General features: G+C 41.6%; 3 protein-coding genes and 2 long non-coding RNA genes across 6 annotated transcripts; 3 read left to right on the forward strand and 2 right to left on the reverse strand.

Moving 5' to 3' along the window:
• Nucleotides 1–26,180: 26,180 nt before the first annotated feature.
• Nucleotides 26,181–27,048, reverse strand: LOC124291550. Its single transcript, XR_006902238.1, has 2 exons — nucleotides 26,771–27,048; nucleotides 26,181–26,555 (listed from the first exon to the last, which is right to left on the reverse strand). It is a non-coding gene; the product is annotated as an uncharacterized LOC124291550 (long non-coding RNA).
• Nucleotides 27,049–67,688: 40,640 nt separating this feature from the next.
• LOC124291554 lies at nucleotides 67,689–192,508 on the forward strand. The gene is made up of 20 exons (XM_046728570.1): nucleotides 67,689–68,010; nucleotides 77,840–77,947; nucleotides 83,512–83,572; nucleotides 89,979–90,030; nucleotides 97,827–97,934; nucleotides 99,976–100,024; nucleotides 117,284–117,342; nucleotides 148,139–148,174; nucleotides 154,242–154,294; nucleotides 157,471–157,531; nucleotides 158,560–158,631; nucleotides 160,139–160,195; nucleotides 170,779–170,990; nucleotides 171,300–171,345; nucleotides 172,349–172,417; nucleotides 175,239–175,298; nucleotides 176,372–176,454; nucleotides 189,379–189,445; nucleotides 190,807–190,831; nucleotides 192,423–192,508. The coding sequence occupies exons 1-20, from the start codon at nucleotides 67,974–67,976 to the stop codon at nucleotides 192,455–192,457; spliced, it is 1,350 nt and encodes a 449-aa protein (XP_046584526.1). The 5' UTR covers nucleotides 67,689–67,973; the 3' UTR covers nucleotides 192,458–192,508.
• A 3-nt stretch (nucleotides 192,509–192,511) lies between these two features.
• Nucleotides 192,512–193,103, forward strand: LOC124291556. 2 transcript variants are annotated; one of them, XM_046728571.1, is made up of 2 exons: nucleotides 192,512–192,845; nucleotides 193,049–193,103. In XM_046728571.1, the coding sequence occupies exons 1-2, from the start codon at nucleotides 192,512–192,514 to the stop codon at nucleotides 193,087–193,089; spliced, it is 375 nt and encodes a 124-aa protein (XP_046584527.1). In that variant the 3' UTR covers nucleotides 193,090–193,103. The 2 variants fall into 2 exon arrangements, with proteins under 2 accessions (XP_046584527.1, XP_046584528.1); XM_046728572.1 differs by having other exon boundaries at nucleotides 192,512–192,839; nucleotides 193,043–193,103.
• Nucleotides 193,104–196,730: 3,627 nt separating this feature from the next.
• LOC124291557 lies at nucleotides 196,731–197,234 on the reverse strand. Its single transcript, XR_006902239.1, has 3 exons — nucleotides 197,124–197,234; nucleotides 196,812–196,963; nucleotides 196,731–196,755 (listed from the first exon to the last, which is right to left on the reverse strand). It is a non-coding gene; the product is annotated as an uncharacterized LOC124291557 (long non-coding RNA).
• A 21,173-nt stretch (nucleotides 197,235–218,407) lies between these two features.
• Nucleotides 218,408–232,130, forward strand: LOC124291561 (alpha-L-fucosidase-like). Its single transcript, XM_046728579.1, has 8 exons — nucleotides 218,408–218,809; nucleotides 223,304–223,410; nucleotides 223,673–223,803; nucleotides 225,071–225,204; nucleotides 228,432–228,529; nucleotides 229,434–229,566; nucleotides 229,881–230,051; nucleotides 231,213–232,130. Exons 1-8 carry the CDS (start codon nucleotides 218,472–218,474, stop codon nucleotides 231,466–231,468), a joined length of 1,368 nt encoding a protein of 455 aa, XP_046584535.1. The 5' UTR covers nucleotides 218,408–218,471; the 3' UTR covers nucleotides 231,469–232,130.
• Nucleotides 232,131–233,623: the final 1,493 nt, after the last annotated feature.

Here is a 233,623-nt window from a genome sequence, read left to right on the forward strand (position 1 = left end):
ATGACATTTTGCAGAAAAAACCCGCCTTGTTGATTTAAGGAAAAGTTCAGACTATGATACCACGTGTCTTTCAGTGTCAGTGATACGGTACTTTTTACCTTGTATGAAATGAAATCGCTGTATAATTGAATACTCTATTGAAATTAAACAGATTTTCATTTATATATGCGTTTGATTTCTTTTCAAGTTTGGTCAAACACACTGTATACTTTCTTTTGAGCAAAACTACCAATATACTTTCTTTTTTTATGGACATAGAGTTCGCCTGTGGGTTATTCAACTTATCCAGTTTGCTAAACACTTTGGTTGACCGTAAGTTCGTTAACTAAACTAGTCTATGTGACATTTAGAAGCTGGTAACGAAGCTGCTTTAGAAGCGAGGCGAAACATGTTTTATGGATTGACAACTTCTATATTGGAACAGATGCAACGTTATCTTGCCTGATACCTCTGTTAGCATCTACACCGAAATATCTGCTGTAATAAAGAAGTTGTCAATCCTGTTCAAACATGTTCCTCTAATATGTAATGATGAAAATTCATAACGTCATTATGACCGTCACATTGTCATTTACTTTTGTTGATCGAGTACTTACCGCCATCTGGCCGGGTTGTGTTAATCTGGGTGAGGTCAACCACTGCTGTCAGTACGTGTATACTGAAACAAGGTTTGCTGGGTCAAAACCTATTTCTTTATGCACTTCACACTTGGGCATGTACTGAATTGCTTGTAGTGATTACATTAACGTGAAGAAGGGCATGGTTTTGCTTACGCAGAGAACAGTTAATACTGACGACATACATAGTGTTACTCGTCTGGCATGAAATTTTAGACACTGGGATATGACCTACACTCCATACCGTGAGGCTGACTATCACATATATCCGAAAACCTCAGAGATATTATGGATCTGTAAAAATGATGAATTACAATTGATCTTCAGCAACCCATACTGGTCGTAAAAGGGGACAAACGGGCTTCGTCGATGCTTCTCGTCGTATGCCCGAAGAAGGATGCTCCTGGCGTGAAACACTGGATTGTCTGGTCCACATTAGTAACAGATCACCCTCAAATACAAGTACATGAAATGTAGCTGAGTGCGGCATTTAACAAACAACAGACAAGCAAATGTAAACACACACGTATGTAATAACAAAATATTATATGTCATATGCTTATTGCATACAGGGGAAAATGATTTGTAAGGGACATGTTTTGTGAAAATAGAAACACAATATTTACATGATAAACCGTCATGTATGTGTGTAGCCAGTGTTGCAGGTTGTGTACTTTGTAGCATGTAAGGGATAGGTCTCAAGTCTATAACATTATCGTTAAATGTTACTAAAATGGAATTATGTGACATGGACCAAAATTCACTGTTAGCTGTAGATGGATGGGACAATGTTCCTGTACGTGGATATTGATGGATACATTTCACAAACAAGGTAACTGCCTGATAGTACCCAGCTTATGTCGATTGTGCTTTATGGTAGCTGCATTTTGTTTCCTTTCATTTGTTGTAGCAGTGAACAGAATCATTCAACTTCATTTTAGCAATCGGTGCGTAGTTCTTCCATGCAAAAAAGATAAAAGGAAGTCATTATTTTCACATTGTTACCTTTTCCTTAAAGGCGTGTATGTGTGAAAAAATTATTTACTTAAGCAATGTATAAAATTCAGTGAAAAAACAGCGACTAATACTTTTAAGAAGTTCCAATAATAATTATAAATTAATTAGTCATCTTCAAAATATTTAGAATTGTTATCATAATAAACTAGACGGGGTGTCAACAAAGCAGCAGCAGTATCTTATACAAACCAAACGACTTATTTTATGTCACTTGAATTTCAGGTCATGGTCAATATCTTTCGTTCATGGTATGACGCTGCACACAGAAAACGGAACATCGTAGAGCATATAACGTCTGGCGGGGGTTCAATAATGGCCTCGCTGTGCCACTCACGTGATTGTACTCGTGGAATTGTGATGATCTGACACACGTGGTTGGATAACGGTACATCACTCACGTCCAAGACAGGGTTGTTGTAAAACCATTCTCTACACACAAGGTCAGTCATCATGCAAGACAATAATGGGTCAGTCACATCGTGCTCCTGCACGGTCTCCTACGTCAAGAGGTGGCAATAACTCTACGTTGGCCCACTGGGAGCTCGGATCTCAGTACCATAGAGCATGTTTGGGACCTTACTGGTCGCAAAATACACAAAATGGGGATCTATTGGAACAATCCTACCAGCTGATGTCCGACTTCCATTTTGGTTGAAGCAGCGCTGGCTGAGTGGGTTAGGCGGCTGACTTTGTGTGCGAGCGATTAGGTGTCCATTAGACTCTGGGGGTGTGGGTTCGAATCCCGGATGGGACTCAGCCCAACAAAAGTGCCAGAATCTGTACCAAATATCACATATGTCACTCACTGATAATTATCCAGGTTTTGCTAGTATTTTGTTCTTCTTTATATGCGTGACACATAGGTCGAAACTTGTGCATGCATATTGACGAAAATGGATCAAACTGAATCAATTATTTTTGCGGAATATTGATTGAGTTTAGTTTTACGCCGCCTTTAGCAATATTCCAGCAATATCACGGCGGGGGACACCAGAAATGGGCTTCACACATTGTACCCATGTGGAGAATCGAACCCTGGTCTTCAGCGTGACGAACGAACGCTTTAACCACTAGACTACCCCACCGCCCCCTTTTGCAGAATAATTACATGTTCAAAGACGGGATGTTTGGGTAAATACTAATACGAAATAGTTTGCATAAATGCATGTAGCATATTTTATCTGAATCAACTATTTTTCCTATTTTCAATATGTCACAAGACATGATAAATGTTCACGATAGCTGTCACATTGTATGATACTAAACCAAACGTGGCATGACAACGGTTGTCTTTCTGAAATAATATAATGTTGGAAAAGGCAAGGTAACTAGACAGATTAACGAGCGTTCAAACAAAGGTATATTTGGATCACACCACTGCTGCTTTTTCTGGTAGAAATGTTACATATAGACGGCTCTCTGTTATCCGAATTCTGATTTATTTGAAAAATAATTTCTGGTGCCGGCACAACCTTTTCTGTCATTTAAAAGGCTTCGGTAATCCTGCATCGGTCTGTGCCCAATTTGGATATTTCTTTTGACCCCATCAGCAGGTAGACCTGTAGGGAACTCAGATAAACACTCAGTTCTGTTTGCATTTAATTAGTATATTTAACAAATTGATCACTTGAAGATTACAAGCTTCAATAAATTAATCAGATCCGGGTTATAATTGATCTTCAGCAACCCATGGTTATCGTAAGGGGCGACAAACGAGATCGGGTGGTCAGGCTCGCTGACTTGGTTGACACTTGTCATCGTAACCCGATTGCGTAAATCGATGCTCATGCTATTGATCACTGGATTGTCTGGTCCAGACTCGATTATTTACACACCGCCGCCATATAGCTGGAGTATTGCTGGGGGCAGCGTTAAACAACAAACAATTAACATGGATTAATCTATAATGAACCAATAAACATTTTATGTTTAGTGCACAGTTCGAGGTTTAATCTATAATTGTTTCCTTAATAAATAAACTATCTATGATTTTTTATAGTTTGATCTTAGAGAGTTTTGTTGTTCAATTAGGTCGAACCTCAACATTTTCTGTTGACAGAAAAAAGTTCCAAAGTCTGGCAATCACCATGAGACACATTTAACATAAAGTTGTACCAGTTTGAAGAATGCCAGTAGTCATATTTAGTGAGATAAAACCCCAACAGCCCAACTGCATGTAAACAAGAGTAGATAGAGTACGTGTGACTAGGACTACTGAAAACCAACGGCACTAAAGACCGTTTTATCTGTGGAAGTCATGTATACATCATTATACCTCACATTTTGAGAGTATGTTAACTAATTGATTCGGATGCTGGCACATCCACACAATACACAATACAATAAATATAAACTTGATACGTCAGGAATTTAAATACTGATATTTGATATTGATGATATTAAGGAATATAAAAGTAATAGAATGGAAGCACAAATGAAATTTCAGCCTACAAAACTGAAGATGACAAATGTATGGAAAACAGCTACAGCTATGTACAATGTTCACAAACTCTTCTTCCATGATATTATGTACAATGTTCACAAACTACTGTTACATTACATTATGTACAATGTTCACCAACTCTTCTTCCATTATATTATGTACAATCTTCACCAACTCTTCTTCCATTATATTATGTACAATGTTCACCAACTCTTCTTCCATTATATTATGTACAATCTTCACCAACTCTTCTTCCATTATATTATGTACAATGTTCACAAACTCTTCTTCCATTATATTATGTACAACGTTCACCAACTCTTCTTCCATTATGTTATGTACATTGTTCAAAAGCTCTTCTTCCATTAAATTATGTACGATGTTCACAAATTACTGTTCCATTATATTATGTACAATGTTCACAAACTCTTCTTCCATTATATTATGTACAATGTTCACAAACTCTTCTTCCATTATATTATGTACAATGTTCACAAACTACTGTTCCATTATATTAAGTACAATGTTCACAAACTACTGTTCCATTATATTATGTACAATGTTCATAAACTCTTCTTCCATTATATTATGCACAATGTTCACCAACTCTTCTTCCATTATATTATGTTCATTGTTCAAAAGCCCTTCTTCCATTAAATTATGTACAATGTTCACAAACTCTTCTTCCATTATATTATGTACAACGTTCACCAACTCTTCTTCCATTATATTATGTACATTGTTCAAAAGCCCTTCTTCCATTAAATTATGTACGATGTTCACAAATTACTGTTCCATTATATTATGTACAATGTTCACAAACTCTTCTTCCATAATATTATGTACAATGTTCACAAACTCTTCTTCCATTATATTATGTACAATGTTCACAAACTACTGTTCCATTATATTAAGTACAATGTTCACAAACTACTGTTCCATTATATTATGTACAATGTTCACAAACTCTTCTTCCATTATATTATGTACAATGTTCACAAACTCTTCTTCCATTATATTATGTAAAATGTTCACAAACTACTGTTCCATTATATTATGTACAATGTTCACCAACTCTTCTTCCATTATATTATGTACAATGTTCACAAACTCTTCTTCCTTTATATTATGTACAATGTTCACAAACTCTTCTTCCATTACATTATGTACAATGTTCACCAACTCTTTTTCCATTATATTATGTGAAATGTTCACAAACTCTTCTTCCATTATATTATGTACAATGTTCACAAAATCTTCTTCCATTATATTATGTACAATGTTCACAAACTACTGTTCCATTATATTATGTACAATGTTCACTAACTCTTCTTCCATTATATTATGTACAATGTTCACAAACTACTGTTCCATTATATTATGTACAATGTTCACAAACTACTGTTCTATTATATTATGTACAATGTTCACCAACTCTTCTTCCATTATATTATGTACAATGTTCACCAACTCTTCTTCCATTATATTATGTACAATGTTCACCAACTCTTCTTCCATTATGTTATGTACAATATTCACCAACTCTTCTTCCATTATATTATGTACAATGTTCACCAACTCTTCTTCCATTATATTATGTACAATGTTCACAAGCTCTTCTTCCATTAAAGGCACCCGTGAAGAGCCACCTCCTCGTGGTGGGTGCTGGGTAACGCTAAGCGCTCTTCGACCCCCCGTTGTGGACCCGGGGGTATATTTGGTCCACCAACCCGTTTGCCGTGGGTTGCGCCCATGTGTCGGTGGAGGAAGGGAGTCTGGTGGTTGAGGGCATAGGAGCCAGGAACAGTGTTCCTTTTGCCCAACACACCACTTAGGCCCTAACTTCACCTAGACGGGTGGTAGAACTGGCCCGGTTCTATCAATCGGTTGGTCATGCCATGCCCTGTGCATGGAAAATATTCATGTTGAATGCTGTGCATTTTTTTTGCATTTATGAATATGAATGTTATTATTTGAAATGTACTCATATTTATTTGCCTAGAGTACCATGTGGCTCATGGGCAAATCTGGTGACGTTGACCTCCGAAATGTGTAGATTCTGGTTACTTGTTATGAGCCGAACCAGCCAGACATTTAATTTGGGAAACCAATTCAGCTTTTCGTGTCATACTTGCTGGAGTATAACATCCCTGTATCCTCGGTGTTTGCATCCTGGATGTCCGGTGCAATGTAACACTGTCCTTGTTGACATTCGGTGGCGGGCTGGGAGCAGGGATGTTGAACTTATATCCTTCTCCATGTCACAAAACTACCCTGGTTCCGCTCGATATGAAAAAAAGAGACGTTTGGAACGTGATGATTCCAACGAAACTATTTTAAAAAATGTAGAATCCTGGTCTCGGTCCTTGGTGATTGAGGCTTCTGATCATAAACCTATCAAATTAAATCCATTTGATGTGTCCAAAGCTGTTTCTGGAATTTGCGGAGATGTGAAAAATGTAACTCGTCTTCGAAATGGCTCACTTCTAGTGGAATGTGAGAGAAAGCAACAATCTCTCAATTTTCTTTCGGTCACTCAGTTTGCCAATATTGAGGTGGTAGTATCCCCTCATAGAACGCTTAACTCATGTCGGGGCATTATTCGAGACAGAGATCGATGCCTGTCCGACATGTCTGAACAAGAAATTCAATCTGAACTAGAAGATCAAGGTGTAACATCCATTAAACGTTTCACAAAAAAAACTGATGGCACTGTTAAAAACACAAACACATATCTTGTGACTTTTGCCTGTGCATCAGTTCCACGGTCCATTAAGGCTGGTTATTTGAATATCGGAGTGGAGGTGTATATCCCCACTCCACTCCGATGCTACACCTGTCAGAAATTTGGCCATGGCTCAAAATCTTGTCACAGTCATGTTGTATGTCATCGGTGTGGTGAACACCATGGTGTTTCAGATAGTCTAAAAGACATTAAATGTGGAGGCTGTCATGTTGCCTCTTCAAAGTCATGTCCTGAGTGGCAAAAACAGTCTGAAATAGTCAAAATCAAATACAAAAATAACATTTCTTTTTTTGAAGCCAAGAAACTGTATGCAAGCCAGACAAAGAATCCTACCACTTTGTCCTACTCTGCTGTACTTACCCGGTCTGTACCAACCTCATCTATCATGTGTCAGATTGAGTTAACTTGGGTAATTTCAGATCAGCCTCTCAGTCTTAGTACAAACACTCAACCAAAACATTTATCTTCAGAAACACAAACTAATAAGATTGTGGTTCAAACCGAGCATAATGTTGACAAATCAGACATTCAAAAAACAAGGAAAGAAAAAAAAAGGCAAAACAAACAGTCGAAAGTTAGGGATCTCCCTTCTACGGACATAACCACTGAAAACGCATTTGCTCCTTTGGATATGGAGGTGACTCCATCTCAGGGGAGAGGAAGAAACGTTTCTTCCTCACATTCACGGACTAGGTCCCAGTTGAGCCTCCATGACTCAATCTTTAAATCTAATCCAGTGGAATTGCAGAGGACTTAGAAAGAATTTAAATGAAGTACAGTTATTAATTCAAGATTATAAACCGTCAACACTGTGTTTCCAAGAGACGTATCTTAAACCTACTGACCCATTTGACTTAAGACAATACAATTGTCATCATTTCTTTTCTCCACCAGGAGATAGGGCTTCTGGAGGGGCTACTATTTTTATACGGCAGGGAGTTATTAACAGCCCCGTTCCTCTTAATACAAATCTTCAAGCTGTGCACATTGTATTTACTCTGTGCTCTTTGTATATCCCTCCCCTCTACGTCACTACGACAATCTGATCTTCAACAACTTTACGATCAGCTCCCTAAACCATGCATTATCATGGGTGACCTGAATGGCACAGTCCTATATGGCGAAGCGTAAATACAAATAGCAAAGGGAAGATACTTAAGGAATTCATTAACGACAATAATTTATGCATATATGACGATGAATCTAACACTTATTTACATCCTGTTACTGGAATGTATTCATCGCTTGACCTTTCTCTTACGGATGCCAACTTATTAAATGAATTTGAATTGTCGGTCCATGATGACCTCTGTGGCAGCGATCACTTTCCCACCATTCTGAAAACCAGGAACCCAATTGCTGATTCATCATCATCTAGGTGGAATTTTAAAAAAGCAAATTGGCAACTGTTTGAGATATTGTGTACTTCAAACCTAACACCTGACCGTTTTCAAAATACCGATGATCAAATTAAGCTATTTACAGATCAGCTCACTGCCATAGCTGATCAAACAATACATAAGTCCTCTGCAAATCCTCACATTCGCAAACCATGGTTCAATAATGAATGAAACAGGCCAGAAAGAGTAGGAAGAAAGCCGAAAAGTTTTTTTCGCAAACATCCTACGGTCCATAATTTAGACAAAGTAAAAATTTTAAATGCCAAGGCTCGACGCGCATTAAACAGAATAAGCATCAGTCTTGGAGAAACTACGTTTCCAAGATAAATTCACGCACACCTATTTCAAAGGTGTGGAACATGATCCAAAGAATTAAGGGCAAAGGTTCAAAATCTGCTGTTCACCATCTGAAGGATGGTGACAATTTATTAACTGATAAGTCTCACATTGCCAATAAGCTTGGTGAAACTCTCGCCACACATTCTTCTTCGTCAAATTATGTCCCAGAATTTCAACATTATCAGAAACAACATGAGAAGAAGAGAATAAATTTTAACTCAGACAATGGCGAAGACTATAAAGAATTATTTTCATTACACGAGCTACACACTGCCCTTGAGCAAGCTCATGATACAGCAACAGGATACCGGAATCATGTTTGGAAACGCTTCTAAATATTTTTGATTCAATATGGAATTCGGGGAATTTCCCAACTTTCTGGCGTAATGCCATTGTAGTCCTTATTCCAAAACCTGCCCGGGATCATACAGATCCGTCTTATTATAGACCAATCTCTTTAACGATTTGTTTCTGTAAAAACATGGAAAGAATAGTGAATAATAGATTAACTTGGTATCTTGAAACCAATAACCTGATATCAAATATCCAATGTGGTTTCAGGAAATATCATAGTACCATTGATCATTTGGTACGTTTAGAATCCTTTGTCAAAAATGCAATAGTAAATAAACAACATGCAGTATCGATATTCTTTGATCTCGAGAAAGCATACGATACCACCTGGAAGCATGGCATTTTTAAGGATTTACATGATTTTGGTTTAAGGGGTCGTTTACCTCTTTTTATATCACAGTTTTTATCAGACAGGCAATTTCAAGTCCGAGTAGGTTCAACCCTGTCTGACCATTATAATCAGGATCAGGGTGTCCCACAAGGCAGTATTTTGTCAGTTAGTTTATTTAGTATCAAGATCAACAGTGTGTCCAAGGTTTTAAACGATTCAATTGATGGAACACTTTTTGTGGATGATTTTAATATTTCTTGTCGTGGTAAAAATATGCATACTATTGAGCGGCAATTGCAGTTGTGTTTAAATAAAATAAATAAATGGTGTCTTGAAAACGGCTTTAAATTTTCTAAATCAAAAACTAATTGTCTACACTTTTGTAGAAAATATAAGCCGCATAAGGACCCTGAACTATCTTTAAATGGCACTCCCATCAAAGTTGTAAAGGAGGCCTAATTCTTGAGTCTAATTTTCTATTCTCATTTAACCTTCTTGCCACACATTAAATCCCTTAAAGCTATATGCCTGAAGGCAATAGATTTGTTAAAGGTTGTTTCAAATTCAAACTGGGGAGGGGGATCAAACTACCCTCCTTTACTTATACAGATCATTGGTGCGATCTAAACTTGATTATGGATCGATAGTATACGGCGGAGCCAGCAAAAGCAACCTTAAACTACTTGATTCTGTTCACCACCAAGGTCTTAGACTTTGTCTTGGATCTTTTAGAACTTCTCCAGTTGATAGTCTCTATGTCGAGGCAGATGAGCCTTCTCTTTCCCAACGCCGTATAAAATTATCTTTACAATATATTACCAAACTATATTCTAACGAGTTTAACCCTGCTTTTAACTGTGTCTTTAATCCTCTCTATGAGGATTTGTACAACAAAAAAGTCTTCTCTTGTTCCGCCTCTTGGGCTAAGAATTCAACCATTCATTTCTGCTGCCGGCATTGAGCTGGACAATGTATCTCCTTCCCGTCTTCTTTCTTCTCCTCCTTGGCAACTGGTTAGGCCACAAGTCGACCTAACACTCACTAAATTTGAAAAATCAGAAACTAATGACTTACTATATAAACAAGAATATAATCAATTAAAAATTAAATATAATACATATAAATCCTTATTTACAGATTGGTCCAAGGATGGTGGCGCGGTTGCTTGTGCCACTGTCATTGGGTCCAAAACAATATCTTCCAGATTACCCAAGGCAGTTCAATTTTCACAGGCACCCGTGAAGAGCCACCTCCTCGTGATGGGTGCTGGGTAACGCTAAGCGCTCTTCGACTCCCCGTTGTGGACCCGGGGGGTATATTTGGTCCACCAACCCGTTTGCCGTGGATGGGGCCCATGTGTCGGTGGATGACGGGAGTCTGGTGGTTGAGGGCACTGGTTCCAGGAACAGTGTTCCTTTGCCCAACACACCACTTCGCCCCTTACTTCACCTAGACGGGTGGTTGAATGGGCCCGGTTCAACCAATCGGCTGGTCATGCCGAGCCTTGAGCACTAAATTTCATTGCTCTAATATTATTTGGCTTGGTTTTATTTGGACACAGTACTGACATGTTTTGTTTTGTGTATCTAATATGTGATATATGGATTTTCAAATTTGTAAAATTTTGCCTAGATGCTGGTGCCAGAAGGCGGTGGCTCATGGGCCAATATGGTAGAAAAATTGATTTTTCATTTTTTTCTGCTTGAGTATGTCATCCGGGTATCCCTGGTGCTGCAAGTCGGAGACCCACTTGTTATTAACACTGTCTTTATGATACTCCGAGGTGGGTGGGGAGCTCGGATGATGAAACAATTACTAACTCAACATGGCTTACCAAACTCCCTCGAAAAAGACCAAACGACAACTAGACAATGACAATGAAGAGAATGAATCCACGCTAACAGAAAATTGGCCACGTTTCCTTGCTCTTGACACTGTTGACAAGACTTCACTCAATTTGAACCCTTTTATTATTTCTAAGGGGATATATGGCATTGCAGGCGACGTTAAGAACATCAAACGCTTATGTTCAGGCTCTCTACTGATTGAGTGCAGTAGAAAACAGCAGGCATCTAACCTATTGACAATGCAAAATTTTGCTGGCATCCCTGTTTCAGTCACTGCCCATAGAACCTTGAACACCTGCAAAGGCATTATAAGAGACAGAGACCGTTTGTTAGCTGACATGTCAGAACTGGACATTGTATCGGAAATGAAAGATCAGGGTGTGACATATGTCAAACGATTTACCACCCGCAAAAACAACGAACTGATTCCGACAAACACATACCTATTTTCATTCTCAACTCCAACCATCATCAAGATGGAACTTTAAGAAGGCTAACTGGCCTTTATATGGAGCTTTCTGTGCTGACAAACTCAAACCTGAACTTTTTCATGATCTTCCTGATGCCATAAAAGGTTTTTCAGATGAGCTCAGACACATAGCAATCCTCTGCAGTTCCTCATGTACGTAAACCATGGTTTAACGCTGAATGAAAACAAGTTCGCAAGGCACGGAAGAAAGCTGAACATTATTTCCGTTGCCATCCTATGGTCCACAATTTAAACAAATTTAGAATTTTAAACGCCAAAGCACGGGGTACTTTTAAACAAAGTAAACGCCAATCTTGGCGACACTATGTCTCAAACATCAATTCGCGCACGCCAATATCAAAGGTTTGGAACATGATCCAGAAAATAAAAGGTAAGGGCTCTAAATCTAGCATTAGGCATCGCAAAGATGGAGATGAATTATTCACTGATAAATCTGACATAGCAAATAAACTTGGAGAATTTCAATTCAGACAATGGGGAAGACTACAATGAAACCTTTTCGATACATGAGCTTCATACTGCTCTTGAACAAGCTCACGATACTGCTTCAGGAGCTGATGGTATACATTATCAACTCCTGAAACACTTACCTGAATCATGTTTAGAGACGCTCTTATCTATTTTTGATGACATTTGGACATCTGGACAATTTCCTTCATCGTGGCTTGATGCTATAAATGTACCCATCCCTAAACCTGGACGTGATCATACTGATCCTTCCAATTATAGGCCAATTTCACTAACTAGCTGTGTTTGCAAGACCATGGAACGCATGATAAATAATCGACTTGTTTGGTACTTGGAAACCAATAACCTAATAACAGATATACAATGTGGTTTCCGTAAAAATAGAAGTACTGTCGATCACTTAGTGCGTTTGGAATCATTTGTTAAAAACGCTCTAATTAATAAACAACACGCAGTGTCTATCTTTTTTTATCTAGAAAAGGCATATGACACTACGTGAAATTATGGCATTTTAAAAGATTTACATGGCTTTGGATTGCGAGGCCGCTTGCCTCAATTTATAGCCAACTTTTTAAATGACAGACAATTTCAAGTCCGCGTGGGTTCTACCCTGTCTGATCATTACAATCAGGATCAGGGTGTTCCACAAGGCAGTATTTTGTCTGTCACACTATTTAGTATAAAGATAAATAGTTTATCAAAAGTTTTAAACGATTCAATTGATGGATCGTTATTTGTGGATGATTTTAATATTTCTTGTCGCAGTAAAAATATGCAAAACCATTGAACGGCAACTGCAGTTGTGTTTAAACAAGATAAATAAATGGTGCCTTGAAAATGGCTTTAAATTTTCTAACTCCAAAACTAATTGCATACATTTCTGCCGTAAATACAAACCACATAAAGACCCTGAACTATCTCTAAATGGTACGTCCATCAAAGTTGTCAAGGAGGCCAAGTTCTTGGGTTTAATTTTTGACTCTCATTTAACGTTTCTGTCGCATATTCAATCCTTTAAAACTAAATGCCTGAAGGCACTTGACTTGTTGAAAGTTGTTTCAAATTCTAAGTGGGGCGGTGGGGTAGCCTAGTGGTTAAAGCGTTGGCTCGTCACGCCGAAGACCCGGGTTCGATTCCCCACATGGGCACAATGTGTTAAGCCCATTTCTGGTGTCCCCCCGCCGTGATATTGCTGGAATATTGCTAAAAGCGGCGTAAAACTAAACTCAGTCAGTCAGTCAGTCAAATTCTAAGTGGGGAGGGGGATCAAGCCACTCTCCTACACCTCTATCGATCATTGGTCCGTTTCAAACTTGATTATGGCTCCATCATATATGGTGGAGCCTGCAAAAGCAACTTAAAGCTCATCACCAAGGTCAAAGACTTTGTCTTGGATCCTTTCGAACTTCTCCTGTTGACAGGCTCTACGTCGAGGCAGATGAACCATCTCTTACACAACGCCGTATAAAATTGTCCTTCCAGTATATCACCAAACTTTATTCTATTGAATCTAACCCTGCATTTCATTGTGTCTTTAATCCTCTCTATGAGGATTTGTACAACAAAAAGCCTTCTCTTGTTCCGCGTCTTGGTTTAAGAATTAAACCATTCATTTCTGCTGCAGGCATTGAGCTGGAAAATATATCTCCTTCCCGTCTTCTTTCTTCTCCGCCTTGGCAATTGATTAGGCCACAAGTCGACCTAACATTAACTACATTTAAAAAATCTGAAACAAATGAATTACAGTATAAACAAGAATTTAGTCAATTAAGAAATAAATATAATACTTACAAATCCTTATTTACAGATGGGTAGAAGGACGGTGGCGCAGTGGCATGTGCCACTGTCATTGGATCCAGAACAATATCTTCTCGACTACCAAACAACAGCTCTATTTTCACAGCAGAAGCTAAGGCCATATTAACAGCTCTTCAATATATTAATAAACACCGTAACTATAAAGAATACATAATATACTGAACCGCAAAAGAAACGCAAGTCAAAATCCAGATTTAGAAAAACTTTACTTTTGACAGATAATGCATGAACACGGGTACATAATAACAATCAACACTTATTGCATGATGATCGGGACATGTCAGTCAATACATGGAAACATTGTTGGTTTACTTTGCACTGAAGACAAAATCGAAATTGATCCAATAAGTCAGTATCGCGTATGTCCACCTCGTGCATTCACTACAGCTGTGCACCGCCTGAACATGGAGTAAATCAGACGGTTGACAAATGCCCTAGGGATTGCCGCAAATGTCCGGATGATGGCTGCCTGGAGTTCTGCTGCAGTTGTCGGACGTGGTCGGACTTCATTCAGTCGTCTCTGCAGCTCGTCCCAAAAATGTTCGATCGGGTTTAAATCGGGACTGACAGCAGGCCATGGCAGTAGTCGGATGTTGTGCTGCTGGAACTATGCCTGAGTGACTCTAACAGTGTGGGGCCTGGCATAATCTTACTGGTAAATGTGTTGCTTGTGTCGGTCGCAAAATGGCACAACCTGGGGTCGGAGGATCTGGTCGATATAACGTTGGGCAGTGACTCCATTTCCCCGACCTGGCCCAATATTCTGGAAGAATACTGGCCCTAATCTCTGATTCAGGCCAATCGCTGCCCATACCATAACGCTCGGACCTCCCCATGCATCATCTTCCATTACACATTCGACAGCAAAGCGTTCACCTCGTCTTCGCCATATTTGAACTCGGCCATCAGCATGATAAATGCAAAACCGACTTTCAGCAGAGAACAATACCTGTCTCCACTGTTGTTGACGCCAGTTTCGATGCAACGTAGCCCACTGCAGACGATTCTGACGATGTCTCGGTGTGAGGATAGGACGTCGAGCTGGACGACGACAACGGAGGTGGACTGCTCTGAGTCTGCGCCGAACTGTATCTTATTGCTCGGTTGTGAAGTGCAATAGTCTGTCGGGCAGACTGAATCGATCCCCGATGTGCGAACGTTGAATGTGTCGATCTTGCCGTGGTGTTGTGATTCTCGGACGTCCAGGACGTTGGCGGTCAGCCGTGGTCTGTGTAGCTGCAAAACGTTCCTGAAGACGGTAAATGGTCGTTATGTGCACATGGAATGCATTGGCAACATCTGCAACACTCTGTCCAGCTTCAAGACGGCCGATGGCTTGTTCCCCCTGTTGCGTCGTTAACCTTGGCGCCTTGGTGGGCGTTTGTCGGGAGAGATTTCAAACTGATTTGAGGGCATTTTTATACCCCTATGTGTCCTTGACATAATGCGCATCATGATTTTCATGAAAAACTTCTGCAACCACATCCCACGGCCAATTCAATTGCTGCGTTTTGGCGATGTGCAATATCCAAAAGAAATCACAAACAGAACCTGAACACTAACAAACTGTTTTTTCACAACAAAGGTAACCAATGTGTAGTTACACTATAACATTTAACAATGTTCTGTCGAATATTTATTCATTTTGAAAAACTTGCGTTTTTTATGCGGTTCAGTATATTTTCCGATTCTCTTTAGTGTCTTCAGGCTATCAAAAATATTTCTTGTAAACATCCACTTTTATTAGAAATTATTGAATTGTATAATGAGCTTGCTACTGGCCAGTGCGACATCGTCTTCAACATGGTTGCCCAGCCATGTTGGCATTTCTGGGAATGCAATGGCTGATCTTGCTGCTAAGGCAGCACTCAACAAGTCTGTGACGCCACTTCTTATTCCATACTCTGATTACAAAGCTAGCATTAGAACCTACATCCGTGATCTGATGCAGAAAAAGTGGGACACTCAAGTTGGTACTAATAAATTACATGCAATAAAACCCTATATTGGTTACACCTACTTGGGTTGTCAGTCCAGATTTGAAGAGGTCATCATGCGGCGATGTCGTATTGGCCATACAAGGTACACTCACAAATATTTGTTAAAAGGTGAAGATCCTCTGTTTTGTATCCCTTGTGATGAGAGAGTCACAGTCAAGCATCTCCTGCTTGACTGTGTTGAATTCTCCATCATAAGGGATAAATACTTCAATGTGAAAACAGTTAAGGATCTTTTTAACACTGTTAATTTTCATTTAATTATTGGCTTTTTAAAAGAAATTGATTTAATGAATGAATTTTGAGTAATATGTTCTGTACATATATGTATTTTAATTATTGGTAGATTTGATTAGTAACTTCGATTGTTAGTGGCAGTGCCCTCAAAGGGGGTTGAAGTAGCGTAACATTATTGTCCTCCTGAGAGGGTACGTAAGTCCCAAAACATTCAAAGTAAATTTAAACCTACTACTATTTTAATCGTAGAATATATGTTCGTTTAATTTATGGCTAGATTATCTAACATTGCTAATAGCTGAAGGGATGGTGTAAATCCAACTAGGGTCCATGCAGGAAGCAAATGTACTGTAAGTCCCCATGGTCCCTAGTTTGGTGATCTACCTTCAGTTGTTGGCAATATATAGCCTGTTTTTACCTTGTATTGTCATCTATAGTTAAACTGTTTTAGATCTAATTACTAGTTTTAAATTCGAATATGTGATAATCTTGTTATTTTACTGTCTTTCGTTGACAGGTTTTTAAAGTTTACCAATAATTAATTGTTCTCGTCACGATATGGCTGAAATATTGCCGATGTGACGTTAAATAATAACTCACTCACTCACTCTCAACTCCAAGTCTCCCTCAGTCTGTTAAAGTGGGTTACTGTAGTATCACAGTTGCAGTCTACATCCCAAATCCATTGAGGTGTTTTCGATGCCAAAAATATGGTCATGGTGTTAACACCTGTACACAGCCAGTGACGTGTGCTCACTGTAGCGAGAGGTCTCATGTGACGGAAGACTGCACCAGTACTGTTAAAAAATGAACAAATTGTTCAGGCAATCATTCATCCTTTTATATATTCTATTTCAATGTCACTCACTCACTCGTCACTATATGGCTGAAATATTGCCGATGTGACGTTAAATAATAACTCACTCACTCATTCATCCTTTTCCAAGGATTGTAATATGTGGCAAAAGCAAATGGAAATAAACAAAGTTAAATTCACTCAAAACATTAGCTTTACTGATGCTAAAAAGATTGTGGAATCAACACTACCTAACGAAACTTATGCATCAGTCGTCAGATTACCTTCCGAAACCATGCCTAAAGTATCCACATTGTCAATTCAGTGTCAAACAGACCTGACATGGGTTAAAACTGATAACCCTAAACTTCTCACGCCTGAGCAATCTACTCAGACTTCAGACGCAAGTTTTAACACTATGGTGATATCTACAGTTCAGGATGAAGAAAGCACAGTGTCACAATCTACAGAACAGACTCGTTCTGAAACAAGTTGGAAGTAAAAATGTACTGGCAAAGCGAGAAGGGGAACTAGGAAAACGAGTGGCAGACCACCCAAGGGTTCAGAAAATCCAATAAACTTATTCAATAAATTTGGTTCACTCGAGGAGGTGGATGTGTCAGAAAACATCCATCCCAGGGCACATAGCTGGTCGCCATCCAAAAAGGTGAGGGGTAGGCTCCTATCAATCCACCTAAAAGATAGGTCATTTTACTAATATCGTGCAGTGGAACTGTAGAGGACTACGGACAAATTTTAACGAACTACAGCTACTAGTCCAGGATTTAACACGATCAGCATTCTGTCTGCAAGAAACATATCTGAAACAGACAGATACTTTTACTTTACGTCAGTTCAATGCCTATCATTATTTTTCTCCTCTGGGTGATAGGGCCATTGGAGGATCTTCTATTCTTGTGCGACAAGATGTTATTCACAGTCCTGTTGTACTTAAAACTAATCTAAAAGCTGTTGCAGTGAGACTTACCCTGGGTGTAGCATTTACATTATGCTCTCTGTATATTTCACCTTCCTCTGCACTTCAGCAGACAGAACTTCAGTCACTCTATGATCAACTTCCGAAGCCCTGTGTTATTATGGGTGACCTTAATGGTCACAAATCCCTCTGGGGTAGTAACAACACTAACACTAAAGGTAAAATACTAGAAGATTTCATTTCTAATAATGACTTGTGCATATATAATGATAATCCAAATACTTATCTACATCCTGCAACTGGCACTTACTCTTCTCTGGATTTGTCTCTTGCAGATTCTAACATATTTAATCAATTTGATTGGTCTGTCCACAATGACCTTTGTGGAAGCGATCATTTTCCAACTATATTTTCAGAAATAACTCCATCTGATTCTCCATCGTATACAAGATGGAATTTTTCGAAGGCTGACTGGGGCTTATATCAAACTACATGTATATGTAAATCACAACTGCGACCTGAATGTTTCAGTGATATAACTGATCCCATTCAAACTTTTGCTGTCGTTTTAAAGCAAATAGCTGATGAGTGTATACCAAAGTCCTCTACGACTCCAAATGTTCGAAAACCATGGTTTAATACCAGCTTGTAGTAAAGCTAGAAAAGCGAGGAAAAAGGCAGAGCGTTATTTCCGCCATCATCTAACCGTCCATAACTTAAATAAATTTAAAATACTCAATGCAAAGGCGTGTCGTACCTTTAAACAAAACAAACGACAATCTTGGAGAAATTATGTCTGCAAAATTAATTCACGTACGCCAATGTCCAGAGTATGGAACATGGTTCAAAGAATTAAAGGCAAAGGTTCAAAATCTGCTGTTATCCATCTTAAAGATGGCGATAATTTAATAACTGACAAATCTAAAATTGCAGATAAAATTGGCGTAACTCTTGCCAAAAATTCATCATCGGCAAATTATGTCATTGAGTTTCAGAGATATCAGAAACAACAGGAAAAGATAAAACTTAATTTCGAATCAACTAACGGTGAAGATTATAATGAAGTGTTTTCATTACATGAGCTACATACTGCTCTTGAGCAAGCTCATGACACTGCAGCGGGTGATGATAATATACATTACCAGCTACTGAAACACTTACCTGAACCATGTGTGATGACACTTTTAGATATATTTGACCAAATATGGACGTCTGGAGAATTTCCTCCTTCATGGCGTAATGCCATTGTAGTCCCAATACCAAAACCTGGCAAGGATCATACAGATCCGTCGAATTACAGGCCGATCTCTCTAACTAGCTGTGTTTGTAAAACCATGGAACGTATAGTGAATAATAGATTAACTTGGTATCTTGAAACCAATAACCTTATAACAAATATTCAATGTGGTTTCAGGAAAAATCGTAGTACCATTGATCATTTGGTACGTTTAGAATCCTTTGTTAAAAATGCTATAGTAAATAAACAACATGCTGTATCAATTTTCTTTGATCTTGAGAAAGCTTATGATACAACCTGGAAGCATGGCATTTTTAAGGATTTACATGATTTTGGTTTGAGGGGCCGTTTGCCTCTTTTTATATCACAGTTTTTAAAAGACAGGCAATTTCAAGTCCGAGTGGGTTCAACCCTGTCTGACCATTATAATCAGGATCAGGGTGTCCCACAAGGCAGTATTTTGTCAGTTTCTTTGTTTAGTTTCAATGCATACCATTCTTTTTCACCTCCGGGTGATCGGGCCACTGGAGGATCTTCGATCCTTATCAAACAGAATATTATCCATAGCCCTGTTATACCTAATACTGGTCTCCAGGCGGTTGCCGTACGACTGACGTTACATGTTGCTCCCACATTATGCTCTCGGTACATCTCACCGTCTTCAACTCTTCAGAAGACTGACCTTCAAAATTTATATGACCAACTCCCAAAACCTTGTATCATTATGGGAGATTTAAATGGCCACAACCCGCTCTGGGGTGGTACAACAACTAATGCTAAAGGTAAACTATTAGAAGACTTTGTTCAGATAATGATTTATGCATATATAATGACGGTTCTAGCACATATTTACATACTGACTCAGACTTATTGAGTGAATTTGAGTGGTCAGTCCACGACGACCTGTGTGGAAGTGACCATTTCCCAACAATTCTAAAACCTGTGAATCCATCTGATGTTCCTCCATCATCAAGATGGAACTTTAAGAAGGCTAACTGGCCTTTATATGAAACTTTCTGAGCTGACAAACTCAAACCTGAACTTTTTCATGATCTTCCTGATGCCATAAAATGTTTTTCAGATGAGCTCAGACACATAGCTGACAAGTGTATCCCCAAATCCTCTGCAGTTCCTCATGTACGTAAACCATGGTTTAACGCTGAATGTTAAATTAATTAATAAACAACATGCTGTGTCTATCTTTTTTTATCTAGAAAAAGCATATGACACTACGTGGAAATATGGCATTTTAAAAGATTTACATGGCTTTGGATTGCGAGGCCGCTTGCCTCAATTTATAGCCAACTTTTTAAATGACAGACAATTTCAAGTCCGCGTGGGTTCTACCCTGTCTGATCATTACAATCAGGATCAGGGTGTCCCACAAGGCAGTATTTGGTCTGTCACTTTATTTAGCATTAAGATCAACAGTTTATCAAAAGTTTTAACCGATTCAATTGATGGATCACTTTTTGTGGATGATTTTAATATTTCTTGTCGCGATAAGAATATGCATACTATTGAACGGCAACTGCAGCTGTGTTTAAATAAAATAAATAAATGGTGTCTTGAAAACGGTTTTGAATTTTCTTAATCCAAAACTAATTGTATACATTTTTGTAGAAAATATAAGCCGCATAAAGACCCGGAACTGTTTCTCAGTGGCATTCCCATCAAAGTTGTCAAGGAGGTCAAGTTCTTGGGTTTACTTTTTGACTCTCATTTAACGTTTCTGCCACATATTAAATCCCTTAAAACTAAATGCCTGAAGGCACTTGACTTGTTGAAAGTTGTTTCAAATTCTAAGTGGGGAGGGGATCAAGCCACTCTCCTACACCTATATCGATCATTGGTCCGTTCCAAACTTGATTATGGCTCCATCGTATATGGTGGAGCCTGCACAAGCAACTTAAAACTATTAGATTCTGTTCATCACCAAGGTCTAAGACTTTGCCTTGGGTCCTTCAGAACTTCTCCTGTTGACAGTCTCTACGTCGAGGCGGATGAACCATCAGTTTCACAACGCCTTATAAAATTGTCCTTGCAGTATATAACAAAACTTTATTCTAACGAGTCTAACCCTGCATTTAACTGTGTCTTTAATCCTCTTTATGAGGATTTGTACAACAAAAAGCCTTCTCTTGTTCCACCTCTTGGTTTCAGAATTAATTTTGCTGCAGGCATTGATCTTGAAACTATATCTCCTTCCCGTCTTCTTTCTTCTCCGCCTTGGCAATCGGTTAGGCCACAAGTTGACCTAACATTAACTACATTTAAAAAATCAGAAACAAATGAATTACAGTATAAACAAGAATTTAGTCAATTACGAAATAAATATAATGCATACAAATCCTTATTTACAGATGGGTCCAAGGATTGTGGCGCGGTTGCATGTGCCACTGTCATTGGATCCCGAACACTTTCTTTTCGATTACCAAATAACAGCTCCATTTTCACAGCAGAAGCTAACGCCATCTTAACAGCTCTTAAATATATTAATAAACACCGTAAATATAAACAATACATCATCTTTTCAGATTCTCTTTCGTGTCTTCAGGCTATTAAAAATATTTCTTGTAAACATCCACTTTTATTAGAAATTATTGAATTGTACAATGAACTTGCTACTGGCCAATGCGACATCGTCTTTTGTTGGTTACCCAGCCACGTTGGCATTTCTGGGAATGCAATGGCTGATCTTGCTGCTAAGGCAGTACTCAACAAGTCTGTGACGCCACTTCTTATCCCATATTCTGATTACAAAGCTAGCATTAGAACCTACATCCGTGATCTGATGCAGAAGTGAGAAGTGGGACACCCAAGTAGGTATTGATAAATTACATGCAATAAAACCCTATATTGGTTACACCTACTTGGGTTGTCAGTCCAGATTTGAAGAGGTCATTATGCGGCGATGTCGCATTGGCCATACAAGGTATACACATGAATATTTGCTTAAAGGCGAAGATCCTCCGTTTTGCATCCCTTGTGATGAAAGAATCACAGTCAAGCATCTCCTGCTTGACTGTGTTGAATATTCCATCACAAGGGATAAGTATTTTAATGTCAAAACATTGAAGGATCTTGTTTATAATGTTAATTATCATTTAATAATTGAATTTTTAAAAGAATTAGATTTGTTGACTGATCTGTAAATAGCTAAATATTTTATTGTTGATAGTTTATATTAGTAACTTCGATTGTTAGTGGCAGTACCCTCAAAGGGGGTTGACGTAGCGTAAAATTATTGTCCTCCTGAGAGGGTACGTAAGTCCCAAAACTTTCAAAGTCAATTTAAACTTGCCAGGATTTTTAAACGTAGCATTCTTGTCATTTTAATTTTGGCTAACATTTCTTACAATCGCCAGCAGCTGAGAGGATGGTGTAAATCCAACTAGGGTCCATGCAGGTAGCCAAGCTACTGTAAGTCCCCATGGTCCCTAGTTTGGTGATCTACCTTCTGGTGTTGGCGATCTATAGCTTGTTTTTATATTGTATTGTCCAAATAGTGCTATCAGTTTTAACTCTCCATACTAGTTTTAGTTGTAATTGTGATATTCTAGTTGTTTTGCTGTCCTTCGTCGACAGGTTTTTTATTATATACATATATTTCATTTCAACATCAAATGTTCTCGTCACAATATGGCTGAAATATTGCCTATGTGACGTTAAATATCAACTCACTCACTCACTATATTGGATATCATGGTTGTCTAAATACTGGATATCATGGCCATCTGTATACAGGATATCATGGTTATCTGTATATTAGATGTCATGGTCATCTGTATATTGGCTATCATGGATATATTGTTCATCAGTTCACTGCATGTCTTTTTCACAATAAAACCAGATGCATTGTCAGTCAGTACACGAGATGACTCTTTTAATACATACACTGTATGCCTTATTCTCCTGTACACCGGATGCTTTATTCTCCTACACACCGGATGCTTTATTCTCCTGTTCATCGGATGCCTTATTCTCCTGTACACCGGATGCCTTATTCTCCTGTCCACCGGATACCTTTTTCTCCTGTACACCGGATGCCTTATTCTCCTGTCCACCGTAATGCCTTTTTCTCCTGTACACCGGATGCCTTATTCTCCTGTACACCGGATGCCTTATTCTCCTGTCCACCGGATACCTTATTCTCCTGTACGCCGGATGCCTTATTCTCCTGTCCACCGAATGCCTCATTCTCCTGTACACCGGATACCTTATTCTCCTGTAGACCGGATGCCTTATTCTCCTACACACCGGATGCTTAATTTTCCTGTACACCGTATGCCATATTCTCCAGTAGACCAGATGCCTTATTCCCCTGTACATCGGATGCCTTATTCTCCTGTACACCGGATGCCTTATTCTCCTGTACACCGGATGCTTAATTCTCCTGTACATAGGATGCTTTATTCTCCTGCACACCGGATGCCTTATTCTCCTGCACACCGGATGCCTTTTTCTCCTGTACACCCGATGCTTTACTCTCCTGCACACCCGATGCCTTATTCTCCTGTACACCGGATGCCTTATTCTCCTGTACACCGGATGCCTTATTCTCCTGTACATAGGATGCCTTATTCGTCTGCACACCGGATGCCTTATCCGTCTGTACATAAGATGCCTTATTCTTTTGTACATCGGATGCTTTATTCTTTTGTACACCGGATGCCTTATCCGTCTGTTCATAGGATGCCTTATAAGTCTGCACAGCGGATGCCTTAGTCATCTGCGCACCGGATGCCTTAGTCGTCTGCACACCGGATGCCTTATTCGTCTGCGCACCGGATGCTTTATTCGTCTGTACATTGAATGGCTTAGTCGTCTGCACACCGGATGCCTTAGTCGTCTGCACACCGGATGCCTTAGTTGTCTGCACACCGGATGCCTTAGTTTTCTGCACACCGGATGCCTTAGTCGTCTGCACACCGGATGCCTTATTCGTCTGTACATCGGATGCCTTATTCGTCTGTACATTGGATGCCTTAGTCGTCTGCACACCGAATGCCTTAGTTTTCTGCACACCGGATGCCTTATTCGTCTGCACACCGGATGCCTTAGACGTCTGCACACTGGATGCCTTATTCGTCTGTACATTGGATGCCTTATTCGTCTGTACATTGGATGCCTTAGTCGTCTGCACACCGAATGCCTTATTCGTCTGTACATTTGATGCCTTATTCGTCTGCACACCGGATGCCTTATTCGTCTGTACATTGGATGCCTTATTCGTCTGTACATTGGATGCCTTTGTCGTCTGCACACCGGATGCCTTATTCGTCTGTACACCCGATGCCTTAGCCGTCTGCACACCGGATGCCTTAGTCGTCTGTACATTGGATGCCTCAGTCGTCTGCACACCGGATGCCTTATTCGTCTGTACACTGGATGCCTTATTCGTCTGTACATTGGATGCCTTATTCGTCTGCACACCGGATGCCTTAGTCGTCTGCACACCGGATGCCTTATTCGTCTGTACATTGGATGCCTTATTCGTCTGCACACCGAATGCCTTATTCGTTTGTACATTCGATGCCTTATTCGTCTGCACACCGAATGCCTTATTTCTCTGTACGCGGAGATACCCCTTGAAGTTACAAGATGAACGCATGTCAGGTGTAAGTTTGGACGTGTTAGGTGTTTTGTTCAGGTGAACAATGGACATCTCTTCGTAAATACACACAAATTAAATAGTAGATTGACGCTGTGTTTCATTTGCTCCTGAATTATCTGCCACAGGTGAACAGAAAATTATCATTAGGTCTAATGATTAAGTGAAATAAAAAGAAATTCAATTTTGTATTCTATAAATATATAGGTTTCTCCCAAGGTTATTATAAACATGCTGAAATGATGAAAAAGCCCTGATGTACTGATGTAAGTCTCCTTCTAGCAATGTACCGTATATTGTACTGTACTGATGTAAGTCTCCTTCTAGCAATGTACCGTATATTGTACTGTACTGATGTAAGTCTCCTTCTAGCAATGTACCGTATATTGTACTGTACTGATGTAAGTCTCCTTCTAGCAATGTACCGTAAATTGTACTGTACTGATGTAAGTCTCCTTCTAGCAATGTACCGTATATTGTACTGTACTGATGTAAGTCTCCTTCTAGCAATGCACCGTATATTGTACTGTACTGATGTAAGTCTCCTTCTAGCAATGCACCGTATATTGTACTGTACTGATGTAAGTCTCCTTCTAGCAATGCACCGTATATTGTACTGTACTGATGTAAGTCTCCTTCTAGCAATGCACCGTATATTGTACTGTACTGATGTAAGTCTCCTTCTAGCAATGTACAGTATATGGTTCTGTACTGATGTAAGTCTCCTTCTAGCAATGTACCGTATATTGTAATGTACTGATGTAAGTCTCCTTCTAGCAATGTACCGTATATTGTACTGTACTGATGTCAGTCTCCTTCTAGCAATGCACCGTATATTGTACTGTACTGATGTAAGTCTCCTTCTAGCAATGTACCGTATATTGTACTGTACTGATGTAAGTCTCCTTCTAGCAATGTACCATGTAGAGTGTGTACTGTGTGTACCATATGCAGAGTGTGTATCGTATCCTGTGTACCGTATGTAGAGTGTGTACTGTGTGTAGAGTGTGTAACGTATCGTGTGTACGGCATGTAGAGCGCGTACTGTGTACCGTATGTGGAGTGTGTACTGTGTGTACCGTATGTAGAGTGTGTATCGTATCGTGTGTACCGTATGTAGAGTATGTACTGTGTGTACCGTATGTAGGGTGTGTACTGTGTGTACCGTATGTAGAGTGTGTACTGTGTGTACCGTATGTAGACTGTAAAAATTCCACGTAAATTTACGACGAAATAACTGGCAGCATGGTTGCCAAACTTTTGTCTTGAATTAACATTCGAAATGTAAATTGTAATTTACAGTGATTCTGTAATTAAACAGACATTCTGTAAATTAACGATGAAATAACTGGCAGCATGGTTGCCAAACATTTGTCGTGGATTAACATTTCAAATGTAATTTATAATTTACAGTCTTTCTGCATTTCAACATGAAAAGGAAAACACTACAACTATACCAATTTCTTGAAATACATAGAACATGACAAAGAAGGAAGGTTTGTGAAGTTTTTTTATTACAAACCTAGAGCTTGAACAATATGGTGTGTCAAATAGTGTACTTGGACTTCCTGAGGAGCATTTCTTTTCCCACTTGATTCTCCTACGTCACTTGTCTTCACACCCATCTTCACTCCCATTGTCATTTCTGTTAAGGAGCTGCTTTGCGAATGAATCATATCCTGTTCCTACAACGATATATTCTATCCTATCCTCTAGACTCTTTGGAAACCTCTGTACAATTCAATTGCAATGACACTGAACTGTGTTTTTGTCGCATGAAAGGTCCTCTCTCTGATTTCATCAACAATGATTCAACAATGTTTTCTCCTGGCATCAGGCATGAATCTTTTCCCTTTCTGCAATGGATCTGGTGGAGGAAAGAAAGAGCATATGGTTAACAGAGTATATAACTTTCCTAATTTGAAGCAGAAGAAAATTAAGAGCAACTTTACTCAACATATGGAAATACATTTCACTGACAACTTACTCACCATATTAAAATGACTGCTGACCAATTTAGTCATCGAACATGAGTTGAATACAACTTTGATAATGAGCATTAGCAACATGATGGAATCTGACCTGTTATATCTCTGCCCATTTTGGTCCATGGAATATCAACCTTGTAAGCCCAGTTTGGATCTGTGTTGGTGCTGTTCTCAAAGACTATCGAGCTTGGTGACCCTAAACTGCTTATAGGAGACATCGATGCTGTTCAAGAAACTGGACTTGAAGGTTCAGATTGAGATGAGGACCTTTTCGCAAGTTGAACATTCACTTTCCCACCTTAAAAAACACACAAATTCAGTATGTATTAGTAGATTTATATGAATGCAACTGTAAGAAATTTCTAGCTTCATCTGGCTTTATTGTCAGCCACTGTAAACAAAATGGTTTATTGTAATGAAATAATATACTCTCCCAAAAAAGAAACGCATATAGGAATTTCAACTATATTTTTATGTTTATTTTGAAACATCTTGTAGGCTTTATTAGTCAATGAAATATAGCGAAATTGCACACTGGGAATGCAGACTTATCCGTCTTTGGCACCAACTCGAGGTGTGTCACATGGAGACGTGTGGTGGCGCTGAAGTCAATACCTCGTGTGACCACCGTGGGCATCCAGAACTGCACGGCATCGAACGAATAAGTCTCAGAATCTTGTGCTGCCCAATCGCAGCCCACTCTGCCTGTAGTGCCTGTGCGAGTTGCTGAACTGTCTGGGGCTGAGGGTTAGGGCGTCGCAGCCGTCTGTCCAGGGCATCCCACAGATGTTCGATCGGGTTTAAGTCCGGTGATCTTGAGGGCCAGGGGAGCACATTCATGTTGTGGTTCTGGAGGAAGTCTCCAGTGTGACGTGCTGTGTTGGGCCTTGCATTGTCCTGTTGAAACAACTCCCTCTGGCGATCAATGATTGGAAGGAGGTGTGGGCGTAGGATTTCGTCACAGTACCGTTGAGCTGTCAGGTTGCCCTTGATCATCACCAAATCACTTCTCCTACGGCAGGTGATCGCTCCCCACATCATAACACTTCCCCGGCCGAATCTGTCCACCTGGGGAACGCAACCGTCGGCAAAACGTTCACATCGACGTCTGTACACCCGCATTCTTCCATCGCGTCGTTCCGATAGAAATCGTGATTCATCACTCAACCAGATTCTACGCTAATTCGGTAGGTTCCAGGCCTGAACGTTGGTGCACCATTGAACTCGATGTCGACGATGTTGTTGTCGAAGCACAGGGCCAAAATAAGGTCTTCTGGCACGTAAACCAGCCTCTCTCAACCTGTTCCTGACGGTCTGTGCAGAAAGACTCCTCAATCCGGGTATTTGTCGAGCGGTACTGGTTGCCGTAGCTGTTCGACGACGCAGGTGATGTACCCGGATGTAGCGATCCTGCGCCGCAGTAGTCGCTCGAGGTCGCCTACTACGTGGGGCATCTGCTACCGAATTCTGCCGGCGATATCTCTCCCAGAGCCGTGAAATGGTGCTTTGGTGAACATTAATGCATCGGGCAAATGCACGTTGAGACTGGCCAGCTTCAAGCAAACCAATGGCGATATGACGGTTGGCTTCACTTAGACGTGGCTTTTTGCGTTCGTCAACAATATTCCAAATACAGTGAATAATCGACAGACAGCGATTAACCTTTTATACCCATCATTGAGACTATCTGATCCCCAACTTTCACGTGCATTGCATGTGAATTGTGTATTCTCTGACAATACATTCCGAAATTGAAAATCATGCTGTTAAATACGGGTATTTTACGGATGGTGCGTTTTGTTGTGATGTTTCAAAACATAAACACCATAGGATTCATAAACAGAGCAAAACCTTTAGTAAAATGAATCACGTTTTAATTCATTGCTACATGAAATTGCTATTTTCATGATGCGTTTCGTTTTTGGGAGAGTATATATCCAAAATATACAATCTACAATACAAATAGGGCTCAAACATTCACTTCACTGGCATATACATTAGTTGTCCAGTAAATCATAATGCTTTTGAGAGAAATCATTGTGAAGAATAAACAAGATTTTGGCTCAGTATGTCAGCTCGCCATAAGAAAAGAAAACCAGGCAAGTCATGCCATGGGCATTCCATTTATCAACCCCGTGGAAAACAATACAGGCACACAATATCTAAACACAGATGAAACAGACCAACAAGGAAATGTACTCGACTTACCAGATGTGAGGATTTTCCTTATCTGGACAGGCTTCAAAACCCCCTCAACATCTCGCACCTGTAGAAGTCCTAAATCTAAATCATCAACAGTTTCTACACCCAATGACATTAATCTTCCCATCAATGACTGCAGCGATGTTTCATCAATATCGGGTAAAATGTTCATTATATCTTCAGTAAGTGCATCAGTGGGATCAGCCATTATTTCTCTATGCTGTGTTTCCAAGAAATGTAAGTTTCACCGAAAGCTGTATATTCTCTGAGGGGATGTAGATCTGCAAGTTCAGATGTATTAACACATACAATTGAAAATGTTTCAAATATCAGAGCACAAAGGCCAAGTGTTGGAACAGGAAGAGACTTTCCAAGATGCAATAGAAAGAAAACAGTCGAGTCCCTGACAAGAATCCCTTTGATATAACCTCCTCTTCTAATATGACTGTCAATTCCTGCAAATGACAGCACCAATACCATGACTGTCTGATATTTTATTCCTCTGTACACAAGTTGATTGGAATTAGTGGTGTTCATCCCAGTAAAAGACTTTTCTTTAACAGCTTCCTGGAAATCTTTGCAATAATTTTCTGTAATAAAAGGGATACCATCATCAGAGCGAATTTCACTTGAAAACGAACTACCGGAAGAGTTTTAGTGATGTGTTTGTAGTTGTGAAATTTTCTCACACACTGTTTAAAGTAGGAGTGTTTACTTTCAAATCAAATTGTCCAAACATGTATCAGAGGACCAACAGCTAAAATCATTTCAGTGTAGTGAGTGAGGAAGTGGTGTTTTGGACGCAGTGGTGTATGAGCAAAGAGTGACTTTCGATCGCAGATATATTTCTCAATGCAAACCTTGAGATATGCGATCTGACTGAAAGATATGCGTGGAGAACATGACTTCAATGACTTCCTTCAGTTTCAAATACATCTGCCAAACACTGTCAGTGTGTTGAATCCATGATCCAACCAACAGGGAAAAAAGTCTGATAAAAACCCAGTTCTGTATAGCTTAACCTCCTGCTTTGTTACTTTGAAGATTTACAGTGCACGGACGATCTAAAGTTTTCAATGTTCCTCTTTAACTGATCATAGGTAAAAAAGTGTTTCTCTATTGCAAAATAGCGAATCATTAGTGCCATGTCATATGGAACTATCCCTTCAAACAAGTCATGACCAATGCAGGGGGGCAAACCTGGCATGGCAACATGGTTAAAGTCTAAAGTGTTCATATTGCTGTCTGATTTTATGCCCATATGATTTGACATGTCTGGATTGTCCATGAGAATTTGAACAGAGTGCTTGTAGAGTTCTATTGTTCTTCTGCAGCCTTTAGCTAAACCATCTGACCCTCAAAGGTCTGCCTTTGTTATACAACAGTACCTACAGAAATAAGTAGCATTAAAGTTTTCTAGAAACCCACCTAACATGTGAGATCCAAGGTTGTCTCCTGCTACACATAACAATGTCCCTTTTGTGTAATCATCTTCCCCAACTCTTATACCAACTGACTCCAGCTCTCGGATTTCTCCAACCAGTTTTGACAACACATTTTGGGCACCAAATACTTTCAGGTAATTCTCCTTGCACAAAACAGCTAACTGCATATGATTTATATTGAACCTATTGTGAACATCAAAGTTGGCTAAAGTGTAGTATACACCAATCAATTTATGCTTTTTCTTTGCTGAACCCAAGGGATTTACTACCTCAAATGCATCTTGATAAAGGATTATTGTGAATGTTTTTCCCTCCTGCTCAAAAGGGTATTTGACTTGTAGACTTCCCCATCAGGCACATCTATGAATATATGTTCTATGTTTGATGGTTTAAAGTTAAAACTATCTGGAAAATGCTGATACAACATTTTAATTGTGTCCTTAATTGACACATACTGGTATGAGGATGAGAGTGACAATATGGCCGACAACAGGTAGACAGGTGAAAATCTGTCAATGGACTGACCACATATATATGCAGAGTGAATAGTGCATCAAATCCAAAACTGTTAAAATCGAAAATGGCAATTACTCCACAACAGTTTCGTGCTAAAATTGGATGTTTTGCACACACCCAGTGGTGGATATTGTCGAAGATGTGTCGGCGAGCAGTACCACGTAAACAAGCAATGGCGAGTATAGCCACCCGGATCACAGTGTTGAACCTTATACTTGCTCTGCTATTGCGTGCGGGTGTGGAGCCTAACCCAGGTCCCACAGATCGACGGGTGGACGACAGAAGAGAGACAAGAAGTGGAGGTGCCACCAAACAGACGTATTTGTCATTGGGAAATGAGTCTGAACAATCTCGGTCTGACCTAGTTTATCAAGCCATCCAGGATCTCACACACAGGTTCGACGAAGTAGTGAAGTCCAACAAGGACGTGCACAGTAAGTTAGACACTATTAACGCACCAATTGTGAACATGAGTGCTCAATTACATGTTGTAGAAGAAAAATGTGAACATCTATCAAATGAAAATACGAAGTTGAGAGACTATGTTTACAAATTGGAGGACAAGGTAGATTATCTCGAAAATCAGAGCAGGCGTGCAAATATGATTTTTCATGGTGTTCCGAAAGCAAAGCCGAACGAGTCGTGGGATGATTGTGAAGTTATTGTGAGAAACATCATGAAAAACGACCTTGAGATTGACGATTCAAACATCTGTATCAACCGTGCTCACAGAATAATCAACGGGAAAGCGATAGTTGCTCGGATACCTGACGATCATGATCGACGAAACATATTCACATCAGCTAAGAAGCTAAAGGGCACAGATATGTGGATCAGTGAAGACTTCTCTAAGACTGTCCGAGAAAAAAGAAGAAAACTGAAGCCAGCAATGATGGATGCCAGGGACAAGGATGAACGAGCGTTTCTTCGGTTTGACAAGCTGATTACTACTGATTGCGTGTATACATACGACTTGGAAAACGACAAGCTTGTTGTGTTGAAAGGGACAGACGACACGCCCACAAATCCACGTGCTCGAATGACGTCAGATGTCAGCAAACAACCACGTGACCGAAGATAGGACTGCGGCCCGGCTCTGATTGACAGCGAAATTGACATTGAAATGGACAACGAAGCTGACACTATGGAGCGTGCTTCCCTCATGTGTTGGAATGTGAATGGCTTAAAATATAAACTTTGCATTGATCATTTCAGAGAATATTGTACTAACTTTAGTATTTTTGGGTTTCTTGAAATTTGGAATAATTGTAAGAAAGAAAGCATTGAATATGCCTTTCCAGCTTATCGTGTATTTTGTAGTTACCGGGAGTTTAATGATAGAGGGGGTGTTTCTGTGTGTATTCATTCTTCGCTTATTTGTTATATAAAACATGTGTTTACTATATACAATGACATTATATTTATTGTATTGGACAGGACCATGTTTTCTTCTGCACGTGACGTGATATTAGGCTTTGTGTATATTCACCCCGCCACCTCCTCTGTACTGCCCGATACCAGGCCATGGAAAGGAGTTGACTATCTAGAGCGTTCTCTCTCGGAGTTGCTGTATGACTACCCAGAATGTGACATAATCTTAGCAGGAGATTTTAATGCTCGTACAGGAAATATAAATGATTTCATCATCGATGATAACAACCGTTATATACCAAGTCTTGAAGATATGGATTATGAAATGGATGAATTCAGTATGCAACGCAAGTCACGTGATGATGTGATTAATGATTATGGCAAAGAGCTTCTCGATTTATGCTGCACATATGGAATTCACATGCTAAACGGTAGATTCCAAGGCGACAAGTGTGGTGCATTTACGTGTTTCAAAGAGAATGGAGCAAGCCTGGTTGATTATGTACTTTGTTCATCAAATTTATTTGAAAGAATCCTAGATTTTGCTGTATGCACTCAATGTGAGTCAGATCACTTCCCTTTGCGTGTTACATTCAACATCGGCACTGCAGCTAGGCAGAACACAGGCGTAGACACGAATGGAACCAGTATTCCCAGATTCGTATGGAAAGCAACCAATTCAGTAACATTTAGGGACATTGTATCTTCATCCTTAAGCAACATACATATGGACTTATTACTTCAAGACCAGGTTGACAACATCGACTTTATTGTCAATGATATTTCACAAACAATACAAGATGCTGCTGTAGTATGTGGTATGGTGAGCAGACCATATCAGGAACGAGAGAATAACGCATGGTACGACAACGAGTGTAAAAACCTCAAGGACAAGAAATTCGGTTTATTGAACAAATTCAGAACTACTGGTGATAAACAAATATTGACTGAATACATTAAACTCAGGAATAGTTACAGAGGTTTGTGTAGAAATAAGAAACAACAATACCAAGATCGACAGATAAATGAATTGACTGATGTGAATATCAATAACAGAGCGTTTTGGCAAAAAATAAAGAAATTGTCAAGTAACAGAAAGGTAACGACATCTATATGCCAGGACGAGTGGACAGAATATTTCAAAGAAGTTCTGAATGTAACAGGCAACTCGGTCGATCAACTCCATCTCGACAAAGCAGAGGAAATTCTACGTGATCACTGCAGTCTGTCATGTGATGTATGTCAGGACGATGACATTATGTACCTGCTCAATAGGGATATATCCGTATAAGAGGTCAAGGCAGCAATTAGGAACTTAAAAGACGGCAAAGCAGCAGGTCCAGATGGTATAAAGACAGAGATGGTGAAATGTTGTGATGACTTACTCGCTCCATATCTAACTACCATCTTCAACGTGATATTAGTCACCGGAAATTATCCGATTGAGTGGGCCAAGGGTATAATCGTACCTCTTCACAAGAAAGGTGACGTCAACGATGTCAATAATTATAGAGGCATATCCCTCATGGATGTTTTGGGGAGAATATTTTGCTCAATTCTAAATGAACGCTTACAATCGTTTGCAGATGTTTATGATAAAATCCCCGAGGCCCAAGCAGGATTCAGGAAGAACTACAGTACAACTGACAATATATTCACTCTTCAAAGTTTGATTCAGAAATATCTCTCAAAACGAGGCGGTCGCTTTTATTGCATATTTGTGGACTTTAGAAAGGCCTTCGATTCAATTAATAGACAGCTTCTTTGGTACACACTAATCAGAAACGATATCCACGGCAGAATATCAAATGTGCTAAGGAATATGTACTCTAAAATACAGTCAGCCGTGAGAACAGGCTCCAACTCAATCTCCGACTATTTTCAATGTTTGAGCGGTGTGCGACAAGGGTGCGCTCTCAGCCCTTTCCTTTTTTACAATATTCATTTCAGAATTTCAAGTCATGTTGGAAAATGCCAATCTTAGAGGAATATTCGTCGACCCTGATTTTATGGAGCTGGTCCTGTTACTTTTTGCTGATGACCTATGTATATTCGACGATTCTGTAATTGGACTTCAAAGAAAAATTGATATTCTACACATCTACTGTCTGACATGGGGAATGGAAGTCAACATGAACAAAACGGAAATCCTTGTCTTTCGGAACGGAGGCTTCTTACGAAATTATGAAAAATGGTATCTACACGGATCACAGATAAAATGCTCAACATATTATAACTATCTCGGAATAATGTTCTCCACTCGACTGTCATGGACTAAATGTACTGAGACACTTACTACTAAAGCCACTAAAGCCCTATTTGCTATCAAACGGGTATCTTATAAATATCCAAATATGTCTGCAAGTGTTCTTTTCAAGCTCTTTGACAGTAAAATAAAGCCAATATTACTTTACGGTGCAGAAGTATGGGGTCACCAAGATAGACAAGCTATTAACAAATTCCACTCTAATTTTTGTAAATTTGTACTAGGTGTAGGTAAGCATGTGTCCAGTAACGCAGTATTAGCAGAATGCGGTAGATATTGTATTAGTATTGACTATCAAATTAAATGTATCCGGTACTGGTGTAAACTATTATGTATGGCTACCGATAGGTACCCCAAGCAATCTTATATTCTTTTGAAAAAGCTTGATGATTGTAGCAGAATTACTTGGGCATCTTATATAAGAATATTGTTAAACACGTATGGATTTGGTTTTGTGTGGGTAAGCCAAGAAGTTGGTAGTGTAAATGATTTTGTATTTATGTTTAAACAAAGACTTGTAGATTCTGCAAAGCAAAATATGTTTAGCAAAATAAATGAATCAGCACATTTATCTTATTACAAATCATTAAAGTCATTACTGGATGTTGAATACTATATTTCTAATGTACATCTAAAGGAATATCGCCGTTATTTATGCTTGTTACGTATTCAACAATTGCCTCTCCTATGTAACGTAAGATATCAAGATGACAGTGGGTTAAGCAAAATATGTAAAATGTGTAACCGCTATAATTTTGAAGATGAATTACATTTTGTACTTGTCTGTGATGCATATGCAAATTTAAGAAGCAAATACCTACCAGAATTTAATTGTCCATCTGTTTTAAGCAAATATCATAAGTTGTTAACATGCAAAGATAAGAATTTACTTATAAAAATTTCATTATTTATTAAACATGCACTATCTAAAAGGAATTCTATCCAATGTTAGAAGAGACATGTATATATATACCTATGTATATGTTGAAACCATATTGTCTATATATCATATACCACTTTGCATTTATTGTACACGGGCCAATGGCCTATATACCGAAATAAATTCTTCTTCTTCTATGAGGATGCCTTCTCATTAGTTTCAAATGTTTTATGAAATCGTGAAATTTCGCAAACCTTTCTGAACAATCAAAGATACTGCAGGCAAGTACATTGCCTTGCATAATCTCACTGTCACTGCGCTGCACATTCTGTCCTTGGTGTAAGTGATCTCTAACTACGTGTGATTTGAACGATGAATAGGTATTAAAATCGCGTCCACATTCGCCGTAACAACAGGGGAATCTGATATTGGAATCATTGCGATGGTACTGATAGTGAGCAACATATTTTCTTTCAGTACTAGATAAGTATGAGCAGTGTTAGCATCGATACATGACGATATAGTGGTCACTATCTGCACGGAACTGATGAGGTGTACAACTATCAAATTGTTGAACAAAAACAGATAAAATAATCGACAATACTGTGGTGTTTTAGATGAATAACGGACTGGGGATTTGAATTAAAGGTTTAATCATTGAGGAGTACAAGCGACGCCATAGTCAGGCCAATCCCAGATGCCTCTGCGCGGGGAGCGGTCAATAACTTCCGCTGTTGAAGGGAGGCGTCATTGTCGAGTTGTATAACACTGAATGCTACAGACTATGTGATATTACATTCCTGTCCGTTTAAGATTGAAAATATTTCAATTAATGCCAAAATAAGTGAACTTATGAAATTACAGTCCTTCATCAAAACTCAATGATAATAAAGTTCACCTTACTGAAAAATGGATAAGGAATGACTAGAATAAGATGACTAGAACTGTCTGAACATCTAACAGTAATGCTGAACTTTAAACGCGAAAAGACACTTTAGAGTCTCTGAATAGGTCACAGGTTGATCACAGGTCAAGTGTCTGAGGAGGTCGGGTTTCTCACTGGCTGGATCGCTGTGACCTTTGGCTCGGTGACAGGTACTGGTTTCATGTTGTCAACGCCTGTTGACAATGGTGGAGTGGACGGAATCATAGGATGAGAACTGGCGGGTGTTGGAGTGTTTTCAATCTTAGGGTTCCTGAACCCCTGCGGCATGACGTCGCAGAGAGCTGATGGTGGCAGTGCTTCTGCTTGTCTACCCTTAACGTGGTCGAGATGTCGGCGTACCATGTGTCCGTCTAGCAGTTTGATGACGCACATGGACTGCTTTCTGCTCACTAGGTGCCCAGGTATCCATGGATGACCTTTACCGAAATTGGTGATGTAGACTGTGTCGCCTTCTTCTACCGACTTAGTGCGTGTGTTTGAGTCGTGCTGCACTTTTTGTCTGGCTTGTATCTTCTGTACATTCGAAACTTCATCAGGGTGACATATATCCAGATGTGTCCTCAGTTTTCGGTTGAACATCAGTTCGGCAGGTGATTTACCTGTTGTCGTGTTGGGCGTAGATCTATTGTGGAACAAGAATTTGGATACCCGAGATTGCAGGGATTGTCCTGAAGTCTTCTTCAAGTTGTCCTTTAATGTCTGAACTGCACGTTCAGCCAACCCATTCGACGAAGGATGATACGGCGGAGAGAACAGTTGCTCTATCCCGTTGTTGCTGAGGAACAAACGGAACTCACTGCTAGTGAACGATGTCCTGTTGTCCGAGACTATGGTTGCAGGTAACCCACATGTCGCAAATGTTCTTTCCAGCTTCCCAATTGTCACTAGTGATGAGGTAGAGTTGGTAATGTGAACGTCAATCCACTTGGAATGCGCATTGACTGCAATTAAGAACATTTTGTTCTCAAATGGTCCAGCATAATCAATATGGACACGAGTCCATGATTTCTGTGGATATTCCCATGGATGCATCTGTACTGATGGTGTAGACTTCGAGTTGGTCTGACACTGGGAACACTCATGATCTGTAGCTTCTATGTCTGAGTCCATCTTCGGCCACCAGACATAACTTGTCGCTAACATCTTCATTCTGACGATTCCCAAGTGTCCCTGGTGAAGCATTTCTAACACTCTTGGCTGACATTGTGGTGGAACTACCACCCTTGCACCCCGCAGGAGGATACCACCATGGACAGAAAGTTCAGACTGCCTGGGTATGTGAGGCAGCATACAAGGATCAGGGGTGTCAGTCCACCCGTTCAAAATGAATCCCTTCACTCTCGAAGGGACGGGGTCCTTTGTTGTTGCTTTTTCAATGTCGTCTGATGTGATTGGTGTGGCATCTAGGAACCCTATGGAGTTCTCAACTTCAGGTGGCGTAGGTACTGACTTCAGTGTAGTGCCTAATGGAAGTCGACTCATGGCGTCCGCATGACTCAGTCTTCTGCCTGGTCTATGCAGAAAGTGTGATGGCCCACCTCTGTATCCTGCCGGAAGCTGTGACTGGTATGGCCTTTTTCTCATTGAATAAGGTTTCCAGGGGCTTGTGGTCATTATTTATGAAGAATTTTCTTCCATACAGGTAAGTGTGGAATCTCTTGACTCCAGATATAACAGACAGTCCTTCTTTCTCTATTTGTGAGTAGTTGCGTTCAGCGTTATTTAGGGTACAAGATGCAAAAGCGATAGGACGCTCGGTTCCATCTTCAAAGATGTGAGACAGTACGGCCCCAAGGCCGTATTGAGATGCGTCCGTCGCAAGTATCAGATCCTTAGTACTGCCGTAGTGTACCAGGACTAGTGATGAATTCAACAAGGACTTTGACTTGTCGAAAGCGTTTTGTTGAGCTGGCGTCCATTTCCATTTGACATCTTTTTTCAGAAGTTGGTGAAGAGGAGATAAGACCGTTGACAGGTTTGGAAGGAATTTTCCATAGTAGTTCAAGAGTCACAGATAAGACTTCAGTTCAGATACATTTGTTGGAGTTGGAGCGTTGATTAAAGCTTCCACTTTGTCTGTCACAGGGTGTAGTCCTTCCGAGTCGATGCGATGTCCGAGGTACGTAACCTCTTTAACTTGGAACACGCACTTCCCCTTCTTCACTTTTACTCCAGCGTTGACGAGTTTAGAGAGAACAGAGTCAACATTGTTGACATGGTCAGCGTCATCTGTTCCGGAGACGATGATGTCGTCCTGATATCCGGCTGTCATGGGTAATCCTGGCAGAAGATTGTCTATGTATCTTTGAAAGATTCCAGGTGACGATGATATCCCAAAAGGAAGCCTGTTGTATCGGAACAATCCACGGTGTGTGTTGATTGTTGTGTAAACTTTGGAAATCTCGTCTAGTGGAAGCTGTAGATAGGCACTTGCTAAGTCGATCTTGGTGAACGTCTGGCCTCCCGACATTTTTGCATACAAGTCATCGATCTTCGGAATAGGGTAAGTGTCAAGTGTAGATACCTGATTTACCTGATTTACTGTCACCTTGTAGTCTCCACATACTCGAACACTTCCATCAGATTTCAGGACTGGCACTATGGGAGTGGCCCAGTCTAAAAACTGAACAGGCTCAACGATGCCTTCTCGGATCAATTATTTAGTTCGTCTTCCACCTTTTGTCCCAGGGCATAAGGTACAGACCTCGGTTTGAAAAACCGTAGCTTGGCGTCGGGTTCCACATGGGTTTTAGCCTTGCCGCCTTTGATTTCACCAATGCCATCTTCACAGATTTCAGGATGTGCATCCATGACACCGTGTACAGTGTTGTGTTTTGATGTGGATACCTCGTGTACAGGTACGTGCTCGACAAAATCGAGACGTAACATCTTGATCCAGTCTCGACCTAAAAGACTACGACGATCTGCATCAACAATCAGAATGTGTGAAGACACATGTTTGTTTTTGTACCCAACAATAACATCAATGACTCCCAACATGTAGAGTCTCTCACCTGTATATGATCGCAGTACTCTCGTAGATTTCCGGATTTGAGATGCTTCTTTTCTGGACCACATGCAGTCATATTGAGATTTTGTCAAAATGGAGAACGTGGCTCCAGAGTCTACCTGCAGTTCAACAGGTTTGATATTCAGAGTCAGAGTCACATAGTAAGGTGGTACAGCTGTCGCTCCATCATGTAAGTGATATAGACCATTTTCTTCATGCTCCGAAAGATCATCGTCTTCGTCAACAACATTCATGCTTGATTTGGGATTTGAACGTTTTGGATTCTGACTTCTCCTTCTACAAGCATGGCAGTACTTACACACTTCATCTCTGTAAAAACACTTTTCAGGTGTATGGTTGGTCCCCAAACATCTGTAACATGATTGACTGTTGTAACTCACGGGTGCAGGTCTGTGCTTGTTATTCCTGTGCTGTGTATGTTTGGTCTTGTTTTTGTGTGATGAAACGTGGTGTACTCCTTCCTCTTTCTTTGAAATTACTTGCTGCATGTCAGAAATGTTTTTGTTTGCACTCTCAATTCCTTGGGCTAATTCCAAAGCCTTTTTGTAATCCAATTGTGGTTCGGAGAGTACTCTGAAATCGACTGTCCCTGTTTCCTGGAACACGTGCTGAACTTAAACCGCTGAATGATAGGAGACGGTTTAGGGTTGAAATGTTTTCCAAGAAGTTGTATGAGATCTTTGAAGGACCTGTCTGAGAGTTTTGCAGGGGAAACCAAACTTCTTAACAGACTATAAGTCTTTGCACCAACAACACTGATAAGAATGGCGCGCTTTCGTGCCGCCACCTCTATGGACTTCACTTCCAAGTATGCAGTTAGTCTCTCGGAATAAGCTATCCATGATTCGTGTTCGGCGTCGAACTCACCGATTTAGCCGTATGAAGCCATATTGTTTGTCCTCGTCGCCAATTCTGTGGTGTTTTAGATGAATAACGGACTGGGCATTGGAATTAAAGGTTTAATTATTAGGAGTACAGACGACGCCATAGTCAGGCCAATCGCAGATGCCTCTGCGCGGGGAGCAGTCCATAACTTCCGCTGTTGAAGGGAGGCGTCATTGTCGAGTTGTATAACACTGAATGCTACAGACTACGTGACATTACATTCCTGTCCGTTTAAGATTGAAAATATTTCAATTAATGCCAAAATAAGTGAATAACAAATATTCAATAAATTGTTCGACTGACCAATGGAAAGTCTCTTCCTGTTACCCCCTATGCCTTTACCTTCTAATCAATAATGAATTTTAAGCTCCCGCGGTTGCCAACTTCTTAGCTGTACACTATGGCGGACCAGTGATGCTACTGCGCGGGAGCGCGATGACCCGGATTAGTATCCCACGATGCAGCGCTTACGTGCATTTCGACGTTATTTTTGTCAACAGTGACAAACGTTAATATTTCACGTCGTTTAAACCGTAGAAATTATAGGGATTTTTTTACCGTGTGTAGAGTGTGTATCGTATCGTGTGTACCGTATGAAGAATGTGTACCATATGTAGAGAGTGCACTGTGTGTAGAGTGTGTAGAGTGTGTATCGTATCATGTGTACAGTATGAAGAGTGTGCATTGTGTGTACCGTGTGTAGAGTGCGTATTACATCGTGTGTACCGTATGAAGAATGTGTGCTGTGTGTACCGTATGCAGATTGTGTACTGTGTGTACCGTGTGTATCGTATCATGTGTACCATATGTAGAGTGTGTACCGTGTGTAGAGCGTGTATCATATCGTGTGTACCGTATGAAGAATGTGTACTGTGTGTACCGTATGCAGAGTGTGTACTGTTTGTACCGTGTCTAACGTATCCTGTGTACCGTATGTAGAGTGTGTACTGTGTGTAGAGTGTGTATCGTATCGTGCGTACCGTATGTAGAGCGTGTACCGTATGTAGAGTGTGTACTGTGTGTACCGTATGTAGAGTATGTACTGTGTGTAGAGTGTCTACAGTTTGTGTACCGTATGTAGAGCGTGTACTGTGTGTACCGTATGTAGAGTTTGTATCGTACCGTGTGTACCACGCGTACCCAGCCGTTTGTACCGTGTTGCCGTATGAAGTGAACATTTCGGCTGTACCATATTTCATGACCTTTCACCTTCTGCCCTGGATCGAAGAAATTTAGTGTACCCAGTTCATTATCCAGTTACTGTTTCAAAATTGAATGATTTGACGTGTTGTTACACACTGGCGTGTACTGCAATCCGCCCAGCTGGGATCTCTGTGGTCTGTGTTCATACCTGTGTAGTTGTCCTCGGCGCCAGCTGCGGTCTGAAAAGTGCAAGGGCGCCACTTGTGTTACAAGAGACATTACTTGTAATGTATAGATATATAAACATTGCTTTAGGCAACAGCTTTTGGAGTTATTATTTGAAGTGTGTATTGCTGGGCCTATTTAGTGAATGTTGACGAAGTGTGTATTGCTGGGCCTATTTAGTGACTGTTGACGAAGTGTGTATTGCTGGGCCTATTTAGTGACTGTGACGAAGTGTGTATTGCTGGGCCTATTTAGTGACTGTTGACGAAGTGTGTATTGCTGGGCCTATTTAGTGACTGTTGACGAAGTGTGAGTTGCTGGGCCTATTTAGTGACTGTGACGAAGTGTGTATTGCTGGGCCTATTAAGTGACTGTGACGAAGTGTGTATTGCTGGGCCTATTAAGTGACTGTTGACGAAGTGTGTATTGCTGGGCCTATTTAGTGACTGTTGACGAAGTGTGAGTTGCTGGGCCTATTTAGTGACTGTTGACGAAGTGTGTATTGCTGGGCCTATTTAGTGACTGTTGACGAAGTGTGTATTGCTGGGCCTATTAAGTGACTGTTGACGAAGTGTGTATTGCTGGGCCTATTTAGTGACTGTTGACGAAGTGTGTATCTTCATTGTAGGAGTAGGTGTGAACCTCTGTTTAGCAACAGCGTGGGTGTGAACATCTGTTTAGCAACAGTGTGGGTGTGAACCTCTGCTTAGCAACAGTGTAGATGTGAACCTCTGTTTAGCAACAGTGTAGGTATGAACCTCTGTTTAGCAACAGTCTGGGTGTGACCCTCTGTTTAGCAACAACGTAGGTGTGACCCTGTGTTTAGCAACAGTGTAGGGGTGAACCTCTGCTTACCAACAGTGTAGGTGTGAACCTCTGTTTAGCAACAGTGTAGGTGTGATCCTGTGTTTAGCAACAGTGTGGGTGTGATCCTTTGTTTAGCAACAGTGTGGGTGTGATCCTGTGTTTAGCAACAGTGTAGGTGTGACCCTGTGTTTAGCAACAGTGTGGGTGTGATCCTGTGTTTAGCAACAGTGTGGTCGTAAACCTCTGTTTAGCAACAGTGTGGTTGTGATCCTGTGTTTAGCAACAGTGTAGGTGTGATCCTGTGTTTAGCAACAGTGTAGGTGTGATCCTCTGTTTAGCAACAGTGTGGATGTGATCCTCTTTTTAGCAACAGTGTAGGTGTGATCCTGTGTTTAGCAACAGCGTAGGTGTGATCCTGTGTTTAGCAACAGTGTAGGTGTGATCCTGTGTTTACCAACAGTGTGGGTGTGACCCTGTGTTTAGCAACAGTGTAGGTATGACCCTGTGTTTAGCAACAGTGTAGGTGTGATCCTCTTTTTAGCAACAGTGTAGGTTTGACCCTCTGTTTAGCAACAGTGTAGGTGTGATCCTCTGCGAAGCAACAGTGTAGGTGTGATCCTCTGTGTAGCAACAGTATGGGTGTGATCCTCTGTGAAGCAACAGTGTACGTGTGATCCTCTGTGAAGCAACAGTGTGGGTGTTAACCTCTGTTTAGCAACAATGTAGGTGTGATCCTGTGTTTAGCAACAGTGTAGGTGTGATCCTGTGTTTAGCAACAGTGTGGGTGTGACCCTCTGTTTAGCAACCGTGTCGGTGCGACCCTCTGTGTAGCAACAGTATGGGTGTGACCCTCTGTGTAGCAACAGTATGGGTGGTGATCCTCTTTGTAGCAACAGTATGGGTGTGATCCTCTGTGTAGCAACAGTGTAGGTGTGACCCTCTGTGTAGCAACAGTATGGGTGGTGATCCTCTGTGAAGCAACAGTGTAGGTGTGACCCTCTGTGTAGCAACAGTATGGGTGGTGATCCTCTGTGTAGCAGCAGTATGGGTGTGACCCTCTGTGTAGCAACATTATAGGTGTGATCCTCTGTGAAGCAACAGTGTAGGTGTGATCCTCTGCGAAGCAACAGTGTAGGTGTGATCCTCTGTGTAGCAACAGTATGGGTGTGATCCTCTGTGAAGCAACAGTGTAGGTGTGATCCTCTGTGAAGCAACAGTGTAGGTGTGATCCTCTGTTTAGCAACAGTGTGGGTGTGATCCTGTGTTTAGCAACAGTGTAGATGTGATCCTGTGTTTAGCAACAGTGTGGGTGTTACCCTCTGTTTAGCAACAATGTAGGTGTGATCCTGTGTTTAGCAACAGTGTAGGTGTGATCCTGTGTTTAGCAACAGTGTGGGTGTTACCCTCTGTTTAGCAACAGTGTAGGTGGGATCCTCTGTTTAGCAACCGTGTCGGTGCGACCCTCTGTTTAGCAACGGTATGGGTGTGATCCTCTGTTTAGCAACAGTGTAGGTGTGAACCTCTGCTTACCAACAGTGTAGGTGTGACCCTCTGTTTAGCAACAGTGTAGGAGTGACCCTCTGTGTAGCAACAGTATGGCTGTGACCCTCTGTGTAGCAACACTATAGATGTGACCCTCTGTGTAGCAACAGTATAGGTGTGATCCTCTGTGCAGCAACAGTGTAGGTGTGATCCTCTGTGAAGCAACAGTGTAGGTGTGACCCTCTGTTTAGCAACAGTGTAGGAGTGACCCTCTGTGTAGCAACAGTATGGGTGTGACCCTCTGTGTAGCAACAGTATAGGTGTGACCCTCTGTGTAGCAACAGTATAGGTGTGATCCTCTGTGAAGCAACAGTGTAGGTGTGATCCTCTGTGAAGCAACAGTGTAGGTGTGACCCTCTGTGTAGCAACAGTGTAGGTGTGACCCTCTGTGAAGCAACAGTATAGGTGTGACCCTCTGTGAAGCAACAGTATAGGTGTGATCCTCTGTGAAGCAACAGTATAGGTGTGATCCTCTGTGAAGCAACAGTATAGGTGTGACCCTCTGTGTAGCAACAGTTTAGGTGTGACCCTCTGTGTAGCGACAGTATGGGTGTGACCCTCTGTGTAGCAACAGTATAGGTGTGATCCTCTGTGTAGCAACAGTTTAGGTGTGATCATCTGTGTAGCAACAGTATAGGTGTGACCCTCTGTGTAGCAACAGTATAGGTGTGATCCTCTGTGTAGCAACAGTATGGGTGTGACCCTCTGTGTAGCAACAGTATAGGTGTGATCCTCTGTGAAGCAACAGTATAGGTGTGACCCTCTGTGTAGCAACAGTTTAGGTGTGATCATCTGTGTAGCAACAGTATAGGTGTGACCCTCTGTGTAGCAACAGTATAGGTGTGATCCTCTGTGTAGCAACAGTATGGGTGGTGATCCTCTGTGTAGCAACAGTATGGGTGTGATCCTCTGTGTAGCAACAGTATGGGTGTGACCCTCTGTGTAGCAACAGTATAGGTGTGATCCTCTGTGAAGCAACAGTATAGGTGTGATCCTCTGTGTAGCAACAGTATAGGTGTGATCCTCTGTGTAGCAACAGTATAGGTGTGATCCTCTGTGTAGCAACAGTATAGGTGTGATCGTCTGTGTAGCAACAGTATAGGTGTGATCCTCTGTGTAGCAACAGTATAGGTGTGATCCTCTGTGTAGCAACAGTATAGGTGTGATCCTCTATGTAGCAACAGTATAGGTGTGATCCTCTATGAAGCAGCAGTATAGGTGTGACCCTCTGTGTAGCAACAGTATGGGTGGTGATCATCTATGAAGCAACAGTATAGGTGTGACCCTCTGTGTAGCAACAGTATGGGTGTGACCCTCTGTGTAGCAACAGTATGGGTGTGACCCTCTGTGTAGCAACAGTATGGGTGGTGATCATCTATGAAGCAACAGTATAGGTGTGACCCTCTGTTTAGCAACAGTGTAGGAGTGACCCTCTGTGTAGCAACAGTATGGGTGTGATCCTCTGTGTAGCAACAGTATAGGTGTGACCCTCTGTGTAGCAACAGTATCGGTGTGATCCTCTGTGAAGCAAGAGTGTAGGTGTGACCCTCTGTGTAGCAACAGTGTAGGTGTGATCCTCTGTGAAGCAACAGTGTAGGTGTGATCCTCTGTGTAGCAACAGTATAGGTGTGATCCTCTGTGAAGCAACAGTATAGGTGTGATCCTCTGTGTAGCAACAGTGTAGGTGTGATCCTCTGTGAAGCAAGAGTGTAGGTGTGATCCTCTTTGAAGCAAGAGTGTAGGTGTGATCCTCTGTGAAGCAAGAGTGTAGGTGTGACCCTCTGTGTAGCAACAGTGTAGGTGTGATCCTCTGTGAAGCAACAGTGTAGGTGTGATCCTCTGTGTAGCAACAGTATAGGTGTGATCCTCTGTGAAGCAACAGTATAGGTGTGATCCTCTGTGTAGCAACAGTGTAGGTGTGATCCTCTGTGAAGCAAGAGTGTAGGTGTGATCCTCTTTGAAGCAAGAGTGTAGGTGTGATCCTCTGTGAAGCAAGAGTGTAGGTGTGATCCTCTGTGTAGCAACAGTGTAGGTGTGATCCTCTGTGTAGCAACAGTATAGGTGTGACCCTCTGTGTAGCAACAGTATAGGTGTGACCCTCTGTGTAGCAACAGTATGGGTGTGATCCTCTGTGTAGCAACAGTATAGGTGTGACCCTCTGTGTAGCAACAGTATGGGTGGTGATCCTCTGTGTAGCAACAGTATAGGTGTGATCCTCTGTGAAGCAACAGTATAGGTGTGATCCTCTGTGAAGCAAGAGTGTAGGTGTGATCCTCTGTGTAGCAACAGTATAGGTGTGATCCTCTGTGAAGCAACAGTGTAGGTGTGATCCTCTGTGTAGCAACAGTATAGGTGTGATCCTCTGTGAAGCAAGAGTGTAGGTGTGATCCTCTGTGAAGCAAGAGTGTAGGTGTGATCCTCTTTGAAGCAAGAGCGTAGGTGTGATCCTCTTTAAAGCAAGAGTGTAGGTGTGACCCTCTGTGTAGCAACAGTATCGGTGTGATCCTCTGTGAAGCAACAGTATAGGTGTGATCCTCTGTGAAGCAAGAGTGTAGGTGTGACCCTCTGTGTAGCAACAGTGAAGGTGTGATCCTCTGTGAAGCAACAGTGTAGGTGTGATCCTCTGTGTAGCAACAGTATAGGTGTGATCCTCTGTGAAGCAACAGTATAGGTGTGATCCTCTGTGTAGCAACAGTGTAGGTGATACTCTGTGAAGCAAGAGTGTAGGTGTGATCCTCTGTGAAGCAAGAGTGGTGTAGCAACAGTGTAGGTGTGATCCTCTGTGTAGCAACAGTATAGGTGTGACCCTCTGTGTAGCAACAGTATAGGTGTGACCCTCTGTGTAGCAACAGTATGGGTGTGATCCTCTGTGTAGCAACAGTATAGGTGTGACCCTCTGTGTAGCAACAGTATAGGTGTGACCCTCTGTGTAGCAACAGTATAGGTGTGATCCTCTGTGTAGCAACAGTATAGGTGTGACCCTCTGTGTAGCAACAGTGTAGGTGTGACCCTCTTTGTAGCAACAGTTTAGGTGTGATCCTCTGTGTAGCAACAGTATAGGTGTGACCCTCTGTGTAGCAACAGTGTAGGTGTGATCCTCTGTGTAGCAACAGTGTAGGTGTGACCCTCTGTGTAGCAACAGTTTAGGTGTGATCCTCTGTGTAGCAACAGTATCGGTGTGATCCTCTGTGAAGCAACAGTATAGGTGTGATCCTCTGTGAAGCAAGAGTGTAGGTGTGACCCTCTGTGTAGCAACAGTATAGGTGTGATCCTCTGTGTAGCAACAGTATAGGTGTGATCCTCTGTGTAGCAACAGTGTAGGTGTGATCCTCTGTGAAGCAAGAGTGTAGGTGTGATCCTCTGTGAAGCAACAGTGTAGGTGTGATCCTCTGTGTAGCAACAGTATAGGTGTGATCCTCTGTGAAGCAACAGTATAGGTGTGATCCTCTGTGTAGCAACAGTGTAGGTGTGATCCTCTTTGAAGCAAGAGTGTAGGTGTGATCCTCTGTGAAGCAAGAGTGTAGGTGTGATCCTCTGTGTAGCAACAGTGTAGGTGTGATCCTCTGTGTAGGAACAGTGTAGGTGTGACCCTCTGTGTAGCAACAGTATAGTGCGGACCCTCCTGTGAAGCAACAGTATAGGTGTGATCCTCTGTGAAGCAACAGTATAGGTGTGATCCTCTGTGTAGCAAGAGTGTAGGTGTGATCCTCTGTGAAGCAACAGCGTAGGTGTGATCCTCCTGTGAAGCAGGAGCGTAGGTGTGATCCTCTGTGAAGCAAGAGTGTAGGTGTGATCCTCTGTGAAGCAACAGTATAGGTGTGACCCTCTGTGTAGCAACAGTATGGGTGTGATCCTCTGTGTAGCAACAGTGTAGGTGTGACCCTCTGTGTAGCAACAGTATGGGTGTGATCCTCTGTGTAGCAACAGTGTAGGTGTGACCCTCTGTGTAGCAACAGTATGGGTGTGATCCTCTGTGTAGCAACAGTGTAGGTGTGACCCTCTGTGTAGCAACAGTGTAGGTGTGATCCTCTGTGTAGCAACAGTATAGCTGTAACCCTCTGTGTAGCAACAGTATGGGTGGTGATCCTCTGTGGATATAGGTGGATTTGTATGTCACTCACTGAACACCACGGTCGGAGATACCAGAGTTGATGCTGCCAGTCTTATGTGTATGTCGATGACATTAGATGACACATGAATGTATGTAGTCAATAAAGACACTCTCATTGCAACTTGTGCTCTAAATAATGATCTGAGGAGAATATAGGCCTAGGCTGAAAAATGTAAAGATTATTTTAATCCTAAAAAAGAGAATCTATTGAATTTGGTTTGACAAAATACCATTGCAAAACCAGATCTTAAAACGGATAACGCTTGTTAAAGACATGCGGTCGCACAATCTGCTACTCCAAGGTGTCTGTTCGTGGAAGGAGCAGGTTAAAGACATAGTTAATAGAGTGAGCCCTATGATAAGCTGAAGGATCAACTTTATATTAAAACAATGGAAACTATTTCATACATATTGTATCCAATATATGTTGTCATATGTGGGACAACCGCTAAAAGGAACAGCCATACCTACTCGAACTTTGCATTCTTTTTGTAGGCCCGTTAGAAAGTATTGGTCGCGACAAGATATACAAAGAAACACATTTCAGGCCTCTAAGCGAAAGAAGATCTACAGATTAACAACTTTTACTTCGGATCTAGATTCAGCCAGATTATTCACTCCCGTCAAAAACATGGCTGAGGTGATGTTAATGCCCACAGATTTGAAAGATGTGTTTTTGACATTCCTGCTGCTATCAGAAAGAAGGTTCGAACGTTTCACTGTTTCGTTTCCTGTAGAAATTATATCGATATAGGAAGTAACATGTACTTCTATTACAAAGGATACCATCTAAATACAGGGAGATTTACCAACTATGTGTAAACCTATAACGGTAGTCGTATGATTAAACCCTGTCCATGACAATAGTCAGAAGGAGTTTATCCAATTGTGTTTCAGTATGCGACAGCTATGATGTTTAGTGTCAATTTTCTTCCAAACATTTTAAACTTTTGAAAATTTGTTATCATTTAACAACCTTGAGTGTGTAATTAATATATATTGCTGTCATTGTTACCTTAAACGGTATTACGTTTTTATTTGTTTAAAAATCCAGTCTATATTTTCTGTGAAAAATTTGCCTTTTATTTCTCTATCTTTCCATCAGAAGGCTGCTTCTCCACTGTCTTACATAGGGAGTTAAGCGAATTTGACCATATCAAAAATCGAAAATAAAGTTAATATACATTAATTAAGTATTAAGATTATTTAAGTGTAGAGTATTAGGTACATAATATACAACAACAGTTGTCAAGTAACATTTGTTTTAAACATACTATTTTTCGACTCAAAGTAATGGTTCGAGTTTCCAAAATGTAGCTAAGAAATGTACGTTACCCGACTCACTCACTTACTCCAAAAAGGATATTTCCTCTTCATTATCCCCTCCATCTACTTGAAGCACATTTGAAATGTTACCATCTTACGTATTCTCATGTTTTACCCCAAATACTCTCTAGGTATCTGGAGTTACATTTATATGCTACATACAAAGACTTACGCAAACAACATGGTACGATTATGCAAGTATCAGTAGCTATTGAAAGCGATTTCCAAAATTTGAATAGCCTAAAAATCAATAGCTTTTAGCAAAATTGTTTTACATTTGAATTCAAGACGTAAAATAATTAACGCATGGATATATCTGCTAAATCCATTCTTCATACCAGTTAAACGTCACAAGAATTTAATGATATTAAAGATTGTGAAATTGATGTTTACTTTACATGTCCAGGAATAACTGGATTCTCTGGTGGAATGTACGTTACCAAGTGTACATTTCACTACCTGTTTACATGCATAGTTCATCACCCATAGTACACAATCAGCCACAACCAAGATACAGAAGTATATTGACCCTAGGGGAATGTATTGTATGAACAAAATTATTTCTATGTTTTCCTTACATTCTATGAGACAAAGAAACATTTTGATACCAAAGTTTCAATCACCATTTAATCATATTTTGAGCGATACTGAAGAGATTAATTTGTAGATCTGCCGCCTCAGGACACACCTGGTGGGTTAAAATAGTAACGTGTGCAAAAGTCGTTTTAAGCTGGACAACGTCGGAATAAGAAAATCTGAATGTACTGGTATCGTACATTTCAGTAACCTACATTTATTTCTATCAACAATTTCGCAATATCTGTTCAAACTTGTTGATATCGTGATGACACCATTAATGTTTATAATTATTATGCAGGATAAATTTGGATATGTTTTGTTTACTTTGATACTATAATAGTCACATACATTACATCCTTTACCATACGCATTTGACAGGCGTAGTTCAAACAGGGACACAGTAGAAACATGCAAACTTTGGGGATCCGTCAGACCTCTTTTCACAGCTCCTTCTCATGACTATCTCAAACCAGATGTGTCATACTCGCATATATCTTAAATAGTGCCCCAAATCCTTTTATAAACTAAAGAAGGCTGACACAAATTTTCGTAAATTACAAACTGGCGACAGACACATTAGACTTGACACTAAAGTTATTTAACGTCCTGTTTAGTTTCGTTTATAGGTAAATGAAACGTCTATCATTGCAAAATACTACAGTCTGTTTATCGGGTTATCAGTAATGAAAATCACATACTGACTGTCATTTAAGCTGTGTTTACCGCTTGCGGCGACAGTCACGTACGTTTCAAAATTAAAAATTAATTGGATATATGTAATTTATTCCCGACATGTGACAGACACGTGCTGTTTAATTCTTTAGTAGGGGTGGTAACATTGTGCAAAATGCAAAAGAATCAACCGAAAAGGAAAGCCAGGAAAACACAGAGCGCGGCGACACAAATGCGCCCTTTCATTGAGCATGAGTGGCGTACGTGCAAGTGAAGTCCATCTGCAGGTGCCCTTTCGTCATCTGGCGGTAGGTAGCGATGTCGATTCCTGTGTCGCGAAGGCGATGCTGCCACTGATCGCAGCTGTCGCACTGGATGACATGTTGTCTAGGACGCACTTCTTTCACACATACAACGCATAGAACCATGGCTGATGCTGAATGATTTCTTCGATGATGATGATTTGGAGTTTAACGTCGGCTTTTAGCTGTAGCCAATGTCGCCGACGGGGTAGGTGGTGGGTAAGATAATAATAAATAGGTTTGAATAAGGAGTAAACCACCGTACCCAAAAAAATATAAATAATGGGGCATTAACCTAGGTGTGATTTTGAAATGAAAAACGTTAAAAACATGGGAAAAATAAATAAATAAAAAGCCGGTATTAGGAATGGAAAGGGGGAGAGAGAAAAAACAGTACAATTGAATTTATAGGGATAAGAGGTAGAGTAATAGCTGAATAGTAGTAGTGAAAATGTTGGACCTATGGTGTTTGGTAGGGGTAGTGGGGAGAGGAGATGATAAGGGAGTATAGCATAGTGGGGCATGAATATGAATGCAGGTGAGCTGCATAATTAATATAAGAGTTTAATAAAGAAAAAAAATGGATTAAGTTGGTAGGGGGTGGGGAATGGGGGTGAGGGAGCGAAGAAGGCTGTGGGTAAGGGCCGTGGCTATAAGTGAAGGTTGGAGGTAAGCTGGCTTGGGTGAATGGCATTGACCTTGCGTAAGAGAGGTTGGGCTGGTTTGTTTACATTTTAGTGGACTGTGATTGGCTAGGGGATGGGCGCGGACCTCGCAGCGGGTTTAGGGCACTATTGATGAATGAAATTTACTCCCGGGTCTAAATGTGTAGGCATGTGCTGGTGATAATATGGGTAAATTGAATTTTGACGCCTGATCTGAATATATAGGCTAGAAGTGAGTGGTAATGTATGGAATACTGTAAGGGACATTGTCGCTATGTCGCATTGTCGCGTTGTCAAAAACAAGTAAAGTGAGGCAAAATAAACCAAAACGCGACACGCGACAATGCGACAACGCGACATTTTGATGAAATGTCGCGTTGTCGCATTGTCGCGTGTCGCGTTTTAGTAAATTTTAGGCTGTTTTACATAGGGCGACGCGCGACAACGCGACATATTTTGACCTTGAAAATTGTCGCTATGTCGCGTGTCGCCCTTTGGAGGAATGAAAAATATATTATTCAAAACGCGACACGCGACATCGCGACAATGCGACAAATGGGCGAAATGTCGCGTTGTCGCGATGTCGCGTGTCGCGTTTTGTTTAATTTTGCTTGTATTTGAGAGGGCGACAACGCGACAATGCGACAACGCGACAATGTCCCTTCTAGTATTCCATAGTAATGAGAGGGTTTGTTTGGGAGGTTCTAAATTTTTTGAAGTAAGTTGGAGTTTTCAAGGAAGGTGGCTATGGCTTGGAATATATTGGGCGGGTTGTGGGGGTTGAGAAGGAGATGAATGTTGTTGTGGTATTTGGTGGGAATGTTGTTGTGTAATTGCTTAATGTTTGTTTGTTGCAGCTGGCAGTGTGTGAATATGTGGTTTATGTCTTCATGGGTGTTGCAGTGAGTGCATAATCCGTCCGGGTGTCTGTTTTGTTTGTACAGTGTGTAGTTTAAGTTAGTGATGCCTGTGATTAATCTGGTAATTGCCCTGTCGATGATTTTGATGTTAGAATATGTGGGAATTTTTCTTATTGGGGATTTGATAATGGATGTGACCCAGGTTGATTTGTTTGTGTTGATGTTGTGTTGAAAGTTGGTATTTGATATGTTTGTTTTAATGAGTTTTTTAATTTCTGATTTGGATGTGTGGAAGTTGAGGTTTGGTGATGTGTGGGATGTGGCGAGTTTGGCTGCTGTGTCGGCGGTGACATTTCCTGTGATGTTTGAGTGACTGGGTATCCATGTGAATGTGATGTTTTTGTTTGAGCGTGTGAGTGAGTCGGTTTGAATAATTTTATTGTGAATTAGGTCTGGGCGCGATTTAGAATGCATGTTGTGAAGTTGTTTGATAGAATTGAGTGAATCGGATAGTATAAGGAAGTTTGTTTGGGGAAGGGAGGGTATTAGGTGTAATGCAGTGAGAATGGCAGTGAGTTCGGCAGTGTTTATTGTGGTGTAGTTGGTATAGTGAAAATTTGTTGTGATGGGAGGGGTTTGTTGAACGTGAATGCCTAGGCCTGTGGGTTTGTTAGAGCTGACTGATGCATCTGTATATATGTGTGTGTGATTGGGGTAGGTTGTATTTAAGTAGTTGTTTGTGATATTAGTTATGGTGGATTGACGGGTGTTTTAGGTAGTTGTTTGAGGATTGTGTCAAGGGACATGTCTGTGATGGGAGGGTTTGTCGTGAATGTAGCTTGTAATGGGAGGTGTGTGTTGTAAGGTGTTTAGCTGTTGTGCATGTAGCAGACTGTATAGGTGGGTAAGGCATGATGCTTTAAGTGGGTTTGATTTGAATTTTTAAGTGTAGATTTTTAAATGTTATTATATTTGTTTGTGATTAATTTAAATGTGGGGTTGTGTTGGGCCCCAGCCCAGTAAGTGAGTGTGGTTTGGTTTATTCTTTGTGTGATTGAAGAGGTGCCTGTGAGAAGAAGTAGTGTGTTAAGAGAGGTACCACTCCTCGCGCCGAGGGCTAGTTTAAGGGCTTTGAATTGGATGGAATTAAGTTTTGAAGATTATGGGAGGGAGGTAGTGGAGAACCGGTGCGGCGTAGTCCAATCTCGATAATATGAGAGTTTTGTATATATTAATGAGGGTATGTTTGTCGGCACCCCAATTTGTGCCGCTGATGGCTCGCATTAAGTTGAGATCTTTTTGACATGAATTGACCAAGTTATTAATATGGGGTGTCCATGTCATGTGGTGGTCGAAAGTTACTCCTAGAAATTTGGCTTCTTTTTAATTCAATTTCTTGGTTGTTTAAGTGTAGTTTGGGGTATAATTTTGCATATGCTGTCGTTTGAATAATATGCCCACGGTTTTAACGTTGATGTGGAACCCCATTTTGGGCCCCAATTTTGAATGGAATTTAGCATTTTTTGAATTTTGAGTGATGCCTGTTTAACTGAGGTTGAGGAAGTCCAAAATGAAATATCGTCTGCAATTTGGCTGTAGTGATTTCAGGCCATTTATCTGGGAAAATGTCGTTAATCATAAAGTTGAATAAAGTTGGGGATAATATGCTCCCCTGTGGGGTTCCATTTTCTAGAGGATATGGGTCCGAGATGGTGTTGTGAGATTTGATTGTTATTTGTCTATCGTTTAAAAAGTGAATGAAATTTAGTATTCGACCGTGTAAGGCATGTTTTTGAAGTTTTTGTAGAAGGCCGTTATGCCAAACCATGTCGAATGCCTTGCTGAAGTCAATGAAAATGGCCATAGTGTATTGTTTCTGAGCTTGTGCTACTTTAACATCTTGTTCTAAATGTAAAATGTGGTCTAAAGTTTGTCGATTTGGAGTAAAGCCGCTCTGGTCCTCCTTAAGTAAGTTGTTGGTTAGAATAAGGTGTTTGAGCCTGTTGTTTATAATTGTTTCAAGGGTTTTACAGAGGTGGGAGGTAAGTGAGATGGGTCGGTATGAATCAGGCTCGTTCTTGGGTTTCCCTGGTTTGAGGATTGGTACCACTCTGGCTGTTTTCCAGCTGTTGGGGATAGTTCCTGAGGTCCAGATATGGTTGAAGAGGGTGAGTGTGAGGTTAAGCATGTTGGGAGGTAGTTTATTTAGTATTGTGTATGTGATGGTATCTGGACCTGGGGCTGAGGCTGATTGTTTGTTTTTGAGTGCAGATTTGAGTTCATGTATGTTGATTATTTTATTTATGGGTTTGTCTGTGTGGGGGGGTTGTGGGGTGTAGGGGGGGGGGTGGGGGTTTTAATAGTGTTTTGGAAAGTGGGTGGGTAGTTGGTGGAGCTGCTTGTAGCCGAGAAGTGGGCAGCAAATGTATTTGCTTTGTCTTTGTTTGTGGGTTGGTCCGGAAAGTTAGGTGAAATGGTTTTGGAAATGCCCTTTATGGCTTTAAATTTATTCCACAAGGTCCGTGGTCTTCGATGAGATTGCCTGAGGGTGGAACAGAAATTTCTCCAATGGGTGATTTTTGCTGCCTTGATAATTTGTTTGGTTTTGTTACGTAGTTGTTTAGCTAAATGTAATTTTGAGCGGTCCCTTTTTGATTGATTTAGGGCCTTTTTTCTAGCCTTTCTGGCGTTTATAATTTCATGGCTCCACCACGGGACTGTTTTTTGTGCGGGGTTGGGCCGAAAAGTAGGGATGCATTTGTCTGTGATATTTAGAATTATGTTTGTAAGATTGCTGTTAAATGTGTTTATGTCGGGGCTGTAGATGGTTGAGGTATTAACTTGCTTGCATAATGTTTTGAATTTTTCCCAGTCTGCTTTGTTAATGTTGTATCTGGTTTCTGTGGGTATGGGTGGGGAGTGGTGGTTGCACGGGTGGGAATGTGTGAGGTAATGGTGATTTTGATGGGGCAGTGGTCGCTGCCCCAGGTGTCGAGTGTGTACCTCCCAGATACAAGCTTGTGTTAGGTTGGGGTGGTGAATGTGAGGTCTATGGCTGTGGGTGTTTGAAGGTGGGAGAGGGGTAACGGGTGGGTTGATTGTCATTTAGGCAAGTTAGGGAATGTTGGTCTAGCCAGTCGGTGAGGCGGGTACCGTTAATATCAGTGTGGGGTCTTGTGCCCCACAGTGGAAGTGATGTGCGTTAAAGTCTCCGAGTAAAATGGTGCTGGGAGCTATGAATTTAGACAGTGTTTCCAAATCTTGGGGGGTGATTTTGATAGTAGGGCTTCTGTAGACGTTAATAATTGTGATTTCTTTGTTATTTAGTTTAGTGTTGATAGCCAGGACTTCTAGATTGGTTACGGGAATTTGCAAAATGGTATAATTTAACTTCTCTGCGATGTAAATGCCCACCCCCCCGCCGGGGGGGCCTGGGTGATTATGTGGCCGAGGTCTATCTTTCCGAATGAAATTGTAGCCTGGTATTTTGAAGGCGTTTTTTGGTGATAATCTAGTTTCTTGCAGAGCTATAATGTCGGGGGCAATTTTGTTATGGGCGATGAGTGCCTTGAGCTCATGCCCATGCGCTCGGAGACTGTTGCAATTCCACTGTATAAGTGCCATGGTTACTGTAATTTGAAATAAGAGTGTACTAAATGCCATGGCGTGGGGCATGAATTTGGAAGAAAAGTAGATTTGGTGCTTTAGTGGTTTAGTGATTGGTGTTTAAAAAGGGTTTTTGATGGCTATGAGAAGACTGGCTAGACTTTTGCGGTATAGTTTGGATTTGTGTGCTAGTGTATGTAGTTTTTTTGCTGTGGGTTTGTCCATGAGTGTGGCCATGATGATAAATTCCACTAACTTGTTTAGGTTATGGTTGAGTTTTTGTGGCGTGAGTGTTAGTGTGGGATTATGGGCTGGTGATGTGTTTTTATTAAGCGGGGGGGGTTGTGTTTTGTTTGTGGGAAGTGGGATTGGTGGCTTGTGTTGGGAGGGTTTGGGGGTGGGGAGGGTTGGTGGGTTTGGATGGGGGTGCAGTTTTGGGGCGTGTTTGTTTGGGTGGGGCAGTTGGGATGGGTGTGGGGAGGAGGGGTTGTTTGGGCGGAGGGTTTAGGGCAGGATTGGGGTGGGTATGGTTTGGGTGGGTTGGTGGAGCAGAGTAGGTTTGGTGGTTGGTTGGGGGGCGGTGTTTGCTGGGTTTAGGTGAGGGTGGGGGTGAGTAGAGTGATGAGTTGGGGGTAGAGGAAGTGTAGGGCGAGGATGAGGAAGCTGAGAGGAGGGAGTGGTATGCGAGTTGGGGGCGAGCTGGTTTGGGCAGGTCGGTGTTTTTAATATGTTTGTTTAGCCTGAGAATGTGTTTTTGTTTGATAGGGCATGTGTTTTGTGTAGCGGTGTGTCCGGGTGTGTTGCAGTGAATGCAGTATTTCTGTTGTCGACATTCGTCTATTGTGTGAGTGTCCGACCCGCATTTGGGGCATAGCATGGGGAGTTTACAGTGGTCGGATATGTGTGTGTAGGAAAAGCAGTATTTACATTGTTGGGGGTTTTCGTGTTGGGTGTACTTTGTAGGTGAGGGCGCCGAATGTGATGTGTGTTGGGAGAGTAGTGGTGTCGAACGTGAGAAAAAGTTGTTTGTGTGTTAGGGTTGAAGGTGGTGGGTTGTCTGTTGTTGATTGTTCTGAAGTTTGTGATTTTAGGTTGGTTGGGGATGGTGTTGGCTATGTCGATGTAGTGTTTGATGTCAGATTCGGTTTCCCTTGTGTCGATGTAAATTACTCCTTGTATGGATGTCTGCCAGCGGGGGTACTGCCAATTTATCTGTTTCCCGTCGATGAGGGTGTGGTTAAGTGTGTGTTTTAATGATTGCTGGTCAGTGAAAGTAATTTTAAAGCCTCGTCCGCAATTGTTAATGTATTTGTATTTTATTTTGTGTTGTTGGAGGCAGAGGGCAAATTTATTAATGGAGTAAGTGTGGTTGAGCGGCGTGTGAGTGTTGGTGGCGAATGCTAAGAGTATGAGCTTGGGTTCTTGGGCTTGGGGTGGGGTGGCTTGGTCGCATGTTTTTTTGTTGGATTGTGTGTTTTCAGTGGGAGAGATGTGTGGGCGTTTGGTGGATTTGGTTTTGGAGCTTGGGGGTTGTGATGCTGGGGGTGGTGGTTGGGGTGGTTGTTGGGTTTGTAGAAGGGAATCAATATCTATACCGAAGTTAATGGGGATGGGGTTCATTTGGGTTGGGGAGGTAAGGGGTGGAAAATCTTTGGTGGGGGAGAAGAAAGAGAGGCCGAGGGGGCTGGGGAGGCCATGGTGTGATGAGGGGGCGGGGGAGGGAGGAGAGTGGGCTGGGGTGAAATATACAATACACAAATGATAAAATAAACAAATTTAAGAAAGAAAGCATATATACAAATGAAATGAAGGAAAGTTTGAAAGTTTTTTTGTTTGTTTTTTAAAGTTTTGCAGTCAATGGTAAGACAGTTCAACACTTGCGTGTATCCCAGGCCCCGGGGGGCCACGGTGCGGCGACCGGCAGGGTATGTTGGTTTGCTTTGTAATCAATCAATCGGCTGGTGTTGGAAGAGAGGAGGAGGATATTCAGGCGAAGCCAGCTTTGTGATGTGAATTGGGGTCGATCGGTGTGTGCGAGGCGTCAGATACGTCCAGCTCCAAGCGCTAATCGAATCGGAATGGAATGATTTCTTCTTACTGTCTTGAGGTTTATATACTATAAGTGATTGTACAGGTAAACTTTATCGGCGGATCAGACAAAATTAGTCTACTCATCGTAATTTCCCGACTGTTTTCATTGTTGTGGGTGGATTAACAGGTTTCACTGAGTTGTTGTGGGTGGATTAACAGGTTTCACTGAGTTGTTGTGAATCTGGATTAACAGGTTTCACTGAGTTGTTGTGAATCTGGATTAACAGGTTTCACTGAGTTGTTGTGAATCTGGATTAACAGGTTTCACTGAGTTGTTGTGAATCTGGATTAACAGGTTTCACTGAGTTGTTGTGAATCTGGATTAACAGGTTTCACTGTGTTGTTGTGAATCTGGATTAACAGGTTTCTGAGTTGTTGTGAATCTGGATTAACAGGTTTCACTGAGTTGTTGTGAATCTGGATTAACAGGTTTCACTGAGTTGTTGTGAATCTGGATTAACAGGTTTCACTGAGTTGTTGTGAATCTGGATTAACAGGTTTCACTGAGTTGTTGTGAATCTGGATTAACAGGTTTCACTGAGTTGTTGTGAATCTGGATTAACAGGTTTCACTGAGTTGTTGTGAATCTGGATTAACAGGTTTCACTGTGTTGTTGTGAATCTGGATTAACAGGTTTCACTGAGTTGTTGTGAATCTGGATTAACAGGTATCACTGTGTTGTTGTGAATCTGGATTAACAGGTTTCACTGAGTTGTTGTGAATCTGGATTAACAGGTTTCACTGAGTTGTTGTGAATCTGGATTAACAGGTTTCACTGAGTTGTTGTGAATCTGGATTAACAGGTTTCACTGAGTTGTTGTGAATCTGGATTAACTGGTTTCACTGAGTTGTTGTGAATGTTAATTAGGAAGTGGTGAGTTGTTTTGATTGCGAAATACTCTGTGTAGGAGATGTAAGTGTTTTCTTAAGAAGTGTTTTCTGCTACTTCTGCTGGTCTGCTTAGTTGAATGTTGAATGACGATACTTACCTAATACATATCTTTTAATTTTACACAACTGAATTTAATATATTAGCGGCCTATGATTTGTCGGAATTTGTCGGACGTGGACCGCTGTGAAGCATATTTTATTATTTTAAGCATATTTTCATCGCCGATCATACTTACCTGAATTATTCTATTTATTTCACAAAATGCAAACACTTTTCGGTTACATTAAAGTCATAATATCGATTTTCATCATCATTCAGGTTGAACTTTTCCCATTTTACTAACGCCCACGAATCTACCGGATTTCCACGTCTACGAACCAGTCTGGTCTACGAATTCACCTACAGCCACGTGCTACCCGTATTCAGCTCACTCACCAAAAATCACGGGCTTCTACATCCGTGACGTATGACAATTTGAGTTCACATTCATTTGTCATCCGTCAGTCATCACACATGCATGGCTGACACAACATCTTCCTATCATAAAAGAAGTCAAAAGTCATAAACATTTAGGATTAACACTCCAAAGCGATTGTACCTGGAATGATCACACTAATGATATTGTACGTAAAGTTCGCCCTATGATCAGTTGTCTGAGGAGTTTTAAATACCGATTATAACGTAAAACGTTGGATATTATGTATAAATCCTATATCTTGCCAATATTTGACTATTGTTCGCATATTTGGGATAACTGTACTTCTGAGCAATCGCGTACATTAGAAAATTTACATCTTGGTGCTCTGAGAACTATATGTGGTGCCGTTCGTGGCACAAGTCATAACAAACTTTATAATGAAACCAAATCTCAGTCCTTGCAAGATAGAAGGTATTGCCAGAAGTTAACTTTTTTCTATAAGATGTACAACAACGAATTGCCAAAATATCTTTGTGACCTGATCCCAAACTCCGTCTCCGGAACTACAAACTACAGCTTGAGGAATAACTCTGAAATACAAGGAATTTACAGTCGCACTGCCTCTTATGCTAAGTCCTTTTTACCTGCCACAATAAATTTATGGAATGCCCTACCAAATTCCAATGCGTCATGTAATCTCACAGAATTTAAAAACCTAATTACCAAAACTGAAAATAAGATTTACTTTGACCTAAATTATGGCACTCGTTTTGCCGCCTCAGGCTCGGATGTAGCGACCTAAACGCCGATAAGTATAACAGACATTTAATAGACAGCCCTTGTTGTTCTTTTGGACATCAGAGTGAAAACGCCCTACACTATTTCCTTACTTGCCGTAACTATACTCGGATATGACTTAATATGTATTTTTACACTACCGGTTATAACCTGGATACCATTCTTAAGGGAAACAAAGAACTTACTCCCTGTGTAAACCAGAAAATAGTTGAATCCGTCCACGATTATATAACCAAGACACAACGCTTCAAATTTTCTCAGGAAAATAATTAAATTTACTCAACAATTAAACCTTCTCATGATTGATTTATATTTCTACAATGGCTTGTTAGACACACACAACTGTAACTCTCTAACTTATGACTACTTAGAGAATAGTTGTATTTCATGTAATCTGTATATATTTATATATTTAAATATATTATATTTATGCAATGGTCAGTATCGATGACGTCAAATCCTCCATTTTCATGTTGTATTATATGTTGCATGGGAGCGGTGTTAATATAAGCAGTAATGCTTGTTCACCAATCCCAATTCATCTTCATGAATAAAAATATGTTTAAATCACAACTTCCTAAACATAGTCGATGTCTCCAGAACCCGCGACATAAATATGTTTTAATTGATTAGAGGTCTGCAAAAGGGTGTAGTTACTTCCCCCTATGCGCACGAATTACCTCCCTTTGATTAAATGGTAGCCTGTTTTCCAAGATCGTTTGTCGACTGTTTTGGAGGAAATGGAATGAACAGTTCATTGTTGTCTCGACACCGAAGACTCGATTCTTGTGCACTGACTAAATGCATTGATGTGATATCTATAGAAAACCTAAATTACTTGTGTATGCCTGCAATGGCACGTGTACCCTTCGCGTGACGTGTGTAAGCAAGTATACTTTTACTCGTGTCTCCATGGAATATATTGATGAACTTTTTGAATAACGTTTTCAACCAGACTGAAGGTTTTGAGGAAAATGTCCGTCTCTCATCCACTTTTGAAAATACTAAAAGGTTTGTAATCATCTAAGAATGGTTAACAGTCCATTTACACGGCTGTCCGTAATTGTCTGGGTGTTTCACGTCGTTTAAATGTGTACCATGCAAACCAGAAATAAAATAACTGTAGCCTGTTCTCAAATGGCTGAAATTCTGCAGCTTCTTGAGATGTTGGGTTCCCTGCCAGATAATTCATTTTTGTCTGCTGTTTGATTCATCAGATAACTTACAATCAAATGCAACTAGTTTCTGTGTTCAACATTTCTTCTTACTGTCTTGAGGTTTATATACTATAAGTGATTGTACAGGTAAACTTTATCGGCGGATCAGACAAAATTAGTCTACTCATCGTAATTTCCCGACTGTTTTCATTGTTGTGGGTGGATTAACAGGTTTCACTGAGTTGTTGTGGGTGGATTAACAGGTTTCACTGAGTTGTTGTGAATCTGGATTAACAGGTTTCACTGAGTTGTTGTGAATCTGGATTAACAGGTTTCACTGAGTTGTTGTGAATCTGGATTAACAGGTTTCACTGAGTTGTTGTGAATCTGGATTAACAGGTTTCACTGAGTTGTTGTGAATCTGGATTAACAGGTTTCACTGTGTTGTTGTGAATCTGGATTAACAGGTTTCACTGAGTTGTTGTGAATCTGGATTAACAGGTTTCACTGAGTTGTTGTGAATCTGGATTAACAGGTTTCACTGAGTTGTTGTGAATCTGGATTAACAGGTTTCACTGAGTTGTTGTGAATCTGGATTAACAGGTTTCACTGAGTTGTTGTGAATCTGGATTAACAGGTTTCACTGAGTTGTTGTGAATCTGGATTAACAGGTTTCACTGAGTTGTTGTGAATCTGGATTAACAGGTTTCACTGTGTTGTTGTGAATCTGGATTAACAGGTTTCACTGAGTTGTTGTGAATCTGGATTAACAGGTATCACTGTGTTGTTGTGAATCTGGATTAACAGGTTTCACTGAGTTGTTGTGAATCTGGATTAACAGGTTTCACTGAGTTGTTGTGAATCTGGATTAACAGGTTTCACTGAGTTGTTGTGAATCTGGATTAACAGGTTTCACTGAGTTGTTGTGAATCTGGATTAACTGGTTTCACTGAGTTGTTGTGAATGTTAATTAGGAAGTGGTGAGTTGTTTTGATTGCGAAATACTCTGTGTAGGAGATGTAAGTGTTTTCTTAAGAAGTGTTTTCTGCTACTTCTGCTGGTCTGCTTAGTTGAATGTTGAATGACGATACTTACCTAATACATATCTTTTAATTTTACACAACTGAATTTAATATATTAGCGGCCTATGATTTGTCGCCGAATTTGTCGGACGTGGACCGCTGTGAAGCATATTTTATTATTTTAAGCATATTTTCATCGCCATCATACTTACCTGAATTATTCTATTTATTTCACAAAATGCAAACACTTTTCGGTTACATTAAAGTCATAATATCGATTTTCATCATCATTCAGGTTGAACTTTTCCCATTTTACTAACGCCTCACGAATCTACCGGATTTCCACGCCTACTGAACCAGTCTGGTCTACGAATTCACCTACAGCCACGCATACCCGTATTCAGCTCACCACCAAAATCACGGGCTTCTACATCCGTGGACGATGACAATTTGAGTTCACATTCATTTGTCATCCGTCAGTCATCACACATGCATGGCTGACACAACATCTTCCTATCATAAAAGAAGTCAAAGTCATAAACATTTAGGATTAACACTCCAAAGCGATTGTACCTGGAATGATCACACTAATGATATTGTACGTAAAGTTAAGCCCTATGATCAGTTGTCTGAGGAGTTTTAAATACCGATTATAACGTAAAAACGTTGGATATTATGTATAAATCCTATATCTTGCCAATATTTGACTATTGTTCGCATATTTGGGATAACTGTACTTCTGAGCAATCGGCGTACATTAGAAAATTTACATCTTGGTGCTCTGAGAACTATATGTGGTGCCGTTCGTGGCATGCACAAGTCATAACAAACTTTATAATGAAACCAAATCTCAGTCCTTGCAAGATAGAAGGTATTGCCAGAAGTTAACTTTTTCTATAAGATGTACAACAACTAATTGCCAAAATATCTTTGTGACCTGATCCCAAACTCCGTCTCGAACTACAAACTACAGCTTGAGGAATAACTCTGAAATACAAGGAATTTACAGTCACACTGCCTCTTATGCTAAGTCCTTTTTACCTGCCACAATAAATTTATGGAATGCCCTACCAAATTCCAATCGTCATGTAATCTCACAGAATTTAAAACCTAATTACCAAAACTGAAAATAAGATTTACTTTGACCTAAATTATGGCACTTTCGCTTTGCCTCCAGGCTCGGATGTAGCTTACCTAAACGCCCGATAAGTATAACAGACATTTAATAGACAGCCCTTGTTGTTCTTTTGGACATCAGAGTGAAAACGCCCTACACTATTTCCTTACTTGTCGTAACTATACTCGGATATGACTTAATATGTATTTTTACACTACCGTTTATAACCTGGATACCATTCTTAAGGGAAACAAAGAACTTACTCCCTGTAAAACCAGAAAATAGTTGAATCTGGTCCACGATTATATAACCAAGACACAACGCTTCAAATTTTCTCAGGAAAATAATTAAATTTACTCAACAATTAAACCTTCTCATGATTGATTTATATTTCTACAATGGCTTGTTAGACACACACAACTGTAACTCTCTAACTTATGACTACTTAGAGAATAGTTGTATTTCATGTAATCTGTATATATTTATATATTTAAATATATTATATTTATGCAATGGTCAGTATCGATGACGTCAAATCCTCCATTTTCATGTTGTATTATATGTTGCATGGGAGCGGTGTTAATATAAGCAGTAATGCTTGTTCACCAATCCCAATTCATCTTCATGAATAAAAAATATGTTTAAATCACAACTTCCTAAACATAGTCGATGTCTCCAGAACCCGCGACATAAATATGTTTTAATTGATTAGAGGTCTGCAAAAGGGTGTAGTTACTTCCCCATGCGCATGCGAATTACCTCCCTTTGATTAAATGGTAGCCTGTTTTCCAAGATCGCTTGTCGACTGTTTTGGAGGAAATGGAATGAACAGTTCATTGTTGTCTCGACACGAAGACTTCGATTCTTGTGCACTGACTAAATGCATTGATGTGATATCTATAGAAAACCTAAATTACTTGTGTATGCCTGCAATGGCACGTGTACCCTTCAAGTGGCGTGTGTAAGCAAGTATACTTTTACTCGTGTCTCCATGGAATATATTGATGAACTTTTTGAATAACGTTTTCAACCAGACTGAAGGTTTTGAGGAAAATGTCCGTCTCTCATCCACTTTTGAAAATACTAAAAGGTTTGTAATCATCTAAGAATGGTTAACAGTCCATTTACACGGCTGTCCGTGAATTGTCTGGGTGTTTCACGTCGCTTAAATGTGTACCATGCAAACCAGAAATAAAATAACTGTAGCCTGTTCTCAAATGGCTGAAATTCTGCAGCTTCTTGAGATGTTGGGTTCCCTGCCAGATAATTCATTTTTGTCTGCTGTTTGATTCATCAGATAACTTACAATCAAATGCAACTAGTTTCTGTGTTCAACATTTCTTCTTACTGTCTTGAGGTTTATATACTATAAGTGATTGTACAGGTAAACTTTATCGGCGGATCAGACAAAATTAGTCTACTCATCGTAATTTCCCGACTGTTTTCATTGTTGTGGGTGGATTAACAGGTTTCACTGAGTTGTTGTGGGTGGATTAACAGGTTTCACTGAGTTGTTGTGAATCTGGATTAACAGGTTTCACTGAGTTGTTGTGAATCTGGATTAACAGGTTTCACTGAGTTGTTGTGAATCTGGATTAACAGGTTTCACTGAGTTGTTGTGAATCTGGATTAACAGGTTTCACTGAGTTGTTGTGAATCTGGATTAACAGGTTTCACTGTGTTGTTGTGAATCTGGATTAACAGGTTTCACTGAGTTGTTGTGAATCTGGATTAACAGGTTTCACTGAGTTGTTGTGAATCTGGATTAACAGGTTTCACTGAGTTGTTGTGAATCTGGATTAACAGGTTTCACTGAGTTGTTGTGAATCTGGATTAACAGGTTTCACTGAGTTGTTGTGAATCTGGATTAACAGGTTTCACTGAGTTGTTGTGAATCTGGATTAACAGGTTTCACTGAGTTGTTGTGAATCTGGATTAACAGGTTTCACTGTGTTGTTGTGAATCTGGATTAACAGGTTTCACTGAGTTGTTGTGAATCTGGATTAACAGGTATCACTGTGTTGTTGTGAATCTGGATTAACAGGTTTCACTGAGTTGTTGTGAATCTGGATTAACAGGTTTCACTGAGTTGTTGTGAATCTGGATTAACAGGTTTCACTGAGTTGTTGTGAATCTGGATTAACAGGTTTCACTGAGTTGTTGTGAATCTGGATTAACTGGTTTCACTGAGTTGTTGTGAATGTTAATTAGGAAGTGGTGAGTTGTTTTGATTGCGAAATACTCTGTGTAGGAGATGTAAGTGTTTTCTTAAGAAGTGTTTTCTGCTACTTCTGCTGGTCTGCTTAGTTGAATGTTGAATGACGATACTTACCTAATACATATCTTTTAATTTTACACAACTGAATTTAATATATTAGCGGCCTATGATTTGTCGGAATTTGTCGGACGTGGACCGCTGTGAAGCATATTTTATTATTTTAAGCATATTTTCATCGCCGATCATACTTACCTGAATTATTCTATTTATTTCACAAAATGCAAACACTTTTCGGTTACATTAAAGTCATAATATCGATTTTCATCATCATTCAGGTTGAACTTTTCCCATTTTACTAACGCCCACGAATCTACCGGATTTCCACGTCTACGAACCAGTCTGGTCTACGAATTCACCTACAGCCACGTGCTACCCGTATTCAGCTCACCACCAAAATCACGGGCTTCTACATCCGTGACGTATGACAATTTGAGTTCACATTCATTTGTCATCCGTCAGTCATCACACATGCATGGCTGACACAACATCTTCCTATCATAAAAGAAGTCAAAAGTCATAAACATTTAGGATTAACACTCCAAAGCGATTGTACCTGGAATGATCACACTAATGATATTGTACGTAAAGTTCGCCCTATGATCAGTTGTCTGAGGAGTTTTAAATACCGATTATAACGTAAAACGTTGGATATTATGTATAAATCCTATATCTTGCCAATATTTGACTATTGTTCGCATATTTGGGATAACTGTACTTCTGAGCAATCGCGTACATTAGAAAATTTACATCTTGGTGCTCTGAGAACTATATGTGGTGCCGTTCGTGGCACAAGTCATAACAAACTTTATAATGAAACCAAATCTCAGTCCTTGCAAGATAGAAGGTATTGCCAGAAGTTAACTTTTTTCTATAAGATGTACAACAACGAATTGCCAAAATATCTTTGTGACCTGATCCCAAACTCCGTCTCCGGAACTACAAACTACAGCTTGAGGAATAACTCTGAAATACAAGGAATTTACAGTCGCACTGCCTCTTATGCTAAGTCCTTTTACCTGCCACAATAAATTTATGGAATGCCCTACCAAATTCCAATGCGTCATGTAATCTCACAGAATTTAAAACCTAATTACCAAAACTGAAAATAAGATTTACTTTGACCTAAATTATGGCACTCGTTTTGCCGCCTCAGGCTCGGATGTAGCGACCTAAACGCCCGATAAGTATAACAGACATTTAATAGACAGCCCTTGTTGTTCTTTTGGACATCAGAGTGAAAACGCCCTACACTATTTCCTTACTTGCCGTAACTATACTCGGATATGACTTAATATGTATTTTTACACTACCGGTTATAACCTGGATACCATTCTTAAGGGAAACAAAGAACTTACTCCTGTGTAAACCAGAAAATAGTTGAATCCGTCCACGATTATATAACCAAGACACAACGCTTCAAATTTTCTCAGGAAAATAATTAAATTTACTCAACAATTAAACCTTCTCATGATTGATTTATATTTCTACAATGGCTTGTTAGACACACACAACTGTAACTCTCTAACTTATGACTACTTAGAGAATAGTTGTATTTCATGTAATCTGTATATATTTATATATTTAAATATATTATATTTATGCAATGGTCAGTATCGATGACGTCAAATCCTCCATTTTCATGTTGTATTATATGTTGCATGGGAGCGGTGTTAATATAAGCAGTAATGCTTGTTCACCAATCCCAATTCATCTTCATGAATAAAAATATGTTTAAATCACAACTTCCTAAACATAGTCGATGTCTCCAGAACCCGCGACATAAATATGTTTTAATTGATTAGAGGTCTGCAAAAGGGTGTAGTTACTTCCCCCTATGCGCACGAATTACCTCCCTTTGATTAAATGGTAGCCTGTTTTCCAAGATCGTTTGTCGACTGTTTTGGAGGAAATGGAATGAACAGTTCATTGTTGTCTCGACACCGAAGACTCGATTCTTGTGCACTGACTAAATGCATTGATGTGATATCTATAGAAAACCTAAATTACTTGTGTATGCCTGCAATGGCACGTGTACCCTTCGCGTGACGTGTGTAAGCAAGTATACTTTTACTCGTGTCTCCATGGAATATATTGATGAACTTTTTTGAATAACGTTTTCAACCAGACTGAAGGTTTTGAGGAAAATGTCCGTCTCTCATCCACTTTTGAAAATACTAAAAGGTTTGTAATCATCTAAGAATGGTTAACAGTCCATTTACACGGCTGTCCGTAATTGTCTGGGTGTTTCACGTCGTTTAAATGTGTACCATGCAAACCAGAAATAAAATAACTGTAGCCTGTTCTCAAATGGCTGAAATTCTGCAGCTTCTTGAGATGTTGGGTTCCCTGCCAGATAATTCATTTTTGTCTGCTGTTTGATTCATCAGATAACTTACAATCAAATGCAACTAGTTTCTGTGTTAAATCATCCAATAAACAAACAAATTGTGTGGGAGTACTGCACTTTACCGGGCGCACTTTTTCAGATTATAATTAGCGCAGCTTGGGTTCCCTAACCCTAACCCTTACCCCTAACCCTAAGGATCGTAAAGGGTGCCTAACCCTAAGGGTCGTAAAGGGTGCCTAACCCTAAGGATCGTAAAGGGTGCCTAACCCTAAGGATCGTAAAGGGTGCCATACCCTAAGGATCGTAAAGGGTGCCATACCCTAACCCTAAGGATCGTAAAGGGAGCAGCGAGGGCTGCGCCCGGTAAAGTGCATTCTAGCCAATTGTGTTCTGAGTGTTCCGATTACTTGTTATTGTTATGTTGGTGAATGACATTCTTCAAATTAGTTATTTTTAAAATTAAATGTGCCTCCTTAAAGAAAAGGAAGTCCTTTTAGAACACATTCAAGTTCCATTTGATAAAGACTAATATCTTTGATCATGCGATTACCCCGTCCAGCTCATCACTGACACATTGGTTTGACACTTTCTGCCTTCATTTATTACTTGAATCCAATTTTCATGACTTCGTAAAGTGTATGGGAAATATATTTCAGATTGTGAAACTGGGTGGGTGGGAGTGGAAAAAGTAGCAGTGTATGCTTTTTTATATATGATTACCAGAAAGTAATACAAAGTAGAAATATTTCTATATCATGATAGAAAGAAAACTTAAGGAATACATTTATTTTCAGAGAAAACATAAATTTGGACTAAGTTTGCAAAAGACAATTGTATAAGGTGCTGTGGGACAAATAAGCTGAAATGGTATGCAATATAATTCATTAAAACGTCAGGGTTGAAATCTAAAAAATGATCTCAGCGTTTTTTTGGTTTTTTTTCATAAGTAAAGATTTATCTTGCCTTTCTTCAACGGTAATATTCATGAAACAGATCAAATTCTGTTTTAGCTAAATGCTGTTTTATAAATCCACTCAAGTTATTACAAACTTACAAGAAATGCCCCGCATGACAGTATTATAAGCTTATATGAACCCTTACCTGTGATATGCCCCTGTATGTAATGAGGTGAGGTGAAATTGGGTTTAACGTCGTGCTTGAGAATATTTCGCTCATATGACGACGTGCATGCATGTATATGTGTATGTGCGGCTGCTTGTACTAGCCCAGACTTAAGCTGGTTTTATAGTGCTAGCCCACTGAGATACCATGCAGCAGTGATGCATGAATACCCCACTCAGACACATTATACTGACTCCGAGCCGACCAGTCCTTGTTGTACCCATTAATGCCGAGCGCCAGGCAGGGACAAGTACCATATTTTAACGTCTTTTGGTATGACGCGGTCGGGGATGGAACCCGCGACCTTCCGCTCTCTGGGCAGATGCTCTAACCACTACACCATGGAGGCGGTCTGTGTATGTAATGAGACATCCCTACTGAAGTGGTCCTAATCTACTGCCTTCGACTGGGCTACTTGCAACAGAGTGCTAGTGTTAGAGCCACCAATATTTAGACAATCTAAGTAATTGTGTCACTTGATGATGGTGTGCAAGGTAAATGGGCCACAAGGCACCATGAGGCTGGTCATGCACGTCACAGTCCTCCGACCTGGAGGGAAGGGGATGTAGTGGGCAGTCACTGACCACTACCGGTACTGGGATGGCCGTGTCCAACATCACTGAACAGCACAAGTGGTTATCACTGGATAGAATGCGGTCTCCTAAGTTGCTTATGCTAAAATTAGACCTGCCCATTAGCCCCATACAAGTCTGTGTTCTTTCAATGTTTTTTTCACCCTTCTCAGTATAAAGTTAAGTAATGTTAAGGCTTTTTTCACCGCCAATGCATCATGGAATGTGGAATAAGGTTTTGGGTTGTACAGTGGTTTGAGGCAACCAACGAAGTAAATGTTTGAAATCCTAACATGTTCTGAGAGATTATTGCCAGATTGAAGCTAGATTTCAAGGTTTATGTGTAACACAAACTCAAGCATACCATCGAACTCGCTCTTTGGATTGAAAGTAATATCTCAAATAATTGAAATTCTTAAAAATATGTCCCTCTAACACTTGATTGCTTTTTTCCTCTAACTTGTTTCTGAATCCACAGGCTAAGCTTGATTAAAGATTTTTTTAAGTCCATGGTTTTGTGTTTTCTTTCTTCTTAGTGGTCCTCCAAGTGCTATCTGCAATAGTAATCTCCCCTGACAGAAGTGCGAGAAACCAAAATCTTTCTAGTATGTGCGTTGATAGTTCAGCGTGTGTTCACCAAATCCACATGATCTCCACTGACCACATGATCTCCCCTGACCACGTGGTCTCCACTGACCAGATGATCTCCCCTGACCACATGGTCTCCACTGACCAGATGATCTCCACTGACCACATGGCCTGCAGGGAGTCAGATGATCCTGTTTAAAACAGTGAAAACAGGATTGGAGATAACAGTACACGAGTGAAGAGATGTCCTAGTATGGACATATGGACCAAAGGGACAATTTTCATAACTCCCTGGGATGCATGGCAGCTTGGACAACATGTGCAGTAGCGGCTGAGACACTTCAAGCCCAACATTTCAAGATATGACCAATAGTCACAGTTATACAGAGAATTGTACAGATATTTTACATCTAATGATCTATCTAATTAAAAATGGAATCCTCAGACCTCAATTCAGCCAGATACATATTTGCAGACAAGCTGGCAGCTCTAGATTTCCTATCCCGTGAATCAATGCCACCTCTACCTGATCAAAAGGTCTCTGCCATGGACATTCAGCATCCAGAGGTTCCTCTCATCAACACTATTGCTAGGTGCAAGTTACCCCAGTTTTCCTTCCATTCTAAGATCATCAAGGATTTGAATGAGGGATTCTTTACTCAACTCAGATATCCAGACCTCTTTTCTCTTCAGGGAAAAGATTCTTATGGGTCTGATAACAGAGATTTACCAGTCAAATTGCCTGTAGTTGATGAAGGATTTCAAGGAATTGCTGTTAAAATACTGGAACATTCATCCAATCGTGGACCCTTCATCAAGTCACCTTCAGACAGATAGCGATCAAATGGGAACAACCTCATATAGGTCTGTTTGCAGTGTCGCTCAACAACCAGTTACAAACCTATATCAGCCCTGTTCCAGATACTTTAGTTACACAGTGGACACCTTGATGACTTTTTGGGAAGACATGATTGCATACCCACTAGCTGCACAAGTTGTAGCCACGGTGAGGAGTCCTCAGATGACGGTGTATCTAGTGGCACCAGCTGAGGTTTCCAGGTATCCTGTCCCAGCTGCTGGATTAACCATTACGTCTGCCCCTTTGGCCAGAGCTTCTCAGATAACCAAAGCAAGTCAGTTGCCATCTCAACCTGGAACAGCTCCACTATCACGTATGGAAACTATCCAGTGACACCTCACATCGGCAGGATTTTCACAAGGAGTTTCCTCATCTGTTACACTGTGAGAGCTTCAACATCTGCCTTATAGGACCTATTGTGGAACCTATTCCAGAAGTGGGGAGTCAGATCTGGAACAGCCAGTTTGGCAAACAAGAAGTAAAGGGACGTATTCGTAAGAATTTTGGAACGTTATCAATGATGATAATAAATCTTAGAATGCTACCTCTAACACTGAATGGAAAAGGTCCGCCCATCTTTCCCTCAGAGTTCCCAGAGTACCTTCCATTACAGCACACAGTTCACGATCTTACCCACCTATAATCTATGTTAAGCTGTCCGTGTTTCATTGTCAGAGTGAGACACCTCTTCACCAGCACACAGTCCGCGATCTTACCCAGCTATAATCTATGTTAAGCTGTCCATGTTTCATTGGCATACGTTCAGAAAATAGTGAGGTTGGTCAGATTGGTTAGAAGTGAGTTGAAATTTTGGCAAAAGTTGGCATGGGAACGTTATGCTATTTTTTCGAATTGATTGAAACATAAGGGTAACATTTTTACTTAATTTGTATACCGGTACTTTTGTACGGTTTGTATACCGGAACGGTTTCCTGGAATTCTTTCCTGGCCTCACATGTTTGTCCTTATGAAGACAACTCCCAAGTGATCAGTTGTGTTGGAGGTGACTTACTGGATCAGCGGTGTCTTTGGGTTCAGTGTAATTTGCAGATGAGTATCAAAAACTCATGTATTTAAAGGTAGAGATGTTTAGAAGGCTGTTCCTCTACCTCATTTAAAGGTCAACTTATCACAAATATGGATTGTCTGATATTATTGTCATCTTTGCCTATTTCTGAAACAGAAATATGTTTTGATGGTGTGTACTCAAATATTGAAAAGAATCTGACAGCTATTGCTAACGATACTCCTGTAATTAAACATTGAAATATTGTCTGAAGTCGTCAGTTTTCAGTTCAGAAATAAATTCCAGTGCCCACTCCTCTTGTGGCTGGAGTAGTAATGGTGTCAGTGTTTCAGCATGCTTCAGTGGATGGACTTGTCCAGGTATTACAGTTGTCACCACTTACTGTAGTTGAAGGCTTCTGCCTATGTAAAATCTTTTACCATATGTAAGTTTATTAGTAAATGACTTGACAGTGTGATGATATGTAGTAGATTTTAATGTAGAATACAGAAGAATACACCATTCTTAGTACACTTATGTACCCAGTCCTATCCTTTGAATTGGTTTGCAATTTAAGACATTACCTTAAAAAAGGTGAAGGTCAGAAAGTAATGATTCAAGGTTGTCTTGCATGTTCATACAAAGAGCCCTAGTTTCATACATATTTGGTATGGAAATGCATTTTTGTTGGTCTGATCATTTCTTTCATGAAAATATTGATATTTCAGTGATTTTGAGGCACAAATTCCTTCATCTGACAGCTGAATGTAAATATTGCCTGTACTGTATTTCCGAAGTCTGTCCACCTACCTCAACTCAATATTCAGCGCATTACATATTCGTCACTCATGTAGACAGTATATTCAGTAGTTGATGCATATGTGGTAACTCCTACACCTTTAGCTTGAGACTTATTGCCCATGTGACAATCTCATGCCAAACAGGGTTCACATGAAAAATAAGTGAGTAGAGGAAGGAAGGAACTCAGACAAATGTCAGTGTTGAAAACAGGTTACCTACCTGCCCATAGCAATGATATTTGTTCCGAGAAAACAGGTTACCTACCTGTCCATAGCAATGATATTTGTTCTGAGAAAATAGGTTTTGTGTATGTCCAATAAAATCAATATAAATCTAATAGTGCAAACAAGATTGACTTGATTCCAAGTTTGTTCAGTGAAAGTTATGTTGTGTTGTTTGGAGGAGGCATGTCATTTTTTACTCCTTTGATGTCTCTTAGAAGCCTTCATCATTTGCACTGCAGTTTGAATGATCTTGTTGGGTTATATTTTCCTTGCCCTCATGGCCTCGATGCCTTGCATGTAAAGCTGACTGTGTGAGTGGAGACAGCATGAACAGGGTATAGTCCATGTATGGAAGCTTCTTGGGGTGGCTCTAGCAACATGAGTGATTGTTATAGATTATTTATGAGATAGATGTTCGTGAGCTGTGTGATGTAGATATCAGCTCTGATAAACTATTAATCAGACTACATGATTCATGTTGCTGATGGCTGCTGCATCTGACCAGGGTTTAAAGGGGGGAACAACCTGTTTTGGTTGTCCAGTGTTTGACTTACTGTTGTTCCTGTAAATGATCACTGCCTTACAGGTTACTATGTACTGACTGATGTTCCAGTCAATGATCACTGCCTTACAGGTTACTATGTACTGACTGATGTTCCTGTAAATGATCACTGCCTTACAGGTTACTATGTACTGACTGATGTTCCTGTAAATGATCACTGCCTTACAGGTTACTATGTACTGACTGATGTTCCTGTAAATGATCACTGCCTTACAGGTTACTATGTACTGACTGATGTTCCAGTCAATGATCACTGCCTTACAGGTTACTATGTACTGACTGATGTTCCTGTAAATGATCACTGTCTTACAGGTTACTATGTACTGACTGATGTTCCAGTCAATGATGATCACTGCCTTACAGGTTACTATGTACTGACTGATGTTCCTGTAAATGATCACTGCCTTACAGGTTACTATGTACTGACTGATGTTCCAGTCAATGATCACTGCCTTACAGGTTACTATGTACTGACTGATGTTCCAGTAAATGATCACTGCCTTACAGGTTACTATGTACTGACTGATGTTCCTGTAAATGATCACTGCCTTACAGGTTACTATGTACTGACTGATGTTCCTGTAAATGATCACTGCCTTACAGGTTACTATGTACTGACTGATGTTCCTGTAAATGATCACTGCCTTACAGGTTACTATGTACTGACTGATGTTCCAGTCAATGATCACTGCCTTACAGGTTACTATGTACTGACTGATGTTCCTGTAAATGATCACTGTCTTACAGGTTACTATGTACTGACTGATGTTCCAGTCAATGATCACTGCCTTACAGGTTACTATGTACTGACTGATGTTCCTGTAAATGATCACTGTCTTACAGGTTACTATGTACTGACTGATGTTCCTGTAAATGATCACTGCCTTACAGGTTACTATGTACTGACTGATGTTCCTGTAAATGATCACTGCCTTACAGGTTACTATGTACTGACTGATGTTCCAGTCAATGATCACTGCCTTACAGGTTACTATGTACTGACTGATGTTCCTGTAAATGATCACTGTCTTACAGGTTACTATGTACTGACTGATGTTCCTGTCAATGATCACTGCCTTACAGGTTACTATGTACTGACTGATGTTCCTGTAAATGATCACTGTCTTACAGGTTACTATGTACTGACTGATGTTCCAGTCAATGATCACTGCCTTACAGGTTACTATGTACTGACTGATGTTCCAGTCAATGATCACTGCCTTACAGGTTACAGGTTACTATGTACTGTTCCACACTGATGTACTGACTGATCCAGTCAATGATCACTGCCTTACAGGTTACTATGTACTGACTGATGTTCCTGTAAATGATCACTGCCTTACAGGTTACTATGTACTGACTGATGTTCCAGTCAATGATCACTGCCTTACAGGTTACTATGTACTGACTGATCTTCCTGTAAATGATCACTGTCTTACAGGTTACTATGTACTGACTGATGTTCCTGTAAATGATCACTGTCTTACAGGTTACTATGTACTGACTGATCTTCCTGTAAATGATCACTGTCTTACAGGTTACTATGTACTGACTGATGTTCCTGTAAATGATCACTGTCTTACAGGTTACTATGTACTGACTGATGTTCCTGTCAATGATCACTGCCTTACAGGTTACTATGTACTGACTGATGTTCCTGTAAATGATCACTGCCTTACAGGTTACTATGTACAGACTGATGTTCCAGTCAATGATCACTGCCTTACAGGTTACTATGTACTGACTGATGTTCCAGTCAATGATCACTGCCTTACAGGTTACTATGTACTGACTGATGTTCCTGTAAATGATCACTGCCTTACAGGTTACTATGTACTGACTGATGTTCCAGTCAATGATCACTGCCTTACAGGTTACTATGTACTGACTGATGTTCCAGTCAATGATCACTGCCTTACAGGTTACTATGTACTGACTGATACCACCTGACCCTGCTGTCCATGTTACCTGTCCCAACCCTGCTGCCCATGTTACCTGTCCCAAACCCTGCGGTCCATGTTACCTGTCCCAACCTTTCTGCTCATGTTACCTGTCCCAATACTGCTGTCCATGTTACCTGTCCCAACCCTGCTGTCTATGTTACCTGTCCCAACCCTGCTGCTCATGTTACCTGTCCCAATACTGCTGTCCATGTAACCTGTCCCAACCTTTCTGCTCATGTTACCTGTCCCAATACTGCTGCCCATGTTACCTGTCCCAACCTTTCTGCTCATGTTACCTGTCCCAACCCTGCTGCCCATGTTACCTGTGCCAACCCTGCTGCCCATGTTACCTGTGCCAACCCTGCTGTCAATGTTACCTGTCCCAACCCTGCTGCCCATGTTACTTGTGCCAACCCTGCTGTCTATGTTACCTGTCCCAACCCTGCTGCCCATGTTACTTGTGCCAACCCTGCTGTCAATGTTACCTGTCCCAACCCTGCTGCCCATGCACCTGTCCCAACCCTGCTGTCAATGTTACCTGTCCCAACCCTGCTGCCCATGTTACTTGTGCCAACCCTGCTGTCAATGTTACCTGTCCCAACCCTGCTGCCCATGTTACTTGTGCCAACCCTGCTGCTCATGTTACCTGTCCCAACCCTGCTGCCCATGTTACCTTTGTGCCAACCCTGCTGCTCATGTTACCTGTCCCAACCCTGCTGCCCATGTTACCTGTCCCAACCCTGCTGCCCATGTTACCTGTCCCAACCCTGCTGCCCATGTTACCTTGTCCCAACCCTGCTGCCCATGTTACTTGTCCCAACCCTGCTGCCCATGTTACCTGTCCCAACCCTGCTGCCCATGTTACTTGTCCCAACCCTGCTGTCTATGTTACCTGTCCCAACCCTGCTGCTCATGTTACCTGTCCCAACCCTGCTGCCCATGTTACCTGTTCCAACCTTTCTGCCCATGTTACCTGTCCCAACCCTGGTGCTCATGTTACCTGTCCCAACCCTGCTGCCCATGTTACCTGTCCCAACCCTGCTGCCCATGTTACCCATCCCAACCCTGCTGGCCATGTTACCTGTCCCAACCCTGCTGTCTATGTTACCTGTCCCAACCCATCCAAAACCCTGCTGCCCATGTTACCTGTCCCAACCCTGCTGCCCATGTTACCTGTCCCAACCCTGCTGCCCATGTTACCTGTCCCAACCCTGCTGCCCATGTTACCTGTCCCAACCCTGCTGCCCATGTTACCTGTCCCAACCCTGCTGTGCGTCTACCTGTCCCAACCCCTGCTTCATGTTACCTGTCCCAACCCTGCTGCCCATGTTACCTGTCCCAACCTTTGCTGTCTGCTCATGTTACCTGTCCCAACCCTGCTGTCTACATGCTATGTTACCTGTCCCAACCCTGCTGCCCATGTTACCTGTCCCAACCTGCTCTGCCCATGTTACCCATGTTACCTCCCAACCCTGCTGTCCATGTTACCTGTCCCAACCCCTGCTGTCCATGTTGCCTGTCCCAAACCTTTCTGCTCATGTTACCCATCTGTGCCCAACCTGTCTGCTGCCCATGTTGCCTGTCCCAACCTTTCTGCTCATGTTACCTGTGCCAACCCTGCTGTCCATGTTGCCTGTCCCAACCTTTCTGCTGCTGCCCATGTTACCTGTTACCTGTCCCAACCCTGCTGCCCATGTTACCTGTCCCAACCTTTCTGCTCATGTTACCTGTGCCAACCCTGCCCCAACCTTGCTGCCCATGTTACCTGTCCCAACCTTTCTGCTCATGTTACCTGTGCCAACCCTGCTGTCCATGTTACCCATCCCAACCCTTGCCACTAGACGTCTATCCACTCACTCAAAATCAATCATGAACATTTAGAGGTAGAGAGGTTTAAGGAGTCCCTAGATTCAAGTGACACGGAAGTAATATTCTTTGTGATAAATTGTATCATGTGCTGTTCAGAAACATTTTTGTCCATTTCAGGCGCCTTGCTGGACCTACACAATGAGCAGAGCATCATAAGGGATTCCAATATCAAACTGGTAACATTTTGTCGAGCACTGGAAGATATTTTTCGATGTGGATTAATGAGTAAGTAAATGAAGCTAGTTTAGTAAGGAACTTAGTGTAGCTGAAGTTCATATGTAGGCATGTGTTGGTTTATTGATTACACCGCTAAGTCATGGATACTAAATATGCTCACACTTGCATGCATATAGTGTGCAGCTGTTTGGAGACAGGACTTTATACTAAGGGCTCATAGACATATTGCCAGGGAATTGGTGTATGAGAAACATAGCTGTGCCCCTGGTGTAGACACATGTCTGCATGCCTTGACAACAGGTCTCTTGTGGATGTGTCATTTGTACTGATCACTGGTCTTGTGTAAAGATATATATACTCGGTATTATTAATGAAGGGTCAAGCTATTGGTAACACAATTTCTTGAAAGTTGTAAAATCTTCGTTTTTGTTTGAAATATATACAACTGAATGTTTTACAAACTTTCTTAACAGTATCGAAAAACACATCAGGCCGTTGAAATGTCATTATTACATTCTGTTACAAATGGCACATTTTTTATTCAAATTATCAATGTGGAAATCTACCTGCCTCCTAATGTCAAAGATACACATGTGTAAGTCACTATAACCATGGGAAGTGGAGGACAATACACATGCATTGATGCTTTTTAACTATCGTTCACATTTTTTGACACTTGCTGAAAGGGGTCAGGCTATAGGCCTTTTGAAATCTGGTCAAAGTCAGCAGCAGGTTGCTGTCGGCTTTGATGTGAGTCAGAGTGGTATTGGTAGACTGTGGCAGAGATTTCAAGCCAATAAGTCCGTGGAATATACACACGTCAAACCAGTCACCTCAGAGTCACAACAGTCTGAGATGATAGGCACATGATGGTGTAACACCTTAACGCAAGATATCTTCAGACAGAACACTTCAATGTTAACAATGTAAGGATATCCAGGAGAACTTTTCGATGACGTTTAAGGGCAGCCAGACATCCGCTGTAGGTGACCTGCAGTATTTCCACCACTAACATAATATCACAGGCAGGCACGTTTGAGATGGAGTAGACATCCGCTGTAATTGACCTGCAGTATTTCCACCACTAACACAATATCACAGGCAGGCGCGTTTGAGATGGAGTAGACATCCGCTGTAATTGACCTGCAGTATTTCCACCACTAACACAATATCACAAGCAGGCACGTTTGAGATGGAGTAGACATCATCTGGAATCAATGTCAATGGTCTCGTGTGAAAACAGATTCAATTTGTCCTTCCATGTTGGTTGGCTGAGAGGGTTTATCGTTGAGGCAATGGACAGCGAATCACAGATGCTTGGCAAGAGTGTAGGATGGATTGAGCCAGTATGCTTGTCAGACCTCAACCCAATTGAGCATGCCTGGGATGAACTCAGTCGACATGTGTACACACAGTGTACAGTGGATCTCCCAGGACTCTGCAGAGCTCTAGTAGAGGGATGGAATGCGATTCTGCAAGCTTTCTTTATGAACTTGATAAGGAAATGAGAATAAGGTGCACCTGTGTCTTGGACGTGCGAGGATGGTACACAAGATATTGTGTTTGTCATTTATATTTGGGGGGGGTTGGTCTGTACAACTGTAGTTTGCTAGTGCTGTTTGAACTTTTTGTCTGTATGTCACAATGTGACATTATGATGACTCTTAGTTCTATATTTCTGATAAACTTTTCTTTACATGTGCTATATATCATTTGACACTTTATTAATGATGCCTAGTATGTATGTAATTTGTACTGATGGCAGGTCTTGTGTAAAGATACATGTGTGATTTGTACTGATACATGTGTTCGATTTGTACTGATACATGTGTGATTTGTACTGATACATGTGTGTGATTTGTAATGATACATGTGTGTGATTTGTACTGATACATGTGTGTGATTTGTAGATACATGTGTGATTTGTACTGATGCATGAGTGTGATTTGTACTGATACATGTGTGATTTGTACTGATACATGAGTGTGATTTGTACTGATGCATGTGTGATTTGTACTGATACATGTGTGATCTGTACTGATACATGTGTGTATTTGTACAGATGCATGTGTGATTTGTACTGATACATGAGTGTGATTTGTACTGATACATGTGTGTGATTTGTACTGATACATGAGTGTGATTTGTACTGATACATGTGTGTGATTTGTACTGATACATGTGTGATTTGTACTGATACATGAGTGTGATTTGTACTGATGCATGTGTGATTTGTACTGATACATGTGTGATTTGTACTGATACATGTGTGTGATTTGTACTGATACATGAGTGTGATTTGTACTGATACATGTGTGTGATTTGTACTGATACATGTGTGTGATTTGTACTGATACATGAGTGTGTGTGATTTGTACTGATGCATGAGTGTGATTTGTACTGATACATATGTGATTTGTACTGATACATGAGTGTGATTTGTACCGATACATGTGTGTGTGTGATTTGTACGGATGTATGTGTGATTTGTACTCATACATGTGTGTTATTTGTACTGATACATGAGTGTGTGTGATTTGTACTGATACATGAGTGTGTGTGATTTGTACTGATACATGAGTGTGTGTGATTTGTACTGATGCATGTGTGATTTGTACTGATACATGAGTGTGATTTGTACTGATACATGTGTGATTTGTACTGATACATGAGTTTGATTTGTACTGATACATGAGTGTGATTTGTACTGATGCATGTGTGATTTGTACGTATACATGTGTGATTTGTACTGATACATGTGTGATTTGTACTGATACATGTGTGTGATTTGTACTGATACATGTGTGATTTGTACTGATACATGTGTGATTTGTACTGATACATAAGTGTGATTTGTACTGATACATGAGTGTGATTTGTACTGATACATGAGTGTGATTTGTACTGATACATGAGTGTGATTTGTACTGATGCATGTGTGATTTGTACTGATGCATGTGTGATTTGTACTGATACATGAGTGTGATTTGTACTGATACATGAGTGTGATTTGTACTGATACATGAGTGTGATTTGTACTGATACATGAGTGTGATTTGTACTGATACATGTGTGATTTGTACTGATACATGTGTGATTTGTACTGATACATGTGTGATTTGTACTGATGCATGTGTGATTTGTACTTATGCATGAGTGTGATTTGTACTGATACATGTGTGATTTGTACTGATACATGTGTGATTTGTACTGATACATGAGTGTGATTTGTACTGATGCATGTGTGATTTGTACTGATACATGAGTGTGATTTGTACTGATACATGAGTGTGATTTGTACTGATACATGAGTGTGATTTGTACTGATACATGTGTGTGATTTGTACTGATACATGTGTGATTTGTACTGATACATGTGTGATTTGTACTGATGCATGTGTGATTTGTACTGATACATGAGTGTGATTTGTACTGATACATGTGTGATTTGTACTGATACATGTGTGATTTGTACTGATACATGAGTGTGATTTGTACTGATGCATGTGTGATTTGTACTGATGCATGTGTGATTTGTACTGATACATGTGTGATTTGTACTGATACATGAGTGTGATTTGTACTGATGCATGTGTGATTTGTACTGATACATGAGTGTGATTTGTACTGATACATGAGTGTGATTTGTACTGATGCATGTGTGATTTGTACTGATGCATGTGTGATTTGTACTGATACATGTGTGTGATTTGTACTGATACATGTGTGATTTGTACTGATGCATGAGTGTGATTTGTACTGATACATGTGTTTTGTACTGATACATGAGTGTGATTTGTACTGATACATGAGTGTGATTTGTACTGATGCATGTGTGATTTGTACTGATACATGAGTGTGATTTGTACTGATACATGAGTGTGATTTGTACTGATACATGAGTGTGATTTGTACTGATACATGTGTGATTTGTACTGATACATGTGTGATTTGTACTGATACATAAGTGTGATTTGTACTGATACATGAGTGTGATTTGTACTGATGCATGTGTGATTTGTACTGATACATGAGTGTGATTTGTACTGATACATGAGTGTGATTTGTACTGATACATGAGTGTGATTTGTACTGATGCATGTGTGATTTGTACTGATACATGAGTGTGATTTGTACTGATACATGAGTGTGATTTGTACTGATACATGTGTGATTTGTACTGATACATGAGTGTGATTTGTACTGATACATGTGTGATTTGTACTGATGCATGAGTGTGATTTGTACTGATACATGTGTGATTTGTACTGATACATGTGTGATTTGTACTGATACATGAGTGTGATTTGTACTGATACATGAGTGTGATTTGTACTGATACATGTGTGTGATTTGTACTGATACATGAGTGTGATTTGTACTGATACATGAGTGTGATTTGTACTGATACATGTGTGATTTGTACTTATGCATGAGTGTGATTTGTACTGATACATGTGTGATTTGTACTGATACATGTGTGATTTGTACTGATACATGAGTGTGATTTGTACTGATGCATGTGTGATTTGTACTGATACATAAGTGTCATTTGTACTGATACATGAGTGTGATTTGTACTGATACATGAGTGTCATTTGTACTGATACATGAGTGTCATTTGTACTGATACATGTGTGATTTGTACTGATACATGTGTGATTTGTACTGATGCATGTGTGATTTGTACTGATACATGAGTGTGATTTGTACTGATACATGTGTGATTTGTACTGATACATGAGTGTGATTTGTACTGATACATGTGTGTGATTTGTACTGATACATGAGTGTGATTTGTACTGATACGTGAGTGTGATTTGTACTGATACATGTGTGTGATTTGTACTGATACATGAGTGTGATTTGTACTGATACATGAGTATGATTTGTACTGATACATGTGTGTGATTTGTACTGATACATGTGTGATTTGTACTGATACGTGTGATTTGTACTGATACATGAGTGTGATTTGTACTGATACATGTGTGATTTGTACTGATACATGAGTGTGATTTGTACTGATACATGTGTGATTTGTACTGATGCATGAGTGATTTGTACTGATACATGTGTGATTTGTACTGATACATGTGAGTGATTTGTACTGATACATGTGTGATTTGTACTGATACATGTGTGATTTGTACAGATGCATGTGTGATTTGTACTGATACATGAGTGTGATTTGTACTGATACATGAGTGTGATTTGTACTGATACATGAGTGTGATTTGTACTGATACATGTGAGTGATTTGTACTGATACATGTGTGTGATTTGTACTGATGCATGTGTGTGATTTGTACTGATACATGAGTGTATTGTGTACTGATACATGTGTGATTTGTACTGATAAATGTATGATTTGTACTGATACATGTGTGATTTGTACTGATGCATGAGTGATTTGTACTGATACATGAGTGTGATTTGTACTGATACATGTGTGTGATTTGTACTGATACATGTGTGTGATTTGTACTGATACATGTGTGATCTGTACTGATACATGTGTGATTTCTACTGTGGCTATATCTCTGCGTCACTATATCCTTCTTATACCTGGGTTATTGATTTGCTGGACTTACTCAGATGTTGTGTTTCAGATAACAGTGGATGGTTCAGTCGCTGTGACTTCTGGACATGGATCAGCAAAGTATCTCACTGGTAACTACCTCAACATATCCCAGGGTACACAATCAGCATCTCCACCCCCAGTGTTCTAACACCAACATATCCCAGGGTACACAATCAGCATCTCCACCCTCAGTGTTCTAACACCAACATATCCCAGGGTGCACAATCAGCATCTCCACCCTCAGTGTTCTAACACCAACATATCCCAGGGTACACAATCAGCATCTCTAACCTCAGTGTTCTAACACCAACATATCCCAGGGTGCACAATCAGCATCTCTAACCTCAGTGTTCTAACACCAACATATCCCAGGGTGCACAATCAGCATCTCCACCCTCAGTGTTCTAACACCAACATATCCCAGGGTACACAATCAGCATCTCTAACCTCAGTGTTCTAACACCAACATATCCCAGGGTACACAATCAACATCTCCACCCTCAGTGTTCTAACACCAAAATTTCCCAGGGTACACAATCAGCATTTTTAACCTCAGTGTTCTAACACCAACATATCCCAGGGTACACAATCAGCATCTCCATCCTCAGTGTTCTAACACCAACATATCCCAGGGTACACAATCAGCATCTCCACCCTCAGTGTTCTAACACCAACATATCCCAGGGTACACAATCAGTATCTCCACCCTCAGTGTTCTAACACCAACATATCCCAGGGTACACAATCAGCATCTCTAACCTCAGTGTTCTAACACCAACATATCCCAGGGTACACAATCAGCATCTCCACCCTCAGTGTTCTAACACCAACATTTCCCAGGGTACACAATCAGCATCTCTAACCTCAGTGTTCTAACACCAACATATCCCAGGGTACACAATCAGCATCTCTAACCTCAGTGTTCTAACACCAACATATCCCAGGGTGCACAATCAGGATCTCTAACCTCAGTGTTCTAACACCAACATATCCCAGGGTACACAATCAGCATCTCTAACCTCAGTGTTCTAACACCAACATATCCCAGGGTGCACAATCAGGATCTCTAACCTCAGTGTTCTAACACCAACATATCCCAGGGTACACAATCAGCATCTCTAACATTTCTACTTACCCACACTGATCTTCCACTTCCACCCACTTCCACACACTGATCTTCCACTTACCCTACGACCACCCACCACACACTGATCTTCCACTTACCCGACTACCTTCCACTTACCCGACCACATGACCACACACTGATCTTCCACTTACCCACATGACACACACTGATCTTCCACTTACCCTCGGACACACATGACCACACACTGATCTTCCACTTACCCGGCACACTGATCTTCCACTTACCCGACACACATGACCACACACTGATCTTCCACTTACCCACACACACATGACACTGACTTCACTGATCTTCCACTTACCCTTCCACACACGACACACACACTGATCTTCCCACTTACCCGACACACATGACCACACACTGATCTTCCACTTACCCGACACCACACATCTTCCACACACTGATCTTCCACTTACCCTTACACACATGACCACACACTGATCTTCCACTTACCCAACACACATGACCACACACTGATCTTCCACTTACCCAACACACATGACCACACACTGATCTTCCACTTACCCAACACACATGACCACACACTGATCTTCCACTTACCCAACACACCTGACCACACACTGATCTTCCACTTACCCAACACACACAACCACACACTGATCTTCCACTTACCCAACACACACCACCACACACTGATCTTCCACCACTTGCACACGCCACACACACTGATCTTCCACTTACCACCTCGACACACTGATCTTCCACTTACCCAACACACGACCACACACTGATCTTCCACTTACCCGACACACACGACCACACACTGATCTTCCACTTACCCAACACACAACCACACACTGATCTTCCACTTACCCGACACACATGACCACACACTGATCTTCCACTTACCCAACACACACGACCACACACTGATCTTCCACTTACACACACACCACACACTGATCTTCCACTTACCCGTACTATGACCACACACTGATCTTCCACTTACCCTCACACACATGACACACTGATCTTCCACTTACCCGACACACATGACCACACACTGATCTTCCACTTACCCGACACACATGACCACACACTGATCTTCCACTTACCCGACACACACGACCACACACTGATCTTCCACTTACCCGACACACGACCACACACTGATCTTCCACTTACCCGACACACAACCACACACTGATCTTCCACTTACCCGACACACGACCACACACTGATCTTCCACTTACCCGACACACGACCACACACTGATCTTCCACTTACCCGACACACAACCACACACTGATCTTCCACTTACCCGACACACATGACCACGAGTCAGCTGGGTCAGCCCAACTCACCTAACTAGGAATACTGAAAGTCTGCTTCCTTAATTGCTAATTTATTCCTGTCCTTCTCCCCTTGTGTTTTTCAGGATGGGATTTTGTGTGTCTGCTTTCCCTATAGGACAACTTCCACAGTCTCTATTGAAGCGTGCAGCATGCTTCACTATCTGCTCACGTGACTCCCTCTCAATGATCATTCTCTTTTTTGTTGCACGACAGTGCGGACGTGCTGTATATTTATTTGGGGACAGGTTTCACCATAACATCATGGGAAAACCAGATCTACAGTCAATAAAATGAAAGTTTTTGTGCTCAATGCATGAAGATTTTTTCGTCTCTCGATCCCCACTCGTCTTACATTGATCACAGAGAATTTCAGACAGCGGCCTGAAAATCTACAGAAACTGGCCCCACTCCCGCAAAAATATGCAACACCCTACTTATGATCGTGGCTCAGCGTATGAAAGTTGATTCATCGGACCAAGAAGATTTTATAGGCGTTTCGTCGGTTTCCTATTAACTGAAAATGTTTGTAACCTTTTACAGGTGCCTCCTTCATCGTGTGTACGCTATTGCGTAGTAGTGATTGAGAGTCCCTCAGTGCCTGTCACATCTACAGTTTCAAGGGATCTTCGATCAACTTCATCATCATCTAGATCATCGATCCCTCCCCCATTGACTGTCTGCAGCCTGTGTGGGTTTGGAGCGTGGCCAGTTGCGTTCGTCGAGCCGACTGTCCCCTCCTGGTTCGTTGAACTGAATGGAGCTGGCTCCAACAGCGTCATTGGGGGATTCGCATCACGAATCTGTTTCCATCGATTTAGATCACCCGACTGACAATACATATCACCACACCGATCCCATTCACCACGCAGATCCAGATTACCACCAAAATCCTGATCACCAAACCGGACGTGTTCACTGAGCCAATCCAGATCACAGTCCCCGATCCAGATCACAGTCCCCGATCCAGATCACAACTCTGATCCAGATCCAGATTACAGATCACTGAACCGTACTAGGTCGCTGATCCAACAGCATTCACCGATCCAACAGCGTTCACCAAACCGCCAGCATTCATTGAACTGTTAGCATTCGCCAAACCATCCATTTCTCGGACATTCCCCACCAACTCTACTGATTCACTGAATCAGCTCGATTCGGCAAATCCCCCTCTGTTGTGTCGTGCTACTTCCAACATGGCGTATCTTCAGAACTCTCCTTGAGCTTCGGCGAAATTGTACCTACGCAGACGTTCGGACAACAGCTTTCTTCCCAGCCTATGGGTTCGTCTGAGCCTACCCTACTTGTGTCTGGGATGCCTCCCAAGACGCTCAACCCACATCAAACTTCGTCTTCGTTCTCTTGGTTTGGGCTATGCCAGCCACCTATAATATGAAGGAATAGTTTTGGTTGATTTGACACACATGATTGCTTGGTTCACAGACCACATAAATCTATCTACAGCCGACCACCTACAGCCTTCTACTACATTCAACATGAAGGATCGGGACTTGTCAACACTGTTCTTTTATATCCTCATTGAGGATTGTGAACTAGTATCTAGATACAGCCAAATTTGTTGAACTATACCAGCTTCCAACACGATGTTAGTATTCAAGGCATTTATGAGTGGCATGCTCTAAGCACGACAATCTGACTTGTTTTCTCCAGATTACCCTATGTCAGTAGTGCAGGCATCTAGATTATGCCAGCACTTGACGTTCTGACGATCCTGGATCTCCAAGACTCCTCCGTGACCAAGGCTCATCTCATTCCAAAGGCTCATCTCATCACCATGATGGATGATTGTTCAACGAATCTACCCTAAGGCGTAGATGTCAGCTCTACAACCACCCGTTTGTGCATTACTAGATCAGTTTGCTATAAAAGAATATTTTAAGACGCTTCACTGAGTGCTGTTACTTCCGACTACCTAGGCTGTGGTGTGTCGCTAGGTGCAATCATGGCCTGGTTCGTCATCTTCGAGCGAGTGACTTTCAAGACCTCCTTCCTGTTAGCCTTGGCTACTTTGTCCGTTTCGAGTGGAAGAAGCATGGCAAGGTATTCCTGGGTCTCCGCTGGGACCAACTGCCAGGGCAGATGTTTACTATTCCCCCGTTGTCCACCATCCTCTAGCCTGATGATAAAGAAGACTTGACAGTCTGCCTTGTTAGGGCTCTACGCATCTTCCATGCTGCCTCAAAGGACCGTCAACATGCGTCTTCATACCCTTGTCGACCGCTTCAAGAGCTGAGGTTTCCCAGACTACACTGGCCTTTCACTGCCACAATCCTGTGGGCCTACGCTTTTGCAGGGTTACCTCCTTCAGCCACCTCCAAAACATCATGAGACTCGTGACTTGTGCACTAGCCCAGACATTCATCTTGGAAGATTGCTTATGGCGTTCTGATTCAGTCTTTTCTTCACATTTCCTGCGAGACCTGTCTGTCATGGATGTCCAAGGACTACACCAGTCGGAACCTCTCATACTGGCTCAGCAGCTTACATCGGGCCCACCAACGCAGATAAGGGATGGTTCCGTGTGTACATTACTGCTTCTCTGTATATACTGAATAAAAGTTTGAACAAACTTTTGTTCTTGTCATTATGGGTTCAGAACTACTTCACTTAGCTTCCATACTAAGGCACTGAATATGGTCACCGGGCGTGGCCTTATAGACGCTGAGGCACAGTCTTGTATTGCGATTCAGAAGTGTTCGACGTTCACGCTTACTGACCTCTACTCCACAGAGCAATCATGTCAGTGAAGTGTGTCATTCCCAAATTTCAGTGGATTTCGTTGCGTCCTGGCTCCTAAATTGCCGGGCACATCCTTTGACTAAGCTTAGGTAAAGAGTAAGGGTCAATTTGATGGTGTCTCGGGAACTGAATGTTAAAACTTGTGAGCTTTCTGAGTTGTGCTTCTCTTTCACCCGCCCACAGTTGGTGTCTATGAGGTCTTCTTGAAGCAGGGCCTGGCTCGATTCTAGTCGAAAGACTGTAATTACAGGGGTACCTTGTAAATCGTGGCGAGGTGAAGCTTACTTGCTGAGTTGCTTCCCTTTGTCTTGTACGAACGTTGCGGCCGAACACCACATCGCTCGGGAGCACCCATCTCCTTGAGAGTTATGCTTAGTAAGCCACAAAGTTTCAGAGAACCCACTACAAGCATATGAGTTATGCGGAGTCGTAACAGACCTCCCTTGTGCATCGCTATCTACAGTTGTCATCAGTCCACACAGCTTCTGTACCAGCTGTTCACACTGTCCAGATAGAAGGGTAATCTGTGACCTGCCGTCCAACCGTGGGATAAGTGCAAGTCATGAGATAGGACAAGTGTAAAAATTTGAAAATTGTAACTATAAATTGTATATTTATATACTTATCCTATCTCACACAATGGGTGCCCGCCTGGCCTCCCCACTACTCAGATTACGGCGTTGGTTCCAAAACCGGGAATGGGACTAGGGAAGCAGTGCTATAGGGAGAGCAGCATGCAGTGCACAGGATAGGATAAGTATATCAATATGCAATTTATAGTTAAAATTTTCAAATTTGTTAATGGTGGCATGAGTTATCTTGGGCTATTTATCTCAGTGCTGGACAATTAGATTTAGTGTATTTAACGTGTAATGCAGAGATTCAGAACATTTTTGTCTTCGAGGCGTGGCATTGTGTGTACATCAAAAGTACCACTAGGTGAGGTCATATGAGACTTAATTTACGAGACAGTATGATAATTACCACGATCCACGAATCAAGTTATACACAAATTTAGGTTACGGCTCTGTAGTACATTTGGAACTTCTGTACTGATATCTTGACTTGGCTTGGCAATGTTCAAGTTACTATTAGAGTTAGCTGATGGATTCCATTTGAGATTTGAGAAGCATGTTGTATTGTACATGTTTTGAGATGTGAGTTATGAAATGTATTATTTATTATGATATGTATTGTAAGAATTGAGATGTCCCATGAGTAATGAGATTTTTATTTAAATAGCATCTGCTGACACTACTTGTGTGTTCCTTCCAGTGCCAACCCAGTACTTGAGCAAGTGATCAACTATGCCCGAAACTGCCAGAAGGTAAATATCTGATTTTTCCTTATCCTGACTCATGCTCTTTTGCTTGTCTCCTTCTTCTTGCGAATGATAGTGGAACACTTGAATCCCCTTTTGAAGCTCCCTTAAAAAAAGCGGACGTAAAATCACTCACCCAACGAGTAGCCTCCCTTTGCCCTTTGGCGCCCCTATTGGTCACCTGACCAGCCATGCTTGTCACTCTCTCCTTCTTCGCCCTAGAGGACTGTTGTGAGAGCGCCTGGATCCCCTATACGGCACTATATCCTTTTAAATTTTTACTTATCCTGACTCATGATCTTTTGCTTATCTCCCCTTGAAGTTCCCAAAGCGGACGTAAAAATACACTCACCCAGGAGTTGCCTCCCTTTTGCCCTTTCCCTGCGCAAACAGCCAGGTGACCTGCCTTACTTGTCACTCTCTCCCTTTTCGCCCAAGCGGATGGTTGGGCGAGCACTGGAGTCCCGTATACGGCATTATATCCCTTTTTATTTAGGTCCTATTCTTCAAAATTACGATGTATATGGATTTGGCTATAACGACTATGTAGTATTTGTAAACAAAATTGTAGAAATTAATTACATGTGAGTTGTGTTTTCATCGTCATGTAACTTTGTTTACATTTCATGAAATCTTGCAGTGTTTGCAGGCACAGGTTATCCGTGGCTGATCCTCACCCCCAGTGTCTTCATGCATAAAACCATGTTCCTCCAGCTTGCGCTTTACTTATTGTGTTGATTTATCAAATTTTCAATTTAAGCAATATTTGTCTTATATCTATAGACATGCCATGGATCGGGTGAGAAAGTCATCTCAAGTCACGGTTGATAAAACTGGAGATCAGCCTTCAAACCGTATGTTGCTTGCTACTGCTGATGTTCATAATACTGGTGCTATGTTTAGTGCGTTACAGGGGAAGTCTGCTGGTAAGGGGGTAAAGAAGAGATCGTCTACATCGCAGTCGACTCCGTCTCAGGCTAAGAAAAAGACGTCATCTTCTTCTACAACGCAGAAGAAAGCATCTGTTACCAGATCGGAGGGTAAATCTACACGTGCTAGTACATCAACGCAGCAGAAATCCTTCAACGAAGAGATATTACCTCCACAAGAATTAGACGTCTTTGATGAACCCCTATTACTTCTATCTGAAGTATCTATGAGATCAGCGACTCAATCGACCTCTACTACAACGAGATCGTCCCCTACAACGGTCACAGCAGGAGAGCTGTTTGACGAACTACCTCTTACTTCTCGGAGTGAAGTTGAGGCACAAAACTCATCAGCGTTCGCGAACACTTCGTCTACACTGCAGCAGCTTCAACCTATGCAGAACTTTGACCCAGGCGAATTTATGAAACAATTCACCAACCAGATGATGGCCATGATGGAACGTAGGTTCCAGGAGGAAGCGAAGGCTAGGAAAAGCCTCTCATCTACCGACATCGTGCGCAAACCTACGGACCTGTGCCAACCTACGGGCCTGCGTGAACCTACTCCTCATAGAACAACGTCTCAAGACTACGTTGGCAAACGTGCACCTTTGCGAAGGTCTACACAGTGGGACGACTAATGTCATGTTGGAGGATAGAAGAAATGAGATGCCTACTCTCAATTCTACATCTGCGAACCCTCAACGTTCGAGAACATTGAAGGATCCAGCTCCTACACCTAGCCGCTCTAGGTCGAGATCTCATATCTCTCACAGACGTTCGCGAATTCACTCACCATAAGACAGAGGTTGGCGAAGAGAAGGCTCACAGCACAGGAGTTTGCCCTACTATAGACGTTCGCGAAGAGATAGCTCACCTCACAGAAGTTCGTGAAGAGATGTATCTGCAGATAGAGGTTCGCGAAGAGAGCACTCCCAAGATAGACGTTCGCATAGGGAGGAATCTTCAGACAGAGGTTTGCAAAAGGATGATGAAGGTTCGAGAAGGGATACATGTTCGCAGATTGATGAATCGTTGAGACCTAGCACTAATAATCAGGAGACTTTGGACTTGCAAACAGACTTCGTCTTCCCAGACTCAGAGGTTACAGCGTGGATTGCCAACAGGTTGAACTTGGAGTCTCTTTCTAATTATAAAGATGAAGTCTACACTTATATGATGCGCAACGACGACTTTAACTCGGTGACTATTCCTCCGATTCCACCTATATCCAAGGTACCTTCTAACCTACGCACAGCTTTGAGGAAGCTACAGACATCTACAAGGTTCGAGAACTCTCAGATCTACAGGCAGATAACAGCAACGCAGACATCTACAGGGTTCGCAAACCCTAGGGTTAACAAACCCTTACATCAACAGGCAGGATGTTGACGTCGACTCTATTACCATACGGCTGAATAAAACAAAGCAATGATGAAAACAGATGGTTTTGTCAGAGTTTAAAACTCAACAAAAAGATCTACAACATGTGGATCTCTACAGTTACAGCCTGCACAACTCTACAACCTGCACAAACCTTGCACCTGTATAGGTTCAGTTTCGGACGACAACCTACTTGATGAAAGGAATCACTTCATCTCTACAGTTACAGCCTGCACAACTCTACAACCTGATGCTGAGGTCTTATACCAGGTAGCAGAATCACTTCATCTATACGGCTGAGGTCTATACCAGGTAGCATATTGTCATTCACTCACTCACTCCAACCCAACAGAGACGTACTGCATATACGCTGATGACTTCGGCTCCAATATGATATCACCTATGAAGCCGATATCTCAAGTACTGGAGAACCTCAAGGCGACCTTTGTAAAAGGCTTAAGGTTAACAACCTTCAAGTGTCCTTGAACGGACGTACAGATGATATTATTAACACTCGTCACTCACCGTGGGGATTAGGAATTTATATCCTATCAACTAGATTCACCATCGGTATTTCTTCAAGATCCATACAGACATACGTCTCGACAGCCTCCTTCGTCATGCTGGGAATAAGTGATTTATATCACTGAACAAGAATTTACACTTGGAGCAACCCTTAGTCAAGAGGTTTATATGAGCGCCGTAGAATTACGCGTGCTTTTACTCAACCAACTAATATTGCATCAGATTTTATGAAGGCCAGCTTGCTACAACACTGGTGACGTCATGCTTGAAGCTGATCGGTCCACGTCAGACAACTCCTCCCACTGACAGCAGGCTCAAGCATGTTTTCTGATTTGTAAACAAACCCGTGGTACGGGGGAATACTTCATCGGCAGCCTTGGAAACAGTATACAACTACGGCCTGTTATCATCATGGGAATCTAATAGATGTCTAACCTTGACAGCAGGATAAACGATGTTTATTTTGGAAGTTGTTGCTGATAAAAGTCGGTATGAGTACCTGTCCCCTGCGATGCTACACTGGAGCCAGCCTTGCTATAAATAGACAACGCTTCGATGTCAACACAGATCGCCTGCGTATATAAGGGGAAGAATGATGTATCATCACTGCAATCAGAAGTTAGCACTTCCAATGGAACGTCCTACCGTTTGGAATATCGTCGGCTCTATGATTATTTATACGAATAACCAAGCCTATCAGCACCTATCTGCAGCATCGAGGTCTACGCAGTGCCGGTTATCTGGACGACGGCATACAGGTTCTTCAAAGTGCCAATCAACTCAGACAGCAGCTGAACTTCACAATTAAGTTGCTCACGCAACTAGGATGGCTAGTGAACCTGATGAAGTTGGAGTTAGAATCAAACAAGATCTTCAATTGCTTGGAATAAGAATTATCACAGCACAGAATCGAATTGTGGTCCCAGAAGATCATTGGGTCAAGATACAAGCCATGATTCCACAAGCAGTCATCTCTCCGTTAACACTACGAACATGGCAATGGCTACTCGGTCTACTAACCTCGGCACAGGACTTGACTCACACAGGAAGATTACAACTAAGGCCGCTGCAACGGTTCCTGACAAAACATCTGGACAGCGTCGACCCTATCTTGCTGCCAGATAATCTTAAGAGGTACCTACTTTAGTGGACCCACCGGTCGAACGTCTGCGGAGGGACCTTTTTATAAGAGCTGGCCTTCAACACACATCTCTACGTAGACGCATCGATACAAGGTTGGGATGCACATCTCAACAATCAAGTTGCATCAAGGAAGTGGTCCAAACAGAGCAGCATCTGCTGGAGATGAAAGCTGTGATCAACGCCTTACAACTATGGTCAAGCTCGCTGATCAACAGAATGCTGAGGGTCCACACGGACAACTCTACAGTGGCATTCTCCATGAATCGGCAAGGATCTACAAGATCACCTAGCCTACTACAACTCATCTCTCAGTTGTTTGACATCATGGAGGAGGCACACATCTGGATAATGTCTTATCACATACCCGGAGCCAAGAACGTGCTCTCTCCCGACCACTGCACCCGTCACCTACAGAATGGATGCTCCACCCAGAAGCATTCGACTCATCATAATGGAAATAGGATCCCCATGCTTAGACCTGTTTGCCATGAGGTTCAACAAACAACTACAGATGTTTGTCTTACCAGTTCCAGAACCTCAAGCCTGGGCAACAGATGCACTGAACATATCATGGGAAGGACTAAACGCTTATGCGTTTCCACCCCCAATATTACTACCGAAAGTACTGTTGAAGATCAAACAGACACAGGCTCTACAACTGACCTTGGTCGCGCCATACTGGCCAGCGAGAGTACATTTTTAGGCCTTTACCACTAATTTTAGCTGTATATGGCATTTAGGAAGATATACCAGCAATATGGTTTGAAATTTTTGTCTAAATTGTTTGTTTATTCACGTTGTTGACGTGATATTTCATCTTGTTTACAATTGATGAAAAACTTGCATTCGTTGCAGGTACCGGTTGTTTGCTGCTGATCCTCATCTATTATGTCCTAATTGCACTTCTACATGTTCTTCCAGCTTTCGCTGCCAACTTTGTCAGCATTTATCTGAAATTGAATTTAATAATTATTTATATTCCATTCTTAGACGTGCTAAGGACAGGTCTAGATGGTATTTACAAGTCATGTCTAACTGAGTGAATGGGCTGATAACCGTTTATTGCTGGCTGCTGAGATTCACCATTCCAGTGAATTGCCTGTTGCCACTACGGAACATTTTGCTGTGGCAGAGGGGAGCTCCGGCTCCAGGAAGAGGTCGTCAACGTCGGAAGTAACCTCGTCGCAGTCTAAGAAGACCAGGGCATCGTCTTTACAGAAAAAGAAGCGTCTGCAGATGAGACTTCGGCGAAGACTTCCCATGGGGCAGCGCAGAAGACGAGGTCCTTCTCTGCAGAGATCATCCCTCCAGATGAAGTAGACGTGTATGACGAGCCACGCATCCTCATTCCTAAGGTAGTAGTTAAGGCGAGATCCTCATCTACAGTGATGTCAGCAGTCATCTCAGTGTGCAGTCAGATGATCTATCAACGAAGACATCAGGTACCAGAGACGGCAGTTCTTCACAAGTGCAGCGGCCCTTGGAAGAAGCCTCATCACTCTCAGATGCGTCGTCATCTGCAGCAGCAGCAGCCGTCGTCGCAGAACTTCAACCCGGGTATCTTCATGCAGCAGTTTACTCAGCAGATGTTGGAGCTGATGGAACGACGGTTCACACAGGAGAAGGCTGCGGCGAAAGCCCCATCTACGATGAGCCTGCACGAAGGACAAGCAGTCTGCACATCGCCTCATCTACGACGACGAGCCTGCACGAAGGACCAGCAGTCTGCACATCGCATCCCAACAAAGATGGAGGCCTGCGTGAAGGAGGAAGTCTTCGTTAAGGCTGCTACAACTTCATCTACGATGACGAGCCTGCGCGGAGGACCAGCAGTCTTCACATCGCATCCCAACAAAGATGGAGGCCTGTGTGAAGGAGGAAGTCTGCGTGAATGCTGATATGAAGACTTCATCTACGATGATGAGCCTGCACGAAGGATCAGCAGTCTTCACATCGCATTTCAACGAAGATGGAAGCCTGCGTGAAGGAGGAAGCCTGCGTGAAGGTTCACACTTGACTGCAACCTCAACAACGATGATGCAGCCCTAGACGTGCTGGAAGGAACTTCCAAAGAGCCTTCGCGCAGGAGCAGGACTAGACGTTCTTTCGAGTGTCGCAGAAGTTGGTCACATGGATCATCTTCACCCTAAGACGCGGATCTTCGGGCGTGAGCCTGCGTGTAGGCACTCCTCATCACGGAGAAGAGAATCCACACCTTCACATCGCGGGAATCTGAGATGAATCAAATGCTGCAATTTGATTGGTCCATGAGAGACAATGCCCTGTGCAGAAGTCGGGCATAGCTCACGTGCCAGGAAGTCGTCTACAGTTGTAAACGACTTTTCAACGTGGGAGGAAGGCTCCATTTACAGTCCAGTTAGCAGGGTACAGCGTGAATCGACTGTCTTCACGGGTCATGAGGACCTTCCCTGTCAGCAGATTGAAGATTGTTTATTCGACGATTTGCAGCAACATACGTTTGACGATTCCTGCTTGCGGCAGCCAGTCTACTATACATAGACTTCACAGCGATGGCAGTTCCAGTACATCTAGAGACGACGAATTATACATCATCACTGCACTTTGTTGGGATTCTGGGGACAAGTCTACTTGACATATTATCGTAAGATTGAAGAAATAAACTTCAAATCATGATTCCAGAACCGGACTTTGCTCCGCTTCCATTATGCACATGGCAAGGGTTCCACTGTCTACTTACCTACAATGTAGGATATGAGCAGATTTCTGGGAAGATGTTCATCTCACCACAGAATCGCATGGTCGTCTCAGAGTATCATTGGGTCTAGATACAAGCCATGGTATCTCAAGCGCTACTCTCTCCGTTACCACTACTAAGTTGGCAGAGCCTACTCGGTCTTGTCACGTCAGCTCAAGACATGACTCGCAGAGGAAGACTACAACTGCGCCCACTACAAGTGTTCGTGAACGCCCATCTCGACAGTCTGGACCCCTTCGTGTCACCGGACAGTCTGAAACCGTATCTTCTATGGTGGACTTGGAAGTCGAATGTCTGCGGAGGAACCTATTTATCCGAGCCGGAGTGCAGCACTCATCTCTACGTAGATGCATCACTTCAAGGCTGGGAAGTTCACCTCGACAACGAAGTGACAACAGGGATATGGTCGAATCAGGAGCAGAGTCTGCACATCAACATGCTCGAGATGAAAGCAGTAATAAACACCTTACTACACTGGTCCAGCATGGTAATCTGGGTGTCGGGCTCATATACAGAGAGAGTGACAAGCATGGCTGGTCAGGTGACCAATAAGGGCGCCAAAGGGCAAAGGGAGGCTGCTCGTTGGGTGAGTGATTTTACATCCGCTTTTTTTAAAAGAGCTTCAAATGGGGATTCAAGTGTTCCACTATCATTCGCAAGAAGAAGTAGACAAGCAAAAGAGCATGAGTCAGGATAAGTATAAAATATCAATTTTAGCCAGAAAATTACATGTTGTGTCAAATGTCAGGGTCATCAATACATGGAAAGACTTGAAAACAGTATAGCTCGTAATATATTTGCCGTTTGAACAGTAGTCAGAAGTGATTCATTATACTGAAAGTACTTGTAACCTCTGTTTTGTGATTTAAGGTTTTCTGAAATGGGAATTCTTCACTCTGTCGTCTGTGTGACCTTCCAGGAAGTAACAATGCAACTGCAGAAACAATGTCCCTGGTGGTTGTATGATAGTTGTATAATTCATGACTCCACTGCAAATAGTTTCAGGAACATATTACTTTTTCATGTTTTTGCTTGTGTTGTTAATTTGTGTACATTTTTGTACATAGCTGTTGTGTTTATTACAGGTGAAGACAGTGGAGGGGAAAGGACGCTTGTTCATCAGAGCAGGTCTGGTCAAGAAGAAGCTGGATTGTATCGTACATCACATCTGTCACGACAGGCAGCTGTTACAGGCAAGTGTTTGTTACAATAATGATTCACAGACAGTGTTCAGGGGCATTTCTAGGTTTTGTACAGAGGATTAGGTCATCTTAAATTATCTTGAACGGTCATCCTGATAACAGCTAATCAGAACATATTAGGCTTATCTTGTTGTATGCTACTCTGAATCATCTTGTTTCATGCCAGAGATATATATTATATTACTTACTGTCTTCAGATCTATTTTATCCATCTCAGATTATGCACTTTCTCTTGTTATTACGACCTTGCAGTTAAAACAATGTTTTTTAGACTCTTGTAACACCTCTCCCAAACACTCTTGAACAATTCGTCGATCCCTCTAGTTGTTTTGTCATGCATGTCTTCGATCCCATCACAGTCAGTGATCCCCCTAGTTGTTCTGTCATGCAGTTCTTTCATGCAGTTCCTCGATCCCATCACATCCCTCTAGTTGTTCTGTCATGCAGTTCCTCGATCCCATTACATTCTTTGATCCCCCTAGTTGTTCTGTCATGCAATTCCTCGACCCCATCACATCCCTCTAGTTGTTCTGTCATGCAATTCCTCGATCCCATTACATTCTTTGATCCCCTAGTTGTTCTGTCATGCAATTCCTCGACCCCATCACATCCCTCTAGTTGTTCTGTCATGCAATTCTTTTGTTCTGTCATGCAATTCCTCGATTCCCCCATCCCATCCATCCTCTAGTTGTTCTGTCAAGCAATTCTACCCCATCCTCTTTGATCCCCCTAGTTGTTCTGTCATGCAATTCCTCAACCCCATCACATCCCTCTAGTTGTTCTGTCATGCAATTCCTCGACTCCATCACATCCCTCTAGTTGTTCTGTCATGCAATTCCTCGACTGTCATGCAATTCATTACATGCTTTGATCCCCTAGTTGTTCTGTCATGCAATTCCTCGACCCATTACATTCTTTGATCTCCCTAGTTGTTCTGTCATGCAATTCCTCGATCCCATCACATCCCTCTAGTTGTTCTTTCTGCAGTTCATGCAGTTCTTTGATCCCATCACATTCTTTGATCCCCCTAGTTGTTCTGTCATGCAATTCCTCGATCCCATCACATCCCTCTAGTTGTTCTTTCATGCAGTTCTTTGATCCCATTACATTCTTTGATCCCCCTAGTTGTTCTGTCATGCAATTCCTCGACCCCATCACATCCCTCTAGTTGTTCTGTCATGCAATTCCTCGACCCCATTACATGCTTTGATCCCCCTAGTTGTTCTGTCATGCAATTCCTCGACCCCATTACATTCTTTGATCTCCCTAGTTGTTCTGTCATGCAATTCCTCGATCCCATCACATCCCTCTAGTTGTTCTTTCATGCAGTTCTTTGATCCCATCACATTCTTTGATCCCCCTAGTTGTTCTGTCATGCAATTTCTCGATCCCATCACATCCCTCTAGTTGTTCTGTCATGCAATTCCTTGATCCCATCACATCCCTCTAGTTGTTCTTTCATGCAGTTCTTTGATCCCATCACATTCTTTGATCCCCCTACTTGTTCTGTCGTGCAGTTCTTTGATCCCTTCTCCTTCAGTGTTGCCTGTGAGCAAGCCGAAAGCTGAGCCCATCACATATTTTACCTACGTATCCTATGATCAGTTTGTCTTCCCTATTTCCTTCCTTCAGTTTCAGGTCATGTTGCATCTGATCCCCACTTTCTCAGCTCCATCACTACTATTAGAAACTTGAAATATTTATAAAACTTATCTTATGTCATACGATGTATTCCTGCCCAATTAACCCTGCTACACAGATGACAAGATTAGTTCTGGCTGCCAGCCAAGTGAATGACATCAGTTGGGAGTCAAATGGTCCACCGGGGTAAAACCCACACATTCTGTGAGCTTCCAGGCACTGCCTACAGCAATTGATGGAGTGAGTTGTGTTTGGGTAAGATGTTACAAGAGACTGAAAACTTGTTTCAGGTTGTAAGAACAAGAGAAAGCACAAAATGTGAGATAGCATTAGTATTATAAACATACAATTTGTTGTTAAAATTCCTATTATGTTGTTTCATTATCAACAGATGTGGTATGATCCTCACAGATCCATCCTGGGAAATGAGATACTTGCAGGTACGACAATCATGTGTGCCTCAGCAGTTGTGGCCTTGCCCTGGTAGTGACATGTATGTTTGAATACAGTTGTGGCCTTGCCCTGGTAGTGACATGTATGTTTGAATACAGTTGTGGCCTTGCCCTGGTAGTGCCATGTATGTTTGAATACAGTTGTGGCCTTGCCCTGGTAGTGACGTGTATGTTTGAATACAGTTGTGGCCTTGCCCTTGTAGTGACATGTATGTTTGAATACAGTTGTGGCCTTGCCCTTGTAGTGACATGTATGTTTGAATACAGTTGTGGCCTTGCCCTGGTAGTGACGTGTATGTTTGAATACAGTTGTGGCCTTGCCCTGGTAGTGACGCAGGTATGTTTGAATACAGTTGTGGCCTTGCCCTTGTTGTGACATGTATGTTTGAATACCCTTGCCCTGGTAGTGACATGTATGTTTAAATACAGTTGTCACCTTGCCCTTGTAGTGACGTGTATGTTTCAATACATTTGTGGCCTTGCCCTGGTAGTGACGTGTATGTTTGAATACAGTTGTCACCTTGCCCTTGTAGTGACATGTATGTTTGAATACAGTTGTGGCCTTGCCCTTGTAGTGACATGTATGTTTGAATACAGTTGTGGCCTTGCCCTTGTAGTGACATGTATGTTTGAATACAGTTGTGGCCTTGCCCTTGTAGTGACATGTATGTTTGAATACAGTTGTCACCTTGCCCTGGTAGTGACATGTATGTTTGAATACAGTTGTGGCCTTGCCATTGTAGTGACATGTATGTTTCGATGGGGAACATTCCTGGATTTGCACCCCCTTGCCCACTTGGAGCGCTGCGGTAGTTACGGTCAAACAGTAGCTGTCACTCTGATACTGGCATATAGGCGTGCCTATCGGCCAAGCCAAAACTTAAATCGACATTAAACCTACTTTTTACTATGTGGTTGTTATATTACGAATTACGGAAGCTGGAAGTTGCCCCGGCCGAAGACTGTTGTCAAAGCACGGAGAACTAGCGTGTCTGGACGAAAACTAATGCTAATAGAACGGTACTGCAGTTATTGTAATATTGCCGTTTCTCGGAATTTCTTATTGATGGTGTCAAATGGTGTCAAACCATTTACTCCCCATTATGTCGCATTACACAGAGCATTAATGGCGTCGTAATAGTTCTTAGAACATAGGATTAGTGTACACTGAAATTAGCGTTAGACAAATAACGTTAGCACTGACCTGATTACGCGCACAACATAGGTGCTTCAGTTTTCGTTCACGTAAACAACCTATTCTCATAGCCTATGACGCTTTGGGATGCAATGGAAAGAGGAAATGCTATGGCAACGGATCGTTTTCGAGAGGATTTGAAACATAAATAATTTTTATCGAATTAACGGCTCGTTGACAGTGTGTTGAACAAAATATATTACACCCATTCACACGATAAATAAGCACACAACTTCCGGGTTTATAGTTTTTACATACATATTTAAGTACCGCTCAAAATTAATGGGGTGGGGTTGGTGATGATTTTTATGGAGAAGCATGTACAAGGTGAATGACCTCCCTACAATTCATGTACTAAGTAAGTGACACCCCCTTTGCATATGTCATATTCCAAATCAATTAAACCCACCCCACCCCATAATTTTAAGCATAATCTTTCTTATGTACAAATTTTACTTACCCTCCTAGTACATGTGTACAAAATTGATGACCTCCACCTTTCCAGAACAAAATAGGTGATCCCCCTTAAATTCATCATCACCTCACACTCCACATCCCCCTAATATATTATGAACCCTTAGGCCATTATTCAATCCCCAAAATGTACGGTAGCATATTGCTTGCACTATATATTTCTATGTATCATTTGGGACCCCACCCCAATCTGTACCATATTTAAAGGCTGTCTCTTCTCAACACAAATAACCAGTATCTAAATGACAGATCACACTTTGAAAACAAAAGAATATTATTTGAAATTGTGTTTCAGGTGTTGTGAAATAATGTAACTAAGCCTGAGTGAAATACTGAAACATTATAAACACATTGAACCATTACTGGAGGTCTGAACTATCTGATGACAGAAGCAATGGGGTATCGGGTACCTTGTCTTTTAAGGTGGGAGCCTTTTAGATTTGAATACAAATATTTCACATTTGTTATTCCAGCCTGTGTGAAGGGTTTGCAAATTACATCAAGGCTCATCACAATTATAATTGACTCACAGTGTCAGTGAACACAGTTTGTATTTGAAATACTGAAACAAGGAATAATTTAGCTTTTGAATGGTAGTCTAAATGGTACAATCGAGATTCTACAATACTTACGATTATCCCTCATGTGTCAATTATCATCAGACCAAAATCAAGTCGCGGTTGTCATTTCAGTTTTATTGTTCAACATATTATATTGTGCATGTATGGACATTCATAAATATAGACATACATACAGTAAAAAATGATGGTCTCCTTTGAAGAACCATGATTAACACTTACATCAGATGCATGTTGATGTCTTCCACACTGACAATCATACTGTCAATATTGCTGTACAGATAATTTAGGTGACATGCATAGGCACCAAAAATGGAAGCACAACATTGAAGTCTGAATATTTTGACAGTCCTGTGTAAATGAAAATTCCTGCAGCACTAAGCATAGTAGTTAGTACCGGAAGCACTGCATGTTTGTCTGTGTGTTGATATACAGTAACTTTCATATTTGGCCTGTGACCAGTCTGAGAGAAAATGTTTGGCTCAATATTCTTGCCATCAAAATCATCATGGGTGACTGTTTCCTCCCCAGCTTAATCTCACTGATGTTACATTCAACATCACAAGTATCCACCAGCATTAAGTGGGTCAGCTGATACAGTCCAGGGAAAGAATTGGTCATACCAGATCTGTTTTTCTCTGTTGCATCAGACGTGTTCATCCTGGAAAACATCAGTGGAGTATTACTATCAAAACTGATACAGGGTAATATTATCTCATGACTGCTAGTTATGAGAAAATGTATCATTATCAGATTTAAGTTACTATTGTGGAGAAAGACATGTCACACAATGAACATATTCATTCCGATAGGTCAAAGGTGGAAAACATTATTCTTAACAAATGTTTCGATATGGAGAAGCATAATTTAAATATGCTGACATGTTTTCCTTCTCTGAGTGGCATTTAGAAGTTGGTGTGATGAACAAAAAGGAGAGTTCTATGGATACTTGCTAATATAATATGAGCGACATTGTGGTGTAGCTACTAACACCCTTATCAAGTAAGTAACTCTCCTCATGAATTTTTTTTCTATATGGAGATATGTCTGATACAAAGAAGTGTGTTCAACAAGTACACCAGACATTATTCAGACAAATTCATACCAAAAGTAAACAAACAGTGTGAAACTGACAACTGTATTTAAGATGCATGACCAGGTGCTGTATGGGAGAAGACAAGCAGGTAAAATCAACAGGCCATATCAAGTGATGAATGCTTTGCTAATATATAATTGAAATATAGTTGAAAGTAAATTCAATATATTAACCTGAAGTTAAAGCGAAAAAGATTGTGTACTGTAAGTTTTGATGATTACTACAGTGAGAGGCCCCTAATGTTTCACTGCGGAAAGTTTTGTACAGCATGTGTCCCTCTTGAAGCAACACATTCTTTTTCCCTGAATCGATTCAAAACCCCTGCTCGTAATTTTGGTTGGCATGCACTTTAACTAAATTTGGCAAGGAGAATAACAATAACGCTTTCTTCAAACTGTAAAGATACAAAATACGCGGTACTTACCATAATTAGATACAGTAACAAAAATCGCTCTGTCAGAAGTGGACAACACTGAGAATGAGACCAGCGAGATACCTCGCCATGCTTTTGTTTCATTCGCTGTTACTCGAATGATAGTCAACCACCATTTCAGCAAGTTTTGACCTCGACACGCCGAACCTCTATTGCAGCATCTCGAGGCAAGGCAGCACATCTCAGGCATTGTAATATTGCTACTCATTTGAAATCGACCGCGGCAACAAACTTTGAACGCCATCATTATGCCGGAAGTACACTTAGGGACCGTGAGTGATTGGCTTCATCTATTGGCTTAAGCAGTAAAGGGAGATAACTGAGGAATGTTCCCCATACAGTTGTCACCTTGTCTTGGAGGCAATCATATGTAAAGATGTTGCCATACCATGAGATGTATGTTTTAGTAAGATTTTCACCATGACCAAATGTTTGTCTGATGTATTTTCATTTGTTGTTACTTTATTCTGTTTACAGAGATTCTGATGTCCTTTTGAAAGAAGTGAAAGGCATGACCTTCCGACTTCTGCTTAAGGTTGGAGCATTTGACAATGTGGAACATGATTAAGCGAATCCTTTCTGACTAGAACACATAACTTTCTCCATTGGTCCATTCATGTGGCGAATAAGTTTTGAGGGGAAAGGTTGTTCTGTTCACCTAGCCTGAGGATCTGATGTTTGGTCTTTGTTTCAGTTTTCATGGACTGCTTAATACCAAACTGACATGCTACGTTATAACTGGACTGCTCAATACCAAACTGACATGCTACGTTATAACTGGACTGCTCAATACCAAACTGACATGCTACGTTATAACTGGACTGCTCAATACCAAGCTGACATGCTACAATATAACTGGACTACTCAATACCAAACTGACATGCTACAATATAACTGGACTGCTCAATATCAAACTGACATGCTACAATATAACTGGACTGCTCAATATCAAGCTGACATGCTACAATATAACTGGACTGCTCAATACCAGGCGGACATGCTACAATATAACTGGACTGCTCAATACCAAGCTGACATGCTATGATATAACTGGACTGCTCAATACCAGGCGGACATGCTACAATATAACTGATCTGCTCAATACCAAGCTGACATGCTACGTTATAACTGGACTGCTCAATACCAAGCTGACATGCTACGATATAACTGGGCTGCTCAATACCAGGCTGACATTCTACAATATAACTGGACTGCTCAATACCAAGCTGACATGCTACGATATAACTAGACTGCTCAATACCAAGCTGACATGCTACAATATAACTGATCTGCTCAATACCAAGCTGACATGCTAGAATATAACTAGACAGCTCAGTACCAAGCTGACATGCTACGATATAACTAGACTGCTCAATACCAAGCTGACATGCTACAATATAATTGGACTACTCAATACCAAGCTGACATGCTACAATATAACTGGACTGCTCAATATCAAACTGACATGCTACGATATAACTGGACTGCTCAATACCAAGCTGACATGCTACAATATAACTGGACTGCTCAATACCAAGCTGACATGCTACGATATAACTAGACTGCTCAATACCAAGCTGACATGCTACAATATAACTGGACAGCTCAATACCAGGCTGACATGCTACGATATAACTGGACTGCTCAATACCAATATAATCCGGACTGACATGCTACAATATAACTGATCTGCTCAATACCAAGCTGACATGCTAGAATATAACTAGACTGCTCAATACCAAGCTGACATGCTACGACTGCTCAATACCAAACCGACATGCTTATAACTAGACTGCTCAATACCTGGACTGCTCAATACCAAGCTGACATGCTACAATATGACTGCTCACTGCTCAATACTGGTCACTCAGCTGACATGCTACAATATAACTGGACTGCTCAATACCAAACTGACATGCTATGATATAACTGGACTGCTCAATACCAAACTGACATGCTACGTTATAACTGGACTGCTCAATACCAAACTGACATGCTACAATATAACTGGACTGCTCAATACCAAGCTGACATGCTATGATATAACTGATCTGCTCAATACCGGACTGCTCAACATGCTACAATATAACTGGATCTGCTCAATACCAAACTGACATGCTACGCTATAACTGGACTGCTCAATACCAAACTGACATGCTACTATAACTGGACTGCTCAATACCAAGCTGACATGCTACGATATAACTGGACTGCTCAATACCAAGCTGACATTCTACAATATATAACTGACTGCTCAATACCAAGCTGACATGCTACAATATAACTGGACTGCTCAATACCAAGCTGACATGCTACAATATAACTGGACTGCTCAATACCAAGCTGACATGCCACAATATAACTGATAACTGGACTCAATACCAAGCTGACATGCTACAATATAACTGGACTGCTCAATACCAAGCTGACATGCTACAATATAACTAGACTGCTCAATACCAAGCTGACATGCTGCAATATAACTGGACTACTCAATACCAGGCTGACATGCTACGATATAACTGGACTGCTCAATACCAAGCTCACATGCTACAATATAACTAGACTACCTAATACCAAGCTGACATGCTACAATATAACTAGACTGCTCAATACCGCTGACATGCCACAATATAACTGGACTGCTCAATACCAAGCTGACATGCTACAATATAACTGGACTGCTCAATACCAAGCTGACATAACATAACTGCTCGACATGCTACGATATAACTGGACTGCTCAATACCAAGCTGACATGCTACAATATAACTGGACTACTCAATACCAAGCTGACATGCTACAATATAACTAGACTACTCAATACCAAGCTGACATGCTACGATATAACTGGACTACTCAATACCAAGCTGACATGCTACAATATAACTAGACTACTCAATACCAAGCTGACATGCTACAATATAACTAGACTACTCAATACCAAGCTGACATGCTACAATATAACTGGACTACTCAATACCAAGCTGACATGCTACGATATAACTAGACTACTCAATACCAAGCTGACATGCTACGATATAACTGGACTACTCAATACCAAGCTGACATGCTACTTTATATAACTAGACTACTCAATACCGCTGACATGCTACAATATAACTGGACTGCTCAATACCAAGCTGACATTCTATGATATAACTGATCTACTCAATACCAAGCTGACATTCTATGATATAACTAGACTACTCAATACCAAGCTGACATGCTACAATATAACTAGACTGCTCAATACCAAGCTGACATGCTACGATATAACTAGACTACTCAATACCAAACTGACATGCTACAATATAACTGGACTGCTCAATACCAAGCTGACATTCTATGATATAACTGATCTACTCAATACCAAGCTGACATTCTATGATATAACTGACTACTCAATACCAAGCTGACATGCTACAATATAACTAGACTGCTCAATACCAAGCTGACATGCTACGATATAACCAGACTACTCAATACCAAGCTGACATGCTACAATATAACTGGACTGCTCAACCAAGCTGACCTATGCTGACATGCCACGACTACAATATAACTGGACTGCTCAATACCAAACTGACATGCTATAACTGATATAACTGGACTGCTCAATACCAATACCGCTGACATGCTACAATATAACTAGACTGCTCAATACCAAACTGACATGCTACGATATAACTGGACTGCTCAATACCAAGCTGACATGCTACAATATAACTTGGACTACTCAATACCAAGCTGACATGCTACAATATAACTGGACTGCTCAATACCAAGCTGACATGCTACAATATAACTGGACTACTCAATACCAAGCTGACATGCTACAATATAACTGGACTACTCAATACCAAGCTGACATGCTACGATATAACTGGACTGCTCAATACCAAGCTGACATGCTACAATATAACTGGACTGCTCAATACCGCTGACATGCTACGATATAACTGACTGCTCAATACCAAGCTGACATGCTACAATATAACTGGACTACTCAATACCAAGCTGACATGCTGTACAATATAACTAGACTACTCAATACCAATACTTATATAACTGACATGCTGACATGCTACATATAACTGGACTACTCAATACCAAGCTGACATGCTACAATATAACTAGACTACTCAATACCAAGCTGACATGCTACAATATAACTAGACTGCTCAATACCAAGCTGACATACCGCTACAATATAACTGACTACTCAATACCGCTGACATATAACTAGACTACTCAATACCAAGATATAACTAGACTACTCAATACCAAGCTGACATGCTACGCATATAACTGGACTACTCAATACCAAGCTGACATGCTACGATATAACTAGACTACTCAATACCAAACTGACATGCTACAATATAACTGGACTGCTCAATACCAAGCTGACATTCTCTATGATATAACTGACTACTCAATACCAAGCTGACATTCTATGATATAACTGACTACTCAATACCAAGCCGACATACTACAATATAACTAGACTGCTCAATACCAAGCTGACATGCCACGATATAACTAGACTGCTCAATACCAAGCTGACATGCTACAATATAACTGGACTGCTCAATACCAAGCTGACATTCTATGAATATAACTGATCCACCGACTATCACTACCAAGCTGACATCTCTACGATATAACTGACTGCTCAATCACCGTTGACATGCTACAATATAACTAACACTGCTCAATACCACTCAATACGACATGACCTGCTCATGATATAACTGATCTAATTCAATACCAAGCTGACATGCTACAATATAAGCTGACTGCTCAATACCAAGCTGACATGCTACAATATAACTAGACTACTCAATACCAAACTGACATACTACACGATATAACTTGCTACTACTCAATACCAAGCTGACATGCTACAATATAACTAGACTACTCAATACCAAGCTGACATGCTACAATATAACTTGACTACTCAATACCAAGCTGACATGCTACAATATAACTAGACTGCTCAATACCAAGCTGACATGCTACAATATAACTGGACTGCTCAATATCAAGCTGACATGCTACAATATAACTGGACTACTCAATACCAAGCTGACATGCTACAATATAACTGACTACTCAATACCAAGCTGACATGCTACAATATAACTAAACTACTCAATACCAAGCTGACATGCTTCAAATTCCATATAACTGGACTGCTCAATATCAAGCTGACATGCTACGATATAACTGGACTGCTCAATACCAAGCTGACATGCTACAATATAACTGGACTACTCAATACCAAGCTGACATGCTACGATATAACTAGACTACTCAATACCAAGCTGACATGCTACGATATAACTGGACTACTCAATACCAAGCTGACATGCTACAATATAACTAGACTACTCAATACCAAGCTGACATGCTACAATATAACTAGACTACTCAATACCAAGCTGACATGCTACAATATAACTGGACTACTCAATACCAAGCTGACATGCTACAATGTAACTGACTGCTCAATATCAAGCTGACATGCTACAATATAACTGGACTGCTCAATACCAAGCTGACATGCTACAATATAACTGGACTACTCAATACCAAGCTGACATGCTACTACGACTATAATTAGACTACTCAATACCAAGCTGACATGCTACAATATAACTGGACTACTCAATACCAAGCTGACATGCTACGAATATAAACTAGACTACTCAATATCAAGCTGACATGCTACAATATAACTGGACTACTCAATACCAAGCTGAGATTCTATGATATAACTGATCTACTCAATACCAAGCTGACATTCTATGATGTAACTGATCTACTCAATACCAAGCTGACATGCTACAATATAACTAGACTGCTCAATACCAAGCTGACATTCTATGATATAACTGATCTACTCAATACCAAGCTGACATGCTACAATATAACTGGACTGCTCAATACCAAGCTGACATGCTACAATATAACTGGACTGCTCAATATCAAGCTGACATGCTACAATATAACTAGACTACTCAATACCAAGCTGACATGCTACAATATATATAACTGGATCTGCTCAATACCAAGCTGACATGCTACAATATAACTGGACTGCTCAATACCAAGCTGACATGCTACGATATAACTGGACTGCTCAATACCAAGCTGACATTCTACAATATAACTGGACTGCTCAATACCGCTGACATGCTACAATATAACTAGACTGCTCAATACCAAGCTGACATTCTACAATATAACTGGACTGCTCAATACCAAGCTGACATGCTACAATATAACTGATCTACTCAATACCAAGCTGACATGCTACAATATAACTGGACTACTCAATACCAAGCTGACATGCTACAATATAACTGGACTGCTCAATACCAAGCTGACATGCTACAATATAACTAGACTGCTCAATACCAAGCTGACATGCTACGATATAACTGATCTGCTCAATACCAAGCTGACATGCTACAATATAACTGGACTGCTCAATACCAAACTGACATGCTAATTATATAACTGATCTCGCTCAATATCAAGCTGACATGCTACGATATAACTGGACTGCTCAATACCAAGCTGACATACGATATAACTGGACTACTCAATACCAAGCTGACATGCTACAATATAACTAGACTGCTCAATACCAAGCTGACATGCTACAATATAACTAGACTACTCAATACCAAGCTGACATGCTACTCATATAATATAACTGCTGGACTGCTCAATACCAAGCTGAATCCAATATACCGCTCAATATACATGCCAATATAACTGGACTCACTCAATACCAAGCTGACATGCTACAATATAACTAGACTACTCAATACCAAGCTGACATTGCTACTATAACTAGACTGATATAACTGACTACTCAATACCAAGCTGACATGCTACAATATAACTGACTGCTCAATATCGCTGACATGCTACAATATAACTAGACTGCTCAATACCAAGCTGACATGCTACAATATAACTAGACTGCTCAATACCAAGCTGACATGCTACAATATAACTAGACTGCTCAATACCAAGCTGACATGCTACAATATAACTGGACTGCTCAATACCAAGCTGACATGCTACAATATAACTGGACTACTCAATACCAAGCTGACATGCTACCAATATAACTGGACTACTCAATACCAAGTTGACATGCTACAATATAACTAGACTGCTCAATACCAAGCTGACATCTCAATATGATATAACTGATCTGCTCAATACCAAGCTGACATGCTACAATATAACTAGACTGCTCAATACCAAGCTGACATGCTACAATATAACTGGACTACTCAATACCAAGCTGACATGCTACAATATAACTAGACTACTCAATACCGTTGACATGCTACAATATAACTGATCTGCTCAATACCAAGCTGACATGCTACAATACAATATAATACCAAGCTGACTGCTCAATAACTGATCTACTCAATACCGTTGACATGCTACCATATAACTGGACTGCTCAATACCAAGCTGACATGCTACAATATAACTGGACTACTCATACCAAGCACATGCTACAATATAACTGGACATAACTGATGATGCTCACGCTACAATATAACTCAATACTGAACATGCTAATCAATACCTGCTTCAATACCGCTGACATTCTACAATATAACTGGACTGCTCAATACCAAGCTGACATGCTACAATATAACTGATCTGCTCAATACCAAGCTGACATGCTACAACATAACTGGACTGCTCAATACCAAGCTGACATGCTACAATATAACTGGACTGCTCAATACCGCTGACATGCTACAATATAACTAGACTGCTCAATACCGCCGACATGCTACAATATAACTGACTGCTCAATACCGCTTGACATGCCAATAATATAACTGGACTGCTCAAACACCGCCGACATGCTATAATATAACTAGATCTACTCAATACCAAGCCGACATGCTAATAACATAACTTAGACTGCCAACATCGCTGACATGCTACACAATAACCAGACTGCCTCAATACCAAGCTACATGCCACAACATAACTGACTGCTCAATACCAAGCTGACATGCTACAATATAACTGGACTACTCAATACCAAGCTGACATGCTACTAACATAACTAGACTTCACTATCAATACTGACGACATGCTACAATATAACTAGACTGCTCAATACCAAGCTGACATGCTACAATATAACTAGACTGCTCAATACCAAGCTGACATGCTACAATATAACTAGACCACTCAATACCAAGCTGACATGCCACAATATAACCAGACTACTCAATACCAAGCTGACATGCTACAATATAACTAGACTACTCAATACCGCTGACATGCTGCCAATATAACTGGACTACTCAATACCAAGCTGACATGCTACAATATAACTAGACTACTCAATACCAAGCTGACATGCTACGATATAACTGGATCTACTCAATACCGCTGACGCACAACATAACTAGACTGCTCTACCAAGCTGACATGCTACAATATAACTAGACTACTCAATACCGTTGACATGCTACAATATAACTTGACTACTCAATACCAAGCTGACATGCTACAATATAACTGGACTAATTAATACCAAGCTGACATGCTACAATATAACTGGACTACTCAATACCAAGCTGACATACAATATAACTAGATCCGTGGCCTTGCCCTTGTAGTGACATGTATGTTTGAATACAGTTATTGGCCTTGCCCTGGGTAGTGGCGATGTATGTTTGAATACAGTTGTGGCCTTGCCCTGGTAGTGACGCGTGTATGTTTGAATACAGTTGTGGCCTTGCCCCTTGTAGTGACATGTATGTTTGAATACTGTTGTCACCTTGCCCCCTTGTAGTGACGTGTATGTTTGAATACAGTTGTGGCCTTGCCCTGTAGTGACATGTATGTTTGAATACAGTTGTGGCCTTGCCCTTGTAGTGACATGTATGTTTGAATACAGTTGTCACCTTGCCCTTGTAGTGACGTGTATGTTTCAATACATTTGTGGCCTTGCCCTTGTAGTGACGTGTATGTTTGAATACTGTTGTCACCTTGCCCCCTTGTAGTGACGTGTATGTTTGAATACAGTTGTGGCCTTGCCCTTGTAGTGACATGTATGTTTCAATACAGTTGTGGCCTTGCCCTTGTAGTGACATGTATGTTTGAATACAGTTGTGGCCTCACCTTGTAGTGACATGTATGTTTGAATACAGTTGTGGCCTTGCCCTGGTAGTGGCGCGTATGTTTGAATACAGTTGTGGCCTTGCCCTTTGTAGTGACATGTATGTTTGAATACAGTTGTGGCCTTGCCCTGGTAGTGACATGTATGTTTAAATACACAGTTGTCACCTTGCCCTTGTAGTGACGCGTGTATGTTTCAATACATTTGTGGCCTTGCCCTGGTAGTGACGATGTATGTTTGAATACAGTTGTCACCTTGCCCCTTGTAGTGACGGTATGTTTGAATACAGTTGTGGCCTTGCCCCCTTGTAGTGACATGTATGTTTGAATACAGTTGTCACCTTGCCCTGGTAGTCACATGTATGTTTGAATACAGTTGTGGCCTTGCCATTGTAGTGACATGTATGTTTGAATACAGTTGTGGCCTTGCCCTTGTAGTGACATGTATGTTTGAATACAGTTGTGGCCTTGCCCTTGTAGTGACATGTATGTTTGAATACAGTTGTGGCCTTGCCCTTGTAGTGACATGTATGTTTGAATACAGTTGTCACCTTGCCCTGGTAGTGACATGTATGTTTGAATACAGTTGTGGCCTTGCCCTGGTAGTGACGTGTATGTTTGAATACAGTTGTGGCCTTGCCCTTGTAGTGACATGTATGTTTGAATACAGTTGTGGCCTTGCCCTTGTAGTGACATGTATGTTTGAATACAGTTGTCACCTTGCCCTGGTAGTGACATGTATGTTTGAATACAGTTGTGGCCTTGCCATTGTAGTGACATGTATGTTTCGATGGGGAACATTCCTGGATTTGCACCCCCTTGCCCACTTGGAGCGCTGCGGTAGTTACGGTCAAACAGTAGCTGTCACTCTGATACTGGCATATAGGCGTGCCTATCGGCCAAGCCAAAACTTAAATCGACATTAAACCTACTTTTACTATGTGGTTGTTATATTACGAATTACGGAAGCTGGAAGTTGCCCCGGCCGAAGACTGTTGTCAAAGCACGGAGAACTAGCGTGTCTGGACGAAAACTAATGCTAATAGAACGGTACTGCAGTTATTGTAATATTGCCGTTTCTCGGAATTTCTTATTGATGGTGTCAAATGGTGTCAAACCATTTACTCCCCATTATGTCGCATTACACAGAGCATTAATGGCGTCGTAATAGTTCTTAGAACATAGGATTAGTGTACACTGAAATTAGCGTTAGACAAATAACGTTAGCACTGACCTGATTACGCGCACAACATAGGTGCTTCAGTTTTCGTTCACGTAAACAACCTATTCTCATAGCCTATGACGCTTTGGGATGCAATGGAAAGAGGAAATGCTATGGCAACGGATCGTTTTCGAGAGGATTTGAAACATAAATAATTTTTATCGAATTAACGGCTCGTTGACAGTGTGTTGAACAAAATATATTACACCCATTCACACGATAAATAAGCACACAACTTCCGGTTTATAGTTTTTTACATACATATTTAAGTACCGTTCAAAATTAATGGGGTGGGGGTTGGTGATGATTTTTATGGAGAAGCATGTACAAGGTGAATGACCTCCCTACAATTCATGTACTAAGTAAGTGACACCCCCTTTGCATATGTCATATTCCAAATCAATTAAACCCACCCCACCCCATAATTTTAAGCATAATCTTTCTTATGTACAAATTTTACTTACCCTCCTAGTACATGTGTACAAAATTGATGACCTCCACCTTTCCAGAACAAAATAGGTGATCCCCTTAAATTCATCATCACCTCACACTCCACATCCCCTAATATATTATGAACCCTTAGGCCATTATTCAATCCCAAAATGTAATGGTAGCATATTGCTTGCACTATATATTTCTATGTATCATTTGGGACCCCATCCCAATCTGTACCATATTTAAAGGCTGTCTCTTCTCAACACAAATAACCAGTATCTAAATGACAGATCACACTTTGAAAACAAAAGAATATTATTTGAAATTGTGTTTCAGGTGTTGTGAAATAATGTAACTAAGCCTGAGTGAAATACTGAAACATTATAAACACATTGAACCATTACTGGAGGTCTGAACTATCTGATGACAGAAGCAATGGGGTATCGGGTACCTTGTCTTTTTAAGGTGGGAGCCTTTTAGATTTGAATACAAATATTTCACATTTGTTATTCCAGCCTGTGTGAAGGGTTTGCAAATTACATCAAGGCTCATCACAATTATAATTGACTCACAGTGTCAGTGAACACAGTTTGTATTTGAAATACTGAAACAAGGAATAATTTAGCTTTTGAATGGTAGTCTAAATGGTACAATCGAGATTCTACAATACTTACGACATCCCTCATGTGTCAATTATCATCAGACCAAAATCAAGTCAAAGGTTGTCATTTCAGTTTTATTGTTCAACATATTATATTGTGCATGTATGGACATTCATAAATATAGACATACATACAGTAAAAAATGATGGTCTCCTTTGAAGAACCATGATTAACACTTACATCAGATGCATGTTGATGTCTTCCACACTGACAATCATACTGTCAATATTGCTGTACAGATAATTTAGGTGACATGCATAGGCACCAAAAATGGAAGCACAACATTGAAGTCTGAATATTTTGACAGTCCTGTGTAAATGAAAATTCCTGCAGCACTAAGCATAGTAGTTAGTACCGGAAGCACTGCATGTTTGTCTGTGTGTTGATATACAGTAACTTTCATATTTGGCCTGTGACCAGTCTGGAGAGAAAATGTTTGGCTCAATATTCTTGCCATCAAAATCATCATGGGTGACTGTTTCCTCCCCAGCGACCTCACTGATGTTACATTCAACATCACAAGTATCCACCAGCATTAAGTGGGTCAGCTGATACAGTCCAGGGAAAGAATTGGTCATACCAGATCTGTTTTTCTCTGTTGCATCAGACGTGTTCATCCTGGAAAACATCAGTGGAGTATTACTATCAAAACTGATACAGGGTAATATTATCTCATGACTGCTAGTTATGAGAAAATGTATCATTATCAGATTTAAGTTACTATTGTGGAGAAAGACATGTCACACAATGAACATATTCATTCCGATAGGTCAAAGGTGGAAAACATTATTCTTAACAAATGTTTCGATATGGAGAAGCATAATTTAAATATGCTGACATGTTTTCCTTCTCTGAGTGGCATTTAGAAGTTGGTGTGATGAACAAAAGGAGAGTTCTATGGATACTTGCTAATATAATATGAGCTGACATTGTGGTGTAGCTACTAACACCCTTATCAAGTAAGTAACTCTCCTCATGAATTTTTTTTCTATATGGAGATATGTCTGATACAAAGAAGTGTGTTCAACAAGTACACCAGACATTATTCAGACAAATTCATACCAAAAGTAAACAAACAGTGTGAAACTGACAACTGTATTTAAGATGCATGACCAGGTGCTGTATGGGAGAAGACAAGCAGGTAAAATCAACAGGCCATATCAAGTGATGAATGCTTTGCTAATATATAATTGAAATATAGTTGAAAGTAAATTCAATATATTAACCTGAAGTTAAAGCGAAAAGATTGTGTACTGTAAGTTTTGATGATTACTACAGTGAGAGGCCCCTAATGTTTCGCGTGAAAAGTTTTGTACAGCATGTGTCCCTCTTGAAGCAACACATTCTTTTTCCCTGAATCGATTCAAAACCCCTGCTCGTAATTTTGGTTGGCATGCACTTTAACTAAATTTGGCAAGGAGAATAACAATAACGTTTTCTTCAAACTGTAAAAGATACAAAATACGTGGTACTTACCATAATTAGATACAGTAACAAAATCGCTCTGTCAGAAGTGGACAACACTGAGAATGAGACCAGCGAGAGATACCTCGCCATGCTTTTGTTTCATTCGTTGCTACTTCGAATGATAGTCAACCACCATTTCAGCAAGTTTTGACCTCTCGGACACGTCGAACCTCTATTGCAGCATCTCGAGGCAAGGCAGCACATCTCAGGCATTGTAATATTGCTACTCATTTGAAATCGACCGTGCAACAAACTTTGAACGCCATCATTATGCCGGAAGTACACTTAGGACCGTAGTGATTGGCGCCATCTATTGGCGAAGCAGTAAAGGGAGATAACTGAGGAATGTTCCCCATACAGTTGTCACCTTGTCTTGGAGGCAATCATATGTAAAGATGTTGCCATACCATGAGATGTATGTTTTAGTAAGATTTTCACCATGACCAAATGTTTGTCTGATGTATTTTCATTTGTTGTTACTTTATTCTGTTTACAGAGATTCTGATGTCCCTTTTGAAAGAAGTGAAAGGCATGACCTTCCGACTTCTGCTTAAGGTTGGAGCATTTGACAATGTGGAACATGATTAAGGAATCCTTTCTGACTAGAACACATAACTTTCTCCATTGGTCCATTCATGTGGCGTAATAAGTTTTGAGGGGAAAGGTTGTTCTGTTCACCTAGCCTGAGGATCTGATGTTTGGTCTTTGTTTCAGTTTTCATGGACTGCTTAATACCAAACTGACATGCTACGTTATAACTGGACTGCTCAATACCAAACTGACATGCTACGTTATAACTGGACTGCTCAATACCAAACTGACATGCTACGTTATAACTGGACTGCTCAATACCAAGCTGACATGCTACAATATAACTGGACTACTCAATACCAAACTGACATGCTACAATATAACTGGACTGCTCAATATCAAACTGACATGCTACAATATAACTGGACAGCTCAATACCAAGCTGACATGCTACGATATAACTGGACTGCTCAATACCAAGCTGACATGCTACAATATAACTGATCTGCTCAATACCAAGCTGACATGCTAGAATATAACTAGACTGCTCAGTACCAAGCTGACATGCTACGATATAACTAGATTGCTCAATACCAAGCTGACATGCTACAATATGACTGGACTGCTCAATACCAAGCTGACATGCTACAATATAACTGGACTGCTCAATACCAAACTGACATGCTATGATATAACTGGACTGCTCAATACCAAACTGACATGCTACAATATAACTGATCTGCTCAATACCAAGCTGACATGCTACGTTATAACTGACTGCTCAATACCAAACTGACATGCTACGAATATAACTGGACTGCTCAATACCAAGCTGACATGCTATGATATAACTGATCTGCTCAATACCAAGCTGACATGCTACAATATAACTGGACTGCTCAATACCAAACTCACATGCTACGTTATAACTGGACTGCTCAATACCAAACTGACGTGCTACGTTATAACTGGACTACTCAATACCAAGCTGACATGCTACGATATAACTGGACTGCTCAATACCAAGCTGACATGCTACAATATAACTGGACTGCTCAATACCAAACTCACATGCTACAATATAACTGGACTGCTCAATACCAAGCTGACATGCTACAATATAACTGGACTGCTCAATACCAAAGCTGACATGCTACAATATAACTGGACTGCTCAATACCAAGCTGACATGCTACAATATAACTAGACTGCTCAATACCAAGCTGACATGCTACAATATAACTGGACTGCTCAATACCAAGCTGACATGCTACACGCATATAACTGGACTGCTCAATACCAAGCTGACATGCTACAATATAACTGGACTACTCAATACCAAGCTGACATGCTACAATATAACTGGACTGCTCAATACCAAGCTGACATGCTACGATATAACTGGACTGCTCAATACCAAGCTGACATGCTACAATATAACTGGACTGCTCAATACCAAGCTGACTGCTACGATATAACTGGACTGCTCAATACCAAAGCTGCTACAATATAACTGGACTATACCACTGACATGCTACTAGACTCAATACCAAGCTGACATGCTACAATATAAAGCTGACATGCTACAATATAACTAGACTACAATACCAAGCTGACATGCTACAATATAACTAGACTGCTCAATACCAAGCTGACATGCTACAATATAACTGATCTGCTCAATACCAAGCTGCTGACATGACTACCAAGCTGACATATAACTGACTTGCTCAATACCAAGCTGACATGCTACAATATAACTGGACTGCTCAATACCAAGCTGACATGCTACAATATAACTGGACTGCTCAATACCAAGCTGACATGCTACGATATAACTGGACTGCTCAATACCAAACTGACATGCTATGATATAACTGGACTGCTCAATACCAAACTGACATGCTACGTTATAACTGGACTGCTCAATACCAAACTGACATGCTACAATATAACTGGACTGCTCAATACCAAGCTGACATGCTATGATATAACTGATCTGCTCAATACCAAACTGCTGACATGCTACAATATAACTGGACTGCTCAATACCAAACTCACATACTGCTTATAACTAGACTGCTCAATACCAAACTGACGTGCTACGTTATAACTGGACTACTCAATACCAAGCTGACATGCTACGATATAACTGGACTGCTCAATACCAAGCTGACATTCTACAATATAACTGGACTGCTCAATATCAAGCTGACATGCTACAATATAATTGGACTACTCAATACCAAGCTGACATGCTACGATATAACTAGACTGCTCAATACCAAACTGACATGCTACAATATAACTGGACTGCTCAATACCAGGCTGACATGCTACGATATAACTGGACTGCTCAATACCAAGCTGACATGCTACAATATAACTGATCTGCTCAATACCAAGCTGACATGCTACTGGACTGCTCAGTACCAAGCTGACATGCTACTATATATAACTAGATTGCTCAATACCAAGCTGACATGCTACAATATGACTGGACTGCTCAATACCAAGCTGACATGCTACAATATAACTGGACTGCTCAATACCAAACTGACATGCTATGATATAACTGGACTGCTCAATACCAAACTGACATGCTACAATATAACTGGACTGCTCAATACCAAACTCACATGCTACGTTATAACTGGACTGCTCAATACCAAACTGACATGCTACAATATAACTGGACTGCTCAATACCAAGCTGACATGCTATGATATAACTGATCTGCTCAATACCAAGCTGACATGCTACAATATAACTGGACTGCTCAATACCAAACTCACATGCTACGTTATAACTGGACTGCTCAATACCAAACTGACATGCTACGATATAACTGGACTGCTCAATACCAAGCTGACATTCTACAATATAACTGGACTGCTCAATATCAAGCTGACATGCTACAATATAATTGGACTACTCAATACCAAGCTGACATGCTACGATATAACTAGACTGCTCAATACCAAGCTGACATGCTACAATATAACTGGACTGCTCAGTACCAAGCTGACATGCTACAATATAACTGGACTGCTCAATACTAAGCTGACATTCTATGATATAACTGGACTGCTCAATACCAGGCTGACATGCTACGATATAACTGGACTGCTCAATACCAAGCTCACATGCTACAATATAACTAGACTGCTCAATACCAAGCTCACATGCTACAATATAACTGGACTGCTCAATACCAAGCTGACATGCTACAATATAACTGGACTGCTCAATACCAAGCTGACATGCTACAATATAACTGGACTGCTCAATACCAAGCTGACATGCTACAATATAACTAGACTGCTCAATACCAAGCTGACATGCTGCAATATAACTGGACTACTCAATACCAGGCTGACATGCTACGATATAACTGGACTGCTCAATACCAAGCTCACATGCTACAATATAACTAGACTACTCAATACCAAGCTGACATCCTACAATATAACTAGACTGCTCAATACCAAGCTGACATGCTACGATATAACTGGACTGCTCAATACCAAGCTGACATGCTACAATATAACTGGACTGCTCAATATCAAGCTGACATGCTACGATATAACTGGACTGCTCAATACCAAGCTGACATGCTACAATATAACTGGACTACTCAATACCAAGCTGACATGCTACAATATAACTAGACTACTCAATACCAAGCTGACATGCTACGATATAACTGGACTACTCAATACCAAGCTGACATGCTACAATATAACTAGACTACTCAATACCAAGCTGACATGCTACAATATAACTAGACTACTCAATACCAAGCTGACATGCTACAATATAACTGGACTACTCAATACCAAGCTGACATGCTACGATATAACTAGACTACTCAATACCAAGCTGACATGCTACGATATAACTGGACTACTCAATACCAAGCTGACATGCTACGATATAACTAGACTACTCAATACCAAGCTGACATGCTACAATATAACTGGACTGCTCAATACCAAGCTGACATTCTATGATATAACTGATCTACTCAATACCAAGCTGACATTCTATGATATAACTAGACTACTCAATACCAAGCTGACATGCTACAATATAACTAGACTGCTCAATACCAAGCTGACATGCTACGATATAACTAGACTACTCAATACCAAACTGACATGCTACAATATAACTGGACTGCTCAATACCAAGCTGACATTCTATGATATAACTGATCTACTCAATACCAAGCTGACATTCTATGATGTAACTGATCTACTCAATACCAAGCTGACATGCTACAATATAACTAGACTGCTCAATACCAAGCTGACATTCTATGATATAACTGATCTACTCAATACCAAGCTGACATGCTACAATATAACTTGACTGCTCAATACCAAGCTGACATGCTACAATATAACTGGACTGCTCAATACCAAGCTGACATTCTATGATATAACTGGACTGCTCAATACCAATGACATGCTACGCATATAACTGACTGCTCAATACCAAGCTCACATGCTACAATATAACTAGACTGCTCAATACCAAGCTGACATGCTACAATATAACTGGACTGCTCAATACCAAGCTGACATGCTACAATATAACTAGACTGCTCAATACCAAGCTGACATATAAATATAACTGATCTACTCAATACCAAGCTGACATGCTACAATATAACTAGACTACTCAATACCAAACTGACATGCTACGATATAACTTGACTACTCAATACCAAGCTGACATGCTACAATATAACTAGACTACTCAATACCAAGCTGACATGCTACAATATAACTTGACTACTCAATACCAAGCTGACATGCTACAATATAACTAGACTGCTCAATACCAAGCTGACATGCTACGATATAACTGGACTGCTCAATATCAAGCTGACATGCTACAATATAACTGGACTACTCAATACCAAGCTGACATGCTACGATATAACTGATCTACTCAATACCAAACTGACATGCTACAATATAACTAAACTACTCAATACCAAGCTGACATGCTACGATATAACTGGACTGCTCAATATCAAGCTGACATGCTACGATATAACTGGACTGCTCAATACCAAGCTGACATGCTACAATATAACTGGACTACTCAATACCAAGCTGACATGCTACGATATAACTAGACTACTCAATACCAAGCTGACATGCTACTTATATAACTGGACTACTCAATACCAAGCTGACATGCTACAATATAACTAGACTACTCAATACCAAGCTGACATGCTACAATATAACTAGACTACTCAATACCAAGCTGACATGCTACAATATAACTAGACTACTCAATACCAAGCTGACATGCTACAATGTAACTGGACTGCTAAATATCAAGCTGACATGCTCACGATATAACTGGACTGCTCAATACCAAGCTGACATGCTACAATATAACTGACTACTCAATACCAAGCTGACATGCTACGATATAACTGGACTACTCAATACCAAGCTGACATGCTACAATATAACTAGACTACTCAATACCAAGCTGACATGCTACAATATAACTGGACTGCTCAATACCAAGCTGACATGCTATGATATAACTCGATCTACTCAATACCAAGCTGACATGCTACAATATAACTGGACTACTCAATACCAAGCTGACATGCTACACTGACTACTCAATACCAAGCTGACATGCTACAATATAACTGGACTGCTCAATACCAAGCTGACATGCTACAATATAACTGGACTGCTCAATACCAAGCTGACATGCTACAATATAACTGACTACTCAATACCAAGCTGACATGCTACACGATATAACTGATCTACTCAATACCAAGCTGACATGCTACGATATAACTGGACTGCTCAATACCAAGCTGACATTCTATGATATAACTGATCTACTCAATACCAAGCTGACATGCTACAATATAACTGGACTGCTCAATACCAAGCTGACATGCTACAATATAACTAGACTGCTCAATACCAAGCTCACATTCTACAATATAACTGGACTGCTCAATACCAAGCTGACATGCTACAATATAACTGATCTACTCAATACAAAGCTGACATGCTACGATATAACTGGACTGCTCAATATCAAGCTGACATGCTACGATATAACTGGACTGCTCAATACCAAGCTGACATGCTACAATATAACTAGACTGCTCAATACCAAACTGACATGCTCTACGATATAACTGATCTGCTCAATACCAAGCTGACATGCTACGATATAACTGGACTGTCAATACCAAACTGACGTACATGCCACGATATAACTGATCTGCTCAATATCAAGCTGACGTACATGCTACGATATAACTGGACTACTCAATACCAAGCTGACATGCTACAATATAACTGGACTACTCAATACCAAGCTGACATGCTACAATATAACTAGACTACTCAATACCAAGCTGACATGCTACAATATAACTGGACTACTCAATACCAAGCTGACATGCTACAATATAACTGGACTACTCAATACCAAGCTGACATGCTACAATACAACTAGACTGCTCAATACCAAGCTGACATGCTACAATACAACTGGACTGCTCAAATTCAAGCTGACATGCTACGATATAACTGGACTGCTCAATACCAAGCTGACATGCTACAATATAACTGGACTGCTCAATACCAAGCTGACATGCTACAATATAACTGGACTACTCAATACCAAGCTGACATGCTACAATATAACTAGACTACTCAATACCAAGCTGACATGCTACGATATAACTGGACTACTCAATACCAAGCTGACATGCTACAATATAACTAGACTACTCAATACCAAGCTGACATGCTACAATATAACTAGACTACTCAATACCAAGCTGACATGCTACAATATAACTGGACTACTCAATACCAAGCTGACATGCTACGATATAACTGATCTACTCAATACCAAGCTGACATGCTACGATATAACTGGACTGCTCAATATCAAGCTGACATGCTACGATATAACTGGACTGCTCAATACAAAGCTGACATTCTACAATATAACTGGACTGCTCAATACCAAGCTGACATGCTACAATATAACTAGACTGCTCAATACCAAGCTCACATGCTACAATATAACTGGACTGCTCAATACCAAGCTGACATGCTACAATATAACTGATCTACTCAATACAAAGCTGACATGCTACAATATAACTGGACTGCTCAATACCATGCTGACATGCTACAATATAACTGGACTGCTCAATACCAAGCTGACATGCTACAATATAACTAGACTGCTCAATACCAAACTGACATGCTCTACAATATAACTGATCTGCTCAATATCAAGCTGACATGCTACGATATAACTGGACTACTCAATACCAAGCTGACATGCTACAATATAACTGGACTACTCAATACCAAGCTGACATGCTACAATATAACTAGACTACTCAATACCAAGCTGACATGCTACGATATAACTGGACTACTCAATACCAAGCTGACATGCTACAATATAACTGGACTACTCAATACCAAGCTGACATGCTACAATACAACTAGACTGCTCAATACCAAGCTGACATGCTACAATATAACTGGACTGCTCAATACCAAGCTGACATGCTACGATATAACTGGACTGCTCAATACCAAGCTGACATGCTACGATATAACTGGACTGCTCAATACCAAGCTGACATGCTACAATATAACTGGACTACTCAATACCAAGCTGACATGCTACAATATAACTAGACTACTCAATACCAAGCTGACATGCTGCTACAATATAACTGGACTACTCAATACCAAGCTGACATGCTACAATATAACTAGACTACTCAATACCAAGCTGACATGCTACAATATAACTAGACTACTCAATACCAAGCTGACATGCTACAATATAACTGGACTACTCAATACCAAGCTGACATGCTACAATATAACTGATCTACTCAATACCAAGCTGACATGCTACTTATATAACTGGACTGCTCAATATCAAGCTGACATGCTACGATATAACTGGACTGCTCAATACAAAGCTCACATTCTACAATATAACTGGACTGCTCAATACCAAGCTGACATGCTACAATATAACTAGACTGCTCAATACCAAGCTGACATGCTACAATATAACTGGACTGCTCAATACCAAGCTGACATGCTACAATATAACTGATCTACTCAATACAAAGCTGACATGCTACGATATAACTGGACTGCTCAATACCATGCTGACATGCTACAATATAACTGGACTGCTCAATACCAAGCTGACATGCTACAATATAACTAGACTGCTCAATACCAAACTGACATACCACGATATAACTGATCTGCTCAATACCAAGCTGACATGCTACTGATATAACTGGACTGCTCAATACCAAGCTGACATGCTACGATATAACTGATCTGCTCAATACCAAGCTGACATGCTCACGATATAACTGGACTGCTCAAATTCAAGCTGACATGCTACAATATAACTAGACTGCTCAATACCAAGCTGACATGCTACAATATAACTGGACTGCTCAATACCAAGCTGACATGCTACAATATAACTGGACTGCTCAATACCAGGCTGACATGCTACGATATAACTGATCTGCTCAATACCAAGCTGACATGCTACAATATAACTAGACTGCTCAATACCAAGCTGACATGCTACAATATAACTGGACTGCTCAATACCAAGCTGACATGCTACGATATAACTGATCTGCTCAGTACCAAGCTGACATGCTACAATATAACTGGACTGCTCAATACCAAGATGACATGCTACAATATAACTGGACTGCTCAATATCAAGCTGACATGCTACGATATAACTGATCTGCTCAGCACCAAGCTGACATGCTACAATATAACTGGACTGCTCAATACCAAGCTGACATGCTACGATATAACTGGACTACTCAATACCAAGCTGACATGCTACAATATAACTGGACTACTCAATACCAAGCTGACATGCTACAATATAACTAGACTACTCAATACCAAGCTGACATGCTACGATATAACTGGACTACTCAATACCAAGCTGACATGCTACGATATAACTGGACTGCTCAATACCAAGCTGACATGCTACGATATAACTGGACTGCTCAATACCAAGCTGACATGCTACAATATAACTGGACTACTCAATACCAAGCTGACATGCTACGATATAACTAGACTACTCAATACCAAGCTGACATGCTACGATATAACTGGACTACTCAATACCAAGCTGACATGCTACAATATAACTAGACTACTCAATACCAAGCTGACATGCTACAATATAACTAGACTACTCAATACCAAGCTGACATGCTACAATATAACTAGACTACTCAATACCAAGCTGACATGCTACAATGTAACTGGACTGCTCAATATCAAGCTGACATGCTACGATATAACTGGACTGCTCAATACCAAGCTGACATGCTACAATATAACTGGACTACTCAATACCAAGCTGACATGCTACGATATAACTTAGACTACTCAATACCAAGCTGACATGCTACGATATAACTAGACTACTCAATACCAAGCTGACATGCTACAATATAACTGGACTGCTCAATACCAAGCTGACATTCTATGATATAACTGATCTACTCAATACCAAGCTGACATGCTACAATATAACTAGACTGCTCAATACCAAGCTGACATGCTACGATATAACTGGACTACTCAATACCAAGCTGACATGCTACAATATAACTAGACTGCTCAATACCAAGCTGACATGCTACAATATAACTGGACTGCTCAATATCAAGCTGACATGCTACAATATAACTGGACTACTCAATACCAAGCTGACATGCTACGATATAACTGATCTACTCAATACCAAGCTGACATGCTACGATATAACTGGACTGCTCAATATCAAGCTGACATGCTACAATATAACTGGACTGCTCAATACAAAGCTCACATTCTACAATATAACTGGACTGCTCAATACCAAGCTGACATGCTACAATATAACTAGACTGCTCAATACCAAGCTGACATTCTACAATATAACTGGACTGCTCAATACCAAGCTGACATGCTACAATATAACTGATCTACTCAATACCAAGCTGACATGCTACGATATAACTAGACTGCTCAATATCAAGCTGACATGCTACGATATAACTGGACTGCTCAATACCAAGCTGACATGCTACAATATAACTAGACTGCTCAATACCAAACTGACATGCTACGATATAACTGATCTGCTCAATACCAAGCTGACATGCTACGATATAACTGGACTGCTCAATACCAAACTGACATGCTACGATATAACTGATCTGCTCAATATCAAGCTGACATGCTACGATATAACTGGACTACTCAATACCAAGCTGACATGCTACGATATAACTGGACTACTCAATACCAAGCTGACATGCTACAATATAACTGGACTACTCAATACCAAGCTGACATGCTACAATATAACTGGACTACTCAATACCAAGCTGACATGCTACAATACAACTGGACTACTCAATACCAAGCTGACATGCTACAATACAAACTAAGCTACTCAATACCAAGCTGACATGCTACAATATAACTGGACTGCTCAATACCAAGCTGACATGCTACGATATAACTGGACTGCTCAATACCAAGCTGACATGCTACGATATAACTGGACTGCTCAATACCAAGCTGACATGCTACAATATAACTGGACTACTCAATACCAAGCTGACATGCTACGATATAACTAGACTACTCAATACCAAGCTGACATGCTACGATATAACTGGACTACTCAATACCAAGCTGACATACTACAATATAACTAGACTACTCAATACCAAGCTGACATGCTACAATATAACTAGACTACTCAATACCAAGCTGACATGCTACAATATAACTGGACTACTCAATACCAAGCTGACATGCTACAATATAACTAGACTACTCAATACCAAGCTGACATGCTACACGATATAACTGGACTGCTCAATATCAAGCTGACATGCTACGATATAACTGGACTGCTCAATACCAAGCTGACATGCTACAATATAACTGGACTGCTCAATACCAAGCTGACATGCTACAATATAACTGACTGCTCAATACCAAGCTGACATTCTACAATATAACTGGACTGCTCAATACCAAGCTGACATGCTACAATATAACTGATCTACTCAATACAAAGCTGACATGCTACAATATAACTGGACTGCTCAATATCATGCTGACATGCTACGATATAACTGGACTGCTCAATACCAAGCTGACATGCTACAATATAACTAGACTGCTCAATACCAAACTGACATGCTACGATATAACTGATCTGCTCAATACCAAGCTGACATGCTACAATATAACTGGACTGCTCAATACCAAACTGACATGCTACTGATATAACTGATCTGCTCAATACCAAGCTGACATGCTACAATATAACTGGACTGCTCAATACCAAGCTGACATGCTACGATATAACTAGACTGCTCAATACCAAGCTGACATGCTACAATATAACTGGACTGCTCAATACCAAGCTGACATGCTACAATATAACTGGACTGCTCAATACCAAGCTGACATGCTACGATATAACTGATCTGCTCAATACCAAGCTGACATGCTACGATATAACTAGACTGCTCAATACCAAGCTGACATGCTACAATATAACTGGACTGCTCAATACCAAGCTGACATGCTACGATATAACTGATCTGCTCAGTACCAAGCTGACATGCTACAATATAACTGGACTGCTCAATACCAAGCTGACATGCTACAATATAACTGGACTGCTCAATACCAAGCTGACATGCTACGATATAACTGATCTGCTCAATACCAAGCTGACATGCTACAATATAACTGGACTGCTCAATACCAAGCTGACATGCTACAATATAACTGGACTACTCAATACCAAGCTGACATGCTACAATATAACTGGACTACTCAATACCAAGCTGACATGCTACAATATAACTAGACTACTCAATACCAAGCTGACATGCTACGATATAACTGGACTACTCAATACCAAGCTGACATGCTACAATATAACTAGACTGCTCAATACCAAGCTGACATGCTACGATATAACTGGACTGCTCAATACCAAGCTGACATGCTACAATATAACTGGACTACTCAATACCAAGCTGACATGCTACGATATAACTAGACTACTCAATACCAAGCTGACATGCTACGATATAACTGGACTACTCAATACCAAGCTGACATGCTACAATATAACTAGACTACTCAATACCAAGCTGACATGCTACAATATAACTAGACTACTCAATACCAAGCTGACATGCTACAATATAACTAGACTACTCAATACCAAGCTGACATGCTACAATATAACTGGACTGCTCAATACCAAGCTGACATGCTACAATATAACTGGACTGCTCAATACCAAGCTGACATGCTACAATATAACTGGACTACTCAATACCAAGCTGACATGCTACGATATAACTGGACTACTCAATACCAAGCTGACATGCTACAATATAACTAGGACTACTCAATACCAAGCTGACATGCTATGATATAACTGATCTACTCAATACCAAGCTGACATTCTATGATGTAACTGATCTACTCAATACCAAGCTGACGTGCTACAATATAACTAGACTGCTCAATACCAAGCTGACATTCTATGATATAACTGATCTACTCAATACCAAGCTGACATGCTACAATATAACTTGACTGCTCAATACCAAGCTGACATGCTACAATATAACTGGACTGCTCAATATCAAGCTGACATGCTACAATATAACTGGACTACTCAATACCAAGCTGACATGCTACGATATAACTGATCTACTCAATACCAAGCTGACATGCTACGATATAACTGGACTGCTCAATATCAAGCTGACATGCTACGATATAACTGGACTGCTCAATACAAAGCTCACATTCTACAATATAACTGGACTGCTCAATACCAAGCTGACATGCTACAATATAACTAGACTGCTCAATACCAAGCTCACATTCTACAATATAACTGGACTGCTCAATACCAAGCTGACATGCTACAATATAACTGATCTACTCAATACCAAGCTGACATGCTACGATATAACTGGACTGCTCAATATCAAGCTGACATGCTACGATATAACTGGACTGCTCAATACCAAGCTGACATGCTACAATATAACTAGACTGCTCAATACCAAACTGACATGCTACGATATAACTGATCTGCTCAATACCAAGCTGACATGCTACGATATAACTGGACTGCTCAATACCAAACTGACATGCTACGATATAACTGATCTGCTCAATATCAAGCTGACATGCTACGATATAACTGGACTACTCAATACCAAGCTGACATGCTACGATATAACTGGACTACTCAATACCAAGCTGACATGCTACAATATAACTGGACTACTCAATACCAAGCTGACATGCTACAATATAACTGGACTACTCAATACCAAGCTGACATGCTACAATATAACTGGACTACTCAATACCAAGCTGACATGCTACAATACAACTAAGCTACTCAATACCAAGCTGACACGCTCCAATACAACTGGACTGCTCAAATTCAAGCTGACATGCTACGATATAACTAGACTGCTCAATACCAAGCTGACATGCTACAATATAACTGGACTGCTCAATACCAAGCTGACATGCTACAATATAACTGGACTGCTCAATACCAGGCTGACATGCTACGATATAACTGATCTGCTCAATACCAAGCTGACATGCTACGATATAACTAGACTGCTCAATACCAAGCTGACATGCTACAATATAACTGGACTGCTCAATACCAAGCTGACATGCTACAATATAACTGATCTGCTCAGTACCAAGCTGACATGCTACAATATAACTGGACTGCTCAATACCAAGATGACATGCTACAATATAACTGGACTGCTCAATATCAAGCTGACATGCTACGATATAACTGATCTGCTCAGCACCAAGCTGACATGCTACAATATAACTGGACTGCTCAATACCAAGCTGACATGCTACAATATAACTGGACTACTCAATACCAAGCTCACATGCTACAATATAACTGGACTACTCAATACCAAGCTGACATGCTACAATATAACTAGACTGCTCAATATCAAGCTGACATGCTACAATATAATTTGACTGCTCAATACCAAGCTGACATGCTACGATATAACTGGACTACTCAATACCAAGCTGACATGCTACAATATAACTGGACTACTCAATACCAAGCTGACATGCTACAATATAACTAGACTACTCAATACCAAGCTGACATGCTACGATATAACTAGACTGCTCAATATCAAGCTGACATGCTACAATATAACTAGACTGCTCAATACCAAGCTGACATGCTACAATATAACTAGACTGCTCAATACCAAGCTGACATGCTACAATATAACTAGACTGCTCAATACCAAGCTGACATGCTACAATATAACTAGACTGCTCAATACCAAGCTGACATGCTACAATATAACTGGACTACACAATACCAAGCTGACATGCTACAATATAACTGGACTACTCAATACCAAGCTGACATGCTACAATATAACTAGACTACTCAATACCAAGCTGACATGCTACGATATAACTAGACTGCTCAATATCAAGCTGACATGCTACAATATAACTAGACTGCTCAATACCAAGCTGACATGCTACAATATAACTAGACTACTCAATACCAAGCTGACATGCTACGATATAACTGGACTACTCAATACCAAGCTGACATGCTACAATACAACTAGACTACTCAATACCAAGTGACATGCTACAATATAACTAGATTGCTCAATATCAAGCTGACATGCTACGATATAACTAGACTACTCAATACCAAGCTGACATGCTACAATATAACTGGACTACTCAATACCAAGCTGACATGCTACAATATAACTAGACTACTCAATACCAAGCTGACATGCTACGATATAACTAGACTGCTCAATATCAAGCTGACATGCTACAATATAACTGGACTGCTCAATACCAAGCTGACATGCTACAATATAACTGGACTGCTCAATACCAGGCTGACATGCTACGATACATCTGATCTGCTCAATACCAAGCTGACATGCTACGATATAACTAGACTGTTCAATACCAAGCTGACATGCTACGATATAACTGATCTGCTCAATACCAAGCTGACATGCTACAATATAACTGGACTGCTCAATACCAAGCTGACATGCTACAATATAACTAGACTGCTCAATACCAAGCTGACATGCTACGATATAACTGATCTGCTCAGTACCAAGCTGACATGCTACAATATAACTAGACTGCTCAATACCAAGCTGACATGCTACGATATAACTGGACTGCTCAATACCAAGCTGACATGCTACGATATAACTGGACTACTCAATACCAAGCTGACATGCTACGATATAACTGGACTACTCAATACCAAGCTGACATGCTACAATATAACTGGACTACTCAATACCAAGCTGACATGCTACGATATAACTGGACTACTCAATACCAAGCTGACATGCTACAATATAACTGGACTACTCAATACCAAGCTGACATGCTACAATATAACTAGACTGCTCAATACCAAGCTGACATGCTACAATACAACTGGACTGCTCAAATTCAAGCTGACATGCTACGATATAACTGGACTGCTCAATACCAAGCTGACATGCTACAATATAACTGGACTGCTCAATACCAAGCTGACATGCTACAATATAACTGGACTGCTCAATACCAGGCTGACATACTCTGATATAACTGATCTGCTCAATACCAAGCTGACATGCTACGATATAACTAGACTGCTCAATACCAAGCTGACATGCTACAATATAACTGGACTGCTCAATACCAAGCTGACATGCTACAATATAACTGATCTGCTCAGTACCAAGCTGACATGCTACAATATAACTGGACTGCTCAATACCAAGATGACATGCTACAATATAACTGGACTGCTCAATATCAAGCTGACATGCTACGATATAACTGATCTGCTCAGTACCAAGCTGACATGCTACAATATAACTGGACTGCTCAATACCAAGCTGACATGCTACAATATAACTGGACTACTCAATACCAAGCTGACATGCTACAATATAACTGGACTACTCAATACCAAGCTGACATGCTACAATATAACTAGACTGCTCAATATCAAGCTGACATGCTACAATATAATTTGACTGCTCAATACCAAGCTGACATGCTACAATATAACTGGACTACTCAATACCAAGCTGACATGCTACAATATAACTGGACTACTCAATACCAAGCTGACATGCTACAATATAACTAGACTACTCAATACCAAGCTGACATGCTACGATATAACTAGACTGCTCAATATCAAGCTGACATGCTACAATATAACTAGACTGCTCAATACCAAGCTGACATGCTACAATATAACTAGACTACTCAATACCAAGCTGACATGCTACAATATAACTAGACTGCTCAATACCAAGCTGACATGCTACAATATAACTAGACTGCTCAATACCAAGCTGACATGCTACAATATAACTGGACTACTCAATACCAAGCTGACATGCTACAATATAACTGGACTACTCAATACCAAGCTGACATGCTACAATATAACTAGACTACTCAATACCAAGCTGACATGCTACGATATAACTAGACTGCTCAATATCAAGCTGACATGCTACAATATAACTAGACTGCTCAATACCAAGCTGACATGCTACAATATAACTGGACTACTCAATACCAAGCTGACATGCTACAATATAACTAGACTGCTCAATACCAAGCTGACATGCTACAATATAACTAGACTGCTCAATACCAAGCTGACATGCTACGATATAACTGACTACTCAATACCAAGCTGACATGCTACAATATAACTGGACTACTCAATACCAAGCTGACATGCTACAATATAACTAGACTACTCAATACCAAGCTGACATGCTACGATATAACTAGACTGCTCAATACCAAGCTGACATGCTACAATATAACTGGACTGCTCAATACCAAGCTGACATGCTACAATATAACTAGACTGCTCAATACCAAGCTGACATGCTACACGATATAACTGCTATAACTGACTGCTCAATACCAAGCTGACATGCTACAATATAACTGGACTGCTCAATACCAAGCTGACATGCTACAATATAACTAGACTGCTCAATACCAAGCTGACATGCTACGATATAACTGGACTACTCAATACCAAGCTGACATGCTACAATATAACTAGACTACTCAATACCAAGCTGACATGCTACAATATAACTAGACTGCTCAATATCAAGCTGACATGCTACAATATAACTAGACTACTCAATACCAAGCTGACATGCTACAATATAACTGGACTACTCAATACCAAGCTGACATGCTACAATATAACTAGACTACTCAATACCAAGCTGACATGCTACGATATAACTAGACTGCTCAATATCAAGCTGACATGCTACAATATAACTGGACTGCTCAATACCAAGCTGACATGCTACAATATAACTGGACTGCTCAATACCAGGCTGACATGCTACGATACATCTGATCTGCTCAATACCAAGCTGACATGCTACGATATAACTAGACTGTTCAATACCAAGCTGACATGCTACGATATAACTGATCTGCTCAATACCAAGCTGACATGCTACAATATAACTGGACTGCTCAATACCAAGCTGACATGCTACAATATAACTAGACTGCTCAATACCAAGCTGACATGCTACGATATAACTGATCTGCTCAGTACCAAGCTGACATGCTACAATATAACTAGACTGCTCAATACCAAGCTGACATGCTACGATATAACTGGACTGCTCAATACCAAGCTGACATGCTACGATATAACTGGACTACTCAATACCAAGCTGACATGCTACGATATAACTGGACTACTCAATACCAAGCTGACATGCTACAATATAACTGGACTACTCAATACCAAGCTGACATGCTACGATATAACTGGACTACTCAATACCAAGCTGACATGCTACAATATAACTGGACTACTCAATACCAAGCTGACATGCTACAATACAACTAGACTGCTCAATACCAAGCTGACATGCTACAATACAACTGGACTGCTCAAATTCAAGCTGACATGCTACGATATAACTGGACTGCTCAATACCAAGCTGACATGCTACAATATAACTGGACTGCTCAATACCAAGCTGACATGCTACAATATAACTGGACTGCTCAATACCAGGCTGACATGCTACCGATATAACTGATCTGCTCAATACCAAGCTGACATGCTACGATATAACTAGACTGCTCAATACCAAGCTGACATGCTACAATATAACTGGACTGCTCAATACCAAGCTGACATGCTACGATATAACTGATCTGCTCAGTACCAAGCTGACATGCTACAATATAACTGGACTGCTCAATACCAAGATGACATGCTACAATATAACTGGACTGCTCAATATCAAGCTGACATGCTACGATATAACTGATCTGCTCAGTACCAAGCTGACATGCTACGATATAACTGGACTGCTCAATACCAAGCTGACATGCTACAATATAACTGGACTACTCAATACCAAGCTGACATGCTACAATATAACTGGACTACTCAATACCAAGCTGACATGCTACAATATAACTAGACTGCTCAATATCAAGCTGACATGCTACAATATAATTTGACTGCTCAATACCAAGCTGACATGCTACGATATAACTGGACTACTCAATACCAAGCTGACATGCTACAATATAACTGGACTACTCAATACCAAGCTGACATGCTACAATATAACTAGACTACTCAATACCAAGCTGACATGCTACGATATAACTAGACTGCTCAATATCAAGCTGACATGCTACAATATAACTAGACTGCTCAATACCAAGCTGACATGCTACAATATAACTAGACTACTCAATACCAAGCTGACATGCTACAATATAACTGGACTGCTCAATACCAAGCTGACATGCTACAATATAACTAGACTGCTCAATACCAAGCTGACATGCTACAATATAACTAGACTGCTCAATACCAAGCTGACATGCTACAATATAACTAGACTGCTCAATACCAAGCTGACATGCTACAATATAACTGGACTGCTCAATACCAAGCTGACATGCTACAATATAACTGGACTACTCAATACCAAGCTGACATGCTACAATATAACTGGACTACTCAATACCAAGCTGACATGCTACAATATAACTGGACTGCTCAATACCAAGCTGACATGCTACAATATAACTGGACTGCTCAATACCAAGCTGACATGCTACAATATAACTGGACTACTCAATACCAAGCTGACATGCTACAATATAACTAGACTACTCAATACCAAGCTGACATGCTACAATATAACTAGACTGCTCAATACCAAGCTGACATGCTACAATATAACTAGACTGCTCAATACCAAGCTGACATGCTACAATATAACTGGACTACTCAATACCAAGCTGACATGCTACAATACAACTAGACTACTCAATACCAAGTGACATGCTACAATATAACTAGATTGCTCAATATCAAGCTGACATGCTACGATATAACTAGACTACTCAATACCAAGCTGACATGCTACAATATAACTGGACTACTCAATACCAAGCTGACATGCTACAATATAACTAGACTACTCAATACCAAGCTGACGTATGCTACGATATAACTAGACTGCTCAATATCAAGCTGACATGCTACAATATAACTGGACTGCTCAATACCAAGCTGACATGCTACAATATAACTGGACTGCTCAATACCAGGCTGACATGCTACGATATATCTGATCTGCTCAATACCAAGCTGACATGCTACGATATAACTGACCTGCTCAATACCAAGCTGACATGCTACGATATAACTGATCTGCTCAGTACCAAGCTGACATGCTACAATATAACTGGACTGCTCAATACCAAGATGACATGCTACAATATAACTAGACTACTCAATACCAAGCTGACATGCTACGATATAACTGGACTACTCAATACCAAGCTGACATGCTACAATATAACTAGACTACTCAATACCAAGCTGACATGCTACAATATAACTAGACTGCTCAATATCAAGCTGACATGCTACGATATAACTAGACTACTCAATACCAAGCTGACATGCTACAATATAACTGGACTACTCAATACCAAGCTGACATGCTACAATATAACTAGACTACTCAATACCAAGCTGACATGCTCACGATATAACTAGACTGCTCAATATCAAGCTGACATGCTACAATATAACTGGACTGCTCAATACCAAGCTGACATGCTACAATATAACTGGACTGCTCAATACCAAGCTGACATGCTACAATATAACTGATCTACTCAATACCAAGCTGACATGCTACAATATAACTAGACTGTTCAATACCAAGCTGACATGCTACACGATATAACTGCGATCTGCTCAATACCAAGCTGACATGCTACAATATAACTGGACTGCTCAATACCAAGCTGACATGCTACAATATAACTAGACTACTCAATACCAAGCTGACGTATACGATATAACTGGACTACTCAATACCAAGCTGACATGCTACAATATAACTGGACTACTCAATACCAAGCTGACATGCTACAATATAACTAGACTGCTCAATACCAAGCTGACATGCTACAATACAACTGGACTGCTCAAATTCAAGCTGACATGCTACACGATAACTGGACTGCTCAATACCAAGCTGACATGCTACAATATAACTGGACTGCTCAATACCAAGCTGACATGCTACAATATAACTGGACTGCTCAATACCAGGCTGACATGCTACGATATAACTGATCTGCTCAATACCAAGCTGACATGCTACGATATAACTAGACTGCTCAATACCAAGCTGACATGCTACAATATAACTGGACTGCTCAATACCAAGCTGACATGCTACACGATATAACTGATCTGCTCAGTACCAAGCTGACATGCTACAATATAACTGGACTGCTCAATACCAAGATGACATGCTACAATATAACTGGACTGCTCAATATCAAGCTGACATGCTACGATATAACTGATCTGCTCAGTACCAAGCTGACATGCTACGATATAACTGGACTGCTCAATACCAAGCTGACATGCTACAATATAACTGGACTACTCAATACCAAGCTGACATGCTACAATATAACTGGACTACTCAATACCAAGCTGACATGCTACAATATAACTAGACTGCTCAATATCAAGCTGACATGCTACAATATAACTGACTGCTCAATACCAAGCTGACATGCTACGATATAACTGGACTACTCAATACCAAGCTGACATGCTACAATATAACTGGACTACTCAATACCAAGCTGACATGCTACAATATAACTAGACTGCTCAATACCAAGCTGACATGCTACGATATAACTGGACTGCTCAATACCAAGCTGACATGCTACAATATAACTAGACTGCTCAATACCAAGCTGACATGCTACAATATAACTAGACTACTCAATACCAAGCTGACATGCTACAATATAACTGGACTGCTCAATACCAAGCTGACATGCTACAATATAACTAGACTGCTCAATACCAAGCTGACATGCTACTGATATAACTGATCTGCTCAATACCAAGCTGACATGCTACAATATAACTAGACTGCTCAATACCAAGCTGACATGCTACGATATAACTGGACTGCTCAATACCAAGCTGACATGCTCACGATATAACTGGACTGCTCAATACCAAGCTGACATGCTACAATATAACTGGACTACTCAATACCAAGCTGACATGCTACAATATAACTGGACTGCTCAATACCAAGCTGACATACTACGATATAACTGGACTACTCAATACCAAGCTGACATGCTACAATATAACTGGACTACTCAATACCAAGCTGACATGCTACAATATAACTAGACTGCTCAATACCAAGCTGACATGCTACAATATAACTAGACTGCTCAATATTCAAGCTGACATGCTACAATATAACTGGACTGCTCAATACCAAGCTGACATGCTACAATATAACTGGACTACTCAATACCAAGCTGACATGCTACAATATAACTAGACTACTCAATACCAAGCTGACATGCTACATATATAACTAGACTGCTCAATATCAAGCTGACATGCTACAATATAACTAGACTGCTCAATACCAAGCTGACATGCTACAATATAACTGGACTACTCAATACCAAGCTGACATGCTACAATATAAGCTACAATATAACTAGACTACTCAATACCAAGCTGACATGCTACGATATAACTAGACTGCTCAATATCAAGCTGACATGCTACAATATAACTAGACTACTCAATACCAAGCTGACATGCTACAATATAACTGGACTACTCAATACCAAGCTGACATGCTACAATATAACTAGACTACTCAATACCAAGCTGACATACTCGATATAACTAGACTGCTCAATATCAAGCTGACATGCTACAATATAACTGGACTGCTCAATACCAAGCTGACATGCTACAATATAACTGGACTGCTCAATACCAGGCTGACATGCTACGATACATCTGATCTGCTCAATACCAAGCTGACATGCTACGATATAACTGATCTGTTCAATACCAAGCTGACATGCTACGATATAACTGATCTGCTCAGTACCAAGCTGACATGCTACAATATAACTGGACTGCTCAATACCAAGCTGACATGCTACAATATAACTAGACTACTCAATACCAAGCTGACATGCTACGATATAACTGGACTACTCAATACCAAGCTGACATGCTACAATACAACTAGACTACTCAATACCAAGTGACATGCTACAATATAACTAGATTGCTCAATATCAAGCTGACATGCTACGATATAACTAGACTACTCAATACCAAGCTGACATGCTACAATATAACTGGACTACTCAATACCAAGCTGACATGCTACAATATAACTAGACTACTCAATACCAAGCTGACATGCTACGATATAACTAGACTGCTCAATATCAAGCTGACATGCTACAATATAACTGGACTGCTCAATACCAAGCTGACATGCTACAATATAACTGGACTGCTCAATACCAGGCTGACATACTACAATATACATCTGATCTGCTCAATACCAAGCTGACATACTACGATATAACTAGACTGTTCAATACCAAGCTGACATACTACAATATAACTGATCTGCTCAGTACCAAGCTGACATGCTACAATATAACTGGACTGCTCAATACCAAGCTGACATGCTACAATATAACTAGACTACTCAATACCAAGCTGACATGCTACGATATAACTGGACTGCTCAATACCAAGCTGACATGCTACAATATAACTGGACTACTCAATACCAAGCTGACATGCTACAATATAACTAGACTGCTCAATACCAAGCTGACATGCTACGATATAACTAGACTACTCAATACCAAGCTGACATGCTACAATATAACTGGACTACTCAATACCAAGCTGACATGCTACAATATAACTGGACTACTCAATACCAAGCTGACGTACTACGATATAACTAGACTACTCAATATCAAGCTGACATGCTACAATATAACTGGACTGCTCAATACCAAGCTGACATGCTACAATATAACTGGACTGCTCAATACCAGGCTGACATGCTACGATACATCTGATCTGCTCAATACCAAGCTGACATGCTACGATATAACTAGACTGTTCAATACCAAGCTGACATGCTACGATATAACTGATCTGCTCAGTACCAAGCTGACATGCTACAATATAACTGGACTGCTCAATACCAAGCTGACATGCTACAATATAACTAGACTGCTCAATACCAAGCTGACATGCTACGATATAACTAGACTGCTCAATACCAAGCTGACATGCTACAATATAACTAGACTGCTCAATACCAAGCTGACATGCTACGATATAACTGGACTGCTCAATACCAAGCTGACATGCTACGATATAACTGGACTACTCAATACCAAGCTGACATGCTACGATATAACTGGACTACTCAATACCAAGCTGACATGCTACAATATAACTGGACTACTCAATACCAAGCTGACGTACATGCTACGATATAACTGGACTACTCAATACCAAGCTGACATGCTACAATATAACTGGACTACTCAATACCAAGCTGACATGCTACAATACAACTAGACTGCTCAATACCAAGCTGACATGCTACAATACAACTGGACTGCTCAAATTCAAGCTGACATGCTACGATATAACTGGACTGCTCAATACCAAGCTGACATGCTACAATATAACTGGACTGCTCAATACCAAGCTGACATGCTACAATATAACTGGACTGCTCAATACCAGGCTGACATGCTACGATATAACTGATCTGCTCAATACCAAGCTGACATGCTACGATATAACTAGACTGCTCAATACCAAGCTGACATGCTACAATATAACTGGACTGCTCAATACCAAGCTGACATGCTACGATATAACTGATCTGCTCAGTACCAAGCTGACATGCTACAATATAACTGGACTGCTCAATACCAAGATGACATGCTACAATATAACTGGACTGCTCAATATCAAGCTGACATGCTACGATATAACTGATCTGCTCAGTACCAAGCTGACATGCTACGATATAACTGGACTGCTCAATACCAAGCTGACATGCTACAATATAACTGGACTACTCAATACCAAGCTGACATGCTACAATATAACTGGACTACTCAATACCAAGCTGACATGCTACAATATAACTAGACTGCTCAATATCAAGCTGACATGCTACAATATAACTAGACTGCTCAATACCAAGCTGACGTATACGATATAACTGGACTACTCAATACCAAGCTGACATGCTACAATATAACTGGACTACTCAATACCAAGCTGACATGCTACAATATAACTAGACTACTCAATACCAAGCTGACATGCTACGATATAACTAGACTGCTCAATACCAAGCTGACATGCTACAATATAACTAGACTGCTCAATACCAAGCTGACATGCTACAATATAACTAGACTGCTCAATACCAAGCTGACATGCTACAATATAACTGGACTGCTCAATACCAAGCTGACATGCTACAATATAACTAGACTGCTCAATACCAAGCTGACATGCTACGATATAACTGATCTGCTCAATACCAAGCTGACATGCTACAATATAACTGGACTGCTCAATACCAAGCTGACATGCTACAATATAACTGGACTGCTCAATACCAAGCTGACATGCTACAATATAACTGGACTACTCAATACCAAGCTGACATGCTACAATATAACTAGACTGCTCAATACCAAGCTGACATGCTACAATATAACTAGACTTCTCAATACCAAGCTCAATACCAATACCAAGCTGACATGCTACAATATAACTGGACTACTCAATACCAAGCTGACATGCTACAATATAACTGGACTACTCAATACCAAGCTGACATGCTACAATATAACTAGACTGCTCAATACCAAGCTGACATGCTACAATATAACTGGACTGCTCAATACCAAGCTGACATGCTACAATATAACTGGACTGCTCAATACCAAGCTGACATGCTACAATATAACTGGACTACTCAATACCAAGCTGACATGCTACAATATAACTAGACTACTCAATACCAAGCTGACATGCTACGATATAACTGACTGCTCAATATCAAGCTGACATGCTACAATATAACTAGACTGCTCAATACCAAGCTGACATGCTACAATATAACTGGACTACTCAATACCAAGCTGACATGCTACAATACAACTAGACTACTCAATACCAAGTGACATGCTACAATATAACTAGACTGCTCAATATCAAGCTGACATGCTACGATATAACTAGACTACTCAATACCAAGCTGACATGCTACAATATAACTGGACTACTCAATACCAAGCTGACATGCTACAATATAACTAGACTACTCAATACCAAGCTGACATGCTACGATATAACTAGACTGCTCAATATCAAGCTGACATGCTACAATATAACTGGACTGCTCAATACCAAGCTGACATGCTACAATATAACTGGACTGCTCAATACCAGGCTGACATGCTACGATACATCTGATCTGCTCAATACCAAGCTGACATGCTACGATATAACTAGACTGTTCAATACCAAGCTGACATGCTACGATATAACTGATCTGCTCAGTACCAAGCTGACATGCTACAATATAACTGGACTGCTCAATACCAAGCTGACATGCTACAATATAACTAGACTACTCAATACCAAGCTGACATGCTACGATATAACTGGACTGCTCAATACCAAGCTGACATGCTACAATATAACTGATCTGCTCAATACCAAGCTGACATGCTACTATATAACTAGACTGCTCAATACCAAGCTGACATGCTACGATATAACTAGACTGCTCAATACCAAGCTGACATGCTACAATATAACTGGACTACTCAATACCAAGCTGACATGCTACAATATAACTGGACTACTCAATACCAAGCTGACATGCTACAATATAACTAGACTGCTCAATACCAAGCTGACATGCTACAATATAACTAGACTACTCAATACCAAGCTGACATGCTACAATATAACTGGACTACTCAATACCAAGCTGACATGCTACAATATAACTGGACTACTCAATACCAAGCTGACATGCTACAATAATACTGCTCAATACTGGACTGACTGCTCAATACCAAGCTGACGTACTCACGATATAACTGGACTGCTCAATACCAAGCTGACATGCTACAATATAACTGGACTGCTCAATACCAAGCTGACATGCTACAATATAACTGGACTGCTCAATACCAAGCTGACATGCTACAATATAACTGGACTACTCAATACCAAGCTGACATGCTACAATATAACTGGACTACTCAATACCAAGCTGACATGCTACAATATAACTGGACTACTCAATACCAAGCTGACATGCTACAATATAACTGGACTACTCAATACCAAGCTGACATGCTACAATATAACTAGACTGCTCAATACCAAGCTGACATGCTACAATATAACTAGACTGCTCAATACCAAGCTGACATGCTACAATATAACTGGACTGCTCAATACCAAGCTGACATGCTACAATATAACTGGACTGCTCAATACCAAGCTGACATGCTACAATATAACTGATCTGCTCAATACCAAGCTGACATGCTACGATATAACTAGACTGCTCAATACCAAGCTGACATGCTACAATATAACTAGACTGTTCAATACCAAGCTGACATGCTACGATATAACTGATCTGCTCAATACCAAGCTGACATGCTACAATATAACTGGACTGCTCAATACCAAGCTGACATGCTACAATATAACTAGACTGCTCAATACCAAGCTGACATGCTACGATATAACTGATCTGCTCAATACCAAGCTGACATGCTACAATATAACTGGACTGCTCAATACCAAGCTGACATGCTACGATATAACTGGACTGCTCAATACCAAGCTGACATGCTACGATATAACTGGACTACTCAATACCAAGCTGACATGCTACGATATAACTGGACTACTCAATACCAAGCTGACATGCTACAATATAACTGGACTACTCAATACCAAGCTGACATACTTCACGATATAACTGGACTACTCAATACCAAGCTGACATGCTACAATATAACTGGACTACTCAATACCAAGCTGACATGCTACAATACAACTAGACTGCTCAATACCAAGCTGACATGCTACAATACAACTGGACTGCTCAAATTCAAGCTGACATGCTACGATATAACTGGACTGCTCAATACCAAGCTGACATGCTACAATATAACTGGACTGCTCAATACCAAGCTGACATGCTACAATATAACTGGACTGCTCAATACCAGGCTGACATGCTACGATATAACTGATCTGCTCAATACCAAGCTGACATGCTACGATATAACTAGACTGCTCAATACCAAGCTGACATGCTACAATATAACTGGACTGCTCAATACCAAGCTGACATGCTACAATATAACTGGACTGCTCAATACCAAGCTGACATGCTACGATATAACTGATCTGCTCAGTACCAAGCTGACATGCTACAATATAACTGGACTGCTACCAATGACCAAGATGACATGCTACAATATAACTGGACTGCTCAATACCAAGCTGACATGCTACAATATAACTGGACTGCTCAATACCAAGCTGACATGCTACAATATAACTGGACTGCTCAATACCAAGCTGACATGCTACAATATAATTTGACTGCTCAATACCAAGCTGACATGCTACGATATAACTGGACTACTCAATACCAAGCTGACATGCTACAATATAACTGGACTACTCAATACCAAGCTGACATGCTACAATATAACTAGACTACTCAATACCAAGCTGACATGCTACGATATAACTAGACTGCTCAATATCAAGCTGACATGCTACAATATAACTAGACTGCTCAATACCAAGCTGACATGCTACAATATAACTAGACTACTCAATACCAAGCTGACATGCTACAATATAACTGGACTGCTCAATACCAAGCTGACATGCTACAATATAACTGGACTGCTCAATACCAAGCTGACATGCTACAATATAACTGGACTACACAATACCAAGCTGACATGCTACAATATAACTGGACTACTCAATACCAAGCTGACATGCTACAATATAACTAGACTACTCAATACCAAGCTGACATGCTACGATATAACTAGACTGCTCAATATCAAGCTGACATGCTACAATATAACTAGACTGCTCAATACCAAGCTGACATGCTACAATATAACTAGACTACTCAATACCAAGCTGACATGCTACAATATAACTGGACTACTCAATACCAAGCTGACATGCTACAATATAACTAGACTACTCAATACCAAGTGACATGCTACAATATAACTAGATTGCTCAATATCAAGCTGACATGCTACGATATAACTAGACTACTCAATACCAAGCTCACATGCTACAATATAACTGGACTGCTCAATACCAAGCTGACATGCTACAATATAACTGGACTGCTCAATACCAAGCTGACATAATACGATATATCTGATCTGCTCAATACCAAGCTGACATGCTACGATATAACTAGACAGTTCAATACCAAGCTGACATGCTACAATATAACTGGACTGCTCAATACCAAGCTGACATGCTACGATATAACTGATCTGCTCAGTACCAAGCTGACATGCTACAATATAACTGGACTGCTCAATACCAAGATGACATGCTACAATATAACTAGACTGCTCAATACCAAGCTGACATGCTACGATATAACTGATCTGCTCAGTACCAAGCTGACATGCTACAATATAACTAGACTGCTCAATACCAAGCTGACATGCTACGATATAACTGGACTGCTCAATACCAAGCTGACATGCTACAATATAACTGGACTGCTCAATACCAAGCTGACATGCTACACGATATAACTGATCTGCTCAGTACCAAGCTGACATGCTACGATATAACTGATCTGCTCAGTACCAAGCTGACATGCTACGATATAACTAGACTGCTCAATACCAGGCTGACATGCTACGATATAACTGGACTGCTCAGTACCAAGCTGACATGCTACACTATAACTAGACTACTCAGTACCAAGCTCACATTCTATGATATAACTGGACTGCTCAATACCAAGCTGACATGCTACGATATAACTGGATATAACTGGACTGCTCAGTACCAAGCTGACATGCTACGATATAACTAGACTACTCAATACCAAGCTGACATGCTACAATATAACTGGACTACTCAATACCAAGCTGACATGCTACAATATAACTAGACTGCTCAATACCAAGCTGACATGCTATAACTGGATATAACTAGACTGCTCAATACCAAGCTGACATGCTACGATATAACTAGACTGCTCAATACCAAGCTGACATGCTACGATATAACTGGACTGCTCCACTACCAAACTGACATTCTACAATATAACTGGACTGCTCAATACCAAGCTGACATGCTACGATATAACTGGACTGCTCAATACCAAGCTGACATGCTACAATATAACTGGACTGCTGAATACCAAGCTGACATGCTACAATATAACTGGACTGCTCAATACCAAGCTGACATGCTACGATATAACTGGACTGCTCAATACCAAGCTGACATGCTACAATATAACTGGACTGCTCAATACCAAGCTGACATGCTACAATATAACTGGACTGCTCAATACCAAGCTGACATGCTACAATATAACTGGACTGCTCAGTACCAAGCTGACATGCTACGATATAACTAGACTGCTCAATACCAAGCTGACATGCTACAATACAACTAGACTGCTCAATACCAAGCTGACATGCTACGATATAACTGGACTGCTCCACTACCAAACTGACATGCTACAATATAACTGGACTGCTCAATACCAAGCTGACATGCTATGATATAACTGGACTGCTCAATACCAAGCTGACATGCTACGATATAACTAGACTGCTCAGTACCAAGCTGACATGCTACAATATAACTGGACTGCTCAATACCAGGCTGACATGCTACGTTATATTCTCCACACAAAGTTGACATGCTATAACTGAAATATCCATATTAAGTTGACATGTAAAATTTGAATCCTCCTTAAGCCTTACTCACCTAGCTAGTTTAGAATTTGGAATGAATTTTGTTTGTTTGTAACATTTCACAAAGTCATTGTTTTTACAGTTTAAGCTTACTTTCCTATTTTCAGAATGCCAGTTTTCTAGACATCAGCTGGGAAATGCCAGTAAGTCTTCCTGTTTAGCACTTTGCCACTGAGAAAGATCTGGTTGTGTTGTTGACGTAAGTGAAAGGTTTTACTATGGGCTTAATGCAAGTCTTTTGGTGAGCATGTTACAATTGCAGCAGTGAGGTATCGGATGCGACACGGTGCTTCAGCTTCAGACAGTACTGGGACAGGGAGACAGTTGAAACAGATTGTGCCTCGATAGCCTGGGGTTATCTACCTTGGCCCATGCTCCCTCATATTCTTCTCTTTCTGGCTCAGGACAGACATGCTTAGGAACTTGAACCCTGATTTTCTTGAATTGTGAACCTTTATAGTTATTTCCTACACTATATTCTACCACTGGCAATATATCATTCCTTTTTCACGTTATATTTTCTTGTTTTTCTTCACTCTAGTCTCTAAGTATGACTGAATCTATCTTTTTCATCAATAAATGCCATTAGTTCACATATATTTCGGTGTTCTGTTCTGTGTTGGTATCTTGGGTGTCACTTACACTCTGAGGTTGTGTTTTAGTGCCTGGTTCATCACATTTCAGGAACATGTTCATATAGGTTTGTCATGCTGGTATCCTTATACATGGTTTACCTTTAACACAGAATGTAATCTAGAGGGATGCTTTTTGTGCAACAGACTATAGTCCGATCAACTGAACTTTTGGCACCCTGTTTTTCACAATTTACCTTTTTAACCAAAAATGCCTTCAAAATGTTTTTAGGTATACACTCTTTATATCTTATGACCTATCTAAGCTTTAAATTTCATAATTTTATGTCAATTTTTAAAGCTTCTTCTTACGAAGCCATCTTATAAAAATATGAAAAATAGAAGTAGTTATACAAGGGAGTAAAATGATGCGATGGATTACAGCAAACAACATGGTGTGACACATGTGCATCTTGTTTACATTGTTACGCCTGCAAGCAAAGCTAAAGGGACTGTATAATCATTACAAATCCATTTTAAACAAGTAGATTTATTGAAGTCTTTAAATACTGGTTGCTCAATCTCTTGTATCTAGATCCAAATTTGAGCAACAGCTTGCATATGGTATGCTTTGATACATTGATGTCATGGTCATCTTTTGAACAATATTTTCTTCAGTTTGCTTGATGATATGGACTCACTGGATTGGTTAACTGGCGCATGACGTCCCTCACAACCCTTCTATCTCAATTCATCAAGCTATCTTTTCTTTGCATGTTTGAGATGGTCCCGATTTAACTGTCATATCATCGTCAGTCTCTGAAATAGTGTCATGGGGAGATAACTTTTGCTATGTTCTTTTGCAGATCTTGGTGGCATTAAAGTGTCACACGGCAGAATAGTTGATGATTTACCGGTCATCTTTGTACAAGATTGTTTTTACCACAACCTGTGTGTTGATGATCTTTGACATCACTTGGCGGCAGCTAATGTAAATACTACGTGCATGTACATATCGCTGACACACATTTTACAATGTTGTTGGTTTTCCATCCGTGTGTTAACCTCTCGTAAAACTCTCTACAGTTTTACAATTATTATATGACAGGTTTAAAGGCAAAATCTTTAATAATCATTTTAAAATTACTAAAATCGATATCTTGTTAGGTCACAGTATACAATTACCATATGAACAGAGTAGCATTTAAAATATTCAGGAGTTTATGTAAATTGTGAAAAACAGGGTGCCAAAAGTTAAGTTGATGGACTATAAACAACACCGACAGCTACTGTAGCGTCTTCCAACCATCATGTTTTATTGTTAATCGTTGCTCTGTTTGGGCTGATTCATCCAATAATCGTGGTAAACACAACTTGCTCGGACACATCACCTGCTCATTAATGATCCTCATCACACTGATGATGGCTGGGATTTGGTTTCTGAATTACAAACAATCATAAGCTGACATGCTCACGATATAACTGGACTACTCAATACCAAGCTGACATGCTACAATATAACTGGACTGCTCAATACCAAGCTGACATGCTACAATATAACTGGACTGCTCAATACCAAGCTGACATGCTACGTTATAACTGGACTGCTCAGTACCAAGCTGACATGCTACGATATAACTAGACTGCTCAATACCAAGCTGACATGCTACAATACAACTAGACTGCTCAATACCAAGCTGACATGCTACGATATAACTGGACTGCTCCACTACCAAACTGACATGCTACAATATAACTGGACTGCTCAATACCAAGCTGACATGCTATGATATAACTGGACTGCTGAATACCAAGCTGACATGCTACGATATAACTAGACTGCTCAGTACCAAGCTGACATGCTACAATATAACTGGACTGCTCAATACCAGGCTGACATGCTACGTTATATTCTCCACACAAAGTTGACATGCTATAACTGAAATATCCATACTAAGTTGACATGTAAAATTTGAATCCTCCTTAAGCCTTACTCACCTAGCTAGTTTAGAATTTGGTGCATTTTGTTCTGTGTTACAGTATCTTACTCATTGTCTAATTCTGATTTAAATGAATTTTGTTTGTTTGTAACATTTCACAAAGTCATTGTTTTTACAGTTTAAGCTTACTTTCCTATTTTCAGAATGCCAGTTTTCTAGACATCAGCTGGGAAATGCCAGTAAGTCTTCCTGTTTAGCACTTTGCCACTGAGAAAGATCTGGTTGTGTTGTTGACGTAAGTGAAAGGTTTTACTATGGGCTTAATGCAAGTCTTTTGGTGAGCATGTTACAATTGCAGCAGTGAGGTATCGGATGCGACACGGTGCTTCAGCTTCAGACAGTACTGGGACAGGGAGACAGTTGAAACAGATTGTGCCTCGATAGCCTGGGGTTATCTACCTTGGCCCATGCTCCCTCATATTCTTCTCTTTCTGGCTCAGGACAGACATGCTTAGGAACTTGAACCCTGATTTTCTTGAATTGTGAACCTTTATAGTTATTTCCTACACTATATTCTACCACTGGCAATATATCATTCCTTTTTCACGTTATATTTTCTTGTTTTTCTTCACTCTAGTCTCTAAGTATGACTGAATCTATCTTTTTTCATCAATAAATGCCATTAGTTCACATATATTTCGGTGTTCTGTGTATTGGTATCTTGGGTGTCACTTACACTCTGAGGTTGTGTTTTAGTGCCTGGTTCATCACATTTCAGGAACATGTTCATATAGGTTTGTCATGCTGGTATCCTTATACATGGTTTACCTTTAACACAGAATGTAATCTAGAGGATGCTTTTGTGCAACAGACTATAGTCCGTCAACTGAACTTTTGGCACCCTGTTTTTCACAATTTACCTTTTAACCAAAAATGCCTTCAAAATGTTTTTAGGTATACACTCTTTATATCTTATGACCTATCTAAGCTTTAAATTTCATAATTTTATGTCAATTTTTAAAGCTTCTTCTTACGAAGCCATCTTATAAAAATATGAAAAATAGAAGTAGTTATACAAGGGAGTAAAATGATGCGATGGATTACAGCAAACAACATGGTGTGACACATGTGCATCTTGTTTACATTGTTACGCCTGCAAGCAAAGCTAAAGGGACTGTATAATCATTACAAATCCATTTTAAACAAGTAGATTTATTGAAGTCTTTAAATACTGGTTGCTCAATCTCTTGTATCTAGATCCAAATTTGAGCAACAGCTTGCATATGGTATGCTTTGATACATTGATGTCATGGTCATCTTTTGAACAATATTTTCTTCAGTTTGCTTGATGATATGGACTCACTGGATTGATTTAACTGACGCATGACGTCCCTCACAACCCTTCTATCGAATTCATCAAGCTATCTTTTCTTTGCATGTTTTGAGATGGTCCCCGATTTAACTGTCATATCATCGTCAGTCTCTGAAATAGTGTCATGGGAGATAACTTTTTGCTATGTTCTTTTGCAGATCTTGGTGGCATTAAGTGTCTCGCTTGAAATAGTTGATGATTTACCGGTCATCTTTGTACAAGATTGTTTTTACCACAACCTGTGTGTTGATGATCTTTGACATCACTTGAGCGACGCTAATGTAAATACCCGTGCATGTACATATCACGCTGACACACATTTTACAATGTTGTTGGTTTTCCATCACGTGTGTTAACCTCTCGTAAAACTCTCTACAGTTTTACAATTATTATATGACAGGTTTAAAGGCAAAATCTTTAATAATCATTTTAAAATTACTAAAATCGATATCTTGTTAGGTCACAGTATACAATTACCATATGAACAGAGTAGCATTTAAAAAATATTCAGGAGTTTTATGTAAATTGTGAAAAACAGGGTGTCAAAAGTTAAGTTGACGGACTATAAGCAACACCGACAGCTACTGTAAACGTCTTCCAACCATCATGTTTTATTGGTAATCGTTGCTCTGTTTGGGCTGATTCATCCAATAATACGTGGTAAACACAACTTGCTCCGGACACATCGCCTGCTCCTTAATGATCCTCATCACACTGATGATGGCTGGAATTTGGTTTCTGAATTACAAACAATCATCCCCTGATAGAACATTGTCTCAGTTTCCCAGGTAGCAGATTTCCATGACCAGGGTCATGTGCTATTTACTTGCATGTCATATCCTTATATCCGTATCCATATGCGCTGCTTCCTCAGCACGACTGGTGCTTATTGTGGTAAGCCTGCGTTTCATGTCAGTCAAATAAAGCACTGTGTAGCATCAGGTAGTCTAAAACATGAACATTTTTATACTGTTCATACCACACAGAGGAGAATATTCATTCATGACCCACTCGTTTTATTCTTAGACATGCTGAATAGCGACTCGTGCCCCTCTGGAAGGATTTCATATTGGCAGATGAACATCAGAACTACTTCAAACAAGAACAATAACTCTAATGCTGTTTGATTCCAACGATACTTAGTATCACCGAACCACTCGTATATTGTATTGCTGTTTGGGTATTTTTTTATTATTTCTTTTAAAGAATTAAACATCTTTGATACAAGCGTAAAAAGGAGAAAAACTATTTGCTGAACACATGTTCTAATGTAATCATTACTGGCAGTTCACCTTATAGTTCCAAAGGTATATTTCTAAATAGGGTTTGAGAATCACAAATGGGATTTGTTTTATTGAATATGCAACATTAAATCTCGAAGCAGATGTTAAAAATTACTTTAAAAAAATATTTCTCAAACTGAACATTTTTGTAACCTAGCGGACCTACCCCTGGTGAAATGTTTAAATGAACACTGAAATATATATATGTGTGACCCTAGAAACATCAGGCTAAAATATCTCCAGAGATGTGAAATGTTAGGCCATTAAAGTTGTTTAGTTATATCGTGTTTTGAAACACGTAGTGATTTATAATAATGATTGTACATGCGCTTTCTAACATTTTTAGCAATCTCCAAAACAAGCCCTCAAGATCGTCAGAAATACATTCCATTGGACCCATGAGAGCTGTCATGTAAACAAATGCATGTGTGGGTTTTTAATCTCTCACCACTACTGGCATTATCCTTAGTAAAACATTCAAATTAGGCAACACAATTCCGTTAGCTCTGTTTGTACTTTCAATATGGCAATATATATTTTTCATGATTTTTAAAAAAATCACAATGCCATAAACAATTTAAGTGCTCAAGATTATTTTTATTAAAGCACCACAATCATTAACTCGTTCTGATTGGTTTGTCGTATTTTTGTACATAACAATCATCGAGAGGGGGATGAGTCGTCTTGGAGGTTACAGAAAGGGGCAAGTTTTGACACATGGAGAATATGAGGTAGTAAGGGCCAAGGGAGGTAACTCCCGGGTATCAGAGCACAGACTTCTGGTTTAACTGTCACTCCGTGAAGCTGGACCATCATTGTAAGTGAAGATAAATCTGCATGTACAATTTTGTTTCACATGATTAGGATATTTTTTCACTGAAAGTTAACCATGACATGTTTGTATAAATATGTAGACTTATAGGAAATGAAACCGAGGAGAAATGGACTTTGATCGCCTGGTATGAGGGTTGTGTGTACACAGAGTAAGAATTGTGGGACTGTCAGTAATTACTCCCAGTCCTTATGGTTGTCCTCTGTTGTAGGTATACAGGGAGTATGAGTTTGTACCATGTGATGTCCTCGGAATCCATTTCCAGTGAGTAACTTCTTGTCATATCTTGTGTAAAGCATTCCTAGTTTAATCAGCTTGTGAAGCAATCTCTTTATTGTGTAAACATCCTCCAACTTGGCAAATCAGTATTATCAACTGTGTAAGCATCAATCACCTTGCTGAGCCAACTTTAGTCATGTTACTATATAGCAGCCATCCATGCAGTATCACTTGCTGTACCACTTACTTGATGTCAGTGATAGCAGAGCAGCTACACAGAACCATCGCTCACATTAATGATAAACAAGTTGTTTATCCATAGAAGCCTCCCCTTGTTCAAGTTGAGTGCTGTAGGGGAGTTACAGTTTGTGCAAGTGTTCCACCTGACAAATTGTCCATTAATTTAAAGTAAAATAATTCTAAATGTTTCATTTAATATACTAGTAACTTCACTAAACTACGCAACAACTCAGATCCTATTTCAGCGATTGCTTCCATGTACTAAACATACAAGGAGATTAAAGGGACACTGATCCAGAGCAATTCCGTGGGACTGATTGTTGATTTTGTTTTTCCTCTACGACTACCCATATGATATCCCAGAATTTTTGACTGGGTTGAAAACTCTGCTGCACCACCTGCATGTGTAGTTGGTAGTATAAGTATAATATGTATATCCTTACATTGATCAACAAAGATTACATCTTTTATTCTCATTAATATTTCCATCTTCATTATTATGATAGCAAGTGCGATCTCGTGTATGTTGTCTGTCTCATCGAACTTAACGACGAAAAAAAATGAAGTGGAATGATTCTGCTGAATGCTACGAAAAATGAATAAAAACAAAAAACAAATATTGAAATTAAAATAGAGTAAAGTTAAAGCAATAATATCAGGCTATTACCATGTTCAAGGAAAATATCTATCAATATCCACTTAAAGGAATGATATGCCATTTCTCTGCGTCTGACAAAGAAATCTGTTCCATGTCATGTGTCATTTAACAGTCTAATACGCTAAATCATGAAATTAATGCGAGCATTTTATTAATGCAAAAAAAATGCGTCTGTACTCTTCTCGCATTATTATAATGATGCATTTCGCTCACCTTTTAATTTGAGCAATCCTTTCAAGAGAAGTCTTTCAAGTTGGATTACGTTTATAAATGTTGTCATAAGACAAGTAGTAGCAAGCATTCACGTGATCAATCATGGCAGCGTAATCAAAACATCGTCAGCTCATTTCCATTCGTTGTTTAATAAGCTCAGTTCAGGTTATTTGGTAAATAAGAAGTGTAAAAGAAAATGAGGTTGTCACATTTTACCATCAGATTCCTGAGCTCGCATTAATTTTGTGACGCATTTTAGACTAGACCCCTGCACTCGCATTAAATTCGGGATGCATTTATTTCATGATTTACAGTATGAAAAAATGTACATAATGTTATAACTAGTGATAGTTTTTCAGCTGGTCACGTGACTGTTCCAGTGTTTTCAAATTGGTGTATAGCTTCATTGTCACCCGAGATAGCACACCTGACAACTATTTCCATGATGTCTACCTTTCTTTAAAAGAGTAATTTAGTTAGTCAACAATGAGCAGTCAATCAACGTATTGGCGGTTAATCCTTTGAAGGAAGGACGTTGTTTTTACACAGGCACTTTACAACAGAGTGTTAATGTATTCAGTGTACATTAGTAAATCTACACAAACACTACCTTTTGACAAATTCGCTGTACAAGATAAAAGTAATATTAATCAATCAGCGTGTTATAGCGTGTTATCGGTTAATCCTTTGATCGATCTTTGTTTTTTTTACTCAGCTGATAATTCATCTTGCTGCACTTACATATGCATATTACATAACAGACACAAGAAATGCTAAATGGGAACATTTGTCAGGTAATCTGAGTGGTCTGCTACTAATTATACCTGTTATAAATTCATTATCTGACCATCAAGCTAATGCCGACAAATAAATGTGTAGGTTTATACCACCAAACATGGGTTACAACAAGGGAGTAGTAATCGCTTTGTTGCATGCAATTTTAATTGCCTAAAAAACTTAGGGGTCGATGCTGTTTTGAGTATACGAACGGAACTTCATTGTTGCAAAAGAAATACATATAAACATTTGCTGTGTACTAAAGTTGGAAAAATGTATATACTTATGAACCTAAGTAAATTTTCAGATTTTTCTAGCAATGACAAAGTGGGGTTGATTAGGTTCCAGACTAAATGTGTGTTTTTAATATCAAACATTATAAGTTGTTCACTGGTCACGAGGGGGGCATGGGTTGATGTTCCCTCAATGTTCCCTGAGCCCAAAGGGCGAGGGGAACATAAACAAACATCGAGGGTACATCAACCCATGGGCCCCGAGGGACCAGTGAACAACGTATTTATCTTACCGAACACCTCAATGTTAATTTTGAATTGTTTGAAGCACGGATACAAATCTCTTTGTAGCCATCGCTAGATTTTGCTGACAAGAAAAACAGATTTAGAGTTATCTCCCTTCCATTGATTTGCATTCGCAAAACATCGATAATTTCCGTACATCATACGTGATTCAATGCTATTCGAGATAAAGAATTCTTACCACGAAGTACCAAATGAGTTGCCATTGACAGTGGGGTACATTGAAATGTTACTCGCTTGTAAGTGGGGTACATTGAAAATTATAGAAGAGCGCTCAGCCAATCAGAAAACGACATTTATGTGTGAGGTAAGATAAAAGTCAATAGACAATGCATTGTTACATGACAGAATTTAATATTGAGGTAAAAAAAGACAGAAATCGTATCAAGTTAGATCAGTCATCATGTCATGCATGCATCAGAAAATCCGAAGAAACCCACACTGCTGGGATACTTTATTACAATCAGACAAGAACTACCAGGAATATATTCAGATAACGGCAGCTGATGGGCATCCACCGTTCTCATTGTCCCATTGTTTAGTTTGAAGAGATTCTGTCAAGGTGGACAGCTGCCCTGCCCCCATGTCAGTCACTGTCGAGGGAGCAGGGGCTGACAAACGTTAATCGCGCTGGATCAGTGCCCCATTAAAGTAAAACTGAAGTGATGTGTTTATTGAGGGAGGTGAACAGCTCCCTGGTTGTGGTAGAAGTAACAGTAAAGTGTTGTGTTTATTTAGGGAGGTGAACAGCTCCCTGGTTGTGGTAGAAGTAACAGTAAAGTGTTGTGTTTATTTAGGGAGGTGAACAGCTACCTGGTTGTGGTGGATGTGGAGGCAGAAGGAGTTGCTGGAGAGGATGTAAGTCGTCATAACAACACCCTATCTAATTTGAGCATCCCTGTCAAAAGCCCCTCGATTCATGTATTTCATGAAAGAATGAACATTTCTCATGGCTCTTATATATTTTATGCAATATTTTAAGTGGGAAAACGTATTTAATATTTTATGAAGCATAATGAACTTTTCTCATTCCTCTTATATATTTTATAAAGTATTGTAAGTATTTTATGGCATCAATGTATAGGAAATGGAGGAAACCTATAAAGGAACTTGGTGTTTTGCAAAGCAACATTTCTCCCAGCCAAACTTAGGATTTCCCATATTATGTAGAATCATTTTATTATGAATCAATAAAATGTTTCATGTCATTAATAATTTCTTGTCTTTAATCTTATGTTCCCATTAATACATAAAGTGAGGGGCTTTCGGTCATATTTCGAGGGGCTTTTGTCGAGAGGGTCTTTTGGTCGAGGGGCTTTTGTACCAAGGGTCTTTTGACCTAGACTTGAATAGTAGTAGTAGAAAGCTGCTGTGATAAGCAATGTATTTTGGTAACTGTCACTACTGTATGGATGGGGAATATGCTGCTGTAGGAATCAGTGACAACACCAGCATCATTGTCCTGGGGACAATTAATCCACAACATATGGACAGTAAACAACACATACACACGCATGCACGTCGTCATTTGAGCGAAATATTCTCCAGTACGACGTTAAACCCAAATTCATCTCACCAGTAAACAACAAGCTCACAATCAGTGACAACACCAGCATCATTGTCCTGGGGACAATTAATGCACAACATATGGACAGTAAACAAGCTCACAATCAGTGAAATACCTGCTCTGTCAGTGCAAAAATAATTTGCAGATTCCCAGCTCAAATAAAGAGTAGCTTTGTAACTTCTTGTTCCTGTCAGAACTGAATTCCCACACCACTTCTGATGCTTACAATACACCCCATACTAGTGACAGCTTGTGGCACATGTACCACATATTATTGCTGACTATGATGTGTAACCCTGTGTTCTGGGGGTGTGTACAGGGCAAGGTGGCCCCAGGAGATGTGATGGATGACATGTTTGGAGAGAGTCTGCGTGGGGTCAAACGGGGCAAGGTAAGTAGGCTGATATCATGTCAAATGCTGTACTCTATATAACCTGATGATATCCTGTTGACTGTTGTACTCTCTTCCACTTGCGATGCCTACTTCTGATATCCTGTTGTACTCTCTTCCACTTGTGATGCCTACTTCTGATACCCTGTTGTACTCTCATTCCACTTGTGTGCCTACTTCTGATATCCTGTTGGCTGTTGTACTCTCTTCCACTTGTGATACCTACTTCTGATATCCTGTTGGCTGTTGTACTCTCTTCCACTTGTGATACCTACTTCTGATATCCTGTTGACTGTTGTACTCTCATTCCACTTGTGATACCTACTTCTGATATCCTGTTGACTGTTGTACTCTCTTCCACTTGTGATACCTACTTCTGATATCCTGTTGACTGTTGTACTCTCATTCCACTTGTGATACGTACTTCTGATATCCTGTTGACTGTTGTACTCTCTTCCACTTGTGATGCCTACTTCTGATATCCTGTTGACTGTTGTACTCTCTTCCACTTGTGATGCCTACTTCTGATATCTTGTTGACTGTTGTACTCTCATTCCACTTGTGATACCTACTTCTGATATCCTGTTGACTGTTGTACTCTCTTCCACTTGTGATACCTACTTCTGATATCCTGTTGACTGTTGACTGTTGTACTCTCTTCCCCTTGTGATACCTACTTCTGATATCTTGTTGACTGTTGTACTCTCATTCCACTTGTGATACCTACTTCTGATATCCTGTTGACTGTTGTACTCTCTTCCACTTGTGATACCTACTTCTGATATCTTGTTGACTGTTGTACTCTCATTCCACTTGTGATACCTACTTCTGATATCTTGTTGACTGTTGTACTCTCTTCCACTTGCGATACCTACTTCTGATATCCTGTTGACTGTTGTACTCTCATTCCACTTGTGATACCTACTTCTGATATCCTGTTGACTGTTGTACTCTCTTCCACTTGTGATACCTACTTCTGATATCTTGTTGACTGTTGTACTCTCTTCCACTTGCGATACCTACTTCTGATATCTTGTTGACTGTTGTACTCTCTTCCACTTGTGATACCTACTTCTGATATCCTGTTGACTGTTGTAGTCTCATTCCACTTGTGATACCTACTTCTGATATCTTGTTGACTGTTGTACTCTCTTCCACTTGCGATACCTACTTCTGATATCCTGTTGACTGTTGTACTCTCATTCCACTTGTGATACCTACTTCTGATATCTTGACGCCGAAGACCCGGGTTGTAATCCCCACATGGGATACCTACTTCTGATATCCATTTCTGTTGTCCCCATTCCACGTGATGTTGCTGGAATATTGCTAAAAGCGGCGTAAAACTAAACTCAGTCAGTCAGTCAGTCTGATATCTTGTTGACTGTTGTACTCTCATTCCACTTGTGATACCTACTTCTGATATCCTGTTGACTGTTGTACTCTCTTCCACTTGCGATACCTACTCCTGGTATGGACAAACCGTAACATAGTATTTTTCCTGCAGGTACAAGACCTGTTTCACCAGTACAGGGGATTACCAGTATATGCAGGCTTTGTAAAGGTATGTACCCTTCTAGATGGAGATTACGTCCAACATTTTAGCTAACATGTGATGATCCACAGTTGCAGTGACCACACAGTTGATGTATTAGTACAGGAAGATCTGGGTTAGAATTGGTCTTCAGTAACCCATGCTTGTCGTTAGAGTCGACTAACGGGATTGGGTGGTCAGGCTCGCTGACTGGGTTGACAGGTGCACATGTCATTGTATCCCAGTTGCGTAGATCAATGCTCATGCTGTTGATCCCTGGATTGTCTGGTCCCGACCCGATTATTTACAGACTATATACAGCCATACAGCTGGAGGATTGCTGAGTGTGGCATTATACAACAGACTATATGGTCTGGGGTTCTACCCTGTAACTGTAAGGTCTGGGGTTCTACCCTGTAACTGTAAGGTCTGGGGTTCTACCCTGCAACTGTAAGGTCTGGGGTTCTACCCTGCAACTGTAAGGTCTGGGGTTCTACCCTGCAACTGTAAGGTCTGGGGTTCTACCCTGCAACTGTAAGGTCTGGGGTTCTACCAACTGTAAGGTCTGGGGTTCTACCCTGTAACTGTAAGGTCTGGGGTTCTCTACCCTGCAACTGTAAAGGTCTGGGGTTCTACCCTGCAACTGTAAGGTCTGGGGTTCTACCCTGCAACTGTAAGGTCTGGGGGGGTTCTACCCTGCAACTGTAAGGTCTGGGGCAACTGTAAGGTCTGGGGTTCTACCCTGCAACTGTAAGGTCTGGGGTTCTACCCTGCAACTTCTACCCTGTAACTGTAAGGTCAGGGTTCTACCCTGTAACTGTAAGGTCTGGGGTTCTGCCCTGCAACTGTAAGGTCTGTGCAACTGGTCTGGGGTTCTGCAACTGTAAGGTCCCTGCAACCCTGCAACTGTAAGGTCTGGGGTTTAAGGTCTGGGTTACCTGTGCAACTGTAAGGTCTGGGGTTCTACCCCTGCAACTGTAAGGTCTGGGGTTCTACCCTGCTGTAACTGTAACTGGGTCTGGGGTTCTACCCTGCAACTGCAACTAAGGTCTGGGGTTCTACCCTGCAACTGTAAGGTCTGGGGTTCTACCCTGCAACTGTAAGGTCTGCAACTGGGTTCTTCTACCCTGCAACTGTAAGGTCTGGGGTTCTATCCTGCAACTGTAAGGTCTGGGGGTTCTACCCTGCAACTGTAAGGTCTGTAAGGTCTGGGGTTCTACCCTGCAACTGTAAGGTCTGGGGTTCTACCCTGCAACTAAGGTCTGGGGTAAGGTCTGGGGTTCTACCCTGCCTGCAACTGTAAGGTCTGGGGTCAGGTCTACCCTGCAACTGGGTCTGGGGTTCTACCCTGCAACTGTAAGGTCTGGGGTTCTACCCTCTACCCTGTAACTGTAAGGTCTGGGGTTCTACCCTGCAACTGTAAGGTCTGTTCTGCAACTGGGTTTCTACCCTGCAACTGTAAGGTCTACCCTGCAACTGTAAGGTCTGGCAACTGTTCTGGGGTTCTACCCTGCAACTGTAAGGTCTGGGGTTCTACCCTGCAACTGTAAGGTCTGGGGTTCTACCCTGCAACTGCAACTGTAAGTCTGGGTTCTACCCTGGTCTCTGGGGTTCTACCCTGCAACTGTAAGGTCTGGGGTTCTACCCTGCAACTGTAAGGTCTGGGGTTCTACCCTGCAACTGTAAGGTCTGGGCAACTGTTCTACCCCTGCAACTGGTCTGGGGTCTGGCCAACTGTAAGGGGTCAACTTAAGGTCTGGGCTTCTACCCTGAACTATAAGTGACCTTAAGTCTGGGGTTCTAAAACTGTGTCTTAAATGACTTAAGTCCAAAAAGGTGTCTTAAATCGGGGATCATGTACATTTTTTAGTCTTAAAAGTTAAGACTGAGATCATTTTTTGTCTTAAATCCTGAGACTGCTACCTACCAGTCTTAAGCCCTTTTTGATGTCGAGGTTTTTTTCAGGCGCACATATTCAAAAGGTTTGAAAAGTGATCGTGTGCGAGATTTGCGCTTGTGTATAAATATAAATGCAAATACCTCGGCAGTTTGAGAAATAAACACTGCTAAATGATGTCCAAAATTTTGTTATGCGTTAAAAAACAGTAAATTTCTCTGCTTTTGATTGTGCACCGATAAAAGCACTGTGCTACGATGTTTTTAATGTGGCATCTTTACGGAAAGTGTGAGAGAAGAAAATACAGCCAGATATCTTAACGACATAAGTGTATATGAACTGGAGTTATGTGCTTATGAATAATGTTATACGCTCAACATTAAAAATGACTCGCAATAAATGTCAAAAATGGATTTTCTTCTATGACGTCAATCGACGACAGAGAGGTCATGCACGTATAAAGATTAGGGGGCATAACTCCGCTATGCTTAACACTAGGTCAATGTAACTCAGATCACTTGGAGAGAATTCGTTGTGGATACGGACGCTATATTTTCCTTATGTTTTGTTCACCGTGAACCAAACTACATTCCACTTCCAATACAAAGTTCCCCAAAGTGAGCAGATACGTTTTAGTAGTTTCACAATTTATAAGAAAAAATGACAATGTACTACATGAGAAAGCACGTAAAAACGATTTCAATGGCCCTATCCGATATGTAAATTAGTTCTTAAATTCACATATTCTCCTGTTTGTGTAGATGTATTTGACTAATTTTGCATCATTATTAACCGAGTACTAGCCATATCTTCAAATGTAATGAATTACTGAAAATATTACAACATTGTAGTTGACGTCATTGCTTGTTTTATGTATTTTGTGACGTCGGAAAAAGACGACATTGGTATGCTGATCAGTATATATACGATTTCCTTGAATTGTATAAAAGGTTTCGGTTTCTATGTCTGAATTTAACGTTCTTGCGACAGAACTTAAAATGACTGATTTTACCATTTAAATAATGTCCTGAATAGATCCATAATTAGACGGTTTGACTTTGTATCTTAATATGAACAACACGCGCACCTGTTTGGCATCAATTTGACGTAAAAAGAATATTTCACAACACCTGGCCCCAGGGTCATGAAAGTTAAATCGCTGTTCATAACCTGTTCATATGCAACTGTTATATTGGTCCGAATGGCGAATATTGCACATGATAGGAACTATTTAAGTATATAACAGCGCCTTGTTTGCGTCCTTTAAAGAATACAAACGGCTGTGGGTTGTGAGGCCATTTTGTTTATTTCTGGTCTATTTATTAAACAGCCTGAAAGAACATATAAGAAAGTATATTAAATAGAATCACATAAATATGTACATGTTCAAATCACTCATTAAGTCTATAAGATACACCTAATTAAATACATCTGAACTATGTCACAAGTTATAATGTTGCATAATATTAATACAAATATACAACGATCATACAGACATACTGTAGGTATCTTTAGAAAGTATTATAGTAAATACATTTCTGGTATATAGGGAATCTGGTCAGGTATTACATACCAGGCTGGTTGTACCCAAGCTGATCATAATGGAGGATATTCTTGTGAATGATCACAGATCTGCATAACAAATACGTATGTATGCAGAGAACAATATATATACAAGTGATATGATATAAAATAATGTTTAACAGTACAATAGCATTTGCCACATAAATAAAACATGAAATCACATGTAATATTACCTATATGTGTCAATCAATCACACATATCAAACATACGGGCATGCATCCAAGCAGACTAGTAATTACTTTTATAAGTCGTCTGATATTTAGTTGATATACGTTTAGGATTGCGTTCAATACATAAACAATACATATACTCACAATAACACAGTGATCTGATAGTTCATCTTCAGCTATACATATTTATAAGATATATTATATTTCAAGTAAGCCAAGTCTGACTTACATGCCACTATAATTATATTTCTAATTATAGTAAACAAGAAACTGTCCATATATACTAGGCCTGCAACGAATACACCATGTGGCGAATATGATACATATCATGAATATTGGGTAATGAATACGAATAATTATTCACGAATACAATATTGTAGTTAAGTTATTTATGCACAATATGGACGCCCATGTTGACAGTGTTAATTTGTCACAGCAATAACCAGTGATCTCCTGACACTAAAAATTTGGTATGTAATAGTTAATCAACAGTACCATGTGCAGCCTTGGCAAACTCACATGACTTGCACTACTGCAAGGCTAGTACATAATCCCTTCTTGCACATCTCACTTTCCAAAAGTACACAAGGGTTCAAGTAACACGTGCTCCCTTAAAAAAAATCGTAAATATTCGTTAATATTCGGTTCTGGTTACCACGAATAACGAATTGAATTCATGAAGGGCTACGGTTCGATTCAACGAATATGTGAGTGAATCGTTACAGCCTTAATATATATGTCAGGGTAGAGACTGCTATCTGGTAGAATTGGAGATTCTACCAGTAGAGATTGCGATCGGAGTCTCTACCAGTAGAGATTGCGATCGGAGTCTCTACTGGTATAATAAGCAAGTATAATAAGTGGGAATAATGTTTTCCTATTATTTGCCAGTTATAATTGAACTTATTTATTGTTATCTTGTTAACTTTATTTGTTAAGTCTGTTTTGGAGTAAGGTAGTTTGTTTTTGCTTTTTGAGTTTTTTGAGTGGAGTCCAAATTTTTTTCCATCATTGGAGCAAAAGGATGTCCACAGTCTTGACGAAATCAGTCTCATCCATGCTTCAAGAATGAACAACGGTTGGACAGTAAGTAGGACACAAGGATCAACTGTATGTTCTTGCAAGGGGAGCTGTGTAACAAACAGATGTAGGTGCAAAAAACAAGGAATGAAATGCTCAACAAAGTGCCACCCATCAACAACTAACGTGTGCCAAAATAAAGTTTAGTACTTATGATTATGCAGTGTTTGCCATGATGCAGAAAACCTGCGTATTTGACTCACAAATTGTCTCAAATACGCAGTAAATTTATAAGCTCGCATCATTGTTTAGGCAATGCACGACCTGGGCTGTTAGTTCATATAACTTTACTTTAGTTTAAGTTTGAGTACATATTGTAATTTATTGTTGTTTAAAACTACTAAGTTTAATGTTTGCCAGTTAACTGCTCAGTGCTGATTAAATACCTGACCTGCCTTACTTGGACCTGTTGTTATTAAACAATAACAGTTGATCTCTTGATGAAAGAAGTTGACTCCCCAAAACATGTCCATGACTCCCTCTCATGACACCAGGGAGTCATGATGATATTTTTATGCCTAGGGCAAACACTGATTATGCAATTGATCTTGCTTGTAATCAGTTTTGTAATATATGTATATATTGTAATATGATCTCTCAAGTCACATTTGTATTTTTAGTCCTTAATATATCTGTAGAAGTGTCATGAATAAGTGTAGAACAGTCTAGTGTTATATCTGAATAAAATGCATAGTACTGTTCAACAAAAAGTGTCTTTGTTGTTTACCCATAGATCACTCGGAGTTTCTACCAGTTGAAGACGATTGCAGCCTCTACTAGTAGGATCGTAGTTTCTACCAGCTGAATTGGAAAATGTACTGGTAGAATCTCTGATTCAACCAGTAGAGACTACGATTACAATCTCTACTAGTAGGATCGGAGATTCTACCAGTAGAGACTCCGATTGCAGTCTCTACTGGTAGAGACTCCGATCGCAATCTCTACTGGTAGAATCTCCGATTCTACCAGATCGCAGTCTCTACCCTGACATATACAACATTTTATACAATATGAACCAACCTTAAATCGTCATAAAATTCCCATGACTCTGGCTATATGTCTCCTTCAACAGTACAAACAGCATCTGAGTTTAAAATCTGAACATTGTAGTTAAGCTGTGGCCAGCTTGGCCTATCAGTAAAACAATAGAAATGACTGAGAGCTGGAGCAAAGAGTGTTGGAAGCATGCAGTGTGACAATTAGTGGAGGTTAGACTGAGATTTACAAGGCTTACTATGCAGAGCTAAGGAATTAGAATAAAATAAAGTATAAAACGTTACTAAGATTCTTACAGGTGTTCTTATTGTTTAATAGAGTAAGTCATTAAGTGGAAACAATGCCATCCACCTTGATACTTATAATAATCTTCCTAACTAAAACCTATGTACATATATATATATATATATTTGAGTCTGCCACAAGTATCATGGGACCCTCTATTATCGTGGTAGTTAATGTTGTCGCCATCGGGATAATGAACGGCTACTCACATTAAGCATTTTATATATATTTTCAGTTGACTGATGTTTAATCTTCATTTCTGTCACAAGTAATATGACACATGGTCGCAACTCGTTTAATACCATTGCGGCAATTCCGATTGTCTCTATTATCGCGGTATTGCTATTTTCTTACTATGGCATGTGGTACAAGCAGATGACACTGTGAACCGTTTACTAAGACAAGTAACGAATCTAATAGTTTGATCATTTAAAAATATTTAGGAATTTCATTCACATTAGTAATATCATCATTTTCCGGCTTAAAACGTACCATACAAGTTGCTGCCGTGTGCAGAGTGAAGTTGCATCAATACGTCACTTCCTGTTATATTTTTAGCACGGCTAATACGCAAATTACCTTATAGTTGTTGCAGGATTGCTTTTGGTGAAGTAAGTTTTGATTCATGCTAGATGTAATGGCAGTAGGGGTCATGCTAGTTTCAAAATGTTCTAGAACTTACTGAAAAGATGAATGCTTTAATATTTCTCCGATTACACATAACATTCAAATGAAATAAATGACTTTTTCAAGAGCGATGAATATATTTTTTACGTAATTTGCATATGTAAACAGCCGATGCGGGACGTGGTGTTTCTGCTTTCCCGATGTTTTCGCGTGCCGCGATAATAGAGAGTCCCAGCATACATGTTGCAGTTACTCCTTCGTTTGTTCTAATAATTAAGGGTTTAAGATATGGTGTACTACACTCAGTACATCTGTAATAGGCGCCTAGCGCGTGAGTGTGTAAAATAGACGCCCAGTGACAGCAGAAAGTTGCGGATGTATGACAAGTGTCAGTTGGCTACTGAGATGTTATGCTTTGCGTTGTGTTTTTAGAATTGGTCTCTTGGCGTGGTCAGTACGTCTTGTCTGCGGGTTCTGTGTGAGTGATTCCTGACAGGTTTTCCCAACTTAAACTCAATGAAAGTCACAACAAAAGAGTATTATGTTTCCATTCTTGTTTATTGGAAAAATAAATGAATGAGAAAGTTAGATCAAGGCCAACAAACAATCCTACGTATTTCTCCCCCTCCAAACCTACCTAAATCCTACTCAACATACAATAAACTGTTGATTATGTCCACCCCTTATGCCTACTCCCGAAAATAAGAAGATAAAACCTACTTATTCTTATGCTATTTCTCCCCCTCCCCAAGCTATCACTAAATCAACACGACATTCCCTAAAAACAATAAACAATAAGTGGAAACTTAATTTGGTCTTGATACAAGACTCGTGGTCGCTCCTTGCATCTCTGCCACTCAAGATGGCGGAGCATGCAAGAAGCGTGACATCGTCCTGTCTCCCCGGCCACGAGGTCCGCATGGGCCTAAGCTTCTACACATAGGACTACAAAGGCAGGTACTACGTCAGCCGCCCACCCAACTACCTAACCTACCCCACCCGCTATGAAGCTATTATATTAATTTATTACTTAACCCCCGAGATGCCCACATATCTATTTCTTATGTAAATATTATTCAAACAAACAAAACCCTTGAAAGAATGAAAAACGTATACCCTATATCCAAGGATATGATATAGAGCAAGGCTAAATGTAGATAATGAAATTAGTTTCATGAAAAAATATCTGAAAGATACTCAAAATATACACTGAAAGTGTAATCGGTGGAACATGGCGATTGTGTTTACTCTTATTCAACCGACCTTCACCTCAAAGAAATTGCCAAATATGTAACAACAATGTTGAGGCATATGACATCACTAACGTTGACCGATTTCTTACAAAATGGCGGCTTCGGTGACATGGGTACACAGGATTTTGCGAGGACCTTTCCTTCGATTCGGGGATTGTTTGTACATAAATGTGTGATGTAAGTAATCGGAATGATTCTGACTATCTGTGTATTGTTACATGTTTTATCGTTTTCATTGTAAGTAAGAGAAAAAGCCAGATATTCCGATCATTACCGTTGTTGTTTTGGGAGATTTTCCGTCAGTCATGGTGTCACGCTGCACAGAAACTTTGACAATTTTGTATTAACATATCACATTACTATATTGCATCTATTTTTAATTTGCTATTTCTTGCTACGATACTCTTTCCATGTATGTTCTAAAAGTATTGAGCCTATGCATGCTCAGTGTAAAGTCTGAATTTTTCTGTGTTTACATTTCAACAAGTGCTGTATTTCGCGCAGCGTTTGTTTTCATGCCCCATAGATCTTTCGTTTCTTATCAGCTAGACACTTGGTTTTAGTGATAAAGACCATTTCTTATTTGATACTAAAATGTATGAGGACTTCAGTGATGCATTTGTCGCAGCTGAATATGAAATATATGTGATGTAATAGGCGTCTCAATACCGGCCTTCGCGAAACGTGATTTTGTAAACACTGTCCAATGCAATATGGCAGAAAGCGCACTTAGGCGTTCGTGTTGGTGTATTTTCGAAAACATCCCAACCGTAAAGACACTAAAATTCACCGCAACAAGGATAAAAGCGTCAGTTGACTTGTTTAGAACATTTCAGCCGGTGCCTGCTACTAAACTATTCTCCTCAATTAAGACTGACCGGACATGATTACATCATTCTAAAATTGCCATGGTAACTGTCTCAGTCTTAGTCTTAGCTGAGAGAGTTTCATGATCCAGTCTTATCTAAATTCTACCCTGCAACTGTAAGCTCTGGGGTTCTACCCTGCAACTGTAGGGTCTGGGGTTCTACCCTGCAACTGTAAGGTCTGGGGTTCTACCCTGCAACTGTAAGGTCTGGGGTTCTGCCTGCACCCTGCAACTGTAAGGTCTGGGGTTCTACCCTGCAACTGTAGGTCTGGGGTTCCCTACCCTGCAACTGTAAGGTCTGGGGTTCTGGGGGTTCTACCCTGCAACTGTAAGGTCTGGGGTTCTACCCTGCAACTGTAAGGTCTGGGGTTCTACCCTGCAACTGTAAGGTCTGGGGTTCTACCCTGCAACTGTAAGGTCTGGGGTTCTACCCTGCAACTGTAGGGTCTGGGGTTCTACCCTGCAACTGTAAGGTCTGGGGTTCTACCCTGCAACTGTAAGGTCTGGGGTTCTACCCTGCAACTGTAAGGTCTGGGGTTCTACCCTGCAACTAAAAGGTCTGGGGTTCTACCCTGCAACTGTAAGTCTGGGGTTCTACCCTGCAACTGTAAGGTCTGGGGTTCTACCCTGTAACTATAAGGTCTGGGGTTCTACCCTGCAACTGTAAGGTCTGGGGTTCTACCCTGCAACTGTAAGGTCTGGGGTTCTACCCTGCAACTGTAAGGTCTGGGGTTCTACCCTGCAACTGTAAGGTCTGGGGTTCTACCCTGCAACTGTAAGGTCTGGGGTTCTACCCTGCAACTGTAAGGTCTGGGGTTCTACCCTGCAACTATAAGGTCTGGGGTTCTACCCTGCAACTGTAAGGTCTGGGGTTCTACCCTGTAACTGTAAGGTCTGGGGTTCTACCCTGCAACTGTAAGGTCTGGGGTTCTACCCTGTAACTGTAAGGTCTGGGGTTCTACCCTGCAACTGTAAGGTCTGGGGTTCTACCCTGCAACTGTAAGGTCTGGGGTTCTACCCTGCAACTGTAAGGTCTGGGGTTCTACCCTGCAACTGTAAGGTCTGGGGTTCTACCCTGCAACTGTAAGGTCTGGGGTTCTACCCTGCAACTGTAAGGTCTGGGGTTCTACCCTGCAACTGTAAGGTCTGGGGTTCTACCCTGTAACTGTAAGGTCAGGGGTTCTACCCTGCAACTGTAAGGTCTGGGGTTCTACCCTGCAACTGTAAGGTCTGGGGTTCTACCCTGTAACTGTAAGGTCTGGGGTTCTACCCTGCAACTGTAAGGTCTGGGGTTCTACCCTGCAACTGTAAGGTCTGGGGTTCTACCCTGCAACTAAAAGGTCTGGGCTTCTACCCTGCAACTATAAGGTCTGGGGTTCTACCCTGCAACTGTAAGGTCTGGGCTTCTACCCTGCAACTGTAAGGTCTGGGGTTCTACCCTGCAACTGTAAGGTCTGGGGTTCTACCCTGCAACTGTAAGGTCTGGGGTTCTACCCTGTAACTGTAAGGTCTGGGGTTCTACCCTGCAACTGTAAGGTCTGGGGTTCTACCCTGCAACTGTAAGGTCTGGGGTTCTACCCTGCAACTGTAAGGTCTGGGGATCTACCCTGCAACTGTAAGGTCTGGGGTTCTACCCTGCAACTGTAAGGTCTGGGGTTCTACCCTGCAACTGTAAGGTCTGGGGATCTACCCTGCAACTGTAAGGTCTGGGGTTCTACCCTGCAACTGTAAGCTCTGGGGATCTACCCTGCAACTGTAAGGTCTGGGGATCTACCCTGCAACTGTAAGGTATGGGGTTCACTCACTAGAATATGTGATGTCAATAATGAACGTAATATTTTATTTCTTGACAGAGTGTCGATGCCCACGGTCAGATATTTCGTCCAATTTCAAAGCTGCTCCGTCAGCTGGACATGGACCCACAAGCTGTTCTCAATGAAACACTGAGACGGCGACAACAGCAGCAGCAGCAGAACAGTGACAACAGTGACCACAGGATGCCTGCCCATGCTCTCCTCCCAGAGGATGAGAAGGATGAGTTACCAGTACATGGCCCAGATGGCAGGTGAGCCCAGGCCACTGTCTGTTGGTATATGTCAGTGAAGCAGAAACACATACAAAAGCTTGTGGGGGTAGCACTGGATCTTTGAGAAACAACGGCGTTTTCTGTGGTCGATGTGATATTAATTGTTCTTCCATAAATGTCAATTATTATATTACGGGTTGCATGACTTTAAGTGCACGTATTGATGTGTGTATGAAACAAAATTAACAGATGTCTACTATGGAGAAACTGAAAGGTACTTGAAAAGTACATTAGTGGCTGTGTACACCGTCACCTGCCTGGATAACTCCACCTGTTTTCTCCTTTCAGGGCTGTGTACACCGTCACCTACCTGGGCGAGGTATTCCTTGGAACTGTAAGTCCTCATTTTGCTCTACTACTCACTGTGTAGCCTTTTCACATTTTTATCAGTCCACTTTCTTAATGCTTATATAGCTTTCATGTTTTAACAATCCTCAGAATATTTGCCTGTCCATTCAACAGGCTATTTGTCAGCAATCACACCTCTTGCCACACATGCCTGTGAAGTTTCTGGTTAGCATTGGTCTCAAGCAGCGTGTGCAAGTCGCAAGAGACTACTAACAGGGCCAGATGAACAGGCTGGCTGACTTTCTTGACACATGTCATTGTATCCCAAGTACATAGATCTATAATCATGTTGTTGAATGCCTGCTCCATAATCGATTATTTACAGATAGCTGCCATATAAATGAAATTCGTGGAACATACATCATATGCCCACCTAAATGTATACAAAAATATGTTGAGAATGTGACGAGCTGTCTGTGTGTCTGTCTGTGTGTCTGTCTGTCTTTCTCTGTCTGACTGACTGTCTGTCGGATTTGTGTGTTGAGAAAGTGACAAGCTGAGTGCCCAATGAGCTGTGTGGTTAGTGTGTGTTTTCTCTGTCTGTCTGACTGTCTGTCGGAACTGTGTGTTGAGAATGTGATGAGCTGAGTGCCCAATGAGCTGTTTGGTGAGTGTGTGTTTTCTCTGTCTGTCTGACTGTCGGAACTGTGTGTTGAGAATGTGACGAGCTGAGTGCCCAATGAGCTGTGTGGTGAGTATGTATTTTCTCTGTCTGTCTGTCTGTCTCTCTGTCGGAACTGTGTGTTGAGAATGTGACGAGCTGAGTGCCCAATGAGCTGTGTCTATGTGTATGTGTGTTTTCTCTATCTGTGTGTCTGTCTGACGGAACTGTGTGTTGAGAATGTGATGAGCTGAGTGCCCAATGAGCTGTGTCGTGTATGTGTGTTTTCTCTATCTGTGTGTCTGTCTGACGGAACTGTGTGTTGAGAATGTGATGAGCTGAGTGCCGAATGAGCTGTGTGGTTAGTGTGTGTTTTCTCTGTCTCCAGGATGGCAGAGTCGACAGGATAGAAGATGCTGTTGTCAACATCGTCAACTCTTCTCGGAAGAACCCAAAGGTGGGTGCCTGCTTCATATGGGGAGGTGGTAGGGTTTGGAACTGTCTGGTGTTGTGTGGGATAGGGTGGGGAACTGTCTTAGATGGGGTGGGATGGGTGAGGGAGGGGCAGGATGGGGTAACTGTTTGGTGGGGTAGGGTGGGGGAACTGTCTTTGATGGGGTGGGATGGGTGGTGGAGGAGGCAGGATGGGGTAACTGTCTGATGTTGTGTGGGGAGTAGGGTGGGGAACTGTCTTTGATGGGGTGGGATGGGTGGTGGAGGGGGCAGGATGGAGTAACTGTCTGATGTTGTGTGGGTAGGGTGGGGAACTGTCTTTGATGGGGTGGGATGGGTGGTGGAGGGGCAGGATGGGGTAACTGTCTGATGTTGTGTGAGGTGGGATGTGTGGTTGAGGGGGCAGGATCGGGTAACTGTCTGGTGTTGTGTGAGGTGGGATGGGTGGTGGAGGGGGCAGGATCGGGTAACTGTCTGGTGTTGTGTGAGGTGGGATGGGTGGTGGAGGGGCAGGATCGGGTAACTGTCTGGTGTTGTGTGAGGTGGGATGGGTGGTGGAGGGGGCAGGGTCGGGTAACTGTCTGGTGTTGTGTGGGGAACTGTGCCCAATGAGCTGTCTGTCTGGGGCAGGATCGGGTAACTGTCTGGTGTTGTGTGAGGTGGGATGGGTGGTGGAAGGGGCAGGATGGGGTAACTGTCTGGTGTTGTGTGAGGTGGGATGGGTGGTGGAGGGGCAGGATCGGGGTAACTGTCTGGTGTTGTGTGAGGTGGGATAGGTGGTGGAGGGGCAGGATCGGGTAACTGTCTGGTGTTGTGTGAGGTGGGATGGGTGGTGGAGGGGCAGGGTCGGGTAACTGTCTGGTGTTGTGTGAGGTGGGATGGGTGGTGGAGGGGCAGGATCGGTTAACTGTCTGGTGTTGTGTGAGGTGGGATGGGTGGTGGAGGGGCAGGAATCGGGTAACTGTCTGGTGTTGTGTGGGGTGGGATGGGTGGTGGAGGGGCAGGATCGGGTAACTGTCTGGTGTTGTGTGAGGTGGGATGGGTGGTGGAGGGGCAGGATCGGGTAACTGTCTGGTGTTGTGTGAGGTGGGATGGGTGGTGGAGGGGGCAGGATCGGATAACTGTCTGGTGTTGTGTGAGGTGGGATGGGTAGTGGAGGGGCAGGGTCGGGTAACTGTCTGGTGTTGTGTGAGGTGGGATGGGTAGTGGAGGGGGCAGGATGGGGTAACTGTCTGGTGTTGTGTGGGGAACTGTGCCCAATGAGCTGTCTGTCTGGTGCAGGATCGGGTAACTGTCTGGTGTTGTGTGAGAGTGGGATGGGTGGTGGAGGGGCAGGTGTCGGGTAACTGTCTGGTGTTGTGTGGGGAACTGTGCCCAATGAGCTGTCTGTCTGGGGCAGGATCGGGTAACTGTCTGCCGTTGTGTGAGGTGGGATGGGTGGGAGGGTGGTGGAGGATCGGGTAACTGTCTGGTGTTGTGTGAGGTGGGATGGGTGGTGGAGGGGGTGGTGGAGAGCAGGATGGGTAACTGTCTGGTGTTGTGTGAGGTGGGATGGGTGGTGGAGGGGGCAGGATCGGGTAACTGTCTGGTGTTGTGTGAGGTGGGATGGGTGGTGGAGGGGCAGGATCGGGTAACTGTCTGGTGTTGTGTGAGGTGGGATGGGTGGTGGAGGGGGCAGGATCGGGTAACTGTCTGGTGTTGTGTGAGGTGGGATGGGTGGTGGAGGGGGCAGGGTCGGGTAACTGTCTGGTGTTGTGTGGGGAACTGTGCCCAATGAGCTGTCTGTCTGGGGCAGGATCGGGTAACTGTCTGCCGTTGTGTGAGGTGGGATGGGTGGTGGAGGGGGCAGGATCGGGTAACTGTCTGGTGTTGTGTGAGGTGGGATGGGTGGTGGAGGGGGCAGGATCGGGTAACTGTCTGGTGTTGTGTGAGGTGGGATGGGTGGTGGAGGGGCAGGATCGGGTAACTGTCTGGTGTTGTGTGAGGTGGGATGGGTGGTGGAGGGGCAGGATCGGGTAACTGTCTGGTGTTGTGTGAGGTGGGATGGGTGGTGGAGGGGGGGGTCGGGTAACTGTCTGGTGTTGTGTGGGAACTGTGCCCAATGAGCTGTCTGTCTGGGGCAGGATCGGGTAACTGTCTGGTGTTGTGTGAGGTGGGATGGGTGGTGGTGAGGGGCAGGATCGGGTAACTGTCTGGTGTTGTGTGAGGTGGGATGGGTGGTGGAGGGGGCAGGATCGGGTAACTGTCTGGTGTTGTGTGGGGAACTGTGCCCAATGAGCTGTCTGTCTGGGGCAGGATCGGGTAACTGTCTGCCGTTGTGTGAGGTGGGATGGGTGGTGGAGGGGGCAGGATGGGTAACTGTCTGGTGTTGTGTGGGGAACTGTGCCCAATGAGCTGTCTGTCTGGGGCAGGATCGGGTAACTGTCTGGTGTTGTGTGAGGTGGGATGGGTGGTGGTGGGGGCAGGATGGGTAACTGTCTGGTGTTGTGTGGGGAACTGTGCCCAATGAGCTGTCTGTCTGGGGCAGGATCGGGTAACTGTCTGGTGTTGTGTGAGGTGGGATGGGTGGTGGAGGGGGCAGGGTCGGGTAACTGTCTGGTGTTGTGTGAGGTGGGATGGGTGGTGGAGGGGGCAGGATGGGTAACTGTCTGTAATGGTAATTAGTAACTATGCCATATGAAGGACTTGTGTGGGATGATTTATGGTGATAGGCCCCAGAAGGGTTTAGTGTGACATTCCCACAGTAGCCAACATGCCTGCTTGGAGCTATCGTTGGTTCTATGATAATGAGACCGAACCTGATACGTTGTTCCTGTTGTTGCCAGGGAGTAACAGTGGAGACTTCTGAGACGGGCATCATCGTTACGAACACAGAGACTGGCAAGGTAGGTCGTGGCAGATTTCAACACACCCATGTCAAGGTTGTCATTTGGGGTAGCCTAAGTTCTTGGTTGCCTTAAACTTTGAATGAAGGACTGATTGAAGTTATTCCCAAGCCAATGCCACGTTCACAATCACTTGCTATGTGAAGATCTTTTCTGTTCTTTGTGAGTGGACTTGATCACATGACCAGCCTGTGGTTACTGGTGCTTATGCCAGATCTATGGTAACACACGCAGACCTACATTTGGCTGCACCACACATGCATTTGAGCTGAAGGGGGTGTTGTCGACACAGGTACTACAGATACAAACCCCTAAACAACGTCAAAATACAGATATGTACCTGGCACCATAAATAGGGCTCAAGTCCATATTCCTCAACCAAAACTGTATGTAGCTATTCCCATTTAACTGATTGTGAGTGGCATTGTGCATTGCGAAATATTTGTTACAGTGCTTTCATCTTCACCAAGCACTTGCTTTCATCTTCACCAAGCACTTGCTTTCATCTTCACCAAGCACTTGCTTTCATCTGCACCAGACACTTGCTTTCATCTGCACCAGACACTTGCTTTCATCTTCACCAAGCATTTGCTTTCATCTGCACCAGACACTTGCTTTCATCTTCACCAAGCACTTGCTTTCATCTGCACTAGACACTTGCCTTCAGCTGCACCAGACACTTGGTTTTATCTGCACCAGACACTTGCTTTCATCTTCACCAAGCATTTGCTTTCATCTGCACCAGACACTTGCTTTCATCTTCACCAAGCACTTGCTTTCATCTGCACTAGACACTTGCCTTCAGCTGCACCAGACACTTGGTTTTATCTGCACCAGACACTTGCTTTCAGCTGCGCCAGATACTTGCACTTAGCTGCACCAGATGCTTACTTTCAGCTGCACTAGACACTTGCACTTACCTGCACCAGACACTTTCATACAGCCTGCCACTCAATACCTGACATGTTATATAGAACAGAGTTAAACAGCAAGGTCAAACAGATTTGGCTCCATAATAAAATTGCGCTGATCTGTAATCTTCTAGATTGTCTGTGTTTGTATCATTGCTGCAGACACTGCTCAACCACTCGTACACTGAGGTGTCAGCATGTGGCCGGAGGACGGACTATTTACAGCACTTTGGTTACATAGCTGGGTGAGTAGCATGCCTACAGTAACCTCCACATTAACAGGTGAGTAGCATGCCTACAGTAACCTCCATCATAACAGGTGAGTAGCATGCCTACAGTAACTTCCATCATAACAGGTGAGTAGAATGCCAACAGTAACCTCCACATTAACAGGTGAGTAGCATGCCTACAGTAACCTCCATCATAACAGGTGAGTAGCATGCCTACAGTAACCTCCATCATAACTGGTGAGTAGCATGCCTACAGTAACCTCCATCATAACAGGTGAATAGCATGCCTACAGTAACCTCTGTCATAACAGGTGAGTAGCATGTCTACAGTAACCTCAATCATAACAGGTAAGTAGCATGCCTACAGTAACCTCTGTCATAACAGGTGAGTAGCATGCCTACAGTAACCTCCACATTAACAGGTGAGTAGCATGCCTACAGTAACCTCCATCATAACAGGTGAGTAGCATGCCTACAGTCATCTCAACCAGAGATTTATCAGTAGCATGCCTACAGTCATCTCCACCATAGAACTATCAGTAGCATGCCTACAGTCATCTCCATCATAGAAGTATCAGTAGCATGCCTACAGTCATCTCCATCATAGAACTATCAGTAGCATGCCTACAGTCATCTCCACCATAGAACTATCAGTAGCATGCCTACAGTCATCTCCACCATAGAACTATCAGTAGCATGCCTACACCCATCTCCACAGAACTATCAGTAGCATGCCTACAGTCATCTCCACCACAGAACTATCAGTAGCATGCCTACAGTCATCTCCATCATAGAACTATCAGTAGCATGCCTACAGTCATCTCCACCATAGAACTATCAGTAGCATGCCTACAGTCATCTCCACCACAGAACTATCAGTAGCATGCCTACACCCATCTCCACCACAGAACTATCAGTAGCATGCCTACAGTCATCTCCACCATAGAACTATCAGTAGCATGCCTACAGTCATCTCCACCATAGAACTATCAGTAGCATGCCTACAGTCATCTCCACCATAGAACTATCAGTAACATGCCTACAGTCATCTCCACCACAGAACTATCAGTAGCATGCCTACAGTCATCTCCACCATAGAACTATCAGTAGCATGCCTACAGTCATCTCCACCACAGAACTATCAGTAGCATGCCTACAGTCATCTCCACCACAGAACTATCAGTAGCATGCCTACAGTCATCTCCACCATAGAACTATCAGTAGCATGCCTACAGTCATCTCCACCACAGAACTATCAGTAGCATGCCTACAGTCATCTCCACCATAGAACTAGCAGTAGCATGCCTACAGTCATCTCCACCATAGAACTATCAGTAGCATGCCTACAGTCATCTCCACCATAGAACTAACAGTAGCATGCCTACAGTCATCTCCACCATAGAACAATCAGTAACATGCCTACAGTCATCTCCACCACAGAACTATCAGTAGCATGCCTACAGTCATCTCCACCACAGAACTATCAGTAGCATGCCTACAGTCATCTCCACCACAGAACTATCAGTAGCATGCCTACAGTCATCTCCACCACAGAACTATCAGTAGCATGCCTACAGTCATCTCCACCATAGAACTATCAGTAGCATGCCTACAGTCATCTCCACCATAGAACTATCAGTAGCATGCCTACAGTCATCTCCACCATAGAACTATCAGTAGCATGCCTACAGTCATCTCCACCACAGAACTATCAGTAGCATGCCTACAGTCATCTCCACCATAGAACTATCAGTAGCATGCCTACAGTCATCTCCACCATAGAACTATCGGTAGCATGCCTACAGTCATCTCCACCACAGAACTATCGGTAGCATGCCTACAGTCATCTCCACCACAGAACTATTGGTAGCATGCCTACAGTCATCTCCACCACAGAACTATCAGTAGCATGCCTACAGTCATCTCCACCATAGAACTATCAGTAGCATGCCTACAGTCATCTCCACCACAGAACTATCAGTAGCATGCCTACAGTCATCTCCACCATAGAACTATCGGTAGCATGCCTACAGTCATCTCCACCACAGAACTATCAGTAGCATGCCTACAGTCATCTCCACCACAGAACTATCGGTAGCATGCCTACAGTCATCTCCACCATAGAACTATCAGTAGCATGCCTACAGTCATCTCCACCATAGAACTATCAGTAGCATGCCTACAGTCATCTCCACCACAGAACTATCAGTAGCATGCCTACAGTCATCTCCACCATAGAACTATCAGTAGCATGCCTACAGTCATCTCCACCATAGAACTATCGGTAGCATGCCTACAGTCATCTCCACCACAGAACTATCAGTAGCATGCCTACAGTCATCTCCACCATAGAACTATCAGTAGCATGCCTACAGTCATCTCCACCACAGAACTATCAGTAGCATGCCTACAGTCATCTCCACCATAGAACTATCAGTAGCATGCCTACAGTCATCTCCACCATAGAACTATCAGTAGCATGCCTACAGTCATCTCCACCATAGAACTATCAGTAGCATGCCTACAGTCATCTCCACCACAGAACTATCAGTAGCATGCCTACAGTCATCTCCACCATAGAACTATCAGTAGCATGCCTACAGTCATCTCCACCATAGAACTATCAGTAGCATGCCTACAGTCATCTCCACCATAGAACTATCAGTAGCATGCCTACAGTCATCTCCACCACAGAACTATCAGTAGCATGCCTACAGTCATCTCCACCACAGAACTATCAGTAGCATGCCTACAGTCATCTCCACCATAGAACTATCAGTAGCATGCCTACAGTCATCTCCACCATAGAACTATCAGGTAGCATGCCTACAGTCATCTCCACCATAGAACTATCAGTAGCATGCCTACAGTCATCTCCACCACAGAACTATCAGTAGCATGCCTACAGTCATCTCCACCACAGAACTATCAGTAGCATGCCTACAGTCATCTCCACCATAGAACTATCAGTAGCATGCCTACAGTCATCTCCACCATAGGAACTATCAGTAGCATGCCTACAGTCATCTCCACCACAGAACTATCAGTAGCATGCCTACAGTCATCTCCACCATAGAACTATCAGTAGCATGCCTACAGTCATCTCCACCATAGAACTATCAGTAGCATGCCTACAGTCATCTCCACCACAGAACTATCAGTAGCATGCCTACAGTCATCTCCACCACAGAACTATCAGTAGCATGCCTGCAGTCATCTCCACCACAGAACTATCAGTAGCATGCCTACAGTCATCTCCACCATGGAACTATCAGTAGCATGCCTACAGTCATCTCCACCATAGAACTATCAGTAGCATGCCTACAGTCATCTCCACCACAGAACTATCAGTAGCATGCCTACAGTCATCTCCACCACAGAACTATCAGTAGCATGCCTACAGTCATCTCCACCATAGAACTATCAGTAGCATGCCTACAGTCATCTCCACCATAGAACTATCAGTAGCATGCCTACAGTCATCTCCACCATAGAACTATCAGTAGCATGCCTACAGTCATCTCCACCACAGAACTATCAGTAGCATGCCTACAGTCATCTCCACCACAGAACTATCAGTAGCATGCCTACAGTCATCTCCACCATAGAACTATCAGTAGCATGCCTACAGTCATCTCCACCACAGAACTATCAGTAGCATGCCTACAGTCATCTCCACCATAGAACTATCAGTAGCATGCCTACAGTCATCTCCACCACAGAACTATCAGTAGCATGCCTACAGTCATCTCCACCATAGAACTATCAGTAGCATGCCTACAGTCATCTCCACCATAGAACTATCAGTAGCATGCCTACAGTCATCTCCACCATAGAACTATCAGTAGCATGCCTACAGTCATCTCCACCACAGAACTATCAGTAGCATGCCTACAGTCATCTCCACCATAGAACTATCAGTAGCATGCCTACAGTCATCTCCACCACAGAACTATCAGTAGCATGCCTACAGTCATCTCCACCACAGAACTATCAGTAGCATGCCTACAGTCATCTCCACCATAGAACTATCAGTAGCATGCCTACAGTCATCTCCACCACAGAACTATCAGTAGCATGCCTACAGTCATCTCCACCATAGAACTATCAGTAGCATGCCTACAGTCATCTCCACCATAGAACTATCAGTAGCATGCCTACAGTCATCTCCACCATAGAACTATCGGTAGCATGCCTACAGTCATCTCCACCATAGAACTATCAGGTAGCATGCCTACAGTCATCTCCACCACAGAACTATCAGTAGCATGCCTACAGTCATCTCCACCACAGAACTATCGGTAGCATGCCTACAGTCATCTCCACCACAGAACTATCAGTAGCATGCCTACAGTCATCTCCACCACAGAACTATCAGTAGCATGCCTACAGTCATCTCCACCATAGAACTATCAGTAGCATGCCTACAGTCATCTCCACCATAGAACTATCAGTAGCATGCCTACAGTCATCTCCACCATAGAACTATCAGTAGCATGCCTACAGTCATCTCCACCACAGAACTATCAGTAGCATGCCTACAGTCATCTCCACCATAGAACTATCAGTAGCATGCCTACAGTCATCTCCACCATAGAACTATCAGTAGCATGCCTACAGTCATCTCCACCACAGAACTATCGGTAGCATGCCTACAGTCATCTCCACCACAGAACTATCGGTAGCATGCCTACAGTCATCTCCACCACAGAACTATCAGTAGCATGCCTACAGTCATCTCCACCATAGAACTATCAGTAGCATGCCTACAGTCATCTCCACCACAGAACTATCAGTAGCATGCCTACAGTCATCTCCACCATAGAACTATCAGTAGCATGCCTACAGTCATCTCCACCACAGAACTATCATAGCATGCCTACAGTCATCTCCACCACAGAACTATCGGTAGCATGCCTACAGTCATCTCCACCATAGAACTATCAGTAGCATGCCTACAGTCATCTCCACCATAGAACTATCAGTCATGCTACAGTCATCTCCACCACAGAACTATCAGTAGCATGCCTACAGTCATCTCCACCATAGAACTATCAGTAGCATGCCTACAGTCATCTCCACCACAGAACTATCAGTAGCATGCCTACAGTCATCTCCACCACAGAACTATCAGTAGCATGCCTACAGTCATCTCCACCACAGAACTCATCTCCATCATCTCCCAGAACTATCGGTAGCATGCCTACAGTCATCTCCACCATAGAACTATCAGTAGCATGCCTACAGTCATCTCCACCATAGAACTATCAGTAGCATGCCTACAGTCATCTCCACCACAGAACTATCAGTAGCATGCCTACAGTCATCTCCACCACAGAACTATCAGTAGCATGCCTACAGTCATCTCCACCATAGAACTATCGGTAGCATGCCTGCAGTCATCTCCACCACAGAACTATCGGTAGCATGCCTACCATCTCCACCATAGAACTATCAGTAGCATGCCTACAGTCATCTCCACCACAGAACTATCAGTAGCATGCCTACAGTCATCTCCACCACAGAACTATCAGTAGCATGCCTACAGTCATCTCCACCATAGAACTATCAGTAGCATGCCTACAGTCATCTCCACCATAGAACTATCAGTAGCATGCCTGCAGTCATCTCCACCATAGAACTATCAGTAGCATGCCTGCAGTCATCTCCACCACAGAACTATCAGTAGCATGCCTACAGTCATCTCCACCACAGAACTATCAGTAGCATGCCTACAGTCATCTCCACCATAGAACTATCAGTAGCATGCCTACAGTCATCTCCACCATAGAACTATCAGTAGCATGCCTACAGTCATCTCCACCATAGAACTATCAGTAGCATGCCTACAGTCATCTCCACCACCAGAACTATCAGTAGCATGCCTACAGTCATCTCCACCATGGGACTATCAGTAGCATGCCTACAGTCATCTCCACCACAGAACTATCGGTGGCATGCCTACAGGTCATCTCCACCACAGAACTATCAGTAGCATGCCTACAGTCATCTCCACCATGGAACTATCAGTGGCATGCCTACGGTCATATATACCCACCATCCCGGTCATCTCCACCACCAGAGACTATCGGTAGCATGCCTACGGTCATCTCCGCCATACAGTCATCTCTCCACCATGGAACTATCGGTAGCATGCCTACAGTCATCTCCACCATGGAACTATCGGTAGCATGACCATAGAGACTATCAGTAGCATGCCTACAGTCATCTCCACCACAGAACTATCAGTAGCATGCCTACAGTCATCTCCACCACAGAACTATCGGTAGCATGTTTACAGTCATCTCCACCACAGAACTATCAGTAGCATGCCTACAGTCATCTCCACCATAGAACTATCAGTAGCATGCCTACAGTCATCTCCACCATAGAACTATCAGTAGCATGCCTACAGTCATCTCCACCATAGAACTATCAGTAGCATGCCTACAGTCATCTCCCCACCACAGAACTATCAGTAGCATGCCTACAGTCATCTCCACCACAGAACTATCAGTAGCATGCCTACAGTCATCTCCACCATAGAACTATCAGTAGCATGCCTACAGTCATCTCCACCATAGAACTATCAGTAGCATGCCTACAGTCATCTCCACCATAGAACTATCGGTAGCATGCCTACAGTCATCTCCACCACAGAACTATCAGTAGCATGCCTACAGTCATCTCCACCATAGAACTATCAGTAGCATGCCTACAGTCATCTCCACCATAGAACTATCAGTAGCATGCCTACAGTCATCTCCACCATAGAACTATCAGTAGCATGCCTACAGTCATCTCCACCATAGAACTATCAGTAGCATGCCTACAGTCATCTCCACCACAGAACTATCAGTAGCATGCCTACAGTCATCTCCACCACAGAACTATCAGTAGCATGCCTACAGTCATCTCCACCATAGAACTATCAGTAGCATGCCTACAGTCATCTCCACCATAGAACTATCAGTAGCATGCCTACAGTCATCTCCACCATAGAACTATCAGTAGCATGCCTACAGTCATCTCCACCACAGAACTATCAGTAGCATGCCTACAGTCATCTCCACCACAGAACTATCAGTAGCATGCCTACAGTCATCTCCACCATAGAACTATCAGTAGCATGCCTACAGTCATCTCCACCATAGAACTATCAGTAGCATGCCTACAGTCATCTCCACCACAGAACTATCAGTAGCATGCCTACAGTCATCTCCACCACAGAACTATCAGTAGCATGCCTACAGTCATCTCCACCATAGAACTATCAGTAGCATGCCTACAGTCATCTCCACCATAGAACTATCAGTAGCATGCCTACAGTCATCTCCACCACAGAACTATCAGTAGCATGCCTACAGTCATCTCCACCACAGAACTATCAGTAGCATGCCTACAGTCATCTCCACCATAGAACTATCAGTAGCATGCCTACAGTCATCTCCACCATAGAACTATCAGTAGCATGCCTACAGTCATCTCCACCACAGAACTATCAGTAGCATGCCTACAGTCATCTCCACCATAGAACTATCAGTAGCATGCCTACAGTCATCTCCACCATAGAACTATCAGTAGCATGCCTACAGTCATCTCCACCACAGAACTATCAGTAGCATGCCTACAGTCATCTCCACCATAGAACTATCAGTAGCATGCCTACAGTCATCTCCACCATAGAACTATCATCTCCACCATAGTAGCATGCCTACAGTCATCTCCACCACAGAACTATCAGTAGCATGCCTACAGTCATCTCCACCATAGAACTATCAGTAGCATGTTTACAGTCATCTCCACCACAGAACTATCAGTAGCATGCCTACAGTCATCTCCACCACAGAACTATCAGTAGCATGCCTACAGTCATCTCCACCATAGAACTATCAGTAGCATGCCTACAGTCATCTCCACCACAGAACTATCAGTAGCATGCCTACAGTCATCTCCACCACAGAACTATCAGTAGCATGCCTACAGTCATCTCCACCACAGAACTATCGGTAGCATGCCTACAGTCATCTCCACCATAGAACTATCAGTAGCATGCCTACAGTCATCTCCACCATAGAACTATCAGTAGCATGCCTACAGTCATCTCCACCATAGAACTATCAGTAGCATGCCTACAGTCATCTCCACCACAGAACTATCAGTAGCATGCCTACAGTCATCTCCACCACAGAACTATCAGTAGCATGCCTACAGTCATCTCCACCATAGAACTATCAGTAGCATGCCTACAGTCATCTCCACCATAGAACTATCAGTAGCATGCCTACAGTCATCTCCACCACAGAACTATCAGTAGCATGCCTACAGTCATCTCCACCATAGAACTATCAGTAGCATGCCTACAGTCATCTCCACCATAGAACTATCAGTAGCATGCCTACAGTCATCTCCACCACAGAACTATCAGTAGCATGCCTACAGTCATCTCCACCATAGAACTATCAGTAGCATGCCTACAGTCATCTCCACCACAGAACTATCAGTAGCATGCCTACAGTCATCTCCACCACAGAACTATCAGTAGCATGCCTACAGTCATCTCCACCATAGAACTATCAGTAGCATGTTTACAGTCATCTCCACCACAGAACTATCAGTAGCATGCCATCTCCACACAGAACTATCAGTCATCTACAGTCATCTCCACCATAGAACTATCAGTAGCATGCCTACAGTCATCTCCACCACAGAACTATCAGTAGCATGCCTACAGTCATCTCCACCACAGAACTATCAGTAGCATGCCTACAGTCATCTCCACCATAGAACTATCAGTAGCATGCCTACAGTCATCTCCCACCACAGAACTATCAGTAGCATGCCTACAGTCATCTCCACCACAGAACTATCAGTAGCATGCCTACAGTCATCTCCACCACAGAACTATCAGTAGCATGCCTACAGTCATCTCCACCATAGAACTATCAGTAGCATGCCTACAGTCATCTCCACCATAGAACTATCAGTAGCATGCCTACAGTCATCTCCACCACAGAACTATCAGTAGCATGCCTACAGTCATCTCCACCACAGAACTATCAGTAGCATGCCTACAGTCATCTCCACCTATCAGTAGCATGCTATCATCACCATAGTAGCATGCCTACAGTCATCTCCACCACAGAACTATCAGTAGCATGCCTACAGTCATCTCCACCATAGAACTATCAGTAGCATGTTTACAGTCATCTCCACCATAGAACTATCAGTAGCATGCCTGGGGCGGTGGGGTAGCCTAGTGGTTAAAGCGTTGGCTCACTGGGCTAATCCCACATGGGCACAATGTGTGAAGCCCATTTCTGGTGTCCCCTGCCGTGATGTTGCTGGAATATTGCTAAAAGCCGCGTAAAACCAAAACTCAGTCAGTCAGAAAACTCAGTAGCATGCCTACAGTCATCTCCACGACAGAACTATCAGTAGCATGTTTACAGTCATCTCCACCACAGAACTATCAGTAGCATGCCTACAGTCATCTCCACCATAGAACTATCAGTAGCATGCCTACAGTCATCTCCACCATAGAACTATCAGTAGCATGTTTACAGTCATCTCCACCATAGAACTATCAGTAGCATGCCTACAGTCATCTCCACCACAGAACTATCAGTAGCATGCCTACAGTCATCTCCACCATAGAACTATCAGCAGCATGTTTACAGTCATCTCCACCACAGAACTATCAGTAGCATGCCTACAGTCATCTCCACCATAGAACTATCAGTAGCATGCCTACAGTCATCTCCACCACAGAACTATCAGTAGCATGCCTACAGTCATCTCCACCACAGAACTATCAGTAGCATGCCTACAGTCATCTCCACCATAGAACTATTGGTAGCATGCCTACAGACATCTCCACCATAGAACTATCATGCCTACAGTCATCTCCACCACAGAACTATCAGTAGCATGCCTACAGTCATCTCCACCATAGAACTATCAGTAGCATGCCTACAGTCATCTCCACCATAGAACTATCAGTAGCATGCCTACAGTCATCTCCACCATAGAACTATCAGTAGCATGCCTACAGTCATCTCCCACCACAGAACTATCAGTAGCATGCCTACAGTCATCTCCACCACAGAACTATCAGTAGCATGCCTACAGTCATCTCCACCATAGAACTATCAGTGGTAGCATGCCTACAGTCATCTCCACCATAGAACTATCGGTAGCATGCCTACAGTCATCTCCACCACAGAACTATCAGTAGCATGCCTACAGTCATCTCCACCATAGAACTATCAGTAGCATGCCTACAGTCATCTCCACCACAGAACTATCAGTAGCATGCCTACAGTCATCTCCACCACAGAACTATCAGTAGCATGCCTACAGTCATCTCCACCACAGAACTATCAGTAGCATGCCTACAGTCATCTCCACCATAGAACTATCAGTAGCATGCCTACAGTCATCTCCACCATAGAACTATCAGTAGCATGCCTACAGTCATCTCCACCACAGAACTATCAGTAGCATGCCTACAGTCATCTCCACCACAGAACTATCAGTAGCATGCCTACAGTCATCTCCACCATAGAACTATCAGTAGCATGCCTACAGTCATCTCCACCATAGAACTATCAGTAGCATGCCTACAGTCATCTCCACCACAGAACTATCAGTAGCATGCCTACAGTCATCTCCACCATAGAACTATCAGTAGCATGTTTACAGTCATCTCCACCATAGAACTATCAGTAGCATGCCTACAGTCATCTCCACCACAGAACTATCAGTAGTATGCCTACAGTCATCTCCACCATAGAACTATCAGTAGCATGTTTACAGTCATCTCCACCACAGAACTATCAGTAGCATGCCTACAGTCATCTCCACCATAGAACTATCAGTAGCATGCCTACAGTCATCTCCACCACAGAACTATCAGTAGCATGCCTACAGTCATCTCCACACCACAGAACTATCAGTAGCATGCCTACAGTCATCTCCACCATAGAACTATCGGTAGCATGCCTACAGTCATCTCCACCATAGAACTATCAGTAGCATGCCTACAGTCATCTCCACCACAGAACTATCGGTAGCATGCCTACAGTCATCTCCACCACAGAACTATCAGTAGCATGCCTACAGTCATCTCCACCATAGAACTATCAGTAGCATGCCTACAGTCATCTCCACCACAGAACTATCAGTAGCATGCCTACAGTCATCTCCACCACAGAACTATCAGTAGCATGCCTACAGTCATCTCCACCATAGAACTATCAGTAGCATGCCTACAGTCATCTCCACCATAGAACTATCAGTAGCATGCCTACAGTCATCTCCACCACAGAACTATCGGTAGCATGCCTACAGTCATCTCCACCACAGAACTATCAGTAGCATGCCTACAGTCATCTCCCACCACAGAACTATCAGTAGCATGCCTACAGTCATCTCCACCACAGAACTATCAGTAGCATGCCTACAGTCATCTCCACCACAGAACTATCAGTAGCATGCCTACAGTCATCTCCACCACAGAACTATCAGTAGCATGCCTACAGTCATCTCCACCATAGAACTATCAGTAGCATGCCTACAGTCATCTCCACCACAGAACTATCAGTAGCATGCCTACAGTCATCTCCACCACAGAACTATCAGTAGCATGCCTACAGTCATCTCCACCACAGAACTATCAGTAGCATGCCTACAGTCATCTCCACCATAGAACTATCAGTAGCATGCCTACAGTCATCTCCACCATAGAACTATCAGTAGCATGCCTACAGTCATCTCCACCATAGAACTATCAGTAGCATGCCTACAGTCATCTCCCCACAGAACTATCAGTAGCATGCCTACAGTCATCTCCACCACAGAACTATCAGTAGCATGCCTACAGTCATCTCCACCATAGAACTATCAGTAGCATGCCTACAGTCATCTCCCCATAGAACTATCAGTAGCATGCCTACAGTCATCTCCACCACAGAACTATCAGTAGCATGCCTACAGTCATCTCCACCATAGAACTATCAGTAGCATGCCTACAGTCATCTCCACCATAGAACTATCAGTAGCATGCCTACAGTCATCTCCACCACAGAACTATCAGTAGCATGCCTACAGTCATCTCCACCATAGAACTATCAGTAGCATGCCTACAGTCATCTCCACCATAGAACTATCAGTAGCATGCCTACAGTCATCTCCACCACAGAACTATCAGTAGCATGCCTACAGTCATCTCCACCACAGAACTATCATAGCATGCCTACAGTCATCTCCACCATAGAACTATCAGTAGCATGCCTACAGTCATCTCCACCACAGAACTATCAGTAGCATGCCTACAGTCATCTCCACCATAGAACTATCAGTAGCATGCCTACAGTCATCTCCACCATAGAACTATCAGTAGCATGCCTACAGTCATCTCCACCATAGAACTATCAGTAGCATGCCTACAGTCATCTCCACCATAGAACTATCAGTAGCATGCCTACAGTCATCTCCACCATAGAACTATCAGTAGCATGCCTACAGTCATCTCCACCATAGAACTATCAGTAGCATGCCTACAGTCATCTCCACCACAGAACTATCAGTAGCATGCCTACAGTCATCTCCCCCACAGAACTATCAGTAGCATGCCTACAGTCATCTCCACCACAGAACTATCAGTAGCATGCCTACAGTCATCTCCACCACAGAACTATCAGTAGCATGCCTACAGTCATCTCCACCACAGAACTATCAGTAGCATGCCTACAGTCATCTCCACCAGAGAACTATCAGTAGCATGTTTACAGCAATCACAGAAGGGTTAGAAGCTTGACTTTGTTCTCAAAAAGTAGGTACTAGAAAAAGTAAGATATATTAATCTAGGGTGTAAGCTCGATTATTGTCTGATTGTGGCATTTGCCAACTGGACGATATATGCTTTGTGTGTTCCAGAGAGACCACGTGTAACTTGGCCAAGAGGTTTGTGTGCCACGTGTTCCACTCGCCGTCAGCAGAGGAGGTGAGTGGCAGGAAGTTAACACATGAATTTCAGATAATAGTGTTTACAGGAGTATGAAAACTTTGAACCTTACAGGTTAGTTCCTGTAAATGCCTGAGCTTTCTTATAAATCCATATTTCGAAGTTTAAATTTGTTTTTACGTTCCTGGGGACATTGGAATGCAGTAATCCAGTGGTAGGTGTATTCTTCACATTTACACTAAACAAAGTCATTCTAATTCCATAAATGAATAAACAGCTTGTTATTTATCAACAAGAATTTGTTAAGTTTAACATCAGAAATGACATGTGGGAGTATTGTTAGCTTCAGTAGCCAGTAACAGGAAACTTCTGCATGAATACTTGCGTGTGAACAATATTCAAAATGGAAACTACAGGCCAGATTAATTTGGGCTTGGATTTTTCAAGTTGAATTTGAAATTACAATTCTTGAATATACTCAGTGACATTGTGCCACTTAGGCCTGAAGTGTTTGACGTGAACAGAGACTGGCACAGTACATTGTCAGGATGGCCATGTTTCCCACCTCAACAGCTTCTTCAGCTTGGAGAATTTGAATAGTCATATCAATAGTCATATGTTTTTCATTTATTTTATGTTGTGTTTAGACGTAGATAAAGAAATGTTAATGTAGTATCACACAGTGAAGAACCTCATGGTTGTTGTAAGCAGACGACACAAAAGAGAATATTGTTCCACTTGGAGAATCCCAATGAAATGTAGTTCTGCTAAAAATGATGTAAACATTAAAAGGAGGTTTATACTTTGTAAACGTCGCTCTTTGAAGTTTGTTAAAAATGATTGCATCTAGTAATCAACTGACAAACCCATCGAATCACAGGAAATCCCTTAATCTTCAAAATAACCATTTATAAATGTATGAGTGACTTGCCATGATGTTTATTCATTCCTGTGCAAACTCTAATATCTTGCAGCTCCTAATGTTAAATTTATGTCCAAATGGAAATACCTTTCAAACACTAACCTTAAAGCTGCTATGTTGAATTTATGTCCAAATGGTTTACCTTTCAAACACTTGTACCTTGATGGTAGTGATGTTAAATTTATGTTCAAGTAGTAAAATTTTTCAAACACTTGCATCTTGTAGCTGCTAATATTTAAGTAATGTGCCTGGGTGTCGTAGTGTATAATTCATGTTGCAAGAAGTCTTCATTTTAGTGATTTTGCCGCAACAGAAGTTAGTTTCCTCTCTTTGAATTCTGTAAGATGAAATGTTTCAATGCAAGATAGGCTTACTATCTGAGATCATTTTGTATAACTAGTGAAATAGGTCACTCAGTAACTTGGCAGTTATGTCAGCTTCCTCCTGTCCTCAACACTACATGTATGTTTTCTTCCAGACCAAAGTCATTCTATGCAGTATAGGTGAGATATGTCAATATTTTCATCATCTAAATTTAAGGTCATTTTGGGGAATATTGTGAATGAGCTACATGTGTGAGGACACCCTTGTCAGTGCATCAATCTCTATGTAAATATACTACTGGTACCTGTGCTTCATATAAAGTGCTGTGAAATGTTAGTGAAAATATCATGATATTATTTGGTCCTTTTCTGATCTTTTTCATCATAACAACTTGACTGACAAACCCCATACTTGGTAACAGGATGGTGTAACAAGTCAATAAATGGCATCAGTATCAAGCGTGACCACCATTTGGATTCACTGCAAACCCCAAGGTGGGCTGAATGGGGCTAGAGTTCTGCCATGTTCTGTTGTAGGCATGGTTCTGTCTCACCCTAGTTATGTTGCATGGGGGAAGAGTCTTTAGAAACGCCATGCCAGTACAGCAGTATCATGCTGCGTCACTGTTCCACCACTGACCAGAACATGACTCCTGACAGTGTAGCCAGGGTTGCACATACTATTCAAATTGCCATTAACAATGATGAGTGGAGTCATCCTTGAGTTTTGATGCCACCCAATACAATTACACTTACTCCAGCTCAAGTTAAACACAAGTGTCACTCAAACATTCTCCTGGACTCCAGCATAGGGATAAGGCCTGTCAGACGTCATGTGTGAACAGCACGCTGTCAGAGTTCCGGGCTTCTGAACCTCGGAAGCTGTCCACACCAAGGCAAAACTGGGCACATTGCTGGCCATCAGGGGTAGCTGTTGCGCTCCCACAACTGGCTGTATGGTATTTGGACTTTGATTTTCAGCAAGCCTATCACCACAAGCATTATTTACTATCAACCAAAGGTGTTTTTATGAAAACCTGTCATTATGTGCCATTAACATTAAGAAGATGTGTATTATTATCATGTCCCAACAAACTCAGAAACAACCAAATAGTGCTCACCTCATGTGCAGACAAATTGTGAATAACGTCCCAAGGCCTCAGACATGTCGTCATGAATATGTAATGAAAGGTTTATTATTTAGTACTGGGGCTGGCTATTGTTATTGATCACAGAGTTCGATAGTCGTTTCCTAAATATTGATCGATAATCAATTGATATTGAAGATGTAACTTTGAGAAAAAATGTCAAAAATGTCTGAAAGGAATGAATGAAGCACAGTTCCTTCCTTCTGATAGTGTCCATCATTACTATAGTATCTCACTGTACTCTCATGTTCTAGAGGGACGGTGGGGTAACCTAGTGGTTAAACCGTTAGCTTGTCACGCCGGAGACCGGGTTCGAATCCCCACATGGGTACATTGTGTGAAGCTCATTTCTGGTGTCCCCCGCCGTGATATTGCTGGAATATTGCTAAAAGCGGCGCGAAACCAAACTCACTCACTCATGTTCTAAAGCTTAAAGAGCGTGAGGATTCTGAGTAAGCTTTATAGCAACCTATGTTTGTCATGAAAGGGGATTTAATGGATCAGGGGTTCTCTCTGACTTGGTTGATTGCATGTGTAAGGAACTCCGATTTGTGTTGGGAACTCCCAACCAGCCAGTGTATTCTGTACTGTTGCTACATCGTGGACACATACTTGTGTTTCAGCTCAAGGCTTTGAAAGAACTCACTGGTTCTTGTGATGGAAGGAAGTCATCACAGAATATAAAACTGAGTAATCAAATGTGAGGAACAAGATGCGACATATTGCCACTGTCCACAGTCTGCCACAGATTGCCACTGTCCACAGTCTGCCACAGATTGTCTCTGTCCACAGTCTGCCACAGATTGCCACTGTCCACAGTCTGCCACAGATTGTCTCTGTCCACAGTCTGCCACAGATTGCCACTGTCCACAGTCTGCCACAGATTGTCTCTGTCCACAGTCTGCCACAGATTGTCTCTGTCCACAGTCTGCCACAGATTGCCACTGTCCACAGTCTGCCACAGATTGCCACTGTCCACAGTCTGCCACAGGTTGTCTCTGTCCACAGTCTGCCACAGATTGTCTCTGTCCACAGTCAACCCACAGATAGTCATTGTCCACTGTCTGCCACAGATTGCCACTGTCAACTGTCTGCCACAAATTGTCTCTGTCTACTGTCTGCCACAGATTGCCACTGTCCACTGTCTGCCACAGATTGCCACTGTCAACTGTCTGCCACAAATTGTCTCTGTCTACTGTCTGCCACAAATTGTCACTGTCCACAGTCAACCCACAGAGTCAACCCACAGATAGTCATTGTCCACTGTCAGCACTGCCTACATGTTTCTGATGTATGACCACTTGGATGTATGACCACTTGGATGTATGACCACTTGTGATGGGAATTGGTTGGAATCTCACAATTGATGATTGGTTCAATACCAATGACGAATCGTCGAAAAAATAGGTTAGCTTAATTTTTTAGATTTTCCTATTCAGGTTGTTGCAGATAAGTATACAGAAAAAACACTTGGTTCTGTTTTTTTGTTTTATTTAGAAACTGCACAAATTACATTTGCAAATTTCACATCCACTGTAAAATGATTCAGTAACATAAACTTCCCAGATTCTTCAAGAAATATTCAGTCATGACTTTTCAGAAAGTGAAGTGAGTTTTCGAAGAATTCCGGCCCTGACAATGTCCTTGATATATTCCGTCATCAAGTATTTCAAACTCTATAACAGTGGTTCCAAAATGTTTGTGTTCGATTATGAGAAAATGTGATCGATTGCTTGGTTGTTTGGCCACTGCGACCAATCTTCGATTATTTCAATTAATCGGAACACCACTAATGACCACTTGGATGTATGACCACATGGATGTATGACCAGATTGAATTTTTTTGGGGTCAATGTGATATCATACTTTGTGTCAGAGCGATATTACACTTTTTGTCAGAGTGATATCATAATTTGTGTTGGAGTGATATGGTACTTTGTGTCAGTGTGATATTATACTTTGTGTCAGTGTGATATCATACTTTGTGTCAGTGTGATATCATACTTTGTGTCAGTGTGATATCATACTTTGTATCAATGTGATATTATACTTTGTGTCAGTGTGATATTATACTTTGTGTCAGTGTGATATTATACAATTATAGACTCTTGTAGAGGTCGATATCGTTTTTTATTGACCTGAGTAAAACAATATGGACCGAGCTTGCGAGGTCGATATTGTTTTTCTCAGGTCAATAAAAACCGATATCGACCTCTACAAGAGTCTATAATTGTTTTATTATATAATGAAAGAGAAACGGGTTTTAACATAAACTTGTAATGCACACACTGTGCCATCTATCCGAGTGATCTGATTGGCTGAAAAGAAGGGGAAGCCCCTTCGTACGGGATTCCTTGTCTATTTTTAGTAACCCAAGTCAATATCGTAATTTATCAGAAAACTCAAGTCAATATCGTGTTTTGTAGTCAATCATGTGACGGTCTTTTGACCAATCGTGGTACAGGAAACATACTACCTATATAATAACATACTTTGTGTCAGTGTGATATACTCTGTGCTTGTGGGTTTCACCACATTTTATGGGTACAATGTGTGAAGCCCATTTCTGGTGCCTCCTTCTGTGATATTGCTGGAATATTGCTATAAGCAGCGTAAAACCATACTCGCTCACTCACCAAATTTTAAAACCTCTGTGACCTGCATCACTTAGTGGCTTCCCCAGACATTTGTTTGACATTTTGTGACACAGCTGGATTACTGTTCATACAACTTTAAACGAAACTCAAAAGATCTCTACATGTTTGTTTCCAAGTTTGTTGATGTTGCTTCTGCTGTACAACATCGGAAGACATTCTTGTTGCAAGGTTTTCCAGATGAATAACCTGAACCAGCATAAGGTGTTTGTTGTTGGAATGCCATGCCACAATTTAGGGGAGAGGTACAGGGGATCTTGTACACAAACATAGGTTGTGAACATCTTCTGGAAACTCATGTGGCACCTGTAGTGAATCTCTGTCAATTAAAAGTATACAGAACAATCACCAAGATTTCTAGATTCTAGATTTCTTGTTTAGTACAGTTGAACCTTGTGGTTGAATTCTCACTTGTCTCCAGTTCATTTGGGAGTCCCAGACTTCTTGTTAAGTACAGTTGAACCTTGTGGTTGAATTCTCACTTGTCTCCAGTTCATTTGGGAGTCCCAGACGTCTTGTTAAGTACAGTTGAACCTTGTGGTTGAATTCTCACTTGTATCCAGTTCATTGGTGATTCCCAGATATCTTTCTGAAATCATCGCACTGAACGAATAAGAAAAGACAACAAAAAACCCTGAACAAATACCATTGCACTATACATCTGAGTCTAGCACAAAGTGCCAATGCTTCAAATTAGATCACAGTATACACTTTAAAGACATGAGCAAAACAAATTTGGAGTACAAAATGTATAAAATACATACAGTCGAACCCTGGTAATAATATATAATAATAATAATGATAAATGTCGCTAACTCGGTTGAGACAAATTCTTAGTTGTGTCAAACTCATCTCTCGGTCTCGGCTGATTATTTATCACTGTTTTGGCCCTGATGTCTCCAACTAGAATATTGTGTCAAATTCCTGGTTGTGTCGAACTCATTTTAGGGTCCCCAAAAGCCCTAACAAGTACAAATGTACCCTTTTGTCTCAAACTGTCAAAGTTGGTTCTTGCAACTGAAAACTTCATTCGCGCAATCAAAAGTCATGCTCATAAACATGCTACCAAAAGATCAAAGGTGAGGATTAACAGATTCAGCAATGAAGTGGCATGTTTAACTACACAGCGCATGCTGTTGTCACGTGACAATTTTATAGGTGTGAAATGCCACACCGGCAAACGTAGTAAGGAGAGAATCACTGTCCTAGTAGGCTCTAACATGTCAGGTACAAACTTTCACTTCTTACAATAGGTAAATCTGCAAATCCAAGTTGTTTCAAAAATGTGTTCTTATATTTTTGTATGCATATATATATGTCATGACAAATAAAGTGATTGAATTAATTTACCAGTGCTATGTTAGAACATGGAAGGGGCATGGCAAGTTGCCCCAACAGATCAAGATAGAAGTTAAACTAAACCATGAAACATGTACATATACATTGTACATACATAGAGACCGTGGACTAAAGATCTGGTGTATGAGGAGACCGTGTAGTGAAGTCACTTCTACCATATAGTGTTGCCACTTTTGGCAATTACCACATTGATGTCAATTCTTTTGTTGACCAGCATTCCCACCAATACATTGGAACTATATATGTACATTATGGCTGCTATTCTTGTATGAATTATTTAGCGCTGTACAGTGTTTATGTAGGAATGCTGTTGTATTTTAAAGACTGACATGAATCAGTCTGTTCTGCAATATCCACTATATATGTTTACACTTCGAACAGTTGCATTTGTTACTTAGTGTTCTTTTAAGGTGTATGTATTCAACATCATGTTCAGTTTTGTTTTACTTATTTAGTTAACTATGGAATGTGGTTACCAACTTTGCTCATTAATTTGTGCAATATCGTTTTCTGTTTGTTTTAAATTTTCTTTGTAGTTGTATGTACTTGAACTGATTAATATATCTCAGAAGTTATTCCCTACAGTTGTGTCATTGTGCGATACTGTTTGACTTGTCACACTGGTTATTCCCTACAGTTGTGTCATTCTGTGATACTGTTTGACTTGTCACACTGGTTATTCCCTACAGTTGTGTCATTGTGCGATACTGTTTGACTTGTCACACTGGTTATTCCCTACAGTTGTGTCATTGTGCGATACTGTTTGACTTGTCACACTGGTTATTCCTTTCAGTTGTGTCCTTGTGAGATACTGTTTGACTTGTCACACTGGTTATTCCCTACAGTTGTGTCATTGTGCGATACTGTTTGACGTATCACACTGGTTATTCCCTACAGTTGTGTCATTGTGCGATACTGTTTGACGTATTTCACTGGTTATTCCCTACAGTTGTGTCATTGTGCGATACTGTTTGACTTGTCACATTGGTTATTCCCTACAGTTGTGTCATTGTGCGATACTGTTTGACTTGTCACACTGGTTATTCCCTACAGTTGTGTCATTGTGCGATACTGTTTGACTTGTCACACTGGTTATTCCCTACAGCTGTGTCATTGTGCGATACTGTTTGACAAATTTCACTGGTTATTCCCTACAGTTGTGTCCTTGTGAGATACTGTTTGACTTGTCACACTGGTTATTCCCTACAGTTGTGTGCTTGTGAGATACTGTTTGACTTGTCACACTGGTTATTCCCTACAGTTGTGTGCTTGTGCGATACTGTTTGACGTATCACACTGGTTATTCCCTACAGTTGTGTCATTGTGTGATACTGTTTAGCGTATCACACTGGTTATTCCCTACAGCTGTGTCATTGTGCGATACTGTTTGACTTGTCACACTGGTTATTCCCTACAGTTGTGTCATTGTGCGATACTGTTTGACTTGTCACACTAGTTATTCCGATTACAGTTTTGTGATCCATGAGGGTAAGTGGCAGCTTGTATGAAAGTCATTGATGCAATGTGGAAGTGAATTCAAACAGGGTTTATTACAGATCTGATAAGCACATACATGTGATGTTTGTTTATGATGTCTATGTATAGGATATGGCAGCTTGTTGGTAAACTGCTTATATGTTTGTAGGTGTTTCCTCCTCAACTGGGGACCTGTCATACTTTGTGGGTGTTTAACTGTCTGGATGGAAAACATTTATTGTGTGTTTGTTTATTTACTTCCAACATTTAAGTCACAAAATGTATTGGGATGAATTCTTGGGAGAAGCATGCTGTATACACTTATTATACTCATCAAATGATTATTGGAACTAGAACTGTAAATCATTTCCTTTCTTATCCTCAATTAAACTTTTCATATACTTCAGTAAAAGAAATTTGATAAACAGTGAGGCACACGCTTGTTTATGCTGGTTTGTCTTATTCAAGTGGAAAAGACTTAATAATGTTTCAGGATTTTATTGTTTATGCTTGCTTATAACAGAATACCATTTGCAAGGACAACTTGATGACAAGAACAATATCTGAAAGGTGTTGTCTTGGGAGCCATTCCAGGAACAAGCATACATTGACTGTATTGATCCGTTTGTTGTCTGTTGGAAGTACTCTAGAGAGGTCCGTGTCGTCAAGTGTTATGTTCTCATACATGTTCTTGTGACTGGCCTGGATTTATATATGTATACTCCAGCAGCTGTTACTGTTGAAATAAAAGTATTTAATTTAACTTGTCACTGTGTCACATGTGTCACTGTTATATTGGCTTCGTATGAGTATCATCATCACACAGAATATTAGCATCATCACACAGAATATTAGCATCATCACACAGAGAGGTTATTACCCGGAATGTCGACAACAACAAATAATCCGTCCAAATTACTTGTCGACAGTCCGGGGAAGGGAGATGATGTTCTACATGAGTGACTTCACGCCCAGTGTTCTCGAAATTAACAAACCAATTAAAAACAGAGTGATATATATAGAAGACAATATATTTATTTAGTAAATATAACAACATGTATGTATCATATTTAGATATATAACATATTTGTACATATATTTCATAAATCTCACACAATATATTTGTGTGTGTTTTATAGAAATAAGTGATTTATGTTGGTGTATAAGCAATAAATATATAAAAGATGAGTCCAGATATTTCTTCTTGACACATGGTCTGTAGTTCAAGTCAGTAAGTCTGTCGGCAAGAAGTTTTGGTCTTCAGGGATCGAATCCTAGCATCAATGATTCGGTAGCGACGTCTGCGGACGGGATCTCTCTGCTGTCCTTGGATCTGCTGAATTTTAAGTTCAGTAGCTGACTGTTCTTTTTGCAGCATTCGCACAACCTCAAACACATTCGGATGTGTCTTCATGGCATACTTGTTTGATTTTGTTGTGCCAACCTTCCAAATTATTGTTAGTTCTGTGTCCATCATTTTCAAAATGATTCCAAGTTGGCAGAGTCCATGGACGTTCTACCCAGGTGGTAGTAGCATAATCCAAATAAATGTTTTCAACAGCATTTCGATAATCCTTCTACTCCCAATATCCAAAATAATTTACAAGCTCTCTGTTTCTTTCGGGTATTTTTTTGCATGTTAAACTCCAAAATGGTAATCTTTCCACTCCCATAACGTAAAATAATAGTCTGTTTGCAACCTTAATTGTCTTACAAATTGTTAAAAAGACATTCTCTATAATTAACTTAATTCATTTACTCATGAATCGAACACAACAACCATAGCCACTTGCAAATCACTAAGCAAACATTCTCTTTCATTAATTAACACCGTCAGGGTATGTTGACCACGCAATGTCGACGCTCCGGGTTTTTTGTTCTGTTGACGGTTAGCAACATCCTATTTTTCATTTATCGACAGATCGGGCTGACACCCACAGAGACAGCATCATCACAACGAGACATTGCGTCATCACGACACCGATGCGTTGACCCGAGACATTAAGCGAGACATGTCGAGACATTAGCGTCATCCGGTTTTTAAGGCCATTCTGTTGACGGTTAGCAACATCCTAGACATTTTCATCATCGACGAGACATCGGGCGTGATCACGCACAGATCACAGCGACAGCCATCATCAGAACGAGACATTACATTGCGTCATCAACGAGACATAGCATCATCACACAGACAGCATCAGTGACATAGCATCATCACACAGACAGAATCATCACACAGACATAGCATCATCACACGGACATAGCATCACACAGAGACATTAGCATCAGAGACATAGCATCATCACACAGACAGAATCATCACACAGACATAGCATCATCACACGGACATAGCATCATCACACGGACATAGCATCATCACACAGAGACATAGCATCATCACACACAGACATAGCATCATCACACAGAGACATGGTATCATCACACACAGACATAGCATCATCACACGGACATAGCATCACACAGAGACATTAGCATCAGAGACATAGCATCATCACACAGAGACATAGCATCATCACACGGACATAGCATCATCACACGGACATAGCATCATCACACGGACATAGCATCATCACACAGAGACATAGCATCATCACACAGAGACATAGCATCATCACACGGACATAGCATCATCACACATAGCCATGGTATCATCACACAGACAGAGCATCATCACACATCATCAGACAGAGACATAGCATCATCACTGACAGACATTGCATCATCACACGGACATAGCATCACACAGAGACATTAGCATCAGAGACATAGCATCATCACACGGACATAGCATCATCACACAGAGACATAGCATCATCACACAGAGACATGGTATCATCACACAGACATAGCATCATCACACGGACATAGCATCACACAGAGACATTAGCATCAGAGACATAGCATCATCACACAGAGACAGCATCATCACACAGAGACATGGTATCATCACACAGACATAGCATCATCACACGGACATAGCATCATCACACAGAGACATGGTATCATCACACCGAGACCTAGCATCATCACACTGAGACATGGCATTATCACACAGAGACATGGTATCATCACACAGACACATTAGCATCATCACAATGAGACATGGTATCATCACACAGACATAGCATCATCACACGGACATAGCATCATCACACAGAGACATGGTATCATCACACAGAGACATGGTATCATCACACAGAGACATGGTATCATCACACCGAGACCTAGCATCATCACACTGAGACATGGCATTATCACACAGAGACATGGTATCATCACACAGAGACATGGCATCATCACACACATGGTATCATCATGGTATCATCACACAGAGACATGGCATCATCACTCAGAGACATGGTATTATCACACAGAGACATGGTATCATCACACAGAGACATTAGCATCATCACAATGAGATCATCAGCATCATCAGCACATCACAGGACATAGCATCATCACACAGAGACATGGTATCATCACACCGCATCATCATCACAGAGACATAGTATCATCACACAGAGACATGGTATCATCACACCGAGACATAGCATCATATCATAGCATCATCACACAGACATGGTATCATCACACAGAGACATAGGTATCATCACACAGAGACCTAGCATTGCGCTGTTGCGCAGTGAAAAAACTAAACTAACTAAAATTAAAGTATCGAAATATGCTTTTGGGAACTCTGACTCTGAATAAACTGATGAAATAATTCAAACAACACAAATGGGGAACTAAACGTGAATCTCTTATAAAAAAATGCTAATGAGGCAAGAAACTTAATGTGATACCTTAAATTCTATTATCTACACTATCTAGCTCTATAGCAGCGTAAGTCTACTATCTACAGTATCTAGCTCTATAGCAGCTAGCTATATGGAACATCTATTTCGATGCACTAATACATTCTTTATATCAGTCTATCTAAATCCTATTTTGACGAGCTGTCACCCAACTCAAGAAACAATCGAACTCAAGGGAAACCTGAACTCAACTGACGTCTAAACTCAATTACGTCTTAACCCAAGCATAACCTGTACACAACTGCCTAGTCTGTCTCACAGTCCCTGAACCACATTAATCTCCCTACTGCCAAGCCCTCTCTGCAGTGCTAAAGATCTAAATAAAGCAAGTCTAGATTTCCTCAGGTTCAGGTGATGACAGCATGGAGATAGGACAGGGCTTAACAGGAGGGCCAATAAATATGCCTTTCACTTATAGCGTTATCTGATGGTTGTATGATGTGACTTATAATTGGTAATGGCCCCAGCACGTGTAGCCCCAATGCAGATGTTCTTAGTCTCTGAATCTCTGGTCTCCCTAGGGCTCCTTTTCAATATAAATGGGCTTGTTTATTACTATCAAAATTATATATATTCAGAGACTAGGCCTTAGTCTAACAACTGCCCGATTCGACCGTTTCCCACGTGGTCAAGAGCAGTTGGTCTGACCGCACGTGAAAAGTCATGCTTCTCGGTGAGCCGCGAAGCATGGTGCGTTTACGCGATCTGTTCCAACTGTTTTGTCTCCAGACCATACCCCCCTCCATGATTGACCTCTGTCAATCATTGTTCATTTCAAGGCTGCCAGTTTCATTGCCAATCATTGACTAAAACCTACCTGAAAGCTAACCAAAGCTATTTGTTTCAATCGATGATGTCCATTCTAGTGGGCATACTTTGTTTGCTGGTCTTTTCAGTACTGTCTGTTTAGTCCTAATATCAACCACACCAACGTGGCCATCTTTTCCTGGATAGATCTTCAGTATTCTGCCAAGGTGCCAGTTTCCACGAGGCATATCGGGAGATATTACTAAAACAACATCTCCAACTTGAAGATCCCTATGAGGAGAGAACCACTTTCGTCTAGCGTTGAGACCTGGTAACCATTCCCTCATCCACCGACACCAAAAGTGACGCACCAACTCTTGAACTCTTCTCCACCGTTTGCGTGGATTGAAATCTGTTGTCTCAACTGTGTCAGGTGCGAACACCCCGCCAACCTGTCCATGCAAAAAGTGATTTGGCGTGAGAGGTGTACTGTCATGTGGATGAGCCGACTGGTAAGTTAAGGGACGAGAGTTGATAAGAGTCTCTGCTCCAGTGAAAGCTGTCATCAACTCTTCATCTGTGACATCACCACCACTGAGGAGAGCAAAGATGCCACGCTTTGCAGCCTTTATCATGGTTTCAAACACCCCCTCCGAAACGTGATGCATGAGGGGGATTGAAGCACCATTTTATTCGCTTGTTTGCAAGTGAATGTCTAACTGCACTCTCATCAAGGAGGAGGAACAGCTCCTTCAATTCTTTGACAGAACCAACAAAGTTGGTACCATTATCAGATACTACCAGCTCAGGCAGACCTCTTCTGTTTACCATTCGAAAAAAGGCATTCAGAAAAGAGTCCGTATCCAAGCCATAGGCCATTTCCAAATGTACGGCTCTAGTAGACAAGAATGTAAACAGACAAAGGTAACGCTTCTGTCGTTGTTTACTTCTACCTTGAATGGTCAAGAATGGCCAGGCATAATCTACTCCAGTCTGTGTAAAGGCACGAAGTGAACCTCCCATTCTCATCTTGGGCAAAGGCGCCATAACCGGTTGAACTGGCTTTGCCTTTTTCAAACGGCACCGTGAACATTTCGACTCCCATGCCCGAATCGCTTCTCTGCAAGAGATTATCCAGTACCTGGCTGAAAGTGAAGCTAGTATTTGGTTTGTTCCAGCGATATGCTTCACCATGATATAATAAGCGTTGTCACCCAGCTGTTTTTTGGCAAAATGATTGGAAATTTAGTATCTTGCGGTAAGTATTCAGCATATTCCAAGCGTCCCTTCAACCTCATGAGCCCATTGTCATCCACCTGAGGATGGAGGTTTAAGATTTTCGACCCTGACGGTAATGGCTTTCTGGATGTCAATGATGAATGTTCTTTTGGAAAAGATTCTTTCTGCACATTCATGATAATTCGGTGTTCAGCGTCTCTTATCTCATCTGGTGATAATTCTCCTTCAAGTTTATCATCTTTCGATGCTAGACAATTGTGCAGAAACCTGTTAACCCATAGCATCATCACACAGAGATATTAGCATCAGAGACATAGCATCATTACACAGAGACATGGTATCATCACACAGAGACATAGCATCATCACACAGACATAGTATCATCACACAGAGACATAGCATCATCACACAGAGACATTAGCATCACACAGAGACATAGCATCATTACACAGAGACATTAGCATCAGAGACATTAGCATCATCACACAGAGACATTAGCATCAGAGACATAGCATCATCACACAGAGACATTAGCATCATCACACAGAGACATAGCATCATCACACAGAGACATTAGCATCATCACACATAGCATCATCACACATCATCACATCAGAGACATAGCATCATCACACAGAGACATAGCATCATCATCACACAGAGACATAGCATCATCACACAGAGACATTAGCATCATCACACAGAGACATAGCATCATCACACAGAGACATAGCATCATCACACAGAGACATTAGCATCATCACACAGAGACATTAGCATCAGAGACATAGCATCATCACACAGAGACATTAGCATCATCACACAGAGACATAGCATCATCACACAGAGACATAGCATCATCACACAGAGACATAGCATCATCACACAGAGACATAGCATCATCACACAGAGACATTAGCATCATCACACAGAGACATTAGCATCATCACACAGAGACATAGCATCATTACACAGAGACATGGCATCATCACACAGACATTAGCATCAGACACATAGACATCATCAACAGAGACATAGCATCATCACACAGAGACATAGCATCATCACACAGAGACATAGCATCATCACACAGAGACATGGTATCATCATTACAGAGACATAGCATCATCACACAGAGACACACAGAGACATGGCATCATCACACAGAGACATAGCATCATCACACAGAGACATTAGCATCAGAGACATTAGCATCATCACACGGACATAGCATCATCACACAGAGACATAGCATCATCACACAGAGACATTAGCATCATCACACAGAGACATTAGCATCAGAGACATTAGCATCATCACACAGAGACATTAGCATCAGAGACATTAGCATCATCACACAGAGACATTAGCATCAGAGACATGGCATCATCACACAGAGACATTCAGCATCATCATCACACAGAGACATAGCATCATCACACAGAGACATTAGCATCAGAGACATAGCATCATCACACAGAGACATTAGCATCATCACACAGAGACATGGTAGAGCATCATCACACAGAGACATAGCATCATCACACAGAGACATTAGCATCAGAGGACATAGCATCATCACACAGAGACATTAGCATCAGAGACATAGCATCATCACACAGAGACATTAGCATCAGAGACATAGCATCATCACACAGAGACATAGCATCATCACACAGAGACATTAGCATATCATCACACAGAGACATAGCATCATCACACACAGAGAGACATTAGCATCATCACACAGACATCATCACACAGAGACATTAGCATCATCACACAGAGACATAGCATCATCACACAGAGACATCACATCAGAGACATAGCATCATCACACAGAGACATTAGCATCATCACACAGAGACATCAGCATCAGGACATTAGCATCATCACACAGACATAGCATCATCACACAGAGACATGGTATCATCACACAGAGACATAGTATCATCACACAGAGACATGGTATCATCACACAGAGACATGGTATCATCACACAGAGACATAGCATCATCACACAGAGACATGGCATCATCACACAGAGACATAGCATCATCACAGAGACAGATCATCACACAGAGACATCATCATCACACAGACATGGTATCATCACACAGAGACATAGGTATCATCACACAGAGACATGGCATCATCACACAGAGACATGGTATCATCACACAGAGACATTAGCATCATCACACAGAGACATAGCATCATCACACAGAGACATGGTATCATCACACAGAGACATAGCATCATCACACAGAGACATAGCATCATCACACAGAGACATAGCATCATCACACAGAGACATAGCATCATCACACAGAGACATAGCATCATCACACAGAGACATTAGCATCATCACACAGAGACATAGCATCATCACACAGAGACATGGTATCATCACACAGAGACATTAGCATCATCACACAGAGACATAGCATCATCACACAGAGACATGGTATCATCACACAGAGACATAGCATCATCACACATCATCACACAGACATTAGCATCATCACACAGAGACATAGCATCATCACACAGAGACATGGTATCATCACACAGAGACATTAGCATCATCACACAGAGACATAGCATCATCACACAGAGACATGGCATCATCACACAGAGACATAGCATCATCACACAGAGACATGGTATCATCACACAGAGACATAGCATCATCACACAGAGACATGGTATCATCACACAGAGACATGGTATCATCACACAGAGACATGGTATCATCACACAGAGACATGGCATCATCACACAGAGACATGGCATCATCACACAGAGACATGGTATCATCACACAGAGACATAGCATCATCACACAATAGCATCATCACACACATGGCATCATCACACAGAGACATGGTATCATCATCACACAGAGACATTAGCATCATCACACAGAGACATAGCATCATCACACAGAGACATAGCATCATCACACAGAGACATAGACATCATCACACATGAGACATAGCATCATCACACAGAGACATAGCATCATCACATAGCATCATCATCACACAGAGACATAGAATCATTACACAGAGACATAGCATCATCACACAGAGACATAGCATCATCACACAGAGACATAGCATCATTACACTGAGACATGGTATCATCACACAGAGACATTAGCATCATCACACAGAGACATAGCATCATCACACAGAGACATGGTATCATCACACAGAGACATTAGCATCATCACACAGAGACATAGCATCATCACACAGACATGGTATCATCACACAGAGACATGGTATCATCACACAGAGACATGGTATCATCACACAGAGACATGGTATCATCACACAGAGACATTAGCATCATCACAAAGAGACATGGTATCATCACACATACATTAGCATCATCGCACAGAGACATAGCATCATCAAACAGAGTATAATTTGGGACTGAATGGTGTGGTGATGATTTGGGACTGTGGTGACGAGTTGGCTCTCTGTGGCGATGATTTGGCTCTGTGTGGTGATCATTGGGGTCTGTGTGGTGATGATTTGGGTCTGTAGTGATGATTTGGGTCCGTGTAGTGATGATTTGGGTCCGTGTAGTGATGATTTGGGTCTGTGTGGTGATGATTTGGGACTGTAGTGATGATTTAGGTCCGTGTAGTGATGATTTGGGTCCGTGTAGTGATGATTTGGGACTGTGTGGTGATGGTTTGGGACTGTAGTGATGATTTGGGTCTGTGTAGTGATGATTTGGGTCTGTGTGGTGATGGTTTTGGACTGTAGTGATGATTTGGGTCTGCGTGGTGATGATTTGGGTCTGTGTCGTGATGATTTGGGTCTGTGTGGAGATGACTTGGCACTGTGTGGTGATGATTTGGCTCAGTGTGGTGATGATTTGGGTCTGTGTGGTGATGATTTGGGACTGTAGTGATGATTTGTGTCTGTGTGGTGATGATTTGGCTCCAGTGTTGTGATGATTGGGGTCTCTGTGTGGTGATTTAGGTCTGTGGTGTCCGTGTGGTGATGATTTGTAGTCTCTGTGTGATCTGTGTGGTGATGATTTGGGTCTGTGTGGTGATGATTGTGGTCTTGTGTGAGTGATGATTGGTCCGATGTGGTCATGATTTGGGGGTCTGTGATGATTGATGATTTGGCTCTGTGTGATAGGATGATGATTTGGCTCTGTGTGGGGATGATTAGCGTCTGTTAGGTGATGATTTGGCTCTGTGTCGGGATGATTGATGGGTCTGTGTAGTGATGATTTGGGTCTAAGTGGTGATGATTGGGTCTGTGTGGAGATGATTGTGGGTCTGTAGTGATGATTAGGGTCTCTGGTGATGATTTGGGTCTGTGTGGGTGAAGATTTGGGACTGTTAGTGATGATTTGTGTCTGTGTGGTGATGATTTGGCTCCGTGTGGTGATGATTTGGGTCTGTGTGGTGATGATTTGGGTCTGTGTGGTGATGATTGGGTCCGTGTGGTGATGATTTGGCTCTGTGTGGGGATGATTTGGCTCTGTATGGGGATGATTGGGGTCTGTGTGAGTCTGTGTGAAGAGTGATGATTGGCTGTGATGGCTGGGGTCTGTGATTGGGGCTCTGTTAGGTGATGATTAGGGTCTGTGTGGTGATGATTAGGGTCTGTGTGGTGATGATTTGGGACTGTAGTGATGATTTGGGTCTGTGTGGTGATGATTTGGGTCTGTGTGGTGATGATTTGGGTCTGTGTGGTGATGATTTGGGTCTGTATGGTGATAATTGGGTCCGTGTGGTGATGATTTGGGTCTGTGTGGGGATGATTTGGGTCTGTGTGGTGATGATTTGGGTCTGTGTGTTGATGATTTGGGTCTTGTGTGGTGATGATTGGGGTCCGTGTGGTCATGATTTGGGTCTGTGAGGTGATGATTTGGCTCTGTGTGGGGATGATTTGGCTCTGTATGGGGATGATTGGAGTCTTTTAGGTGATGATTTGGCTCTGTGTGGGGATGATTGGGGTCTGTGTAGTGATGATTTGGGTCTGTGTGGTGATGATTTGGGTCTGTGTGATGATGGGTCTGTGTGGAGTGTGATTGGCTCTGTGTGTGATGATTTGATGATCTGTGTTGGTGATGATTTGGGTCTGTAGTGATGATTAGGGACTGTCTGTGGTGATGATTTAGTCTGTGTGGTGATGATTGGGGTCTGTAGTGGTGATGATTTGGGTCTGTGTGTGATGATTTGGGTCTGATGATTTGGTGTGTGGTGATGATTTGAATCTGTATGTGGTGACGATTTGGGTCTTTGGGGTGTATGGTGATGATTGGGTCTGTAGGTGATATTTGGCCTGTGTGTGGGATGATTGGGGTCTGTGTAGTGATGATTAGGGTCTTCGTGGTGATGATTAGGGTCTGTGTGGTGATGGTTTGGGACTGTAGTGATGATTTGGGTCTGTGTGGTGATGATTTGGGTCTGTTTGGTGAAGATTTGGGTCTGTGTGGAGATGACTTGGCTCTGTGTGGTGATTTGGCTCTGTGTTTTGGCTCTGTGGTGATGATTGGGGTCTGTAGTGATGATTAGGGTCTCTGTGGTGATGATTTGGGTCTGTGTGGTGATGACTTAGAGACTGTGTAGTGATGATTTGGGTCTGTGATGATGATTTGGGTCTGTGTGTGGTGATGATTTGGGGTCTGTGTGTGGGTGATGATTTGGGACTTTGTGTGGTGATGATTTGGGTCTAATGTGGTGATGATTTGGGTCTGTGGGATGATGTTGGGTGATGTGGTGATTTTGGGTCTGTGTGGTGATGATTTGGCTCTGTGTGGTGATGATCTGGCTCTGTGTGGTGATGATTTGGGTCTGTGTGGTGATGATCTAATCTGTGAGTGATGATTTTGGTCTATGGGGTCTGTGTGGTGATGATCTGGCTCTGTGTGGTGATGATCTGGTGGGTCTGATGGGTCTGTGTGGTGATGATTTGGCTCTGTGTGGGGATGATTGGAGTCTGTGGGTGATGATTTAGGCTCTGTGTGGTGATGATTTGGGTCTGTGATTGGGTCTGTGGATTGATTATCTGGTTCTGTGGTGATGATTAGGGTCTGTGGTGTGATGATTAGGGGTCAGTGTGGTGATGATTTGGGACTGTGTGGTGATGATTAGGGGTCTGTGTGGTGATGATTAGGGTCTGTGTGGTGATGATTAGGGTCTGTGGGTGATGATTGGGGTGTGTGTGGTGATGATTTGGGGCTCTGTGTGCTGATGATTGGGTCTCTCAGTGGATGGTGATGATTTGGGTTTGTGTGGGGTCTGTGATGATTTGGGTTTGTGTGGTGATGATTTGGGTCTGTGTGATGATGGGTGAGATTTGGCTCTGTGTGGTGATGATTTGGCTCTGTGTGAGTGGCCCTGTAGTGATGATTTGGCTCTGTGTGGTGAAGATTCGGGTCTGTGTGGTGATGATTTGGGACTGTAGTGATGATTTGGGTCTGTGTGTGATGATTGGGGTCTGTGTGATTTGTGATGATTTGGGTCTGTGTGGTGATGATTTGGCTCTGAGAGATAATATCAAGGCGAATCCACTGTGGTGATGAGTGTCTGGATAGACAGGTAAAATTACCAAGTAGAATTAAATATAGGAATGCCTTGCATGTTTATACACTGGTTCCTCAATAACATCAAACAAACTGGGGGACACCGATGTGAATGTAGCAGGGCGTGGAGTCATCCACAGATGACATCCTTACCTTGTCAGCTTGCTGACGGGGTTAACTAACGCTACTTCTGTGAACAGTGGGCGCTACATACAGTGTCATTATTTAGCGTTTAGAACATTACCACGACGTGACGTCAGACAGCACGTGTGAAACCAGTCAGCGACTGTTACGACTGCTGTCCATCAACACAATCTGTGCAATCTGGACGACGGCTTACCCGTCATTACCTCGGTGTCAGGCTCGTGTTGACGTAACATTTGATAAAGTGGAGACTTAGACTGTACATGAGGGACTAAATATATAGATGTGTACAGGGGAAGCAAGTACGCGATCCCTCAGGGCATTGTGTGGTACATGTTCATTAAAGTTCATTAAATATTGTCTATGGATGTCACCAGATCCACGTGTCTCGTCACTCAATATTGTCTATGGGTGTGTCACCAGATGCACGTGTCTCGTCACTCAATATTGTCTATGGATGTCACCAGATCCACGTGTCTCGTCACTCCAATATTGTCTATGGGTGTGTCACCAGATGCGCGATGTCTCGTCACTCAATATTGTCTATGGGTGTGTCACCAGATCCACGTGTCTCGTCACTCAATGTTGTCTTTGGGTGTCTGAGATCCACGTGTCTCGTCACTCAATGTTGTCTAGGGGTGTGTATAGCCAGGTGCACGTGTCTAAAATCACTTCAATATTGTCTAGGGCTGTGTCACCAGATGCATGTGTCTCGTCACTCCAGTAATGTCAAGGGGGTGTGTCACCAGATGCATGTGCAGATGCCATATTGCCTTTTATTGTGTTTATCACTTTTGAGTAGTATACACAGCTTTCAGATTGTTTCTCAGGTGTGGTCCTATTTGATTACCACCGATATTTGGATTCTTGGTGGTTTTGGTTGAAGCTGTGGTATCCTGTTCTCGAGTTTTCCAATAGGGTACTGGTGTTTTAACTTTTCCGCCAGAGTTGTTCACCCGCGCCAAAGAAGGAGGAAATATTAACGCCCAATTAACTAGCGTTCGCTGGCACTACTGTGACAACACGCTTGGAAAACATCGCCGATTACCGTGGTTTGCTCCCAATAACGTCATATATGCTTGACAGTCCTGAACGAGACTTGCTTCAGACATGTCGCACCCAGGCCATAAAGCACGCACAACCCTGCCATTCCTGCACCCTGAACAAGCAGGAATACACGGTGTTCAAACCTGACACGCCTCATCAGCTTCTCGTGACAATGAACGTCAATATTGGTCTTATCGTCCGGTGCTGCACCAACTCTACCCTCCTGGATGCATCCCTGGCGGTGCGTGTGGCCCGAGGGGTAGCTTCCTGCTCCTGGGGTGCTGTCTCTGCTGGCTAACGGCGTCCTCCATTGCTGTTGTTGTGTGGGTATCAGAATCTGCGTTCCCCGCCGTGTGGATTATGTTCAACATGGCCCGCCAGTCATAGACCCATTACAGTCATCGTCTTCATCCCTCAATGGGTGTCGTTGAACTGTTTTCCCGTTCACCACCACTGCGTTGAGTCTGTTCATGCTGATGGCATTAACGTGCTTCCTGAAATCAGACATCAGTATAATGTTTGTCGCAACTGATCGCGGCATCGCTGGATCAATCGACCGCTCCATTACGTCCGCGTGGTGACAAAGTAAAGTGATGGCAAATGCGAACTAGGGCTCGTGGGTCATCTCCGCTTGTTGGCTACGCTCTGTCCTTTCTTGTAACCGAGGAACGGTCAAGATGGTATTCTGGACGAAATGCAGCCAACATCAACCTCTTCTTCATGTACGTGGTAGTACCGTGGGTGTAGCTGATCTGCACTATTGTCCTGTATGTTCTCATTCTCGGGGGTGTACGTAGACGGTGGAAGATCAGCTGCGCTGGGAAGAATGCTCCGTGACCTCCCTGATATTATCGTCCTCAAAGGAAACTTGCAGTTACCATGGCAATAGTGACAGGAATATTCCTCCTGAGCAACCCCCAATAGTGTCCGTGACTTCAATGACTGGCGCAGATAGGAGCACGGCAACCGTGGCCTGGTGCACGGCGGGCTTCTTGTTTTACACCAGCAGCCTGCTCAACCCGATTGGTGTATGTAGCCACCTTCCGCACTTCCATAAGCCTCACTCCAACCCGATGGTGTATGTAGCCACCTTCCGCCCCAGTAATACCTGCTCAACCCGATGGTGTAATGTGAGCCACCTTCACCTTAACAGCCTCGCTCCAACCCGTGGTGAGTGTAGCCAAACTTCCGCCCCCAACAGCCTGCTCAAACCCGATGGTGTAATGCAGCCACCTTCCGCTCCAGCAGCCTGCTCAACCCGATGGTGTAATGTAGCCACCTTCGCCCCAGCAGCCCTCTCATCAGCGATGGTGTATGTGAACCTTCCGCTCCAACCCAGTGGTGTATGCTTAGCCACCGCTTCCGCTCGACTCGATGGTGTATGTAGCCACCTTCCGCCCCAGCAGCCTGCTCGAACCCGATGGTGTGTGCTTAGACGCCTTCCGCCCCAACAACCTACTCCAACCCGATGGTGGTAATGTAGCCACCTTCCGCCCCATCAGAGATGCCGACAGGAAGATGTGATTAATGTAGGAAGGCAGAACAGGATAACCTGTACCACATGGCCACCCCCACTCCATCACTGCGCTGCGACAACACGACACAGCAGCCGAAGTGACGTTGTATATATAGGACTTTAGGACTGTAGATCAGAGAGACACTGCAGTATCAACCATTTCTTTCATTATAGAACAAACTTTATGGATAACAACTGGCATGGTGACAACGGTACAAGAATATGTATCGAAACGTCGCGCTCACGAATAAAGAGGCTGTTATCCATAAAGTTATTCTATATATTCCTCCTAACTTCTAAAATGCCGCTCAAAGAAGACAATTGTTTCATTATGTTACTTAACACATAACGGACATTATTATTACTCTGTGCCCATGCTTTGTCCAGTTATTATTGGTGGTACATGTGTGATGAGGCCTTGCATGTGTGTCAAGCCTCTGTGGTGATGATTTGGCCCCAGGACATCAGTCTGTGTACTCTGTGGTGATGTGGGTATGTGGAGGATTGCTCTGTGTGGTGATGATGGCTCCAGGCTGTGATGGATTGGGGTCTGTGTATGATGATGGGTCTGTGTGATGATGATCTGGGTCTGTGCACATAGGGTCCAGGCTCTGGATGATTAGCCTGTGGCTAATGATTATTGGTGGTGACGATTAGTGGTGATGATTAGGGTCTGTGTGGTGATGGCTCTGTGTGTGGTGATGAATTAACTCTGTGTGATGATGAGGCCATGTATTATTACTCTGGCCCATGTGTGGTATGATTTGGGTCCCTCTGTATGTGGGTCTGTGTATGATTTGTGTCTGTGGGGATAATAAGAGCCTCTTTAGGTGACATGGTCTGTGTGGGGATTATTAGTGATATTTGGGTCTGTGTAATGATGATATTATTATTATCTGTGTATGTGTGGTACAGCTAATATTAGTACTCTGTGTGTGGTATGGGGATATTGGGGTTATTACGGGTGTGTGTGGTGACTTGGGGTCTGTAGACGATTTGGCATGTGTGGTGTATTATTGGGGATGATTACATGTGAGTGATGGATAGTGGCTCTGTGTGGGATGTGGTTCAGTGTGTGATTAGGTACTCTGTATGTGGTATGTGTATTATTACTCTGTAGTGTGATTTGGGTCTCAGGGAAGGATGATGTGGGTCTGTATGGTGGTGCATGTGTGCTCTGTATGTGGTGTATGATTTGGCTCCTGTGGATTATTTGGCTCTGTATGGGATGTGTAAGTGATGATTTGGCCTTGTGTGGTGGGATGATTGGGTCTGAAGTAGTGATGATTTGGGTCTGTGTGGTGATGATTTGGGTCTAGGTTGATGATTTGCCTCTTGTGTGGTGATGGTTAGTCCGTGTGGTCATGATTTGGGTCTGTGAGGTATGTGTATTTGGCTCTGTATGTGGGATGATCGGCCTGTATTACTCTGTGTGTGGTGAAGATTTGGCCCACTCTGTATGATGACTGGGGTCTGTGTAGTGAGGATTTGATCTGTTAGGATGATTGTGTAGTCTGTATGTGGTGTGTGATTATTAGGCTCTCTAGATGATTTGTGGTACATGTGTTTGGGGACCTTTCTGTGTGTGGTGTGTAGTCTGTACATGTGGTGTGTATTACTCTGTATGTACTCTGTGTGTGTGAGTATGTGTGTACTCTGTATGTGGTGTGTAGTATTACTCTGTATGTGGTGTGTGTGTACTCTGTATGTGTGAGATTGATATTGCTCTGTATGTGGTATGTGCGTATTACTCTGTATGTGGTTATTATTATTATTACTCTGTATGTGGTATGTGTGTACTCTGTATGTGGTGTGTGTGTACTCTGTATGTGGTATTTGTGTAATGTGTAAATGATTTACAGGTGTGTAATCTGAACATGGTTTGTGTGATATCTGTACATGGTTTCTTTGTAATCTGTACATAGTCTTTGTAATCTGTACAGGGTCTGTGGGCAATCTGTACATGATCTCTTTATAAACCTAACAGAGTACCTGCACTTGGACTACACGTGCGCTGAGATATCGTCTGGACATGGCAGTGTGTACGAACGTGTGTTACACAGGGGGCTTGTACTCCGTGAATTGTTGTGGCCAATAACACCAGCAGTCTGCACCCAGCGCGTCAACATTTGGAGAAAACGTGTATGTGATTTGAAGATAAAGACATGGACCTGTAAAAGATGTAAGGTGAGAATATGATTTGGTTTCTTTGCAAAGTGTATTTTCCGAAATGTTGTCTTCATGGCTAGTTGTTGGTCAGGTATATGGTCAGGCGTACATGTTATCTGACTTACATCTCCTACGTCCAGATGACCTTTAGTATCGCTCAAGCATTATCTGTTGGATCAAGGACAGTTGCTGTAAGAGGGTATACTTGTAGACAGGCACCTAGTACAAGTAAACAACAACGTTTCCAATGAACTATCCGCACGTAGTAAAGCGAAATCGAAAATGATTAAACAAGTAATACCTGATACACGCGCTAAACCATCAGTGCAGGGCGTATCGCGCATGCACATTCCCACATGTATCGACAACATAGAGGATCCGCGGGGGGCACCGCCTGCCCCTGATAAACAACTGGGTTCTTCCTGGTCCCTGACAGAGCTGGTCTTCGGACAGCTTATGACGTCGACGTTTGTCGTAAGAGTCAACACAAATCGGGTGGCTGGGATCGATGTTCACACTTTCAGTCTCTGGTTTTCCTCATCACGACTCCATTACTGACTGTCAGCAGGATAGGGAACTGGACAACCCGTACACACGGAGATCCGTACCCGTACACACGGAGATCCGTACCCGTACACACAGAGAACCGTACCTAAAACTTTTTCGCGGACTCCAAATGTTGAATAACCTATACACACTTACTTGTACAAAACATTGCGATCTGAAACCTGAAGCGGTGACCCAGTGAAATATATACATGATCTTAAACATTATTCGACTTTGTTTGATCTGTGTTTCACATCTCACAACAGTTTTATCACCGACTGTGTAAACGTCCCACAACGTAGCGGTTTCTGTACTAAATAACATGACTAAACTAACGGCACCACGTATAACATGATATGGCATAAAATAAAAGTTATTTGAAAAGTTATAAAAATAACCCAAAATAAACATGTAGGAAAGAACTTTGCACATGAAATTTGATGTCACGTATCGCGCGTGGCACGTGCACTTTGTGCACAATGAGCTTACTCACTTTCTGCATGCTTTTTTGACACCTGAGGTTCACACACCTGATATTGAATATTGAAGAACGGTTGATTGTTCTCTATTAGCTTCCGAATGTTGTGGAAAACCCGTTAATACCAACCTAAACTGCGCTTACCTCATGTCATGACTTACAGAAAATCAGCGTCCGTCACTTCAGCAAGACAGCTCCATTCGGCTGACCCATCAAAGGAATTGATTCCAGACTGCCAGTTTGACTGCTCGGACCATTCTGACTTACGTCCAATCAATTACAGCACTTTCAGGAACCGTCTGAGGGAGCACAACATCCGGCGCCGACGGCCTGCAATACGTCCAATTTTGTTCCAACGTCGACGATAGGCACGTCTTGCCAGGTGAAGACAGCATCTTCCGTACAGGAGACAAGATTAAGATGGTGGTCACTGACGAGTCGAGATCTCATCTGAACAGCTCAGATGGCAGGGCATGGGTGTACAGACGGCGAGGTGAACGGTATGCTGACGCGTGCGTTGTTCAACATCAGCAGTTTGGTGGAGAGAGCGTTATGACATGGAGAGTCATCACATCTCACATGGTCGGACACAACTTGTCATTGTCAGTGGCAATCTGACAGGTCTGCGATACATTTATGAGATCATTGGGCCTCATATGCAGCCGTTCATTCACAGACAGCGACGTAACTTCACGCTTCAGCAAGATAATGCCCGTAGTTTTCAGTTATCCTCCTGTCATGAGGCGAAATATGAGGTCCTGGATTGATGTAACTTAGAACGCATAAAAAATTGTATCGGGACACGTGACAAAGCCAGACTCGATTATTTGGAAAACATACCGCGGTAGAATGAAGGACTATTTAAAATTTAAGGAATGAACTTTTTTGTACACTCTGGGCAACTTGTGGATAAACTGATCTGACTGTACGCCGATACGTCCTGGAGATAGAGATAGCTGTCTTGTTTCAAGGAAGGAATTCACACAGTCTTTAACACTAATAACTATGGGGCAGCTTATAAGAAAATGTTCATGAATTAAAACTGCGAGGAGGTAATCGGGCAATTTGCAGGATACCTGAAAACTCACAAGCCCTTCCATATCATCACTGCCCCTTCCATATCATCACTGCATGGGGGCGGTGGGGTAGCCTAGTGGTTAAAGCGTTCGCTCGTCACGCCGAAGGCCCGGGTTCGATTCCCCACATGGGTACAACTTGTGAAGCCCATTTCTGGTGTCCCCCCGCCGTGATATTGCTGGAATATTGCTAAAAACGGCGTAAAACCATACCCAGACAGCCAGCCAGTCACTGCATGAACTGTTGAAAAGAAGACGGTAACAGCTATGGTTCTGGGTACTATATTTGTTTGCTTCTTTACTGATAACTACTGAAAATTACATTTGGCCACGTTCTAAATGACATTGTATAATCATTACTGATAATCGTTATTACAATCGCCGTGAATATAGAAGATACATGTGTTTTAAAAACCTATAAAGGAAAAAACATGATTTGGTTCAAAGCCCGAAGCGTTAGCGCCACAGACCCCGGGAACCAGACTGGTTCAAAGCTCACTCCACACTATGAGAGCTTGAAATGTGTAGAGGCAGAGCGCAGCGTCAACAGGACATAATATTCCAGCTTTAGAATCTCCCTCTAAAACAACTATGTATTACATACCGGGAATTCCCGTATTTAGGCCCACGCGAAATTTAGCCCATGGGCCAAAATACGGGATTTTTCCGCGTATTTAAGTCCATTGGCTTAAATTTGGATTTAATTCTTGGGCGTTCAAAGTGACGAGTGACGTCCCTTTCTAAACGCGGAGACTTTGACTCTGAATAGTGTCACTGTCATCAGTCACTCCTGACACATTATAGTTTGAAGTTAAAATGGTCATGAATTCAGAATTGATCTCGTCACTATATGGGCTGGAATAATGCCGATATGACGTAAAGCCCAACTTAACTCAACTCAAACTATTAGTTTGAAGTTCATGTTTTGTTATAATTTCATCATTCCGTTCACAGTTGACAGTTGAAATACTCACTCGAGGGAACAAAGCTTTGAACTCTGAAAACAGTGTGGCTCTAAATACTCACTGTAGAGACTAGTCACTGTCTTAGATGTCAGTCAGTGTTCTCATAATAGTTTCAAGTTCGTGTTTTGCATTAAAGACTCTCAACTTTATCATTCACGTTGACATATACCAGGGATACTCTACAACAACCTTATAGAGTCTCCCTGCATATACTCACTCGAGTAAACATTTTCATAACTCTAAATTTTGAATCTAAAGACCAGTTTCCTGATTATAATATTTTCAAAAATCCTGATTCTTTTCCATTTTATCAAAATATTGTGCATTTTCGAACTTAAGCCCTTGGCTTAAATATGGTTAAAATATTTCATCACAAGAACAGTGATTTTCCGTATTTAAGCCCGGGGCTTAAATGCGGGAATTCCCGGTATGCATCTGCGATTATAACAGTCAAGAGAACAAGTAAAGATGGCTGAGAGTAAATGCATATCAGTTAAAAAATAGACTGGGCACCCAGTGTTGGACATTGACTGGGCTCGTGTTCATTCGTAACTACTCGTGTCATTCTTGTAGGTCACGGACAGAGGCGAGTAATTACGAATGGGCTCGTGTTGACTAAAAGCGCCAGGCATGCTGCGCAACCAAATCGTGGAACCTGTTTTTATTGACTGGTTCAAATGTTTGTGTGCGCCGAATGTTAACGCTTAGAAGATGGTCCAGACTAAGACTTTGTTTAGTAGACAAGATCCCAGTCTATCTCTATAGACGCTTTCATAATACTCACGTGACTTTTCCTGGTGGGAATCATGTGACCGCGACATGTTTGTGTTGTATCGCGAGCAGTGAGACAAGGTGGAATGGCGAGGTGGATTTTGCTGAGTTTAGTTTTAGTCGCGGGGTGTGCAGGGGTGAAGTACCAGAACAACTGGAAATCCCTGGACGCCAGACCTCTGCCGTCGTGGTACGATGAGTCTAAAGTGGGTATTTTCCTCCACTGGGGAGTGTTTTCTGTGCCGAGTTACAGCAGCGAGTGGTTCTGGGAACAGTGGAAGATGGCCAAACAATACAACGTAGTTTTGTTCATGATGGAGAACTACAGGCCGGATTTCACGTACGCTGACTTCGCCCCACAGTTCAAGGCTGAGTTCTACAGCCCAGAGCGTTGGGCGGACATATTCAAGGCATCAGGTGCCAAGTAAGTTTATCTGTTTGACGCCTGCTCAGTGATCGAGTGTCCACCTAGAGTACACAAGGAAGCTGGGAAAGACTTCCGCCCGTATCCCCCCTTAAATTTCATTCTAGTCGAATCATATTACCTAAATATATTTATTCCTCACCGGAATGTGTACATTATCTATGCCTAGGGACCATACCTGTACAGTATATATACCTGGGGCCCATACCTGTACACTATATATACCTGGAGCCCATACCTGTACACTATATATACCTGGGGCCCATACCTGTACACTATATATACCTGGGGCCCATACCTGTACACTATATATACCTGGAGGCCATGCCTGTACACATACCTGTAGCCCATACATATCTATACACCATAATTCGTACACTATATATACCTGGAGGCCATGCCTGTATATACCTGGAGCCCATACACTATATATACCTGGGAGCCCATACCTGTACACTATATATACCTGGAGCCCATACCTGTACACTATATATACCTGGAGGCCATACCTGTACACTATATATACCTGGAGCCTGTACACTATATATGGAGGCCATGTATCTATACTATATATACCTGGAGCCATACCTGTACACTATATACCTGGAGCACATGCCTGTACACTATATATACCTGGAGGCCATACCTGTACACTATATATACCTGGGCCTGCACATTATATACACTGAGCTTCATACCTGTACACTATATACCTGGAGGCCATGCCTGTACACTATATATACCTGGAGGCCATACCTGTACACTATATATACCTGGAGCCCATGCCTGTACACTATATATACCTGGAGGCCATACCTGTACACTATATATACCTGGAGGCCATGCCTGTACACTATATATACCTGGAGGCCATGCCTGTACACTATATATACCTGGAGCCATACCTGTACACTATATATACCTGGAGCCCATACCTGTACACTATATATACCTGGAGGCCATACCTACACTATATATACCTGTGTACACTATATATACCTGGAGGCCATACCTGTACACTATATATACCTGGAGCCCATACCTGTACACTATATATACCTGGAGGCCATACCTGTACACCTATATATACCTGGAGCCCTGTACACTATATATACCTGTACCTGTACACTATATATACCTGGGCCCATACCTGTACACTATATATACCTGGAGCCCATACCTGTACACTATATATACCTGGGGCCCATACCTGTACACTATATATACCTGGGGCCCATACCTGTACACTATATATACCTGGAGCCCATACCTGTACACTATATATACCTGGGGCCCATACCTGTACACTATATATACCTGGGGCCCATACCTGTACACTATATATACCTGGGGCCATACATACCTGTACACTATATATACCTGGGCCATGCCTGTACACTATATATACCTGGAGTGTACACATACCTGTACACTATATATACCTGGAGGCCATACCTGTACACTATATATACCTGGGTCTATACCCATACCTGTACACTATATATACCTGGGGCCATGCCTGTACACTATATATACCTGAGCCTGGACTATATATACCTATAGGCCATACCTGTACACTATATATACCTGAGCCCATGCCATACCTGTACACTATATATACCCTGAGCCCATACCTGTACACTATATATACCTGGAGCCCATACCTGTACACTATATACCTGGGGCCCATACCTGTACACTATATACCTGGAGCCCATACCTTGTACACTATATATACCTGGGTCCATACCTGGAGGCCCATACACTACTATATATACCTGGGGCCCATACCTGTACACTATATATACCTGGAGCCATACCTGTACACTATATATACCTGGGGCCATACCTGTACACTATATATACCTGGAGGCCATACCTGTACACTATATATACCTGGGGCCCATACCTGTACACTATATATACCTGGAGGCCATGCCTGTACACTATATATACCTGGAGGCCATACCTGTACACTATATATACCTGGAGGCCATGCCTGTACACTATATATACCTGGAGCCCATACCTGTACACTATATATACCTGGAGGCCATACCTGTACACTATATATACCTGGAGCCCATACCTGTACACTATATATACCTGGAGGCCATGCCTGTACACTATATATACCTGGGGGCCCATACCTGTACACTATATATACCTGGAGCCATACCTGTACACTATATATACCTGGAGGCCATGCCTGTACACTATATATACCTGAGGCTCACCTGTACACTATATATACCTGGGGGCTCATACCTGTACACTATATATACCTGGAGGCCATACCTGTACACTATATATACCTGGAGGCCCACTATATATACCTGTATACCTGTACTATGGGCCCATATATATGCCTGTATAGCCCATGCCTGTACACTATATATACCTGGACACTATATATACCTGGGGCCATGCCTGTACACTATATATACTGGGCCATACCTGTACACTATATATACCTGGGGCCATACCTGTACACTATATATACCTGGAGGCCATATACACTATATATACCTGGGAGGCCATGCCTGTACACTATATATACCTGGGGCCATGCCTGTACACTATATATACCTGGGGCCATGCCTGTACACTATATATATATATACTGGGGCCCATACCTGTACACTATATATACCTGGGGCCCATACCTGTACACTATATATACCTGGGGCCCATACCTGTACACTATATATACCTGGGGCCCATACCTGTACACTATATACCTGGGGCCCATACCTGTACACTATATACCTGGGGCCCATACCTGTACACTATATATACCTGGAGGCCATACCTGTACACTATATATACCTGGAACCCATACCTGTATAAAATATATACGTAGGGCCCATACCTGTACACTATATATACCTGACTGCCTCCATGGTGTAGTGGTTAGAGCGTCCGCCTAGAGAGCGGAAGGTGGCGGCTTCAATCCCCGACCGCGTCATACCAAAAGACGCTAAATATGGTACTTGTTGGTCCCTGTCTGGCGCTCGGCATTAATGGGTACAACAAGGACTGGTCGGCTCGGAGTCAGTATAATGTGTCTGAGTGGGGTATTCATGCATCACTGCAGCATGTTATCTTAGTGGGCTAGCACTATAAAACCAGCTTAAGTCTGGGCTAGTACAAGCAGCCGCACATACACACACACGCGCATGCACATTGTCATATGAGCGAAATATTCTCAAGCACGACGTTAAACCCAATTTCACCTCACCTATATATACCTGGGGCCCATACCTGTACACTATATATGTCAGTGTTACAGATATCCCAGACTAATGTCTATGTTACAGGTATCCCAGACTAATGTCCGTGTTACAGGTATCCCAGACTAATGTCTATGATATAGGTATCCCAGACTTATGTCCATGTTACAGGTATCCCAGACTAATGTACATGTTACAGGTATCCCAAATGTGTCAGTGTTACAGGTATCCCAGACTAATGTCCATGTTACAGGTAACCCAGACTAATGTCCATGTTACAGGTATCCCAGATGTGTATCAGTGTTACAGGTATCCTAGACTAATGTACATGTTACAGGTATCCCAGACTAATGTACATGTTACAGGTATCCCAGACTAATGTACATGTTACAGGTATCCCGGACTAATGTCCATGTTACAGGTATCCCAGACTAATGTCCATGTTACAGGTATCCTAGACTAATGTCCATGATACAGGTATCCCAGACTAATGTCCATGTTACAGGTATCCCGGACTAATGTCCATGTTACAGGTATCCCAGACTATTGTACATGTTACAGGTATCCCAGACTAGTGTCCATGTTACAGGTATCCCAGACTAATGTCCATGGTACAGGTATCCTGGATGTGTGTCAGTGTTACAGGTATCTCAGACTAATGTCCATGTTACAGGTATCCCAGACTAATGTCCATGGTACAGGTATCCTGGATGTGTGTCAGTGTTACAGGTATCTCAGACTTATGTCCATGACACAGGTATCCCAGACTAATGTCCATGTTACAGGTATCCCAGATGTGCGTCCATGTTACAGGTATCCCAGACTAATGTCCATGATACAGGTATCCCAGACTAATGTCCATGATACAGGTATCCCAGATGTGTGTCAGTGTTACGGGTATCCCAGACTAATGTCCATGTTACAGGTATCCTAGACTAATGTCCATGTTACAGGTATCCTAGACTAATGTCCATGTTACAGGTATCCCAGATGTGTGTCAGTGTTACAGGTATCCCAGACTAATGTCCATGTTACAGGTATCCCAGACTAATGTCCATGTTACAGGTATCTCAGACTAATGTCCATGGTACAGGTATCCCAGACTAATGTCCATGGTACAGGTATCTCAGACTAATGTACATGTTACAGGTATCCCAGACTAATGTCCATGTTACAGGTATCTCAGACTAATGTACATGTTACAGGTATCCCAGACTAATGTCCATGTTACAGGTATCCCAGACTAATGTCCATGTTACAGGTATCTGGTTCTGGTCACCAAACATCATGAGGGATTCACCAACTGGCCGTCGAACTACTCATTCAACTGGAACGCAAAAGATGTTGGACCCAACAGAGACCTTGTTGGTAGGCACTTACTGTCTGTATTACTGATGGGATTCAACTGCAGGGATTCGTCTCCTGCAGGGATTTGGTTCCTGAAGAGATTTGGTTGATGATGGTAAACATGGTAAATGGTTGAAAAACATTTTGTGATGGAGAAATTTGTCCCCAATAATGTGTGATTTTCTTTTTAAAAGTTGAGAAATATTGTTATTTCCTACCTAGCAATACAAGAGTGAAAGTCTGTGAACATGAACTATTGGTGATGCTGAAAGCTGTTTGTCAGGTGACCTGGCAGCTGCGGTCAGGAAGAGCACGGATCTCCACTTTGGAATCTACCACTCCCTGCTGGAGTGGTTCCACCCCCTGTACCTCCAGGACAAGAAGAACAACTGGACAACAAACAACTTTGTCATGGTGAGTGTTTGACCCACAGTCTGACCCTCTGTCTCACCCACAGTCTGACACCCTGTCTGACCCCTGTCTGACCCTCAGTCTGACTCACAGTCTAACCCCTGTCTGACCCTCAGTCTGACTCACAGTCTAACCCCTGTCTGACCCTCAGTCTGACTCACAGTCTAACCCCTGTCTGACCCTCAGTCTGACTCACAGTCTAACCCATGTCTGACCCTCTGTCTGACCCACAGTCTGACCCTCTGTCTGACCCTCTGTCTGACCCACAGTCTGACCCTCTGTCTGACCCTCAGTCTGACTCACAGTTTAACCCTCTGTCTGATCCTCTGTCTGACCCACAGTCTGAACCACAGTCTGACCCTCTGTCTGACCCTCAGTCTGACACCCAGTCTGACACCCACAGTCTGACCCTCTGTCTGACCCACAGTCTGACCCACAGTCTGACCCACAGTCTGACCCCTGTCTAACCAACAGTCTTACCCGTCTGACCCACAGTCTAACCCCCTGTCTGACCCACAGTCTAACCCCTGTCTGACCCACAGTCTGACCCACAGTCTGACCCTCTGTCTGACCCACAGTCTAACCCCCTGTTTGACCCCCTGTCTGACCCTCTGTGTGACCCACAGCCTGACCCTCTGTCTGACCCACAGTCTAACCCCCTGTTTGACCCACTGTCCGACCCCCTGTCTGACCCAGTCTAACCTCTGACCCTCTGTCTGACCCACAATCTAACCCTCTGTCCGACCCCGTCTGACCCACAGTCTAACCCCCTGTCTGACCCACTGTCCGACCCCCTGTCTGACCCACAGTCTAACCCATGTCTGACCCTCTGTCTGACCCACAATCTAACCCTCTGTCCGACCCCGTCTGACCCGCAGTCTGACCCCCTGTCTGAGCCTCTGTCTGGTCCTCTGCCTGACCCACAGTCTGACCCACTGTTTGACTCTCTGTCTGACCCACAGTCTGACCCTCTGTCTGATCCTCTGTCTGACCACAGCACTGAGGAGTAACTGAGTGCCTGTTGTCTTGTGCTGCAATTGGCAACATTACAGCAGTGTATCAGCAATATTTGTACCTACACCGGGTGCTGTTGGGCGGTAATTGTGATGTCGTGACCTGGTGCTATGGGGCGGTAATTGTGATGTCGTCACCTGGTGCTATGTGATGGTAATTGTGATGTCGTCACCGGGTGCTATGTGATGGTAATTGTGATGTTGTCACCGGGTGCTATGTGATGGTAATTGTGATGCTGTGACTTGTTCTGTGGCAGAGCAAGGCCATGCCGGAGCTGTATGAGCTGGTCAAGGCTTACAAGCCGGAAGTGGTTTGGTCGGACGGAGACTGGGAGGCCCCAGACTGGTACTGGAACTCCACTGACTTCCTGGCCTGGCTGTACAATGAGAGGTGAGAGGTCACAGATGTATGGAAGGGTTCAACAAGAGGTGAGAGGTCACAGATGTATGGAAGGGTTCAACAAGAGTTGAGAGGTCACAAATGTGTGGAAGGGTTCAACAAGAGGTGAGAGGTCACAGATGTGTGGAAAGGGTTCAAATGTGTGGAAGGGTTCAACAAGAGGCGAGAGGTCACAGATGTGTGGAAGGGTTCAACAAGAGGTGAGAGGTCACAGGATGTATGAAAGGGTTCAACAAGAGGTGAGAGGTCACAGATGTATGAAAGGGTTCAACAAGAGGTGAGAGGTCAAGGTATGGAAAGGGTTCAACAAGAGGTGAGAGGTCACAGATGTATGGAAAAGGTTCAACAAGAGGTGAGAGGTCACAGATGTGTGGAAGGGTTCAACAAGAGGTGAGAGGTCACAGATGTGTGGAAGGGTTCAACAAGAGGTGAGAGGTCACAGATGTGTGGAAGGGTTCAACAAGAGAGGTGAGGAGTCACAGATGTGTGGAAGGGTTCAACAAGAGGTGAGAGGTCACAGATGTATGGAAGGGTTCAACAAGAGGTGAGAGGTCACAGATGTGTGGAAGGGTTCAACAAGAGGTGAGAGGTCACAGATGTGTGGAAGGGTTCAACAAGAGGTGAGAGGTCACAGATGTGAGAGGTGGAAGGGTTCAACAAGAGGTGAGAGGTCACAGATGTATGGAAGGGTTCAACAAGAGGTGAGAGGTCACAGATGTGTGGAAAGGGTTCAACAACAGAGGTCACAGAGTGTGGAAGGGTTCAACAAGAGGTGAGAGGTATGTGAAGGGTTCAACAAGAGGTGAGAGGTCACAGATGTGTGGAAGGGTTCAACAAGAGGTGAGAGGTCACAGATGTAAGGAAGGGTTCAACAAGGAGGTGAGAGGTCACAGATGTGTGGAAGGGTTCAACAAGAGGTGAGAGGTCACAGATGTATGGAAGGGTTCAACAAGAGGTGAGAGGTCACAGATGTATGGAAGGGTTCAACAAGAGGTGAGAGGTCACAGATGTATGGAAGGGTTCAACAAGAGGTGAGAGGTCACAGATGTATGGAAGGGTTCAACAAGAGGTGAGAGGTCACAGATGTGTGGAAAGGGTTCAACAAGAGGTGAGAGGTCACAGATGTATGGGAAGGGTTCAACAAGAGAGTTGAGAGGTCACAGATGTGTGGAAGGGTTCAACAAGAGTTGAGAGGTCACAGATGTGTGGAAGGGTTCAACAAGAGGTGAGAGGTCACAGATGTGTGGAAGGGTTCAACAAGAGGTGAGAGGTCACAGATGTATGGAAGGGTTCAACAAGAGGTGAGAGGTCACAGATGTATGGAAGGGTTCAACAAGAGGTGAGAGGTCACAGATGTGTGAAAGGGTTCAACAAGAGGTGAGAGGTCACAGATGTATGGAAGGGTTCAACAAGAGGTGAGAGGTCACAGATGTGTGGAAGGGTTCAACAAGAGGTGAGAGGTCACAGATGTATGGAAGGGTTCAACAAGAGGTGAGAGGTCACAGATGTGTGGAAGGGTTCAACAAGAGGTGAGAGGTCACAGATGTATGGAAGGGTTCAACAAGAGGTGAGAGGTCACAGATGTATGGAAATGTTCAACAAGTGGTGAGAGGTCACAGATGTGTGGAAGGGTTCAACAAGAGGTGAGAGGTCACAAATGTGTGGAAGGGTTCAACAAGAGGTGAGAGGTCACAGATGTATGGAAGGGTTCAACAAGAGGTGAGAGGTCACAGATGTGTGGAAGGGTTCAACAAGAGTTGAGAGGTCACAGATGTGTGGAAGGGTTCAACAAGAGGTGAGAGGTCACAGGTGTGTGGAAGGGTTCAACAAGAGGTGAGAGGTCACAGATGTGTGGAAGGGTTCAACAAGAGGTGAGAGGTCACAGATGTATGGAAAGGGTTCAACAAGAGGTGAGAGGTCACAGATGTATGGAAGGGTTCAACAAGAGGTGAGAGGTCACAGATGTGTGGAAGGGTTCAACAAGAGGTGAGAGGTCACAGATGTATGGAAGGGTTCAACAAGAGGTGAGAGGTCACAGATGTGTGGAAGGGTTCAACAAGAGGTGAGAGGTCACAGATGTGTGGAAGGGTTCAACAAGAGGTGAGAGGTCACAGATGTGTGGAAGGGTTCAACAAGAGGTGAGAGGTCACAGATGTGTGGAAGGGTTCAACAAGAGGTGAGAGGTCACAGATGTGTGGAAGGGTTCAACAAGGTCACAGTGAGAGGTCAGGTGAGAGGTCAGATGTGTGGAAGGGTTCAACAAGAGGTGAGAGGTCACAGATGTGTGGAAGGGTTCAACAAAGAGGTGAGAGGTCACAGATGTGGGAAGGGTTCAACAAGAGGTGAGAGGTCACAGATGTGTGGAAGGGTTCAACAAGAGGGTGAGAGGTCACAGATGTGTGGAAGGGTTCAACAAGAGGTGAGAGGTCACAGATGTGTGGAAGGGTTCAACAAGAGGTGAGAGGTCACAGATGTGTGGAAGGGTTCAACAAGAGGTGAGAGGTCACAGATGTGTGGAAGGGTTCAACAAGAGGTGAGAGGTCACAGATGTATGGAAGGGTTCAACAAGAGGTGAGAGGTCACAGATGTGTGGAAGGGTTCAACAAGAGGTGAGAGGTCACAGATGTATGGAAGGGTTCAACAAGAGGTGAGAGGTCACAGATGTATGGAAGGGTTCAACAAGAGGTGAGAGGTCACAGATGTGTGGAAGGGTTCAATAAGAGGTGAGAGGTCACAGATGTGTGGAAGGGTTCAACAAGAGGTGAGAGGTCACAGATGTGTGGAAGGGTTCAACAAGAGGTGAGAGGTCACAGATGTGTGGAAGGGTTCAACAAGAGGTGAGAGGTCACAGATGTGTGGAAGGGTTCAACGAGAGGTGAGAGGTCACAGATGTATGGAAGGGTTCAACAAGAGGTGAGAGGTCACAAATGTGTGGAAGGGTTCAACAAGAGGTGAGAGGTCACAAATGTGTGGAAGGGTTCAACAAGAGGTGAGAGGTCACAAATGTGTGGAAGGGTTCAACAAGAGGTGAGAGGGTATGGGGTTACTGTTGTGACTTTTCAGCTAATGACAGATTACGTTAACATCAAATTCCTTGATTGTATTCAAGTCATTGTGCTGATAGTAGTATATGTTTGTCCAAAAGGAAAAAAACCTGTCTATGTTATGAACAGTTCAATCCCTTATTCCAGTAAACACTTCTCCCATTGTATTGACAGCCCAGTGAAGGACTCTGTGGTAGTCAACGATCGGTGGGGCAGCAACACACGCTGCAAACATGGGGGATTCTGGAACTGCAACGACAAATACAACCCAGGTGAGACAAATACAATGTAGGGGACCCAAATGTAAGCCAGGTGAGCCAAATACGATATAGGTAAGCCAAATGTAAGCCAGGTGAGACAAATACAATATAGGTAAGCCAAATACAATATAGATAAGCCAAATGTAAGCCAGGTGAGCCAAATACAATATAGGTAAACCAAATGTAAGCCAGGTGAGACAAATACAATATAGGTAAGCCAAATGTAAGCCAGGTGAGACAAATACAATATAGGTAAGCCAAATGTAAGCCAGGTGAGACAAATACAATATAGGTAAGCCAAATGTAAGCCAGGTGAGACAAATACAATATAGGTGAGCCGAATGTAAACCAGGTGAGCCAAATGTAAGCCAGGTGAGACAAATACAATATAGGTAAGCCAAATGTAAGCCAGGTGAGCCAAATACAATATAGGTAAGCCAAATGTAAGCCAGGTGAGCCAAATACAATATAGGTAAGCCAAATGTAAAGGTGAGCCAAATACAATATAGGTAAGCCAAATGTAAGCCAGGTGAGACAAATACAATATAGGTGAGCCGAATGTAAACCAGGTGAGCCAAATGTAAGCCAGGTGAGACAAATACAATATAGGTAAGCCAAATGTAAGCCAGGTGAGCCAAATACAATATAGGTAAGCCAAATGTAAGCCAGGTGAGACAAATACAATATAGGTAAGCCAAATGTAAGCCAAATGTAAGCCAGGTGAAACAAGTACAACTCGGGGAGACAAATACGATCCAGAGGAGACAAATGCAACCCAGGTGAGATAAGTACAGATTTATCCCATAAAATCTCTTGTGTCACCATCATTGTCATCATCAGCAGCAGCAGCAGCATCCTACCATTCCATACTACAGGACCTATGAGAAGCATCTATCATAGTTTGTTTCGTTTGAAGGGAAGAAGGTGACCCACAAGTGGGAGAACTGTATGAGTATTGACAAAGGATCGTGGGGTTTCCGCCGCGACGCAGACATCGCCCAGCTGTACAGCATGGAGGAACTCATCTCACTGCTCGTGGAAACTGTCAGGTCTGTTGGGGGCTTTGTGTGGATGTTGTGTGGTGATAATCAGTTCAAGTACACTTTCAAGCAAAAGTGACAGTGGCATAGAAATCTATACCGAAATGTTGAATCATAATACGACAAAAAAGCAATCTTCCGTAAGGTTCCTACTCTCCTTATTACTCGTCAGCTTCTAAAAAGCCAGTCTAACAGAACAATAGATTAAAATGTATATTATTATGAATATAAGGATTATGAACAGCTGTAGTAAATGTGCTTTAGTGGGCATTACCAGTTGTAGTCAGTTCAACAAGAGTTGAGTCATGTTGTGTTGTGTGCAGCTGTGGCGGCAACCTGCTGGTCAATGTGGGCCCCACCAGCTACGGGGTGATCGCCCCCATCTACGAGGAGAGGCTGCGGCAGATGGGACAGTGGCTGGATGTCAATGGCGAGGGCATCTACGGTACAACCACCTGGCAATACCAGAATGATACCATCAATTCCGATGTGTGGTCAGTATATGGAACTGATATTTCATGTAATTAACAACAAACTGTCCGACTGAAGAGTTATTTATACTCTCTGTATCAGCATGTCTCGTATTTGGGACAACAAAGTCCACATGATGGTGGCGTGTGGTCCGGTGCATAGCGCTGCTCAGGTCACAAATCAGTAAAAGTTAAGCCACGTTGGGTGCAGAGAGACCTTTGATGGGTGACCGTGTTTGGCAGCTTGACTCCTGAGAGTTTCTAGGACTTCAGTCATGCCCCACAACGAAGCACATGTGATACATGTGGTCTCACCTTAGGCAAGTGAGTTTGTTCAAAATTGCCTCTGTTCACCCAGCAGAAAATGGGTACCCCGTGAAATATGTTATGACGATTAACCTTTTCGCGCCTAAAAGGCAGCTTGGGTTATCTGGGGTAATAATGATCAGATTGTGCGCTTTGAATAGGATATCTAGCCTGGAAAAGGGCGGGTTATAAATATTCTCATGATAACAGAAAAAAGTTAATTTGTAAATGCCATGTTGTTTTGTGGTAACCATAAAGCATCTTTGTAATGAACACACTTTTATTACTCACCCGTTGAAGATATCACTGTTTAATAATTTTACAATGTTATTACACATTGTTTAATAACATTGCGGGATGTCGTACGTATGACGCCAAAGTGGTTTACAGTTATGACGTCACAATGCTAACACCTCTGTCACAATAGTATTGGACCTTGCTTGACTCGCGGAAACCTGAGTCATCACACTCATTGAATTCTCAGGAAAAATGTACTTTGCTCGATATTATTTTGCTAATGTTGGGTGAGTAATAAATAAAATACTAAACTATGTCCCGTGCAATATCATATTTATGAAACTCGTGAATGGTATTGGTATCTAACTCGCTTTCCCTCGTTAGATACCAAACCATTCACTCGTTTCATAAATATTGTATTATGCAGGACATCGTTTAGTATTCTCTTTACAACGAACTGATGGATGTAACAAACTGTTTGTTTGGTCCTCGTCACGTTCTGTATATTCTATTTGAAATTCTTATAGCGAACTACAGCTGTAACAAACTAAAATGAGAGATCCTTTTGAGTTTTGTTCTAACTGTAGTTTCCTGTATTTGATATTGCGGTGTAGAAGTGACATGCACAATGTTACTCCCCAGGTACACTGCCAAGAAGGGGGCTGCTGGTTTAGACGCGTATGCGATCCTGCTGAAGTGGCCGATGAGCTCCCAGTTGGTCCTGGGTGCCCCGATCCCATCAGCTGACACCAACATCACCCTACTGGGGTATAAGGGGGAGTTTGAGTACACCAAGAACCCACAGGGGGGGATCACTATCACACTGCCAAACATTCCCTTCAACAGGATACCGTGTCAGTGGGGATGGACCTTCAAGATCGTAGGGCTGGCAAACTGAACATCTGACTCCACTATGTACCTCAGGACTTCACCACATCTCCTCGTCTTTTAATACGTTTAAAACTATTTTAGGATTTGGATTTACAACAATTAATTTTTTTTATGTTTTTATATGAATTTGATAAAAGAATGTTTTTTTTATGTTATATCAAGGTTCTATTTATTCCAGTGTTTTACATGAATTCATACATTATAATGCTTGGACCCTTTTGGGTTGTAGTAGTGATGACACTCTGAGTCACAGGGTGGGGCTTGGGGGTTGTTTGTTTAGCTGGGGTAGCGGGGCAGGGTGGAATATAAGGTTGCTTCACTGATTGACCCAAGGATTGTCACTTCATTCCGTGTTAGTACTTACACTTTCACAAGTCACACTTTTATCACCAGGAAATGAATCAAGTAAATGAATTAATGTAAATTCTTCTTACATGAGTGCATCAAAGAGTCATTTCATGGAAGAAGACTTTTTGTCATCCTTTTAGATCTTGTACTTGTAATGTATCTGCCATGCATCCTGACTGAGTCGTGATCCTGTGGGCAGCTCCACTATACAGCAGTTTGTGTACCAGGATGTCAGCGTTGTACAGAGAAGGAAGCTGGCAACTGTTGTTACATGCACCCAAATATTTTGTATAAAGTACACTGAATAAACCTTATTGCTTTCCTGTGAGTTAGTTATTGCTTTACTGCTCTGTATATGCTTGTGTAGCATTCCTCTACCTGCCCTGGGGGAACTCCCTCTTGTCCCAGGACTGGAGGGTCGGACTGTGACTAACTTCTTGTGCCCAGTGCCCCTTCAATGGATGGCCAGTGTCAATAAACTTGTCCCCATCCATAGAGGGAGAATTGTTGCTTGTCAGCTGACCTGTGCTCTGTATGCAATATTCTGTTGTGGCAGTGATGTAACCAGTGTCATGTGTTCAGTGTCAGCACTATTCTGTGGAGGTAGGAGTGTTGTATCTGACAGACACACAAGACAATGCTTGACTCACAGTTTATTGTTGTCTACATGGTTCATTACAGGAAGTAATACATGTGAGTAACGCTGCCTTGTCTGTGACCTATGATCATCTGTACAGGTACAGTCAGCAGTGTACACGATACTGTACAGATCTGTAGGAAACCCGGGGGGACTATAGCAGATCCATGTCCGGCTATTTGATTCATGAGTGCTCTTATCACAGTTCAATCGGATTGATTTTACACAGAAAAATCTCCTTCAGGATACTATAATGTAAAACTTGAAACAACTCTAAAATAGAACAGCATATGTTTGTTCATGTAATAAACAATGATATAAAAGTGATGTAGATTTGTAAATAAATAACAATATAAAATGCCTGCTACTTAATAGGACTGATTCATCAAGGCAAAGTGTTAAAGGAGAAGCTTGACTACTTACATCGGCTGCTATCACTCACGATAAAATGTCACAAACGTAAATCTTCAACACACTTGTATTTTTACTTTTTTTTAACTTGTTTAAAGATAAAGGCCTGCTCTTCCATGACAATGTGTTAACAATATATCGGTTCTTGATGTAAACATTCAAAACCAGAAGTCTGTAAATAAACAGTTTGAAGAACAATGTAGTGGCAAAATGCATTCAGAATAAATAAGACTTGTGACAATATGCAGTTTAAATGCACATAAAGAGTCTGTTTAAGACAATACTTGTGTCATTCTAAAGGAAATGGCAACCTGTTGTCTATGACTAAATGCTATTTTCTTGGTGTGTTTTTATGAAACATTTCACTCCTGTATTTCAGTACTATCAATAGGACATACAAATATATTATTTGGCAATGACATCTGATGCTGATTTTAAATGTTTTTCCTATTTATTTTTTAAATTAATAGAATTTTCAGACTTGCACTTTTTAGTTAACATTAATCAACAAAAGTTATAATGATTATGCCAAAACTAATACATTTTTGTCCTGAGAATAAAATAACCCAAGAATTTTGTTTTTCTACATAATATATACCGATGGATGGATGCACATGAGATATACAATACCAACACTGCTAACAACAATATATAAATATATTATTTTATCTTGAATGTATGTGGGATTATCCACTGATTCCCAGGATAACCCATGATGCCATACACCAGGTTGTTACCACGTCCATTAGTGCTGGATGATGTGGAC

Source organism: Haliotis rubra, unplaced genomic scaffold, assembly GCF_003918875.1.
Source record: "Haliotis rubra isolate DU_JTF1 unplaced genomic scaffold, ASM391887v1 Scf496, whole genome shotgun sequence".
Classification (NCBI taxonomy): domain Eukaryota; kingdom Metazoa; phylum Mollusca; class Gastropoda; order Lepetellida; family Haliotidae; genus Haliotis; species Haliotis rubra.

What these genes read in the sequence shown, in the direction of transcription:
- LOC124291554 (XM_046728570.1), top strand. Translation starts at nt 67,974, where the DNA reads ATGTCCGTCTCTCATCCACTTTTGAAAATACTAAAAG. An exon ending in CACTTTGGTTACATAGCTGG is followed by an intron (nt 176,455 to 189,378) that starts GTGAGTAGCATG and finishes TGTGTGTTCCAG; the next exon opens with AGAGACCACGTGTAACTTGG. An exon ending in AGTCATTCTATGCAGTATAG is followed by an intron (nt 190,832 to 192,422) that starts GTGAGATATGTC and finishes CTTGTGTTTCAG; the next exon opens with CTCAAGGCTTTGAAAGAACT.
- LOC124291556 (XM_046728571.1), top strand. Translation starts at nt 192,512, where the DNA reads ATGCGACATATTGCCACTGTCCACAGTCTGCCACAGATTGCCACTGTC. An exon ending in TGTCCACAGTCAACCCACAG is followed by an intron (nt 192,846 to 193,048) that starts ATAGTCATTGTC and finishes GTCAACCCACAG; the next exon opens with ATAGTCATTGTCCACTGTCA.
- LOC124291561 (XM_046728579.1), top strand. Translation starts at nt 218,472, where the DNA reads ATGGCGAGGTGGATTTTGCTGAGTTTAGTTTTAGTCGCGGGGTGTGCA. An exon ending in TTCAAGGCATCAGGTGCCAA is followed by an intron (nt 218,810 to 223,303) that starts GTAAGTTTATCT and finishes TCCATGTTACAG; the next exon opens with GTATCTGGTTCTGGTCACCA. An exon ending in CAACGACAAATACAACCCAG is followed by an intron (nt 228,530 to 229,433) that starts GTGAGACAAATA and finishes TTTCGTTTGAAG; the next exon opens with GGAAGAAGGTGACCCACAAG.